The sequence below is a fragment of the Python bivittatus genome, unplaced genomic scaffold (genome assembly GCF_059951505.1).
Source record: "Python bivittatus isolate LINGU-HERP-01145 unplaced genomic scaffold, Pbiv_v1 ctg000160_np1212, whole genome shotgun sequence".
In the NCBI taxonomy this organism is placed as follows: domain Eukaryota; kingdom Metazoa; phylum Chordata; class Lepidosauria; order Squamata; family Pythonidae; genus Python; species Python bivittatus.
Window position 1 is genome coordinate 1,301,815 of NW_028277076.1, and position 214,716 is coordinate 1,516,530.

Sequence of the window (214,716 nt, forward strand, 5' to 3'; positions counted from 1 at the left end):
CCTGTTGCGGCCACTGTAGCCAAAGGCTGCAGGGCAGGAAAATTTAACACAGCGGCTCCAACTTTTCCACTGTGGTTCCTTTTCCTTCTTTTAATGATGCCAGTTAATTAGATTGATAGCTCCGCTGCCATCCCCTGGGATTTCCAACAGCATCTTCAGACCTGAGCTGGGTGGACCGCTGAGGCCAAACTGGGGACCTTCTGTGTGCAAAGCAGGGTGGTGTCTTTGAACTAACGGCGTCTTGAAAGAGAAAAAAAACAAAAAAAACAGGACAGTTTCTGTTGGAAGACAAAATGCTCCCTACTCCGGTGGTGAGATCCTGATTTGTCTTGCCCAATTCCCCTTCAGTGGCTGCATTCACACCTCTGACTCCTCCCTCAGCCCGTTTTCCAGGTTCAGTAAGTGAGATCAGCAACTAAGAGAAACGAACCATGGTTAGCATTGACTGGGTTTAGCATGTTGCAGCCTCTCTCTCTCTCTCTCTCTCTCTCTTCTTCCCACCTTTTCTCTTTTCCTGTCCAATTTCAGCTTTTCTTGATGGGAGCCTTTCTCCAAAGCCAGCCGCCTTCCTACCCTATCGCTCCCCTCCGTGCGCCACTGCATGTCCCCTCTCCATGTTTGATTTCCCCTTCTCGTGGGCAGAAAGCCACCAAGTCTGCAAGCGTTCTGAATTGTCCCCAGCCCCAAGCCACGCACCCGCCCTCTGCCCTTTCGCCTGGCACCCGCGCAACCCTCCAGCTTGTTTTTTCCACCCATCGCTAACAAGCCCCTGGCGTCCATAAGATAATATATTTCCCTTGAAGCATTGTACACCGCGTGACCTTTCCATGCTTCATTCACAAAGGGGTAAGAAATAACCACCCCCTTCCCCCCCCCCCCGCTTCTCAGGCCTATCATTGTCTGGATAGCAATAACTCACCTCCATAAAATCCCCCTTATCCAGGATACAAAGTCAGCCCCCCACCAAAGAAAAGAGCGCTGGATAATTGACCTAAAATGAACCCTCCACTTTACGGCAGAAGGAGATTTAAATACGGGCAAACATACTCAAGAGTTACTGCCTCTCCACAGACCCTTCTGCCTGTCTGCAAAACCTTTATGATTAACAACAGCCCCAGATTTATAAACACAGAGACAGGAACGGCCTTTCCTTAGCCATCATTTCTCAGTGTTTACCAACTTTCCAATTCTTTCTCCCCATCTCATTATATCACAATTTCCTCAAGAATGTTATCCCAGCGTGCAGCTTCTGGATTTGGCTTCCCATAAATCATTGGTGGGTTGAATTTCTCAGCTCGCCACCCGTGATCACGGGGGAGGGCATGTACTAAAATCTCAGGTGTTGGAATGAATACATAAATGAGGCTTATTCTCCCCCCCACCCCTTGCCCAGCCTCCCAAACCTTGTGACAAAATATTATTAAAATTTAAATCACCTCCTCCATCCACGAACTTCAGGTAGCAGAAACAGAATGGCCACTTCGGTGAGGCTAACCCCATTTCTGAAATTTGTCAATAGCTGACGAAGCACACTTCTGAAATGTTAAAATAGTGCTGGAGTTATTCTCTGGTATAACGCACAAGATCCCAATGCATTATCATGGCGCGCGGACACATATATAGAAATATGTGCTCTCGTTGTATGTATCGGAAGCATATTTCATTTAACGCTTTAGTTACGGTCTTAATGTAATCCCAGTTCCTAAAGGAGGTAAAACATTCTTGAAGGTGGAGAAGGAAGAAAAGCAGCCAACTAGGTTGTGTTCAAATGACATGCAGAGCCCCTTTTAAGATGCAATGCATCTTTGGGGTTGAAAGTCTAAATTCTGCATACCAGGGATGGTGGCATTCTGTATGTGCATAATGCATGTCCTCGGGTAACCCTGCATTCCTGGTTAAAAAGTGCCATGTGACAGGGCTGAGATAGGGGGTCGTAAGTGCTTGTTAAAGGTGAATGACCAAACACGAGCTGAGTTTACTGATCCCCCAAGACCAAATGGGGTCTGCTTGTTTATGGTTGAGTGTGTGACCCTGCAGTTTGTAAGTCATGATTCGTGGCAGAGCAGTGTTTTGAGAAAGCAGGGCCTTGCTGAAGCGGGAGTATTCAATGGTCTAGTTAAAAATACATCTTCAGCTAGAAAGCTCAGCCAGAAATCTCAAGGCGCTGCTGCTGAGCGTAGTAAGAGAACAGCCTCAAGTGTGGACATAGAAGTCTGTCTTGTTCCAGTAGGCCTCCTGGATGTAAACCTGGATCAGCTAAACCGACATGCTCAGAATCAGAACTGGGGAGTTACGGGGGTCCACGCTCCAGCTCCACCCAAGTCTTGGAGACCTCAAGAACTTTCTCCTGGTGATCCCTTGGGACCCTTGTGGGAAAGGGCACGGAGCCTTCCACCGTTGGATCTTCTCAGCGTGTTTCCACAGCCTGGTGCCCTCCGTCTTTCCCAAGGAGGCCAGTGTTCAAGAAAGATGGGGGCTGTGCTTCAAAGAATGTGGAAGGACCCCATGGGAGGGCAGCCCTTCTGCAGTTACTACACCTTTGCTTAAAAGCTTCCTGCAGGGCCGGGACAGCCCTGACAGGACCCCCCAGCGCTGCTATTCTATCCATCTCTCTGCTTCCGCCGCCTTCCTCCTGTCCACCTTCGCCTCCTGCCAGGCCCTTCAGTGACCACCCTGGTTCAACGTTCCTCCCCTAATAGGATGCCCCGGAGCCCAGAACGGCAGTTTGCCTTCGGGTGCCAGCATTTCTTCACCAACCGCAGCATGCTGTTGCCTGGCAACCTCACGCTTGCGCCCACTCCCCGAAGCTTCCTCGGCAGCGTGTTTCCTACCAGAGCACAATTAAGCGAGACCTTTTGGGTGGTGACTCTTTGGCACGGCTGGCTTTCCCAACTGGAGGCATTTCCTCATTGGATGTCTTCAGAGCCGAAGCGAGGCTGTTTTCCTCTGCTGGAGGAGATGCGCTCGGCTTTGCTTTTCAGCTGTTTGTCCCTCCCCGTCAGATTATAGTGCTGGGCGGAAACGGCTGCCTCTCCTCCATCTGGACAGAATCTCCCCCCTTCCTTGCAAGGAGGGGTCTGTTTTAGTGTTTGGTTTGGAAATCCTCCTCCTCCTCCTCCTCCTCCTCCTCCTCCAGCAAGTCCTGTCCCGGGTTGGAATCCTGCAGGCAACACGCCCGGGTTGCAGCGTCCGCCCCACTTTTCTGGTGGGGAGAATGTTCGGGGAGGCAGTGTTTGTCTTCCCGTCAAAGGATGCTGCAGTGTTTTGATGGCGCCTGTGGTCATTATTCAGAAATATCCTAGTTCAGCGAAGTTGCAAGAACAGAGTTAAATGCTCCAAGAGGTCCCCCCCGCAAAAACGTGTGGTTCCCACATCTGATTTTGAATAGAGCAAGAAGCTGAAGATCTTCCGGTAAACGTCTCAGCTCTTTTAACTTCTTTCAGTAGGATAGCCATTCACGGCAACATTTTAATAGAAGAACCTCCAGTTTCAGAGGCTGTCTACCTCCAGGTTATACTGGCCAGGGGAGGGAGCCAACAGCAGGGAAGGCCAACACGTTGGTGCCTGCTGGTGGGGATAGGAGGAGCTACCGAGCTTGATTAGCAGCAGAACCAGTGGTAAGAACCTTTAGCTTGCCAGACTTGCTAAACTACCACTCCCAGCATCCCTCACTGCCCAGGCTAAGAATTCTGGGAGTTGAAGTCCCACATGCCTGGAGGGTACCCAGGTGGGGGAGGCTGAAGGACTAAGTAACTGATCAGCCTTTGCTGGACCGCATGAGAGATGGAGCCAATGTCTAACCTTGGGGGGAAATGCTGTGCTGAGTTTTTCTCTGCCAATTAGAAGCAAATTATTTATTTTCTGTGGCTGCCAGATGAGGAAGGATGGGGCTGCAGGTGAAAAAAAACCAGGGCTTTCCTCCGACTAGACTGGAGACAGAATTTCTTTGGCTCTGCCCTGTCCCTAAGCTACAAGAGAAGGAAATTGATCCATCCACCACCGCCACTTCCTTGCAATACTGCAAAAGCCATGCCAGACCCTTTCAGGACAGCATCTGGTGAAATGCAGAGGGAAGCCCCCTCTAACGGGGAGAAGAGAGGCAGAGGGGTTTCAGTGGGTGGCATCTCCAGGAAGAAAGAGGAGGGATGAAGACATGGGAAAACCCTTGAGATGTTGGTCAGAGGGACAACATTGCTGGAGAAGTTAGGGCAGTGTTTCGCAGCCTTGGGAACTTTAAGATGAGTGGACTTCAGCTCCCAGAATTCATGCTGGCTGGGGAATTCTGGGAGTTGAAGTCCACATGTCTTAAAGTTGCCATGGCTGAGAAACACTGGGCTAAGGGAATGAAAATCATCACGGAGGCTATCCCGGTCAAACAGATGACACCTGCTTGGCTGAGAGCTGGAGGTCAAATGTGGCCACCTTGCTTTAGAAAGGTAACCTCATAAAACTGGCCACAACTATCTCAGAAGTGCATTTAGTTTCCTCCCCGAGTCTGTCTCCTGCCCGCTCTTCTGCAGTGCACAGCCACCGTTCATCCATCAGACGGAGTGGATTCTGGATCCACGGCCCCTCTACCGCCAGTGACGTTCTCACTTCCACGGAGCTCTGGGCCCCCATCTGGGCTGGGGGATCCTCTTCTCCCTTTCCAAGACAGGCTCAGGCACTGCCAGGCCAGTGCTGCAGAAAGCTTTGCTGGGTTTCTAGACACCTTCTCCAAATCGCCCCGGGCTGAACCATGTGGGCATTTTTGGGGTGAGAAAAGGCTCCCTCGGAGGGCAGGCTGGCGTAGGCAGCCTCAGGGACTCCGGCTGAATGTGCCTTTATTTAATGAATGCAGTTTTGCTGACAGATTCATTATTCGTGTTTGGTTGCTTCAAGTCAAAACTGATTAGTTACACTTACGGCTGCAAAGATGTAATGATTTTATTGTTTATCTTCAATTTATTTTGATTAACATCTTAGTTTGTTTCATTGCCAGCACAATTAGGTGTAGTGTAACAGTGATGACTTTAATTTTGTTGAAATTAAGATGAATAAGTGATGGAGTATGGCACTTTGTTTAACAAATAAATCACAGTTAAGAGGATTGTATTAGTAATAAATGAAAGAGCGAGAGAGGGAGGGAGGGAGCGTGTCTAATTTAAGTGCCTGGATCTGTTCACTTGAAGCATGCCAAAAAGCATGGGAGGGAGTGGGGGGCGGGCTGTAATTTTTAAAAGGAACACCATTTGAGGGCTGCATTTTTGGCCAGAAGGTTAAAAGGGGGAGGGGCTTTTTAAAAAATAAGGGTGCAGTCCACAATTGATAAAGAAACTGAAATAGAAGGGAAGGACAGGTTGAACTTAATCATAAGATGGGACTGTATTTGTCAGATGAAGCAGCAGGAAAAGAGGGGTGGGGGGAAGGGGTCCAGGTGAGAAAGCAAATGCAATGAGGAAGGAAGGGAGGGAGGGAGGATTCAATGTCTGCATCTTCTCTTAATTCTCAAGTATTTACACAGATCCCCCAAATCATTTGATTTCACTGTTTTGATCCAGAAAACACTTTTCAGATTTGAGGAGGCTGTCCCTGCCCTTGTTCTCCCCAAACCCTAGAAGATACATAGATTGGAAGAGTTCCGGGTGAAGGTAGTGAGGAAAAGCTACCACACCTAAGATGATAACTTTGGCTTCCAAGTCAAATGGGAAGGGATATCTCCTGGTGAGTCAGGGGAGACGAATCTTCCATCTCCTCAAAGAATTCTACAAAACTGTACAATTTGGGGGTGTCCTTCAAATCAATCCAGAGTTCCTAACAGGGCCAAACAAGTCTCTGTTTTATGCTGGCTTAGAAATTGGACATAGAAGATGTGTTCAGAAATATTTGCCCTGGAAATGTGTATAGACTGGATGGAGTTTGGTGAACTGCAGTCCCATCGTATCTTCAGGCCTCCAAGTTCCTTCATTTTGGGACTCCTTAAACTCAGTGCGACAGAGTTGTTGGGACATGAATGTGTGTGGGGGTCCTTCATTTTATGCCTGCCTCACCCACCAGGCAAGGGTTGGCCCCAAAATGAGCAAATAAAGTGGAGCAGCCCCAGTCCTCCTTCAGCAACCTACTTTCTCCGGAGAACAAGCTCCAGTGGGCAGCTGTTCCCTTGCTCTGTCCCTAGATTCCGATGATGAGATAGACTGCCTCTAATTACGGAGGCTCATTAGCTGATAATGTGTGACCTCCATGAACTGAAACGATGATGATGATGATGATGTAAGCCCTTAAGCCCACCCTAATTAAGCCCACTATTTTGGGGGAAGAAAAAGCTTTGCACGTTGAAATCCGCCTGCCTGCCTGCCTGCCTGCCTGCCTGCCTGCCTGCCTGCCTGCCTGGAAGGAAGGAAGGAAGGAAGGAAGGAAGGAAGGAAGGAAGGAAGGAAGGAAGGAAGGAAGGAAGGAAGGAAGGAAGGAAGGAAGGATTCCCCTCTCTTCCCTGTTCCCCCACCTCGCCTGCTGTTCGGGGGCCGAGATGGACACTTGGAAGCCGGCCGAGAGGCTCAGCTTCCCGAGGGGGCTTCTCTACTGCCCCGGCCCGGCCCGGCTCAGCCGGCCACCCGGCGCAACTTCCACGGCGCGTCTCCAGAGGCGCCGGCGGGGGGCAGGCTTGCGCGCCTCCGTCCGGAGCCTCCGCGCGTCCCCTCGCCAGCGCGCCGTGCCCGGGCGCAGGGGCGCCGCTCCTCCTTGGTCGAGCTGGGTGGCTCCGCGGAGCGGGAGGCAGGTAAGGGGGGGGCGGGGGCGGCCAGGTGCGCGCTGGCTTCGGATGCGGGCGAAGGGGCGGGGAAGTGGGGCGGGGGCGCCTCGGCCGCCGCCCCAACGGCTTCTCCGCGCAGGGAGCCCGACCGAGGCGACGAGCGGCGGAACTCCGCGCCTCCTCCCGGGTAGGTCTCGGCGCGGGGTCTGGCTTCGCTCGCTCTCTGGCTCGCTCGCCCGCTCGGCCTCCGACTCCCTCCTCCGCTTCCTCTTCTCTCCTCCTGGCGGCGGGGGCGGCGGGGGGGGGCTCCGCTTTGGCGAGATTGGTCGTGGATTCTTCGTTCCTATTGTCATTATTCGCGGGGCGCCTCTCTTTGAACATCAGCGCCGGTTACGGGATCCGGGATGTTATCGGCGGGGCAGATTTCGGTTATTCGGAGTTTCGGTGTGGTTAGGAGCTCGACCGAGAACCGTCAAATTCTCTAGAGAGCATTCTGGCTCCGCTTCTTTCGTGGCTGCGCGAGAAGGGTTGCGGGAAGCCGACCCCACCTCGCGCCCTCCGATCCTTGCGGAACGGGGCTGGGGGGGGCAGTAAAGGATCGAGATTTCCTCTGCGCCCATTGCGTTCCTGCGTTTGAATCCCTCCTTTTATTTGGAGCTGTATTAAATTCTGGTTCCAGCCGCAAAACCACTTCTCGCTTTTTAAAAAAAACCCTTTCCCTCTCTCTTCTTCGGATTATTTTTCCGGAAGGTCGGGGAGGGGTCCCCTCCTCCAATTTCCCTTCCCTAACATTGTGGGAGGGAGCGTATTTCTGCCCTCAACGAAGACCTAAGTAAATCTCCTTTTTGGCGGCTGGCTTCTCTTCCAACCCTTGCCCGCGAATTCGGATCAATCGCTCCCCTCCCCTGGCCACCCGCTCTTTCTTCAGACCCCCCTCCCATCCATCCACTCCTCGACGTGTTTTTCACCGTTGAAAGGACTGAACTGTAACGAGGCAGCGAGTTCTGCAGGCTTCCGCTTGGTCTCCGCGGGGGCGCAAGATTTGCTTTTGAGGTGCTCAAGCGCTTTGGCTCCCTGGAGGGGCCATGAGAGGGGAACCAGTGATCCGCGAGCTCCCCTTGGGTTTTCCGGAAGAGTTTTGGCCCCTCCCGGTCTTACTGTCTGAATGACGGTTATCCCCCCTTCCCCCCCCCCCCCGCCCCGCTTTGTCCGCGGCTTCGGAGAAAGCCACTTTCCTATTGAGGCATCTCGCCGGAGAAAAGTGGCGTGGCGGGGCGGGGGGGGGGGGCGGCGGCGGGAGACAAAGACGGGGTTCTTCTCAACATCCGAGGAAAAAACAGAGCGGGGACCGGCTTTGGGGGCCCGGACTTTGCCTGGCTGCCCTCTGTTAGAAACAGGAAGCCGGGGTGCTCTGGAATCGCCGCCACCCCTAGCAGGTGGGCTGTCGAGGTGCGCCTTTAGCAGATATCGAGAGGGACGTGGCAGGTTACAGAGCTCCGCCGAGAGGCCCGGGGCGGGGAGAGGGCAAGAAAGCCGGCCTGGAATCTCTGGAACCCGAGGGGTGTGAAAGTCGCGGGGGAAGACCTGCCGGGGAGGCGAAGGGGAGGAATCAGAGAGGAAAAAGGGCCGGCGGGGAGGGGGCAACTTTCTTTCTGTCCTTTCCTCCCTTCCCCACCTGAAACTTGTCAGGCCGAGCCGGGGGTTGCAGCCGAGACCCTCCCCTCGCTTCCTCCAGCCCCCCCCCCCCCATGGAGCACTCGCAGCCGGACCGTTGTGGGTCCAGGCCCGACGCTCCGGAGCGGGAGGTTCTTAGCGCCTTTGCGCGCAGCACTCTCTTTAATTCCGCCGGAGCCGCAATTTCGCTAACACCGGGCAGGGTGGGCGGGAGGCAGGGGCTGCGGTTCCTCCGGCTCCCGAGCGGCACTGCGGGGTGGGGGTCTGATTCAGGGCGAAAGAGAAAGCGCTTCCCCCTCCATTCCGGCCCGACGTCCGCTTTGGGGAGCGCAAACACTGGTTTGGGGCATGAAAAAAGCAGGGGAGGGGTTGATCCTAAGCCCCCTCTCCTTGTAAGTCGCAAAGCCCTGGCGTGGGGCTTTGTTTTATTTTTTCCCCGCGGCTGCCGTTTTGGGGCGCAGAAATACCCACGGGCGCCCCGGGATCAGAGACAGAAAACCCCCAATCCGATTGGCGGCGTCGTGCTTGCACTTGCAGGCTCGGGGAGCAGGGAAAGAACAGGCCGCTCGCCTTCTCGCGAGGAAGTGTAGCAAACGCTGCCCGGCCCGGATCCCCGGAAGTTGGGCGTCTCTCCTCCGTGTTCCCGGTGGGTATTCCGTCGGGGGAGAGAAAGAGCTGCATCTCTCTGCGCTCGGGGTCTTTTCCCCCTGCAAGGACCCGCCTGACCGCCAGAAGCCCCTCGTCCGGACGCCCGCCAGCCTGCGCCCCCCAGGCGGGTTGCAAAGGCCCCGTTTCTCCCCAGCCGCGCGGAAAGGCCCGGGGGTGGGGGCCCCGCCGGTTCTTTTAGCCAGTGGCCTTTGTCCTCCCTGCTCTGGCTTCTTCTGTCGCGCCGCAAAAGTTGTCTCGGCTCCTGCTTCCTCGCTTCCTTTCCCCGGTTCGGCCTTTGGCCTCCTTCCGTGGACAAAGGACGCAGGACCCTGAATCGCCACTTTCTAATTGCTGCTCGTCTCAGCCGAGTGCGCGGTGGGCCCCGCGGGGGGGGGGGGGACGGGCGGCGGTCGCGGGAAAGAAACTCCTGGAGCAATCCCATCCTCTCTGTGTGAGTGTGTGTGTGAGTGTGTGTGTGTGTGTGTGTGAGAGAGAGAGGTAGGTTTTGGAGAGGTGGAAAAACCGTATCTAATGCCCAACTCCTTTGATGATAACCGGGCGATCCACTGGTCACACTTGTCCCAGAGCAGCGACTCTCTCCCCCCCCACTTCTGGGACTTTCAGGAAAGGGGTTAAGCTTTTGAGTCCTCCAACCGGGGGAGATGGAAGTGAATATGGATGGGGAGTTGAGGGGGGGCGGAGACAGGAAATCCAATCCAGAGTCCTTGGAAAAATAAAGCAAGAATAATAGGCTAATACTAATAATCTGGTGCGACGCACAAGGGAAAAATCTCTTTCTAAAAAGCGTGAGAAAAGAAAAGGTGGGGGAGGAGGGACTATGATGCGCTCTTTTGGGGGGAGGGGGCCCACGGGCAAGGCAGCTCCCGGCCTTTCCTCCTTGCCCCACCCCCACCCCCCGGGCGAAAGTCTGCCTTGAGCCAAGAGCTCCGGAGAAGTCCTTCCATGGGGAAAAATAATCACAGTATCACCCCAGCCTTCCTCTAAGTTGAGGCGGGACTACAATTCCCAGCATCCCCTGGAAGGCTGGGAGTTGTCCCACCCCATCTGGAGGAAGGCAGAGCAGCCGGCTCGGCGCCCTCACCCTCTCCACGGTCGGAGTGCACAGCGGGGGAAGGGTCTTGTCCATCTTCCCGGATGCCCCATTTTCCTAGCACCCCCGAGATTTATCCAGCCTCCCCCACCCATCCCCAAAACCTGGCTCCTGTCTGGGGTTACCAAACTGCTCCTTCGGGCTATCCGGAAGGGGAGAACGAGGGAGGGGGCGCCTCTTTTTTGCTTCCCTGCACTGGTGCTTGCGCGGGATCCTAAGCTCTGAAACCCCAGAAGACCACCCCACCCCCGCCGCCGAAACGGGATCCGGCTAGTGGACTAACGGGGCAGTTTACTTGCTTTACCAACCGCCACCACCCCTGGCACAGAACAAAAGAAAGAACCGGACCATTCCCCCCCCCCCCGCTTTCATTAAGACTGGGGGTGGGGGTTGGAACCCAGCCTGGAGCAGAAGAGGCCTAGTCACCCCCCCTTTCTCCTGACCCGCTGGCCCGCTCTTCCAGTGGCATTTAATCCTGGGTGAAAATAGCTTTTCCAGACAAAAGCAATTCGGTTTCAGGCATTTGGTCCTGCTTAAAAGGAGGGCTTTTCACAGGGCTCGGGGGGGGGGGGGCGTGGGGGGAGGAATTGTCTGTTAGCCCAAATACTCTGGAACCCTTTGAGAGAAACAGCACCTCCCCTGGAAAACCCCTTCTTTGCCCAACGCGCCCAGCTCTCCTACCCATTATCTAATTTGCTCTCTCTGCCGCCCCTTGGTCAAAGGCCTATTCCCCCCCCCACCATTTGGGGGCCCTGTCCTTAAGCCAAAGGCTTCTAGGGCATCCTCAAGCAGCTAGAAATCCCCTTCCCCTTTTCAAACCGTCTAAAAACCAAGGGAGGGGAGATTGCCCTCACATCCAGTGGCAGGGAGTTCTGCAGCTGCGCTCTGCCCTACAGCCCCTCCCTTCGGCTTCCACCCAGGTCATTCAGGCCTGAGTCTGGGCCCCCAGCCTCTAATGCTTCCTGCACACCTGGGGAAGGGGGCTGGCCAAGAAAGAAATCCAGGGGAGAGGGGACCGGGAAAGGTTTATGATTTAGTACTTTTTCTGTAACGGGTGGACTAATTAAAAGGATGATTTTAAATGATTCCGACGTCTTCGCGTTCTCCAGCCGTGCAGAGTTAGTCAAGAGGTGATCCGAAGGTAGCTTTAGCTACTGATTTACAAGTAAAACACAAATAAATGGAAAGCAGGAAAAAAAGGGGGGGTGGGGGGGAGAAGCCACCAATTCTTAGCTCATCTCCCATTCCTGAGAGTGAATGAATAGACAGGGGAAGGGGGAAAAACCTTCATCCCCCTCCCTTACCAAATGAGCTCTTTTCAGTGAGGAGGGGGCGAGAGGAGGTGAAATGAATGACCCCTCCCTACACGGAGCCTCTTTCCAAAAAGGCTTCCCTCAAGGGTGTCCGTTGATCTATGGCGATATTGTTGTTGTGTCTGATTGGGGAGCACAACAGTTCTGGTCCTGGGCAGGAACTGGGGCCAGCCCCTTCCCATCCCTGCTCCTCCCATCCCCCAGCTTCCATCCTGGGGCTGGGGGTGCAAAGATGTCCGCCCGAAGCCCGACCTTCGAGGGTGGGGGTGGGGGATCCTTCTCCGGGACAGACTCACGGGAGACAAAGGGGCTGGGGCGCCGGAGAGTGGAGGTCCCTTCCAGCGGGGGACCCCTGGAGCGTCCCTGGCCCCTCTGCCTCAGCCTCGAAGCTCCTGCCCGGCCGGGCGGGGAGCGGCCCTCGCCCTCCACTCGCCCTGGGCGGCGGGTTTCTCCTGTCGGCCCAGAGCGGCAGACAGACGGAGGGGCATCTGAAACCTCGCAATTAGCCGGCCCGCTGCCTCCCTCGCGAGCGCTCCTTTTGTCTGGCTTGGCTCGGAGGAGAGCGGCTCCCGGATTGTGGGCCGCCGGGCGGCAGATGGTCGTGGCCCGACCGGCAGACGCTCACCTGTCGCCTCCCAGAGGGGCAGGTGGGTGGGAGGGGGCACTTCCTTCTGGGAAGGGGGAGCCCTCCCTCCCTGGAAGGAAGACCCCAGAAGAGGCGGTTGGTGGAAGAATTTGCCGTTGCTGAGGCCCAGGTGGGTATGGTGACTTTGGGTCTTGCTTCCAGCGCTCTGCTCCTTCTTTCCTCCCCAGCTCGCCGGACGAGGCCAGGGGGCCTTGCCCCGGGGGCAGGGGGGGCCGCAGCGCTTCTCTTGTTCCGGAGGGGGGCTGGCCTGGCGAGGGGAACCGGAGTGGCCGGCCTTCGCCTCCTGCCTCGGATAAATTATAGCCCTGACGCGGCTGTTGCCAGCCGTTAAATCAATCTAATTAGCGACCACAGAGACTCCAGGCCGGGCGAGATCATTAGCCCAGCCGAAACCCGGGACGGGGCCAAGCGGAGGAGCGGCTTCGTCGGGCGTCCCAGAGCGCCTGACCCGTCGGGGCCACCACCGCGGATTACGCACAGCCCTGGCACGTGCTGTAGGAAGCCCTGGGGGAGTCCGAGTGAAGGGGGGTCGGGAGGACACTGTACACGAGCCCCCCCCCTCCAGGCAGCTCCGGCCTTGCCCTGCCCTGCTTGCCCCCACTCTTCCTCAGCTGTCTGGTGCCCCGGAGCAAGAGAACAGCTCTCCGGCCCGAGGGGGGCACTTCCCCACGGGAGGTGGGTCACTACGCTCGCCTGCCAACCCCCGGATCCGCGGCGATTCAATGGAGGTGCAAAGGCTTCCGGGAGGCAAAATCCCCCAGATTTGACGGCAGCCTCTCGGGGGCACTCAGAAAGCCGCCGGTGGCGCTGGGAGAAAGCTCCGGTGCCCAGTGCAGCGACGATCTTTACAAGGAGCGCGGAGTGGGGGCGAGGGAGAAGGAGCTGATCAGAGATCCTGGCTAGGAGGCTCCGGGTCGCCCCTTCCCCGCCGATGGGCTCTCCTAGGGAAGCTCCGATGACCCTCCCTGGAATGACAGCAAGGCAACCCCAGGAAGGTCCCTCAACGCTCAGAGTTCTGCTTCCTTCCTTCCCGCTCTCTCTCCGCCCAGTGCGAAGGGAGGGAGGGGCTTCCCTCAACGGGCTGGGGGTCATCACTCTTCAGAGGAAGCAGTCGCTGGGTCTCCCTGGATTCGAACGGGACTTGCGCGGTCCGCTTGCCTCCCTCCTGCCCTGTCGCCAGCACCGGGGGTGGGGGGATCTGGGGTGCCGGTCTCGCGGTGAATGTGTGCACCTGGGGGGGAAGGGGGCACTGGCCCATTCCCTAAGGGTACAGAAGGTGGGAAAGAAGGAAAGGAAGAAGCCCTGACATTTGCAAAAGGGGCTTTAGAAGGCAAAAAGAGAAACGAACCAGCCGATCCTGCCTCCCCCTGAATCGGGCTTCAAATAAGCGCCCTTGTGAGAAATCGGGAGGGGGGGGGGAATCTCTTTGCTTCCTGCTCAGGGTACTCTCAAACAGTTCAGCCTGGTCCCTGAATGAACCCTGGGGGGGGGGGTTCCCAGGCAGGTCCACGCCCTCTTCTCGGTAGCCTTTTGGAACTGGCTTGCCACCCATAAGAGCTGGCCCAAAGTCCCCATCTGGCCTTCTCGCCTAAGGAAGGACTGGAACTCGGGCCTCCCCCCTCCCCCCCAGCCTGTGCTCGGTCCTAACCATTAGGCCAAAAGCAGACTGTAGATCTAAGGCCCGGTTCCCCAAAGCTGCGCCAGTGCACGGCCAGATTTCTGAGGAACGGGCTTAGGTGAGCGCAGCCCCTGAGGATGGGAGGGAACAGGAGCTGTCCCCGCGCCAAAGGCTGAGTCGCAGCCTCCAGAAAGGTAGAACGAGGTCCCATGCTCAGCTCTTCTGACGGCCACGCCCCCTTCACTTCGGGGGCTTTGGCCCGCCTTCCTTCCTTCCTTCCTTCCTTCCTTCCTTCCTTCCTTCCTTCCTTCCTTCCTTCCTTCCTTCCGTATTTTCGAGGATCCACTTGTCCCCCCCCCCCCCCCAGCACACTCTTCTGCCCTGACTTAATCTCCAAAGGAGGGGAGAAGGCGCCTTTCCCACGCGACGCGGACGGGGCCTGGCTCGTTCCTTTGCGGGGCAGAAAGGAGGCACAGGCGCTCACCTCCCGGGAAGCAAAAGCGGGGTGGGGGTCGGGCAGGGGCCAAGGAACCCCCCGGGCACTTTGGGGGAGGTCGGGGGAGGACTCTGAGGGCACGGCGTCCCTACCCGGCCCTTTCCTGGCTGCCGATGCCCAGCTGGTGGAGGAGCCAGCGGCGGTGGTAGCAAAGCCGCTGCCTGGACGGCGCGGCCAGGCCGGTGAGGGCGAGGGCGAGGGCGAGGGCGCTTTCCGGGCGGGCCGCGGGCCTTCGCCCTTCCCGGGCCGCGCCGGCCGCCGGCGAGCACATGGTGGACGGACCCGGGCGGGCGGGGAGCAGCCAATGGGCGCCGCGCCCGACGTGATGTCAGAGCGGCGCTAGAAAAGGCGCGGAGCCTTGCGCGGGCTGGGACTGCGGCGGCTCCTGCCCGGAACGCGGCTCCTCCTCCCGGTCCTCCCCCTCCTCCAGCCTCGCGTTCCCGCCCCCCGTGCCTCGGTCCCCGAAGCGGCAGCCCGGCTCAGCAGCCGCCGTCGCCGCCACAGCCGCCGCCACAGCCGCGCCTGCCCGCCCGCCCGCCTGCCGGAGAAGGCGCAGAGGCCGGCCCTGCTCCGCGCCTGCCTCCCTTCTTGCGCGGATCCGGCCCTCTCGGCCGCGCCCTCCGCTCGCCCGCCGCAGCGCCTAGGCCTCTTCCAGCGCCGGAGCCGTCCCAAGCGCCACCGGGGGAAGCAGAAGCAGCCGGCCAGCGCTGCCGCGCCCGCCGTCCGTGCGCCCCGGTCCGGCGGCCGGGCCTGGAGGCCCGCGATGCTTTGAGACCGCCCAGCCGGAGCTCCGCCCGTCCCACCCCTCGTTTCTCCGCCGGCCTGGCCGGGGCGGCCTCCCGCGGCGGGTGGACTGAAGGCAGCCCGGGAGGAAGAGGAGGCGAGACGGGGCGGCCGGCCGGGCCGGGGCATGGCGCCGCCTCGCCGCGCATAACCGGAGCGCCCAGAGCCAAAAGCGGCGGTCGCGAGGAGAAGCGGAGAGGCGCGGGGCCTCCGGCGCGGCCATGCTCTTCCACAGCCTGGCCGGCTCCGAGATGCACGGCGTCATCGACGAGATGGACCGGCGAACCAAGGGAGAGGCGCCCGCCATCACTTCGGCCATCGACCGCGGCGAGACCGAAACGGTAGGGCCCGCGGCGGCGGCGGCGGCGGCAGGCCCGGCGCTCCTGTTTAGGGAGGGAAGGATTCGGGGCGAGGCCGGCGCGGGGGGCTGAGCCCAAGCGCCTCGGTTTCTCAGCGCCCGGTTGCGCTCCAGTCTCCCGAAAGGCCCCGCCGCGGAAAAGCCCCGGAACGAAGGGCGGAGGTAGAGTGAAGCGTTGCGGAACTTGGTTCGGCGGGGAAAGGGGTCGCGGGGCCGCGGAACCGGGAGAGGCTTAATCGCTAGAAACGGGGGCAGGAAAGTGCCGGCTAAAGCGAAGCCGTAGTTCTGCACCGACTTTAAGCAGAGGAAGAGGGGTTTGTAATCAAAAATCACTTTCTTTTTGTAAACAAGTACATCTGTCTGTTCCTCACTCTAGTATCTCCCCTCCTTAAATAAATAAAAATAAATAAAATCAGTTTTAACAATAGATATTAAAAGCAAGGTTAGCCCACCTTCTTAAATCAACACAGAAAAGTGACTTTGGGGGGCTTTATTTTAATTATGATGGTTTAGACTTTTCATTTACAATTCCCCCCTCCCCAAATCTAACTCTCTTGCCTATCTATTGCCTTACCCCCCCCCCCCTTTCCTTTTAATGTGTTTGCTTAACCAAGTGGCCTCGGTCGGCAACATTTTAATCGGGGATTAGCATTTATGGTTTTTGCATTCGTTCGTTTTTCTTTCTCGCAACCGTTTGCTTTCATCGGCCAACTAGAAAATAAACATTTCCCGTAGCTCCTTCTAGTAATAACAGAAATAACAATAGTATTAATAATAATCTGTTTATAAATTGACTGTGCAAAATGCTATTTATTCGGGAATATTTTAAATTTAAACGAAACTGCCCTTTCAAAATATTTTTCATCCGTGTTGTCCTATTTTTTTGTGAAATTTCCTGGTCCTTTGGAGTCGGGGAACAGAAGAGAAACTTCTATAATTATTTTTTTCCTCCCCCACCCCTTTTTTTCTTGTTTACTATTATTATTATTATTATTATTATTATTATCATTATCATTATCATTATTCATTTATTTCTATGATGAGCCTGCTTTTTTTCTACTTAGAATTATTTTCTGCAGAGGCACTTTGAAGAGAGAATTCAAGAAATGAATTAACTTATTTTACAGAGTTTCAGGTTTGGGCTTCTAACAATTCTGGGAGGAATTAAATAATAGAATGGAATCATTTCCTTGCTCCCAAATATTAAACGGATTTTTCAAAGGTTCCAGGCAATTTCTCTGCCTTCTCATTCCCACGGCGCAATTAGGGGAACAAATTCTTAACCAAGAGAAAGAAAATTAATCTGATTTCAACATGCATGTGCATATCTATAAAAGAATGTCCGCTTCCTCCATTTCTAATTAAGATAATTATTTGTCCCGTTTAAAAAGAAAGAGGCGCGAGAAGAAGGGAATTTTCGTCTCCAAATGCCAGCGGAAAGGAGGTTGAATAAATATTTTACATTTTAAAACGTACTGAGGAGGAGGAAGGAGGAAAGAAATGGGACCCGATGACCAGCGTGGTTATTTAGGCAGGAGGGGAAAAAAACGGCTTGGTTAAGTCTGGGCTCGTCGTCCGCGGAGGCGGCCCAAACCTCGCCTGAGCTCCGCTGCGCTCGCTTGGGGCAAGTTTCCGCGTGAAACCCGTTAGGATCTCAGGGTTGGCCGCGTTCAGACGCCTTTCGCTTACTCCGAGGTGGCTGCCCTGGACCGACCCTGCCCGGTCCCCGTGACCGGCTTTCTTGGCAACGCGAAAGAGCTCGGGTTTGCCCTGGACGCACCGCCCTCCTCTTCTCTTCTCCCCACCTCGCTTCCATTTCCCTCATTTCTTCTTCTTTTAAAACGGAAGGATCTCGGAGGAGCCACGGTAGCGGCTGTTAGGTTGTCAGCAGGAGAATACGGGTTGGACTCGTGTTGTTATTGTTGGAGGCACAGCCGGTTGTTTAGACTGGATTTGGCATTTTTATCCACCTATCGAGTCCTTCCAAGGACCCGGGATAGGCAGATGTTGTTAGATGGTGGTAAAGGTATATTATTATTATTATTATTATTATTATTATTATTATTACTATTATTATTTATTTTGCAACGCGCAAGGAGTTGAGAAGGTCGCTGAGCTCCTGCACTCCGCGGTGGGACTAAACATTTGTTTCTTTAGGGCTTCCACCCGTGTTTATTTTACTGTATTCCCCCCCTCCCCCGCACAGGCCTCCGCTTTGCTATTCCCATCCCTCCCCTTTTCCGGTGGCACAGTCCATACTGAGGGGCAGAGAGCGCGGGAGGCTGGGGGCGTTCGGACCGCACGGCTCCCTCGAGCCCTGAATTAACCCCCGCTTGGGGCTCGCACAAGACCGGGAGGGAGGCGCGGAGCCGAGGGCTGGATTCGCCCGAGCGTGAGCGGGGAATCGCGCTCACCGGGGTTAACCCTGGCAAAACGTGGCCTGTCACGCCTGCCCTGGTGTCGCGGGGAGGCAGCCAGGCAGGTGGAGGAAGCGCTGCGGGGCTCGGCCGCGGGTCCCCTCTCCCGCCTGCGCTCGCGGGTGCGGGGCGGCGCTTCGATTCCGCTGCGGAGGCGGGCCGGGCCGGGCCGGGCCGGGCCTCCGTTCCCTGCCCGCCCGCGTCTTCCTGGCTGGCTTTAAGCGGGGGCCGGCCGGGCGGGCGGGGGCCGGCGGGTCTCCCGGTAAGCGCCGCTCTGCTCCCGCAGCACGCCATGCCGTCGGTCAGCAGCGAGCGGGCCGCCCTGTGCGCCGGCTGCGGGGGGAAGATCTCGGACCGCTACTACCTCCTGGCGGTGGACAAGCAGTGGCACATGCGCTGCCTGAAGTGCTGCGAGTGTAAGCTCATCCTGGAGTCGGAGCTCACCTGCTTCAGCAAGGACGGCAGCATCTACTGCAAGGAGGACTATTACAGGTACGGAGCGCGGGCGAGGTGGGGGGCAGGTCAGGCCGGTGGCCCGCGGGGGCTGAAAGCTCCCCGCCCGGCCCTCCGGGTTCCCTCGCCGCGGCAGCCGTCCGGCCCGGGCGCGCCGTTCCTTCCCCTCCCAAACGCCCAGGAGAGAGAGGGCGGGTCCTTCCCCTGCCCCGCGGGGATCCGTGGTCGAGGGCGCTTGCTTTTCCTCCGCCCGCCCGCCATCACGGAGCAAGAGGGACAGCGAAGAAGGGGGTGAAGGAGTCCAGAGGGTGCGCCGTGGAGGAGCTCTGCACCTGCTCACGGGAAGACGCGGCCTCAAAGATCTCCCTTTTCCCTTCTCTCCCCCCCCGCCCCCGCCCCCGCCCCCGCCCCCGCAGGAGATTCTCGGTCCAGCGCTGCGCCCGCTGCCACCTGGGTATCTCGGCCTCGGAGATGGTGATGCGCGCCCGGGACTCGGTTTACCACCTGAACTGCTTCACCTGCTCCACCTGCGCCAAGATGCTGACCACCGGCGACCACTTCGGGATGAAGGACGGCCTGGTGTACTGCCGACTGCACTTCGAGGCGCTGCTCCGGGACGAGTACCAGCTGCACTTCAACCACGCCGAGGGGGTAGCCGGCAAGGGCCCCGCGCTGGGCGCCGCGGCCCCGCTGGGCCTGCCCTACTACAACGGCGTGGGCACCGTCCAGAAGGGGCGACCCAGGAAGCGGAAGAGCCCGGGCCCCGGTGCTGAGCTGGCCGCCTACAACGCAGGTAAAGGCCGAGCGAGGCCGCGAAAGGAGTGCGCGGGGCGCCGTCCCGGTTTTGCAAAGGGACCTGCTGCGTGGGACCCGCGCCTCGGGTGCGCGGCGCTCGGCTCGGCTGCTCTCCTCTCCTCTCCAGAGCTCCGTCTCGGGCTGCGTTTGGGGCCCCTCTCCTGGCGGGTCCCTTGGCTTCTGCCCTGTCTTGGTGGCACCCTCGTTTGTGGACTTGGCGGAGGGGACGCGACGCTTTCGGGAAACGGGCTTGCTTGGGGTTTGCGCGCGCGGCGGTTTCTTGGGAACCCGCGCACCTCCTCGTCCCCAGCGCCGGGTGCCTTTGCTCACCCTGAGGCTGGGGCTTGGAAAACCGCGCCGGGCCATCCCACCGCTAGGAATAGCGGTTCGCCGCTGCCAGGCAGGGGAAGCGAGGGACCCTTGCGGGCGGATTTTCTTAGCCTCGGCGCTGGAGCCAGGAAGCTGCGGGGTTTTCGCCTCCGGGGGCCTAAGAGGCTGGCTCGGCCGGCGGGTCCCGGGCTCCAGCGAGCGTGGGGGCCGCGTTTCCTGCGGGCCAGGATCGGGTTGAAGTTGGCCGCCCAGCGTCGCGTGTTGCTGCCTGTTTCCCGGGGAGGCTCGCCGGAAAAGGGGTCTTTGAGCGACTGGGGCCAAGAGGCGCGCTTTCCCCGCGCTGAACTGGGCCGGCCGTGGAGAGGCGCGGAAAACCGGGGGAAAGGTGTGTGTGTGTGTGTGGGGGGGAATAGTCCTGCAAGGCGGGGGCGTTATTCCGGGTTAGCTGACAGGGCGCTAAGAAAGGAACGATGTTTGCTCTCTCTCTCTCTCCCGGGCCTGGGACGGTTTAGCTCTGCGTCGGGACCTCGGCCAGACACTCGTGACCTCTGGCGGAGCGAATGTACGGGGTGCGACGGGGGGGGAAGCCCCCGCAAGAAGGCGCCAGGCAGCATCACGGGGAGGGAGAAGGAAAGACTCGCCCTCCCACCGCCGCGCCGCTTCCTTCCTTCCTTCCCTCGGAATCGCTCGTTTTCCAAGCACCTCGACCGGCCCTGGGAAACTTTTATTTTTCAGCAACCGGGCGCCCCGCAATAACGTAGCTGCTGTAAGGTCGGGAGGGAAGTGAGGAGCAGAGAGCTGCTTGCTGATTAGCCGAAAGCCCCCATTGCAAGCGGGAAACATACCCGGGACCGGGGGGGGGGGGACCTTTCCTTCGTTGCGCCCGAATCCAAACGCGATTCGCATCTTGGTTCGCGTTCCATTTCCCCGTAAATGTTGGGCCCCGGAAGGGGGGGGGGAGGGCGGCAGGAGGAGGAGGAGGAAGAAGAGGAAGAAGAAGAAAGAGAGGAGAGGAAAGATTGACCCGAAGGCGGCGCCGCCGCCGCCGCCGCCGCATCTTGGCGGAACGACGGGAGACAAGCCGGGCGGCCCGGCCGTTTTACTCGCGAGATGGGACGCGCGCGGGAGCCGCTTGCCTGGAGACGGATGGAGTCGGACAAGCGGAAAACGGCTTCGGTGGGGGTCGGGATTTCAAAGAGATCCCCCCCCCGCCCGAAACGATTTGCGCGGGTGCTCCCTCTCCCCCTTCCCCCAACTGTTAATCTTTCTTTCTTTCTTTCTTTCTTTCTTTCTTTCTTTCTTTCTTTCTTTCTTTCTTTCTTTCTTTCTTTCTTTCTTTCTTTCTTTCTTTCTCGGGGGAGATCGCAGAGCTCTGAGGGTGCCGCATAAAACCAAACTCAAAGCCATCTCTTCTCTTCTCCCCTCTTTAAAATAAAAAAAAATCCTCAGAATTCCCTCTCTCAGATCTGCAAGAAACTCCCCTGGCAGCATGGGGGAAGAATGAGGACAGAAATTGGGACTATTGTTCAGCCCCCTCCCCTATTTCCTTATCCAATGGAAAGTGGTCTTCCTTGCCCCCCCCCCCCACTTTTCATTGCACACCTTTCAGGGCAGGGGAATTTCCCCCCTCCTGGGCTTCTTTGGGGGAGACAGAAGAGTCTTGCCTGCTTATTGAGAAGCAGCCCCCTCCCCTTTATTCAGGAAGGAAAAGGAGGAGAAAAGCTGCCCCCCCATCCATGATTTCACTTTGAGTTCATTCTCTCCTTGTTATTTCTCATTTGGTTTGTGCCCACCCCCTCAGCAAACTTGGCAGGGGGAATATTCAAGCCGGGTGAAGGAACTCCGGGCTAAGGGAAGAGTAGGGAAGGCTGACCATTCCCTCAAAAATGCTCTTTCTCACTCCTCTCTGGTGCATTGTTGCACGGGCGGTTCCAGCCCGCTCCTCTGCAGAGATTCTGGGGGCCACAAAGGAGTCATGGCAGGCCACGTAAGGCCCAGGTGGGCGTCACGTTTTGCACCCCCAGAGTAAAGATTCTGAGCAAGAAATCCCTTTATTGGGTTGGCTCAGACTTGGGCAAGCTTTAGCCCCAGGGAGGCATTCTCTGGCTGGAGGGGAAGAAAGAGGCCACCATGGTGTTTCCATGGCTGGTGGATCCTTGGGAGGGACTCTTTCCAGAGCTGGGGAGGGGGGCAGGCTTGCTGAGTGCCTCAGGTCACTTTTCCCCAATAGTTCCAGATGCTGCCACAATAGATTGAGCGGGGAAGAGTTGGGGGTGTTTCTTGGCCCCCATTAAGGCTCATGTGATTGAAAGTTACATCTAGATCGTTCAGTGCTTGAGGGCAAATCCCTGTTCCACATGCGCTTCTGGCCCTGAGAGTAGAAGAACCCCCTAGAAGACTCTGATCCACACATCACAGGCAAGTTGGTCAGGATAAATCTAAAGCCAGGCTAGGAATGTCCAGATGGGGTGGGGTGCTGGTTGCATAAAAAGAGTAGCGCCATTTGCAGAGAAGGGGGGCTTTTCCACACTGACTGGTTGACTGTGGGTCTGACCTTCATGGTCAAAGAGAACCCTGGCTGGTGGGAGAGACTATCTGGGAACCTTGTGCCCAAGCACTCTGCAAACATCTGGGCCAGGCTGCAGTACTGAATGGATTGTGCAATTGTTAACATGCGTGTGGCATTCTGAATATTTTCCCCCCTTTTATGGCCTCTGCTCTCCCCCACATGCAACATGCAAGTGGCCATTCTTCTTCTGGCCGTCTTCTTCAACCCAATCTTTCTGGGACTGTCCAAGGAGGCTCTCCCATTTTCCTTGGTGGGGCAACCCTCCACCGAACAGGCACACACAGCCCCTCTTGGTGGTTTTAGCCCATTCACTTGGCACGTGGTTCCTTTGGGTTCAGGAAGGAGACGCATTTGTGGGGATATGTTGGCAAATGCTTAGGAGTAACCACGTAGGGTACCTTGGCTTTTGTCCATGGGGGGGGAGAGGAAGGACAGTGTCGATGGGTGTGAGATGGGTGTGCGCGCCAAGCGATGTTGCTGATTCCACGTCTATTATGGCATCTGCTTTCTTAAGAATTGAACACCGAATGCAGGACGTTGATTTGGTGAAGATGTGACTTCAGGGTTTATTGTTGCCGCTGAGTTTGGGGGAAAAGATTCTGATCGAAGAGATCTTCTCTCCTGCAAGGGTTGATGCCAACAGAAGAAGGCAAAATTGCCCTTCTTCTGCCCACCCCACCCCTCAGTTTTAGTGGAATGCTTCTATTTCGACTGCTAGGCCATTGCTTTTGTTTCATTGATCTTGACTCACAGGGTCTTGGCCAGGCAATGCCAGGAGCCCCTCCCCCTTAAGTCCTGCATGAGTTTTTCCTCCTTCCCTCCACCCCCCACCCCAAGAAAATCCACTGCTCCTCTCTAGTGCAACCGTCCCCAGGGAGTATTTATGAACATTCTGTGACACCGCGTCAGCTGCACCCACGGGCCAGAGAGGAGGGTGGATTTCAGCAGCGGATGAAGATCATCTTGGCGAATTCAGCTCAAAATCCGTGGGCATGTAGTCGCTGTCCTCGGGGTGGGCTGCCTTGTTCCTTCTAGCTCGTGCCTTCTGCCCAGCCAAACACGTTCCTTCATCTCAGCTACAAGCAGGGTGCCCAGTGGAGAGTTTCTTGGGCTGGCTGAAAAAAAGGAGTTGTACTCTATCATGGATAACCATCTTCTCGCTTGAATTTTGTTAATGGCAAGCCGGTACTCCGAGAAAAGAAAGCGAAAGAAATACGAACTTCCATTTGGTCCGCTCTTTAATAAAGAGAGCTGCCCTTGTGAACAGAGTCCTGCGAATTTATTCAAAGTTGTGGGATGCTAAGGGCCGTACAGAACATGCAAACAATTTGCAAAGGACTTCTGGTCGTTTATGGGGGGGCAGGTTGGCTTAAGAGAGGCCACTTCCCCACCACGGCTGCAAGGCAGGATCGCCCCGTTCTTTTAATATCGCTGCTCCTGATATTTGCAAACTCTTTCCCCCAGGGAGTTCTGGAACCTTGCAAGAAATCTGGGGTTCGCCTCTTGTATTAGCCGTGATTTCCTTCCTCACCCTCTCTGTGGTGGCCCGAATATAGGTCCTGCTTCATCCCTCTCTCTTTTTTGTTGTTAAGCCAGCTTTTGAGCTACGTCGAGCCACTTCCAGCAAAAATTTGAGCACATGAAAAAGTGGTAGGCTGTCAGCTACCAGCTACTCTTGGCAAGCTGATAGAGATGGCTGTTTTGATTTCTGCCCATTTTGGGGACACCCCTGTATTTTTGTAGTGCTTGGGCAACTGAGGGGCAACTGAGATGGATTAGCTAATTCTGACGTGTGAATCTGGGACCCGGATTTAATTCAGAATTTCCAAAAAGGCTTTTGAATCTGCACCTGACTTAACTGTATCCCCCCCCCACCCCCGCTTTTCAGGTCCCTGTCAGAAGCTGATTGGATAATCCGATGAAGGACAATTTTAAAAGCCTGTGCAGATATGTTGAGACAGCTGGATCAATAATTCACACATTAGCACTCCCACGAGAGATATTTATCTCTCTCTCTTTTTTTTTCCTTCGGTTTTAGTCATTTTGGTAGAATGAGTAAATAATTATCAAGGGAGAGAATCAAATGAAGCTTTGCGTGGAGGTTTTCCCACATAGTGGCTTCAAAATTTGGAAAACGGAGAGGAAGTTGTAGAAATTTCCTCCCCGTGTTTGCTCTCTGAATGGAGACCGTGTGTGCGCCGTCCTTAAAAGCTGTACGGTATATCCTTTTTAAAATGAATCGCTATATATTCATTTAAACTTGATTAATTATTGCAGACTGAAGTGGTTTTAGTGAATGATTGACACTGTCCTTTAATTCTTTCCAAGGGTTTCGCTTGTTTGTGGGGGTGGGTGGGTTTTAAATTGTCTTTAGTTAGTGGGGGGGTGTGAAGAGAGAAAGTAATTTCGAACTCAGATTTTTCTTTATGGGGCTTGGATTTTGAATGGTCTACAAAAACAGAGTTACTTTTAAGCTTCTGTTTGGGCCTCTGATGCAGCTCAAACATCCTGGTCTATTCTTCCATCAAATTATAAGTCAGATTTTCAGTCAGGGGGGAACATCCTCCCCCCCCCGGCCCCCTCCCTCCCTCCCTCCCTTCCTTTAAGCAGTCTTTTAGTTAATGGCCTCCTTTTTCATTCTGCGAGTAATGCTGGATGGGAAGAACTCGGAGGTTTTGAATGAGATTTTCCTATTGAGGCTGGAGTGGACCTGGGGGTTTGCAGCTGCGCGATGCCGCCGAGCAATCTGAAGTGCGTTAAAACATTTTGCAAAGCGATTCCTTTCTTCTCCTGTCTGGAAAGGGAGTGCCAAGTGGAAGATTGGCATGGGTGTGTGTGTGTGTGTGGGGAACAGAAGATGCAAATGCATAAAACAGTGGCAGAAAGCAAGAGGCCTCCCCCTGCCCTCCCCCCCTGCCCCAGCTCGTTTTGTAAAGGCAGTGAAAGGGAAGATGGGGCTTCTTGCAAACTGATCCTGTGCAGGACTGGTTAGATAAGGTTAGAACCTGGATTTAAACGCTGCTGCGTGATGCGACGGAGTGCGGTGGGGAGGGGAAAGGCGGCTTTGGAGAAGGCATGTTATTATTTCACTGACTTTGAAATGCACCAGATCCACCATGCTGCTAAATCCGTCCTGCGCTGTGTTCTGGGTAGCTGAGCCCAAATCTTTCCTTGATGCCACCTTGGTTGGCACGGGGGAGAAAACCTCAGGCTGGAGCCGAAGTGCCCAGCCAGACCCCCTTCCCCGGCCGGTGCTGACCGTCTCATCTCCTGCTTTGTGCCCGTAGCGCTGAGCTGCAATGAGAACGACGGGAGCCCCCTGGACCGAGACCAGCATTACCCCAGCAATCAGAAGACCAAGCGCATGAGGACGTCCTTCAAGCACCACCAGTTGCGGACAATGAAATCCTATTTTGCTATTAATCACAACCCAGATGCCAAGGACTTGAAACAGCTCGCGCAAAAAACGGGTTTAACCAAAAGGGTGCTCCAGGTAAGCCAAGCTGAGGCTCAAACGGAGCAGCGGTTGCAGGGGGATGGCCGTTGGGTCCCCTGTGTCCAGGGGTTATCCACAGCAAGGTGCAGAGACTGTCCAAGGTGCGCCTTGTCCTGTTCTTTTGGTGAGCAGGGCTGCTGTGGGCCAAAGGCAGAAGGGTTCGGAAGAGGGTTGCAGCCTGGCCAGCATTTTGAGCCTGATCCATGTGTCCAGCCATTTTAATCTCACAGGCCACCACATCCACAGTCCCCGTGAACGCAGTCCCTAGGGGACTGCACCTTTTCTTGAATTGCACCACCGCATCCAGGCCCTGTCCCAGGCAAAGGAAGAAAGCGTTCCCAGGGAGCAACTGGGGCCGTTGACAATGATGGGGGAAATTCACAACCTGTTTCTGCCTGTGGTGGAGTGACAGCTCCAAAGGGGTGGGTCCCAGGAACGTGATTTCCAGGTGTGTGTGTGTGTGAAATAACAAACTGAGGTTGGCTTCTGCTCTGAGACAGGGATGATGGTTCAGAGCAGCAAGGGTCTTTCATGAGGGCCCAATGAGGATATGATGGAAATCCCACTGTTGCCTTCTTTCTGGTTGCATCATCTGGTTTCCAATTCTCTCCCCCACCCTGACCTCCCCACCCCAGTGACCAGAGCAGGCCCTACCATTAGGCAGAGGGAAGCTGCTGTCTCAGCTGTCAAATGTTGGAGGGGGCAGAACTGCCACTGTCCTCATGGATGGAGCACCTGGTATTATGAGTAAGAGGTTGTCCTGCCTGTGGACTTTAGGTCTCCTCTGCTGTGGTCTTGGATGCTGTGCTGGGCATGGCAAAATAGTTTTGCTTTTGGGGGGCAACTTTTGCCAAGCTAGGACTTCCCTAATGCAACATTGACCCACTTTGGCATTAGCTTCACATTGGACTCTGTTGGAAAGCATCATCTTAAGAACTTCTTCTGATGCACACCAATAGATTTGGCCTTCTAGAAACATGCGTGGTGTGTGTGTGTGTGTGCATGTGTATGTGTATGTGCACACATCTGTTTTACATAGATTTCTCAGAACCAAACTCAAACTGGCTACATCTGCCCATTGCACTGAGCTCTGGTTCATTTAATTGTGATTTGCTGAATGCCCTTTCATGACTGGATCCACATGGTTGATGACTCAAGCATGGTTTATAACTTAGATTGTGGTTTGTCTGGTATGGGCTTAGCAGATTCTTTGAACCTAGCCCTGGTGGATTATAAATCAGAATTTTGTGTTATGTGAACTCAGGCAGTTGTGGCTTGTTTGACCAACTGTGGTTAAACTGACCTCAGCTTAATGTGAACCTAGTCACTACATGATCAGCTGACCCTTGTTGCTGCTCTTAAAACAATGAAAGAGACTCACCGATTTGTAAAATTGTTCTGAGTTGTTCCAGATAACAGGACACGGAACAATGGATTTAACGACAAGAAAGTCAATTTTGTTGGGCATCAGGAAGAACTTCCTAATGGTAAAAAGTTGTTCAGCAATGAAATGAACTACCTGGAAAAGGAATGGATTCTACTTTGCTGGAGACGTTGAAGCAGAAGCTGTGAGGTCCTGTGACTGGTTTTGTCTAGCTTTTATTTTTGGGGGGGTGGGGTGGGGAGGTCCTCAACATATTATCAAAAGCCAAGTGTGGCTGTTGGCTCAAGAAACATTTTCTGCATCTTTGGCTAGCAGCTATGTTGATGGACGTGATGAAGTCATTCGGGAACAAGGGACCACTGGAGTAGAAACTGCAGGATGGACTTGCCAGAGTAGATACAGCCTGTTGAATTCTGAGCCTGAAAGGTTTTGATGATCATCTGGCCAATGAAGATGAGTCCTGAAAAGCTGAGATCCTCAAAATGTTAACAGAAAGCTGGTGGTGGAGAAATGGGGACTTTGGCCCGTGCCTTCTGCAAGTGATAATTTTGGAGAAAGTTCTACAAATATTGACACCTTGACCAACAGGAGCCATTGTCTGTTCATTGGTAAAGATGTGAGCAGAATTCACAGGACTCTTGCCTTGCACTTCTTTGCTTCTCAAGAGTAAAGGTTGACTTTGAGAAGGACACTTTTTAAATACATGATAGGGCAACTTTTCCCAGTTGGAAGCTAATAGCTCCCACGATGGCCCAGGCAGGGTGCCCGGTGCCCGTGCTGGTTAGTGATAGAGCTATACTCAAGCAATCCAGAATATTTGGAGGCCTCACATTGGGGAAAGTTGACATAAGCTGCCCCTTTAACAACCTATTAACTCTGGCTCTTATTTATTTTGCATTCACTGCCTTTTGACTTGACGCTTGAAAAATGATTTGCACCGTGTAGAGGAACTCTCAAGCACTCACAATTGCCGGATGTAATGCCTCTGCATTCGCTCAGATGCTCTGTGGCCTCTTCTTCTTCCAAATGCTCCTGGGTGTAGAAAAGGGCTTATTCTGGGGCAGAGCCCCAGGGATTTCATGGCCCAAAAAGTAAACTTTGGAACATATCCTGTCCTGAGTTTTGACTGCCAGGCAATTCTACCTCCCTCACCTATTCTGCATGTATTTTATATGATTGACAGAGAATTTTGCTGTTGGTGGTGATGGTGATGGAGAAAAAAGGTCGCTGGGTTTATTTGCAAAGTCCACGACAGTCAGATTAGGAAACAGCAGCTGGAGAAAGAGGTCTTTTGGATATCTCTGGATTTCAGCTCCCATCGGCCCCTGCCCACAAGGACAGCGGTCAAGTGTGCAGAGACTTAATGTCCTACCACTTCTTGGGGAGCCTCCAGCTTTCTACCCTCAATGTTCAAGAAAGGAGGAATTCCACAGGAGTGCAGAAAGGAGGACCTGTGTCAATCTAATTTTCTCCAAATCCGAATCAATTTTTTAAAGCATTTTCTAACCCTTATGCAGCCACGGAAACACGGCCAAAAGTTATTTATGCAGAACAGATTATGCCCATACTTTGGTATCTTTTTAGCTGCAGACTTTGGGAAATCTTTCTGGGGTTATACCAGCCAAATTTCTTCACAGCTGCAAAAGGGACCGGCAGCAAAACCCTGCACCGTGAAGGTCATCTGTCCAGACTTTTTTTTTCTTTTGCAGGGTTCTTTTAAATATACATTTTGGGGTATTTTTGGAAATGTCCAGGCTCCGTGAAACCTGCTGTGACTTCTCTCCTATGCGGAGAGAGCGATTTAGAGCAAGGAACCGTAAAGAGGACACACAGTGAAGGAACCCCGTACCTATCTGAGCTTAGTTCCTCAATGATAAAGACTTCCAAATCCATTCTGACTTCAACTACATAAGGAAGGAACTACACATGGTTAAAGAAATATTACCACAATTTGGATTTTTAAAAAATAATTTCCTTTCTGCATTGTACAAATGAAGCTGTTTAATCTGAGTCTGCCTGTTAATCTGCCTAAGTTAATCTACTTGCAAACTAGCCGTAAACTTCAAGAGTTTTTGGTAGAGAAACCCACTTGAGATCCTTTTCCATAGGAAGCACATCCATACCTTGCGCTTAGCTAGAGTTTTGCTTAATCATGTTTCCGGACTAATCTGTTACCGTTGGCTGGGTTCCCATACTACGTGGACCAGACAAAGTTGGGGGCTTAGAACTTCATTCATGGGTGGCAGCAGCAGGGACCTTCGGCAGGCAAAGCACGCGGGCCCCTCTTTTGTAATGCCAGAATTTGGGATCTTCCAAGAAAGCTGGATCGTGGGAGATCTGGGATTTCTCTGTAAGGTGCACCATTGATCTGGAGGGTTTAGAAGACAATAGACAATAGCAAGAAGAGGATGGGTATCATGGCTACCGACCTCCTCCAGAATTGGAGGCAGTGTGTGTGCTGCTGAGCAAAATGGCAAGAAGAAAAAGGTTTGTTGATGGTTCATCATCCTAGGCCATTGGCCCTGATGGTTTGAAGCTGATGGAAGTTGGAGTTCTACCAACTGAAGAGTTAAGGTAGATCCCCTACATCTGCTTTTCTGCTGTGTATACTAGAATTTTCTTTTGCAGAAAGGCAGGGGGGAAAAAGGGTTCAGTGAGTTCCTAGCAGTGAAATAATGTTCACTGGGCAACATGAAAGAAACCTTCTGGATCTCCTCCAGCCATGGCTGTATTTACACTCTTCTGCCAGGACAATGTGTGAGCATTTGAGGAAGCAGACCCAAATCCTTCAAAGCTACGCTCCCATTAATTTGTTAGTCTTCAAGGTGCCACAAATTGTGTTGCAACTGACTCTGTGGAGCAACCATGGAATCTGGAACCATCTGCTCATAGCTGGGTCACCAGGAAGAGACTGAGGATTATAAATCGCCAGAGTGATGGAAGACCCTTTTGGAATATCATAAATAAAATTTTATGGAAGATTTTTAGCAGTCAGCTAGAATTTGGAAAAAGAACAAAGTGGGGAATTGGGGGAGAGAGAGAAATGCTGAATTGATTTACACATCATGCTAAAATAGAAGTGTCTTCTTTTGGCACAGGCTACTGTGTCAACTCAATCTCCGAGGCTTATTATCTTAGCTTGATGTGCAAATCTAACCAACTGGGGTTGACTCAATAAAGGAGGGTTACACAAACTCTGGTTTAGGGTGGTGAGTGAACCCAGTCACAGTGTCTGTACTCTTGGATTGGTGAACTTTCTGGATCAATTGGCACCATCTGCAGAACTAGAACGTTTGGGTTCCGACCAGGAAGGTGGATCAGAGGATTAGCAATTGAAAGCTCAGAAAATATAACCAAACTGGCTGGCTTTAATATTTTTTCCATTAAGCTGGGGGGGGGAAAAGCCACTTCCGAGGGAGTCTGATCCAGCAGTCTCCATCGAGGCCTGGTAGACGCCATTGTGTAAACCATGCAAAGTTGCATCGTTTTTTTCTGTGATGACATCATGGTAGGCGTGATGGGGTCACCCTTGCCCCTGCTAAATGCTCATGCCAGACCCCATATTTCTATTTAAGGTGCCTATTTATTGTTCAGGAGATGCCGTTGTGGGTTGTCATCATGATCCTACTCTTCTGCTTCTAATTTCTCAGGTCTCCGATAAACATCCAGTTATCAGGCAAGCGTACCCATGGTGGGAAGAACTCCAATTGCTAAATACTTGTCTGTCATGCTGAGGTTGAATGCAGAGGAGCAGAGCTGGGGGGGGGGGGAGTTGGTAACCCTGAAATATTACGTTTAGGAGATTATTCTTTCAATGCTGAAATATTTTTAAGGACTTCTGTTGCTGCGGTTCGGGGAGGCGAATAGCATCTTGCTGATCTATCCGAAGGTCCAGCTGCTTATAATTTGGTGCAAGCCCTTTCAGGCGTGTGTCCTGTAGGGAATGTTTGCGTGCCACAGTGGGCATATGAGGACAAGGTTCGCGTGTGTCCGGTTGCATCCTATGGTTTCCTAATTTTTTGGATCGTTCCAGATCAGGCAGTTAATTTTGTGCAGAGGCCTGTGGCAAAATGTGATCCGATTGTGCAAAGCCTGTTTGGAAATACAAACTCCCTCCCATTACCTTTTTTCCCCCTTTTGTTTCCCTGCCTCAGTTTCTCCCTGAGGAAAACGGCATGAGATAATAATAACCTCTCTGGCTTTTTTTTCTCGTTACAACGGAAAGCCTTTGGGTGTGAGACGGATCTTTACGCTGGCTAGGTTAACCTGCTGCCTCCCACCCGTTCTCTCTTGCCGCTGTGTGCCCATGTTCCACAGCTGCCGAGCATTATGAGAATCAAAGCCCAGCTCATCTAGAAGGTGCCTTCTGGAGGAAACCCTCCCAAAACATTGTTAGAAAAGAGAAACGTTGACTGCTTGGGGTTCAGTCTGCATTCCTGTTTTGAAGAGCTCTGAGGACTTTGGAAGTTTGTACACTATGTGGTGACTTGGAGTTGGCTTAAAAACAAAAGTTATTGCTATTACGTGTACCTTTTGGCTTGACGTTCTCCAGCCACCAAAAGGTCTCCGGGCTGGTAATCTCGACATTGGGCTGGTTGGGTTCCCAGTTCAAGAGCTGTGCTTTATCATCCATGCTCCTGCTTTTAAAGCACCCCACATCAGTGGAATTCCACAGATCCAGGGTGAGGATTGCAGAGCGCACCAACTTTGCAACTCATCCGAGAGACCCGCAAACATGTATTTGTGCTTAAGCTCGCTCAAAACTCTGCAGCCTGCCCAAACATCTTTTCAGTAACTGCCAGGCGTGACTCCTTTCTCCTTTTGAACTTGGATAGTGTTTTCTCTGTGTCTTCCCGTGGCATCAGTGGTCTCAACATTGGCATTATCTTGAACCTTAAGGCAGGTTCCCTCTTGCAAAGAGAGACAGAGAGAGGGTTCTTGTTTCTTTAGAAACGGATACTCTATTATGCTTTTTCCCAAACGTGAAAAGTTTGCATTGCACTCATTACTGGAAAAGTATGCAATTTGTACAACTCCCTCTCTCCCCAGCTCCCTGTAATTATTCTGCAGGAGAACTTCTGCATTCCCTTTTCTGCTGGAGAAAAATCAGGAAGAGTCTGGCAGCACCTTTTCCGACTAAAAAAAAGTATGAAATGCATAAACTTTGGTTCTGATTTTCTGCTGCCCTGGTCTTAACACGGCTCTCCTCCTACAGTGTCTTCCTGCTGCAAAAAGTGGGACTTTCTGAACTCAAGAATTAATTCATCCCCTGAGATTGTTTTATTCCACCCTGGCAGGTGGATTGGAAAACAGAAAACCTGTTGTAATCTCCCTGCACACATCGCAAGTCAAAGTAGGGTCCCCCCCCATTTCGTTCCTTCCTGCCTGAGTCATGTATTTATTTTAAAATCCTTATCCTGGAGCAAGTCAATGCCCTCACAGAGACACAGTGAGTCTTTGCTCAACAGGATGCAACTTGGAGGACTTCTATTATTAATAATAACATATAATTAGATCCCTATCATACCATTCCTCTGAGCTGTTCAAGATGTTAAAAATGACTCTTTTCCCCCATGTTGTTATTTTAGAATTATTAATAATTTATCTTTGCATGTAATGCTGGCAGAACTTTTAAAATGATCTGGTGCCTGATCTAAATGCCATCATAAAAATAAATATTAATATTTAAATATAGACTAACAACACAACAAGGAGGGAAAACATTTTGCCTGAATGACATCCTGTTGGTATTACTGTTGTATCTCCCCCCCCACCGCCCCCCAAAAATGACTTCACACCATTTGGTTAGTTTACAAGGTCATAGGGTCACTTGCATAATATTTGATGGGAGACTGCCAGCAGTCCCAGAGCTCTGGGCCAAACTGGGAAATAAGGAAGAAAATTCCTGAACAAAGGCAGTGAAAAACCACGTCTGTATCATTGCCAAAAAAAAATTCATGAACATGTCTTTGCAGTCACTAAGAGCTCACCTTGAGAAAGACTCTACCTTTAAGGGAGTCCAAAAGATTCAATGAGGTTCTCCAGAGATCCAGAAAATTCCACCATGTTAACTTGCTCGCTCATTGGGGTGACCTCCAGGTGTTGGGGTGACATCTCCCAGAGTTCCCAATCAAGGTGGCCCCGGAGACATTGAGAAGTAGTTGCCCCGTCCTGTGTGGAGGTCCACCAGGTTGGAGAAGGCTTTTTTAAGGGTACTGATGAGACCATAATCGCTCAGGGCACTTGAGGGGTCGGTGCTATGAGGTTTTTCAAGAAGCGAAGACCTGAAAGTAATACATAAGTAAGTAACCTTGCACGTTGACAACTTAACTTGGCATTAACAAATCTGTATTTTGGTTTTAACCATGCTCCCATCTCGGTGCTCAAGACAACTCCAAGGCCGATCAATCAGTGATTGGAAAGGGGCGTGCTTCAGGCTGTGCTTGAAAGAGTGCACCCTCCCACGTTGTGTTCATTCTCTGTTTCCTTCCCTCCCTTACCTGGAACGGTTTCAGGTCTGGTTTCAGAACGCGCGAGCCAAGTTCCGACGGAACCTCTTACGCCAGGAGACCACGGGGGTGGACAAGGCCTCCGACTCGGCCCTCCAGGCAGGCCCCCCGTCAGGACCAGCTTCGGAGATCTCCAACACCTCCATGAGCCCATCCAGGACCCCCACCACCCTAACAGACTTGACGAACCCTAGCATGCCCTCGGTGACCTCTGTCTTGAGCTCGGTGTCCGGCGGCTTGGACGTCCACGAATCCCGCAGCCCTTCACAGACAACGCTGACCAACCTTTTCTGATGACTCGATTCCGTGGGTCGTCTTCTTTTTAAGGAAAGAAATTATTCTTAGTCAAATTCCAAATGTATTTTTTAACTTGGGAGGTTCTCACAGCTGGGCTGCAGCGTTACCGTCCGTCGCGTCGAGTCCGGCCCCGTCTGAAAGCCACCGCGGATTTGAGGAGTGACTTGGAATCACAACTTGCCACACAACATTTGTGTCAATGTACAGTTTTATGGACTGGGCCAGGGAAATGGCAATTAATTTAAGTTGGCTAAAGCTTGTGTAATTTTCAAAGACTGCCACGTGCCTTATTTACTGTTCATTCCCTTTCTCTACCCCGGCCTTTTTCTCTCTGTATATTTATGACCACGGCAAAAAGCAAGCAAACTACAAAATGGGGTGGGGGGGGTGGGGGGGGGAAGAGAAATGAAAATGTTAATACGAGTTTTGCTACTTTGAATTAAGTCCTAAGCCCTTCACTGGTCGTTCTGATGTCTTAGAATTTAAAAAAAGAGAAAAGTGACACGTCTGTTCAGCTATCAAAATTTGTAAAAATCTAACCAGTAATAAAGCCACTTACGGAAACTACCTCCACGTGAATTGCCCTTGCAGTGAAAGATGGGAGAATCCTGATTTGGGGAAGGGGGCTGAGGAGGAGGAGAAAAAGATGGAGAAACAATCTAGAAGCTTTTTGTACCTCTCTCCGTCATAAGACAGTGAGATGAGAAGAGATCAGCGCCTTCCTCCTCTCTCAGTTCCCAAAGAAAGAGACCATAATGCTGATGAGAGGGTAACCCTTTTCCAACAACCTGATGCCCTTCAGATCACTGGACTACAACTCCCATCATGCTAGCCAGCCAGAACTGTTTTAACACCCAAAGCCACCTGTAAAAACAACACGGCCCTCCCCAATCCTTTAACACTTCTTCTAATAACAGAATTAAAAGATTAACAGCATTGAAAGAGATCAGGTTGATCTGCCAATGGAAGATATGCAGACCATGCCTGGACTACCTGCCATGTTAAACTCTGGTTGGCTTATCTATGGCTTGTTGAACAAATTGTAGTAGACCGACTCTGAACACCAAGCCATAAGGCATGGTCTGCAATCAGGATGGCCAATCTCTCTGGGCTCCTGCATCGCTGGATGAAGGTCTAAAGTTTAATTGTCAGGTTGTCCAAGTGGCGCTAGGGGAGCACCCAAAAATGTCTGCCGGTGCCATAGACCAACGGTCTGTCTCACTATGTCCTTCTCTTCCTGCTGCCTGGTAAGCAGACCTCGCATTATGGTCAAGGTCAGGAATAGAGAGGTCTGTGGTTCCTTTAAACTTGAAGCTGCAGGAAAACAGCCTCAGGAAACTTTACAGAAGTCATTTGTCTTTGTTTGGAGGTCTGGAAAAGAGACTATAGAACAAAATGTTGATGAGTTAGAAATCAAACAAATGCCTCAAGGCATTTAAAACCTATAAAGGCTGAAATTCCAGTGTTGAGAAGGACTCAACTGATGGTTCCTTCAGATGATCTCTGACACACCTTGAAAGCCTTGTTGTGGACTAGGGTTGATTTACCTTGACTTAGTCATGGGCCAACTTGTGTCTGCTGGCCTCCAAAGATGAAGCAGTGTAGAAAGCCTTTGCTGAGACACCAGCCTACTCCTTTGGAGAAATCAGGTAACTCCAGCCAAACAAATTACTGCTGCTTCCTGCTATAAAATCCTCAGATTGGTTGATTTTCCCCTCCTTCCCCCAGTTCGAACAACTTTGTGAGAAGACCTCAGTTCTCTTTAGTCTCTATTATTGGAAGCTTGGAGCCTCCATGTTGGCCAATCTCTGGATGCAGATGACCCTTCTATGCTCTTATTGTGACTCCATGGTGATGCTGAAGATGAGAAGGTATGTGTCTTGTCCGTGACGTCCTCGGAAGGGAACTGGGGTCCTTCTATTTCTCTGCTGGTGGGAAAAGGGGCTAGGAAGAAATCTAGTTTCCCAAAGGTATTCCTCAAGGTTTTTCTCCTACCTAGTTCATCCTTTTCTTGGCAACTATGATACTTTCAGCTTCTTTTCATCTGCTCTGGCCCAGAATCTCTATTATGGTGAGTGGCTTGAGTTGCAACATTAGTACAAGGGTACGCTTTGGCATGGCCTTGAAAATGCATCCTTGATCAACATCTGAGGAAGTTCTTCCTCAAGGGAAGTTGCGGTGAATGTTGAAAAAGTTGCCCCAAAGCTGGAGTTTGGCCAAAGTTGCTGATCATGTTCTGAAGTGCCACAGCTACTTTAAGTGTGAGAAATCTATCTCAGGGTCTGTAACCCTTTGCTGTGCGAATTACAGTGGGGTGGAAGAGTGTAGGAGAGCTTTCTCCACAAGCTGTAGCTCTTTGGGGCCTGGGCAAAGTGGCACCAGAAAGCGAGACTGGCTGAGATTCTGGCTGGTGAAATCGTAGGCAGGGCTGACTCTAGCTTGCTTCGCTTCTGGCCCTCGCGGGGTTGCATCCGCTAATAATCCCTTGCCTCATTTTTAAATGCCACCTGCTTTCCCTTCTGACGTGGTCTGTTTCCTTATTCTCACTGTCTCGTTTCTCTCCCCGGGGGCCAGGAGCTGCAGGAATATAATGCCGCCACCTCCCCGCCCAGAGCCCCGAAGGCTTTTCTAGTCAACCGACTGTTGAAATAACAGCTTTTGGTTGCATCAGTGAACACCCCCCTCCCCACACCATGCAACTCTTAAAACGAGCCAAAGGGGGGAGAGAGAAGCCCCCTCCCCAGGTTGGAGGTGAACTTCTCCAACTTGGTTCCTTCCAGATGCAGGGATACCCTCCCAACCAGTCCATTGTTCGAACAACCAGCAAGCAACCGGTTTAGGGGAATTTGGTTGGGAGGCGAGGACAGCCTTTTCCCCTGACTCTTCACTAGAAACAGATCTGGCCCGGCACGGTTTTTTTAATGGCAGCCGTTCCCAGAATTCTCTGCCGTGGCTGTGCCGGCTGGGGAATTCTGGGTGTTGGAGTCCACACATCTGGAAGCAACCAAGCCTAGGAAATGTGGCTGTGGGATTTCCAGAAGGATGCTCCAGTAAGTAACACGCGTAGGCCTGACAAAGGGAGCGCTGCGTTTCTTGAATTTCCTGCAGGAACAGAATTGCGGCTGCAGGGTCCCGCGGAGGCGAATTCCGCAAGTTTGGGCTTTGAGCAAATACGGGAGAGGGAAGCTGAGCCCAGAAGGCTGACGGGTGGGGGGCTCCGTTGGTAAACAGCAATGGGGGAGGGGGAAATGCACGTTTTGTGCCTGCTTTCCTGAATTCCTATACAGGAAGGGGCTGTCAAATGTCTGGGGAGCCTTTTTTGAAGTTCCTTCTTGCTTCCCGTAAATATTGTATTTGCCCCCCAGGAGGAGGTCTGATGTATCTTAGAGATTTATTTTATCTATCTATCTATGGATCATCTATCTATATCTATTATCTATCATTATATCTATATCTATTTATTATCTATAGATATGATAGATAAGATAATAAATAGATATAGATAATAGATGATCTATTATCTATCAATCTATATATCTATCTATCACTTATCTATCTATATGAGTGAATGAATGAAGGAACATGCAGGATTTAAAATAGAAATTCGGAGTGCCTAACCCAGTGTTTCTCAACCTTGGCCATTTTAAGCTGTGTGGACTTCGATTCCCAGACTCCCCCAACCCTCCTGGGCTAAGAAGCTGTGCCTCTTGGCACAAAATGTGGGCGCCCGCTGCTGCTGGGCTGAGCCCTGCTCTGAGAAAAACAGTCCGTTTCACATGTATCCGGGCATCCCAGGGAGACGGGGTCCTGCAGGAGTCGGCGAAGCTCTTGGCGCAGATGCTGGAAGCTGGAGTCGAAGCGGTCCCTTTGAAAGGTGCCATGCCGAGAAGGCTGGCACGCGCGCTCCTTCTCTGCTTCAGTGCCCTTGCCCCTGAAGGTTTGTGTGGAGGCGGGAAGGGTTATGAAGTTTGGGGAATCTGCTGAAGGCATGTCTGTCGGGAAGGAGTGCGAAGCAATTAGTGGAAGGGCCCTGATGGAGTGTGAACGCCGCTGCTGCGAGGCCAACTCTCCTGAGCAGCAACTAGGGGCCCTTGGGCCAGATCCGGCCTGCTGGATTTATCGTAGCATTTCAAAGTGCTTGATTGCAGGTGAAAAGGAAAAAGAGGGAAAGGAAGTCGTCAATGTACCTTCTTACACAGTGGTATTATAAACATTAAAATCCTTTTACAAATAAGGGAGAGAGGGAAACGAGGCATGTAAACTAGTAGATCCAGCATTTCTGAGCAGTTCCCTTTATTGAGTACTCTGATTATACAGCTGGCTACCAAAATTTCTGCATGTTACTTTCCATCTCTGTAGTTTCGCTGCTAGAAGCATCAGGGGAACTGGGCAAGGGGGCAAGAGAAGATGCATTTTCATGTTTTAGATTTTTTTATCCCACCATTATTATTTTTATAAACAACTCAAGGCGGAAAACATACCCAATACTCCTTCCTCCTCCTGTTTCCCCCACAACCACAGCCCTGTATTTTTTTTAACTCACCCCATGTGCTAATCCATGGTTCGTTGCACACAAACCATGATTTACAAATGAGAACGTCTAGACACTATTATGGTTAGGGTCAAGAATGGCATTCAGCCAAGGTTTTTGGAAGGAAGCTGGAGCAAGTCAAGTTTTATCCCCTTTATTTATTTTTGGCCGACCGCTTTGGACACACCAGCCCAGTTCAGAAAAGGCCCGCACAATTGCAAACCAGGCCAAGCCAAGGGGCTGGTTCGGATGTCCTCTTTTATGTCTTCCTATTTTTAGGGCAGCGGCCTTGAAGAACAAGGTTGCTTTGCGTGCCATGGCGGTGCCCGACCTGCCAGATGGCCAGGGCAGCGCCCTCGGAAGCTGGCAGAAGAAGTTCCTGGCTGCAGCTGAGTTCCCGTGAGCCTCACCCCAGCACAGCATCCTTTAAATAGCATCTCACGGCCCCCCAGTCCCCCTTCCTCTCCTCTCCTAGCGAGGCTGCACCACAAAGCCGCTCCAATGGCAGCTGTCACTGGGAAGGTGGCATTTTTCTCGAGCTGTGCTGACAGCCGCTGTCCAAAGGAGGATGAATGGAACGAGAGTGACATCATGTTTATTCAGAAAAGACAGTCCCGGCTACGGATCAGTGTCAGCAATATTGTTGATACGTTGCAGAAGGGAGAGATACTCCCCTGGTTTATGCCTTCGGTAGCGTGCCACACACCCGACGCGTGTTTAATTGAAGCCACGTGGGGCGGAAGAGCTGGCTTGTGGCTGGAAGACGCGGGGGCCGAATCCTGCTCTTCCCTCAGCGGTTGCTGAGCAGGGAGCTCGCTGAAGCACACCAATGTCCTCATCCATCCTGGCCTTGCAGGTGGGCACCAACCTGCTCCAGAGCTAGATGATTGCCCAGCATGGAGGCTACGTTTAGCTAGCCGCCCTGGGTGGAAGAAAAGCCCTGGCTGGATTGGGCCAAAGATGCTCCTGGTTCAGATTCCCCATTGAGGAAGCCTCTACGTGAAGTAGAAAAGCGAAGCCTCTCTCCTGTGGTCGCCTTGCCACCAGTTGGTGGAGGTAGGCTGCCTTTAATGCAGGAGGCTCCATTTAACCCAACAGCCTCATAAAAAAGTCCTTTCCCCAACCTGATTTTGCCCCCCCCCCACACTTTTTTAAATGTCATTCAAGCCCTAGGCATCATCACACCTCTGGATAGATAATTATTGCCTAAAAGAACAATGCATTGTGGAAAAGAAAGCATGGCTTTGTTTGAAATCTGCTGTGAGTGTGTGTGTGTGTGTGTGTGTGTGTGTGTGTGTGTGTGTGATAGCCTGTGTAGCTTTACTCTGAGATCTGGTTGCACACACATAGATCCCAAGAGAATTGCTCACTGAAGGTGCACCAAGTTGGAAAATCAAACCTTTTGTGTGTAAACCTGGCCAAACGTTACCTCCCCATCCCTCCCCCTCTGACGGGCTTCTATCACAGTCTTAGGTTACAAAAGGTCCCAAGGAAGTCTCAAGTGCCACCAAAGGGCTTATTTAAGTATAACACCAGGAACTCCTGACCCCACAGTTCAAACTGTGTGTGTGTGTGAAAGTGCCAAGAGGGCAGGTGAAGGTTGACGTTGGCCAAGAACTTCATCCCTCCAATCCTTTGCCCACTTGGCCAGTTTTGGATGGATGGACGGACGGACGGACGGACGGACAGATGATAGATAGATAGATAGATAGATAGATAGATAGATAGATAGATAGATAGATAGATAGATAGATATAGTTGGAGCTCAGATTAAGACTGAGCTGTAGAACCTTGTTCACAGTAAGGCAAAAACTTAATCTGCATTTATTGACGCACTAGATTTATCTAGGAGTAGTAGGAGTAGTAGTAGTAGATCTACTATCTAGTAGAGTAGAGTAGTAGATCTAGTAGTATCTAGGAGTAATAGAGGGAACATAGTATGAATGTTCCCTCAGACAATTTGCATTTGCCCAACATGCTTAACTTGGTTAATTCCTGAGCTTAACCTGTGTTCTACTGACCAACCTGTGTTCTATTGACTGTTGACTCACCTGCAAGGATTTGGGTTTACATGACCCGTCAAGCCACAGAACCTGTTTTATGAGCCATAACGGTTGTGCTTACATTGTAAACTCAACCCATGGCTTAGCACATTGTACAGTTTTGTTTGAATCTGGCTTGCTGCGTGGTGCAGACAGAATGAATTGCAAGCCCTGAGTTCCGCTTAGTGGGTTGTGCGGAGCCAGCCAATTACGGCTTGTTCAAAAAACTATGGTTAAGCCAGGGCTTACATCATGGGCTGTGTGAATCCAGTTGATGGCACTGGAGGACATCAATCTGCCTCTCTCTCCCCCTTCCAGAAATTCTCTATTCATCACACAGTTGGTCCAAAGAGGCAGCTTTACGTCTCTGATTATTATTTTTTTCTGCTAGAAGTTTTGACATGCCATTTCACAACTGAGGATGCCAACATCTGTCACCATCAGAGTAAAGCAGAATTAACTTTTGACACTTCCAATATTTTCAGCACTGGGTGTCGGGTGGGAAGTTCCTCCCTTTTTGGGGGAATCCTGTGTAAATAAACATATATTTTCAGAAGAGAGTCTGCATGAGCCCTCTGCCCCCTTGTCTGGGCCACTGGCACCCAACTGCCCGGATGCTTCACAGGACACTGAACAAGATTGCAATTATCCTATGTGGATCCTTCCTCTTCAGAAAACCTGCTGGTTTCCCCGCTGACAAGGTGCCACAACAGGGTGTGAAAAGACCAAAGGGTGCCACCACCGTTTTCTGGAGAGATCTGTTGTGGTGCATAAGCAGGGATGTGTTTTGGGCAGGTGGGACTCTGTTCTCAGCCCTCTCCAAACACCAGAAGTTGAATGGCCCAAAGGGTGGGATGCAAGTGGCATCACACATAGCATATGTCATGGCACAAATGACATGAGTGACAGAAGTGGTGTCATTTGTACTATTAAGTCATGACTCCTGTGACGTCAGGTGGCTTCCAATGGAAGTTTATGGGGACAAGGCTTTTGGTTAGCAAAAGCCAAAGGATGCAGGATGCTGGACACAGTCCAAGCACCCAGTGTGAGTCTCCCACTCCTTTTACTGGTCTCAAATGAGAAAAGCTTTCTTGAGAGAAAACCCTGATCAGTTGAAGTCATTGTTTGTTGAATCAAGTCTTTGTCAGTTCTGCAGTGGGTTCTTATATGCTTGACAGATCTGACTGAGCCCAGATGCATGAAGAACAGGGTCCTCTTACTCAAAGAGCAATCCTAACCTGGATTCTGCCCACAGAGAAAACCCTTTTTTTCCCTTCTCATCCTACTTAAGAGCAGTTCAGACCCACTGTGGACAAGCTAAATAGCCCTTATCCCTAGAAGGCCCTTAGTTTCTTCCAGCTGTCGGTTTATTGGCCTCTGTTTTGTAGTTTTGGGTCCATCCTTACCAAAAATATCTCCTCTTCCTTCCCTGTTCCTTCCCCCACCCTGAAAATATTTCTTAAAACCAAACAAAATTTGACTTCACAGCTCGGCAGTAAACATTTTATAAGTTTCAACTGCAAGTCACCCTCACGTGCTCCTGTCCCCACAGCTCTCCACGATCTGCGAAGCTCCACAGATCGTGTTTATAACACGTTTGTCTAAAATTATCTCAAGGCGCATGGCAGGCGCCTATAAAACAGATGCTCTATAACCCCCAGTTCTGTTTTGATCTCAAATCGGCGTGTTTAAGCTGCTTGTGTGAACTATAAATTGAAACGAAGCGGAGGGAAGGAAAATGTTGTGATATTCGCCACGGCTTTATATTCGGAGGCTGGGGGGGAATCTGGCAGAGGCTGACTTTATCGCCTGGGAGAAGAAGCATCTGTTTGTGTTGGTGAAAGATCTTGGGGGAGTCGGAGGGGGGGAATCCCTCCCGAGAAGTCATCATTTTCCTTAGCACTGCTAGTGGGGGATCTATCAAAAAAACCCTAGAAGCAGTTTGGGTCACCTTCTCTGCCACCCTGCCCCAATATCCCCAGTTCCAAGATTCGCAGATTCGGTTTTGTCACCTCCTTTGCCGCACCTCCGTCCACCCTCAATGAATTCCTGTCTCTTTTGGGCAGAAAAAAAAGTTGCCCGGGAAGGCAGGTCTTAGGATGGGACAGATCCTAAGAGAAGCCCAAGTCTTGAAGAGAAGAATGTCCAACATGTAGGGGATGAGACAGTCGCAAAGTCATTGACAGCCGGGAAGCATACAAGTTTCATAAATTATTATTATTATGGTTAGGAACAAGGCTTGGCCACCAGGAGAAGAAGGAAGGAAGATCAGATCCATCTCCAAAATGGGAGCAACGGTTGTTTTCGTGGTGTTGGGTGACAGCTGCAACAGCTTAGCTTCTTTCTCTCTCACACATGCACACACAACCCCTTTTTGTCATCCTGCACATGCAAAACCTATGCACTGTGTGTGTATATGTGTGTCCTTGGAAGGAAAGGACAGAGATGGTCCTTCTCTCTCAAAGGAGTGTCTTCCTGATGTTTCCCTTTTGTAGAAGACTTGACTTGCTTTCTTCTCCTCCGGCATACAAATTCACAAGTTACTTTTTCTTCTCCCCTCTCCTTGTCCAGGTGGGCGTCTGAGCCCTTGGAAGGGTGCGCTTGGAAGCAGCAAAGGACGAAGATTAAGTGGAGCCAGACCTGGGACAGCAAACCCTCATACATCATGTGCCCCTACAGTCAGGTGGGAGCCAGCCACAATGGCAAAAGCTTCGCCAATTGTGCAATGTGTGAAAAAAGCTGGCTTGGAAGCCACGCTCTTATCCACTTGAACAGAAAGCTTTTAAAATCTGGGCAGTGTTTTTCACGCTGAGTTTAAATTATGCAGTGGTTGCAGTTGACACATGAAAATATGCAGATTCTCCCCCCCCCCGCCCCCACCTCTTTTATCTTGCAGTTCCGGTGCTGTCTAAAAACAGATTGTAGAAGTCATCTTTGTTTGGAGGAATAAAAACAAACCAGCTTCCTTCCCACCAAAATAACTAAATAATATCAAAGAGCTAAACCGCCTGAACTGGGCTGTTTCCATTCTCTTGTGCCCAAGAATGGACCTTGTTGCAGTTCATCTTGGTCAGCTGGAGATGTCAGGCTTGGGACTGGTACAAAAATGATAAACCCAGGGAAGATGCACACGGCAAATCTTTCCACAAAACAACGCACAGCCAGCCCCCTCTTTTACAGTGAACACAATCCAATTTTTATTTTGGCCATGCACCAAGGCAAGAGAACATCAGCAGAAGGCCTTCTACTCTACCAGCTTTTGATATCACACCTTAAAGCACCTTCTCCATATGGTGCCTTCCAGATGTGTGGAACTTCAATTCCCAGCTTTTAATTGAGCTAGATGGGAATTTGGGGAGTTTAGCATCTCTGGAGGGCAAGCAGAGCTTGTCGGGTAGAAAACCCAGCACTTCCAGAAGCTGCGTGTTCCACCACTGAGTAACTTCCCACCTGAAATCTCCTTTTCTCTTGTTTATGGAACCCATTGACTCAGGTGAATAATGTTTTCTGCATTATCCATGCAGCGGCTGATTAAAATATTTGAAGCGGCAGCTGGATCACGAAAGAAGGTATGGGACAACATGGAACAAGAGAGGTGATCTAACCAAAGATTGGCTGAATGGTCAAGACATCTCCTTTGTTTTCCATTTTCTTTGCCCACCATGTGTTATTTCCTGATGGTGAAGCTCCTTTAACATAGAGGAAACCTCTCCAGCATCTGAGGCCAACGTCAGCTGAGATGGTGGATAAGAAACTCAGGACCTCCTGAATTAAAGCAGGAACATGACTACCAAACCATAGACCAGCCCTGGAGCTGTCAAGAAGCCCTAGCCATTGAGTTTTCCTTCTCTCCAGTCCTTCTCTTTTTCTCCCTATACTTTGAAGCACCTATTAGATTGGGAAGGTCTGGCCTCTAATTTGGGTGTAGAAAATCTCATTATGGCTGAGAGTCTGACCTCTGGTGGTGGCTGGGATTTTTGTTTTTATAGTTTTGGATTGTCTTCTCCATCACAACCTTCTCCTCTAGATCGGTGTTTCTCAACCTTGGTCACTTGATGATGGCTGGACTTCAATTCCCAGAATTTCCCAGCCAGCCAGGGCAAATGCTTGCCCCAATCACCGTACATTAAAACAGAGAATGATGACCGCCCGTCCCTTCTCCCCAAGAATGGATGAGTTTCATGTATAGGGTGGTCTAGACACATTTTTCTCCTTGGCGATTCAGAAAAGGGTAGCTGTGTCATATTTTTGTTCTCTTGTTCCTTGAGGATGCTGAAGGATGCTGTAGAGCTGGGTGACTTTCCCTGCCAACCACTTCTCTTGAGTTCAGTTTTTCTGCCCCTGCAGCTGCTTTTAGGGCTGGCATCTGAAGCTGGGGAAGAGCTGCATTTCTCAACCAGAATCTCTCTCTGTCTTAGAAAGCACCTGTCGTTGCCTTGTCCTAGTTCAGATTATCTGTCTGTGGACCCTAGCATTCCTCCAGCTTTCCAGAATCTGGGGTAGACTTCTTAAAATCAAACCAGAGACCTTCATCAGACCTAACCGGTCATCTGCTCCCATCTAGGGATCTCTCTGCACATTTTTTTCAGTCTGCAACTGGAGTTCAGCCGACCACCAGATCTGAGTCAAGGTCCATCTTTGGGACTCCCTCTTTTCCTCCCCCGAAGACGGGCGTGATGCGGCTCAGAGCTCAGCTCGTGTCCGCCCGCGGTCGCTGCGGCCACCTCCCCTTTCAAAGGCCTTTGATTCTTGCAGCTGCCTGGCCCTCGGCCTCCCTCTCCCGCTGCAGAATGAGTGAACCTGGGTCACAGGCGACAAGAGGCTGTTGCAGATTTTCTCAACATCTCTTGCTAACTTTCTTCCCCCCCTTTTGGCCTTCATTCACTCTGTCTGTCCTGGTCTGCAAAGTATGGAGTGTGGGTGTGTGTCAGGGAGGTGGGGGGGAGGAAGAGGAGGGGGGATTTCTTCCCTGGTTGAACAATGGCAAGACCTCCCAGGTCCTGCAGCTGCGTTGGGGCTCCCAGTGCAACTGGGGATGGGGGGGGGGCGGACGGCTGCTGTTGGAAAAATTGAGGCCGAGGAGAGCTGGTCCTTGGGAAACAGTGTTGTAATTCAGCTGTCACTCCGCGTTGGCCAAAGGGAGTTTTGAAAAGGCTGCTGCCAGACCAGCAAGCGACTCCTACCCCCTCCCCTCTGCTGGTGAATGTACCCCCCACCTTATTGTTCATCCTGTCCTGTCTATGGTCCTTTGGCAAGGGAACAATGAGCCGGTCAAAAGCTCCATGTTGAACAGGACTTGACTGGTGAGAAAATGCGCGCATGGCCTCTCCAGCAGCGAGGCAATCTTCCTTTGCTGGCGCCACTTCCTCTCTCTGGCCCCCAGTGTTCCCCTCGGGGTTGCCCCCTCTCCCCTTTCCCTTGGCCTCCCTGCCTGTCTTTTGTGCCTGGAATCACAGATGGCAAGTGCCCACCTCTCGGAAGGGAAGAGGGCTTGGGCAGGTCGTGCCTGCCCTGGCACAGTGAGGAGACCTTGGGGGCAGCTCTGCTGACGGGGACGTGGTTGAGCTGGCAGGAGCGCTCAGCTCACGTGCCCAGGATGACTCTGCCAGATGCAAGACCCTCTTGAGTTGGGGCAGGCTCAGGAATAAGATCCTTCTGTGGCTCGGGAGGCCAGATTTTGGTGCGTCTGACCAGGCCCCTGTTTCCACATTTACATGCCTGCTAAAGTTTGGCCAACTTTGTTAACTGAGCAATAACCGTCTGGGTTTGTAGTACGCGGGAAGCTGAACCACACAAACCACAGCATTGCATTGCATGAACCTGGTCTATGCGCTTGATCCCTGGAGTTAGTTCCCATCATCCAGGTACAATAAGTCAATCCTCCTGTCCGCCTGCACTCAACGAAGCCAATTTCTTTCTTTGCAGGTATTTGCACTTTGGGGGGATGTTTAGGCTGCCTCAGACATTTTTAAAGAAGAGGTTTTGCAAGGGATTTCCAATCACCACCTTGAAAAAGATTCAGACATTTCAAGCGTCTCTCAGATCTGTGTCTGACAAGTACTGCTTCGTGAAGCTGCTCTCATCTTCATTTCCTCTGCTTTCAACATCTGTCTCAGCAGCAAAGACGGCGGCTGTCTGCAAGCAACACCCTGAACCCCAAACTAGCCTGCTAGATTTTACCCTAACATAGGGTACAAACCAGGTCTCTAGAGCTAGCTTGCACTTCAGGACCCAGAAAACCGGACAGAGCGAACCAATTGAAGCGATGACGGCTAAATCTGTTCACCGATATTGCTTTGAGTAATGAGTCTTGCTCTATTGCTGTTGGCTCAGTTTACACACTGGGTTAAGTGTTGTGTGGGCTCATCCTTTGTGGTTTGAAAATGATGGTTTGTTTATTCTGTAAACACAGCTAATTGCAATGCGTTCAGCAAAACATGAATTAAAAAAAAAAGCTGTCTTATTGTCTTTCCTCTTTAAGTAGGAACATTACGGGAACCAAAATAGCTCGCATTTGAGGTTTTGGCCAATTGTTTTGATGTGTTTTCTCTCTCCTCCCTTGTCCCCTGTCTTTTGCGTGCCAAACCAATCAAGCAAGCAGGTTTGTGCTATTCTTACTCATCACAGCAAACTTTTGCCTTTCTCCGTCCATACCACTACATCTGAATTTGCTGGGCCTGTAGGATGACCCAATTTGTACCCGGTTGGCAACTGCTCGTGGCATCCATCAAGATTGCTGGGAAATTGAATTAAAGCTGTTGTTTGCTCTTCCCCCCCCCCTTTTTTTTTCTTTCTTTTCCTGCAGGTCCAAAGAGATCCAGCTTTCTGTTCCTGAAGGAAATTGCTTTGGAAGTTTCTGCCCTGCAATTCTCCACTTATTGAAACTAAATTTCAGGAAGCTAATCGGGCAGAGAATGCAAAAGACAAGAACATTAGAGATCAAATTAATGCCACCGAATCCCTGTTTCCTCCTGACCTAGAAGGCCATTAGGGTGCTCAGAATTAATTAGTTCTCCGTTAGGCCAGCCCTCCAGAGGGGGCAGGTGATCTGGGCCAGGGGAGTCGTGAACGGAGAATGCGATGTGACTCCCTGGAAATGTGTCATGAAAAGGCACAATTCCTGGATGAATCTCAGACTAAAGGCATTTCTGAATGCTCCTGACCAAAGAGGCCAGTCAAGGTTTTCCAGGGTTAATCTTCTGCCGCCTTGCTACCCAGAACAGATTCTTTCTCAGTTCCCAGAAGCATGGCAGGCTTTGGCTTCTCTTACAGCCTTGCCCCATCAGCTGGCGTGAGAGGTACCCACCCACCAGCCCAAGTGCATGGCGGTTCTGAACTTTGCACTGGACATTCGGAGAAGGGAGGACCAGGGCTGGCCGGTTCCTCTCGGGGATCTATATTTGCTCTGTTGCTGATATGGTGGGAGGAATATATATATGTATGTATGTATGTATGTATGTACATACATATGTACATATGTATGTATATGTCTTACATCTTACTGATCATCAACATCTTGGAAGATATTATTTGCATATTGTTTGATTTTATTCTATTTTTATGGTATTTTACATTTTTATTGTATTTTAATTAAGATTTATTGCTGTTTTATTGTGAACCTTTGTGCCCAGAGTCACTTTTTTGTGAGACAGGCGGTATCTAAATTTGAAATACATGCACACACACACACATATATATTCTTGTTCTTTTACAATGATCCTTGTGTTTAATGATGTTGAAGGGTTTTTCCACGGAGGTTGCACCGAGAAGACCACACCACCAAAGGAAAAATTATTTCCTGGGCTCCCGCTGGGAACAGGCAGGGTGGTAGCTGGGGCCCACGTGGCACCCCCTTTCCACGCACCCTCCCCAACTCGTGCGGCACAGGCAGCGTTTCTCAAGGGGCTGGCCTGAAATGAACCCGAGGCTGCCGGCTGCTGGCCCGGGCTCTAGGAAGACCTTGTTTTCAGCAGCTCTTTCCACATTTCAAGCTTTGTTCCTGAAATCTCCTTTCTGCGGGGAAGTGAATCTTTTCTAGCTGAGCAAAGGCCCTTCCTCTTTTTTCCTTTTTTTTCTTCATTCAGACACAAGAATAAGCCCTGCTGGGTTCGAGGGAGGCTTGCCAATGAAACAGCGACAAACGGCTTGATTTTATTTCCTTTGTGTTGGTGTCCTTTCCTCCAGTATCCTTGATTTTCAGATTATTTTTGTGTGGGTGTGTGCACGTTTACCCTCAAGGGCTGCTTATTCTGAATTCCTTTCATGTACACGTTTGCAAGCCTTTGGGGTTCTTCTAAGCCTCTTCCTCTCCCTCCTGGGAGTCTTCATGTGCTAGTTTGGAGACCGTCCACCGTTAGCATCGGGAGAGATTTTCATTTCTTGAATTGACCGAGAATTCCTTCAGGGAGACCCTGGCTTGGCCCGCCGCTTGCCGGGGCCCGACTGATCCTGAGCGACTGCCCCCTTGAAGTGGCCATGCCTTGGTTTTAGGCATTTCCAGAGATGAGTTGGAAGTCACGTCAATGTAAAACGTTGCTTTTATCAGCAGGCAAACGCAGAGAAGCCCTTTTCAATGATCAGCCCAACTCCCAGCATTTTAATCTTCTTACTATCATGGGATCTAAGAAAGGTATTTTAGACGGAGTAGTAACGGGGGGTCTCCGTGGGGCTCCCCCTCCCCTTTTGCTTCCTTTTAAAATAATGCCTAGGAATTGGGTTCATTTTATAACCGATGCGCTGATGCCTCAGTTGGCACACAGCTCTGCAAAGGTCACTATTGATATTTCCTGCAGCTGGATACGTGTCGTTGTTTTTTTTAATTAGTTGGGCCCCTCTCCCTGATCCTTTGCTAAAGGCTAAATGAGCACTGTTAAAATTTTCCTAATTGCCCATGTGCTTTATTGAGTGCATTAAATGGAATTGGAAGCCTCACTCCTTTTGCCAAGGAAGAAAGCACTGGAGGAGTTTAATTTTAGGGACCGGGCAATGCTTGGTCACTAATTACACCTGGGGGAACCCTGTTAGGTGTTCCTTTGCTTCCTGGAGTTTAAAACCAAGTTAGAAGGAGGCTTCCGTTGTTATTAACAATGGAACAATCCTGGTTTGTCCACTTGAGTTTTGGAAAAGCCAGGGAGCGCCATAATTTGGAATCAGGAGACTGGCCACACTGAGTGTTTCTCTGAGACTCTTCGAAGGATTTCGCGCTACTAACCCCCCACCCCATTTAACTCTGGATTCTGAGATTTAGGGCTGGGAACTGTAACTCCAGCCTGCGTGGAGGCCATGGGGTTGCCAAAGGATGGCTTATGTTTCTCCTAAGGCCCCATCCATTATGGATGGAGAAATGGATGTTTTGGGTATTACCCTATTTCAACAGGGGGGAGCACTTTGTGTTCATCATCATCATCATCATCATCATCATCATCATCATCATCATCATCTCTTTGAGCCAGCCTGGTTTAACAGGCATATCAACCTGGCCTGTTAAGATCTAAAAAAGGAAGCGTTGAGAACTCTTAGTGCACAAGGTGCGGCTCCCCCTTTCCTTCTCGGCTGCTAATTTCTGTCTCGCAAAACAAGGGTCCTCCCAGCCATCCGAAAGCTCCTGTTTGCAGAAATGCCCATGACAAGATCAGAGGTCTGCTTTCTCCCAAGTTCCTGAATCCCGCCCCCCCTTTCTCTCTGATGCAGGCTTGGGGCCCTGGCTTCTTTTGAAATCCCCCCCCCCTCACCTGACTGCAGAGCTGGCTTCCCGCTGCTATAAAAATAACAAGGTCCCAGCAGACTCTTTTAGAAAGAACAATTTAGACCCGGGAATAAGTGTTGGGGGACTGAGATGAAAATAGAAAGCAAGAGTGCTAGTGTGATATACAAGTGTGATTCGGGGATTTTATCAATGCAGGAGGGCTGCAAGCCCAGGATGACCAGCCTCTCTGCTTGGAGACAGATGGAATTGGTGATGGTGGCTTTCAAAGCCCAGCCTTGATAATGGGGCAGTGGAGGGCAGCCAGGGAAATGTGATAGGTCAGCTGGGCTCCCTCCTTGGTGATGGCAGGCATGGACTAACCCCTAAAGCGGTCCCTGGCAGGCCATGCTTGATGGACTTTGAGCCACGGCCATCTGCTAGCTGAGGAGCTTCAGAGCCTTCTCCTTGACCTCTGAATGGCGAGGCTCACACGTTGCCTTCCGTTGTATGGGTTGCTTTGATGAGCCCATCGTATGCTTCCAACCACTGTGGTTTGCCAACCATGGTTTAGGGCTTGACATATTTTGCAAAGCCAGCCAACTGTGGTTGAGTCAGCCAACCATGGTGGTTGCAACTGATGGCTTAGCACCATGTGGGAACCCAAGGTTCGGAGAGCGAAGCTTGCCAAGGAGATGGCCTCACTTTCCTGCCACTCTAATGGCCTGAAGCAAGGCTCTAACTTCACTGCCCTTTTTGCCCAGGAGGGTTCAGTGGGTTTTCATTACTCGTAGTGGCACTGCAGCTTTGTCAAAGATCAGAAGACTGCCCTGGCATCGTTTTCCCACAAAAAGCAGTGGGTGCCCATTGCAATGACTTATGGCTACTTGGGTTGGGGGTGGGGAGGGGAGAAGGGAGGAATACAGCTGTTGGCGATCCTTTTATGAAAACAAACAACACCCACGTTTTGGTTAGAAAGGGCTCCAAACTGACCGGAAGGCTAGATGTTTGGTTTTCTATTTATTTATACACCAGCCAAGCAAAAGCTTGAACTAAAAAGCCCTTGCATGATAGAATTTCTAGACTAACGTACCAGATCTTTTGCCTGTCCGATTTTCTTCCTGTCTGGATTGTTTGCTGGGTTCTGGAGGAAATGTCCAGTTAAAAAACGGAGCAGGAGAGAAAGGTCATGGCATATGGTGCCAGGTTCAAGAAAGGATCGGGGATGTTTCATAGGCAGGGAGCACTGTCATAGTCCCTTAGAAGCGCTGATGGATAAAATGTCCATCTGTCTTTGTGGCCTTGGTGTTTTCCAAATTCAGCTTTCTTAGAGATTGGCCGAGAGGCCAACCACGCCAAGCATAAGTCAAATCTCTAGGTTCCCCCACTGCAGAAGAAATGGGAGGGTTGCCAACACAGTGTGTCAAGGGATGACCCATCCTCTCTGAGGAGAAGGACTACAGATTCCATGTCTAAAATTACCTCCCCGCCTCTTGGATTGGGTTGTGCTGCAAAAGGATCGGGGTGGTCCTCTTCATGGAACGCCCAACGATCTCACCTCCTTCCATTCCTCCTTGGACCTCCATTGCAGAGAGTCAGGGGATGAAGCGCCAGAGTCTGCAGCCCAAAGCTTAGCGGACAATCCAAGCTTTCAGTTGGGGCTGGTTTCTTCAGGGTGCTCTATGCGCACATTAGTTTACAGTGGAGCCCCATGGCGCTATTTTCTGCCCTCCCCCCCAGCTCTTGCTAGCCAGGACTGCAAGAAGGAAGAAGCCTCCTCCCTCTGAAATCCTCTTCTAAATGCTTCTTCATCAAACTGTGACCGCTCATGGCAACCGCCGATTAGCAGCCAGTGTTTGCCATCTCGTCCCCATCCTGAGATTGCCGATGTGTTCATGACTGCACTGCACAGCCTCCAAGAATCTGGACAGGAATCCAGATAGGTGCATTAACGTCTTTGCTCCTGCCACCAGCATTCAGGCCATCGCGTGCTTCCGCCAGGCCAGCTAGCAGCCGGAGAAGTCCTGCTTGAAGAAGTCAGATAGTTTCCAACTGTCTGTGCCCAAGATGATGCCCCCGTGCAAGATGCCAGTCAAAGCCACAGGACAAAGGTCACTCGGCTATTCCTTTTAGGCTCCAGCCTGGCCTCGCCCCCCAGGAACAGCCTATGCATTGCTGTTCAGTACGGTTTTTGAACCGCCCAACAGGTGAAGCTCTCTGGGCAACGGGAACAAATTACAACGAAAAGGTACAATGGGAACAGAAACGTATCCAGTGAAATCAAACAAACTGGAGGACCACACAGACTCGGCCGCGGCCAGGCGGCCATTCAAAATCTAGAACTGTAGAAATTATAATTTTAGAAAGCAATTCACTAGCCCAGGAAAAGGTCTTTGCTAGGGGCTGAAATGTGGGTGCATTGGGCCTCTCTGAGGAGGGAGTTCCATAATTGTGGCCACCACAGAAAAAGCTCTTTCCCTTTTGGAGACCCACCTCAACTCTTTAATGGGAGGAGAACCTGGAGGAGGACATGGTTCTCCAACACCCGGCCTGGCCTGTGTCTTTGATCTAGGCGGTATTCTAGTCCACATGGTGTCTCGCTGCCCCAGTCATCTCAGGGAATATTAGCCACGATTTGTCTTGCTTTGTCAAAGCAACATTACTGCTTGGTGACCTTGCAGGTGACTGTCAAAAGCGGAACGTTGGAGGAGGAATGGAGTTGCAGTGACCCTCTAATTGCTCTGGTGGCTTTAATTATCCCATTTTGGCCGCTAAAGAACAGCAGAGGGCGATGTTCAAAAGGATGTTGGAGTAGGTTCTCCTGCTCCAGGCATTTCTCCAGAAATTAGGTAAAGTTTTTGCAGCAAAATTATGAGGATAGGTGACGTTCGACCCAACAGGAGAAATCTGGAATCAAAGAGGGGCCTGCTTCCTGCTTGGCCCTAGAAGAGTTGTTCTGCCTTGAATAAGCAATGTTTTCAATTTATTTCTGTTCTTCTGGTTTCCTTACATCAGATTTCTGCTTGTAAAGGACCCTCTCTGTCTTTTTTTTTTAAGCAAGATGATTAGCAGAAATATACGTGCTTTGCCCTCTTTCCAACTTGGTGACTTCTTATTGCCACGAACAGAATTTTAGGCCACGAACGCCCTCTTTGAGAAAGCTTTCAGGGCAACCTAACAAGCAGAACTATTTCTTCAGGGTGGCACAGACTGCAACCGGGGCCAGGAAAACTCTACAGCCTGCAAAACTGGGGTCTACCTTCCCCATTGTAGAAATTATCCTGTATCCCACCCCTCCATCTTTCCCCTTCCCTGACCAATGGCTGATGCAGGGAAAGGTCAGAGGCCTGCATGTAAAATAGCAATTTTTGCCTGGCTACTGGGCAGTGTCAGAGTTTAGGGTCCTAGCCGAAAGATGTGTTAGGACTCAGCTAGTCCACTCGGTATGATTTGGCGTTGTGCAGGAGTTCTGGCAAGCCATCCCTGGCATCAAACTTCCTAAAAAATGGATCTGCCACCTTTGATCTCACCTGCCTCGAGGGAGAGGCAAAAGTTACCCACCTAATGCTCGGGTCTCCAGGGTTTTGTTTGAGCCAAGAGGTGCCCAGTTCTGGGGATCGCACGGTCCTATCACTCTCCCTTCGCAGCGTTATCAGGCTCAGTTGTTTCTCCCTGCCATTGTTCCCTTCCCAGCTGCATATGGGGCATCTCTTGGCGCCTGATTCCAACTTTCCACGCCGCGCTCAGAATGCATAAATGCAGGGCGCAGGACGAGGCTCCTCACAGAATTGTAATCGAGCTCAACAGCTCCCCGGTAATTAAGGACCTCGAAAGACGGGCATTTCTCTCCCTTGCTCACCGGCCCTGAGTCTCCAGGGGCTGGCGGTTTGCCGCCACGATTTGCTGTCTCTGCTTTTGGACATCACGCCGTTTATTACAGTAATTTATCACCCCATAAAGATGACTCTCTTGTAGGACCGGATAATTCAGAAAGAAATGTGTTTTAAAAATTAAGAATGCAGCCGGTGTGTGCAGTGTCAGGTCTGCGGGGATGCGTTTTCACAACAACTGTAACAGCCTGGGTACTTTTTAATACCTCCTGCCTTCAATTATTCAAAATACGGTGGGTTTTTTGTGGTGGCAGTTCATACTCTTTTGGGGGCTCTGACAGTTAGAAATGAAACATTAATGCTGAATTGTGTAGAGTCCCAGAGCAAACCCTCCATTGCGGGGACTTAAAGGACCTGGAAAAAAGAGAGAAGGTGAGAACATCTCAGTTACACTGAACTCCTTCAACTTTCCTTTGGTGAGATATTATGTTTCTTTTCTCGGTTCTCTTTTCTTCCCAACTTCAAATCTCTCAATGGCAGAGATGGCCTTTTCTTTCTGTCCTTGCAGAGCCCATTCCATGTTCCATTGCAACTAGGTCATCTGCTCCTCTTGAGGATCTAAACTGGCATGAGTTTTCATTCATTCATTCATTCATTCATTCATTCATTCATTCATTCATTCATTCATTCATTCATTCTGGATGCAAAACCATCAAGACCCAACAGATAGGCTTTGGGGCACGTGCTGCATCCCAGCTACAATATTCCTGAAGAAAAACCTGGGATTGTAGGAGTTCCTGGGAAGTCTGCTTAAAATTCCTAACCTCTGTGCTGAAGCAGGAACAATTCTGAACTGGCATCCTGTAACTGACCTTGGATGGTTTCAGAAGTTCAGCAGAGTTGGAGTATTCTAGGGAACTCTAAGGCTGTTGGCTAATGGGGAAGTCAAAACAACCACCATTTCAGTAGCGTGCCACTCGAGGCCATCGTTCCTTTTCGTTTATTAGGCTCGGCTGGAAGTAGATCCATTAGGAACGTGGCATCAACCTTGCACAGAACCAGTCCCTCTGCTTCATACGGTTGACCCTGAATGGCCATGGTTCCCTGGAAACTGAACTTGGAAACATGTCTGGATTCAAGGTCAGGAGGGTCTCTCTTATTTCAGCAAAGAAAGGGGGTGCCAGGAAACTACCAATTAAATCACTCAGGTAAGACTACATCTTACACCTTCCTGTCCCAGTTCTTCAATCCCAGAAGAGCGTTTTCAGGCCAAGTCTGGCATTTTACAGACATTGTTACAGGGGGCAACAGAAGTTGTGGGGGTGGGAGTTGTCTTATTTCAGAGGACAGTTCTTTGCTCAAAGGCACTTTTCGTTTTTGAAATAATTTTTACTAAAAGAAGATTTTACACAGATTTAAAAAACTACAGAAACATAAAAGATAAAGTAGGAAAAGAAGGAAAATATAAAAGGGTGAAAGAAAAAGGGAAAGATAATAGAAAGGGGAAAAAAGATATCTAAAGAAGTGACTTCTGGTCCTCTTTGCAGCAGTTACAAACATCACAGTTACCATCTCCACCCTCCCAAACTACATAACATGGTTCCTTCTTCCCACAGACAAACCTTTTTAATCAATAAACCTTGAAATCACCAGTTCATTTTTGTCCATTTCCAGCAAAAAGTCCATAAAGGCTTTCCGGTCTTTTATAAAAGTAATTGTAGTTCCCTCCTTAATCAGGCAAGTCAATTTGGCCATTTCTGCAAACTCCGCCATCTTTCACAATCCATTCCTCCATTATGGGCATTTCTGTGTCCTTCCATCTGTGTGCATATAATAACCTCGCTGCAGTTACCGTATATAAAACCCGTCATCCATAAGCCTTTTCTAGCTGACTGTCCATATGCACTTAAAGGCGCTTTGGATTTGAAGCTTTATCTAAGTCTAACTTAAAGTTCAAGAACCATGAAAAAGAGGGAATGAAGGCCTCGAAGAGGCCCATCAAGGACCCATAGCAGGACAAACAGCTAACCAAACACAGTCTTACCTATTCAGGGGAGACAGGCCCTCTTTCTCGCCGTGTGTTGTGTTTTAAGCATAATAATTTTGTGTCAGGTTTTACAAATGGGTATAGGCGAGTCTCTGACATTTCCTTTCTTTTGAATCCCATTTGGGATAATGCACTTCCTGTTTGCTTTGCTATTTTTAATGTTTTCATGCCGGTTTTTCTATATAAGGACAGGGGCTCATCGAACGACTGGATAATCTGCCCCAGCAAGAGGCGATCTGGGCTGAGGGGGGAGTCTGTGAGCCAGCTCGCCCCCCAGAAATGTCTCCTTTCCAGCACGTTGCTCCGGCCTGTGCCTGAAATGAAGGATTCGTTGCATGAGCGAGAAGTAGCGATGCCAGTCTGGGCTCTCCAGATACAGAGGAGATGCAATTCCAGGGATCTTCAGCCAAGGTGGCAAGGGAAGGTGGCGATGCTAGAGTGTTAAAAACATCCCTGGGATTCATGCTGGCAGTTTGGGGCTCCCTCCCAGCCGGAGGAAGTGAGAGGGAGAGAAATAAGTCTGTGGCCGAGCAAATTTTTGCACGGAGAGAATCCCAGGGGCAAAAGAACAGGCTGGGTTGCATGTAAGGGGAAACGCGTTTGCTTGAAATGGATCAGTTTGCCAGAATAAATACCGCGCGGGGGTTGGACAGTCTTGGGCACCTTGAAGCAAGTCCTCGCTTCGCTTCATTCTGGCTGCTGCCTCGTTTGCATTCAGCCAGGCCTCTTGCACGGGTGTAGGGGAGACCAAAGGCCGTTGCCTTCTCCTTGTCGCTGCCCCAGGTTGGCTTTTGTGCTTTGATTTCTCTGTTTTCTCCTTTAAAGTTGTCCATCAGTGGGGGCGGAGGCAGCTGGAAAGCTGTAAATTGCTTTCAGAAAAAGAGAAGGGAAAGAAAATGTGAAATGAGCTGAAATGAAGTGAGGGCCTCTTCTCAAAGTCCAAGAAATGGATGGGGTAAGGAGCGTCTCGCACACCTGCAGCCCCCGATCGTCTTCTTTTTCCAAGAATTCTTGCGGGATGAAAGAAAGTGTCAGTCACATATTCAGGGCTGGTGGGTGCAGAAGCCCCAAAGGAGATTTCCAACCACCTCCTTGACATGGCAGCTGGCCACGTGGCTAAACTATTCAGTCTGCTGGCAGAAGGAAGAAAATGCAGGAGAAAGGCAAGTCTGTGATGACAAGGGGTCTACATGGAGTAGACGTCACTGCCATTCACACAGCCCGTTGGAAACCAGCTCTGTGGCCAGAATGGAGTTTGTATGCAGGAAATTCCATCTGACTTGGGTTGGGGTAAACATCTGTTGGAGAATGAGGGATGAGTCAGTATGTATCATGGCTTCCCATGTTTCTAGGCCCTGAAGTTGATGGGTTTCAGAAGCATTCTGGCCATAGGGAAAATCCCCACATCCACAGGGGGGCAACAGACCCATGTGTGTTCCCAAGCTGGCAGTTGAACAATTCCAGGGAAGGACATCTGGGACAGATGTCCACAAATCTTCTGTACTCTGGAAGAAGGCAGAGTTTTTCAAATACGTTTTATTTTCATTTGATAAAAAACAAAACAAAACCCTTCCAGCCCTCTTCATACATAAGTTTGTTCAAAAACAGATAGTCTAAAGTTAAATGTCTATTTAAAGGAGAGAACAACATAAGACAACAGAACCTTCTATTAACCTGCTTGGAGTAGTTAGCCACCAAAAATGTCCTTGTTTTTGTTGTATTTTTCCAGGAAATAAGACGTTCTGTGCATGGGACGTCCATTCAAGTTTGGCTCCCTTTGTAATGCTTGTCGTATGTGCAATATCTGGGTGTAAGCCTGGGGCACAACATCAAAATATCCCGACAGACAGCCAAAGCTCACACCGGATCTCCTAAGAGCTGCACAGAACTCCATTCCCTTCCCTTTTGTGGGTTGCTTTTGGAACGAATGTCCGAACTGCCATCTTTTGCTTCCTCCACGAAAACTGAGATGACATCAGCCTTAGTTGGAGTACAGAAGGGGTGAGAAAAAAAGAAAACGTGCTCTCTGGAGTTTAAGGAAGAGGTGCCCCAATGCCCTTGCGATTATTCCAGACTTATTCTTCTGTCCCAACTCTAACCCGTGTCACAGCTTCCCATTTTTGATGTATTTCTACCCGTGGCTTCCCTTCTAGATCCAAAGTTCCTATCCTTTGCACAAACTTTGGGCTTAGCAAGGACTTTGGATGGAAGGGAACCACGCAGGTCGTGATCCTGGAAGATCTTCAGGCTATTATAACTGGTAAAGGGCAGAGCTCTGGAGGGTGGGTGCTGGTTGACCTGTTTAAGGCATGGGCTTTTGAAAAGCTCTGCAGGCTTTTCTGTCACTCCAGACAAGTTGTCCTGACATCTGTTCTTTTTTTATAAGTCAGAAGCAAAATGAACAAATCTGCCATCGACCGTCCCTCCCGGGCTTCATCGATGCAATTGCAGGTAGAAAGGAGAGGTAGGATAACTGGAGGGAATCGGTGCCAGACGACTCCTGGGAACTCTGCATTATGTCCTCTAGGGCTGGCAAAATAAAGAGGTTTTCTTCCCACATTTAGAAAATCAACATGACAACTTCATATACAATTGGAAATAATTAGGCGAGTCCCCTTTGCTCTGCGCACCGTACCTTACGCCTTAAGGGATGGGCAGGGAGAGAAACAGAAATAATTAAAATGGCAGTGGGGAGGAGATGGGATAGCGATGCGCCACAGAAGCTTCCAGCTGTGGTGCTCCAGAGGCTGGCCAGCAAGGCCAGGGCCCATCAGCTAGCTCAGTGTGGGGAGGAGGCAACCCAGGGCGAAAAGAGGGAGACAAGGCGGGTTTCTGGAGTCTGGGGAAGGTGAAGCACAAAATGGAGTAGGGGAGAAAGAAGGCGGAATAATGAGATAGGAAGTTGTGAGAAGCAACCAAACTTCTCCTCCTGGAGTTGGAAGGGTTCTGTTGCACGATCTAAAATAGCCTGCTTCAAAAACGTCCCTCAACACTGACGAAGCTGAGGGGCCAGATTTCAGAATTGGAGTCGTATGGCTGCCAAGGCAAGGACTTGTGGGTGGAGGTCACCCACCCACCCCCTGTGAAATGATCAGCAGGTCCCTCAGTGTTGACATTCCCCATTTCAACGTGGAGGAACTTACAAAGGCCAAGACTCTGAAGTTCAGAATCTCAAAGTATCTAAGCCCTGAATAAGAATGGGTGCTAAACTGAGGCGAACAACCTCAGAATAATCTGAATTAGCAGAAGGGGAGGTACCTTGGGTGACAATTTATGCAAGGAGAGTTCTGACGTGCCTCCTTTGCTATTCCAAATAATTGGGTCTGGTGAGAGTTCCTGGATGAAATTATTTTGATCTGTCTCTTTGGAAAAAGGACCTTGGCTCTTTCCAGCTTGGATGGGTTGAGGTCTTTGGCGGTCCCAGCAATCAATGTTGATTTTTCCATCCCCTTCAGTGTGGACCACGCTTTGGATATCAGATTGGCAGCAGAGGGAAAGGAAGGCATGGTGGGGTCACCAGCATTTATTCCTTCAGGGAAAGGTTGCAATTGAATCACTATTATTAATATGGCGATTTGAAGGATATCTCGACCCCAACGGGACTCTGCTGTCCTGTGGCTTCAGCATCCCTTTGCTTTCATTGCCTTGAGTGATTCTCCAACCCTGCCTATCAAACGTATGTGTGAAAGGATTTCCTGTTGACCTTTTAGCAACGTTAGATCATGCCATTGCAGAAAAGCTGGCTTCTCTGGTCTGTGGGGGCGGGGGGACAAAGGGGGTGGACGGAGCTCTCCTCCTCAGCTCTCGGGCCAGAGAGACCAATTTCCTTCTTCCTGATGTCCGTTCCTGCTAACCTGCAGCCCTGGCACGGCCGCTGCTGTTTTGTCAGAATTAGAGACCCACATGGCGGAGTGTAATTATCTATTTATTCTAGTGCTGATTCCGCGAAGGCGACATCTCTGAGAGGACATCCAGAGCTTTGCTTGTACGTGCAGGCCGTTGTTTGGAGTTCATGCAAAAATGAATGCAATTGGGGGACGGGGGGCAGGGTTGGGAAGAGAGGGGAGCTGGGTGCTAGGAGCAGATGGAAGGAGAATTCATCTTCCTTTGGGATTGCCATGGGATAGAGAAAGAAATGGCCTGGGGAAGGGGGGTTGAAAGGCGAGAACAGGCAGGCAGAGCAAGAGCCGAGATGGCTTGAGAAGAGACCAAGCGAGGGTGACTTTAGAAGCATCGTAGCCCACCGGGAAGCCTAGCGATAGGAAAGCAGAGGCCGGAAGAGCTTTTATGCGCCTCCATCTTCTTGGACGGGACTGGGTAGCCGCTAAACAAATCTTTGGATTTTATTTTATTTTTTCAAACAGCAGAGGCGACGTTTCTGCTGAAATGCAGCACCAAACCAGACTGTTCTGGTACCCGATGGCCATTATCCTTCTCAGCTTTAGCACAATTTCCTCCTTAATGCTCACCCTCTTCCGCTGGACTTCTGCTTTATTTCTGACAGCTCCTGCCTGGGTTTGATTGTCCTTCCTTCCTTCCTTCCTGTTGCGCCTCCTCGTACCCACCTCATGGGTTTCTTCTTCTTTTAATCAACCCACGAGTAATTTCTGGATGGCTGGGGGTTGTTTATCACCAAGAAAATCAGACCGTTCTGGGGAAAGGAAAAAAAAAAAATATGGAGATCACGAAGAGGTTGCCGTCTTCAGCATCTGGAGTTTCTCAATTAAATTAACTAAATTAATTAGAGAGCCAGTTCGGCGCTGTGGTGAACGTGCTGGGCTAGAAACCAGGAGACGATGAGGTGACTTTGGGCATTAGGCGGGGGGGGTGACTTTGGGCCAGTCCCTCTCTCTCAGCCCAGCCCACCTCACAGGGTTGTTGTTGTGGGGGAAATAGGAGGTGGGAGGATTAGGTGTGTTCACCACCTTGAGATAGATAGATAGATAGAATTTAAAAAGTGGGGTAAAAATGTAATAAAAATAAGCTGCACACAAAAGCCCCGTTCTTGTTTCAGAATGCTAAACCCAGATTTCAGCACTGTGGTTTCAAGTTCCTAGCCCCTAAGGTGCAAAAGACAGGGCGGTGCCCTTTCAAAACATTCTAGCCCGATGATACAGTGTAGGGGCAAAGATGACATTCCTGTTTTTCTTCCCCCCACCCTCAGAGCCTGGGTCTGATGGGAGCCTTGGCAGGACAATTTTATAGCGTGCCTTTTGCAAGCTTGCAAACTCGGCCTGCCTTCGGCAGGGCAGGAACAATTGCTGCCCGGAGTGATCCCTGCCCAGGCTGTGACGAGCACTCAGCAGGGAACTTTACGAGCAGGCGGACCTCCAGGTGACTCAGGCCAGTGAGTCAAGATCCACATTGCAGCAAGGAAAACTTAGTCACCGAGCGAAAACTTCTGGATATTACATATCGCAGTTAGCCAACCCGCAGCCAGCAGCCCAGTCCTGTCGGCTCTGTGATTGCAACCTGCCAGCCCGTGGGCGCAGAGAATTCCTGTCCGAAAACAGGCAGAGGGGCACCTGGTTGGGGAAGGGGCAGCCGCTATTCAAAAATGATCGGACCCAGCACTGCTGCCCGTCCCCAAGGCCCTTCCAACCAGGATTCATGCAGAGGGGTTGCGGGTGTAATTCCACTCGCCCTGAACTAAGCCGATCCCAGGGAAAGGTAATTTGTTGCTCAAGAAATGCCTGAGCGCTGCTCTGGGTTAAACCTGGTCCCCTATGCTTGATGAGGGGGGAAAGACCCTTGCAGGTTGCTGGGGGGCTCCTCCAGAGAGCAAGGGACAACCCTGGCGCACTTGCTCTCCAAGCGGGTCCCCGTGTGCCTTGGATTTCGGTTGCTGGCTCCCTGCATGGAGCCACATGCCAAGGAACGCCTGGCATCTTTGCCTGCCCTTTCAAAGCCCCCCTGAACACCAGAAGCATGAAGGCTGCTCAAGGGAAGCCCCCTGTCGCATGCTTTCCCGAAAGATCATGAGTCTGTCTTGGTGCTGGTGGCAGAAATGGGCTGCCCGCTCCAGCAATATTGTAGAGGGATTGAGGGCGGGCGTGCACGTTCGTGGGTGTGGGCCCCTACCCTCTGAGGTCCTTCAATGACAACTGTTCTCCTGCCCCACAGCAGCAGCTGAATATCTGGCACCGGAGGCCGTGTGGCTGAAGTGCCACAGCAGGACGCTGGGCTGTTGACACCCAGCCGACCGGGATCACAGCATCCCTTTGGAATCCGGCCCTGCCAGGACTTGCCTCGCACCAGCTCCCCAGTGAGAACGGTGCACAAGCGTGCCCGCATGCGCATGCACACCACACGCCACGGATGGATTCAATTCGCTTTCTCTCAGAGCAAAGCTCTGCCCCGCCCAGTTCTGGATATTGACGATCAACACCCGAAGGGAGCCCCGTGCCAGTGCTGGGGAGTGGTGGAGAACTTGTGCGGACATGGCCTCGGTGCTCGGATGGAAGTGCTGCGGCTTGCTTCTGGCTCCCCCCAGGCCCCCTTCTCTCCTTCAGCCCCTTTGATCCAGTCTTCCAGGCTCCACGTAATCAGCTGCCTTTTTCTGAATGTTATGCAACCGGGTGCAAGCCTGGGGTGGCCTTTCGGGGTGCCCCATCCCTTTTCTGCCTCTTCTGCTGCTAATGAAGCAGTGCTCCCTGGTTTCACCACCCCCGCCCTGCCAGCTGCCAGTAAAATCAAGAGAGAGGCCTTAATGATGCGCCTGGCATCCAGCCCCACAAGAAACGCCGCCAGTGACAGGCTCAAGGGGTCTTTGGCACGCCTGTATTTCCCACTCAGCTTTTCTTCCATCTTGGAGGGGCTAAGGGCCCCCCTCACTTACGACAAACCGAGTTGATGATATAGCTCCGCTGCCAACGTTGTGTGGCGTGAGCAAGGTTTTTCCTGGGCGTGACAGGACATCACGCTCTCCCGATGCCCACCGATCATGCTCACTGCCGGGGTCCAGAATATTGTCCATTGGCACGTGGTTCTGGGTCCCTGGGAAATCCAGATGTGTAGCTGGGAGGCATTTAGATTATTAGGAGCAAAATAATCTTGGTCTTCTTGCTACTGATGTGTTCCTTGAGGTGGGGGAAAGCATTGCTTAGTTTACTACTATTAAGTTGCAGAGAAGAGCTGCGTTGATCTATGGCAGTGTTCCTCAACCTTGGGCACTTGAAGATGTGTGCACTTTCAACTCCCAGAATTCCCCAGCCAGGAATTCTGGGAGTTGAAAGTCCACACATCTTCAAGTGGCCAAGGCTAAGAAACACTGGTCTATGGCATCCAAAAACCAGAATGGTGGCACCTTTTCAGACCAACAATATACAATATATTGGTCTGAACAGGAATCGGAAAGTGCTGAAAATATTAAACTTTTCAGGGGCCACACGCTTGGGCTTCTCTTCTGCAGAATCTTCGTGGAGGTTATCATCATCTTTGCTAGAGCTGCAGAAAAGCTACGCCTTTTGTTCTCTTTTGCTCTGTTTGGTTTTTTTTTTAAAAAAAACACACACCCACAACCCTGGCCAATAAAGCTCACTTCTGAATTCCATAGCTGAGGTTGCAATCCTGCAAAATGTTGGGCTTGGAATGAGAAGAGGGGCCCGCTGTAGCTGCTGGATGGGGAACATCTGGCTGTGAAGAAGGGAAGCCGGGCCAATTTGCTCCAAACGATAGCCGCTACGGATACGGGAACTGCAGCCAACTGGAGCATTCCAGAAAAATTAGCTTGGAAAAAAAACAACAACTTGGCTCTGTGTGTGTGTGTGTGTGTGTGTGTGTGTAAGAGAGAGAGAGGAAGAAATAAAGGGAGGGAGGGCTGTGTTGTTAGTCGCAACTGGTGAATTTGGCTTCAGTTTCAGGAGGAGGGAGAAAAGGAAAAATAAAACAAAAGGCAGTTCAGCTGCCAAGCCCCTGGCCTGTCTTGCATTCCCCCCTCCCCAAAAAGTTACAGTGAAGAATTCCACATTTTACAATGAGTGGAAGTGTGACGCTTCGAGCAGCTGAAACAAAGGGGAAGGTGGGATAAAATTGGAAGGAAGGAAGGAAGGAAGGAAGGAAGGAAGGAAGGAAGGAAGGAAGGAAGGAAGGAAGGAAGGAAGGAAGGAAGGAAGGAAGGAAGGAAGGAAGGAAGGTCTGAGAAGCAGATCCAGAAAGTCTGGAATGACTGAAAGTTAGAAGTGGTTATGCTAGTCTATGACCATAATAAAGATTTGATTTGGTTTAGAAGTGGTAAGATTTGGGATCTCTTCATACACACACCTCCGTTCAGGTTAAAGAGCTACAGTCAATAACATTAGATTATAGAACTTAATTATTCCATTGTTGAGGTTCCTTTCTTTATCCGAATAGTAGAATTGAAAATGAAGGTGGCCTAGGACTTTTTCCCCAGCCCCCCTCCACGGCACAACCTTCCTCCTCTTCCAAGCCCCCCACACCTTTCCTGTATCTCATTCCCAACCCCCAAGTGAGATTGTTGCAAAGTTATTTTTTTATTATTATTATATTATTATTATTATTATTATTATTATTATTATCTTCTATTAGAATTGCAATCTGAATTTCCCTGCATGCCGTGGAGATGTTGTCTGTACAATAATGACCCCAGGATTCCCCCCCCCCAAAAATCCCCCAAAGCCATTTATTAATAAAACCCACTGGACAAACCCCAGACAGTAACATTTGGGCTGGAGAGAAGAGAAACAAGAGCGGCGTTAACTGAGAATTGAGCATCAAAGACGGGCTTTCTCAACCTAATGCTTCTCCAGATGTTCTGGGACTCCAATTCCCAAATTTTTGCAGCCAGCCATATTAAAGGGGAGTATACTTCATGGAGGGTAAGGAAGTTTTCCTGGAGCCACGGAATGCCCGTTTCAGAATCAGAAAGTGGGGCCCTGGCCGATTCTCCTCTCCTTTTTCCTGCTGCACACCCATTTCCCAGTTTCAGATCACATAATGCTGAGACTGTTGTATTTCCCCCCCCCCCTTCTTTGAAATTGGCATCGGTTACACATTTCCTGACCAGATGGTCAGCCAGCCATAGACCCAGATGACTCCGCTAGATCCTGTGATCTGTTTAGGCTGCTGATCTCGCTACAGGCCTGAAGCTTCTCCCTCCCTCTTTAGATTCAGATCCCCAAACCTTAAAGCGAGAGGGGGCTTCCTGCCATGGCTCTGAGCGCTCGAGTTTTCCTTCCACCACTTCCTTTCCGAGAAGTCACATGCTGGCATGCATTCCTGCACATTAATGCTTCCTTTGGGACTCAGACATTATGGAAATTTGAGAACGGAGCTCACATGGAGGGGAGCTTCTGAGAAAGCCAGCTGTGTATTTGCTCCATGTCCGTGGAAAGGCCCTGCAGAAAAGCAAAGTCTTTTTTTTTCCCCCAGAAGATCCAGCTGACCCACAGAGTCTTGGAGGCTGGTTTTACACGTTACTTTCAAGAAAGTGAGGTTTTGCTCCTTGGAGAGTCTGAGAGACAAACAAGACCAGCACTTTTGATTTGCTAAGGAAGAAAATCCAGGCTTAAAAATGGTGGCTCTGAAGGCGGCGGTTTACGCCATTAGAAACGGTCATGTGAAAAGCACGTGAACTTCATTGGTTTTACCAAGAAGAACAGACAGATGGTAAAGTCTCTTTGAAGAATTCCTGGTGACTTTTTGGCCACGTGCCTGTGTTCTCTTTAAAACAGTACGAACATGCTTTGCCACCCTATTGGGAGATTTTTCAACTTCTCAATCTAGCTCGTAGAGTTCCGGGTGGTCTCCCATCCAATCACTAATCCAGCCCTAGGCTGCTTAGTTTTTCAAAATCAACCAGGACCAGTGGATTTCCCTCATGTGGAGCTGGGGGGGGGAGGAAACTGGTTAATGGTGATTCAGGACTTCAGCTGACCAGTTCAAACCATTTTTTTTTCTTCTACACCCCAGAAAGTTACAGAGATGTTCAAAACTTGGCTCATGCTGGCATTTATTTTCTAGATCGTTCAAAATGTTCTGGCTTAAAATGGAATATTTTGCTTCCAGGGATGGTGCTGAGTTTTCAGTGAACTCACCCTCACTCATCTCTGGGAGTTTTTCCTCCCTCGGACGCACACAGTCCTTTCTTAGCAATCGGATTCCTCTTATGAAGGAGACATGAATTTCAAAACGACATTATCTACCTCATCGCTAGCTTTCGTGATTACTGAAAAGGCTGTTGGAAATGTATTAGCACCCAACTTTCTGCTAATTCTGAAAGGAGCAACCACAGAAACGCCTCCGTGATACAACTGTGGCGTGTTCCTTTTTTCAAAATCCTGTGATTTTCAGCCTGGTGTAACTCTGACATTTCACCATGCCAGCATTTCCTCAGCCTTATTTAATAAAGTTGCATTCACCATCTGTCAGCATCAGTTTTAATGCGATCCTCTGCTCTGCTTTACCACGATACTTAAACCGGGGCCTGCTTAGCCAGGGTTAATGGCAGAACTACCATTAGCAAGGAGGGCACAGCGTAATCAGCCATAAACCGGGGCTTACAAAACCTCAGCGGCTGTTCGCAGAGCCAAACCCAAACAAAGGATATTATGACTTAGCATGAATACTTAATGCAGTAATTGCAGGAGAATTAATTTGTGTGCATTTCCCAGCTCAGCCACTGTACAATTAGCAAGAGATCAACTGGAATGCAAAAATTATAGGCCTCTCCTCTGATGAATGCTGATTCAAAGACCGTGGTTGCCTGAGCTAAGCGTCAGTACGGCAACTTCCCATTTTCCTATGGCAGGATGTGCGCTGAAGCCAAACAGGATTAATTTTGCATTGTTAGGGCTCCACCCGAATCTGCCTTCCCCCAGATCCTGTATAGCTGCAGAAATCCCGGGTGGTCGCCTTGTTCAAGGTGGAGGAAGGTGGAAGGGGGGTTTACAACCCCATGCAATAATAAAATAAAGCAAAATTTCCACCAAGACATACAGTGAACCTGGAGGGAATAGCAGTGTTTGAGTAGCTGTCGGCCCGGCCTGCCAAAGCAGGATTGGAAGGCAAATAATGGGAAGAATAATAATAACCGGAATGGTTGGCTTTGAGCAAGGGGCGCCCGACCCTCCCGGGGCGCATTTCTGAGCGCCAGCGCGGAAGAGACGCGAGGAATGTCCGCAGCGGTGCGCCAGCAAGCGCTGAGCCTCGAGCGGAAAACCTTCCGGAAGCCCAGAAGGCTACAGTTGTTGCGGCCAAAGTAACAAGAGCCTCGTCGGAAGTCCCGGGAACACTCTGTTGCTCTCCGCGGAAACTTTCGCCCGAGCGGAGCGCGCCCTTTCGCTCCGCGTCTCCCGCGATCGGCGCCCCGGGCACCGGCGCGGCGCCAGAAGCGGGCTCGCTCGGCCGCCCGGCTCCCGGAGCCAGCGCCGCCCGCCCACTCGCGGGGCCCTCGGCGGCTGCCCGGCCAGAAGGGCGGCCCCCGCGCCCGCAGCCGCGGGGAGCGTGCCGGGCCGCGCCGCGCCGCGCCGCGCCGCCGGGCGGGCGCGCAGGCGAGCCCCGCGTCAACCGCCGCGGCCGGCGGGCGGGAGCGCGCGCGCACGGCTCCCCCGCGGCCCGCCCCGCGGCCCGCCCCCTCGGGTCCTCCCCCCCGGATCCTGGCGCGTGCGCGCTCGTTCCCGAGGAGAGCGGCGGCGGCGGCGGCCTGCGTGGCAGCTGGGGGCCGGAGAGCCGTCGGGGGCGCGCGCGGCGCGGCGCGGCGTGGCGTGGCGTGCGAGCCGGAGGCGCCCGGCCCCTCCGTCGTGCGGGGGCGGGAGCGCGCGGCCGGCGGGACGGACGGAGGAGCCAGCCAGCGCGGGGGCGCGCGCGGGAGTGGGGCGAACTTGCGTCCGGCAGCCGCTGGCCCGCCTGCTGGAGCGACCCGGCCGGAGCCGCCGTCGCAGCCGCAGCCGCCGCAGAGGCGCGGGGCAAGCGGGCAGCGCCGTCGCCGGAGGGGCCCGGAGGGCGCCCGGCTGGCAGGTAAGCGCGGGCGGGGGGCGCGAGGCCCGGGGGGCCCGCGGCGGCGGGCGGGGTCTGGCCACGCCCCCTCCCCGGCATCCCGGGGGGGCCGCCCCGCCCTCCCCGGGCCCCGCTCGCCGTCCCGGGCGCGGCGAAGTTCCTCGAGTGAACGTTACTCCTCCCCGGGGCTTCGCGCGGCCATTGGCGTCGGTGGCCGCGGGACCAGGAGCCGGACCCCGCTCGTCCCCGCCGGGCTCCCCCCGGGAGTCACAGCGCCGCCGGGGCTCGGGGGTCAGCGCCGCGCTCCCCCAGGAGGCGCTCCTCCGCGGGACTTTCCCTCTTCGTCTGTCAGTCATGCCTCTGCCGCCGCTTCTTCCCCCGTCCCCGAAATGCCTTTTCCTTCTCCAGCCCATTGTTTTCAAGGACTTGCCGCGCTGATCTGATTTAAGGTGGGTTGTCTTATTGCCCCCCGCATCGCTTTGCGGTCCTGGGGAGGGCAGGCCGGCTGGCTTGGCATCGCCCCGATATCTTTCGTTGGGGTAACCGGGGGGGGCGGTTGGGGGGGTTGACAAGGCTGCGGTTTAGCCTCCTTTAACTGCTTCGTGCCCACTTTTCTCAGCCGGCCCTGCCGAGGAAAGGACCCCCGAATCAAAAGATCCCACCAGTTTGCATCTTGGGTGGAATAATCGGGTAGGAAATCGGCGTGGCAGGGAGAGTGGCTGGGCTGGTGGCCGTGGTCCAGCCCGGCCGATGCAGCACAGATGGGACCTCTTGGTGTTGCGGGGGTGTTTGTGTGATCATGACCCCATCTCCTCCCTGGGGAGGATCCGCTTCCTCTGCAGCAGCCCTCTGGCCCTGCGGCCCCACCTTCTGCCAGCCGGTCACCCACGGATCAGCAGGCAGTAAGGAGAGATCGGCTGAGTAGGGGGTTTTGTCCAAAGCAGGTCACCTCGTGGCAGTAAAGCTGAGCCTACAGCGAGTTTCCGCTGGGAGATGTGGCCCTGTTGCATTTGGTCCAGAAGTTTCCAAGGTTAATTCCATGTGGCTGGCGTGTCGCTGGAGGCCTCTGGCCTCACCTGTACGTTGTTTGGGACAGGTTTCTCTTCATTCCTGTCACCCGAGGTTGGGGTGGGATTCCTTTCCTATGGCTTGATTTATGTATATATGACACGGCAGAGAGATCTGTTTACACACCTGTTTTTTTCTGGAGGAGGCTAGTACAGGAAGAAACTCTCTGGTTAAATTGCTGTAAACATCTCTCCCTCTCTCTCTATCCATCTATCATGTCCTCTCTATCCACTGGCTGTCCACACAGGCCTCTGCTGACTAACAGGATTTCTCCAGCACCATCCCATAGTGAAACCCCGTACTTCTAAGCCAATAAACCTCAGCTTAATATGAGGTTTAGGAATGTGGTTACTCACAATAATCTTTCCAGAACTTTTATGCCAACCAGTTTCAAATGGATCTTGCCAGTAGGATGATCATTTAAAACCAGAAATGACAGAGGGAAGAAAGGGAATCGGTCTCCGAAGATGTGTGGGCAATTAACTCTAGAGTTTAAATAAAATAATTAAAATAAAATAACTGACGACACCACCTCTTTGTCCCAGCTGTTCTTCCCCATTGAGGGAGGTTAGATAGATTTGCATGGACCCATCTTCATAATGATGATTCTCAGTTTGGATAGCAGCGGGGCTAATGGGTGTTTTCTCTTTGCATACATTCTTGAAATAGATAAATATGTTTGTCCAGTACGTGTATCTGTATGGTTTTTCTCCAGATGGTATAAACCTTATCCACAGGGGTTCTTCTTAATCCTGGGCTAAAATGTGAACGAGGCATTATCATTTAGGGGATAATTCTGGACCTCTGAAGATAGTTGGCTGTGCTGTGGGCCCGTGTGAGTAATGCCTTGCTGTCCCCAGCAAGTTTCTAGGAGTTAAGGGCGATAGAATCAGATACGGGAGTTTTGCCTTCTAAAACTCATTTTTGGAAGGGCACCGAAGCCTCTTAAGTGATTTTGCCCTGTCCCAGGTGGGCCCCGTTCCCGGGGTTGTTCTGTGAAGATAGAAAAAAGTCTAAGAGTTGAGAAGGAGATTGATCTATGCTGTAAAGAGCAGTGGTATCAAATGGGGGCTTTCTAATAAACAGGTTCATTATTAGACTTTCAGAAAGATTAGCTGGGAACAGAAATGATCCAGCAGAAAGAACAGCTTAGCTCAGACATGACGTTTGCCAGACCTGCTTAAAAAAAACCTAACCATTCTTTCAAAACTGAGTCAGATCCAGCAGAAGGATTCTGGGGTCCTGGAGCTGAACACGACCCCCGATGAATCCCAGGATACAGAAGTGGGAAACCTACCTTTGAATGAGGTTTGAAGAGCTGAATGGTGAGGGTTGGAAAAGGAAACCTTGGGGTTGTTCTTGCCCCCTGAACTGGGAATTGGGAACTTTGGTTTTGTGGTGGCTAATCATTTATTCCTCTACTAGTAGGTTTCAAGCTACCTTATAGCTTAGATCAGAGCAGGCCAGTCTGGACTGAGGATGCGTCTCTGAGACCACGTCAATATCTCCTTATCCTCTAATGCTCTTGGAAAGGGCGCCACATGAGCGATGAATCTCATTGTCTCCTGTTCTTTGATTAACGGGGGAATAACTAGAGGAAGAAGATTGCTATAAACTGTGAGACAATCTTCTCTTTGTACCCCTCTGCCGTTGCTGGCCAACCCTCGCTCGTGGCAGTCCATATGAGTTATTTCAGGACCAGTGCGCGCTTGAAATTTTGCTAACGTTTGGGTAATTCGTGTGGTTTGGTATTAGCATTTTCTTGTTTTAAGTTGGAACTGGTGCCTCTGCCTCCACTTCCGAAAGACCTTAGAATAGAAGATGGCTCTAAGAGAAAAGCAAAGCCTTTAGATCCTCCTGCAGGTTTTTTTATCTGTCTATCTCACTTTCCGGCTAACGGGACTCTACAGACCCTGGGGAAGATGGCACAGTTTTGCGCATGGGTGTGCTGTGTTTGCTTGTGGTTGCTTGGGGCTGCCCCCGTTTCTCTCCCTAGCTGAGCCACAGATAAGTAGATGGGGGGACCTGTGTGCTGGTGCAAGCAGAATAGAAAGTCATCCTGGATCTGATTGTTCTCTCCCTGGGATCGCGCTTCTCTGTAGGACCCTTATCTTCATCTCCAAGGCCTGGACTGTTTGTTAGTCGTCCTGTTCTTATTTTAGAAAGGGCCCAGAAAGCCCGTCCATGTTAATTAAACCTGCCTTGAAACATCTGTTCCGCCCGGGTGTTTTAGTTTCTCCTTGCACTAGCGTTGCCCTTAAAAAGAAAAAGGCTGACTCTTGTGAATCCATGCAAGGAATTATCTGGCCTTCTACACCGAGGACAAATCCAGTCTTCCACCACCTGCTTGCATTGGCCCCGCCTCTGAATATATGTCGCCCCGATCAAAATCTAGATTGAAGGCATTGCAGGCCGGGCAGGAAAGTAAGCCAGCCCTGAGGGGATCCCCTGGAAATCAGCTGACTGGGTCACACCTTCAAGGAATGGCTTGGTCAGTTTGAATCGCCCTTCCTGGATTTCTCGCGGAAGTCTCTCTTGGTTGTCAGGCCGTTGGAGAAAAGGCCACGGTTGTGCCATGAAGGTCTTTGGAGAAGCTGAGCTGGTGAAGTTTTAGCTTCATCACTTTAAGTTCCTGTAGTGGCTATGGCTACATTTCATTTCATTTTAAAAAGCACCTGACCCTCTTCTGCTTCCTCCCTGTTTCTTTGTTTAACAAATGCGCTCAGTTGGAAATGCGAGTTGATTTACGCTGTTTTTATAGCTGGAGGGTGATTTCATCCATATGTTCGACTGCAAGGTACATGGGGTACGCTGCTAAAGGAAATTAAACCCACGAACGCAGTAGCAATTCCTCGACTTCTGAAATAGACAACGGAAGGGATCTGACAGATCTTTCCCAGTTTGGGAAGCAGATTTCCTTTTGGCAGGATGAATGACACCCTTTGTTGTTCTTCTACAGAATGACTTTCTCATGTAGTTCCTCAACCCAAAGTCACAGATGTTATGCTAATTCGTTTTAGGATTAAGAGGGCTGTGGATTCTATTTCTGGTTATTTGAAATTAAAGCTGGTGTTTTGCCGTAATCTGCAGGGTTTCATGCAGAGCATAAGGGGGTGGAGGGGAGCAGGGGTGGGAAGGGAAATGGAAAAGAAACAATTAGGGGGAAATGAGATTTTTAACTAAGTGAAGATGACCTTCATGTGATTGCTAATTGCCCAAATCGGAACAGTAACAATGACTCCCATTCCTACCTGGGCAATTACAGTAAGTCCCAGCAATTTATCTCCCCCCTAAATAATGTTTTTATGCACATTTGAGGAAGAAGCTTTCCTTAGCCCCATGATATGTGTAAAGTAGAAAGGAAATGGTATCGCTCTTTCCGTATTCAGAATAAAGTAACTGAAAGGTGCAATGACAATAGGATTGATTTTCATGCTTTTTAAAAAATGTTAATCGTCACCGTACTGACAGTTTGAAGGCTCTGATATGCCAGTGAAAGCCAATATTTTTAGGGAAACAATGCTTGAAACTGCTAATGAAAAGGATACTGTTTTTTCCTGGCACGTGTGTTGGGTCAGAATCACTAGCAAAGTTATTGCATGCTCCAGCATGTTAGATTCTCCAAGTTTACTTATTTGGTCAGTACACTCAGGGAAGGTGCTCCGAAATTTTACTTGGTTGCTAATGAGGCCACGTGTAGGATAATGATAAATGAAATTGATCACTAAGGTTTCTCTTATAGTTGTGTCCGTCCAGTTTGAAATAACGCAAGTAAGGCTGTAGCGTCGTACAATATGTCATCTTCTGAAACAGGATTTGTCAGATTTGGAAATTCACGTAGACCTTGGAATGATGCTTAGTGAAAGGCAGAATATGTCAATAATCCCATGTCAGATTTATATGGATTACCCTTACAAGTCTGTTGATAGAACAGATTATTTTGCGTGCCCAGTAAAACAATATCACTTTTTAAACCGTGGTTACATCTCTTTCACGTATGCATTGTCGAGAGAGGCGTTGAAGATTCGTATAAAGTGCGCAGCATCTCAGTTTAAAATACACACCAAACCACGTGCATCAAGAGTTTTCAAGGGCTCAGATCAACTGGAAACTTCTGCTGAGAAGTGATTCTTTAAAAATTGCCGCTTTGTGGATCTTCCTGATCTTCATGCTTGGTCCTCTTAAAACTGGCCCACGTTCAGATTAACTTCTGTTTACAGAGTTTGTGCGATGCAGCTGTTATTTCGTGCATCCTCCAAGGTGAGAAGCTATCCACGCATCCGTGTCCCTCTTAATGGAGAGAAGGAATCTGACAGGCCGCCGTTATTCTAAACACAAGGGCTCAAAAAATGAAGGCACTGGATGTCTTTTAGTTTTCAGTCTTCCCATCCGCTTGAAGAGTTTTCTCTCCTGGGTTTTGTTGGGGAGCCGAGGGGTGAGCACCGGTACGTGTGTAATTGCTTGTTGTGAAAAGAATCTCTGGAGGTAACAGATCGTTCTATATTTACTTCTCAGCCTTCCCAACAGCAGTAGAGAGGTGAAGCGTGTGTTAAATTTTGCACGTTCTTGCAGAGCACAGACGTGAACAAGAAAGGTTTCCAACGTTATGTGTGCTAAGCCATCTGATCATGGAGATTCCTGCCAGTGAAAGTATGCGTCTTGCAGAGGGGGGTCAGGAGAATTTTTTTTCTCTGTTGGATAGCACAGAGGGAAGTATTATTTTTGCAAGAACAAAAACCCTTGCAAAATGGAAGAATTTTTCCCCCCTTTGTGCCGAAGAGTGGCTCTGATTTTGACCATTCGAAGCACGCCATCAGAGGCTATCTGCAACCGGTTCGTTTCTGCAATATATTTCTCCAATTCTCAAGGTCTGGCTTTGTCCAGTTGGAGACCACCCTTTGCAGCCTTCTAAACATTGCAGCTAAACCTTAAAGGTGTGTGACACAATGCAAGACACACATAACTATTTTTGAGTCAAGAGGCTGACCACACAATTTATAGCTCCTTTTTTAAAGCGTGGATTTATAAGTGCAGATCGCTTTGCTAAATGTGGATTTTGCAGGTAACATACCACACCTTGTTAAAAATTCCTCTTGCTTAGATTTTTAAAAACCATTTCATCTAAATAAGCCTGTTCACTTTCTGTTCATGCTTGTACTGAACAAAAACGGTACAGAACTTTTAAAGAAGCTTAAATAATAGCCAGCCTCTTTCCTTGTCTTGTAATTACTTGTCTTGTAAACATTCGAAAGGAGCAAATCTAACATCCGTTTTATCGAAGGGGAGACTTCTGCACAGGCCAGCGTGTTGACACCATACGAAGTCCCAGTTAGCAAAGTTCTTGTTGTTTCAGTAGCAAAATCACAGAGAGTTAATGGTACTATGAACTTCAAGGGGCCCTCTTACCTGGACAGTGAAAGGGAAGAAATAGCTCCTTTTGGTTATAAGTAGTCCCCGGGTTAAGAACGCCCAGTTTACGGACGACCCATCATTAAGAATGGAGCCAGTTGTAGCAAAATTCGAGTTAAATCCACAATGGTTCAAGTTCGTTGCACAATACTACTTATACAGTATCTTCCAATAATCCTGTTCCGGCTTACACACAAATTCGACTTATGGACAGACCTTGGGAATGGAACTCAGTCTTAAATTGGGAACTCCCTGTATGTAAAAGCAGGGGCAGGCAGAGGAAGGTGCACCTCTTTGCCTGCCCACAAAATGATATGTTTGGGTGGCTTTGTATGGCAGAGGTAAAGGACCTCTTAGCCCAGCCCAGGGTGCGTTTGAGCAGGTAGAAGCCTCCCGCCCACCCCGAGGGCTGCGGGCGTTCCCTTTTCCAGAGGGCTGTGCTGTGTGCCATCCTCTAATTATTTTTGTTTCCGCCTCTTGGTTTATTTGGTGAGAAACGGCCATCAGCTTTTGGAGCAGCCAGCCTCTGTAAATTTCCAAGAGGGAAGGGTGTTTGGAAGAGCTTGGGTTGCTCCAGCAGATGCCATCGTGCAGCCGCAGATCTTTCACGAGACACGCCGGAGATGGGAACTGAGGTTCTGCTTGTCGGTGCGTGTCTGTGAGTCAGCCGCCTTCCTCTGGCCCAGGTGGCGGAGGATTGCTCAAGTTCCAAATTCCCCTTCCCACCGCTGCTCGGATTCGTACCGAAGAGTGACTCTGAGCGTGCCCTGAGTATCTGCGTGCCAAGGGGAAGGAATATTTAAAGAGGAAGGAAGGCTTTACAGGGGGGAAAAAATGAAAACATGGGGCTTGTGGCAAGACCTTGCAAATGACTATGTCTAGGTACTTTGGGGCGGGAGGGGGGCTGGAAAACCTGACAGCAACATGCCAGTTTGCAGAGGTAGGAAGACAAAAGGGGACTTGCTTATGGGGCTGAAAAACACGGCCTTTGCTTTTAGGGTGGGTCTTTGCTTGATCAGAAGTCATCAGTGTTGACGAGGCTCAGACCTCCTTGAGGAGAAGGAGGCACTTCAAGCGAGAGTCTGTAAACTGGTCGCATGACCCAGGAGGAGGGACAGGAGGGCGGCATTTTAAAACGTTTCCCCAGAGTGCCCAGGGCAGTCTTCTGATGAATGAGGCCCCAAAAGTGGGGCAGGGTGGATTTGTAAAACACCTCAGACTCTTGAGTTCCCTTCGAAGAGTGTTGTCGGGGCCCCCCTCCCCAAATCCAGGGAAAATATGTTTCTTCTTCAGCGGTCTGCAGACAGTTGGAATGACGCCAGAGACCTGGATCTCAAAGAAGGGTGATCTCGTCCTGCTTTTCGTCCACAGGGACCAGCCAGATGTTTCCAGCCCAGCGCAACGATGGGAGAGTAGTCGAGTAATCCTTGAATAACACCCCTAAATTTGTAGCTTCTTATTTATTTGGACACGTTCTTTGCTCAAAGAGAGTGGTTTGCCCAACGTTCTCGTCAGTGCGGGGGCCGCTCACATCTTAAGGCACAGGCTTCGCGTTGCCTCCAATCTTCATCCACCATGCAGATTAATTCAAGATTCAGTTTCTCAGAAAAAAACCCCTCTTCCTTCTGCTCATTGCGGTCTGCCAGGTCCCTGACCAGCTTCCTGCTTCTGCTGGTTTTCTCGGTGTCCTTATTTTTAATCGCATTTATTTATTTATTTATTTATTTATTTATTTATTTATTTTTCAGATTTGCATATGCTGCCCATCTCACCATGCAAGTGATTCTAGGCATGTTCCTAAGAAGTCTTTTTTTAAAAAAACAAACAAACCTGGTTGCCTTCTGGTCAACTTACCTTTATTTATAGATCACATCAGCCCATCCCATTTTGCCAGGGTTGGTAGTTTTAAGTCCAGAAAACCCGGGGGCCCGGGGAGGGGGATCTCTTTGCTGTTCAACCGTGCATGCTTTGAGATCAGTTGCAAGAAAATAAGAGATGGAGGTGGAACGTCCTTCTGGTCCTCCCATCGGGAGCAGCCAGATGTTCAGGACTTCTTTTCCTCGAAGGGTGCCTTCTTGGCTTCCATGGTTCCTCTCCTTTCTTCTTCTTCTCTGCCACTTGGCATCTGCAGCTGGCATGAGCCATGGCAGCCAGGCTGCTGGTGAGACCACTGTAGAATGACACCGGTGTTAAGCTTGCTGCCCCAATGGCCAGTTTCCTTCTGGGTGCAAGCTGGTCAAGAGCTATTAAGCTGTATGTGGCGTAGCATCTTGGTACATTATACACCATCTTGCTCTTGACCACCATCTTGCTACACTTGGATCTGCCTGAACTTCTAGAAAGGGTCTGCTGGGAGTCCCCACGCATCAAGAGGTACATGGGATGTGAGCTAGGCAGCCCCATGCTTAGAAACAGATACTCCTGGTCCCATCACTCCTTGGACTTCATTAAACCTACTGTCCCCACGTGCCTTTGGTCCTAGCTGATGGTGGGTGCCATCATTGTCTTTCTGTTACATTAAGTTGGGCGGTTGCTTCATGATTGTGGCTGTTTTGCTCTGTGTTGTTCCCAGCCTGGAGTCTTAATTGATTGGGATGAGTTAAGAAGATTGTAATCTTCTCTGCATACTTGCAAGTTCATATCCTGTTCACTTCTTATTTTTGCTGGAGGCATCTTCTCTTCCTTTCCCTTCTGGCTGATCACAACGTGTGAACATGGCCATTCTTTAGCTCTTGAGGCATCTCTAGGAGAAGTGATCTCATGGCGGAAGCTGGAGAACCCAGTCGTAAAACCCAGAGGTTGCTTTTCACAATGTCTTGTCTTGGGCTCATTCAAATCGAGCAACCAGCCCAGAAAATCCATCAAGAACTCCCTCCACCACCCCAATTTGGCAATCCGTGTTTCAAAGTCCTGCAAGAAAAGAAGGATCTGTTAGCATAAGATGTGGAAATGGGTTAAGGGGGATCTTTCAAAACCTCATTTGGCTAGAAAGTGAAGGCAGAAAAATACAGCCCAAAGAGTGAGAGATGCCTTCTCCCCATCCCTCACAGACTGTATTTAATCAGTCTGGAAAATCTTAGTGATGATTTTCAGCTTTTTGGAGGATTAAGAATGATAATGCTGTCAGCACAAGCTGTATATGCTAACGGCATTCCTACCCAGTAAATATTCTGTGCTGCCACCACAATCATTCTCCTAGCGAAAGAGCTTCTTGGGTGGATAGTAAAGATCTCTTAATCTTTATGATATTTATAGAATAATGTTTTAACTGATTTACGCTTCTAACTGTTTTTAGGGGTCAGTTACTCCAATTAATAACATCTTGTCAGCTGTAGGGTTATTAGAACCATCTAATAATCACAATGTGGAGATTTTTATTTTTTTAAAAAAAACCAGATTTGATTCTTTGGGTTTGCTTCTTTGTCAACAAAAATGTATATATGCTTATTAGCTGATGCCCTCAAACAGGGCATAAACTGATAGGGGGGTTTGCCATCGCCTGGTTATTTTTGGAATATCGGTAACTTTTTTCCAGGGTTGTCAGGTATCTTGAGCAGAATTTGCCTTCAGTTTTGTTCTTGGGGACTTTTAGGATTCTTTAAATTATTATTTTGCTGTAACTGGTGTGAATATCACTGTGGAAATTTATTTCGGCCCCTACCGTTTAGCATTTCTCACCCAACTATGGATCTATTCTTCACTGAAGATAAATCCTTCATGCAACTGATGAAGAGGTCTACAAAAGTTGGTGGTAGGGTATTGTTGTTGGGTTTTTTTGATGCAATGCAACAAGATTGTTGATTGTTTTAGAGCAATGGCCGGTCTCTTCCAAGGGTTCAGGTGGAAGCATCATGAGCACGAACGTTGCTCAGTCCCACCCCACCACAAGTGTGTAGCCAAGGGAAGCCCAGCAGCAGAAGTCATCCATCAATCTACAAACTCAGATGTAGGGCTTGAAGGTCCATCTGAAGGTCCCGACCAGGTATGGATCGTTCAACACATCCACAAGGATCATGGCGGTGGTGCCGATATGATTCAGAATGCTATTTCCTCGGTGCAGGCTTGAGAAAAGGAAAAATCAAGAAACTTTTCTATTAAGTAGCCACGGTGAAGGGGGAAAAAAGTGAAATTGTGTATGAATGCACTCTTGTCTCACAGAATGCTGTGGCTGCAGTAATCTTTCCCTCCTCTGTTCCCGAGTAAAAGTTTATTATGTGGGAGTGTGGGAATCTGGGAGACTAGCAGGAATTTCACTGTCCTGCCCTGGAGAATGTTGTATAACTTTTCTGCCTGCATCCTGTTTGGACAACAATCGTTTTCAAAACTCAGCAGAAGGTCTTTTGCAGTTTGGAATCTCTCCCCTTGTGGTGAAATTTTATTTTAAGAAAAGACAGCTATGGTGGAAGAACACCTCCTCTTCTCCTCCTTTGGAAGCACTTTGCTTCCTTTGTAGGATCTCAGTTGTAAGCTCAGAGGAAGGGAAACCCAAAGCTTGATTCAGCGTGCTGACCGTGAACGTCAGGATAGAACCACATGCAAAGGGGAATTATGCCATTCATCCTGTATGGCGGTAGCAAGTTTTAAGAAAAAGTCTAATGCAGCAAAATTATGAGCAGGCTAAGTATTCGCTACTAAGATGCATTTCTTCAATTATCTGAGAACGTTGAAGTCTAATCTTCGGGGTCTTCCTCTCTCCTGGCAGTACTTTGTATCCATGTAAGATGAATCTTCTGCTGGCAAAAGCAGGTTTCAGGCATCACCGTGGCTCTTCAAGGATCTAATAAGTTCCCCCAGGATTTGCTGCTCTAGTTCCTTTCTTTTCCATGGAAAACAGATTCTTTCTCATGGAGCAACTTCTGTAACGTTCTTAGAGACTGTTGTGTTGGTTGACAGAACAGCATTTATAACTCAAAGGCATCCTTGTTCCTTCAGCATCAAGGGTGGTGTAAGCACGTTCTCATGAAGGAGAGGCCTTGTGTTTGTCTTCCCACAAATCTTTTTTGTCTTTCCTTTCCCTTTCCTTCCTGATCTTCAGATAGACAGGAGTAACCAGGTGCAATATTTTTCACTTTCGTACTGTCAACAGCCAGTAAAGAATGGGAGACTTCTCTTCTGGGTTGGGGTGTCCTTCTACCCTATATAAACTTGAAGGTGATGGGGTTGGCCAGTGTTTCTGGGCTTGTAGTTCTGAAATATAGAATATAGATTCTTTGGTTTCTGCTATAGCAGTTGAAGCTTCATTGTTTGCATTTCCGTGCAAAAATGCACCCAACCTGCTCCATAAAACATTATTGCAAAATCACTTTTAAGACCTTTCAAGACTGAGGATGGTGGAATCCAACCTTTAGCCCATCACAAACAAAGACTTAAAGCTGAATGTGTAGAGATAACCTCCTGGTTCCACCATTTCCTTGAACTAATAAAGGGTTAAAAATGCGCTGAAGTCTCTTTGATGCTTAATCTGGGTTTCCTTTATGGGAGAAAGGATTTTCAAAAGTCCGAGATGTGATTTGGCACACACCAAATGAGATTAGGGAATGCTTTTGGTTCTAGAAAAGGAGCATATCCCACCTTTATTTCAAAGAAATGAGACATTGCATGCAGGATCTATATCTGATTGGAATCTCAGATGCATTATTTTTCTGTTTCGGGACCATGCAAATGCTGAAATGTGAACTAAAATACATTTTTAAGGGTTCCTGCCAACCTCATTCTTCTAGAGGAATTTGTGGAGAATGATTGGGGCTGTCTCATGGACATAGTCAAGAGTTATATTAATAGATTTACTGAATCATAAATGGTGTAACATGTAAGGTGAGATGTAGTGGTAATGACATAAAGTCTGCATTTTTACATACCTTTTGTTTGAAGGTAGAGTTATGGTTGCTTTTCATAAATTATTGCGGAGGAGTTGAATTGCGTAAACATTTAGTCTATCAAGGAAGACAACTGAGCATTACAACAGCAGTTCCCAAGTTCCTGTTCAGATCTTGGGGCTCCCTTTGAAATGTGATGTTATCCCACGTTGGTTCATTTATTTCTAGTACTGTGGTAAGAGGTTCTCCAAGGTATCAGAGGAAAGTTTTCCCAGACTTTCCCCTTAGCAGCTGGGGTCTGCACTGGGATACTCTCACAGACAAGGTGGTTATTGAAAGAATAGAAACTGCCATTCATAGGGTCTGATGCCAGACAATAATTTGTGCAACTACTCAATTAAGCAGCCCCACCAGATGAATTTTTGGTCTGATATCGAGGCCAAAGTGCACAGCAGCCTTCCTTAATGGGAAAAGGTGTGGCACGTGAAAAGCATTGCTCCTTTTTACAATGGTAATTTGATGGATACAAATTAGCAAGCACCTAGTTAAATTATAACTTGCATTCCAATTGGACTTGCATTGGGAAGTTTAGAAGCCAATAAGGAATCCATCCAAACTGATTAACAAACAGTGAAACCATGACTAATACTAGAACAACAGTAACAAGCGAAAACCCCAGCAGATCCCACAGATAACCACATTTAGAAACACAGTGGACGCCATAAACATTTGCTCATTAGATCCTTGTAGACTTCCTTGTTAACAGAGAAGAAAGTGGGATTCCTGAGGGGGAGGGCAGCAGATTTCAGGAGCAGGCATTAGAAGAAAGGGCACATAAAAACCCTTGGATCCAGATCCCATCCATGTCCACAGACAATCCTTGGAGCGTATTCCAGCAAAACTGATTTTTCTGGACTAGGTGACCCTCTGGAAGGCCTTGCGAATGGTTGTGCCGTTGGATCTGGATCTTGGTCAGTGAGTTAATCAGCCTCCTCTCCTCCCCTCCCCCCAAAATGCTGATTTAAGACCTCTCCTTGATTTAGGCTCCCCAAATATGTATGGATGGCATGTCTTGGCAGCTTGAAGTTATGCTAGGGAGATTTACAGCACACCCACCAGGTCACTGTCTGAAAAGAAGTGGAATTCGCTGGAGCTTTTTTTTGTTGTTTTGTGAATGAACACAGTGTGGAAACATCTTACTGTATTTCTGTTGAAAGATTAATCTTGCTGACTAAAGGCAGGAACGTAAACATGAGCTGAGTGGGGAATTTATTTCAAACAGAATGGGAAGCTTGGCACGAATACTTAAATATAGGCTGGTTGTTTTATTGACAGCTGCGAGCTAGTTATGAGCCACATTACATTGGTTGGTCCATTGTGGTAGCTTCCAGGTATGGAGCAGAGAATTCAAACCACCTTGGATCAACCTCAGTTGCGGTTATGAGCCATGAGGAAGTAAGCGGGGGCGTTGAGGCCATCTCTGCTGCATCATTCTGAGTAGAATTCGGAGTTGAATAAAAAGGTTTAATTCTTTGTCATGGTTTCGCTCCCCATTATCTAACTGCGATCAAGCTTGCCTATGCAAACACTGAGGCAAGGGCTTGTATATAAGCAGAGTGAAGGTGCAAAGCGTTAGGTGCCTGTTAAGGTTTGTCTGAGTCGAGAAGACAAACAGGTCCTTAGACTCTGCAACCTCACTCTGGATCCTGGAAAGGCTTCCACGTTCAACAGTTCTGCACGCTGCAGCACTGAAAAATGTTACCGCAAGTCGGGAAAGATGCAGACTTTTCATCGTGTTTTTTGTTCAGCTTTGAATCTGGATTTGGTGCCCGTTACCCGCTCCGGAGATTTTAGACGGTTAATGAGCCTCTTGTAACTATGGGGTTAAGCTTTCAGGATGAATAATGTTTGCCATCTTGCCCACGTCTTAGCATTTTGCTTTGGAGAGATAAGGCTCCACAGAATGCCCCAGATAACTGTCTTTCCTGTTAAAAGAACAGAGGCACTATTCTTGATTTTTGGCCAGCCATTTCCCACTTCTAAACAGTTAAGAAGATTTTAGAACGTAGGGTCTATCGTTGTTTCTAAGGCGTCCGATACTTCCTTAAAATGGGGCTCATTCAAGGAGATTCAAGCTTGTCTCTGTTCAAGAAGTTTGCACTTCTTGAAGCCCAGCTGGATAATTAGGGAGAAGGAGGAGGGAGGATGTGAACAAGACTTTGAATATTTCTGAACTTCTACATCTCAAGTCCCAAAACTCTCTCTCTCTACCACAGTACGGACAGACAGTCAAAGCAAAATTAGTTGAAGGCCGTTCTCTGGTCTGGACGAGTCTTGTCCAACTTTTCAAGACTGAATAATACCTTACACTTCTCCCCGACGTGCAAGATACCCGGAGTCTCTATTGCTTTTCTCTGGAAAGTGCTTCATTTCTTAAAGGGATGTGCGATTGCCTTCCTTTTGCACATTCTTCCTGTTAAACTGCTTTGTTTGCAGCAGTTTTGAGTCATCTTGTGTTGACTTCCGAGAAAGGCACGCAGAAGACTTCAGACTTGTCAGGCGTTTACAGTAAATACTCTCTGCTTTTGAAAGGGCTGTCAGGGGCTTAATTGTTCGGTTCAGGCATATTTGCCAAGTGCTGGACAGTGTCTGTCTGCTTCCAGTGACCAGGTTAGGTAGACGTGAGAGTCTAAAGGCTGGTTCTGTCTTGACTGTTTGCTTGTGTTACAAGGGGAAGGGAGAAAGGCAGGGTTGTCTAACGTAGCTGGTAATTAGGTTCTACGGAGGAAGCGTATATTAGAATTGCTTTCATTGTCAGAGTTCTTTAGTGTGATAGATGGGATTTAAAGGTTGAGCCAACTAAATTGCAGTGAGAATGCTAACGACAAAGCTTTTGGGGCGGGTGAAATATTCCTACAAGATCTCATGGCATAAATGCGATAAGATGACAGGCCGTAAAAGTCGCTCAGAAATAAGTTGCCCAGGGTAGGGTGGGTGCCTTATGATCCTCATCCACAGCCCAGAGATGATGCGGAGTCAAGTTGGGGCCATGATTTAAAAATATTGGAGAATTTGCATAGCATCTCGACAGATGATGGTTTACGAGCAGATGAGAAAACGTTATTGGGTCGCAATGGGAAGAGAAAAGGCTTGTTGTTTTGAGGCTCCTGGTTTCAAAATACTTTGAATCTTTTTCTTGGAGCCCTCAGTAAATGGGGATTAGGCTATTTTGCCCTAATCCTGAACAAGTTTTTTTTTAATAAAAAAGTGTGGGGGGGTAGAATTAAGGCATGGTCTTTAGCAGGGGTTTAGAAGGTGCGGATCACTGATCATCATCACAGTAAAGTGGTGAGTCTTAGGTTCTTGGGGCAAATGAGAGGAGGTCAGGGTCAATCCTGCCAAACTGCAAGAGAAATGTTTTCATTCTCATGAGCTGTTCTTTCTTTCTGGTTGACCCCATCCAGTAATGACCCCACATACACATTAGTAATGTTCCCATACATGTTCTGTTGATGCTAGGCTTCCCTGTCACCCCAGGAATGGGGGGGCAATTTGTTTACAGGACTGACTGAAGCTGTTCTTATGAACTGGACTGCAGCGGGCCCTAGTTCACCACCCTGGCACCAAACTCAACTTCCTTTAGAGTTCGAGGGAGACGTCAGGAAAACCATTGAAGGAGCCATGTTGAATGCATCTGACTTCTCTGCAGTTCCACGTATCTCCTCAGAGACATGTTCTTCTACCCTCTTAATATGGAGCCCTTAGCGCTCTCTGAGCTGGGTGGTTTGCTTGCAGACGTTTCAGTACCCAGCATCATCGGGCAAACCGCCTGGTTCAGAGAGCGCCAAGGACTCCACCGTTCAACCCTGAGCTACAGAGGTTCTCTTCTGTTGGAACCGTCTGAATGGATTCCCTTTTGTAGAGGTGGGTTGGGGGCCCAGAGAGTGTGCATTTAGTGGGGTGGTGACTAACTGGATTCTTTCCCCACCCTGCATCAAGGTTAAGGAGATGTGGAGTGCAGCTCGGTTTGGCATTCGCCCACACGTTCTGGGGAATATCTGTGATCCTTGACTCTTGAGGTTGTTTGCACTGTCCCTAATCCCACTTTTGCTCCAGATTATATTCCTGCCCCCTCGTCCTGCCCTTTGCTTGTGTGGGACATGCGGATGTTTTTTTAATGAGCTTGCGAAGCTGCATTTTTTCTAACATGATGCGCAACAGGCAGAGTCCAGCGATCTGGCCTTAGATAAAGATATCTAAAAGACTTGTTAATGAGCCGCCCCCGCACAAAGGATCCCATTTTTCTTGCTCCACCTCCGGTGCAAAAAGCAGATAGTGGGGGAATGTGAGTGGGCGGGGGGGTGTGCGTGTCTCTGGATCATACCTTTCCCCTCCCAGATTCTCCTGTTTGAATGTCCCACGGATGAACCTTCTGCTGGGGCTCCGTTGCACAACATTTTCCTGAAATGTTCTGAAACTCGGCTTTTTTTTTTTGGCCTGCGTTGCATAATAGCTTCGAGTTGCCCTCATTTTTGGACTCAGATTATGGTGTGGCTAGACCAGCTGCCTGCCAGGTGTGCTGCGCGGTTCATGCCTTGAACCCTGGCATGGCTGGGGCACCTCAGATTCTCAGATCCAGATTTCAGGGTCGATAGTGCCCACGCGGGCCCTCCGTCCCCGGCTCTCTTGCTGTGTTGGTTGAGCTTTTCCCCAGCATCGCAGAAGCTAAAGAAGGAATGGTGGAGGATAGCGTTATTGAGCGTGGAGTCCTTGGTGCTCTCTCAGCTGGGCTGTTGGCCTGCAGACATTTCATTACCCAACTAGGCAACTTCATCAGTGCGAACAGCCCAACTCAGAGAGCGCCGAGGACTTCGCAGTCCATTCAGCCCCGAGCTACAGATACTCTCTTCTGTTGGAGCATTATGGAGATCCATTGCGACTTTTGTGTCCCCAGCCCTCAGAGGGCTTAAAACGAAGGCTGTGCACGAAGGACTACGAAAAGGCCATCCCCATTAAACAGCCGATTAATTAAAGAAAAGGAGCATTTTCAGTGCGCGCTGATTCTCGATGGCCCAAATGCTTGTTCGATCGGCTTTCCTCTTGTTCAGTTGCGTGGCCGGCCCCGGAGAGCCGAGTGCCAGCCATATGGAAAACAGGTGGGTGTATGTAGCAAAAAGGTAGGCGTGTTGGCAGAGGGAAGCAAGGCACGTGGGCACCGAGCGCACTGCTGTGTTTTCTGCTTGGAAGGTATTTCTCGCTGTCTGATCATCAGGGAGAATAATTTGGCCTGTGGATTTGATCTGAGCACCCAAAGGTAGATGTTTATATCCGATTAAGCTGATCCCAGCTGTTACCGAGCATGATTTGGGAAGAAAATGCAGCGTGGGCATTCATCACGATGCGTCAGATACAAATGGAAGCTGCTTCCTTTGATGGGTATCTGTAACGGATGATCCCGGGCTTGGCTTCCAACCGCCTTGGGCCTTTCTAATTTCCATAGCGCACCTGTCAGGCTCCTGCAGGGGGTGGCAAAAGATTTACTTGGCCTTGTTCCCTGCAATATTTACTTTGAAGGAAAATTGGTGTGTCTGCGTCAGTCAGACGGTAGACGTTCCAAAAACCCTACTAGCACGAGTATTGTGAAAGGGAGCAACGTCCAGATTCAGCGAAGCAAATGGGCGGATCGGTTTTAAAAGAACAAACTGCTCTGTTTGAAAGATCAGCCTTCTTTCTGTTGCAGGTAAACGCCAGAGCAGACCCCTTACCTGCAACTCCTTAGGGAAGAAATAGTTCTCTAAAAGATGACGTGTTCAGTCCAGTTTCCTTTTTGCAAAAGGCTCGGTTGCGAGAAAATGCCACCGTTAAAAATAAAGAGTTGGCTGCTTACGTAGACTGATTGCACTCAACCCTGTAAAGAAATGCCTGACCCCTGATTAGGGGAGTTACGACCAAATTGTAAACCCCCCCCCCCAGTTTGTTGAAGTTTAAACTAGGTTAATAAAATATAATGATTTTTTTTTCAGGTGGTAGTAAACAATCATACTTTTTGTCAGGCTAGATGTTTTTGCTATTTATTTCTGTCCTGAACTTTGGGGACAGAAATAAGTCGCTGAAACATCAGGTTTGGCAAAGGCCTGATTGTTTACTAACCTCTGGAAAATGAAAATATAAATTACTGAGTGCCGATCCAGTTTAACTGAGGTCAGGAACACATTCAGCTTTTCTGGGTTTGCACAAATATATACAAGTCACTTTAAGACATAGTCCGACTTCCACGTGCCATGATGGCAGATGGCTTAACACTAAGTTAGCACAATATATACAGAGTTTTCTTGGGTATCAAAGGACCTGGCACTTGCTAAGCACCTACCTAGAGCAGGTTTGCCCACAACATCCCAGAATAGCTGCCAGGTTTGAACTGGACCGTGTGTCAGTGAGGACCAGCGCCAGGACTGTGCCACGAAGGTGCCAGAGGCACCTTAGCAAAGGAGTTTCCGAACCCAACCTCGCCAAAGCAGAATGTTTCTGGAGCTTTTCTGACATGGGTACTTTTTTTTGCAAACTTGGGGGCTTTCCCAGGCAGAAGAATTAAGTCTCCCCAAATCTGGGGCAAAGCAATGGCGCGGATGGCGAAACCTTGGCCACTCCAGGGGAAATGACGAAGTAGGAATTGTGGTTTCGTTTCTGAGTTTCTTTAAATCCAGTTGGTTCTCTCATCTTTGCCCTTCACGATAGACTTTGGGGGCATTGGAGCACTTCTGAAATAGGAGTCGATTTAGTGGCGTTGTTGACTCAAGAGGTTGGTATGTGCCATCGATCTAATCTGGTTTATAAAACTGGTTGGTATTTGGACTTTAGGGAGATTTTATGCTGTAACCGTGACATCATTTCCTGTAGTGAGTAAGCCAAGGAGTGTATTTATTTGTTCAGTTCAATAACGTGCAGTTTGCTTGCTTCGGAGGCTGTATTTTTTGGCCAACCCGTTGTGTTCCCCACGCTTTCCCTTTTTCACAGAAAGTTTAATGTCGGACTATGTATCTCCATGCTTCCCAGCCAAACATTCTGACCAGTGTCCAGCATTCAACCACCCAGATGTGGGCCCTGGGCCACTTCTGGCGGTTCCATGTCCACGTGGTTTTTTTTTTAACGATGAAGACAACTTCCCCTCGCTAAGCAGCTTCAGACCGTTCTCCGGATCGTGCCTGGGAGATGCGTGTGAAAGTGGAAAGGCCTCATATGTGCACAGATGAATAATTGTGTCATCACAAAATATTTTGACTTCAGGAAAGTTGGAGAGATTTCCTGCCAGTGGCATATACTTGTCAGAAAAGCCAGAGACATGGACCAAGAGCAGCCAAATGCATTTAGTTTGTGTTGCGGGCTCCATTTCTCTTTCCAAAGCATTCAGATTTATTGTTTTGGTTCGTGGACATGGTTGGGGTAATAGCTGTAATGCTGTGCTTCATGTTGAAAGTTACTTTGCCGATCTGCTTGGGGAAATGCTTTCTTCCTTGGCTAGCTGTCATCCTGTAAGTGAGAAATTATGTATTTCTGTGTTGCTACTCGCGCGATTCTCCACCATCTTGCTCCATCCCACCCACCCTCGACTTAAGCTCTGTGAGGTTCTTAATGGGTGGTTGTTATTAACCACCAGCAAATTACAAGGGAACAGCACTAGGAGAAGAAGGGACCAGGGTTCCTATTACTGCATTTTAGGAAGTTGAGTTTATGTGCTCATCAGAGCTTCCAGCGGTAGAAAAGAGACGGTTTTCAAAGGTTGAACTGTTGGGTTCTTGGTGTTCTCCAAGCTTGGTTGTTTTCCTGCTGGCATTTCCTGTTCTCCCGCAGACATTTCTTTGGTGGTTTTTTCAGATGGTTTCCGGCAGATGTTTCTTTACCAGCTAGGTAACATCATCACTGCATAGATGATGTTCCCGAGGCTGGCAAGGAACCATCTGCAGGAAAGCAACCAAGCTCTGAGAACACCAAGAACTCAACCTCCGAGCTTCGCCTGTGGAGGAGGAAGGGAAGGACTTCTGCTTCCAGTCCTTGAAGGAAGTGACAGCTTTGACGCTTCCCTCCAGTCCACTTGTATGCAGCCTTGTGAGTCTCCTTCCTTTGACATCATGATGTTCTTGTTTCAGTGCAGCTTAAAGACACAGCTTGGCATGTTACAATGGAAGGACAACACAACCATCCACACCATCTGGGGGACCAGAACCTGCTCTGCAAAGTGACAAGCCAAGAATATCAGCATGACACGCAAGTAAGTGCCCGCTCTGAACGCTCTTTCAGGCTGATGAGTTTGGAGGCTAAAGCAAAAAGATCCCCAGAATTAGGCTCGAAGTGCCTACATCTTTTTCCCTCCCTCCCCCCAAATTTAGGGAAGGATGGCCAATTTCCCAAATTGTACTTGAAGCAAGAATTCCTACATCATACATCCCATTGACTCTATCTTAGCACCTTAGGTGGCTAAGCTCCAACCCCATTGTTCATGGAAACGGCGACGTGTTCCCAGAAGGAATTCAGCTCATCTTTTCTGACTTCCTTTCCTCCTCGTTCTTGGCCAAGCTCATTGAGTTGAAAACATGGAGTTGCCACCATGTTTTCGTCATGGCTCTGAGTTCAGTTCTTCTCCTCTGTACTTCATTTGCAGCTCTTTGGACGCCGGTGGTCATAACATGTGTCATTACTTCTTTCTGGGCTGAAAAGCCCCCCCCCCGTTCTTTGTCTATTGATTGATTGATTATGGCCCATCAAATTGTTGTGTAGTAAGAGAATTATTCACTCGCGCCCAAGAAGCAGCGCTGGTTTCCTTTCAGAGCTGAGCTGGCAGCCTGTCAGTGCCGAGGAGTGGTGGGAGAGCGACGACGTACCCACCGAGAGAGTTTGGTGCCGAGCGACTTCATTAAGACGGCAAAACCCAAGCGCGGCTGTGGAATTTGCACAAACAGTTGCCTGTAAAGGCGGGTGCTCAGTGCACGGCCCCTTCTCTAATGCAGCAATTTGTCTTATTAAGTCATTTAATAGTAATTGATCTCCTTGAATTAGCCAAGTTACGTTTTGAGCAATTAGGGTTAATTACAGTCTCATTTGGCAGAATGGAGCCCATGTAATTATTCCATGAACAAGATCAGGATGTGTTCTTACACAGCATACACACACATGGTATTGTAGAGGGCATGCTGTTAATTGTAATAACATGGTTAAGGGTAATTATTGGTTGATAATTCTGGGTTCTCGTTGGCTTGACCCTAGGATATCTCATTGTCAGACGTGGCTATTTGTGAATGAAATTTTGGCTGCTCTCCTTCCGCATTTAAATCTGTAACTCTTGGATTTGTGAAGGGAAGGCAGCAAAAATAATTAAAACATTGGAAGGTGTTTCTTTAAGGAACAGTGTGTGAGCTGTTATTAAGGAGAAAAAAGAGAAAAAGAGGAAAAAAATGAGGACAGAAGACAATGGATTTGAGAGTAGATTTAGACCGGATGCTAAGAACATCCTTTACAGCAACAAAAATTGGTCCCAGCATGGACTGAGAAATTCACTGGGGGCCATCGGGTTCGTTTTATTTATTTAGTCAAGTCGCATAGTTTGCGGACAACATGCCCCAAGACTTGAAAAGGGAATTAAGACCTCCTCCTTCCTCCTCTCCTGTTTATATGTAATGTTTTAGTCAGTCAATTATTTGTGACAACAGAACTTTCTAATTAGAGAAAATGAGGACATAACTATGTAAGGATCTGCATGCAATCTCTGCCAATGCTCTGTCAGACCAGCACTGCTTTGGTTTAAGAAGACAGATATTTTACTGGTTGTCAGTAACTCAGATGAGAAACGTTATTTAATCTGCATTTTATTATTTTTGCTGCAAAAGGATTTAGGTTTGTTTCTTTTAACCTATCGGGCTTTTTTTTTTTTTAAGTGCTTGCAGTTAATCGACCAAATTGATTTTGGTTCATGTTGACTTGAGTTAGATTTATAGTAGTAAAGCAATAAAACAGCCAAGGCCTGTTCAAATAATCGTGGTTAAACAGACCTGGATTAGTGTGGGGTCTGAACCCATCTGATGTGTGCTGGTCTATACTTGCTGTTCTTCATTGGGGAGTATTTGGCCGAAGAAGGTTTAAAGAACATCGTTTTTGTTCTTGGTCTGTTCAGCTGAGAATTAAACGCAGGTTCAATTTTGTGCCTTGATACTAAATTAAAACTGAATCCCAAAACCACCATCATATGGTGTATAAAATCCTTGTCAAAGGCACTGCTTCTCTTGCCCAGGAACTGGACTTTTTCATTCATGCGTTTCTGCCCATGTTGTTCTTCTACAAGCCATGTTTGCATCATGGCTTTGAGGGTTCTCACGTGCTTAAAGCCACGGGAGAGTGTGGAAAGGCTTTTGGTGGGAGCTGTCCCGTGGCATGGGCTATGTATTAAAATGCTTTAAATGATATTAACAAATACAGTGGTACCTCGGGATACAAACGCCTCTACTAACGAACATTTCGGGTTACGACCAGCTTCGGCAGGAAAAATCTACCTCGGGATATGAACGCCTCTACTAACGAACCGGATCCGCGGCCATTTTCCCTGCTGCCACGCGGTCGCGGCTTCCTGTGGGCAAGGTCGCGGTAGCAAGGAGACGTTCGGTGAGGCTTGTGGTGTGTTTTGCGGTGTTTTGCGAAGGTTTTTGGTGTGCATGTTAGCATGCCTCCAAAGAAAATGCAGAGCAGGAGTAAGGCTCTGAAGAGGAAATGGCCTCGGGTTACGACCAAATTCGGGTGGAGGGCGGAACGGATTAACCGGATTTACATTGAACCCTATGGGGAAATTCGCCTCGGGTTGCGACCAAATTCGGAGGGCGGAACGGATTAACCGGATTTACATTGAACCCTATGGGAAACTTTACCTCGACTTGAGACCAACTCGAGTTGCAACCAGAGTCACGGAACGGATTAAGTTCGTATCCCGAGGTACCACTGTAGATCAGCCGTTATGCTGGGGCACCCATCTCGTGCTGCGATTTTGAAAACAGGCTGCCCGTACAGTAAACAGATTTCATGGAGTGTCTCACGTGTAGTTGCATATCTCAAAATCAACCCCAAAAGGAAAAATAAGTCAACCTCTTTTTCTCCGCTCTGCTTTACCCATGCACCTAGACAGGCAGCTGATCCAATCACAAAGCGGGTTAGGCTGTCATGAATTCATCCTCTGCAAGAGCGTGCGTGTTAAAACTTCCCAAAATACTCTTGAACTCTGTAAATGCCATACAGATAACATCTGGTCTTTAAGAGCATAGAAGCCGTTGCCTAAAAACGAATGTCACATTCTGGAGGAGCAAGGTTGGGAAGCGAACCTTGCGCGCGACGAAAACAACGAATATTCAGGTCGAGTTGAGGTAGCTTTGTTTGTTCAGAAACATACAACTGGATTTAAAAATATGAGCGGAACAAAGGGCTCTTTGCTGCTGTTTAAGAACCCCATGCATGTCTACAGGAAATGGATTCACGTTGCTAGCCAAAAACATTATGGTTAAATTTGTTATGTGGTTGACTAATGAGCCGTCATTTGTTTTGAATGATGACCTGGATGTTCTGTGGCTGAAGGAATCATCACTTCTTGGGGGTGAACAAAAGAGCAGATGGGTACTTGGTCACCTTAGTTGGCCTTGAAGGTACCGTGTGAACGTAAAATGTGGTTTCCCACCTCCTCTTTACCTTCACTTATTCCAGAGAAGGGACGGTAGAGCTCGGTTTGCCTTGAGCCTGCCAAGGTATGCTTATCCAAGGCAAGTCATGGCCTATACACAAACCCCACCATCACCATTTCTACTCAGGCACGTGCCTACACCCTGTTCTCAGCTCCCAGTAGTATCTTCTAGCAATAGAAGGCTGTGGAGAAGTAGTTTCGGCTGCAGAAAGTACATTGATGGCCCAGCACTTTTTAATGTTCTTCCTCCCCCTCTTGAGACATTCGCTATATAAACCCATGTTAACAGTATGTATCTAAAAGCAGCCAGAACATGGATTATCCTAATCCCCACGGACGTTTTTGCATGTTTTGGCCTGACCCTGATTTGTTCCTTTGTTCGGGCTGTAGCACAAGTTCCTCTCTGTGGCTGCATGGGTTTAATTAAGGCTTTGTCAGCCAGAGCGCTCAGTCATCACCCGATATGAATGGGGCGAGACAAGCCAACTTCTTTTGTTGAGCCATATTTCAAGGAATCAGAACCACCGTGCAGGAAATACAATTCTGCCATTGTGATTTATTTTTCAGACAGAGAAGTTGTTCAGAGAGCACGTTGTTCGTTTAGAAGCTTGACTTGCATCAGAATGTTGGCATTAGGCGGGATGTCCTGTACTCCAGACGATTTATGCTCCATCATCCACCTACCGCTATATTAGATGGCCGGGGGGGGGGTTGATGGCTGCGTGATAGACCACCGTGCATTTTGTTTTAAGAAGCCACTGGAACCCAGGAAACACGACCCAGAACTGCTTTGTTTCCCTGGACTTTTCCATAGTAGCTTCACAGTTTTCTGGTCGTGGTGATGGGACTTCAGGTGTCCTTCTCAACGCCTATCAACCAGTTGAGGAGAGGGCCTTCTGTGGAAGACTGCTTCCATAAATTCGCCCCCCCCTCAAAAAAACCCACAATTTGAGATACAGAAAATGCACCCAAGAATATTTCCTTCTATATTACAGAAACAGGACCCCGCATCAGAGAAATGTTCCTTTCTTTCTCGCCACACTAACGAACGGTACAAAAAATGAGCCGTGAACAGTTAACCTTTGTGGCTGTTTTAAGACTTCACCCTGAATTAATTTGGAGACTGGAATGAGGAAAGCTTTGTGTCTTTGCAGACTGAGGAATAATATTTTTCACGGGGTTGTTGGAAAAAGAAAAACCAGAACGCAGACGACAGCGTAAGGTTGATCTGGCATAATGCCTTCTCCTTGACATGTCCCGTATCAAATATGTGAGGATTTAATCCGGTTGCTTGCTCATTTTCCTCTCTCAAGCAGAGACACCTGTATCGCTGCACTTTAGCAGATTTTCAGATCGAGAAGAAAATTGGGCGAGGACAATTCAGTGAAGTCTACAGAGCTACGTGTCTTCTGGACAGAAAACCGGTGGCATTAAAAAAAGTACAGGTAATTCGTCCTTGCTAAGCAGGAATTCGTCATGATCCTTGCCATTGGCTGAAATGGGCTGGCCTGTCTCCTTGTTAGTCTGGATTCTTTAAAACCTATTTAGCTGTTTTTCTTACCTCCCCCATGTAGCCTCCAGCCACCACATGGCCCTCAATCTCGTCCCAACCCTCAGCGTGCCTTTTTTCCATCCCCGGCTGCAATTCTGCTGATAGAAGGGTTCAGCTCAAAAGATCATCCCATTTTTTCCCCCAAATCACCTTTAAGCCCAACGATGGAAGCCAGTGGCTATCAAAAGAGCAAAAAGAGCCTGCTTAAGCATTAACATTATTTAGCCCATGTAACATTAGATAAATTATTTTGGTTTCCATTAAAAGCATTCTCACCCTAGCCTATTTGAAAGCCAACCGAAAACTCTCCCTTGCTGGAATTTCCAGCAAATCTCTGAAGTTTTATTTCTGTATTTGGTGGACCATATTGCCTCCGTGATGTAAGTTTTAGATCTACCTGGGTCTGAATCTATTTAGTGTGGTTCCTCTACTTTCATAGGAAATAGTCAACTGAGCTCTCAAAATGGCTTTCGGTGTTAAGAGTCTTTGTTTCCAATTAGGACTTGTTATATGCAGAAGAAGGCAATTTATTTTGTCAATAGAAAAGCATAGTAATGTAAGAAGAAGTGCTAGGTCATTATTTGTAAATGTTTTCCCGGTACTTTTCAGCATGTTCTCAAAATTTGCATTTATTTATGGACTGTAGTTCCTTTGGATTTGCATGTTTTTGTTTTTTGGGTCGAGAAATTAGCGAATTGCATGTTACTCTTCGCACTGTTGCCTATGCCTTGCTTTATTTGCAAATCTTATTTAAACCTGAGGAGTGGGGGGCAGGCAGGTTTTAAAACGAAGGAAGGTTAGAGATCTTCGAGAACGCTGAGACTCTGTTTCGTGTTTGTCCTTAAACTTTGCAACTTTCTTTTTCCTCCCTCTTTCTGAAGATATTTGAGATGATGGATGCAAAGGCCAGACAAGATTGCATCAAAGAAATAGACCTTTTGAAGGTAAGAATCCCTCCAAGCTTTGAGTGCTTATTTTCCACTGTCACCTGAGACAGTGGGGAGGTCTGGTTAGGACTAATTTCTGAATGCATCTTTCACTTCATGCCTGTTCGTGAAGCAGTTGCAAAAATAAAGAGTGGTGATTGATGGCCATTTGTTTGCTCCAGTAGAGTTTGGTCAAAGACCAGTGGATTTTTGCATGATTTGGGAGTTAATTTCAGGATGGTCAAGAGAATCAGACGCCCTGATAAACTTTCTGATCACTTTAGACACCTATCCACTTTCTGTTTTGGGGCAGTCAAGAGGTAAAAGGTGGATTATGCTCCTAACCTATTATTGTAAAAGGGTTAGTTCCTTTATGTGATTGCTCATTGCATAAATCTCTCAGCAAGCAGGAAATGAGGTCCACTGAAGTGTATCTCCAAGACAGCATCCCTCCTTTATTGTTGTTGTTTGGACCAGGGGAACCACAGGTCCTTTTTCTCCACTGGAAGCTGGAACAGACCCATATCTCCAATAGTAGAGAAGAAATACAGCTCATGGTTATGTAGATGGGCTCTTGGTGTTCTCGAAGGTTGATGGTTCTCCTGCAGATGTTTTGTTACCAGGCTGGGCAACCTCGTCAGGGCACTGCAGGAAAACCGCCAAGCTCAGAGAACACCAAGAACCCCACAGACCCATATCTGTTCTGGAAATACCCACCTGAACTGGTGAGTCTGCTGCTTTCCTGCATCTCTTCCCAGATGACCCAGCGCTGCAACCTTCCCTTCGCGCTGGCACACATTTCCCACTGAGGTGGCATCTGAGCTGGTTTCTGAGAGCCACTAAGTAGAGAGTGAGGGGAAAGTGAAGGTTGCCAGATCAAACAAGGGGATGATGGTCTGCAGCGTGATGGTGATAATCCTCTGCAAAATAAAGCTGGAGTGGGGAGGCTTCCCCAGATGGTATGGGATGGAGCCAAGCCAGTATGTCTACCTAAGTTAGAATCAAGGGTGAGTGAAACCAAAGGGCTCAGGGTGACAAAGGGAATCAAGATCTTCCCACCCGTGTAAGACGCCTAAAGGCAGCTACAGATCTTCCCATGTCAACCTCACCAGGAAACCAGATGTTAAGTTGTGAATATTGCATTAGCTGGGCTGTGAAGGGAAAAATGTAAGGAGATGATATGTGGGGATAATTAGCACATTCCTCTCCGATGCCTTGTACAGCTTCTAATGGGATTTTTCTCCATTTTCTGATTTAATTAATTCCTTTGCATATCTCAACATTGACCTTGCTTGGCCAAAGCAAAGACTTGACCTAGATCTCTGTGAACAAAGGGAGAGCTGGGGCAGGCTGAAAATCTTACCAAGGTTTGTCTTGTTGGGTCAAGACAGACTGGGATGAACTGAGAGAAGCAAGAGGTGAATGTTTGTTTGGGAACTAAGTTGCTGGTGGTCCACGGCTTAACCATAGATGTATCCAAGCTTGCAGCCTGTGCGAAAGTTGGCCATGTTAGCTGATGAATGAGAGAGAGGACATTTGGGAAATCTGGGGGGCAGATTAAGATGACGAAAAGGCATGAGGCAGTCAGTCACTTTGGATAAGCATCTTGGGACCTTGTATGGCAGAGACTGGCATTATGGCAGGGGACCAATTAGAAGGTTTGTGTTTCATGTCTGGACATTCGTTGAAATGGCAACTGGGAGAAAACCAGTTTGGCCTAGAGAAGGCAGGCGAGGAACTTGACTAAGCGAATAAGGCACCCATCTGACCTGCTCCAAATGTGAAGATCCCACAAAAGACCTGTGGAGTTGCCTGACAAGATTTTTCCGGGTCGGGCCGCTGGCTCACCCAATTTGTTAGAAAGAATTATAGAGAGTCATCTCTGCCGGTCAAATCCTTGTATAGCTGTTGCTCAACCCACAGCGGGAAGTCATATTGTGTTACAAATGTTCCCGGGATCTATTAGTAAATTCTGCCCATTGGGCATTTCTTTCAAATTCATCCAAGTTTCTGAATGAAAGGCCCAATCAGAGATGACAGATTTTGCCCAAGATGCATGTAATTCCTCTTCCAAGGGCCAAGCACATCAGAGCAAAGATCTTAATGTCAAGTTGGGAAACCATTTTTAATGATGTGTTGCAGGTCAGCATTTTCTAATAATTTGATGCAGGTGCCAGAGTTTTCCCATAGGGCCTAAGAGGGCAAGGCTATTCAAGGTTTTACTTAGAGGCAAGGGAGGTTTTTAAGTGGATGGCTTGGTCTGTCTGCATCAGCAACTGACCTGCGCTCTCCGCAGTCCTGCAAAGCTAATAGCTTGTCAAATCAATATCTGCAACTCATCTCTCGCTAATTGAAGGCCCCTTGGCAAAAGCTCTTACGCCTATATGCAGATTTGCAGGTATAAATAGACCTCTCGCTATCCTGTTCTGAAGCAGAGATGAAGGACAGACATCCTTAACTTCCACCAAAGCTTCAGGCGCATTCTGTGTATTCAAGACGGACGAGTTACTATGATGTTCTGAGGCCTTCTGGAATTAGAGTGGAAACGTGACCAGAGAAGAAGTAAAGTTCAGAACCTCAATTCCCAGCCCAGCTGTTGCTCCTCAGTGCACCACCCTCATCTGTGGACATCTGCAACTGCTTCTTAGCATTAATCCAGTGGACAAATCATGAATAGTGCTTTTCTGCTATCAGCGTCATTCTCAGTATTTGGTCCACAGGCCCAAAGCCACCCCATCTTGGGTGGACTCAGTCCAAGCCTGTTCCTGATGGCTTCCAGGCCCTTCCACCACCTTGCCTGCTGAGATGTCTAGCTGGGGTGTCATCAACCCATGGTTGACACCAGATGCCACGCTCTCCCAGCAGGGAAGTGGAGGTGGCACCAGGTCCATTATTCTAAGCACAACACAGTCCACTTGGGTGGAGTTGGTTCCAATACGTTTTTTTTCCCCCCTCTCTCAAATCCTGTTTTGTAACATGCCATTTCTAATTTTAGGAAGGGGGGAAACGAAATTGCATCAGAACATTATGTCTCTCGTGTGCCAAAGACCTTCCTTGAGCGGATGTCTCATTTGGAGAGTAGCTGAAGCTCCCGAGAATGTGGAAAGTGGCGCTTTCTGAACCCAAGGGAAAGGGGAAGCTGTAACAGGGCTGTAATCAACAGCCTGCCTATAAGCATCGGGGCTTTCATTTAGTGACTGCCGGCTTTTTGCATGCTTCACCGCGGGCACATTCCTTGCATACAAATCAGGCATTCCTGTCCATCAGATTTTCAGATGGCATTAAAAAGAAGAAGGCGGTTGGTCATCTAAGCCTGTGTGTGTGCGTGCATGTATGGTGGGTTTATCTTCATTTAAGATGGAGCCGATGCAAAGGTCGCACCGAGCTTCCTTCCGTGCAAAGGCAACTGCCCGTGTAGGAAGGGGCACAGACTGGGTCTGCCATTACTTTCCCTGGAGGTGTTGTAGAACAGGTGAAGGGCAGCCGAGAGAAGGGCTTTTTGGCTGGGCTGGTGGCATTTAGGACAGCAGTGCAAACGTGGAGACGCGGCTCGGCTTGTTCTTGAAGTAGAACCACCGATTAATTTCCACGGGCTTTCAGTCCCCAAGGTGCTCCGAGGCAGAACGCAAAAGAGCATAAAACAGCGGCCGTCCGTTCATTATTAAATCATTGGCCAACCCCTCGGAAGGCCTGGCGGACGAGGATGGTTTTGATCCATAAATGCAATTGTTAAAGGAAAGCAGTACGGAAAATTTGTTACTGGGGAGGTGAAAGCACACGGATGTGCCCTGTGTAGTTGGCCCTTCGATACCTTGGCTAGGATTTGGGGCATTCTCACCCAGTTGCTGGAGCCCTCCAGACTGCAGGCCCCAGAGTCCCCCCTTGCCCCCCAGCAGGACCGAAGGACGTCTGTTGCTCCCCCTTGATCCTCGTTAGCAAGAATTCTTCATTCTCCGAGTCTGTATCTCGCCATGAGTGACTCAACCGGTGGGTCATGAGGATGATGATGTCAGCTCAGTTAACCTGGGAAAGAGGCACGTGGAAGAAGCTGTGGCTGAGGGCAAGAGCAAAGTCGGTTTATTTCTGGCGTCGCTCTTCCCAGATCTGTTTTGGTTGGGTTTTAAGCAGAAAAGAGAAGGGAAGCTGAGAAGAGAGGCTGCTTTTTGCTCCAAAATGAAACACAGCAATTGTACCAGCAATGCAATCACATAAATGCATTTTATTTTATGTGCTTTTCTCAGTAGGGTTGCCTGAGAGCAAGATTAGCGCATTTTGAAAGTGAGGCACGTCTCTTATTTTGCATATTGCGAGAGAGAGAGATTTTTACTCAGGAGTAACATTTCTCAGGGGACGTGAGATTGTCAGTTGTGGTTTCCAATGCCTCTCATTCTGTCTTGGGAATAATGGCAAAATCCCAAAAGTTAAGGAGAAAAGAAATCATTGCAAACGATAAGTCTCCTTTTTCTTGGGAAAACAAAGATTTGCAGAGAAATCTCCTTTCCTTGCTTGCATTTTACACCTAGAAGTGTATATTGGGGTCGGTGGCAGATCTGATTTTCCAGATCATCTTGAAAAAAGTCTTTCCCTCGGTTGAGGTAATTGGTGACAACTGTGTCCTTGGGATATGGGTTTTTTCTTACCTTTGATGGTTACTGAGAAATGGTTTGAGAACAGCAGCGAAATTTAACGGAGACAAATGCTAAGTTGCACACTTAGAGAACAGCAGCTGAATAGAGGAATACGTGTCTTGGCAGTGGCACTTGTGAAAAAAAAAAGTCTTAGAATAGTAGGAGATGACAAATGAGTCAGCAGCATGGCACGATTACCAAAACAGAAATGCAAATTTAAGCTGCATCAACCAGGGTGCTGTTTTTGCATTACAGGAAGCCACCATTCTGCTTTATTCTGCTTTGACCAAACCCCTCCTCCAGGCCTGGCATCTACTCTTTGAGAGATGCCAACCGGAGCAGGTTTCTAGACTGGCAACCAGGTGCTAGACGTGAAGCCCTATCAAGAGAGGTGGAAGGCCCTGGGCATGGTTTGCTTCCTCAGGAGAAGGCTGGTAGGGGTGACAGCAGTCTTCAGATCCTAGAAAGATGTCACCCTGGACGTTAGGAAAGGCTTCCTAAGAGTTAGAGCAGCTGGACAGCGGAATCAGTGACCCAGAGAGGTGGTGAGGTCCCTTCACTGGGTTGGTGGGAGGAGAGGCTGGACAACCTTCTGTCAAGGATGCCTAATTTGGGACCCCATCGCCTGAACCGTCTCTTCCACCTGAAGGACTCTCCTTACGTTATGTCTTATATTCTTGAGTTCTTCGGTGCATCTTGGGCTCCTTTCATTCAGGCAATGATTGCTTCTTCCTTGTGCTTTTGACAGCAATTGAACCACCCCAACATAATCAAGTATTTGGATTCATTTATCGAAGACAATGAACTGAACATTGTACTGGAGCTCGCAGATGCTGGCGACCTTTCTCAGATGATTAAGGTGAGATCACTTTGAAGGTTTCGGATCCCTCCCTCCCTCCATCCCTTCCTTCCTTCAAGTAGACTAAGCATCAAGTTTGGGTGCAGAACAAAATATGCTTGTGCAGCACTTTCTGGGATGAAGCTAAAAGATCGAAACGAGAACCAAGGCGATGGGAGGAAATGGAAAATCACACCACAAAGGCAGTGGCTTATTATACAGACTGTAGGGTAGGGTGTCCCGGGGGGAGGGTGCTCAAAAAAGTCAAGAGGATGGCCATAATTGTGCAATCATCATCTTGACTTTTTTGAGTGCCCCCCTCCCAGATATCCCTGCTGTTGGAAAGGCTGCCCTGCAACGCTTTATGAAAAGAACAGAATGAGATCATTCATGGGGACACACTAAACGTGTCTGCTTTTAACTTGAGGATTTGTTAGCAGTACAGCTTCACATTTTGGGGTGGAATTAGAGTGAACTGGGTGGTTTTAACAGGGGCTTAGGCCGTTAGTCTGCTTCAGCATGGCTGCTTTTGAAGTGTTGTGAACAACTCACCAGATGCTGGTATGAGTAGAAGGAAGTTAATATAGAAACGAAAGGAGAACCAATCTAGAAGAGGAGGAGGAGGATCCTCATGATGATCAATTGATCCTGATGCCTCTCTAAGGTGTGATTTTCAGCTTTACACGACAGTTGGGAAGTGCCACCAGTTTCCCATGCTTTTTGTATGTTCTTGGATAGGCGGCAAGCAAAAATGTTCAGAAGATGTTGAGAGCAGCTGAAAAACACATCCACATAGTCTCAAAACCCAGGCCCTGTTTGGCTGTGGCCCTGTCGTCCTTATTTATGAGCATTATAAAGCTGATGTAACTGGGAGTTGCTAACTATACTACCCACTGGAGAACGTTGGCTTACTGTTAAATGTCAAGAAAATCTTTTTGGACATGACATTTAAGAAGATTGCTAATTGTGGTCTAGCGTCTTCTTCTCCAGATACTTCAGCAAGAGCAAGCCCATGATTTTTAGTCAATAATGAGTAGCCCGTCTGCTCGTCCAACAGGATCACGGACTGGGTTGGCAACGTCTGCGAGGTCTTGCACCGCCTACCCTCTGCTGATGACCCTCTGCTGGAAACCTCAGGCATAGTTTGGGCTCTTCGTTGGAGAGCTCCTAAAAAAATAAATCCATACACCTCCCTCTGAGCTGGCTCTCCTCAGAGACATGAATAAAACCAGCAGAGAATTGTGTTGTGGCTTAACATTAAAATAGATACGAACTGGAGATGGCTTTTTGGTTTGGCCCCGAGTCTCTGACCATAAAAGAAGGAGGCTATTTTGAAAACATCTTAAAATAAATGCTAGGTGAATGAGCACCGTTGGCAGGATTCCTGTATATAATAGGGAACGCTTGCTCTTGTATTAAGAAATACAAAGACTAAATGAACGTGCCCAAGGAGCAGGCCGTTTCAATGATCTTGGGTCCTCTAAATGCTAGACCCATGAACCTTCTGACGCTTCAGCTTTCCATCCCATTGCTTTAGGACTTCTGCTTCTCCTCTGCGCTCCCTGTTGATCTGATAAAACCTTTGTTCGGCCTGGAGTTTCTTTTTTTGGAAGTCCTCCCTGCCACCCAGCTCAATTTTGTTTCTTCAAAAGCTGCTCAGGGAAGAGAGAAGATGGGCTGCACGATTAGGGCCCCGCCAGCTCCTTCCGTTGTCGATAAATTGGACTGAGCTGATTCAACAAGAAAGAGAAGGGTCCTTCTGCTACGGATCCGTCTGCAAAATTGCATATCGCCGGGTATAACCAACACCTTTGACTGGCACGGCCAAGGGGGCTTTGAGCTCCGTGGCCACTGAAGCTTCCTTCCGCTCATTCATCGCCTGTTAGGCAGGCGTGCAATTCCTTCCAACGTCCCTTATCCTGCACCAAATAACAAGGCAGTCGTGCATTTATTTGGTTTTGGAGAACGCTTCCAAACAGATTGTGAGGATTGGCGGCTCACCCCAGAAATCTTCTGTTGTAGAAGTGCAGCAAATTCCATAGTGTAAAACATTCTGGCTGGGGAATTCTGGGAGCTGAAGGCCACTCACCTTACAGATGCCAAGGTTGAGAAACAAGCTTCACGCTCCGTTTTCAACCCAGTTTGTGCGGCACCACGGTTGGAAAAATATCTGGAAAATAGCAGGGGGCGGGGTTGGAGTTCAGCCAGTCAGTCTGTGCCCCCCCTAAGCTCCATTGTCAGTGCTGCAGAAATATCTATGTAGCTTGGACGCACGTCGATGGCTACATGAATCTGTGCATTTTAAAGAGCAGAATTCTGGTTTTTTTGGGAAGTTGGTTTGGGCTTAAGGTCAGCGGCAGACAGACAGGCTGAGATTCGGTTAATGCAGTGCGATAGTCAAGCTCCCTTGCAGCCTGCGGTCCCCGGGATCTTGCGCCCTGTGTGCACACGCAGTCCAAGGGCCTTCCCGAATGCGAGGGGAAGGGATCTTAACTCGAACAACCTGGTTGCTTGCAAACAGACGAGGTTCTTGGGGACGCCGATAACCATGGTGGAGATCTCAGAGACGGTTTTCCTCCCCGCGCACAGGCACACACTCCCATCCTTTGTTCCTTCAGGCACAGCTCTACAGACGTTTGTTGTTTTCAGGCATTAAATATGTTCTGCAAGGTAATTAACAAGATGAATGTTAATTATAATTAGTGTCCATTCAAAAATGTCAAACCTATTGAAGCCTATTTTTCATAATGCTCTTAATGAGCAAATTGCACTTGAGGTATAGAAACACGCAAGGGGTTAAATCTGAAACGGACGGAAATCTCTCTCTCTCACGGATTCGAGCGCCGTCTCTTTCATCTGCTGTTTGTTTTCCCTCCTTTCCCCAGTATTTTAAAAAGCAGAAACGGCTAATCCCAGAACGAACAGTTTGGAAATACTTCGTGCAGTTGTGCAGCGCGGTTGAACACATGCATTCCCGCAGGGTGATGCACAGAGGTAACATTAATTCAGTTGCTTTTCGTTGAATAATAGTATAATGTTCCAATTAGTAAGCGTCTACATTCAGAAACAATTATCCTGATGTTCATTCAGTGGAGGCTTTCGGGGCGGTGGCGCTGATGAAATGCATCTTCCCTTGTGCCCGAGTGCAAAGCATCCAGTCTGAGCAGGCCACGAGGAGGAGGAAGAGGAACTTCCTCCAGCTGTCGGTCCGACGATTCAGGGAAGCCCCACTGCGCCCATTGGCGTGGAGTTGGGGGTCTTGCGTTGAGGACGCCGGGGAGCCTTTCCCCACGGATGGGTCTTCGAGGCTTTGGACAAAAGAGGTTGGAAAAGAGGTATTTGGGGAAGGCACCAGTGTGCCAGGGTGCAAGAAAACCCTGCCCCGTTGTTCTCCATCGTCCTTCCGGCATTGCAGATAAAGCAGGAGGTTTAATATCCTCCAACGTCCAAAGAGTTAAGAGGCTGGGGGAGATGAAACCGGTTGTCAGAACATTCTTGGTGGCCTTGCAGTATTTTAAGCCAAGCTTTAAATCGTTGAGGTCTTCATCGCCCTTCTCCCCAACCTTTCCACCCACCGGGGCGTGGAAAACAGGCTAAGAACGGCCCATTTTAAATCGGCAGGAGCACCCCGTCTGGCGTGTTTCCGTTGAGATCAAAGCATGCTCCCTGCACAGAGGATAGGTTGATCCCCGAAGAATAAGCTGAAGGCTGTTGGATCCAGAAATCCCTTTTTTGGCATTGACTTTTTCTCTCTCCTTCTCTCCTCTTCCAGACATCAAGCCAGCCAATGTGTTTATAACAGCTACTGGAGTTGTGAAGTTAGGCGATCTCGGACTGGGGCGTTTCTTCAGCTCTAAAACGACCGCTGCACATTCCTTAGGTAACCCAGGTCTCTTGTCATGTAGGGAAGGTGGGACTCCTTAGCACTTGATTTTGCCTGCATTAGCATGTTCCCAAGCTCTAACTCTGCTGGGAAAGATTGAGGGCAAAAGGAGAAGAGGACGGCAGAGGATGAGATGGTTGGAGAGCATCACTGAAGCAATGAGCATGAAACTGAGCAAACTCAGGGAGGCAGTGAAGGACAGGAAGGCCTGGCGCGATGTGGTTCATGGGGTCACGAAGAGTCAGACACGACTTAATGACTGAACAACAACAAAGCTCTAACTCAATTCCACGAGAACATGTTCTCTGCCAGGCCGATGTCTTTCCTTTCCTTTCCTTTCCTTTCCTTTCCTTTCCTTTCCTTTCCTTTCCTTTCCTTTCCTTTCCTTTCCTTTCCTTTCCTTTCCTTTCCTTTCCTTTCCTTTCCTTTCCTTCCCTTCCCTTCCCTTCCCTTCCCTTCCCTTCCCTTCCCTTCCCTTCCCTTCCCTTCCCTTCCCTTCCCTTCCCTTCCCTTCCCTTCCCTCCCCTCCCCTCCCCTCCCCTCCCCTCCCCTCCCTCCCCTCCCCTTCCCTTTCTCCTTCCTTCCTTCCTTCCTTCCTTCCTTCCTTCCTTCCTTCCTTCCTTCCTTCCTTCCTTCCTTCCTTCCTTCCTTCCTTCCTTCCTTCCCCTCTCTCTCTCTCTCTCTCTCTCTCTCTCTCTCTTTCTTTCTTTCTTTCTTTCTTTCTTTCTTTCTTTCTTTCTTTCTTTCTTTCACAATCCCAGCAGGATTTCACCTTGCTGTGTCAAGTTGTCCTCCGGGAGATGAGCTCTTCCCCCAGCGACCTGCTGTTGCAACATTGCCAAACAGGAGGGAAGGCGCAGGGGGGTGGTTTGGTAAAAATCAGCTTGGAACATTCTTGAAAATTCTGCCCTAAATGACCCCCCTTTTTCATTCCAGCGTGAGCAGGTGGAGGTCAAGTTGAGTTGCCAAGAGTCCCCCACCTTGATTGCGGTGGGGTACAAATGTAATCAGTGATAGCGACCAAGGAAGTAAAAAGTGGGCGACAGCGCCTGGCTGATTTTTCTGAGCTTGGAAGCTAAGCAGGGCCCGGCTACTTGGGTAGGTAGCTGATACTCGGAAAGAAGGACCGTGAAACTCACGCTCTGGACGCCAGAGGAAGCCAGTGACAAGCCCACCTCTGCACTGCTGCTAAACGGCCCCGTGTTTCTGGGGAGTCGCCTGCAGCCGCGCCGGAAGGTTCCGTACCGCGATGGGCAAAAAGCGGGCCGCGTGCAGGGCTTTGATTTCCTTTCCTTTCTTGGCTGCCCTTACAAAGCAGCCTAAAACTTAGCTTTCGGGAGCTGGCGGTGAAGCGGAAGGCCAGCGATCAGTGCAAGCAGAGATCAATCGATGCGCGAGGGCTTCTGAGGACAAACCTGCCGGAACCGCCCCCTCCTGGTGCTTGAGGAAGCATCGCCAGCCAGCCAAAGCAAGGGGCGGCCGAGGTGCCCGCGCTGGCCCTCGCCACAACAGGCACGTGGGCGGCTTTCCCTCAGAAAGAGCCCTCGTTGTTCCCGAAGCCAAACGGCTTCAGCACCCTGCCTGTTTTAAGCCGTTTTGCTCGCTTCCTGGCGGTGCAACCTTGCAGGATTACTTTAATCTGGGAATTTTACAGGTTGATAACCGGCAACAGGAAATGCATGCGTGCCACGCTTTTGCGTGTGATACCGGTTCCTTTCTATTTCACGGTTGCCTTGGCAACCACCCTGAACTCTCATACCGAAGGCTGGTGACCCACGAACCGAGCAGGGAGCTTATGCAAATAGATGCACCTATTTCGCCCCCCGCCCCTTATTTGCTAACATCAGACCGGCATAAAAGGGCATTAGGCAACACCGCCACTTGTCTGACAGGTGTAGTCTCAGCTCCGGCAGGGCAGACGCCTCCGTGTCAGAAACAGAAGCCATAATTAGAGCGAGAAACAGAACGAACGTCAAACGCATTACCTGGCGGCGGATCACGTTTGTCAGGAGGGATTGCATACATAAAAATTAAGTGACAGTACATGCCGGGGTAATGAAAGAAAAAGGGAAGATTTGCCCGTGCGCTCTTCGCCGGAGACGGGGGGGGGGACGTCTCCGCTCTGCACGGCAAATTACGCGGACGGGCTGGGAGGGTCCCGCGCCACCCGTTCGTCTTCGTAAGGCAAGTCAGGGCGAGGCCCGCTTAAGCTGGCAGCCAGCAGAAGAAACTTGGGGGCGCATCCTTAAAACCCTTGTCAACTCCGAGGCTTATTCAGAGGCGGAAGGGCAGAGCCCGAGGGGCAAAGGGGTCTGCAAGATTGTCTTTTTTGCAGGTGATCAAGACCCTCTAACAGCCTCTCTCATCCTGCTCCCCTTCCGCCCACCTGTCCGTTGCTGGAGAAGATGCCGTCCCCGGTTGGCTCAGGTTGGGGCCAAATGGGCTGGGGGGGAGCAGAAGACCTCCAGCTTAGGGCCCTTCAGCCGTCCTCAGCGGGAACTGACTTGCGTGTTCTCTGCAAGGGGGGGGATCCTTTCGCCACCCAACCTTTCCAAACAAAAGATCTCATGCCCTTCAGTATTTCCTCTCTTCACAGCCCGCGTTGAGTCATTGACCCAAGTTTTACGCAAGGAGCGTTGAATTAACAAAAGGAAGGCGATTGCGTCAGCATGTCTGGATTTGCTCAAGTCGAGCGGCTTTTCAAGAACCACTTTGGGGATTTGTCCGCTGCTGAAATGTATAAAAAGTCGTCGCTTACGTGAAGTGACCAACTCAGGCTGTAGCAGCTGTAGTTTTTTGTTGGTGGGGGGAAAATCCTCCTGCTTTGCTCGGAGGAAACTCTTATTCCCAGTTGCAAAAACTGGGATTTTGCAGGATGCTGAATATAAATTTGGGGCCTGGTATTTGCCCAGGGGCTGGTGCTTATCCAGCCAGGCCCTGGTTCAGACTCCAGGTTGACTTGGCTCAGAATTCAGCATTTGGACCATCTGGGTTCAGAGCGTTCTGCAAGGAGTTACAATAAGGAACGATTTTTGCAGCTGGAGAGTTTTAGCAGGAGGAACTGGGGGGAGACCCGCCCCAGGCATCTCATTCCAAGCAAATGCAATCTTGGGAGGAGAAAACCCCAGGGTTGCTGACTCCAAAGCCTCTTTTTGGAAGAAAGCTTAAAGGGAAGGGTCTTTTTTAAAAGGCGAGGTTCAGTCCTATTTGCTTTTAGCGTCTCTCCATCCTGCCTTGAGTCACTCCGTACAGTTCATTGCACAAAACGCTGGTTCATGCACCTCCTCCCACACCGTCTTCTGCACTACGCAGCCAGGGCAGGCTGGGGTCAAAGGCTGTGTTGCAACAGATCTTGGCTGGGTGTTTTATCTTGCTGGGAATAATGGGCAGGTTTTCGTTCTCCTAAGGAGAAAACTCCCTCCGTTGGCACAATTTGGCACCAGAAGCGGCGCCAACCTGGCTTGGCAGCAGATGCCCATTGAGAGCTGGGACATGGATGATGGGCGCTCGGCTGCTGCCAGAAGCAAATTCCAGGGAACAGAGGAATAGCAGAGCTGTAGGAAATCCTTGTCCTCACGACCAGGCTGTGCTTGTCCATCCCAGCTTTCGAAAGCTCAGCTTGGCTACTTGGCGTATTCTTTCTCTGTGCCCCCCTATCACGCTCAGGGTTGTGAATCTCACGTTCGTCCTCCAAATCCATCCACGACGTTTCCTCCCATGTTACTAGGAGGTTTGCTGCGCAGGATCTCCAACCTCTCCCAGAAGTTCACAAGGTCTTCTGCTTAGTATCGGAAAGGCTTCGTAAGATCTACTCTTCAGTCCTGCTCCCTTCTCTGCCCGTCCTTTGCCACATCTACTCTTTGTGAGATTGGTGTTGGCTGGGCCAAGAACAAGCTGGGCCTCATCTGGCATTTTTCTGCTCACCAAATGCACCTCTTTGGGGGATTGGATGAGTGCTGGAGAAGAGATGTCGGTGGCTTGCACTCTGCTGCCATAGAGCTCTGGTAGAAGGGGACAATCAATTTTAAGATGTCTTAATGCACCCAAGTAGAAAGTCATTCTTGATCATGAGATACATTTTTTAAATTTATTTTTTTTTAAATGGTGCTTTTGTATTCGGGCCTCCGGGCTCTGTTTCCTGACCTTTGGTTTCTGAGCATCGTGCCGAGGAACGATGCATTGTATACCCTTCCTCACTCTTCTCTGCAGATCATTCCAGCGAATTATCCCATTGTGGGGACAGGCTAATCTAATCTCCTTGTCTCGGCTTCTCTCTTACAGTGGGAACACCGTATTATATGTCCCCAGAAAGAATACACGAAAACGGCTATAATTTTAAATCTGATATCTGGTCTTTGGGCTGTTTACTGTATGAGGTAAGCATCTGTTCTGCTTTTGTCTAATATGGAACCACAGACATGAAGGGCAAGTAAATTGGTTCAGAAAAAAGCCGGACCGCTTTGCTCTGGGTTCGTAAGTTCGTCTCTAGGGACCAACTGGGGCAAAATGTCCATCCGCTACTTAGCCCTGGTTGATCTTGTCAAAAAAAGGCAAGGTTGAAGCCGAACGATGCTCTCTGCTGCTTAAATCCAGAATTGTATGATCCTCAGTATTGATTCGGGGATCCTATCCAGTTTTTAGAATCTTTAACGTCCAGAGCTGGGCATTTTCACAGCTTGACTTATTTGGGTCCTTAGCAGGTAACAAAGCAGTAATATCCTGCCCACACCCTTGAGTTATCACTGGATTGTTTCTAAATTTGGCATGAGATCCACGCCGCTGGAACATAATCCATTTTTTTTTTTAAAGGAAGGGCTTGGCGGTAGATACACCCCACGTTGCAAGGGTGGAATTTAAGCCACGTTATGGTTTAATCAAAAGATTGCAACACTGTGGGGCTGTTCTGTTCCTGAGCAGAGGTGTCTGTAAGCAAAGGTACACAAACACACAGGGAATGTCGGTTCCTGGTTGCTCTTCAGCAGCTGTTTGTGATGGATCTTGATTTTGGAGAGATGTTGCCTCTCTCTTGAGAGCCTTTTGTTCCAGCCTTGGCCCAAATGGCTGAGACTATGTTTGCCTTTTTCTACTGGCGCATGGAATGAGGACGAAGGGCAGACGTGTAAGAACAACAGATCTGCCCAGAAAAAACCGGCCTTTCCATGCTGGGTTTTGAGAAGGGCAGTCTCGCAGATGTTCCCAGGAGGATGCTCCTTGATGCAGAAAGAAGTCCCAGGTGTAACAGATGCTTGTTTAACAAGGCAGTATGCTGCCGTTGCGAGTTTCAGACCCAAATCATCCAGCAGTTCAATAGGTGCTGATTAATTTGTTGGCAGTACACCAAAGCCTCGTGCACGTTTCAGTGAGAAGGAGAGGAGTATTGGAGCAGAGAAGTCAATACACCAAATCAATGAGACAAGGCTGTAGGGATTAAGGGAGAGTAGCACAGCGCGACACTAATAGTCCTCTGCTCGTCTGGTGAGAGGTCCAGTATGGTGACTTCCTTTTCCAAAAAGATGCAACCAAAGCCAGCTATAGGTTTCTCCTAACATGGCCAGCGCCATCGCTCAGTCAGATGTGCCCTTGAAGAATGGGCCCCAGGAAGGACGTCATATGTCTCATGGAACCTCTCTCTGCTGCACTTGGGCTTCGCATTGCCCAATGTTGGCTCGGGGATCACGTAGAATTTGGAGCAATTCCTTGGCTGGTGCTCCAGCCTCAACATAGTCCAGGAAAAGAATTGATCCTGTTGTTGATCAAGGAAGGGCCTTGTTGCTGCCAACTCCGCCTAGTTGGAGAGCATCAGTTCTCAACCCCAACTAGAGCTGAAGCCCTGATCTACGAGTTCCACTTAATGGGGAAATCTTCATGACCTTGCTTCCGCAAGAAAGGCTTTTGCAATGACGTCGTCAGCTGTATTTAAAAGAGTTTATTTTTTCACAACGTTTTTACTATTCTAGAATATGTCACAAGCTATGTTGGCTGGTTGTGAAACAGAAAAGTATCTCATAATTTTTCAACCTGAAGTTGCCATGCCCCAAAACCCATAGGATTCTCATGTAAAGAAAACAGTGTCATCCTGTCCAGAACCTTTAGGATGGAGAAAAATGAGCGTGTTTTGATTTCCCATGTAAGATGCAAAGTGCCACCACAGCTCTTAGCCAGAGATGTAGCACAACAGCTGTTCAGAAGTGTGTTTCCTTGTTCAACATATTTTCTGTATGAAGAACAGCACAGCTGGATGCTAATTTACTGCTCATCTTCAGTGCCATTGTCCAAAGGATCCTACCCCCACCTGTAGTAAATTTTTGCCACTCCAGCCATGTTGGCTGGAATTCCCAGTTCCCTGGTCTTAGAAAAAATATAACTAAGATGGTTGTTTTTCCACAAACGCCAGGCAATGTATGGAATTATTCCGAGTGTGCCTGAGAGGTTCTTTCAAAACTACCTTAGACCCCCTAAAACACGGCTAGTTCTCCCTCCCCCATTATCCCTTGGCACGAAGGGTGGCTGTTTGCCCACAAGTAGGCACACGCAGTCATCTGGTAAGGTTATCCCTTATTTTTATGTCTTTATCCTGCTTTTCCCTTGCCTTGCAGCCAAGGTACGATGAGCCGTAGCCTCCCATTCTGCTACCTCTGGTTTCAGCTTGGTAGAAATGCGTTCCCAATTTGGGGCCTGCTCCAGAATTTGCCCTGTCCTCCCTGGCTGCTCTCTTGACTTTCCAATGATGATGGGGGTAGTTCACATCTTGCTAATGAACCTCCAGTCCTACCCGCCCCCAAAAAGGGGTCAGCGCCAGTGCCCCCTTCTCGTTCTGCATTCTGGCTTTGTTAAGAATGAGAAAAACCATTATTGGGTAGTTGAAAGTTGCTTTTCCTGTTCTGCCTTCTCTGCTCTCCCCCCATCCCCATATGAAACCGATAAACTGGAGAGATCTTTGTCTGCAGATCGCTTGGAGGCAGGCTTGCCAGTCAGAATTCCCTTTCCTATTATTTCACACTGGAGGGTGCGTATGCACGGTTTCAAATGATGCCACCTTAACTTGACATTTACGATCCCGCGTTGATGTACGACGCATCTGATCAAAATAGGGGAAGCTTTCCCCCTCTCTCGGAGATGTGTCATCCCGATAACTTGCAGGAGATCAAAGTTAGTTCTCTCACTTCTCAAAAAAATAGCTGGGAGCGTCAGCAGCTTTAGCCAGTCTAACAAGATAATCCGTTTCCGCAGAGAGCCCGCTTGGGTGCTTGTAGGCCACCCTGGTGGTTGGTTCGAAAGGGAGATCTGGCAACTCTTCTCCGATTGTTCTAAGATCGCACCTATGAACGTTTTTGGGGGTCTCCACCCTGATCCCGCACAGTAGCCTCCTGACAGTGCTTGAGGGGTCTACCTCGAAGGCAAGATCAGGACAGCGATGCCAAAGGTTCAGCCCATGTTTAGAAGGCAGCTGGCTGGGGCCGGTTTGTTTTGGAGGGTGGGGTCCACATTTGGAGGGCCTTGACTAAAACAGCGGCATCCTTGAGTCAACGAGTTTGCCTTGAGAGCTTCTCTCTAAATCTTAGGCAAGGAAAATTGGCCGCTTGTCCCTTGAGAAGTTGGAGAACCAGCATAGACCAACGGTGACCCGTCTGCTAAGCCTCCATGGGTTCCTCCCCATCCCCACCTTTTCCTGGACACGGAACCACGCCTGAAGCAAATATCAGCAAAGGCTTTGCAGGGCTGAAAATGGGCCCCGTTTTCTCCCAAATATTACCCTTTCGGTGGCGAGGACCATTTCTAGGTTCCCAGAGGTCGTGATCGTTTCCTCTGCCCGTGAGAATGTCTTCCTTAAGCTCTGAGATGGGCAACAGGAGTGAATCTTTCTCTCTGCTTTTCTTAAAGTGGAAAACAAGGGCGCTTGCTGATCGAAGAGAGAGCTTTCCCTGTGCATGATAATGAGCCAATGACTTAACCATGATCAAACTCCTTGTTAAAGCGGGGAGGGCGCTTCAAAAGGGGTTGAAAAAGATGATCTGGCCAGAGTGGATAATACCCACAATTATCCAATAGGGCTTCATTAGAAGGAGGTGCCTTTCATTGTTGGGGGGGGCTGGGGGGCAGCCTGGGACAGCAAGAGTGACAGGAAGCCCTTGAATAGCATTATGGATTAATAAGCAGCTGAGCCTCCGTGCGGGCTGCGCGCCGAGGGGTCCGGGGGCGGGGGAGGCCCCCTTGCCCACCGAGCTCGGTGTGGCTCGCTCGCAGCATTCCCTTTGAACACAGACCTAACTCAGGCTGGGGCAGGGGAGACACTGGCCCCCTTGCTGGGGTGGTGGTGAAGAGGGGCTGCTTTTAATCCAGATTAAGGCAGCTTTGGGTTGGAATCTGAGCCCCCAAGACTGGAGAGGGGCCCGGGGGCTTCGCTGGCTTCTGTTTGCCCATGTTGGCTTTCTTCAAAGTTTGGGCATGGCCAAGCAGAGTCCTCCACTTCTGGAGTCAATATTATGGCCCCCGGGAGGGTTATCTCCAATCAAGGGGAGTTTTGCACCCCTTTCTTGTTCTGTTCACCTTCTTTGATTCTTCTGGATGGGCTTGGGTTGGGTAGCCAGGCGCATGGCTTCTATTTTGCGAAACGGGGTGAAAGGAAAAAGCCAAAGTTCTTGAAAGCCCCCAGAGCTAGCTGTCCACAGCCAGACCCGATATCCAGCTCGGTTGTCCTGTACGCCACCCCGGATGTCACGGCCCTGGGCGGTGATCTTCCTCTTGGTCGTAGAGATGCTGGCGATGGTTAGGTGGTGTTTCTGAGAAGCCAGCATGAGACAATTCATGGAAACAAAGCAGAGTGTTTCTCCTGCAACTGGAAAATATCTGCAAAGGGGCCACAACTCTATGTTAAGTATCTTCCTGGAGGATAAAATGCACAGACATCTAAAAGCTGAGGTCAGAGCGCAGCAGAAGGGGCTCCCGTGGTAGGAGAAGTCTAGTCATTCTTCTCCCAGACCAAAACCACGGCGCAGGGATGTCTACGAAAGCCAGTCTGCCTCTGTGGCCTTTTGAAAGAAAGTTAAGAGAGCGGTAGAAAAGTGTCCTGGTGGGAATCTGATAGCTGGAGTAAGAGTTACCTCCTGGCCTCACCACCGCGCTTTCTGAGACGGTGATGGTTTTCTCGGCCAAAGCAGCTATAAATTATGCTCTTTGAAGAGAGAATTCCTGCAATATCTTTCACCAAATCACAGCTAGTTTATGTTTTCCTGCTTCAGTCTGTTTATTGGGCGCTGAAGGGGCAGCAGCAGTGTGGGGTGGGTTAAAGGGGGGCTGTTCCTAGTGCAGATGCCAGCAGGGGGTCCCCTCCAGAAAGTCTTTGAAACTTAGAAGCAAACGTCCAGTCCCAACCGTCCCTAGATATGGGCACAATTTGATGCCTCCTCCCGAGACCTCTTCTGCATTCTTCCCTCTTCAACTCTTTTTTTTCCAGATGGCAGCTCTCCAGAGTCCCTTCTACGGCGATAAAATGAACCTTTTTTCCCTCTGCCAAAAGATAGAGCAGTGTGATTACCCACCTCTCCCAGCTGAGCATTACTCCGAAAAGGTAAGCGGCTTGCAGAGGCGCAGATCGCGCTCTGGTCTGTGGCGCAGAAGCCTTTATGGGAGAGACGCTTACAAGTCGTGCAGGGAAAAAAGCTTTTCCCGTTAAGTACGTCAAGCTGGATGCCCACCGGGGCCTGGTGGGCATCCAGCTTGACATATGTCTGTTTTCTGTTTGAAAACAGAAGGGGATTGAAGATGGCAGGGAGAGATGCTGTCGGGGGCTTCCAGACGTCATCCCTTTCCCAGTCCAGATGTGCCACGTACTGTGGCTGGACCCAGCCATGGTACGGGGTCTTTTGATACCTGATTAAGTTTTGGGCCACTTAAAGCCAAGAACGGCTTTTAGGGAAGTACGGAGAATACGCTTTGCTTGATTCTGATCCCTTGTGAAATGGACCGGGTTAAAAATGAATGTGAGGGCATGCTTGGAAAGTGGCCTTCTGCATCCTCCCCCCACCCCCAACAAATATAGAACGGTTTAGAAATGGCAAGCCAGTAATGAAATCCAAGCAGCTGAAATATCAGCTTCTTCAAAGTCCACCACTGCCCTCCATGAATGCAAGTGTGTTCTGGAGGCTTTTCACGACCCTATTCCCACCGTTCCTCTTAGCCTGTTCGGAAAACCCCGAGCTGCAAGCACAGCTTGGGCAGAATCTCCACAAGTTGGCTTGCTCACCCCTGGCCAAGAAGTGCAAGCATCTTTACTGTAAAGCACGCTCAGCTTTATGTGCAAGTTCACTGATTTTTTTCAGATGGAAGATTTGCATTTTTGCTGACTGAATAAGAAGTTAGTGTTACTAAATAGCGCAGGTCACGTCCGTAACTTCCCTTCTGCTTGGAATGCCCAAAGCGTTTGATTGCTGATGGGCAAAGTGCAGGTGGCCCGTGGACCTGAGTGTGGGTCCCCTCTTGCAGGCCACTCCCGTGGCAACGAATGCCGTGCCCTGTCTTTGCCCACGCGATTATTCCAGCTCTTTGGAACCTGCCTTGTGGCGGGAGGAATTAGTTCAGGTTGACAGATGTGACTTCCTGCTTCTCCAATTACTATCACTTTGCTTCCCTCTGGCACTGCTAAACACGAAGGCACATGGCGATCTAACGATCCGACCCAGGGTGAGAAGAATGGTTGGAAGCCCCAAGTAGCAGGTCTCTGAATTCGGTTCCAGATGGGACTTTAGCGAGAGGCTGCAGGGAGCAGCTCGCTCGAGCGTTGCTACTCTTGAGCGGCTGTGCTCCAAGGCCGACGTGCTGAAGAACGTCCACATGTGTCCGAGGTGGCTTCCGTCAGTAGAACAATTCCCTGCAATTTGGCCGTAGAAGCAGAACAAGCCACCGGGCTGTACCTCTTCCCACCTCAAGCCCCCATCCAGATTGGCCTGGATCAAGCCCCCCTGCCCCCCGCCACTCCAGCTCTCCCATGCCATTGACCCTCTGCCTGGAGAGCATTGCCGATCCACAGGACCTGGATGTGGGACAGTCGTCCCCTTAATTACTGTTAAAATAATTACCCCCGGGGCTGCTGAGAGGGTGGGAGAAGATCAAGCAGCCCACGGCTGTCTCTCTCGGTACCACAGGGTATATACGCTGCTTCCCGGGCCTGCGTAATTAAAAGCTCCCAGCCTTTCAAGTGCAAAATGAAAAGAGCCAAGGGGTGGGCGTCTGGGCTGTTCGCCTCCGCTGATTACGCAAGCGGGAGCAAGTGGGTCACGGCCAGGGCAGGTTGTCCATCTCAAGTACCTTCGCAGGCCAAAAGCAGGCTCATTGCAGGATGGAGCTGCTGGAGAAGGACTCCTTCTCTGGGCGTCACCTCTTCGGCCCCACTTCTCTCTTCCTCCGGCGATCCAACCGCACAGCTCCAGCGCCGTTATGTCGGCGGTCCCTTTCAAACCCCAGCGTCCCTTAGGCTGAACCGCCAAACGCACTAGGCTCGCTTCTGGAACTCCCAGGTGTTGGGGGCCCCACATCTGGACGTCCCGGCGGGCGAGCGAGCTCTGCTCACCACCCTCTTTTCTTCCTCGCAGTTGCGGGAGCTGGTGAGCACGTGCATCTACCCGGATCCCGACCAGAGGCCCGACATCGGCTACGTGCACCAGCTAGCGAAACAGATGCACGTGTGGACGTCCAGCACTTGAAGAGCCGGCTCGCGCGCCGCACGGAAGAACCGTCTCAGCTTAGTCTTACTTGAACCTTCTGTCTCAGACGAAACCAAGAGGTGCCTCGCCAGCCTCAACAGCAGGAGTTGAGCCTTCCTCGGAAGACCCTTCACGATTTCTGTACAGGTGCCCACCGGGTGGATCTGCTCTAAGCGAAGGCCTCTTCAAAAGCCGATTAACATGTTACAGATGTAGATCTCTTAAAAGATCCTTTCTTCAAACTGTTGTGTGTAATCTAGGTTAGTCTCTATAGGAAGGGTTTCTCATTGGTGTATTGGACACACCCCTTGTATCTTAACTAATGTGAAATATTGAAAAAAATAATTCCTTTGGTGAAATCACTTTATCCTAATGTAAGAATTACCGTAGATTTTTTTTTTTTTTTGGTGTAATTTGTATAACTGCTACTTTGCTTCTCCTAGCAGTGGTTAATAGCACGTTCAGTTTCTAGTACATGTATTTTTTAAAAGAAGACAAGCATCCAACCTGCATTTTTATTTTTTTGGTATTTCCCTCCCTTGCGAGAAGAAGGTATGGAGGCGGCTGAAATTTTCTTTTGTAAGCAAACCGTAGAATGACTTTTTTGCAGTGCAAGTTGTCACCCTGGCCGCTGAGGCCAGCGTGGGCTCCAAACCAGAGGAGTGTTGTGTTTCCTGGTCCAAGACTGGCACAGACGCCGCGAGGCTCGGGAGCCATTCTTACACGCCAGCGTTCCTACAGGCGCTCTGAGCAGACACGGCCCCTTCCTGCAAAGCCCACCTCTAGCCATCTCAGAGCAAGGGTTGAATCCCTAAAGTCAAGCCATGAAACAAAGTCAGTCCAAAGAAAATGACTTTTTTTTTTTAAAAACTCCAACACGATCACCTGCTTATTTACTGTGAAGACTCGTTTACGAATGTGAATATTTTAAGCAAGCTGATCTGAAGGAAATGTTAAGACTTAAGCTTTCCCTTACGTGGGTGTAAGGCTCAAGTTTTCATTTGACGTAGCCGTGGCTCGAGTCCGCCACTTTGGTTCCTTAAGGGGGGGGTGTCCGTTTCCACAGAAGGCCGTCCCTTTGCAAGCAGGGGGGAACCAAACAGGATTTTCGGCATCTGCCCCCAGGAGAGGAGCAGTAGCCGTCAGCTTCTTTCCGTAGGGCACTTTTTAGAGGGGGGAATAGCGAGATTCGGGCTTTTAGAGCAAAGTTACTTTTTTCCTGGAAGTAAAGATTAAAGATACCTCCTATCCGCAAGGTTCTGCATCTCACTGCCTTTGAAAAACGGTGCTACTCGGTAATCAGTTTTGAACAAAGGTTTTAAGATCCCTCCTTAATGGCTGCCCAAGAGAATGGCAGGGAGGTGGGATGGAAGACGGCGCCCTGCTCCAGCTCTGGAGGTTTCCACGGCTCTGCAGGCGTTTTTTTTGGGGGGGGGGGACGCAACCTGGTCTTGGGGTACAACTTTGAGAAAGTTTTGGGCTGTTTGGGGAATTTCAAACGACAGATGGGCCTGCTCCACCTGATCGCTCTCTCGCACGTGCCGTAAGGCCTCTTAGTGCTTAAGTCAATGTACTTTCAAAGAAGAATATGGCAACGGTGCGTTTTTAGGTAAGATTTAAATGATTTACAAAATAAAGTTTCCTTTGTAAAAAGAAAAGGGTCCTTAGCATCGTGTACTGTCGGCGGAACGCTGAGCTGGCGAGGAGCGGCCGTGAAGATGTCAGTGGGGTTCTTATGCTAGCAGGCCATCTGAATCCCGCTTCCTAGGGCCGCAGGGTTAAATATTTAAACCTGTCAAGGTCCCTTACCTCGCAGCAGGTAGAGCACAATGGGTCCTACTTGGCAGAAAGGGGACCTGGCGACACTTCCCTGCCCTCCGGAGTCACGAAATGAGCAACCTGGCCGTTCCCATTATTGGTTTATTAATTTGGTTCACTGCAACATTCCAAAAGCATTTCAACTTAAAAGGAATACTCTCGGTCCCCAATCCGTGCCCTGGCATCTCCGCCGGAAATCAGGACGTATCCATGGTCTGCACCGCCTCCTCTGCCACTTCGAGCTCCAGGCGTGTCACCTTTTCAGACAGGATGCCCGTGGTTCCCTTCTCACACCGGTATTTTCCTTGCCTGTGGGGAAAGAGAGGCCGTCACCTCCCCAAGTCCTGCTGTCTGAGTCACTCGGCCACGCCGGAGCCCCACGTCCCACACAAGCTAGACCGAGCGTCTTTTCCCAGAGATTTGGGGATTGCAACCTAAAGATTGGAAAGAGACACACACACGCACAGACACACACACACCCCTCCTTTGGAAGCCTCCATTTTGAGCCTGAGCAAGTTGGAGCCCACCTCTCATCCAAACACTTCTGGCTGTTCATGATCATTTCTGCAAAAAGCCTACCCCAGCCTGAATTATCCATCAGCGCCGTGGGAGGAAAGGTTAACCCCCTGCAGGAAGACGGTGGCCCCAAAGCCTTTGTAAGACTGGTCAGGAAGAGGGCAGGTTTTTTGAAACGCCACTGTTTTCAGCCTGTGCCCTGGACTGAAGCTGAAAACTTGACCCGGTCAGCGCAGCCTTGCGTCCCCCAGCTAGAATTCCCTTGCAGTGGCCTTGATCATTTAAGACAACACCGTGGTTAATTACCTACAGGCTATCCTATAGCTACGACCTCACACAGGTTTTTCCCCATCTCAAAGGCTTCCGAGCCGCTCTCCCCAAGCTGGCATCTGCCAGATGCGTGGCAATCTCAATGCCTCTCCTAGGAAAACCGGCTGGTTCGCACATGCTCACCTTTCCCCCTTCTTGTTGGGCGTGTTGTATGGACGGAGGAAGTCCAGCTTGCTCTTGCTGATGACGCAGAGATCAATATTACTGCCGGAGCCCAGGTCGTTAAATATGCCAGCTGCAATGGCATCTCTCACAAGCTGTTTGGCTTCCTCTTCCTGGGGGGGGGGAGAAGGAGGGAGGGAAAAATCCAAGCAAAAATGTAAGAAATCCAGCGTCCCTCGTCTTTTAAAGCCGACGTAGGGAGAGTTAGCCCTTGAACCCAGATCATCTCTAAAGAAGAGAAAACAAGACAAAGATATGTGGGTTGGGGGGGGATTACTATAGAGGTAAGTAGATTCTTTTGCAGCCACACATAGCTGGAAATCATGCTGTGACTCTTCCAGTGGGTTGGGGGGGACCCTGTTACAATCCACCTAAAAAAGGAAATAATTTGTATGCGTTTAAATAACTACAAAGTTCAAATGGAGGAGGAGGAGCTCTTTTCTGTGGTGAAGAAAACAATAATTAGCAAATCTGGTATCGCTCACCCGTGTAATTATTTTTTTCACGTGTGCAGAAAAACACCATCACCCGTCCTCACACTGCTCTTCCATTGACAGACAGATCATAATAAGGCGGTACAAAAATTACAGGAGAAAAAAAACCCCAAAATCAGCACTTGACTTGATATTTTTCCAGGAGAGAACGGACGCTTTGGGCCGCTAAATGCCTGGAACGGACTGTAATAACAGAATATAAAAAGCAATTCCCATTACATCAGCACCCTCTACAGGGCCACCAGAGAAAGGGGCACAGTATTTCCAAGGCTGTTCTGGACAATCCTCTCTGGAGTAAAAAAAAAAAAAAAAAAAGGGCAGGTATTGACAAATAGGTTAACATTTTGAGGCCCTGTCCACAAACCAAATCATCGCCCAGATGATCAAGCCTTCCTTTTCCAGGATAACAGACAACAGGAAGGCGTGGAGTGGTGGGATTCCCAAGTGGACTTCCAAGGTTGGCTTCTTCTTGGGGGCAGGAGAAGGCCTCAACTGCTGTAGATACTCAACTGGGGTTAGCATCAGGGTTTCTTCTTCAACTACAGCTAGGAGGCCACTTCCAACGGGCAAACGAAGTCTCCATTTGGACAGAGAGGGGGGACTGCGCACGCATGTAAATCTGTGTCAGACGTGAGGTGGAAGATCAAAACCCAACGCCAAGGACCAGCATCTGGAAGAGCTGTGTAATTTCTGTATCTTTTGCAAGCTTCCCCCCCCGCAAATCTGCCTCTCTTCCTGCACAGGCCCCACCCAGACTGCTCAACCCACACCAAGGCCCCTCACAATACAAGGCTGAGCTAACTGCCCAAGGGCAAACGCCAACCCCACATCCTCAGGGGCGAAGATTCAAGCCCTCACACGGGAAGGGGGGAAAGATGCAGGCCGTGTGGCCCTCCTTAACCCAAAAGGGCCCTCTGTTCCTCCAGCAGCAGCTGCCACGCGTATCGCTGAAGAGGACCCCAAGGGGCAACGGCACCTGTTCCCAGCACACGTTCAGGGCTCTCCAGAGACCCTCCGCATGAGAGGTGCCCCCTACGCAGGCCCAGATTCACAGCTCAATTATTCTGGCTCCGAATCTCCTCCACACAAAGGGTGGGTGCCTGCCTGCTTCCATGTTGTTCCCTTGCAAGGGTCTTATCACGGCAAAGCGTTCAGTGGAGCGCCTCGGGGTCACAACATTGCTCTCCGCGCTGGCCCATTTCAACACTCCCTGGCTGGCTCTCAGTGGCGGTTCATGGCTTGGTTTGTCAGATTGACAAACCAAACCTGATTGTGCTAAGCCAGTGTCTTCCAACCTTGGCAGCTTGTGGACTTCCACTCCCAGAATTCCCCAGCCAGCATGCTGGCTGGGGAATTCTGGGAGTGGAAGTCCACACATCTTAAAGGGGCCAAGTTTGAAAAACATGGTGCTAAGCCAAGTCCTAATGGGATCCAGACAGCCCCCAAACGCCAGCTACCCACCATAGGCCCGTGCAGCATTTCAACCATCTGCTTTCTTAAATCCTTCCTGCAGATTCATACAGCAGCTGCCTGGGACAGGAACGTCCCCTAAATCTGGAATGACTCAGATGTTCCTCCCAACCCTGTGGAGGAAAAATAGGTCCGGTGGATAAGCCTTCGAGGCCACCAACCAAGGGCCTTAAGTTCGGCAAGAAGCGGATTCATCAGGAAAATGCTGACAGCCTGTCTATAAAACTTAAAAATACACATTTAACGATGGGGCTGCCAGGGAGGCAGCCTATAATCATTAATTGGAAAAAGTCCCCTAAAAGTTTGGGGTATATAAAAGGAGCAGGTCCTCCTTTATGGCTGGAGGGTCGACGCTAACTGGGAATATTCTCCCCAGCCCAGAGCTGCACCGTAAATGAGATTACAGTAAGAGTGAAGTACCGGACCGCAAGTCAGCTGCGACAAGCATCTCTTTCTGGGGCACGCGGCTCGCGCTCCGCAGCTCCATCGCGTAATGTGTCCCAGGGCTCCGATGTGCTCCTCCATTTACCACCGCAAGACAAATGGGCAGCACTTGTAAAAGGCGCAAAGAGGTCCGGGCCAGCCGCGTAATGGTCACCACAGCTGTGCCAAACTGCTGGAGGAGGCCGCGGCAGACCCCCAAGTTCATTAAACTGACCAGTAATGGATCTCTCAAAACGCGTCGGAGGAATTGAACAGTAAAGGCTAAAATAAATAACTCAGCATGGAGAGCTCATCCGAAATGGTGTTTGATAAATTATTTATCACGGAGGAGATCGCCTGCATTTAATTTTGGAGCTACTGCTAGCATCTTTAAAAGATGATTTATGTGTTGTAATGCCATTAAACTCTATATTGGCCCTCTGCTGGCTATAAAGTCTGCTGAGATTTAAAGAACGAGTTTTAAACTGTCACTGCAACATCATAGTAGAGAGACTGTATTAAATCTTGACTTTAAACCTGTTATCTGGGGAGTTGCATTCTGTACACGCTCCAAAACTGATATATTACCTCCTTCCAACTGTAATGACAAGAGGCCCAAACAGTTGGAGCCTCTTTCCTTCCCTCTCCCCAGCCAACACTTCAGCCTTCGTCTCGCAAACGTTGGGTCAACTTTGCGAGGAAGGAGGACAGAAGTACGGCCAACTCAACCTGGGCTCGGAAAAAAATCTGCAAGGGAAAAGCTAGGCCGAGCTGGTAACAAACCTGACCCCCAGCTCATTGAAAGGCCACAGCGCCTTCAAATCGAGGTCAAGTCTTGCTAACTCTGGGTCCAACGTCCACATGGTTTCCCTGGACACAATGCAGAAGTGGCTGGCCACCAACTTCTTCCAGATGTTTTTCCAACCGACCAGTTGGGCCAACAAACCTGGAATTTTCTGGCAGTCTCCCATCCAAGTGCTAACCAGATCTGGCCCAGCTTTACTTCTAAGCTGACCAGATCAAGTCAGGAACTGTCCTCTACCTATTTCATTACCCCAACACTTTAAAACCAGAATCTCTTGGCTTCTACTTCTACGTAGCCTTTTCCTTAGGTGAAATCCTTTGCATCTCTTTGAGAATACATTCTATTTTTCTTTTTTTTAATGCAGAGGCTTTGCAAACTTATTGGAAACCGGTGCAGGCAATTCTGGCTTCTGAAAGGGGGCCTATAAATTCACCGGCTGTGATATGGACTGTATCTACATCTTGAAAAAAATATCCTATTTATGACACTTTCCAAGCAGATCAGTTCCACTGGGTAAGAATGGAATATCTTCCAAGTTCTTACAAAACCAGAAAAGGGAAAAAGAAAAAAGAAAAAAAGGTAAAAGGACAGATAAAAAGACAAATTACTTTAAGCAAGAATCTGAAAGAAATAACTGGGCTGGGGAAAGGGCAGTGTTAGGGAGGTCAGACCAGCCGTAAAATCTATATAGAAGTGTTGGGGATTTGGGACTAGGGAAATGATCGTTCTTGAAGGAAACCTAAACCCAGGGCAGCATAATTAAAGCATGGAAGAATAATGCGGATACACCCGTCTTCTGGGAGAAATTGTGCGGAGATCAATATGTAACTGAGAGCAGTGCTAAATGTGCTGAGAAGTTCAAAGAGAACTGACCCAACGCAGACACTAAAAATCAAAACAGTTTCACTTCTTTCTCCTGCTTTCCCTTTTTGCCAAAAAAAAAAAAAGGATAAAATGGGCCAGAAAGAGGAACGCAGGAAGTTAACCCCTTTGCCTGCCCAAATGCTCTTTCTACCTTTCTGAGGAAGGTAGAATCAAAGAAAGTTACCCGAAGGTTACCCTAAGAGCCAAGTTTCTTTCTGCTAAACTGAACGAGAGGCCCACCAAGAGGCACTCTGAAGTCTACACGGGCTATGCTTTTCTTTTTGAGCTAACCAAGACCCTTCTGGAGACCCTTGGTAGCCCAGAAGACTCACAGGGTCCATCTGAAGAAGACTTTACCTTCTCAAGTCCCACTCTCCTATCTGGACTGCACCGAGAAGGCATTTCCGAGATCATCATCTGCTAACTTCAAAAGGGGGGAGTCCTGCCCTCTCATATCCATTTAGTAAACATTTTTATTACGTTGGGTGGGTTCCAGACAAACAAGAACGTTGGGCAAAGCAACTGTTTTGTGACCCAAGGCATCCGAGGAGTCATATCAACACATGTTGACCTCTCCCTTGAGAAGATGAAATGCCTATTGTTCTACATCCACGGACTAGATTTAATTTTGCCCTGGCCTTCGCACTTTGGGGGCTTTGCCTGCTGATACCATGGGTCGTCTACTGCTATGGCGGCCTCCTCTCCCTCCACACTGGGCTGATGTGTCTCCTACTAGAGCAGTCCTTCAGACAGGCCTGTTAACTGCGGTCTCCCTAGAAATCTATGGGCTGCTAACAGCTCATGTCAGCCTGAGACAACTGTGGTCTTCCTAGAAATCTATGGGATGCTCTACAGCTCACGTCAGCCTGAGACACCACCTTACTGGCCAACTTGAACCGAGAAAACGCCTTCCCTAATTCTTCCCAGTGCTTCTCATTCAAGGCCAAAACTAACATTTCACCCCACGTGCAAAACAATCCGAGATTCTAGGCCCGGCATCCTTTCCTTCAAGCACTGTGGAAGAATGAACTTCCACGTGTTTCATCTTAAAACCTCTAAGGGAAAGGAAAGAGGGAAGTGCTCCTGGCATTCTCCCTCAAATACCCATCTTCTAAAGCCCTCGCTCACCGTTGGCGGAAACTCTGCCATTTTCAAAAGATGTAAATGCGAGCAACCTCAGCCTCTCCTTTCTCGTATTCTCCAATACTAGTATAATAAACCATGTTAATATTTCATACCGGTGTAAAATATGCTGGAGTATCAATTCAACATCTGCTGTCTTTAGGGTTCTGGAGCCCCGCAGTGGGTCTTTCAATTTGTAATTGAGTTCTATACTGAATTAATCAGCAGTTTATCTTTTTTGGGGGGGAGGGGTGGAAAAGAAAAAAAAATCCTCTGTACTAACCTGAATTTACATTAACAATTTATAGCAAATTACCTGCCAAGGCAGGAACATATGATTCTGGAATTCCTGTTCAGTCCTGCTAGCTCCTTTGATTACATCTCCCACACTCTTTTGGGCAAAACTCTTCCAGGGAGCTGTGTTTTCAGTGGGGTGGGCAAAGGCACTCCCTATCTTTCAGTCCCTACATGAGACCGATGTACATTTCATTTGTTCCTTGTTATTTTCTGAAAACGCTCAGACTTTCCCAGGGCAGACGGTCACAGAAACGACCAAGGCTGAGCTGGAAGTGCAATTCCAATAATGCAAATATCAGAAGCGAGTGGGGGGAACACACTTCCTTCATCTCCTTAGCCTGTTATCTCCCAGCTAAGAGCGATCTCAGGGTCCGCGTGAAAAGAACAAGGGTGTGAGTCAAGAGCAGGGGTCAACGTGCAGAAGTGAGAGGAGAAACAGCATCTAGAAGATGACAGGTCTATTGAGCATGAAGGTGAATTTGCTTTTGTTTTACTGTCAACGGGGGGGGGGGGAATCTGGGGACAAACAGACCAGAATCCAAAGACCCCCTCATTAAAGGATTCTGGAAAACCATTCTCCAATGTTCTCACCAATATTTTCCATTCTCTCCAGAACTTTTTCTAGAAAGATACAGATTTTTCGGTTCCTTGGGGATAAAATGAATTTGGCTTGCCACCAGGATCTGCGTAATGCAAAATACATCGAAGTCCAACCTTCAGCAGCCCCCTTCTATGTTCTCCAGTCACAGGAAGGGAGAATGTGGGCTTGAACATCGGTTCCTAAGAAATACACTAAAACCATATAACCAGGCCTGCCTGCCTGTCTCTCAATTACGCGAATGTGAGTAAACCTCAAAGGATATACAGTGAAATGGAATTAACTTATGCCTTTCAAGTTTGGGTGAAGAGGTCCCTTTCAGCCACGCAATGGAGGGACTAAACCCAGCCAGGGTACTTCAGCAGATCATCCATTTTCAGATTATGCAGGATGACAAAGCAGCTAGGGAGGGGCTGTCCTTGCAGAGCTCAAATAAGTCACCTTCCATCAACTTTTACAATTTCCTTGCGGGGAGAACAAAGATGAAAGCGACTGAACCCAGCCAACATGGGGGGGGGGGGGGGGCTTTTTTTTTTTTTTTAAAAGAGCAACCTAACTTACTCCTTCTTTCCTCAGCGCCCTAGTGTGGCGTTTGGACTTCATGACAAAGTGTCCGTGGGGAGAGAAAGAAAAAAAAAATTCTGCTAAGGAGAAATGGGGGCAGGCCGGGCTGCTCCCACGCTTGGAAAATTGGAGAGCAACCTGCCCCAGAAAAGCTAGGAAAAGCAGGCCAGAGGAAGAGTCGATGCAGAGGCGCGAAAAACCCCGGGCGCGTCTTTGGACAAAGGGGCCTTGCAGTGTGTCCCCCGCCCCCTGCCTGCCCCCCACCGCCCCACAGCATTTGCTTAAGCTCCGCACGCTGCCAACGGCGGCGGCAAGTTACCGAGCCAGCTCCCCAGCTTAAGGCGGGCCGTCTCCCTTGATCTAGGTTGTTGCTGGCAGGCTTCCCAGCAAGTCGCCACCTTCCCGCGGAGTCATTAAAACGCGAGTGTCAGCTGCAGAGATTAGGCCGAGGACAGTCACACCTGCGCCCGGTGGCAGGGACCGGGGCATTTTGATCAGCCCCGCTAATGAAGGCAGGATCCATACGCAGCTCATCACCGCTCCCGAATGTCACTTGGCAGCCCGGACGGCCTAAATGAGACTGATGAACTGACAGGCCTCGATCGGGACTGAAGCCGCGGCGGTTCTCAAAAGACAAGCCGGCCTTCCAAAAACCGTTTTTTTTTTTTTTTGGTTAAAAAAGATGGCTGCCACACCCCAGCTTTCCTTTCCAGCAGCTTGAGCTGGCATGGGCTTCGGGGCGGCCAGGGGAAGCGGTTCCCCGTCTCCTCTGAGCTGAGGGCTGCCAGGGGAGCCCCCGAAGCCGAGTCTAACCGAACAAGCCTCAAAGGCTTAGAGGCTGGCCTAGCGCAGGGGTGGGGGGAAAAGAACTGATATTTGGGGCCAGGGTTTCTCCCGCCAGCAGCACATCCGGCAGGACGCAAGGAGAAGCAAAACACCCCTTTTCCTCCAAAAGCTGAAGCTGAGATCTCTTGCCGCCGCGATTCTGGAGAAATTTTTGTCTCTCGTAGGCAGCGCTTTCTGCCTGAGAGCAACCAGGTGCTCAGCCTCCTGTCGGAAGCCTCGCAGAGCTTTGGGGAGAAAGCCGTTGCCATTTTTGGCAACACGTAACCGTCCTGCTGGAGATGCACGCTTCTCCGTTGTCTTAGGAAGAAAGCTGCTGGAAAGAGATGGTTTCTCTGCCACCTCGTAGCCTGAGGAAGTGTGGCTGTCATGCCTGGCACCAGCAAAGTCACTTGCTACTAAAACTCCAGGCTTGGTGGGAGGAGGCGGGGGGAGAACAGGCCCTGCTGGCGTGAGGTTGCCCAAGGCAGAAGCAGAAACTCCAACAACTTCTCTTCCAACGGCAGAGAGCCAAGGCCGGAGAAACCGGCAAGAATTGGCTAAGCCCACAGCCCTGCGTGTCTTGAAGTCGAGCGTCTTCAAAGTCTGCTCTTCCCACTGCAGGCCACAACAGCTGCCAGGCCAGGTTTGATCCTCTCAGCTCTTGGCAGCCCTCAACTTGAAATTCCAGCAAAAGAAATTTTTCAAGTTGCTATTATTGCCTGTCACAGATTTATAAATATTGTGCACTCTGTACCGTGGCGCAGCTCCCTGGGGACGCCAGCACATGCCAAAAGCGAAGCAAAGCGGGGGGGGGAACAGTTCCTCGCCTTCAAATAAATGCTAATTTCTTTAACAGCGCTCACACAAGCCTTTTGGTGAGCAGCTTCAGTAGTACGGAATATATAGGGGGGGGGGGGGATGGCTGATTGTCTTTTCCAGCAATATTCAGCTGCTGCTTTCATTAAGTTTTTTTAATTAGATTCCAGATGCTAATTTGCAAGTGGAAACCAGAGGGTGCAGGACAGTGTGCCTTTGAATTGCTTCCCTGTGATGTGATGTGACTTTAGAAGAAACCGCTGCCCTTTCTGAGCGCCATCAAAATCGCCTGACAATTAGCACGGAAAGGCCCGTCTTCATCTTGACCGAATTTATGGAGGTGGCTTTGCATCTATTTTAATGGAGGCAGGACTCAATTTCTCCCCTGGTGACGAATTTCACACTGCGCGCTGGGGGGGTGGCAAGGGGGGGGGGCGATCAAGATCTGCCCAGGTTGCTCAGCCCTTTCAACCCAAGGGGTTCTGCAGGAACAGATAAGGATTGCGGCAAAGAACGGACGGGAGGAAAGGGCCAGGCGCTGTTCAGAAACATGCCCGTGGCTCAGAAGATGCTCCCTCCAATATTTTAACCAACACTGGGAAATTCTCCCTCTCCTATTACTGCAAACTGGCCATAAACCATCATGAAGGACCAAAGAGCTGCTCCAGTTACGCAACAAAATGTTTGGGGTGTGGGAGGGGTGAGAGTTACCTCCATGTCAGGTTTGAACTTGTCCTCGAAGACGGCCATGGCTGCCAGCGCTCCAGAACCTGAAATCCACCAAGAGAAGAGGAGAGCTGTGAGTCTGGAGAGGTTTTTCCCCCACTTACTCTCCTATATATATATTTATATTTAAAAGAAGAAATGATGGCAACACAGAACCACACAACACAGATTTTCAAAGGAGAATCCTACTGCTTATTTAAAGGCAGGACCAAGGTGTTTCAACTGGAGAGGGCGAATAACACACAGCCTTACTCTGGAGCGGTGCTTGGCCAACATCGGCAGGCCCAAAACGAACAGACTCCCAAATCCCAACTGAGGTACACTGGGGGTCCTCCAAAGGAAGGAAGTCAAAATCCCATCGGGAGCAGCCGAGCCCTCCAGCACATCTACGGCAGACCTTTAAATCCTGCGTTAGGCTCTTAGTGGGTCAGGATTTGTGGTTTGACAGTGTTAAGGCAGCCATTGCTAGTGGCTTTTGAGGGAAGGCAAGTGAGAGCTTTAAACCCATTTAAGCCAGCAGAAGAAACACGCAGTTTGTTTATTAAATTTATATGCCATCCATCTCCCCCAGAGGGTGACTTCTGGGCAGCTCACAATTAAAATCAAGCCTCAAAAACGGTTAAAAATATAAATATCCACAATAATTTAGCTAAATTAATGTCCAGTTTAAAGATAAATTTAGTTAAATCAAAGTTTATGAGGGATCCCAGTGGAGATGGCTTCGCCTTTTGCCTTCTGAGCAACAAAGCCGGAAAGGCCCAAAGGGTGAGGGTGGGCTACACGGGAGGCTCTCCCCATCGTGTCTCTGTCTGCTTCAAGGAACGTTCCAAAATGGTGCCAACAGAGGCCTCCCCTCTCCCAAAGTCACCCTGAGGTGCACATGTTCACGCACACCGTCAGCAAGCAGACATTTTAAAAAATCGGTAAAGAATCGTTCAGCCACCTTAATCCTGCTTCATTCAAAAAAAAGAAAAAGACCTAATCTGCCTTGCATGCAGGCCGCCCCCCCCCCCGCCATATTTCATCCCACTCTGTTTTTGGAGGTAAAACAAAGTTGCCCACAATTTTTTATACCAATTAGGAGATTTTTTTGGCATTTATTACTTTTTAACTTGTTTTGCATACCACTATCTATTTAACTGGGTCACCTAGCAAGCGTCTTTTCCATTTAAAATGATTTGTGTACATCGCTTGACCACCTCAATGGTTTAGTAAAAGAAAAAGACGGCGATTAAACCGTTTCAAATGAGGTGTCCTGCTGATTTTATCAAGTCTGCTGAATGTATAATGAAAAGGGAGACGTTGACAGTGACACTGCTGAGAAAATGCAGACTATCTTATCTGAACCATTTAAGGGGGCCCAATTATAGATCAAGTTTAAAAGGGTAGAGGCAGCAGATTTACAGACACAAATCGATGAACATGGTAATCCCAGGAAATGTGACAGATACTCCTATTATAGAACGCTGCTGTGGTTGAGGATCATTACCTTTACAGTACCAAATACTCCACATTTATAAGCAGAGGGCACTCAAAGCATCTTCTTACCCTCTTGGCACTGACTGTTCAGTTCAGCCACACACGGATTCGTGGAAAAGGAAAAGGTTAAATAATAAGAAGGCATTCTTTTTGGCCCAAGAAAAGAGACAGCAAAATCCCGCTAGCAGGAATAAAAAAACATAAACAAAAAAAATGGGGGGGGCAGAAATGGCAAAATGTGCTAGAGTTTTAGCTAATGAGAGAGGCAACATTATTGGGGCAGAAGTCAAACTTCACGTCCATTGCTTTTCCATTCACATACGAGCAACATTTCTACCGTTATTTGTGTTGGGAACAATACAAGAGGTCACTGGGCAGATAGAAAACTGTAACTCGACCCAGCTACCCTGGACCCTGTATTTATGAGTGCTCTTGTCTTCTATAGGACAAGAGAGGGGAGGTGGCCTAGGGGGTCCCACCCATTAATGCCCAAAACATTAATGGCCGGAGATGGCCTAGGGTGTCCAACCTCTTAATGCCCTTAAAATGCTGCACTGGAGACGGGACCATGTGGAGCTCTGACCTGGTCAAGTGCAGATGAGATCTGAAGCCACTGATCACAGGACCCTCCGCCCATGTCCGAAAGTCGCAGGAACTACTCACAAGGTCATCAGATAAGGCAACCAAGTTTGAAAGGGCCATCCTTGTGGCTAACAGTCTAGAACCAACGGCACATGGAACCCAAAAACTGTCTCGGATCCAGGAGCAGAGAAAGGAAGGATCAAGTCAAGGTATCTACATTCCAGAGACACGGTATGCCTTTCTATAACCCTAAGGCCCAAGAAGGTTTCTTTGATCCTTCTGCTGCAATACCTTAAACCAATCCTGAAATCTTCACCGCTCCTAGCAAAATCATACTTTGAGGGAGAACCACTTAGAGAAGTGGGCTTCCTTGTCCCCCCAACAGATGCCCCTGCCCTGAGCTCCCAAGAACCTGTTTGCGGCAGCGTCCACTCGCTGAGCACTGGGATCGCAGCCGTGTGGAAAGAGTAACACTCAGATTCGTCTAATCCATCAGTGTCAGCAGCACCTGACAAGGCACTTCTTCACCAATCCTCATTGTTATTCAATTTTCTGCTCTTCCTCGATACAAATCCAGTGCTCTCTGCAGACCCATTGATCGGCATCATTTTTCACTCGGGTTGCTGGATGAGAGGCCCGGTCTCCTGGTGGCACCGCCTGCGCTGCAGACAGCCATTGCCAATGGAGGAAGAGGAGATTTATGAATATGAAACAACACGAGTGCCCAGAGACCAGGCTGAGCCACCAGAGAGCATCTCGCTGCTTCCCAGGGCCTGAACTCCAGACTTCAAGCGCTGTAATTTTATGCATGCATTTCATTATATAGCCACGGCCAGAAGCTTTTCTAGACAACCCGCAATCAGACAATCTTGCCTTGTTTGCGGAAATCCACATTTATCCTTTGTCAGCATAAACCCTTTAATTTGATGTTTTCGCTCCTGAGTAAGCACTGAGTAGGTTTTCAACTCCTTCTGAGAATGGACACGGCACAGAATTTGGACTCCCATCTGCCCTGCCTAGTGTGAGGGGTGAAATACAGGCCTTCCTGCTGGATGCCGGACGATTTGCAACAACGCAGGGCAGGGACAGTTAGCATCCTGCTTCTAAGGCGCTGGAAAATCATTAGCAGCTCCAGTAGCAGAGATCTGTACATGTTGCATTTAGCATCTCATCTGATATAGCGCACTTATCAATGCTGTAACATTTAAGCTTTCCAGGTTTATGCAGAAGCACCCCCTTTGAGCCATCAATGGTGACCGTTGCTGCTTCTGTGTCAACAGAAGATGGGAGTCTTCCATGCAGCTTGCTAAGGATTTCACAAAATGTTGGTTGTGTGTTTTGGCACACAAGAGATCTGTCAGCACCCAGGCCCAACAGCTGACAACAACAGTATTAAGGAAATGAAATCAGCCTCCTTCTCTTGCGGACTTGACACTTTTCCCCACAGTTCTGGAATCCCACAAATTCTAGGGAGGTGCCACTGCCTTTTTAAGGACAAAAAAACTGACCTGGCACATTTTCTACCAAGATCCCTGTTCCTCCCACTTTGCCATCCTCTGAAGGAGCTAAAGAAACTGACACCAACACTGGGGGTAGAAGGATTCTCCTGGGACAGACTCAAAAACTCTGCCCATGTTGAGATTACAAGTCTTTCAATTTCACTGCAAGATTGCTCTCCGTGGTACTGAATTTTCTGCAAATACTGGAAATAAATAGCCAGATTTCTGTGTGTGCAAGCCTTTGTTTCTCTCGTCTCTTTCATGTTGCCTCCTTGTATGGGAAACCCCGTGGGTCATACCAAGGCCAGTCTTCCAGAAACTCTAAAGCTCAAGACTATTTTCGACACTCCAGCATATCAATTTAAAACGGACTGCGATGAGCTTCAGTGAATCATTTAAAACATCATGTTTAAAGTAACGTTCCACCTATCCTCATCGGCGTTCGAGTCAACTTTCCGTAAAACAAAACCACTAGAAACTTAAACTAAGGATACACAGTGCAAATCAGATCAAATTAGTTATACTCAAAGACCAGCATAAACAACACTGAGTTTCAATCTCAACTCTTAACAAAGTACACTTTAGAACAGAACAATACCAGTGCAACACAGTGCAAATGCTTGGGAGCATTTTAAAAACTCAGAAACAAGTTTAAAAAATCAAGTGAGACTTGAATACTACGTGTTTTTGCTTAGAAAAAGGAACATTCTTCATCATCTTCCAGAAGGTCAGCAATGAGAAAGTGAAAAGGGATCCCAGAATGTAGGTTCAGATAAGAATCTATAATTCCCAACCTGTAATCCTTCAGGAATTCTGCACCAATTTCGAGAATCCCCTAGCTCGGTTGGATTACAACAAGCTAAACCCACCACTGGGGTTGTCGGAGGACACAAAAGAGTTTTCCTGGTTGATCTCAACCTCTTTTGCATGTGCTGAGATTAAACTGTTTCAGGCTTTAAAGATACCAGTCCTGAAACAGTTTAAACACCCTAGCATGGCAAACATTTCCTGTTCACTTGTACACAATTCCTCCGCTCAGGCTGCTAGATCCTGGTCTTATCAAAGTTTCCAAATAGTGTCAAAGGCATCAGAGAGAGAACGCACGCACTAATAAGGGAACTGTTAGCAAACCATTTTCAGCTGGTGGAGATCTCCAGAGTTTTGCACAAATCTGAGTTTTGCACAAGGCGATCCATGGAGATTTAACAAACTGATCCTGAACATATTTACCCAAAAGTCAGAAGGAATTCAGAGCCCTCACTTGTTTTCTTTAAAAAAAAAAAAAAAGATTCACACAGCTGGATAAAAAGAGGCACATTAACACAACTGGAATTCTTAGGAGAAGATGCTCAGAATAGTTTGTTTTCTCTCACTACGTTCAGCGAAGAGTATTCATAAGATAGCCACGCTTCTGAGCAAACAAGAGCAATTCAAGTGACATCAAGTGCAAAGTGGAGAAGAACTTTGCTGTTTTGGTTCATTGATCACTTACTAGGTACACTCCCCCCCCCCCACACACACAGCAAGGTAATTTATGGTTCAGCGGTTTAATAATTTATATGTTTCGGGGCACATTTATAAATATTAATCCAATTTCATCTTTTATGCTAATTCATATAAGAGCCTGAATAGAATATTACATCATAAATCCTATAATAGCATTCTTTCAAAAACAGGAACAACAAAAAAAAGATTTTATGCACAGAATAAATAATGCAATAGTTTGTAGGGTGCCATGGCACCATCTATTGGCCTGAAAAGGGTCTCGCTCGATTAAACCTCAACACATTTGTTCAGATCTGGCGATGCCCGCCGTTCCTACGGATCCCAGCGCTTGTATGAAAGATCGCACACAAAAAGATAGCCTACCCGGGTAGTCATCACCCAATTATCATTTCTATTTATAACAGGGGCATTATTCTGATCATACGATGTGTGTTTTTTTTTTTTTGGCAACTTGGAGAATGCATTTTAAAGAACTTAAGGATGATTACTCAGCCCTGCCAAGGATAGAGGGAGTTGAATTCAGGGGACCGAGCTCGCAGAAACACAATCGTCAGTAAATGACTACATTATCATTCATCCAGCCATCTCCTGCGTCAATTCAATTCAGTGCAAAAAAAAGTCATTAAAGCAAAGCTTCTCCAGCTCGGAAGTCTACTAAGGGGCCTACTCAGGAAACTGAAATGCTCTTTCAGTATTCTTTCTCTTTCTCTCTTCAGAACATTTTAGAACATTCACAACTCTAGGATGCGTGGGTCCTTTCTCAGAGAATCCCTCTTTCATCCAATTCTTTTTAAGAGTCCTGAGAGATGATCCCAGCACCATTAAAGCAGGCAGGAATTTCGCTTTCTTTTTCTGCCCGATTAGCCGCATTATCGGAACAACACAGGATGAAAAATTCAATGCTCTGGGTCCCCACTAGCGGGCAGTGCAGACACCTCGCTCGGCTATTCGAAGGGCCGCGACTCACCCATCGTGACGTAAGGCAGCTTGTCAGTCGATCCGTGGGGGTAAATGCTGTAGAGGTGAGGCCCAGTCACGTCAACCCCACCGAGAACCAAGGCTGCCCCAATGTATCCCTGGTACCTGGAACACAGCAGCATGGATTGTCGCAAGAGGGACAAAACAGGAGGGATGAGCAAGTCTTTCATTTTTGCATTTCCTTTCTCCAACCGCCTGCGAACGCCTCGCTTTAAAGACAAGGAAAGCTGTCTTGGTTTTCCACAGGGAGCTCTGAGGAGCACGAACCCTCTGTTTTTGTAGGCAAACCTTACCTACCCTTCTGGTGCATAAAAAGAGCCATGCATTCTTGCGAATGGTTTTAAAGACCCCCACAAATTCCACATCTTGACCCACTTTGGACGTCTATTACTGGCAAGTCAGAATCATTCCGTCTACCAGAGATTTGCAGCGTGCAGGTTTGGCTCCCCCATTCCAAACAGAAAACCTCATTTTTAAAAACTTCCCCGCATCTCGCGCAATCCCGTAGGGTGGTTCAGCGTGTATTTGTTTTTGAACACCCAGCTCAACTGCCTTCTGATCAAGATGGGGGCCATGACCACGCAACTGAAACCCTGCCTCTATTTTATATGTGTGAATCGGGGCCACAGCTGCCGTCTTGACGTTTGGACTCCTACTCGTGGAGGCCTCTGATAGGGGGGCACGGAAGACTTCTCTCCCCATAACAATCCAGCCCAGCCCAAGATTTCTTACCTGAAAAGCATCTGCTTCAGCATCCGATTGGCTGTCACAACTCTCGGCAGCCGCCCGGTTGAAAGGGAATGAAGCTCCATGTTGGAAGAAATCATCTGCGTCGTCATTTCGGTGTCCGCGGCTGTTCCTGCCCCACAGCAGCTGCAAAGAAGCAGGCACCGCCGAGGTTATGCCTCTCCAAGCCCCGCTGAATCGAATCAGCCTCTTCCACCCCAGGAAACGCACAGGAGGGCGGCGAGGGGAGCAGGGGCTTGGCTCAGGGGATCGCCCGCGATCCACGCGCGTCCCCCCTTCGGAAGGGGGGCTCGCCAAGCGACAGCCCCTTCCCGCCCTGCCCCAGCGCCACACGCACTTACTAGATGTTGGGCGCGATGAAGTGGATCTTGGAGCAGTTCTTGTCGGCGACCACCATCCCCTCGGTGGCCCGGGTGTCTGCCCCGAGCACGATCCCCTCCTGGGGAAAGGAAAGAGCGCGCATTTGACGGGGCTCCGCAGGGGGGGCTTCGGCGCGCCTGCGAGGGGGCCGAGGGCGCGTCTCCCGGGTGCGGCGGCCTTACCTTGTACACGACCCCCGCTATGGTGGTGCCCGTCTTGCGAGGCGTGGGCAGCCGCAGGCCTCCCTGGGCGCCCTCGGCTTCCAGCTGGGCGTTCCTGCAGCGGGAGAGGCGGCCGGTGAGTCCGGGCGGCGCCGAGGCACCCTCGCCCCCCGGGGCGGGATCCAGGGCCGCGAGGGCGGGCGCAGTCAGGGATCAGCTCCAAGGGCCCTGGCTGGTTAGGGGAGGGGTCCTTGCATCCCCCACCAGGCCCTGCCCCCAGCCCGGCCCTGCCCCGCCAGCTGCACGGAGGCGCCCCTTCCCTTCCCTTCCCCTCCCCTCCCCGCAGGCCCGCCGGGCTTCCCGGGGCGCCGGACTCCAACTCCCAGCATGCCTCAGCGTGGCCCCGGCGGCCGGGGCCTCTGGGAAGAGTAGTTCCGGGCGGCCTGGGACAAGTGCCGGCCGGCCCGCCGCCGCGACCCGGCACGGCCCGCCGCGGGGAGGTTTCCCGGGAGGGCAGGAAGCAGCTCCCCGCCGCCCGCCCCGCTGCGCGTCGGCCTCGCCGGGGAAGGCCGCGGAGGGCCCGGCTCCTGAGTCACGCCCGGCCGGCCGCGCTCCCCGCCGCGGCCCGCGGGGCCCCGCCGCCGCCCGGCCCCGCCGCCGCCGCCCTCGGCCCGCCCGCCGCCATCCGCGCCGCCCCCGGGCCCCACCGGGCGCAGTTGTGGAAGGAGAAGCCGCCGATCGCCGGCGCCGCGGCCTGCTGCAGCGAGAGCGTCGCCATCTTGCCCGACTGAGGCGGAGGCGGGGCGAGCGTGGGCACGCCCCGCGCCGGCCACGCCCCCGCCGCGCACGTGGCCCGGTCGGAGCGGGTTCGTCCGCGGGCGCCTCCCGCGCCGCTGGGTCACAGCTCCCATCCTCCCCGGCCGGCGCGGAGGCAGCTGAGCAGTCCCACCACCCCGTCAAGGGGAAGGGGCCCATCATCCCCAGCTGCTGGGCGCTCCAGAGCTTGAGACCTTGCTGCCCCAGGATGCCAGCGGGGGAGAGGGAGATCGGGGCCCCCATCATCCCCATCCACAACAGAGGGGGTTGTGCGGTCGGGTGGCTCCATGGTGCTCTTGTATCCGGCTCCCATCCTCCCCAGCCACAGCGGAGGGAGCTGTGCTCGCACGCAACCCCAAGGTGCCAATGGAGGGGAAGGGCCTAGGGTCCCATCATCCCCAGCCCCAAGAGAGGGAGACTGTGGCGGATTGCGGAAAGTCCTGGCAGAGCTTGGTAGGGATTGTAGTCCTGCCCAGAGACAGGAGCTCCCCTAAGCTCCTACCCAAATACGCCCTGCCTGTGTTGGCTGGGGAGGGGGGACCTTGTAGTCCCACCCTAAGGGAAGGCAGCAGGTTGGGAGGAGGAGTTAAACCACGATGCCCATCCTGGCTGAGGAGCCCCACTTCTGAAGAAGGCCAGGCTGGGAGAAGGGATGAGAGCATAGCTCCCATCATCCCCAGCCACAAGCCCACTTTCCTATTCCTGGGAGAAGCTGCATCGGTTGGAATTCTCACCTTCTGGGCCGTGTCCTGTGGATAATAAAGTGGGGGAGAAACAGCATCATGCTGGTGTGAAAATGAAGTGCAAATTACAGAGACTCTTGGACCAAAGACGAGGTCGGGGGAAAAGAACTCACTTGGGCTGCAGAACCCCTTCGGAGCTAACTTTGCAAGCAATTTCGCACTCCCAAAGCCGAGATCTGTGGGTGTTTATTTCTGGACACCCTCCTCCTCCTCCTCCCGGGAGCCTTGTTGGCTGGGGAAATTATCCAGTGAGCATTTAATTCGAGCAAACAACTCAGCTGGCAGCGGGAGTTTCAGCCTGACGGGGACATTTAGTTCCAAGACAGGAGCTTGCAAACATGTTCCACTTGGACTCCTCTTGCCTGGAAATTTGCAATACCCGCCTGAAACCGAAAGCTGCTGATCTCGTTTGCTGCAACCAAGGCCTGGCGGATGCAAGTTCTGGTATCGTGGTGACGAAAGCTCGGTGCTGAGAACTGTCTTGCTGCAAAAGTGGTGCTTTTGGATCCCCCCTTCCATACTGCATTAAAAACTGGGTGGGCAATGGATTTTTTATTTATTTTGGATTGGGTTGGCCACCTTGTCTGATGAAAAGATTCCGAAAACAGTGAACGTTTCTTTCAGCTATGGTCTTTACGATCCCACCATCGTTCGCTGTGGATTAAATGTCTTCCCTTGAGGGTTTCTTCCTGCCCTCCTAATTTGAGTGTTTTTACGAGGTCCGAATATTGCAAAAGTTCCGATCCAAAGAAGCGAGGCCTTGCGTGGGGCAACCTGGCCCCGCCGTCTTCTCACTTTGGATGACCCCGAGATTGTCCGACGTGGAAGCTGACACCTGGCTAGGTCTCGTGGAAATCCAGTTGCTTCAGCGTCAGCCGAGGGACCTGGCAGGTTTGCAACCTTAGTGAGATGTCTAAGTTGGCAAAACTACCTTGACTGTTACATCTGATGAAGTTATGCATAATCTTTAATGCTGCGGCGTGAGTGACAGTTGCTTCTTCAGGCGGAAATGGGAGCATAAATCTTGCATGGGGGCCCAGCCTCGTCGCTCAGCCGAACACACTTGAAGTCTTCTTACCTGAGGAATGGCTACGAGCACAAACGGGGAGCCAGCCTCTAATTGGCTGAATTGGACCTCCAGCGAGGGGTGTGCGGTAACCGAGCCTCATCTGGCGTGAACTGGCGCTTTTCCGCACTGACCTCCCCTTCCCGTTGGGATTTGACTCCTTGTGCACGGCAAAAGTTGGGAACAATTGCCAGGCTCCCTGAGAAATCTATTAGAGCAGGGGAAAAAAGGGGATTCGTTCAGGTTTAAGTCCTAAGGGAATGTCCATATCCTCCAGTACGGTCTGGAGCTAACAGTGGGGAAAGTTTCCGTGGCTTTTTTAAAAAAAAAAGATTTGTAGCTGATTTACCCTCTTTTGCCTAAACTCCCACACTAGCACGGGCCGTGTTATTTGCAGGTGGGCCGTTGAACTGGAGACAGATGTTTCCATAAATGGAGTTTATGTTTAAAATAAGAGTTTAAAGCTTCCTCTCCCTCATTCTTTCCACCCAGCAAGGTGTTTTATGGCAATTAAGGCAACATCCTCTCCCTTTTAGATCCACCATCTTGGACTCGTTTTCTCGACAGAAGTACATCTGTTTCACTCTTTTTCATCCCTGAACAACTGAACCTCGAAAACAGTTGTTTGCCCCTTGATGTTGCTCATGTTTTCTGTAGTTCAAAAGTAGAATTTTTAACCCGTTTGCCTCGGTTTAAATGCAATCTTGAACATAAGGTATGCGGTTTTGCTGTCCGCATCAGGGTGGGCCACTCATGGGGTCTCGACAGGCGAGAGTGAAGACAAACACGCAGGTTTTCCTCGAGGTGAGTGAGCCCAGAGCGTGTTCTGAACTACTCTTTTATTGGGTATTACAAGTCAGGAAGCAGGTGGTGGGGGCATATAGCCTTTTATAGTCATGCAACAGCTTTAAGCAACACTATTGGTTTATTCTATGTTTCCTGTATAGCCTGTCATGGTTATACGTTTCCCTACTTGCTTACGTAGCATCAGGTATTTCTCAAGCAGTGATCGCCTTATCGTGCTTTTAGGTGCTTTTATTATCTGGTACCTTCCCTCATCCTAGGTTTCTGGTTCGTGTGTCGGCCACTGGCCTGGCCACACTGCAGAAGCCTGAATCAAGTTTCTGATAAGCAAGCATTTTATTCCAACATCTCCTCCGTTTTGTTTTAAAAGTAGGTGTGCTGTTCTGTGGGTTGTGGTCTACCGACTCCTTCCCTTCCAGGGTGAGCATAGACCTATGTGACTGTATAAAACTGGTGGATTCCAACTCTTCGTCAGAGTCTAATATGCAGAGGGATGCTTTTTCCATATTTTCTCCAGACCGTATTGGTTGGTAATGGTGGCGTTCCAGTACCATATTTTCCAAGGCACCTATTTTAGTTTCCACAAATTTTGTTAGGCGAGATAGAATGCAGGGGCCAAATGTACATGCAAGGAGTAGCAATATCAGTGGTCCTGCTATGGTACCTATCAGGGTGGTCAGCCATCTGTGGGTTGTGGGGGTGGCTCCCTGCGGTTGGCTGGTATTGTCTTGGGGCCCACCGGTACCGGGGGTTCTATGGGGGTTTGTGTTAGGCGTATAGTAAAAATATTCCCCGGCTCCCCGGTTTTATCATGAACCCGGCCTCCCCAAGTGACCCCTGACTGCCACCCCGTGTGTCGTTTTCCCTCAGCGGTGAAAGAGATTTTAACCGGATTACAATTAACATATGTTCCAAATTGGTTTTGCTCACATCGAACGTTCTCACCAGTCCGTCTGAGCGTAATAAGATCACCTCTGAAAGGGGGGTTCCATGTTATTTCTCCCGTGGAGACGCAGCTCCAGTCCGCACAAAAGTAATCGTTTTCCCCACCACACTTCTTCCGGTATGTTGTTGCCCTGACATGGCCGGGGCAGACATAAAGGGGCCATCTCTTGATCCATCTGTGGCTAACCATACCCGGTCTGTTGGGAGAAGTGGTGGTGTCCATCATCACACCAAAGTCAAAGTACAGGTCAGGAAACCAGGACCCCGGCACCGCCATAGATGAAGTGGAGTTCAGGATGTCTGCGTGTGCGTCCAATACCGCCCACGTTAGGTTCTGGGGTTGATGGGGATTGTGCTGCGCATAGTTAGGTGCGCAGAGGGCAACGCTCAGTAGCTGAAGGGCAACCGGGAACCACAGTATTCTTCCCAATTGAGGCAGATGTGACATTTTGACTGAGGCCCTTCCCTTGGTCTACCTTCTGTTGTCCCTGCTGTCCTCTTCCTCGGCCGTACGTTGAGGGTCAGCTTCCGGAGTGACACCAGTAAGGCCTCTTATGTGGGGAGGAGGAGGGGCGTCTTGGGCGTCCGGCGAAAGCGGGAGATGACAAGGACGGACGCAGCGACCAGGGACCCACAGAACCTTATCGGGAAGCTGAATGGCCGCGTAACCTCGACCCCAGGTGATGAGTTGCGCAGGCCCTCTCCAGGCGGGGTCTGGCAGGCAACGATAGTAGACAAGTGGTCGTTGGTGGTCAGCGGCAGGTTGTGAGGCAAAGTGACGACAAGCAGCAGAAGTGGCAGGTAGTCCGGTCAAGCTGAGAAAGTTAAGAGTATAGAGGCAAAGGTTGAGAATGTCTTGCACCGCTGGGAGGCTAGGGGGCCCTTTCCCCTTTGTTTCTATATATCTGTCAAGAGCATGTTTTAAGGTCTGATTTGCTCTTCCAATTATGGCTTGACCTTTGCTGTTGTATGGTATGCCGAATTTGTGTGTGATTCCCCATTTCTGGCAAAAGGCGGCAAAAGCACTGCCTGTATAGCCAGGCCCATTGTCTGTTTTAAGTTCTTTTGGGCGTCCCAGCGTTGCAAAGGTTCGAATACAATGATTAATAATGTGTTTAGAGGCTTCGCCCCTTTGAGGGGTGGCCATGATGAACCCCGAGTAAGTGTCAATGGAAACGTGTAAGTACTTCCATGGGGAAAAGGAAGCATATTGGGTAACATCCATTTGCCAAATTTGGTTGCACTCTGTCCCCCTGGGGTTAACTCCCATGGGCACAGAGTGCGCTTGTTTGCTACAGGTGGGGCATTGCTGTAAAATTGCAGTGGCCTCTGTAGCAGAAATTTTGAACTGCTGAATGAGCGCCTTTTTATTCTGGTGGAAATAGGAATGACTTTCCCACGGAGTGGGAGAGGAAAAGGCAAAAATGAGTGGGGAGGAGGATGCAGCTGCGGCTGCAGCGTCGGCCACGCCATTCCCTTCCTGGAGGATACCAGGGAACGGTTGGTGACTACGAATGTGTGCAACAGGGAAAGAATGAGTCCTTTGAGAAATGAGGTGTTGTAAGGACAGAAACAAAGATAGAAGAGTTGGTTCGATAGAGGGGGATAAGTAGGCTTGATAAATGGAGGAAATAATTTGGGTCCGGCAGGGCGTGACACAGGAAGTGCGTCTTGTGGCGCGAGGGAGGAAGAAGAAGGCGGAAGCAAGGTTGTGGTAATGGCGGAGGCCAGCGCAGCCATTTTGTGGCTGGTGGTTCCGACAATACGACATGCTTGGAGAAAATCAGCCAGGGTGATGCCAGGTTTGTTAGCTATGGGCTGGAGCACCTTTTGACAGTCCGAATTAGCGTTTTCATAAGCCAATTTCATACACAGTTCACCTCTAGCATCTACGTTGTCAATTTGGCGTTCTAATGCAACTTGAAGGCGACTAATAAAGGAAGAATAGTCTTCTGTAGGCGATTGAATTATTTTAGAAAAGGTTTGCAAAGGTTTGCCCTGATTGTCAGCAACCTTTCGTAAGGCCGCTAAGGCACAATTTTTAATAATAGGAAAAGCAGCTCTATCGGAGTTTTGCTGTTGTGCAATAGTGCTGATGGTGCCAGTCCCCAGGACATCGTCAGCAGTAACATTTTGAGGGAGTCCAGCATTTATGGCAACGGCAGCCTGTTTGCCGTACTCCGAATTCCAAATTACATATTGAGCAGGGGTTAAAATCATGCCAAAAAGCGACTGCCAATCTGCAAGCAGCATTTCCACAGCAGCAGTAGAAAGCGAAGTAAGCAAGCCCAGAACATAACGCGACTGCAGGCCATAATCTCTAACAGCACTTTTAATCTCTTTGATTTGTTTGTAATCTATGTGCGTATGCACCGGCTGGCCGGGAGCGCCCGCAGCAGCTCCGGCGGGCACCACCCAGGTCACCGGAAACATTGCACACGCTTCAAGATCCTCAGCAGAGAGTTGACCTGACTGCTGAGCAGTCTGCATAGCTCTGATTATGTGACCCCCCCTTTGAGGTTTTATAGTCAGGGGGGGACTTGGAGCCATGGGAGCCGTGGGACCATTGGCTGGATCAAGGCACCCAGAACCTGCCGACATGGGAAGTAAAGTGGCCGGAGAATTTTTAACAGAATCATACGGGGGTGGTATGGGTTCTGCCGGCATTTGGTTGTCGAATTTATGGTGAATCATTAAGCATTCCATGACCACACGCCATGAGGTCAGAATTTGGACCGGGGCCCTAGGGGCCGCGTGGAAGTATTCCCCCAATTTTGTCCATGTGGATATTTTCAGTGACCCTTTTTCAGGGTATGATGGACATTGTTGCCAAATGTAAGACAAAAGGCCAATTAATTCTTTGTTTTTCAAACGGGGGAGGGTTTTGCCTCCGTTTGAAGAAATTTTAGAGGATGATTCGGTTAATTCCCTCAATTCCTTCAGTTGCGCTGTCTGTTGTTGAGAGAATTTTCCGCCCATACTTACGAATATCCAGCCGTGTTTCAGACGGGACGAGTGCACAGCTCCCCTCGAGCGAATAAGTAAGGACGGTCCGAGACGCACCTCGTGAACTCACGCGATCACGTCGGGGTCACCACAATGCGGTTTTGCTGTCCGCATCAGGGTGGGCCACTCATGGGGTCTCGACAGGCGAGAGTGAAGACAAACACGCAGGTTTTCCTCGAGGTGAGTGAGCCCAGAGCGTGTTCTGAACTACTCTTTTATTGGGTATTACAAATCAGGAAGCAGGTGGGGGGGGCAGGTTGTGGGGGCATATAGCCTTTTATAGTCATGCAACAGCTTTAAGCAACACTATTGGTTTATTCTATGTTTCCTGTATAGCCTGTCATGGTTATACGTTTCCCTACTTGCTTACGTAGCATCAGGTATTTCTCAAGCAGTGATCGCCTTATCGTGCTTTTAGGTGCTTTTATTATCTGGTACCTTCCCTCATCCTAGGTTTCTGGTTCGTGTGTCGGCCACTGGCCTGGCCACACTGCAGAAGCCTGAATCAAGTTTCTGATAAGCAAGCATTTTATTCCAACAAGGTACATGTGAAAATTGGAATGAACAATGCTGAAATGCAAAGATGTGAACGTGGGTTGGGTGACACTCAGAAATTTAGGCGTACAAGGGTTTTTCTCTTGGAACAACTTCCTTGTTTGGGATTTTTGCTCAGCAGCAAGGGAAAAAAAACACTTTAGGATCACCCCAGCAGACATCTTTTTTCCCCCCAGTTACAAGCTTCTGTCCTCACCCCAAAAAAACAAAAGACCACTTAAATATTGAAAGAGAAGTTAACATTATGATCGTTTTCTTGGCTGCTGTACATATTTATTTTTGCATTTTTTAAAATGGTTTTTATTGTTTTAGAATTGTTCGCCAGCCAGAGTCGCTTGGTTGAGACGGGGGGGGGGGGGCTGTAGAAATTAAATAAATAAATCTGTGCGCATCACCCAGGATCACGAGCCCTTGTGTTTTGGCTAAGTCAGATCTCTGCACCTCTGGCTGAGGAATGAAATGCTGCTTTGCCATGGCAAATGAGGAAGCCGATGCTGGCTGAGCCTTAAAGGGGCTGAATTCGATTTTATTCGGATTAAAATTAAAAGGTGTTTGTTGGAAAAGGTGCTCCCAGACTCCTGATTGGGTTCTTCAGGCCTTCTTTGACATCACGGGGAGATAAAGTCTTTTCTGAGTCAGGTTCTGCTCCTGGTAACGTTATAGACACATCCAGAGAAGGGGTTTGCAAGTCCCACTTTCCACAATCCATTTGCTGGCTTTGCAATCCAGGCCCTGGGACGTTCTGGTGATCCAAGCACTGAGCTTGCCCGGCTTAGCTAATTTGGCCACTTTTAAATAAGAGCATTATTTTAGACGTTGCTTTAGACAGGGAAGAGTCTCCCCAGGCTTCGCCCTTTGTGTGTAAGAAGTGCAGGCTTGGGCAGGGGTGCAGCTGGCACACTCTGGCCCGGGCCTTTCCTTTGACAGGTGGGGAAGTGCCACTGAAGCCTCCAAGGTTGAACAAGTGCCTTTCAGCTATTCGCAGGGAAGAGCTGGCGCGGGTGCAAAACCAGCAGGTTCTCCGCTAAATTAGTTGCCCAAGGCTCAGAGCCTTGGAAACCTCCGCTTATTACGGAGCAAAGCCTCCCTTATTCGCTGGAGATGAAGGTCTTCTGGCCACAGGGACCGGAGGCGCTGAATCTTAGCGACGTGCAGCAACTCTGGGGATCTCTGCACCTGGCTAGCTCTCCCGGCACGATGGGATGTCTTTGGGAGAGGCAGCGTTGGAGGAGGGGAGGCCAAACCCTGCTCCAGATCCGCCGGGGCGGCCCCCAACTCAGAATCACAGGAAGCTCTTGGATGGGTATATGGGTAACGCAGCAAGGGGGATCCAGAAGCCCCCACCCGATTCCTTGAGGGCAGGCTGTTAGCAACTCCAGAGTCGCCAAGGGCGCACCCCAGGCCCCCGAAATAGGGGGCCACCAAGGCAGCCCTTAGAAGCTGCAGAAGGTTGAACCCAGGGCCTTCTCGAAGCCAGAACAGGCCACTTCACTTCCTGAAAAGAGGAAGCCAGTCCTGGTGCATTTGCTGCTCTGACTCTCTGCTGGATGGGGCTCTGGGTTTCTGTCCCCCCCCCCGTTCTCCCTTGACAGCCCCACTGATTATGCACTCCCCTCACACTTACCTCCCCCCCCCCAAGTGAAGGTATCTTGGACAGGCTTTGCTTCCTCTGTTCATTTTGGCCCCGACGGTAGACAAGCGGCCGTGCGTCCTGCCACCTTGCTGGCAGACGATCGTGAGCAGCCGAGGATGCAGCTGTCAGACGCTCTCCCGTTCTAACCCGGTTTTATTCTTGTTGCACTGCTGCCTGTGTTCCCCCCCCCCCGCTTTCCCTTTTTCACTTGATGAAGTTAAACTCCCGTCTCCAGGGCGAGCGAGGGGCACCAGAAACGGCTTGGCATTCAAATGGCTGAGCAGTTGGTGGTTGAGAGTCTGGGGAAAACGAAACAGCAGGTTTTAGCTAGAAGGGACAACAGTTTTATTTCCCTCTTGGTCCTTGACAACGAAGCAGATGTCCTCCGATTATTATTTTACCTCCCAATAATGGTGCTGCTTCTCTTCTTATCCTCCCAGGTATGTTGCTTTTCTCCTGCAGATGTGCAGGTAAAGCTGTGGTCCCTGGCTGTGCACGAGCGCCACCTGCTGCCACCGCCCGGGACCAGAGCTCATTCTTGGCGTCCGTGAAATTTGTGAACCAAGAAAGGACCGTTTTCTAGCTCTGCTTTTAGAAGGAAGGCAGAAGCAGGAGCCCTAAACAGGCAGCCTAAACTCTTCGTTCAACAGCTAAGGTGAGCTTGGCGGTTCTGGCTGGCCAAAGCCCAAACCAGCTGTTTAAACAAGAGTGTCGCTACAGCTCATGGAACGCTTGGCTAGTTGACCGTTGCGTTCATTTGGACAACCCTCGGTCATCTCCACAACAGCCGACGAACTCCCTGCCTGATTTTCTTGGTGGGGGTTTTCCTTAGTAGCATCCCAGAGATAAGTCTGATGGTTGCACCGTTTTGAAACAGGTTGAGCTCCACGGCATGCAAAAAGTGTCAGATCTTTTTTCAAAGCGGGGAGGCCAAACTGGGTCAGGAGATGCCGCCAGTGGTAGCTGCACCACAAAAATGAGGCCATGGTCCCCCTGACGTGGTCATGTTTGACCTGTGTAGTCCTACCACAAACTCTCAAAAACACAGTTCCAAGTTGTCTTCGTAGGGGTTGTCTTCATTGCCACCAACCCTAAAATGTTGAGAACCCCAAAAGAAAGGAAAGGGGGGGTTCCTTCCATCTAACCAATAGGAGAGGATGAAGCATTCCTTTTCCCTTCTATGGTTCCTTGCTTGTTTAGATAGATAGATAGATAGATAGATAGATAGATAGATAGATAGATAGATAGATAGATGGATGGATGGATGGATGGATGGATGGATGGATGGATGGATGGATGGATGGATGGATGGATGGATGGATGGATGGATGGATAGATGGATAGATGGATAGATGGATAGATGGATAGATGGATAGATGATGGATAGATGATGGATAGATGGATGATAAACATTTGTCATAGGAAATCTGAGCAACAGATGCTGCCAAGTTTCCTATTCCAAAAGATCCATTCTTAGCCAGCTTTGGCTGATCTCCAAAAACTCAGCAAGATCAGACCTGGTTAATGCTTGGATGGGAAACTACCAGGAGATCCCAAGGTTGTAAGCTGGACCAGGAAGTTCAAAAAACAAAGGAAAAATCTTAGAAGAAGCCAACAGCAAACTACTTCTGGATTGTTGCTAAGAAAACTATATGGATGTCAAGTCACCAACCAAGCCCAGCTTCAGGGAGGCTTGACTTTTACGTTACGGCAAGGATGGTTGGAGGAATGTCCTGCAGTTGGTGGAAAGCCGGGGGGAAGAGAGTGCCTGAAGGCCAGGAGATGGCGGTCTTGCTTTCTTCTGCAGCGGGGGAGAAAAACCAAAAAGTTTTTCCGCAGCTGGGCTACTGGGGGACGCAGTGCAAGAGTTTTGTGTGTGTCCTTCGGAAGCAATCAGAGGGTGCTTTGTATTTTTACAGTGGCCAACGGTGCGCGGGGCACATCTGAGAATATCAAAGGAAGGCTTTCTGCCCCCCAGATTTTACCTTTCCTAATTCCTTGTGGTGAAAGAGAGGAAGGAGCATGCTGGCTGGGGAATTCTGGGAGTTGAATTAATCTAAAGATGCCAAGGTTGAGAAACACTGCAATAAATGATAGATAGATAGATAGATAGATAGATAGATAGATAGATAGATAGATAGATAGATAGATAGATAGATAGACAGACAGACAGACAGACAGACAGACAGACAGACAGACAGATGACCAAAGACAGTGGAAAAGCAAATAAACATTGCTTTTAAAATAGCCAATCTGCAGAATCAGCCAGCTGCTTCCTCCTTTGTGGGCTTCCCACGTTCTTCAGATGAGAAATTATAAATTTGCCAAACGAATGGAATATGCTGTGAACTACGTACAGCCCTTTAATAAGCGCTGGGTTGACATTTTAGCTTCCGGTTTGCTTATCAGTTCTGGCCAGTAGGACCGGCAGCTGATCATTAGAAGGCGCTTAATAATCGAGGCACGGGTTTGTCTGCAGGTGGCTTTTGCAGGCCAGAAAGACACCAAGGGAGCAGGACGGAAAAGATGATTATAATTATATAATGGTGTCCAGACCAAGGAGCAAAGTCACTGAATGCATGCATTCCAATATCACACGCACTTTTTCCTTCCAAACAGGGAGTCTTCTGGAAACCGAGGCATAATTGCCAATGTTAATTTAGGACCTGCACCATGAGGGATTTTCAGGGGTATTTTTGCTCGAACTTTCCCAAGCAAGGCATTTCAAATTGTCATCTTCCTTTGAAAGCCTGATGGGATGATGAAGAATCTCTGCAAAGATCATGTAGATGCATTTATCAGCAGAAGTAATTGAATGGTTTTAATCTGATTTGATTTGATTCAGCACATTTCTGAAAGTGCTGAAAATTGTGACCTGGGCTGCATCTGTCGCTCTGAGCAACCTTCCCGTTTCTTTGAGACAGATTTGTGGGTGTTTAAGAATAACGACACTGTATTTGGCCCTGTTTCTTATTTGCACACCCCTTTTTGTTGACTTAAGGCAGGAAAAGGCAGTTTAGGAGATTGCAAATCAATAAATATCGGTAATTACTTCCCAGAAGCCCACAGCAACAAAAGAGGATTGTATTTACTTTTGGAAAATTCCAGTCTGGAGGGGATTTCGGTAATATTGGTGGTGCCTTAAAGAAACGACAGCTCTCTTGGCTGGGCTAGAGTAGATACCATAGTTAGAAGGAGAGAGTTAGTGTTCCGAATAAGGAGTCCATCCAAATGCTTCAGAATAGTTAATCTTCAGTTGCAGAATTTAAGGATATTCTCCCCTCATCTCCTTTGAGTTCCTCAAGGAATTAAACTTGATGGATTTGCTATCCATCCACGGGTTCTAGAATGCAAAATCTTTTCGAGAATTGGAAACCGGCAAAGGAGCCTTCTCTGAACTCGATGGAAGAGGATCTGGGATTTTCCACTGCTTTTTGAACCCTGCCTTCAAGTTCTTTTCCTCCCCACTGGCCAACGTACAAGTCTCTCTCTTTTTTAGCCCAAGAGCAAGGCAATTGCCCAGGCGAAAGGCACGAATCGCACTTCTTGTGCCTGCCAGTTAGCAACCCAACGTATCAAGAATTTGCCCTCTTTTGAGACGAAGAAAGCGTCTTGCTCTGATGTCAAGATTTATCGCGCGGAGGGGAGCTCCACCTCCCCTGGACTCAGGAAGACATCGTTGTGGATTCAAATCTTCAGTGCCATGTTGGAGGCATCTTTTCTGCCCAACATTCTCTCTCCTCCGAGGAAGGTAGCATTAAAAATGGTCATGGAAACCTTGGCAGCCCTCCACATTCTCCCCTTCTTCCCCAAAAACCCGATCCCTTCCCTGTAGCCTGTCTGTATCTTCAAGAGGCCAGCATCTTCTTTTCATTTCAAAGCCATCAGCCATCAGCAGAAAGAGCACAGATCCTGCCCTGCTCTAAGGTCTTCCAGGGAAGCGATGTTTCCCCCCTTCATGTCCATAACGCATGTCTTTTCTTGCGCCTTCAGCACTGAATGGCAGACCTGTAAAAATCTAGCCAGCCTTTTCTTCCACGATTACTTCGAGTGTACGCACGGCGTGCCAAAAGTAGGACTGGTAAACCTCTCCTGGTCTCTAGCACCAGTTGCTTTAAATATCATAATCATAATTAAAAGAAGACTTGTTGGAGAGGGAAAACAGGCTAATGCTTCTTCCCTTGGGCACCACTGAGTGCCAGGGGAGAATGTGGGCAAGGGAAATCATTTTTCCTAGCCTCTGGAAAAACTCCTAGGTTACTCAGACTTCTTAGGCAAGATGGCACCAAAGAATTCAGCCTTGCCCATTCCTCCTGCTCCTGCTCCCCCCACCCGGCCCCCAAAGACCAAATCAACAGCTGGTGTCCCGCTGCACTGGCCCACAATGGGTCCTCTTCGGGCAGACAATATACTTGTCATGGGAAAACATAAAACCTGCAATTAATGGCGTGGTCTCAGCGCTGCTCTTTTCAGGCTGGACAATGGGAGGCATCTGGAAGAGAAAGATTAAACCCAGCGCTTCCCTGGAAGCTAGTTAAATGGCCCCTGGCGAGGTTTGTTTTTGCAAAAATAAAACTCCCCAACCGAACCTCATCATTCAGAGGGAGAGCGAAGGAGCTGGGTCTTTAGAGGAAGCTGGGCCTTTGGAAGGAGGCACAGATCTGTCCCCAAACCCCCAGGGCTCCCTGCCTCAGCATCGCTGTGTAATAGATCTAAATGGGCCGGATGTGGGGCTTCTTCTTGGCAGTACAATTAAGTCATTTTAGACTTAATTAGGCCAGCCAGGGCTGGCCTTCTCATTCTGCAAAGAGTGACCCTCTTCCCTTTGGGGATCCAAGTTCTGCTTCAGCCCCTTCTCCTGCCAAAGTCCCGGATTGCTTTGTGTGCCCAGGTATATATTTAGCGGCGCTCAGCCATGCTTCTACCCGTTATGGTCAGTGCTGCTTTGCAAAGACAGCCATGCGTCTCCCAGTGCAGCCAAGGGGTCCATGTTCCTGAAGGATGTCAGAACTGGCTACAGCCCTCCTAGCTTGCAAACCAGCTTTGCCCGACGGGGAGCCTGCTTTGCCCAAGTTGGAAATCCTTGGACGTTGGCTGCTGCGATTCCCAGCCCACCAGGGCTTCTGGGGGAGCGAAGAAGGCTTTCTCGGACAGGCTGCCCCACTTAGTCTGTGTCCTTTGGAGGGGCTGTTGCATCACAAACCAGCTCTGATGATTAAGGAGGCACCGCTGCCGGAAAAGCATCGGTTTAGTCTCTCCCTTTGGGGACATTGATGGCAACCGATGGAGATGCTAGATCCCAGTCACCGCCTCCGCCCTGGGACTGGGGTACCGCAGGACACAGCACGAGAATGTTTCCCACGTCAAGGGATCGGCTGTCACAGGGGCTGAGTTAGGCGTCTCTGGAGCCCTTGTCTCCTCAGAGAGCAGGACAACGGGATGTGGCTGGGGGAGGCAACAGGAGTTTAGCACATCCATTCATCTTTATTAGCTGCCTTTGAAATGGCTACTTGCAGGGAGCACCCAACTGAAAGGAAAAGAGGACTGCGACGTGTCGCCTTTCCTGAAAATCAAATTCCCCACTCAGCTCCAAAGCTCTTGAGGGCATCCAGTTTCGCATTATTTTAAATGGAAGAATTTTTCTTTCTTTTAAAGCCTGGCAGTGATTTTTTTTTCTTTTTAACCAAAGGAGCACAAGAAAGCTTGCTGGCCAGTCCAACTTTTTCAGACGTTTCTGCTTCAGTGTATGCGTGTATGTCCATGTGCAGGGGAGGGGGGGGGTATTCCCGCAAAGCCCTCTGTGTATTTGTCATGGGGTGGCTTTATATGGGTACAAAGGGAAGGCTTTGAACTAGAAGGGGATTCCCTCCCCAACTCCACTTCCTGCCTCCTGCAAGTCTTTTGGGAAAGCAAGGGTGCAGCAGAGGTGGGCTGATCGTACAATGGCTTGGTTTCTAGACCACTGTCCTGTTCTGGGTGGGGTTCCTGTGGGAAAGGAAGGGAGGGTCCACTCCCTCTCCCGCCCCCCCCCCACAGGCCGGCCAGCTCTACTTCAAAGGGACGCAGGCGGGTGGAAGAGCCAGCCAGCTCTTGTCTTCCAGAGAGCAAGGAGGGGGTTTGAGTTCAAGGAGTTGCACCAGGCCTCAGCCCACATTTTGGGTTCTGTTACAGCTCTTGGGTGTCCTCCAGCTGCAGGGGGCGTTCACCCGCCAGATCTTCTGACTTTTCGTCTCGAAGAGGCCTGGGAGGCACCACTGCGAAGAAAGCCAGTTATCCTGGGGAGTTGCCAGGTTTCCTGATGGACCCGCCGGGCGGCCGCCCTCCTGGGCTCCTCGGATCTTTTTCAAGGCTGCTGGTTGCGCGGAGGGAGCTGGTCCAAAGATGTGCCCCTGATCTGAAGCCTGGGAACAGGCTGCTTTTTCCCTGCCAGTGAATCATCCGGGGGCGCCCCCCTCGCTTGGGCCCTTGCCCGGGAGGGAGGGGGAGAGCCTTTTGTGCCCTCGCCTCTCCCGGCTCTCGTTGGCCAGGCTGCCGGGAAGAGGGGTGCGGAGGAGGAGGAGGAGGAGGAGGAGGAGGACGGAGAGCAGAGCTGCCCGGCCCTCCCGCGGGCGCGCCCCCGCCGCTTCCTCTTGCCCACCGCTGGTGGGAGACGCTGCCGCCGCCGCGATGCTTGAGCGGAGCCGGCCCGGCCCCGAAGACTTGGGGCGTTGATCGTCCTCCTCCCGGCCTGGAGAACCGACGGCGCGACTCTCCAGCGTGCGCCCTGGGCGCGTCGGTCTCCCTTCTCTCCAGGTCTCCTTCGACGGCCGGGCGCGAGGTTGGAGGGGCTTCTCGGAGCTTCGGCTGCCCCGGAGAGCCAATATCTACTGGGGGAGCCGGAGCCCCATCCGTCACAGCCCGGGGGCGCCGGAAAAGGGTCTGCGCCCTCGGAGAGGTTGCGCGCAGCCTTGCTGGCACCCTGTCGGGCTCGGGGGTCGGCGACGCTGCTCGCCCGTAAGGCGGGAGGGCGCTCCGCGATCGGTCTGGCGGTGGAGGTGGGGGGAGCGGCGGCCCCAGCGGGTGCGGAAGGCTGGAAGAAGCCGGCTCAGGAGCCGGCGGGACTTCTCCAGCGAGCCGAGCCCAGCCGTTCCGACGACGCAAGCGAGAAGTCGGGCTAAGGACGCCGCCGCACCCGGACCGCCTTTCCCGGACTTGGGACTGGCTGAACGCCTCGCTCTTCCCCCACCCCAGGCAACAGCGGCCCCCAGAGCGGGAGGCAGCGCGGCCGGAGCATCCTGCTCGCTTCGGAAGAGGCTGCGCTCCCTGCGGCGGGCCGGAGAATATGGCTCTGGGCCGGCGGCGGCTCTGCCTGGGCTGTGGGCCCGGGATGCTTCTGGGCCTCCTGGTGAGTTTGGCCGCTAGCCAGAGAAGCCACGACCCCCTTGGCTGGGGCTCTTTGCCGTTTCCAGCTGGGGGGTGGGTTCTGGGTGGCCAGGAGTGGCATTGTCCTCCGAAGACCCTCTTCCACCCTCCAGCTCGGTGGCCTCTTGGCATCCGTGGGAGCAGCATTGCTGGAAGGCTGGCCACAGGGCTGGCCACGGCTGGGATGGGCCAGTCTTGAAGGTGCCCCGTGGCTGGTGGTCCGTTTGGGCTGAGAGTGCAGTTAGGGAGGGCAACTAGTGTGTGCATGTGGGTACCTACGTTCCACGTTTCTTGTCGCCCAGAATTTTAATTTTATCCACATCAACCTTCCATGTGACACTGTGGCTTTTCGTAGAGGAAAAGGAGGGTGCCATTGTGAGCAGAGGCCACAGATGCTTAAAACTCTTAAGCAAACGCACCCACCCCAGAGTTGGCAAGGGTTAATTTCAAACAAACATCCTAGCTAACTGCCCAAACACCATCTGAGCTGGCCTCAGGCTTGTCTAGGTTTGCCTAAAGGATGTAGCTGTGATTGCAGACAAAGACCTCAAAGAACTCTTTGCCCATGCTCAGAGGCACTTCCTGTCCAATTTGCTGCACTGGTTGTGGGGCTAATCACCTGCTTGGTTCCTCCATCAATTAGCACCCTGAATAAGATTTTAAAAAACAGCCTGCCTCCTGTTTCATTAAGTGGATGGTTTCAGGTTGGGAAAAATCCAGGATTTGGGGTTTGCGCTTTGCCAGAGGGAGGGGTGATCTCATTTGGGAGAGGGGGTTTCAAAACCAGTTTCTTTTCCAGGTGGTCCTTCCCTGGAGGAAGACGCTGGCCTTCACCATACCTGCTGAACACCACATTACAAAAGGTTTGCGTCCTCTGGTCTCCTCTGACGCATTTCCATAAAGGCCAGTCGTCTCTTGGCTTGCAAACAGTTTAAGCTCCCCCTCCTTGGGGGAAAAAAATACCCCAACAAAACAAATATTTGGTCAGCTCTCCCTTGGGAGCTCTGCCAGGTGTTATTTTTTTTGCTCCAAAGACGGCATAACCTTGATGAAAGAAGTTGGTGGTAAGTTTTAGAAAAGATTTTAGTAATCCTTCTCTTTCCTTCTCTACGGTGGCCGTTTGGATGAAGGACAGCAGAAGGGTTCACTTTTAAAAACACACATACGTTAGGATGGCTCTGGGACATCTTCTTCCATCTGGGTTCCAGGCAGGGGAGAGTTTTTGCAGAGAAAATTGGGAGCCTCTGAGTTGTTCCAACCACGTCACTCTGGGGCTCAACCGCTGTCTAGGTTGAACCAGTTGCCTGAAGCAGGCGTGCCAAATCTTTAACATCTGGGCAGGGGTGGGTCAAGAAGCCCCCTAGGCCACAAGTATGGGGTCAGGCAGAGCAATGGTTCTGGATGGCAGATCCAGATCTTGGTCTGCATCACCTCTGCAACCAGCGTGAGGCTGCCGGACAATTTCCACTTGAAATGTCCCACAGGGCATCATTTCAGGCTATGGGTATTTAAATGTGGGTCTGGCTCCCTGATCAAGTTTTTCAGGGGGGACCCTGCAAGCCACTGAAGGTCAGGGGGGTGATAAAAGTGGTGGTGTTGCCCCAGGCTCAGAGGCGGCTGAGTGAGAAGAGGATCCACTGTGAGCTAGGGAGCAAAGAAGTGGAGACATTTCTGCCTCTCTCAAGAAGCAAGAAGATATCATGTTCCAATCTTCTTCTTCTTCTTCTTCTTCTTCTTCTTCTTCTTCTTCTTCTTCTTCTTCTTCTTCTTCTTCTTCTTCTTCTTCTTCTTCTTCTTCTTCTTCTTCTTCTTCTTCTTCTTCTCCTCCTCCTCCTCCTCCTCCTCCTCCTCCTCCTCCTCCTCCTCCTCCTTTCTCCTCGAATGCCAATTTGCAGCTAGTTATTTGTAGTAACTTCAGAGTTTGGGACATCGCTTGTTGATTTTCTCTCCAGGTTCTGATCCCTTCCCTCTGGTCATTGAGACCCCAACAGAGATCTATGAATATGTGTCTTCTCTGCTGGACTGGTGGCACGCCGACGGGTACTGCCAACAGCGTTTCGCTCAGTTGCCCTCAGAGAGCCGGACGGATGAGCTGGTGTCTCTGGGCCAAAACCTGCTCTCCCATCGGCTCCAAAATACTATCTGGTTAAACAATGAGGAAGTGTTTCAGCGGAAGCCAAAGCAAAGGCGTGAGTAGAGCAGCTCCATCAAAGAGCTGCAACTCTGGGGTGGCCGGTAGTGCCTGAGGGAAGTCCTGAGGTGGTCAGTGTGATCCCTTTGATTTAATTCTCACCATAACCTAGGTGAGGTGGGTGAGGCAGAAGGAGCGAGAGGATTGGAACTTGCAACCAGAGTCTGCAAGAACCACCTGGGAATTCATCTCCTGTCCCATAGTAGTCTCCTGAGTGCGATGCTCTGTTCTGAAGTTTTGCTCAGATGTCCCTTTCAGGGCCATTGTTTAAGCCTAAGGCCTGCTTCCTTGTTGGACTCCAACTCAATCACTTCAAAACCACAACAACCCAATTAACTTACTGTCTAGGGATGGATCTGGCCTTAAATCCATCTTGGAATCAGAGCTAATCGGTTATCAAAACTGGTTCAGAAGACCTTACAGTTCTTGAGCAGCAGCAGCGGCAGCTTCTCCTCCTCCTCCGAATTTTATCCTTCTATGGACCTCTTTCCCTGGAGTTCCTCCTAACCTTAATTTTTGCACTGTGTCTTTGTAGGCATCCACTCAGCCTCAATCCTGATGTTCAGAAACAAAACAGACACCAAGTTTGTGAAGGTCTTGGCTGACTTCCCACCAATGGCAGCTGTGAGTGCTTGTGCCCACGTCCAGTGGGACCCCACGGCCACAGAGATCTCGACGGTCTTCTCCTATGCAGTCCCAGCCTTCATCAACGAATTCCAGCTCCGGGGCTTCGTCGACGAGGACGGCTTCGTCCGATTTGCCATCATCCTCCACGGACATCACTCCCCCTACCTGCCGGTCTTCCGCACTGACGGACGCTGGCACCATTTCTGCGTCACGTGGCAGCAGTCCAACGGCACTTGGGTCCTCTACGCCGACGGGAAGCAGCGGGCCGCAGCAGCTGGGCTTGCACCTTCCCAAGCCATTGATGGCCACGGGACGTTCATCATTGGGCAAGACCAGGACTCCCTGGGCGGTACTTTCAAGGAGAAAGAATCCTTCAGTGGGAATCTCACCGGCCTGGAGGTTTGGAGGAAGGTCCTCAGCCAGGAGCAGGTAGAGAAAGTCCGCTCCTGCGTGTCCATCAAGGAAGGCCTCATCTTTGGCTGGATGAGTGACATCTTAGAAGTGGAGGCGAGTGTTCAACAGGCCACCGTGCACCTCACCTGTCCAGGTGAGTCTCTTGGGTGGTAACGCTGCTAAGTGACCCAGCACTGCCTGTTTTAAACCTATTGAGCGACGGGCTGCTTTTTCCACCCGCGTGGTCTGGATTAGTCCGTGAAGGATAGAGAAGGACAATCCTTGAAGAGGAAAAGCTCTTCAGCTCTTTGAGGATCCAGCTCTCTTTCTATCTCGTGCTCTCACTTCCTGTTCTTGCAAAGAGAGCTCTTTGCACCCGCTTTTCTTCCACACGGGATTACAAACCATGCAGGCCAAACCAGGGTCGTGAGTTTCAGTCGCCTGCAGGCGGAGAAATTGTAGTGCGTGCCAAAAGAGCCACGTCAGAAAACCCGGGCCACAGTTGTCTGAACCTTGCCAGGGTTCATGGAGTTATTAAACGTGTTTGTGTAAGGATGTCCAAAATCCTCTTTCCTGCTCTGTGGCGTTCTCTACTTTCTCCTTTTCTGTTCTGCAACTGAAGCCACGTTTCTCCAGAGTCTAACTTTGCATCTCTTTGCCTCAAGGAGATTTCCTTGGCTCCCACTCCGCTTTCCTGTCTGGGGCCTCCCTGTTTTCCTCAGTAGCGTGCAACATGGGTGAGATCACGCCCGTTGCTTGACAGCAGTCGGATGCAATCGTAGGACGCTCATAAACATTCTGTGACCTCACAGCTGCCCAGCCAGTAGGATGGAGTGGGCGTGGCCCAGAGATAGGAAGTGCCCGATGAGCATTTTAGCCGAGAAGATCAGCAAGTTCATTATTTGTGCTTGGATCGAGATAAAACCCTTGGATGGTTTTTTGGTTCCTCTTATAAGAAGTCTCTTTTGCCTCCACACAGGCCCCGTGGAAGAATGCCGTGTTTTTAAAGTCACCCATGGAAGCCATGCGTACGGTTCCTGCTCACAGCTGTTGCCCTTCGTCTGTCGCTACAGAAAAGGTATGGCCGCTTGGATCCCCTCCTCCTTCACAGGAGCACCATCTTTGGGGTTGGGTTGTTTGATGAAGCTTAAGGAGATCCGGGTTCAAACCCTTATTGAAACATGGGGTGACTTTGGACCAGCCATCACTTCCTAGAAAACATACCACAATGTACATAAAATGGGGGAGTTCAAAGCGAGAAATCAAAGCAAGAATGAAAATAGCTCAGTGCTAAGAAAAGGTCCATGTCTATCTCTGTGGGCTCTTCACCCCCTCCAGATCTTTACTTCCAGCTGAAGAAAACCCAGTCAGAACCTGTCCCGCTGTTTATTGCTCGTGTGAATGCCCAGGCGAACGTGACAGTGGTAAGTCTAAGAGACCAACAGTGGTGCTACCTTTCCTAGATTCCTGGGGATCGATCCCAAGGTCCAGCAGAATCATGGCCTCTCCAGCCAGATGGCCCACTTTCCCAGCCATTCTTCAGTGAAACCAGAAAGCAGCTAGATTCCTTGAGTGAACCTTTCTGTAGGATCTCCAGTTTCCCTGGCAAACAGCCTCCCAATCCATCTTCTATAGTTCCAGGGAAGAAGGTGTAGAGACCACACAGCCAAAAGTCTGGCATCAAGAACATGGCCTAAGCCCAGAGGATGCCTTGCTAAGTCAGAAGAAGAGGGACATTGGCCATAACTCTTGGTGCAACAGAGAGGACACAGTAACATTCCCTTGGAACCCTTGAATGTTCCCCTGTCAGCCCAAAACTAGGTTCAAGAAGACCATTCATTAAGATCCTCACTCAGGCTGATCTCACCCTATATAGCATTCTTTGCCTCACTTGCCCAAGTCCTCCTCTAACTTCAGACTCATTTCTCTCCTGCAGATTCCCGAGAACATCTTCCAGGCAGATGTCCAAGGTGTGAATATTTCAGCAGCGGCTGATTTCCTGGGAGTCGTGGAGAGAGTCCTGTCGGAGGCCGAACCTCCCCCACTGGATGCCTCCTCTCTCCTGGGGGTCTTCCAGCTTTTGAAAGAGGTGTCAGATGTGGAGGTGGAAGAACCAGGACAACTGGCCACACTGGAAGAGCTGGGCCAACACTATGTGGAGATTACAGGGAGAATTCTGGAAGAGAAGAATGCTGAGGACTGGTCTGAGATCAAGCCGGTAAAAATAATAGCATTGGAGGAGAGTCTTTGGGGGGCATCTAGTCTACTCCTACCAAAGAGGAGGTCCATAGCTACACAGACCTGACCTATCTGTCTAACCACTGTTTGGGATCCTTCTCTGCTTGGAGTTTCAATCTGGCAACCAAGATACAAAAGCTCAAGTGGTCGAGTCCCTTCCAACTGTTCCTATCTTCTCCAGATCATCGGGGGACCCATGACAGTGGTGAAAAATGTGGACAAGATGGCTTCCAGCCTCCATCAGCTCCTGAGCCCAGACAGGTGGAAAGTCACCTTCCGCAGTAAGAACATTGGTAAGTGAGACCAAACTCTATGCCATCTTGGTATGGGCCACATACTTGACCCTTGGAAATATTTGGGGGGAAGAGGTTTTGGGGGGGTTATTAGAGGACCTTGGTCCCTCCTGGGGAATTCTGGGCGTTGAAGTCCACATCTGAAAGTGGCTGAGGTCAAGAAACACTGATCTAGATTCTATGTTGGTGGGTGAGTAGAGGTGGCAGAGAAAAGCAATTTAGCTTCCTTAATTAAAAGGAAAATGAAGCCCCACTGCCACCATTAAAATCTAGGGCAGCTTTTCCTAACCTGGGGTATCCTCCATAGTCCCCATCATCTGCAGGGATCATCCCCAACACATCTGGAAGATGCACAGCTGAGAAGTCTGATGGAACATTTGGGGCAGTGGCCACAAGAGGGCACTTCCTGTCAAGCTGCTCAGGAACCCTGCTCCCGTGTTGGTGCAAATGCTAATTTTCAAGGCTGAAAAATCTTGAGTCGGCTCTTTTAAGCATTTAAAGCATTTCAGAATTCATTGAACCTAGACCTGCACCATTTCTCTGAGAGATGCAACGTGCCCCTTAGTTTCCTCAGCACAGAGAGAAACCTTTGCAAGGCAGCTCGAGAAACCCTGGGTGGAAATTCTGGGGGAGTAACTCCTTGCACCCCCAAGCGACGCCTGTCTGGTCTCTCTGCTTCCAGGGATCGAGGTGCGACGCGCAGAGCTGGGCACAGAGAGAGCTGGCAGCGGGGCCTCCCTGGTGCTGAGCCAGCATTGGGACCAGCTGGATGCGATCGAGGTCCCGGCTGAGGAAGTGGAGAGGCTGAGAGTGAGAGGTAGGGAGCAGGGATCATCGCTGGTGGCAGGCTGGTCCTCAGAAGTTCCTTCCTTCTGTTTGGATCTACAAATCCTACAAAGTCTATCTTCCAGAGGTCTAAAGGAAGAGGTTAGAACGGAAGGGCTCCAGAGAAACCAAAATGGAAGAAACAGAAGGAAAGACAGGGTGGTCTTTGACGGAGGCTCATTTGTCTGGGCCCATCTTCTCCGCCTTGAGCTTTTGCACAGCCAGCTGTTAATTCTCCACCTCTGCCCTTCTCCAGGTCTGCATCAGATCATCCTCACAAACACTTGGTACAGCTACGGGGCTCTCCAGCGCCTTCTCGCCAGCAGCAGCGCTGTGTTCAAAGATGCGGCTGTGTCGGACGGAGGCAGGAGGTGGGACCCTCATGGCACGGACTCCTTGACTTGGAAAGGGCCCAAGGGCTGCATTCAGACATTCGTGTTTGGCTTGCTGGCTTGCATACATGCCTTGATACAGCATCCAGCGGCCGGGGGGGGGGGGTTTCCAATCAAAGCATCCCAGTGCTGTACAAGGGAGGTGGGCTGCAACAACGAACGTCTTTCCCCAACTTCCAGCTTCTTGGATTATCCACATGGGGTTGGGTTGTCTCACTAGCCAAATTCCACGCAAGAGGCTATGGTCGGCCTGTCTTTCTTGCTGTTGGTCACAAGGGGGTGCTGTTGCTTTTTTTGAGCCCCCCCCCCACTTCCAAGGCAATTGCTGGGGAAAAAAGGGGGCGGGGGGGGGAGCATCCGTTTGTCCGAATGTGTCCATTTGGAGATCGGATTCAATCGAACTGACCTCACAAATCCGATTTACCCATTTAGTTTGCTTCTCAGCTGGATTTCCCAATCGTCCCCAATTGGGTCTATCTGAAAGATTCACTCTTGGGGTTAAATAGGCTAAAAAAGTAGATAAATTGGAGGACCTGCCTTGAGCGTGCTGCGGGAAAACCGGTTCCTTAGCAAAAAGATCAGCAGAAAGATTCCTTGGTGAATGTACGGCTCCCTCCCTTTTTACTTAAATCTCCTAAATCCACCAACAAATATAAAATAGATCAATGCTTGTTAGCGAAAAGACAAACACAACGATGCACCACAATGTCATGGAATCACAACCACGTCACCGAAATGAGAAATACACGTTTCCTGAGCAGGGAGGGATGAAGCAAGGGCACAAAACAGGGCAGGTGGGCTTCCCCAGAGTTACGTCTCCTGGGTTTAGGGGGTGGAATAGGGTGGTAGGAGTCGTCTGCACATGTAATGGGGTCATCTGGATTTCTGGGGAGCTCTGTGTTGAATCCTGTGGGCCGGGTGGGTTGAGAAACGTTGGGACCCTTCTCCAATTTTTTGTGAATGTTCTTGGCCTTCGACTCTGTTCCTCCACCTCTCCTCTGCGGTGGGGCACAGATGCTGGCTTGGGGCACGCCACCAAGCCTGCCATGCTGGACTCTTCCTCCTTAGGCATCTGAGCACCCAGGTGGGCACTTCCATTATCTCCTCCAGCTTGGTCAGCGACTACGAGGAAGTCAGTACGTCTGTGCAGTACCGCCTCCGGCATCGGGTTCAGGTGAGGCTTCAGAGAGAAAGGAAGGAAGTCGGGGAAGGGAGGAGAATGGAGGGAGGGGACTCCTAAAGGACCTCAGGATGGACCATTTTATTCCATCAAGATCTGTGTTTCCTTGAGGGAAACAGTTGGGGCAAATGTCCTCCAGCAGATCGTCATCTGCTGATCCTCAGACACCCAGTGGGCTCCTCCTCTTCCCCTCTTTTCTTCCTCTCTCACCCCTTTTATTTTTTTTTCTCTATTCATCATTAGATTTACCCCCACCTTTCCTCCAGAAGGTCAAGACAGTTCCCCCCCCCCATGTTTTGCTGCCCCACCTTTCCTCTCAGGACCAAAATGGTTCACCAAAGGTCTGAGATGACCATTTTCAACCTTGAAACCAAAGATTCAAGGCTTTTGGGCTGCGGTTGCCCCATTGGACAGCTGAAGATCAGCACACGCCAGGCCAGGTGCTTGCATTTTTTAAATGAAACATAAAAGGCCTGTTTTGCAGGTCACCCCAACTTCAAGGAAAGGGAGCAACGGGCCTTAGTTTATGGCACGAGGGGATTGGCTACCTTCATAAATTAAACAAGGCCTTTCCTGAGATTTGGGGAAATCTGTTGCTGGTCCAATCCTGTCACGTTATCAATACGAACCCAAGACTTGCAAGAGTTGATAGCTGGAGGAAGCATTTCTGGGCCAGAGAACTTTCCCAGCCAACATCTCCATTATTTTGAGAGCGCGTTCCTTTCAAAAGAGGTACCATCTCTTTATCTCTTTTCTGACCTTCTTTCGCTGTAGGCTCTACCAGACCAACTTGTAGAACCAGTCTGTGCTTTTTGGAACTTCAGCAGGAGGTAGGCAGTTCCGGGCAGCCCCCCCAGTTGCATTTTTGGAAAAGGGCTGGCATGAGAAGAATTCAGTGCCATTGGGTAGAGCTTGTGGGATCCCTGCTGGTTCCAGGGAGGGCTGGAGTACAGTCTCTTGAAAGTGGCAGCTGCGAGGACAGATGGACACTCGATGGACAGATATCTGCCCTAAAGTCCACTGCGGATTCCCACACTGCTTCCTGGCCCATCCAGGGGCAAACCTTCTTCTTCAAGAAGACTAAGCCCAGTGCTCAGCTGTGTCCACACAAGACGCTTCACTTGGGGACCAAATTCACCCCTTTTTGTAGAAGACCTTGCTAACTGGGTGGGCTGAGGTTGCCCAACATGAACCAACAACAGTCACGATCAACCCAGCCACCTCTGAGCATGCTCTGCAAACCACACTGCCCCATAAATGCGTAACGCAACTTAATTTACCAGGCGGTGAACCCAGTGATTGGGTTTTGTCTGAAGTACATGAACCAGAGAAGCCCTCCTTTAGGAAAGGAGACTGAGAGACCTTCATTGCAGAGGGCCAAAGGCCTCTGGAGGTTGGCATCAGCCCCTTCCGATGAGAGGCTTCCCCCATGCGGCCTCCCTGGGGTGGGAGGATCCGGTGTCCCGGACATGAGCATCTGGGCCAGAAGATTTTCCTGCTCTTTAGTCCTGAAGGTGCTGGAGGCTGGTCCACCAAAGGCTGCTCGGTGTCTTCCTCCCAGGAGGAACTAACCACCTGTGCCTGTAACCACACCACCAACTTTGCAGTCCTGCTGCAGGTCTACGAAGTGCAGGTCAGAAATGGGGGCGGGAGGCCTTCGTTCCCTGTGGAGGAAGGCACTTTCTGGGGGGCTTTGCTGGAAGGGTTGCAGCCAGCCACGGGGGGAGGACGTGGAGAGCGGATCAGGCCCTCCCTCCTTATTTGGTTGGTGCAGAATCCTCCTTGCTCTCTTCTCCAGATCCCCCTCTGGCATTTGACCCTTTCCCTTCCCACCCCCACCCAAAACATGGCCAGGAAAGGGGCAGATTGCCTGCGGGCTGAACTGGCCGGTCACAAGGGGGCTTTTGAGCTGGGCCCTCAGGGGCCACCCCGCCCCTTCCTTACCTTCAACAGGTTGTCTCTGTTTCACTCAGAGGAGCCTGCAGGAAGAGTCCACACTGAAAACCCTGACCTTCGTCGGCTGCGGCGTGTCCTTCTGTGCCTTGATAGTCACCTTTGTGCTGTTCTTAGCTGTCGGGTAAGACTGAAGTAACACAAACGCACACGTACACAGCCTGCTTATGGAGTCAGCTCATTTCCTGGGTCCACGCAGCGGCTTGGAACCAACCAACCAAGGGAGCTCAGTTCACACAACCCTCTAAAACGCCTAACCAAGATGAACACAAAGCAAGCTGGACATGCCATGTGAACGCATCCACAAGGCCTCTCCTTGGCCTGGATAAACCAGTTGCACAAACCTAGCTTAGAGTGGGAAGGGATCCCCTCCCCTAACCCTCCCATTTAGGGAACTAGTAGTGGAGGCGTTCTTCTTGGGCCCTGAGCCTTTCCCTTGAACCTTTCTACCTGTGGCTGCAGGAAGATCCTGCTTCTTCAGGAAGACACCTGGAAGCCATAGTAGAGTTTGTTGGTTGTTACTGTACCACTCCCAGGCATAGATCCGCACACAAGCATGGGAAAAAGCTGGTGGCCATTGCCGAGATTTCTGGGAGATGAGGTTCACCCATCTGACGGCTGCTTGGGTTGGGCAAGGGGATCTCTAAGCAAATGCCCGCAAAAACTTCGCTCTTCCTCTCCACAGGGTTCCCAAAAGCGAGCGAACCACAGTGCATAAAAACCTGATCTTTGCCCTGGCTGCTGCAGAGGCCCTGCTGATGTTCAGTGAATTGGCCAAGATCAATCAGGTCAGGAGAAGAGCTGTGAAACAGGAGGGGAATCATCTGGGGCTATCCCATCTGTGCCAGCTGGACATGGACCACAGAGGATCAGCTAAGAACCCCAATTCTTGTCCTTCCCCAAAACAACTAACCACAGGCCCCACCGTTTCTCCCCAGGGCATTTGCTTTGCTGTCACAGCCTTTCTGCACCTCTTCTTCATGGCAGCCTTTGCTTGGATGTTGGTGGAAGGCCTTCTGCTCTGGAGCAAAGTGGTGGCCGTCAACATGAGTGAGGATCGGAGGATGCGTTTCTACTATGTGACTGGCTGGGGTCTGTATCTCAGAGGCTGAGAAGGGGCAATGAGGAGACCAGGCTAGATTTCCACTTCATTTGACCCAGTTGAACCAATCTGTTCAAACCTCAAATTGGAGTAGATCAGAGGTTATGCTAAGAGCTTTACAATGTTCTCTCCACTCATCATGCCAGCAAGGAAGGAAGGAAGTTGATGTCTGGTAGGAAGGACCATGTTGGGGAAAGACCAGTCAAGTCCATTTGGTGGAGATCAGGCACCTGGCCAACTCCTTATGGAGATTGCATGAGACACTGAACCACAAATAAGCCAACGAGCTTGTAGATATCCTTACTGGGCAAACCCAACCTGTTTGATTAGTATATGGTTGAATAAGCTATGCAGATGCATAAAAACGGTTTGAGGAAAACATGATTCATTTAACCACGTAGCTACTACATGTTATTTGAAACTCAGAGAAGTCAAAGTGGGTGGGCTTCATATGATGGGCCAGGAAGGGAGAAGCCTGTGCTTGTTGGACACAGCGAGCCACCAAATGCTCAAGCAGAGGTCAACTTTGGCTCTTCCCCAATGGTCAGGTGGACCTCCAAAGATGGGATAAGGACATTGACCTGCCAATTTCTGCCTTCCTTCTAGGGCTTCCTGTGGTGATTGTTGGTGTAACCTTGGCTACTTCGTTCAACAAATATGTGGCAGATAATCACTGTTGGCTGAATGTGCAGACAGAGGTCATCTGGGCTTTCGTTGGGCCTGTCCTCTTTGTCCTAACAGTAAGAACCAAAGTCTTTGGTTGAACTCCTGGCCTTCCTTATTCAGCCTTTGCGTGGGTTTTGAAGGCACAGAAGTCAGGGCCTTTAATGTCCACCAATAAAGAACTTGTTTGCAACATGGATTGAATTCCCCTCCCCCCTTGCTTTTAATTCCTTTAACCCTGTTGGTTAACTCTATCATTTTTCTGTGTTTTTTCTCCCTCAACAAGCTTGTAAACCTCTCCACACCACCCATCCATTTCTCATTGCAGGTTACCTCTCCTTAACCTCCCCCAGTATCTCCAACATCTAGAGGGGCTTACCATAAATACAGACAAGAATTTTCCCCAGCCCCATCTAACAATATTGAGATTGAACCTGGAACCCTCTGCATGCAAAGCTATTATATTTGCAAACTGCTCCCCCCCCACACCCCAACCCTAAGATTTCAGTCCTCATAAAGGGCTGAAAAGCAGAATCTTAGACAGAAGCTGTGTGCAATGTCAGTACATGAATTGGGAGCAAGTTCACCAAACCTTAAGATAAGACATTCTGGCTCTGCCTGTTGGATCTGAACTGAACTTGTTCTACTCTGAGCTGGAAAATTTCCTTAAAGGTCTGACTTGTCTAGGTGATAGTTCTGCATTCTCTGGAGGGGAAAATTTGGGGACGCGTCTTCACACCCCCTGGAAGCCTTACTGATGCCAATGCCACCTTAGGTGAACACCTTCGTGCTGTTCCGGGTGGTGATGGTGACAGTCTCCAGTGCGCGGCGGCGATCACGGATGCTGACCCCCAACAGCAGCCTAGAGAAGCAGATTGGAGTCCAGATCTGGTGAGTCAGAAGGGGGGGAGTGTTCCTCCTAGTGGGTGCCAAGCTAGACATCTGGGCACCGTTTGCCAGTCCTCCAAATCACGTTGCTGTGGTTCTGTCTCTCAGCGGGATACAGACAGACAGAATTTTCCTCCTTACGGTCCACTGAATTAGGACTGGGGCAGTGCAGTGTTATGATCCGAAGGGCCGATTGATAAGTCAGAGGCAATTTGATCATGTCTCCAAATGCATTCCAAACCCAGTGGCTTCTGCACAGACATATCCCTCAGGTCAAAGTATTCTCAAGTTGGCGCACGGATCTGACTCAGAACAAAGACCAGTCGCGTCTCCCTTGTTAAAATCGTGCCAATTTGGGAAGGCATTTTAGCTTCCGCAAACGATTCAGCACCTGACACATCGAAAGAAGGTCAAAAGGTTGCTTGTCCCCCCGCCCTGCCCTCTCTGCCTTCTCCCATTTACAATTCCTGTCCAATGTTTCTTAACTGCAGAAGGCCAGTGAGGAATCGGACCAGTAGAAAAAAGCATCTTATTTTCCACGTCTCCGGGCAACGCAGCCACACCTCTCCCCAACCTGTCCCTCAAAACCCCCTCTTGATCCCACCATGCTTGCAGCCACCCCACCCACCTTCCTCTCTTTTGCTCATCGCGGTCCCGCTCAGGGTCATAAGATCATCTCCCCGAGCCTCCGATAAGGCCAGCGGACGAGAATCTCTTGTTGCTGTTTCCCTGGCGCCGCTTTGCAGCCACCAGACACACACTGTTCCTGCGGTGCTGTAAATATCCTCAACTCTGTTTGCAGCCCTGAAGGTGGAGGCCGGGGCTGGAGGGCGCGATGACATCTCCGGAGTCGGGGGCTTGGAGGCGTCTTCCCCGGGGGGGGGATGACTTATAAGAGCCATCCCTGACTGAAGCTGGTTTGCGAGCCAAAGTCTGGAGGGGTCCAAGCTGGAATTGTTTATTTCCACAGGAGCCCGGTGCGGCTTGTTGCAAAAACCCTGATTAAGAAGTCATAATAAAAAGCCACTCAAGAAACATGCAGTTCTGTTCGTTGGGCTCCACTTCCTGGGTTGTGGGCTGTCTCCACAGCTCCCTGAAATGGTGATTGGGGAGGCGGGGGTCTCTGTCTTGGGATGGGACAAAAAGGGGGAATGCTTTGTTCAGCTTGTTTGGCGGTAATTTGGAAATACCCACAGGGAAGGACCCATTTCTTCTGGCAGAGCTCTCCGTCTCAGTGCTGAATCTCCCCTCTGTCGCACCCCCTTTCACCTTTCCTTGAAGAGTCATTCCAGGTTTTGCGATTAAAACAACCCAGAGCAGAAAATGAGCATCTTTCCACCAAACATGGAGAATCGATGAGAAGTTGCACCCCATAAATCACCTCTGGCTCACGGAGCCCAGCTCTGGGGCTTGGCTGCGAAGGGCCAACCGTTCTCTCTTCTACTCCCTTCTGCAGGGCCACCACCAAGCCCATCTTAGTGCTGCTACCTGTCCTGGGCCTCACCTGGGTCTGTGGCATCCTCGTCCACCTCAGCATCACCTGGGCTTATATCTTCATCCTGCTGAACTCCCTGCAGGTGAGTTTGTGTGAACCAAAGCATCTCTCTGAACATCAGCAGAAGCTCGTCCAGGCCCATGCAACGTCCCCTGAGCCCCAAGGCGTGGCGAGGAAGCAAAACCTTTGCATCTGAGGGCCACAGGCAAGGACGCCTTGGCGCAACCCCAGAAATTCTTGCTAAAAGGGATGGAGGGAAGAGGTGGGCAGATTGGCGCTTCCTTTGCGCAACACGCAAATCCATAAGGTATTTGGTGGAATTGGGCTCAGCAGGGTGCAAGCCTGGCCTACTGTGGTTTATCCAGTGCAGCTTCTTGTTTAAGCAAACCATAGTTTAGCCAATCCAACTTTTACCTCTTCCCTCTCCTCCTCTGAGGCTAATCCTCAGCATCAAATTCTTTTGCAGCTGGCTAATTAAATATTATACTTGGGAAAGTCTTCCTTCCTCCTCCCCCCAACTAGCTAGTCATCTCTCTCTCATCTCCCCCCCCCCCATGGAAACCCCGTTATCTTCCTGTGATCCAAAGTGAAATGCACAACAACCCATGAATGAGAAACCAGCAAGAACAGTTGAGTGTTTCCTCAACTGCCAGGGAAAGATTGTATGGAACAAAACAGGAGTTAATTGCTGCAACTTTGCACAAGGAGGTAATTGCTCCTGGAAAAGACAGACCAATATTTACAGGCCCTGGATGCCAGCCTGCCTCCCCCTTAAAGACCCCACTGTATAAGACCCAGGTGGATGCAAACAGGCTGAACCAACCAGAGGCAGGAGAGGGGGAGAGAGTGTGAGTGTGTACACACGCATGTGTCCGGTTTCCCCACCCGTGACGCCTCTTTCCATCTGCAGAGAGTGCAACAGGGTGCGCGGCCCCTTCCCCCACCTGCGTGGGAGCCCTGCGGCTTGCAGCGATACCAGCTGCAATTAATGCGTCAGCTGCAAAGTTTTGCGATAGCTGAACGAGGGGGAACTTGGGGAAGCGAAGCCCAATCAGATTAAAAAAAACCCAGAGCCAACTATTGGAGGAAGATGCTCAGAGGGTAAAGCAGGGTTGATTTATAGCTGGGAAATGAAATTCTGAACAAAGAGGGTACAAGGCCCCACCCTGAGCAAGGGCAAAGACTCGAGGGCACGGGGGGGGGGGAGCATGGTGGTAGAGGTCTATCAGCTTCGAAAAGGGAGTCATTTCTCGTTCCAAAAAGCAGAACTCACAGATCTCCAAAGCAATTAAGAGGGATCACCTGGCATGGAGTTTTCAACAAGAACTCATTGCATAAATATATGAAAAACGGGCACATCATTAGGTCTCAAGCTCAGAGGATATAAACTGCCACGACGAGAGTTTTGCAGTCTTCCTAAACTTCTGTCATGGACTTTGTATGTCCTGCTCAGCTTCAGTTCCCTCTCTGGAAAATGGGCAATTTTAAAACAATTCCCTTCCGTTTGAAACAGAAAGATTTCTGTGTGAAGTCCACACCAAGCTAGCACTAAATCTGTGAAGGCTTTCCATGACAGGGACCCTGTTTTCTTGGGGAAAATAAAGGATCAAGCTGAGAAAGGGACAAAGCTGAAAGAATTCACGAGGGGGGAAAAGAAATTGTTTCTGGTTAGAATTTTGCTTTACAAAGGAAAATTCAAGAGCAAAACCAAGAAAGTAATTAAGTAAATCTAAAGGCCCATTTCCTGGAATAAAGGACTGTTGTTTATAATAAAGGAAAATAACCTCTTAGAAGTAAGTCCTCAACAGTTAATAATAAAACACCACAGAATTAATCAACGCTCTTAACTCGAGCCTGCATTTCATGACCGAATGGAAACCAGCAAAATTTCACTTTTCTTCTTCAGAATATAAGACAAACTACTTCTGTCACTGACTTCTTAAATACTTATCTCCTGAGGACCAAGGACAAGCTTTCCAAATTGTATAAAATATTTTTCGGGGAGGGGGGAATAAAAAATTGGTTCTAAGGAAACGTGTTTAGTTTCAGCTGCATTCAAAACGGTTGTACAATTGTCCTCTTTCCTCTGAATGCAGTTTTTGGGTGGAAATAAAAAAAAGAGAAAAGGACGTAGAAAATGCAAGAGAGTTATCTGGACCCCTAGTAAAATTCCAGGAATGAGGCATAGCAATTGCACAATAAAACCCTCATCTACTCTACCCTTGGCCTATAAACTTTGCACAGCTTTTAGCCTCTAGATGGAGACGTTTCTAGCTCCATCAGAGCCGCTTGTCTGAAAACCGTTGCAAGCCCGCTTGGGAAAGTGAAGATTTGGGGTTTGCATTTCTGCCTACAGTTTCTGGCTTCCCCGTCTGAATCCGTGGAGAGCAGTAGATTTCAGCTAGAACCTGCCTTTCCGAGGCGTGAAGCCCCCCTCTACCTGAGTCTCATCCAAAAGCCGAGATCTTTTTTTCTGAAACCGTCCCAAAGGTGTGTGCACAGCAGCTGAAGATGGGCGCTCTGCAAAAAAAAAGAGCAATTGAACCACTCTCTTTTAAAAGATGTATTCCACGTCTCCTCCCGTCCCCCCTGAATATGTCACTTAGGTTGCAAAACGTTATTATTTCGCTTTCAAATGGAGGTTTTCTGTCTTCCAAACGTGACCCGCAAGCACGGGGGTGTCACAAGAAAAGCAGCCCCTGATTCTTCGGTTAATATGATGCCAAGCTGTAATTCTGTCACGCAGACCGAGACCGTTGATCTTTTCATCGTGGGCAGCCGGAATGGGCACCTTTCAAAAGGAAGAAGAGGCAGAAATCGTCAGCTTCTCGGCTGAGTTTTCTGTCATTTTCCAGCTGCAGCCTAATGGAATGGCTGCTGGGGAGAAGAGAAAAAACTCACATCCGGCCTTTATAGCAGCTAAAACAATAACCTTTCCACATCAATACCTCTTTAGCTTGTCTGTGTTTGTTTTTTCTTTTATTTACAGGGCCTCTACATATTCCTGGTCTATGCAATCTATAACAGTGAGGTAAGGCTGGGCTTAGAAACGCAGCATCTTGTTAAAAAAAAATACCTCCTCCCCAAGTTTCTAGTCCTTAAGATTTTAAACAAACTCAGGAAGGCGTGGGCAGCGGCTGGGGAAGCCTGCTCTGAGAGAGGGTGCTGAGGCTTAGCTCACTTTTTCAGCTTTTTGTTTAAATTGTAAAAAAAAAAAAAAAAAAAAGCTGGGTCCCCAAGATTAGGAGAATCTTGCATCACTTATACCATGGTTTAAAGAACTTCTGACTTTCTCTGGAATTAAAACAAGCATGGGAAATTGGGAGGGCACGTGCTAATCCGTATGATTCATTTCACTTTTTTTGCAAGCACAAACTTAAGTAGCAATAATTCAACTGTATTGAATACAGATAGGAATACAAACTCAAGACTAGCATTGATCAATATGAGAATTTTTTTCCTTTCTCCTTATGTGTAAAAGGGAGAAAAACTATGGCCATAAAACCTACAGGATTCCAGATGTTGCTAAAGAGCATCTACCAGCAGCCCCATCCCACGTGGCAGGCAGTGAGGGATGCTGGGTGATGTAGTTTAGCATCACCTAGAGATGTCATTCAAGGATGCCCCCTCCCCCAGTTCTCAAGGAGAAAGTCTTGAGAAGCCTTCCCCAGCTCCCTGCTCTTTCAGTATGGAATGGGGAGATTTCTCCCTCCCTGCACTAGGAAACCTCACAGAACATGAGTCTGATCTGGATTCCACACATGGGGCCCTCCTGTGTCCAGGAGAACATCGGTGTGGATGCTCTGGACCAAGAGGCCAACCTCTGTTTGTGTTCCATATCTAGGTGCGGAATGCCATCCAGAGGATGAGGGAGAAGAAGAAAGCCCTCTCATTCACGGTAGGTCTGAAGAAACCAGAAGACTATCTTTCATCCTTCTCCACCTTCAATTTCATTTTGGCCAATGTATTCCAACTTGGCCTCCTCCGTATGTGCTGGGGCTGTCCTCCCCAGAATTCCACCTGGTGTGGCCAAAGGGAATTATGGGGGTTGGAGTCCCACCACATCTGGGGCACCAAGTTGGAAAAGGTTTTTCTACAGTGGTGGCCCATTTGCCTGTACTCACAGTCTACTCCTTGCCATTTGATTTGTCCTTTTCTGAACTGTCTGGGGCCCCAAGACTTTTCTAGCTGCAGAGACAAGCAGTTGAGGGTTGCGATGACACACTCTCATTCCTTTCAAGGCTCCAAGGACACGCCAGCCAAGGGGCACCATCACCCTTCTTTCCTTTCCGTGCATCAATAAATCACACAGTGCAGAATTCCTAAGCAAAACCATAAGAAGAGTCTCACCTCAGGCCTTTCAGATACCACCTCAATCAAGGCAGAAGTATTGGGTTCCACCTGAGCAAGCTGCACCTGAGGGGGGTAGATTCACAGTGAATTAGTTCGCCCTGTACTACACCCCTCTTGGTTCCTTTTGCAGAAGGAGGCAAAGATGTGCTTCCTCTTGTGTTATTCAAGGGTTAGTGTTCTATCTAGAAAGGCTTGCCCAATAGACCAAAGAAGAAGAGCCAAGAAGAACTCAGGTACCTGGTGAGCAGAGCCTTTTCTGAAGCCAACATCCAGGAGTTAGCTCTGACATGAACCTGGACCAGGAAGTTAGGATCAAAGAGAAATCCGGGAAATAAAAGGGGAACAAAACCACATAATGGCAGAAACATGGGTTAGGGTTAGATACCACCACTGCAGAATCCAGCAAGTCTGAACTGCAAGGTGTTATAACCTAGGCTCTAATTGAAGCCCAGCTGCAGTTGAAGTCCAGCTGCAAGTCAGCCCTCTGCATTCCTGTGAGTTTTACTCACAAGGAGAGTTCTTACTCTGAAGTAGCCCTTTTTACTCCCATGAAGGCCTATCTACTAGGCCAACTGGGCTTTCTGAAAATTCAGGGCTGCCTTGGTTCTCTGTCCATCAGTCTTTATTGCCCACCATTCCAAGAAGGTCTTTCCAGATCCTTCCATCAATGAACTGGAAAAAATGGGTTGGCCAATATGGGGCAGCAACATGCTGGAGCTGTTTGTGTCCCTTGGCTGCCATCTAGTGAACATGTGGGTTTCTGCTGCCCAGATAAGAAAGGCCTCTTCTGAGGCTGGTCCAGTAGAATTTCTCTTTGGGAATCTGCACATTCCCTCTCTAAAGAAAGCTAGCATCTACAGGAGGCATGCCTAGTCTAGCCTTCTCCCAGAGGTACTAACTTCCTGCCTTCAAAGCGGTGGGAGGTTGGATCCAAAGATAGAACAGACCCTTCTCTCCTACCCCTGAAATCAGGTTAGTCAAAACCAACTTCCATCCCATTGCTTTCAATGGGTCAGCTCAGAGGAGGACTGCCTGGATCTGGATCCAGTCCACTGTTTGCACCCTATGGATGCCCACCTGCCTTTTGAGCATCTCAGAAGGCTTTTTCTGCCTCTTCCAGACTTCGGGGAAGGTCCTCTTCCTCCAGATTTTCTGTTCTCCTGTTGTTCCAGAACTGCTCCCACCCGATCAATTATCTTTCAAGCCCCAGGAACACATCCTGGGAAATGGCCAGATTCAACCCAACCACGCCAGAAAACACAACCTGTTCCACCGAGAAGGACACCGCAGCCAAGAGCAAAGGTAGGGAGAGCAGTTTTCCTTCCAGCCAGTGGGAAGAAATGCACTGCACTCGGATGTTTTTCCATTGCATCCAACTGATGTCCCTTTCCCTAATATAGGGAACTTCAGTGCCAAAATCCCACGGAGTGTTTCATCAGTTATGTCACCAGAGAAACCGGTAAGTTTCCCCCCAGAGGATGCCATAAATTATCAAGTTCCCCTTGGTGTCGAGCCATGTTGTCAGTATGGCTTAATGTATTGAGCCAACTCAACTCAACTCTTGTGTAAAACAGGTGTTATAGCTAAGTGTGGGGTGTACAGCCCCTGGTCAGTCAAGCACCCTGTGGTCCGTGTTGGATTGCTCCTTTTTCCTCAGCAGTCTTTGGGCCCCAAACAGCTGCAGGGCACCATCTTGTAGAAGAAAGAGTTAGACTGGCTAAGGGGAACAACTTGTGAGACTAATGTCCCATTGTCTCAGGGCAGGGTGTGTGGCTGGTTGATGGAGGGGTGTCTCTGGTTGAGCATACAGGGGACAATCAGTGATGTCAGCAGCATCTGGGAGGTCCTTCCACATGGAAAGAAGAGATGCTCCTCCCAGGATCTGCCTCTCCTCCTCTTCTCAATGTCCACCTGCAGAAATGAGACAAAACCTGCTCTTTGTCCTACCTAACTCCCATTCCCCCAGTTGCATTACCCCTGAAGAATCTAGGGCTGTAACGAATCCCCCGTAGGACCCACGCTGGAGTTCCTACTGAATCTTCTTGATCTTCCTATACTTCTCCTCCATCTCTCAGGCATGGAAGGACCCCACCTTCATCCTGCAGACTCTCCCTGCCATCTACCTAGGCAGGAAGCCATGTTGTAGGTTAGCTATTAGAGGTGACAACCACCCCATGCCCCCGAGGTCCAGGGAAGAGGCTGGGCCTCTCCATCCTTCCAGGGCACGTCCACCACTCCGTCTCCACGCCTGTGGTTTGTGGAAAGATATCGACCCTTTCTGGAGCTCCATTGGACTCCACCCTAGGAGGACACCCGGGCTCCGTTGTCCCCCCTTGCCCGTCGGTTGGCAGCAGCAACCTCCCGGCCGCACACAGTGTTCTAGAAAGGCAAAGCCAGATTATGTGGGTGTGTGCATACATATATTACATTTCTGCCACGCTATTGAAAAGGATTATGCAGTGTTCTACCACTTGATATCCAAGGGCGCCAAATGCCTCTCCGCCAAATAAACAGCTTTTTTTCCCTTTTCCTTGCCTTCCCTCCCCCCCCTTTTAATCAGCGAAATGTGTGTGCCAAGCGGCGTTCTCTGGCGTCTGGTTTTGAGCCGAGGGGACGGTTGCCATTGGCTTAGCCCTGGGCATAACAAAAGCAACGTGCCGGTCATCTTCCAGGTGTCAGATCAAGGGAGCGATGTCATTGCCAGCCTAATGGGCACCTAGTCTTAAGCACAGGCTAAAGCAATTAAGCCATGCAGGGCGGTCAGTGCTTAAGCACGGCTGATAATTTTTAAATGCCAAGGCCAGCGCTGGCCTTAAGAGGCGAGAGAAAGCGTTGCGTCTGGTTTCCCATCTCCTTCATGAGCTGGAGAGACAAGAACGGGTTGGGAGTGGGCTCTGCGCAGGGCAAAGCTTGTGCCTCTGCAGCGTTTCATCTACTCCTCTCAAGGGGGACGGAAAGACCTGGATTTTGGTTTGTTAGTCTGAAAGCCCACCTTTATTGTGTGCAGTTCAAGACAGGAGGAGAAGCGATCCCACTGACCTCTGGAGGCGGGGAGAATCGCAAAGGTTGGCTCTCCTCCGTTCCAGTTCGACTTCCTGATCATAAGGTCTAGAAACGTGGCTTAAAAAAAAAAGACCTTTTCAGCATGGTGCACAGAGGAGCTCTGTGGGTGCGTGTGTAGATGTATCTTCATGGAGAATATCTGTGCAGTCACTCTGAGTCAACAGTGACTTGACGCATTGTACACACGCACACACACTCTCACACCTACACATCTCACTGGGTTCAAACAGTATTTCGTCCGTGATAAAACTGTAACAGGGTTTCCGCAGGCTGTTGATAAGCGTGAGTTGAACCACAGTTGTTGCACTGGGCTTGGGTGAGAAACGGAAAACAGTAATTCTGAAGTTCAACTCCGGCTCATGTAACACGCTTAGCCCGGTTCCGGGATTAACCCTTTCTTGGATTTGCCTGATCCAGGCAATCCCAAACTCATCGACAAGTTGGTTGATGCAGCATTTTAAGAACCCCCCCCCCGCAACCCCCCCCAAAAAACGGTTAAAATGCTCTCCAAATGCATTGACCATGAACTGACCTGGGTACCTCTGCTGTGTGGACGCAGCCTCTGCACAGGACCAGTTTGATCCGAGATTTATGATTTTAAACGATCTTTAAAAGTCGGGACAGCCGTTTGTCCAGAATAGTATGAAATCCTTGCACTGGGCAGGGGGTAGGACTGGAACACCCCAATGTCCTTCCCCACCCTAGAATTCTATGACAGTGGAGCTGCTCGGTTCCTTCTGGACATACGGACTACAAATCACATCATCCGTTAGGGCTCCAGCTTGAAAGAAGAACCAAGGATGCTGCGCCCCTGGGAGCCAGAACGGACGAGAATAGTTTTTACAACCGGCGGGTTGTAAAGAAACGATACGCCTCTCTTTTTCACAAGGCATCTCCAGTTCTGAACGGAGTGGAGCGTTGCAAAAGCGAGCGGCCCAGAAGGGGACTGGAAAGGAGCTGACCTGGAATTTGATCACGACCTCTTAGGGATGCAGAATAGAAAGGTAGAAGACAGAACCTTGGTTTGGGCCGATAAGCAAATTAAAAAGGCCTTTGGGTCACCTGAGACTGGATTTTCAGCTATTTTATACGATCGAGGTGAAGGTTGCCTGCTCACGCCAACTTTTGCGAACTAGGGGTGTGATGAAAGTTTGGTTAGCGAAGTTTAGTTGGAAACTGTCGTCTTGTAAGATGTTTTGCTAGGAGGCTGAAGACAAATGGTGGTTCCCTGCAGAGGCTTTGGGGGATCAACCTCTCTCTTTCTCTCTATTTTCCCCCCCAGGCTGTACAACTGACTGCATTCAAATCATCAGGTAATGTCTTCCGTCGGTTCTTGTGAGTTGGCCTTGCTGAATTTTCATGCTTCGGGGCCCGAGGAAAACCTCTGTCTTTTTCATTAGAGCCCCGCTGCTTCACATTCCGCTAGCTGTGAGCGTTGTCACGCTCAGAATCCGTGCAAATGAACTAGGACCGGGGGGGGGGGGCGGGTCGTCCACGTGGCTGCTGTTTTTCCCATTTTGTTTTAAGAGGGTCTTCCCAACCTGATTCAGCCCCTGAACGAACGCAGCTCTCCTCCCCCTGTTGCTAAATGTGTCAGTCCTACCTTTGGCTTTAGGGCCACCACCCTGCAAGAACCAGGTTTGTTTAAGTTTGGGCTTGCGTTGATTCCATCCAGTGGCAATGTGAGGAAGAAGGGCTGTGCGTTGCATTCCCACGTGCAATGGTCAAGCCCTTGCAGGATGCTGGAGGGTGGGCTGCTTCGTAAGAGGCATCTCTTTCCCACTTCCTGCCCCTTCTCTCCTATTGGCCCCCTTTGCCATCTTACTTCTAGCCTGGGGGAGAGCGTGGAAGCCTCTGAAATGCTGCATTCTTGTGGGGGCCAGAGATGGGCCTTCTCCCTCCAGCTGAGACCTCCTGGAAAGTGAGGGGGGGGCACCGAATCTCCTTTCTCACTAGATGGGCTCTTTCCAAGGTCGCAGGGCTAGAGACGGAGAAGCCGCACTTAAGTGGCTGAAGCTGGGGGAGCAAGTCCCTGGACAGCCGTTGACAAAGACACATCCCTGCTTGTGGATGTGCTGCTGCTGAAGCCCATTTCCCCCCCTTCTTAACAGTCTGCAACACCCCCCCTTTTTTCCCTCTTCTGGAAGCTGTCTGAATCTGTGGCCCCTTAACAGGGTGGGGGACTCTGCAGTGGCAAGCCCCAGCCCAGGAGACGTGGCCTTTTCAGTTATGGCAGCCCAGTTCCAGGGTGTGCCGTTGCACACCTCCCGTGCAAACCCCCTCTCCGTGCAGAATTGGGTGCAGGAGGGCAGTGAAGGAAGAAATGAAGGCTGGGTGCAGACATGCAGAGGTCTGTTCCCAGCAAAGCTTCTCCCCGCCCCACCTCCCACCCCAAGGTTTTATGCCTGCTAAACAGCGATCCTGTTCTTTCTTAAGTGGTAGGTCTGAATTAATTCTATTTTCTGTTGGGGGGTAGCTGCTCGTGGACCCCCACTTTAGCCTTCTTCCATGCAATGCACAGTTGGTCTACCCAAAGTGTTCTGCCTCTCTCGCCTCTCTCGCCTCTCTTACGCTGCCCACCTTTTGCCAGCTCTACCTACCCCTTCAGCTGAAGATAGTAAAGGGAAGGAAAAACACCATATGCAAATCTGTTCATATTCATATTCCTATTATTATTTAGCTTCATTGGGGACTCCAGTGGAATTGGTTACTAGGCTGTTGTGGGATACCTCCCTGAGATGCAAGGCCACTCAGGGGCCATTCCAGTTTTGCAAACGGGCTTTGCGTTCCTGTTTTACAAGCGGGGTGGCCTCAGGGTGCCGTTGCACCCACAGACCTGGGTGGGGCCACGTTGAGCTTTGGATCGGCTTCCTTCTTGATGTGCAGCCCAGAGGGGCAGCCCAGGACGGACCTGAGCATTCCTTCCAGGCAGAACGATTGCCGAGAAAGTTGCAAAGACGAAAGGATCAGGCAGGCTGCACCGGTGGGAATCGCTAACCGATTTGCGCTCTATTATTTGCAAGCTTATTTTAAGTCATCTTTTCAAACCAGGAGGGAGGGGAACCCAACCGTAATTTGCATTGTATTCCTCAGGTCCTGGGGATATAAAGAGAATTATATTATTAAATAGAGACAGGATGCGAAGCGCTGATGGTAAGGAGAAGGTTGTTCTCTTGCTTCACACACAGCCCCCCCCCCCCCGTTAAAAGCCTCTGGACCATATTCACTTGACAAGAGGCCACATGTTTCTTTCCCCCAAACATAACCCCCCCTAATGAGTTTCTGGCTGGCTTTATAGAGGTATGATCTGGTGATATTCATTTCCCTCCATTATGTGGGGAGGTGAGGGCCCTGGAAAACAGGGCTGGGTTGTGCGGGGCGGGTGGGGGGGGGAGGATATTGTCATATATTTACCCACACAATGAGGCCCATCTTTTGTTCCGTCTTGGCAAAGGAGAGATCGCCTCAGCCTCTGTCTCCTCAAGTGTCACTCCATTGTTTCCCTGCGATAATTTCATTATTGTTTTTGAATACATCTTGCATGTTGCTAAGCCGCGCATAGCAACATGTGCCTCCTTGTCCCTGCAGCTGGGCACCGACAGGATCGGGAGGTGGGCGCCATTCCAGCAAGCGGGAGCTGCTGCAGGCAAGCGAGGATCCCCCGCCCCCAGCCTGTTACGATGCAAGCCAAGCGGCTTGGAAAACGGGGTACTGTTGACCCAAGACTGGGGCTGAGCGTCCGAGGCGTCGGCCCCAACCACGGTGCCCAGTGCCCAAAGCGAAGCGCATTCCTTTGGCCAGGGGGCAGAAAGTGGGTGCCCCCTGCCCTCTGCCGTGAAAACACAAGGGTAACAGTGAGGCCGGGGGCTTGGATCTCACTTGCTGGAGAGCGACCCCTCCAGTGGTGGGAGAAGGCAACGTCTGCGGCTTGGGCCAAGGGCGATGACTTGGCAGCGGGTCCTGTTGACGGTGGGTCCTTAATCTAACGGCCAGCAAACAAATTCCAATTTACTTTTCGTCCCTCTTTGTCTGGCCCCCAGCTACTTTTTAGACTAAAAAAATAGGCAAACGCCAAACGAAGCTAAAACATGATCTCTTGTCCTGCAGGCTTATGAGTGGAGCTGTCCCAGGCGACGTGTCTCCATCCCGTGAATGTTGACGGCTGGAAACCCAGGAGATGGAAGGGCGGAGGGCCTCGCCCGCCCGGTTCTTCTCCAGCCTCTTCCAGATCTGGCCCTGAAGATAGAATTTACTAACCAAGATGCTTTCTCACGACTTCCCACTTCCCACTCTGCCTCTTTCCCCTGCCATGGACTGTGGGTTACTTGGGTCTTTGTGGGGAGGGGGTACTGATTCCTAGAATGGCAAGCTTGGTAGGAGAGCAGCTGTTCCCCCCTTCCTCCCTGTGACTCGCTTGGAGCTTCTGCCTAGAAGCCAAGGAGAACAGACAGAAGACCGGGCTACGCGACAAGCCGCCTTAACTGTGCACCACTACTTTGATCTGTTACGCTGGAATAAATGAAACACAGCCACAATGAATGCTATCCAGTCACCCCAAAGGACAGTGCTGAGTAGAGGACCAGCCTGGTGGGTGACAGCTCTTCATTATAACTTCCTTTCCTCCTCAACTTCTTCTGATGTGGCTGGTCACCAACCTTAGGCAGTCCTTCAGACGAGCCTTCTGCTGTAGCTGCCCCCAGAAGGGAGGTCTGGAAGCCATCTCCTGCCTGCCAAGAAGGCTGATCAGCTTTCTGTCTCCCCATTTTTTCATCACTGCCCCCAAACTGCCACGCCAACGATCTCTGCAATGGCTTTTCCCAACCAGCCGCCCCCCAAGAAGCCTTCAGAGATGCCATCTCCACCCTGTTTTCAGCAGGAAGAAGCGAGGGACGTCAAGCTGGGACAGATGAGGTCAAAGAGGGCTGATGAGAAGGTGCCGATGGGGGCTTCCAATCACACCATCCTCAGCATGAGAAAATGGCCATGGGTGCTAATGGAAGCCTTTTGACTGGCCCGTTTTCAGCATGAAAAAGCTTCCATGGGCACCGATGGAACATTTTCCGTGCACTATTTTTGTTATGATTAGGAAGCTTTTGGGCACCCTTGAGAGTTTTCTCCTCTCCCAGTTTTCAGCAGGACAGTGACTTTGTGGGTGCCAGCTATATTTGGATAGCGCTTGTTGAAAGATTCCTATTTTTCATCCCATCTCATTCTGGATGCAACGCTTGGATGTCTCTATGCGTGTCCTCCCTGCAACGTTTGCTCCAAGTTTTGGAATGGCTGATCTCCTTCGAGTTCAAGACGGTTCGAAAGAATGTTTTGAAGAGGCATAAAGGCAAAGGTACAGACAAGCATTATGGGCATTGTCATCCAGAGATAGCAACATTTGGGGAAAGGTGGCTTGTAACTCTTGGATGTACGTGCACTTCATAGACGTTCATTATTTTAAGAATTCGGTCAACGGGGTTGGGGGGAAAGTGACTGTTTCAATGTTTAAAGTAACTCCTAGAGTTGTTTCTTTTACGAAAACAGGATAACGGGACCTTTGTTGTCGCTGCCGAGTATCAAAATTTGGCTACATATTTTGAAACCCAAGCAGTGAGATAAACCCTGTATCTTTTGAGGGATTCTTCAACCGAAACAAAATAAAACTTGGAACTCATCCTTCCGTCCTGTTTTCTGGCAAACCTTTACATGTGGTCAGACGTATCTGCTGTGATTTTAGAAGAGGGCAGGGGAGGGGGTGAAAAGGTGTGTGAAAAACCTGGGCTCTCCGAAAAATTAAATTATTTTAAGACTCCGCCGCCGAATCGCCGGAGCCATTCGCTTTGCCTCGAGAAGCTGGTGTTGAACCTTCCCTTTCAAATCCTAATTCTCAGGTTGCTCCACACCAGCGGCCTCCAGATACCCTCGGCCATGTGGGCTGAGGATGATGGCCACCCAAGTCCCGCACATCTGGAACAATCACCAGCTTGGGGAAGGCTGCTGCTATCTGATCAGTGAGCCAGAAATCCGAGTGAAAGGTTTAAAAACAAAAGAACCCGAAGGAGAAAAGGAGAGGTGTCCCCTAGCAATGCCAGAACCTCAGACTCTTCAGTGGGGCCTAGAAGTCAGCCTCTGAAAATCGTCCTCCACATCTGCTTTTGGGTCTCTCAGAAAAACCACTTCGCAGGGTAGGACCTTTGCAACTGTGGCTGGTTTGCTTTGACTCTTGGCGTGGTTCCTGGGCTCTGTGCTCCTCCCTCCGTCCTCCTCCAGGCCAACTTCTCAACACAGATTTTTCTCCCAGCCATTTCACAGGAGGAACAGGGCACCCCCTCGGAGCCACCCCCACGCCTCCAGCTGGATTTGGGCCTGGCGTCTTATCACAGCTGGCCAGACTCCAGCCACGCTTGCTCTCCAGGAAGGATTTTCAGAGTAGGGACACCTCAGCCTTGCAGGCAAGGAGGACATCTCCCTTCAATTCCTTTTAGAGCCAAAATGGCCTCACTTTTGCTGGCTGGGGAAAGGGGGCTGAAACAGCTTTCTGTCTAGGGCTCCTTCCCACCCTACCACCCATGGGGTGATGGGGCCAGCTCCTCCATACAAGTCCTCCAGGGTCCCTGCTGCCCCACCCATTTGCTGCATCTCTTGCAGTTCTCGATTGCAAGAAAGAAGGACAAGCGTGGTCATCGAAGGCCAAGAAGTTTTGGAGACAGGCTGTAGAGGAATTGCAAAATTTATTGGAATGTCTGGATTTGGCAAGGTGGACCTCCATAAAGATTTCTGAAGGAGGACAGGAAAAGAGGACAGTAGACACTTAAGAGCACTTTTCATTTTTGGGAAGTGGGGGGAAGACACCCAGCTCCTCTCACAGACCAAGGAAGCAACATCTCTCCCAAACGACATCCTCCACCTCTCTCACACCGCAACACGCACATCCACACGTGCACAGAGACACACAGAGGGTCGTCCCAAAGTCACATCCAAAGCAGAAAGGCATCATCAAAACACAGGAACAAGCCATCACAATACCACTGTTGCAGCGTCCGGGGTGGGGGTGGGGGGCGGCAGAATCGGACCGTTGCGGAGACCTGGGTGGGAAGGCACTCGACAGCCCCAAAGAGGTTTCTTGGGTCAAACTGATTCTGGGGGGTGGAGGAGGACAAGGATGGGAAAACACGCCCGGCGTGGCAGCTCCCCAAGCCGGCTACCAGGGTTTTCGTCGCTGTTCCTCAGGAGAAGGGGGTCACTTAACTAACATGGATTCGGCCACATGGAAGCTTGCTTTAAGAACGGCAAAGGCTGAGCGTTGCCGGGGGGGGGGGATTTGCCTCTTGACCATCCCACTCAAGAGGAAGGTCCCTCGTAGCCCCAAGCTTGCCTGCTAAAGGACCAGCCCCGGAGCTCAGCTGAAATTGCTGTTCTGTAACCCATGCAACCCCGGAGCCAGGTGGCCGGTGCCTCTAAGCCAGTGTTGTCCAAACTTGGCCACTTTAAGATGAGTGGACTTCAACTCCCAGAATTCCACAGCCAGCATGGCTGGCTGGGGAATTCTGGGAGTTGAAGTCCACTCATCTTAAAGTGGCCAAGTTTGGACAACACTGCTCTAAGTGAACATTCCCCAGGAATCTCTCTGCCAGAGCAACATTGCGCTGTGAGTGCGACTCCAACGGGCCTTCCCTGTCTCAGCAGAGTGGGGCGAGCAGCGAGAAAGGGGTCGGGAAGATGTTCAACCTTCGTGGGCAGGGCGGTGGGAGGCCCAACGGGAGTTTGACTCTGAGAAATACTGAAACACACACACACACCCCGTACAAGAACACACCTACAAGCAAGCAAGCAAGTCTTCGTGATTGGCAAATTCTCGCAAGCTGGAGCTAAGGATGGTTTTTAAGGAATGGCTCAAGAGCTGCAGGACACTCCAGAGGGAAGCTCGCTCAGACGTGGGCCCAGACAGATCGTGGCTTGTCACCCAGATCTGGCCTTTCCTGGGCAGGGGCTGCCCAGACGAAAGCCCTTCTCACTAGAAGGGGGGAATACGGGCAGTGATCTATGACTCTGGGAAGTGCCTCCCTCGGAACACGGCAGCGGTTCTCTTCACGTGAGCCAGGCAGTTGGAAACGATCCACTTCTTGCTGGACAGAGCAAAAAAACCAAAATTGCTAGGCAGAAAAAGAAAGAAAGAATAAGGCAACCTTTTAATGGGCTCCAGAGGTCCTGCTCCACAGGCCTCCAGAGGGGAAACTACTGATTTAGGATACAGCCGCCAACTATGAGTCACCGTGCCCCAGCATGGACCGAACACTCACTCGGGGGGGTGGGACGGGATCTAAAAGGAAAATCCAAGTAGCAAGTCTGTTCAACTTCCACCAGGACAAGATATCTTGGCTCCCCACCGCAAGATATGGGAGGGGGGAACGCTCCTGTGCCATTTCCCAAAGTTGCTCAGATCTCTGGACATCCCAAAAGCAAGTTCCCTGCATTTTAGGCACACAGAGCCCAGGCTGTACTCCAAAATGCAACACGCGGGTATCGCAGGGAACCCCCCTCCCCGGTCACTTCCGTCAGCCTTCGAAGGATGCAAAGCGAGGGGATTCTGCCACATTTCTCCTGCAGGCCTTTCGGATCTGCACCGCTCCGGGGCCACGGGGGGAGCTGGACCAAGAGGCCGTGGAAAGGCAGGGCAGCCCCCCTCTCTACCCCCACCCCACCCCCCGTTTGGGATCTCACCCCCCAGAACGCCGCCGCAGATTCAGCCTCCAAGCAGTCTCCGAGAGCTGCCCCGCAGAGTTGAGCGTTGCTCCTTCAGATGTCCAAAACCACACCGCCACCCCCACCTCCCTCTTTTGACGATCGATCGGGACAAAGGAAACACCCGGCGGACGGAGGGCCCCTGGGTGGAATCGGCCGGATTCAAGCACGCCGGGGCGATGGAAGGACGCGGGGGGCACACCGGGCTCCTGCCTGCTTGCCAAACACCCCCCGGCCCGCCTCTCTCCCACCGCCCCAGCCTCCGTCGCGTGCCTTGGAGCACGGGGACCCCTCAAGTCCGCTTAGCATGCAACATTTCAATCAGCAAGTTGTTGCACGGGACCTCCCCGCTCAGGTGCTTGTGGTACAGGTATTCTTCAGCCTGCACGCTGAGGGCCCGGATGTCAGCCAGCTGGATCAGCAGCTGCCGGAATTTGTCCGTGGCCTGCGGGTAATGGCAGACGGTGTACTCGAGCAGGGCGGCGTTGGCTTTCTCCTGGGCGTCCTTCACGAGGCTGGAATTCTCCACGTACTTCACATCTGCAGCAAAAAATGAGGAAGCGGGGAGGGGTCAGCCCAGCCTCCGCCTGGCCAGGACCTCCTTCGGAGCTCTGCCCGCGGCCGCTCTGGCGTGCCCATCGGCGGCGTTCTAGCCAGCAGCAGGGAAAACGCCACAGCCCGTACGTAAATAAGGCACCGGCCCTCAGCCGGACGGCCGCTTGCTCGCTCGCTCGCTCGCCTCCCTGCCAGACAACGGCTAGGCCACCAGATTGTGTCCCTGGGCAGCGGAGAGATTGCCTTAATCTGCTTGGCCTCCAGAAAGCTGCGACGCGGCTCAGCCGACATGGAAACCGTGATCCCCGCTGCCTGGCACAGCTTCTCCCCCATGGGTATATTGTGGGCAAGAGGGCTTTAGGAAGACGAGGCAACGTCTCTCCCTCTGCAGGAAGGCAAGGGAGGTAGCTGGCAGGTGTGAAAGCAAAGTGATGACCAGGTTGTTTGGTTCCCATCCCCGTTAGACCCTGGGGGACACGAGAGACAGAGAAGCCGTGCGTGGCGAGGGTCAGGAAACCACAGCCGAGGGGCAACCACAGAGGGATCATTCGAAGATGCCCAGGACCTTCCTGCTTACTCCTGTCTGGGGCAGGCTCCCTTCCCCACACACAGATGCTCATTCCCTGTGCTTTTCAGAGCTCCTGAACCCCCCCTAGACGGTTCCCAATTTGCAGAGGTGTCTGTGCTGAGGGGGGCTCAGATATCACGCTGAGCAAGGGGCCCCGGCTGTTGGGTGAAAAATAAAGCGCTCTGCTAGGAAACCCTGCCCTTCTCTGCCCAGTCTTCAGCCTCCTCGCCAGGGTGCCACGGAGGAGTCTGGGAAACACATGAAATCTTCCAAGCAGCTCCCGAAGGAGGCGAACGCTTCAGTCAGCTCAACTCTGCTTCCACAGTCCTGAAATTCTTTATGCCCAGGGAAGACAGGAAAAAGCAAATAAGTAAAAACGAGATGCCCAATAAAAAAGAAAGGGGGGGGCTCAAGGAAGGGGGGGTTATGACTGCATCAGCAGGTGGATCGTGGATCAAAGAAAATCAAGATGGCGGGCACATGATTTATGCGCACTGCTCGTGCAGGCACCCCTGGGTGGCGCTTGCCAAATTTCAACAGCAAGTTACAGACCTTCTATGATCAGGAGAAAGAAGAAAAAGTAGGCAAATGAAAACGAACGAATATCTCCCTGGATGGAAGATATTTAAGACTTACAGATGATTTTTTAGACAGAGTTAAACTTCAGGGATATTTTAGCACTGATCTGTTTTCCTTTCTTTTTTTCTTTCAGTGTCAAAAGGGGTGCGGAGCGTGCTGGTTTCCTGTGCAAAGAACTGGAATAGTTTATCGTTCGGAAGAAAAAAAAATGTATCGGGCAAGAGGAACAAACGTATTTCTGCCCTGTTGGCTAAGATGTCAAGGCAGCCACCCAGAGTCACCTGCTGGGGGGAGATGGGCAGCATACAAATTTAATAATAAATAAAAATAATAAATAAATCTCTTGGCTGGTCATTGCTGGAGGCATAATTTGCACTATTTCTTGCATTTAATGGAATGAGCATCAATTAGATTTGGGGGGGGTTGGCTCTACCCACTTTCCAAGGGCCCCCACTGCACGCCCCCAAATTGCACCTCTCTGAGATGCTTTGGAAAGCCAATTTTTTTTATTCTCAGAAGGCACTAGAAAAGTTGCCTCCCCGCATCGTGCAAACCATGGTTTGCATTATGGAGCAAGCCATAAAGGACTGGGCTCAGGTAACGGTGAATCTGGTGCCGTGGTTTAAAAACTAGTGGGCTTGGGCTCACCCCGAAATTTAGCAACGGAAATGGATTCTGCAGCTATTGATTAGATGATGGGCCGTCCCATCGGCGTCGACTCTCGGCCGCTACAAAGATGGATTTTCTCCAGAACAATTACCATGACTGCAATCTTATTAATACTAGGGCAATTATGGTCATGTCTCCAGGAGGCCCACCCCAAACGAGCCCCTGCCCACCTGGCCGGAGATGCCCCCCAAGGAAAAGCAAGCCACGTCCTGCTCGATTCCAGCCCAGCCAGCAGACCCCCTTTGCCTTCTCCTCTGCTGAGCCCGACTGGCTGCGATTTTTGCCCGGGGAAGGGAAAGAACGGGAGGGAGGGAGGGGCGCAAACCGACAGCTTTCCCCCATGCCAGAAATTACGTTGCTAAATGTCAAATCTCTCCGCCCTGCACCGGCGTGACAATAGCAGGTTCATCTTGATGAACTCACCTGGTTTGGAGAAGAAACCCTATTCACAGTTTAATTGAATATTTGAATAATCTTTTCATTCTTGCAAGGCATAAAGAATGTCGTCCCCATCCTTACATCAGCTCCCTCCATTGAGAGGCCCTGCAGCGGCTGCGAAGTCTTCGTCCTGCGACAAAGCCATCCCTTGCGCGGAGGGAGCCGCTGGGGGGGGGGACATTATTTCTATGCCCTCAAGTGTTCTTCCCATTCACGGCTCCTTTTGTTTGCCAGAGGCTTCTGATAAATTGCAATCGCTTATGGGAATGCAGCCGCAATAAAAGCCGTTGTTGCTCCCCTCCCTTGGAGTGGCTGTTTGGAGAATGGAAGTCAGTCTACCGTACGAGATGGAGGGTAGGTCAATCCATTAAGGCTCTATTAAACCCTTCAGGAGAACAAAGCTAACCTGTGCCATCCTCATAAATATTGCTGTTTGGAGAAGCCCTAATTTTAATTAAACCTCCTTAGCTACTCAGGAGAAAAAGAGAGAGAGAGAGAGAGAAAGAGAGAAATCTATTTACAATCCGAAATGGCAGTCCTCTTGTGCACACGTGTGCATGGAGGCACTCGGATTGTGCCACAGCCCGGCTGGGGGGGGGGAGGAAATGTGAAAATTCTCCGGCTGAGTGCAATCACAGCCATCACATAAAAGGGGAGGTTGCTGGGTGCAGCTGAGCCTACGGAAGGCGAAAAAGGCGCCCAGCCGGGAACTGGCACTGCCAAGCCGAAACCCGAACCCAGGGCCGCGGTGAGAGACGGGCACGGGTAACCTTTTGTTTCCAGCTCCGGAAGTTTTAACGCAATGCGGAAAAAAAAGGGGGGTGACCATTCCGTGCTGTGGAAAAGCAGCGCATTGACGCTGCCTCGAGAGGAGGGAAGAATGTCAGAACGGCCTTGAGGCTGGATCGGGCCAAGAGGCTGTCACAAGAGGTCGGCCACGCTGACAGGGGCCCGCCCCCCTCTGGACCCATTCTGGGAAGTCCACAGCGTCTGCTCGCTGCGATCCCAGTGGTGGCCATCAATAAGTCGCCATCAGAACTAGGAGCCGTGGCCGGCTCCTCCCTTTGCAAATTGGCTCCTCTTTTTACGGCCGGCCGTCTAAACTGGCGGACGCCACCCCGATTGGCGACAAGTCCGTACCGCAAGGCAGGAAAGGGAATAAAAGAAGCCAGCCGCGGTTGGCTTAGGTGAGAACAGCCATCTCAAGTTCCGAAGGCTCAGCCCTGCTATGTTTGGAGCAAAGGCAAGTAAGGCTGGATCAGGCCCGAGGCGCTTTTCTTCATCCACAAAGTCCTTCTTCCCAAGCTCACCCTGCCAGTTTTGGGGGTTCCTTGCGCTTCTATTTAAAGAGGAAGATCGGTCCTTCAGAATGATCTTCAGGCGTTCAAAGCCAAATATGCCACTGCTAAGCGAGGCAAGGTCCAGGATGCCCCACCAAAGTTGGAAACTTTTGCAGAATTTCGATCCATCAGAATGCCCGCTGGGGCTTTGCTTGTTTTTAAGGGAAACTCCCAACCCTCCTGATTCAGAAGACCCTTTCTGATACACGGAACAAAAGAGGAACAAGGGCAACGGGCAACATTTTTGCACACCGTTTCCCAAACCCATAAAGAGGTTGCGTGTGGAACGCAAAAGGTGATGGGGCCGCCGCGCTCCCTGCTTGGAAAACAGAATCCGATTCCTATCCCACTTTTCTGTAGAAAATTTCTACACAGGAAGGGGAGCCCGAGAAGACCCCTTCCAAAGGTTGGGCCACCAAATGAGCTGACCTCGCCAAGAGGTCCTACGCAAAGGCTAGCCCAGGCTATCGCTGGTGCAATTTAGAGGCAGGCATGCAGACTCCTTGCACGGCCCAGATGGTCTGACTCAATGGTGATCGCCTTTAAAGGTGCGTCCATCGGAACGATGCTGGGGAGAAGGAACGCTTTAGAGATTGTGTGAATGGGGACAGGACAGCCACAGGTCCAACTTTTCAGCAGGACGTGGGGGTGACAGGAGGGGGCAGTGAACAGCTGGGCAACTCAAGCGAGATCTTCCTCGGTTTCCCCAACCCTTGTATTTATTATGTCTAGGTGAGATGTGAATGCGTGAGCTTCTCCTGCTCCGCACTTTGCTGTAATCTCAGGGAACTACATCTGCTGAACAGCAACCAACCACCCCTGAATTCCTCTGACGCAAATCTCCCCAGATAGTGCCTGAACCAGCCCACAACAAGGCGCTGTCAACAGCCCTGTTTTGCAAAGACCCTATCTAGATGTTTGGGCAAAAATTCTCCCATGTGCAAAACAGAGGATCCAATCCAGGCCCAGCGGCAAGATTCTCCCCCCCCCCCCCGCCCGTAGCGCGGAGTGGCAAGCTGAACTTTCGAAGCGTAAAGGAGGCAGGGCGGAGACCAGAAATAATATCAAGAAAGACGTGATGCTCAAGGAAAGGAAGATGCCTCTTCTCGTCCAGGGAAGAACATCTGGAGCACCAGCAATGCAGGTGGAACCGAGTCCACAAATCTACTGAAAGGTTGACTTTGGCACCAGAGAAGCTGGGCAGGGCAGCTTCTCCCAAAATTTTGGAGGAGCCCGGCCTCTTCCGCAGATATTCCGGCCGAGCGGGGAGGTGGCCGTGTTAAGAGCAGATGTGCAGAGGCCTGGATAGAAATGGGGAGGGGGGCTTTTTCACCAGATCAGCCCATGGATAATGGTGGGGCAGGATGACACGGATCATGCTCACCCCGGTTCCTCCTTGTGCTTCACGAGAATCTGCTCTGCAGAGGTTTCCCACCCTGCTTCCCCATCCCCTTCCTCCTCCTCCCCAACCTGCCACTTACCGAGGCTAAAGAGAATCAGGAATTTCAGGCAGACAAATTCTTGCCTATCCACCTGGAGGGAATGCAGGTTCAGCACCAGCTCCTGGGCTCTCAGCACCAAGTTGTTCAGGATGGATCCCGCCTGGGTGGCAACGGTTGACATGTCCACCTGGAAGGGGGAGATGGGGGTCATTTTCGCCGGCTGCCCCCAGGTACAAAAGGTACGGTCAGTGGGCAGGAGCCTCGGTTTCCCGGTCGTACCTCCTGGCCGGTCACGAGCACCATGCTATGCTCCTTCCCGTACTGGACTTGGCGGAAGATGTGGTCAAACACCAGCAGCTCGCTCCAGCAATTCTGCAGCAGCTTCATCTGATCTCCAACCTGGAAGAGGGAGAAGCAGAACCAGGAGCTGACAGCCCCGCGAGCCCCCTCCCGATCCTTCGAGGCTAAAATGGCTCTGGGTGGCTCTCTGGGGCCTCGTTCGTCCTACGGGACATATACCCCAGCTAAATCCATGGACTGCAACTTCCATCTCCCTTTAGTTCCCCCGCTGATGCAGATCAAGCTGGGCAGTTTTGCCCATCCCGGAGAGGCAGACCAGCGGGCCAGAAGCTGAATGCCACTGAAACCACTGTGTTATCAGGAATCAAATGAAAACAGCCGTACGCTAAATTCGATGTCCTAAATTTGATTTCCTAGTGGTCTCCCATCCAAGAGCATATGACTGGCCGCCTGCTTCTTCCCAATGTCCCAGTCCAGCTAACCCCGCTGGGATTTCCAAATACGAACACCAACAGGGACTGTTGCTTTCCCCACGACATCCCAACCTGATTTTATTCTTATCCCTTATGTCTCTTTCAACCTCCTTCTTCCTCTTTTTTCTTTTAAGTCACCATTTATTCTGTTCCTTTCAACGTTTAAAGAAATAAAATATAACCCCAAGAGAAGGAAACACGGCTCCTCTCACAAGGGTCAAACCAGCTGCGGTTGAGTTTTTGCCCTGCACCTTCATCAGGGGCTGAACCCGTTTCTCCAGCCCCAGGGCAGCTGTACCCCCGGGGCACCAAACTCTTTCTAAACGGCGTGCCCCAAATTGCAAAAGGCACCCCCCAAAAAACACACAAGAGAATTCAGGTCTAATTTTTGCAGAGGGAGGTGGTTTCCTTCCATCACCTCGGAAATGCCCAGAACTCTGGTGGCTTTGGGGAAGCCCAGGGCAGGTCTGGTCCTTGCTCCCTGCCGCCCGATTGGCACGCTGGCCGGAACCAACGTTCCCTGGTGCCGGTATCGGCTCTTAATCGGCTGGCGCTCGGAGGAAAAGGGCACCTTTGCCAAGGGACAATAAAGATCCCAGAATGTTCTGGATAATAAAGATGCCTCCCCTCCACCCTCCACCCCGCTGCCATACCCGGCTTTTATCCTTCTTGCGCAAAGCTCTTCCCACTGAAAGCCAGATGTGGCTACAGCCATACGGGGAAAAGACAGCAATAAAGCAACACTTGGAGAGAAGAAGCAAAGGGGGGGGCTGGGGGGCTGGAAGCACGGTGAGGAGCCAGACAAGTTTGCTGCCTTGGAAATAATTCCGGGTCCATCTCAGGAGAACCTGCTCTTAACAGCGACTTCTGTGCTACGGGAGGTGTTTGCAAATTCTCACTTGCCCAGGGGAGCCATCTGGACAGGGGGAGGGATAACCGCTGTTCCCATTTTACAGGTGAGGCAACTGAGGCCAAGCCAAGACAAGCTGGCCCAGGGCCATGCACCGGAGGCAGGGTTTCCGCTTTGCTGTCCCAGGCCTCGACTCTACATTTGCAATTCCAGATCGACCTATTTTTTTGAAGTCTAGCAACGCATCAGCCTCATTCCAAGGAGCAAAAGCAGGTTCGTGAACTGGGTTATCATTTCCACGCCTGGGGACGGCCCCTTACAATTTGCTGCCAGCGATCTGCTTCACCCCCAGGCTAAGAGAACCCAAACACGCGTCAAGACAGCTGGGAAGATCTCAATCCTCAGATTACGCATCATCGTCCACTGAGGTTTGTTCTCTGAATGCAGGCAATGAACCCTAATCTTGCATTGTTTGCTAAAGGGCTGTGCGAGAAGAAGTGATCTGAACGGAAGCTGGTTTGATCCTGCAACTCCAAGCCAACCCCACCGTTAATCCTGCCGTTAACAAAGGAGAGGGGGTGTCTTTCGCTGCCTGTGCAAAACGCTATTGTTTACTCAAAAGCTTTAGTTTTTGCTTCAACTCTGGTATGTATTTCCTAGAAGACCCCTGTATACATTTGTAGGTAAACAAATAACATCTCTGAGCCCTGGGATCTTGTGACGCTGCAGAAAAGTACCGTGGTTATAGGAAAGGGGCCTTTTTTCTGCATTAAAGCTGAGTTTTACGTTTGCCTGGAAAGGTGAAGGAGACTCACGCTGGGGGTCTCTCCGGCGAGCTTCAGCAGACAAAGACAGCCAGGGCAGAAGCCGTTTCCACCCTTCCTAAGACAGTCGCCAACAGCCCAGAGGGGCTATTTAGAGGTGAAAATTGTTTTCAGGCTGGCTAATAGGGCCATTTCAGTGGAGGGGGGAGGCAGGGGAGGGATTTCCCAGGATTTCTAAGAGAAGAAGGAAGGCCGTAAGTCACAAGAAGAGATCCGGTTTGCCCGAAGGTTGGGGGCGCATCCATTTCACCTCTTAAGCGCTAGGGTTCACTTTGGATTTCCGGTCTTGGATAAAAGGCAGGGTGGCTGAGTTTGGGTGGTGGATTTTTTGTTTTTAAATTGGTGCTGCTTCCTCTGTAGAGGGCCAGAAAGATGGAGCCAGGAGCCTTTGGGGTCCCCCATCTACCCCCCCGCCACCCAGACGTTCCCAAATGCAGAGCCTGGAACGCAGGGCACCCAAATATCCCGGAGGATCCCCGGGGATGAAGGTCGGTGGCAGTTTCCTCCAGAATGCAACGATTGCCGCGCGGGGCTGCAGCGAAAGGGGGAGGTTAGGTGTGCACGCAATTATTTGGTGAAGATTGAAGATGTCACTTGGACAATTGAGAAGGGGGGAAAGAGGCAGACAATCACATTTTTTCACAAGTCGAAGGTGTTAATAACAGGCTAAGGCCCTTCAAATGCCAGGGTGATGGACACCCTCCTCCCCACCCCGCCCCCAAGCCCTGCCTCGCACCGGAAACCTAGCACAAGGGAGCCGGGCGAAGGAGGCGAAGAAGCTTAATTGCCTGCCTGCCTGGCTCATTCAGCACCCAAAGCTGCAACTTTCTAGCTGCATTTAAAGGGGGGGGGCTTCTCCTCCAGAACCAAATTGCTCCCAGCATTCCCTAAGCAGTTAGCACTGGGAGCGGGGTCACCATGACCCAGATCAAACAGGGCAGATGTGTGCCGATGAGGCCAAGAGCAGCGAGGAGGACCCAGATCCCCCAGCCCAAGGCCTGCTGTGCAACATGGGGGGCGGGGCTCTAGCCTCCTAAGCCAGCCTTAAGCAACCCTCTCCCCCAGTCAAATGGGGTCTTGAGTGAGGGGCAGGGCAGCCCAGAAGGGACCCGGATCAATGCTGCAAGGGTTGCAACAGGAACAGAGCAAAAGGGGGCAGGGGGTCTTCTCTGGATGCCCCCCAAGCAGAGGGCTGCAGGCATGACCAGTGTTAAGAGACAGCAGCCAGGTTCCCACAACGCAGGAGGGCGTTGTCTGCGTGGGAGCCCAGCAGGTATGAATGTTAACCGTTGCCTGGTTTATTTGTCCGGGCGCTGCCAGTGAAGTCAACACGCAGCCCTAGTAAACCCCAATTTGGGGTTCAGCGAGTTGTCAGAATGGGGCGCCTGTGTCTCTATTCCATCCTTCCTCCAGCCCAAGGATTGCTTTCCCCCTCCCAGGGAAAAAGTGAAAGAGAGAGAGAAGTAGATGAGAAATAGAAAGCAACAGGGTTAGCCAGGCAGTCGCATGCAGAAAGCCAGACCTGCAGCGTCTCTCCTGACAGACATCAGGGCCAATCGCTCCCAGCCAGCTCGGGCAGAGGGCAAAGAGGGTCTCAGAGTCCGCCAAGGGAGCGCTCGAGGTTACAAGCTGCGGCATTTCCCAGCAATCCCCAGAATGTCTGTATGCAAAGTCGACGGTCTGCCTCTAGTGCCAGCTGCTCTCTCCCCCCCCACGCCCCCCACTGTCATCCCAGAAGTCCTCCAGCCACCCCCCACCCTCCCCAGCAATCTTGGGGCGGGGGAAGGACCCTTGTTCTGAAGGATGCCCTGCAAGGAGGAGAAGCACGTGTCTTGACACAATCTGTGCCCCACGACTCCCACATTCTGGAAAAGCACCCCAGAGGATCAGGGCAGGCCCCTTGCCCCCCATCCCCATTCATATTCCTTCGAGCCACGCTTAGTTCTCTCCCCAGTTGCACAATTTGGGGCTCAGGGGCCACTCGGGAAGACTGGGATTCCTCAGCCAAGACCCCCCTTTCCCCCATTTTCAATAAGGCAAAGGGGGGACCCCGCCGTCCGCCAACGTCCACCCTGGCTTGCCGTTCTGCTGGAGTGACGGATGCATGCTAAGCTCAGCGGCCCTGTATTAAATTACACGTTAAGGGTGGCGGGGAAAGGCCTGTGTTCCAGTACCAGGCCCGTGTTCCCCAGCTTGCCCGCCCAGGCTGCGTCCCCGCAAATCTTCCCCGAGCCTTGACACCTCATCTCAGCTCACTTAGAGCGGGTATTTATGGGCATCGAGTTTGACCTCTCGCCGGCTGCTTCCCCTCCATAAACAAGCATTCCCAAATCCCTCCTCGGCCCGGCGGCGTTATTACTCTGGCCTCCGAAGGCCAGCCGCGCCAGTAACTCTCCGGCGGGTGACACGGCAGGGACGGCGGTGCATCACTCTGGCCGGCAGATTGGCAGGCGGGGGGCTCTCGTTTGTCAACGCCCAGCTGACAGAATTACGGGCCCTTAAATGAAACGATATATCTGGGGGAAGTCAAATCTTTTTCCAGTCCAGAGGCGCTGAGGGAAGGGGCAGAATATTGCCTGTGACCCCGATGTCAAGAGGGTAATTAGACCCACAGCAACGCAATCGTCCCTCGTCCTTCGCTGTAAGGCGCCAACTCTCTCCCCCCCCCCGCCACCCAGGGACCTTGAAGCCATTGTAGGGCGGGGGGGGAAGAGGGTCCTGCCACATCTTCCTGTTCTGTGTTTTTTTTTTTTTAATTTAGCTTGGCAGTCTGCTCCGTTGGGACAGAGACAACGGGTGGCTTTCCAAGAAGGGAACCCCCCCCAGGTAAAGCAAACCATCAAAGGTGGCCATAAGGACTGCAAAACCTGCCCTCTAAGGGCCAAAGGTAGAATCTCTCTGAAAACCAGCCGTTCTGCTCCTGGTTTCAGAGCTTCTGCCCCAAGGGCCTGACCCAGGATAGCTCGGTTTAGCGTCCCTTGTTCCCCTTCCCCATGCTGTTTTCCAAAGGCCAGCACTTTTCCCCTCCCTCTGGCCTGGGGGTGGGCAACCTACAGCCCTCAGCCACTTGCAGCCCTTGGCCCAATATCTGAAGTCCTCTAGGGGAGAGCAGGCCAGGTGTCTGCTAAAGACTCTGTGACCCTATGGCTCTGGGGCTTGAGAGGAGAGGGTAGCCAAAGAAGGACTATGACTGTGACTCCCGGTCCCATAGATAATAATAATAATTAAAAAAATCTCAGACTATCCATTATCCTTCTTGCAGGGTTACTGTTCTCTGCATCTTTTGCCATTCATTCAAGATAATTTCCAAGTTGGTTTTCTGCTTTCTGAAACAGAGGGGCCTTCTCTCCCCGGTTTTGGTGGGCAGAAGATGCTTCAAAGCAGGAGAATAAACTTCATCTCTTCGTAGGGAGAGGAGCAGACAGTCAGCATTGTAAAAGCAGCCGCTATCCATTAACTTAATTATGATGTTGCTATGATTATGAAGATTTCAGTTTGTAGCTCTCACCCACCCACAAGACAATTGGGGAAGCTCACAGAAGCACCACATTAACACAAACACTTGAAAATCAGCAACGGTTAAAATCATAATAAACTTACCCAGGAATATTATACCTCTGCCTAAGCCTTTTTAATCCCGTTTCAAAGTTACAGGGATGAGCACTGGCCTTGAAAACAGGTGTTGGAGCTGAATCCTCCCCTCCCCACAGCTGTTCCGAACTACCCACTTTGTTCACACTACAGAGCAGCATGTATTGTCCAAAAATGCGCCCACTAGGGAGAACTGCTCGCAACATTGCGCGCTTGGAAACAGGATGTGCAGAAAAGCAAGGACAACCTGGAAAACGCAGCTCCAAATCTGTAGGAGTTTTGAGGGAGGAAGAAGACGAGGACGAAACGGAGGGAGTGCAAGCGATCGGCGATTGCAAAACATTTACGCGCATTCTCCAAAGCTAAGCAACTCTGCAGTGACACTACCTGGAGAAGGGTCTTACTAGCCCCTGGCCGTATTCCAGACCAGCCTTCGAGCACTTGGCTCAAATGCCCGGCACAGGGTTTCTATTCCACCAGTGGGTTTAGTACGGTGACGTAAAGCCCACTCTGGTGAAAAGTTTGTTTCAACCTCTTCACGGGGAAAGGGCAGGGGAAGGAAGGAAACAGAGGGAGATTTCAACGGGTGCACAACGCTTGCTAATAGAAATGGTGCACACACCTACTGGCATCTTTCGCAAGAAGGGGCAGGGATGGCAGGCTGGAGGAACGGCCTGCCACGAGATGGGGTGACCAGCATGGTTGGTTGGTTAGCTAAAGGGGAGCGAGGGGGAGGGCTGGATCAGGTGGCCTGTCAGCCAATGAAGCCTCCATGTGCACGCGCAGTCTACCCCCAAATAGGGAAAGGGATGCAGAGGAAAAGGAGGGGAGGGCCACCGGGCTTGTGGCTTTGCCACCGGGTGAGAACAGAATGGAGGCAGGACTTTGGGGTAGATGGGACAGACTCCTCTGGCAGGGGTCTCCCCAGGCCATAAAGTGCAGAATCAGTTAGCTGGTCCAAGGTGCAAAGTCCTGCTTTGCTCTGAGTGACTGTGGGGAGGGGGACAGGCACCCCCTGCCATTTCAGCTAGTCCCAAGCTCAGCCCCATTCAACCAGAGTTGAGAGGCCAGCGATGCCCTCTTCCCGCCTCTTCCGGTGAGACACAGTTTTGCAGGGTCAGTCCTTCCTTGGACCGCAGCCTGTCCTGGAGCTGGACATGCTTGCTGCCAACCCCCCCCCTTTAATTTCCCCTTCCTGTTCTACCAGCAAAGCAGCTACAACCGAGGGCCAACACCAGCCATCTCCAGCTGGAATTCTCCAAGTGTGTGGCAACAGCTGGGTTTCCCTGCACAGCTGTCTGGAAAGACGCCCCAGGGGCGTCTCGGATCCCATCCCTGAATTCTGTTCATGGTGCAAACCTTGCTGCTGCCCTGCGCTCAGCTCCTGGACCCTCGACTGCCGAGCCCAGGCAATGGGCCCCCGCATGGCGGCCCCCAGCTCACGGTTATGCATCTCAGCCTTGGCCGTGCTGACTTCACTGTCTGAGGCACATAAAGTGCAGGGGACCAGCTGGCGCGGAAAGCACACCTGCTAAACGTTCCCATTCACGCAAGTGGGGCAAATAGCAGGCACACCCCACATCAGCAAGGAAAGGGGCACCCTGGTTCCCCAGACGTGTTCTCCTGAGGTTCCCTTAGAAAGAAAAACCGGTTCAGCCAGTGATGGTCCCAGTTCCACCTCCCAGCGTTGGAACCAACCAACGGTCCTCCCAGTGGCACCCCAGGTGCCATCTCCAATGCCAGGGGAAAACTCCCTCCGGACCCCCTTCTCAGACCAGCCCTGCAATAGTGCCTTGGGCAGGAGGGGGGGGGGTCCTCTCCCGCTCGCCCCTGCCCGGGCACTCACCTCCAGCTCCTTGAAGAAGATGCAGCTGCGCGCCCACTCCACGATGGCGAAGAGCGTCTGGTCTGCCATCTTGCACAGGAGGCCGAAGGCGCTCAGCTTCTCGGGGCGGCCTTTGCCCTGCTCCTGCTGCAGGCAGGCCAGGATGCGGCCCTTCAGCTGCGCCTCGTCGGGCTCCAGCTGCAGCAGCTTCAGGATCACCTCGGGCATGTCCAGCGCCGTCACGGGGGACCCGCCGCCGCCACCGCCGCCGCCAGGGTAGGCCTCTGGGAACGGGTACGCTGGGGCGGCCTCGTGCGGATGCGCGGCGTAGGGCTCCGGGAACTCGGACTTGATGGCCCGGCTGGCGAAGGGCGGGTAGTGGTAGCCGGAAAGCGGCCCGGGCCCCGCCGGCCCCGGCCCGGCCAGCGCGGGCGTTCCGTAGGGGCTGCGCTCGTAGTCGACGGGCGTCATAGCGGCGGCGCTGGGCGGCGGAAGCCCCTTGGCCGCGCCGGCGGGGTGCTGGTGGTGGGCCAGGCCGTGCAGGGAGGGCGGCAGGCCGCCGTAGTCCGCCGCCTGCACGGGCGAGACGATGGGAGGCGGCGGAGGCGCCGCCGGGGCCGTCTCCAGCTTGAAGCCGTTGGCGCGGATCAGCGCCTTCTTCTGCTGCTTCAGCGCCCGGTCGCGCTTGTACATCGGGCCGAACTTGTTCCTCCCCCCGCGCATCCGGTCGGCGCGCACGGCTGCAAGGAGCGAGCACCGAGGAGGCGTCAGCGGCGGGGAGGGCGCCAGCGAACCACCCCCCCGGCCGCCACCGGCACACCTTTCGACCCCCCCTGCACGCCCCGTCGGGGGTTGGAGTGGAGAAGGCCCCCCTGCGCGGCTGGTGGCGCCGAAAGGAGAAATGCAGAAATGGGCGGGGGAGTAACGGGCAGCCCCAGAGGGAGAGGTCCCGGGAAAGGGCAGCGTCCCGTTGCGCTCCGCGGGCTTTCCCAGGTGTCGCCCGCGGTAGGTGCCCCTCGGAGGCTCCTCTGCCCCTCCTTCCTGCTTCCCGGCCTCTCCTCCCCCCTCCGCCCCGGTTTGTTCTCAAGGGCGCAGCTGCCTTGCAAAGGGGCCCCAGCAGACGGGCCGCCTCACCCAACAAGGGGATTCTGGAGCGCTTCCGGCTCCCCATCGCCACCAAGATCCATGAAGACAAGAGACACCGGAGGGGCGGGGAGAGAGCCGGGAAGCGATTCCAGCTGGGGGGGGAGCCAGACCGGGCACCGTCTATTTAAAGAGGAGTTTCCTCTCCCGAGTTCCTCCAGTGTAAGGAGGCAGGGAAGGAAGGGGGAAGCGGTGGCGGCCGGACGCAGAGTCTCGGCTAAAGTTTCGCCGCGCGCCCCCCGTCCTCCCCCGCGCAGGTGAAGGGCTCAAGGGACTCTCCCTCCTTCGCCTGGGCGCCCCGATCCAGGCGCTGCCTCCCTCCTCCCTCCCCATCGCTTCTTCTCCCGGGGAGGGGCAGCAGCTGACCACTCCAACCCACTTCCAGACTTCGGTTCACACGAGGCGCTTCCCTGCTCTCCTCCGAAACGTGGTTTTTCCCGGGGGGGCAACGTTCAAGGTCCCCCCGAGCTGGCTTGGCGCCAGGGGCCGCGCTCAAAGGCGCTCAACTACTTTTTGGTCTCGCGGGATGGGACGGGCCACACCTAAAAGGAGCTCATGAATTGTTTTCGGGGCCCAGATAAAGCTGCCCCCCATGTTTTTGTCCTGAAGCCAGAAACGGGGCTGAGTAAACCACGATTCGGTGAGCCGGAGGAAAGCTTGTCCCGCGAGAAGCATCTCGCTGCCCCGACGGGACTTGCCGGGGCAAGTCTCTCGATCCGGCGGGGGGAGAGCCCTTCCTTATTGCCGGCTGCTTTTAAAGAGAGGACGGCAGAGGTCGGGCGTCAATCCCGCGCCTTCCAGGCACGTAGCCCGGGCAAGAGGGAGGGGCCGTTCGTTGGGGGGGCACGCAGGCCAGCGTCTCTCGGGGGCCTCGGGCTCCTTTTGGCAGGAGGGGCGCGCGCTCTGCAACCTGAACCATGGACAGGTCCTGCACATGGGCAGAGCACCTCGCCTCCCTTACTGCGGGCTCGTCCCCAAACACCTCCCGGTCTCTGTGGGCGACTGTTGACGATTCTCTGCCTTTCGTCCCCTAACCCCGTTTTCTTCCGCCCGAGGAAGAGCTTTCGTTTTCTCTCGATCTCAAGGCCGCCCGACCGACCGCTGGCGACCTCGGCTTCTGGCCACCCTTGTCCGCCCGGGCGGAGAGGAGGAACCCCCCCCCCGCCGGCCGAGGCTGCCAGCAGCGGAGGCAAAGCTAGAGGGGCGCGCCCTCCCTCCCCCCCCCACTCCCCCCCCCCCAGCAAAGGCCCTTCCGCCGCGCAAGGAGTCCCAAGCCGGACCCGGAGCGCTCACCTTCCAGCCGCATTCCCACGGCCAGGCACTTCTGAAAGCGACAGTAAGGGCACCGCTTCCGCTGCGTCTTGTCGATCTTGCAGCTCTGGCTCTCGGTACACGTGTAGTGCTTGTTGTTCTGCACCGTCCGCTTGAAGAAGCCCTGGGCGAGGAGAGAGGGGCTGAGAGAGGCGGAAGGAAAGAGAAAAGGAGCGCAGGCTGTGGTGCGCGGAAAACGCGCAGGGACTGCAACTCCCAGAATCCCCCGGCCCGCCCGAGTTGGGGGATTCTGGGAGTTGATTCAACCCACCGGGAGGAGAGGGTCCAGAGAGGGGCTGCATTCCGATGACACGGTTAATCTGTGGATGGAATCCACCCCTGTTCTGGGTTCACACAATACGCAGGCCGGTGAGTCCGGCCCTGGATGCGAGTCGTGATGGCAGAGAACCGCAGCTCACCATATCATCTGTTGTCTTGGTTCACAGAAAATGTCCCGATTTTCTCGGCCTTTCCCTCTCCCCATATTATCCTCACCACAGCCCGGTGAGGTAGGTTAGTCTGGAAACACAGCTAAGGATTAGCCCCGGCCGGAGAGAGGACGCGGGTCGCCCCTCCCTGCCGGAACTCAGCATTTCATCCTGACCCTCCAGCTCTCGGCCTCAACGCCCGTCCGCAAAATGGGGTTAACCCTGACCTAAGTTGAAGGAATGGCTGAACAGGATGCGCATTCCGAATAAGTAGTGGCTGGTTAGTAATTACAATTATTTAAAATCATGTTATCAATATCAATGCGAGGGTTCTTATTGCAATATGACTCGAAGCAAGATTTCACGATAATAATAATAATAATAATAATAATAATAATAATAATAATAATAATAATAATGATGATGTCTTTAACGCTAACATGAGGATTCCTATTTTAATACGACTCCATGCTTCGCAAAAACTCATTCCTTCTCGGGTCCTGCTTTCCCTCGCACACCCTCAAGTCCAGGGAATGGGGCGAGGGTCCGGACTCTCCCGACCCAGGGCCACCCTTTTCACACCCCTCCCAGCTAGAGGATCTATCGGCCCCTCTCCAAAATAACAGAAAAAAAAAATCCAGAGGAAGAAGAATAAGCTTTTTTGAAAAGGCCACACCTTGATTTTAATAAGTCGGAGTTCTGAAGGTCTCATTTGCCCAGAGAACGTGGTTTAAGGGGCACGACAGGAGAGACCCTTTCTCAGAAGCCCGCTCTTAAGGTGACGGCGGGATAGGGGTGGGGGGTCGTTTGGGAGACTGGCTTGATAGAAGGACACAGGAACCAGCCTTGTTCCCCCCCCCCCAAGAAATCAATACAATTATGCACGCGCGCGGTCAGGAATAACCAAGAAAGGGGGAGAAATTCCGGATTCCGCCCCGCCCTCGAAGTCCCTCTCCTCCTTTCCCTGAGGCCGACAGAAGCCAAGTGGGACTCTACCGCGCCCCAGTTTGGCCCTGGGAGCGCCGCCCCACAACTGACCACCGGGCCTGCGACCCTTCCGGGGGAAGAGGGGGCGCGGAAGCCCAGGAAGCCCGCCGAGGCGTCTTCGGGGTGCTTTCGTTTCTAGCCACTGCCGCCATTTCGCTTTTTCGTTTCCGATCTAAAATATTTCTTCCTGTTGAGAATGAAAAAGACACACACACACCCTTCAAGTCCAGCCCGGGTACGAAATCAAACTCGCGGGGTTTAATTCCCCCTGGGGGGGGGGTGAATTGATTGGCCTCATTTCGGTCCGCGTTCCTGGGATGCCGTTTTCCTTCCAGGATGCGGATCCAGAACCGAACGAGTCTGATTCTGACGGTTTCCCGCTCCGGTTTCTTCCCAGGTCCCTACCTCTCTCCTATTCCTTCTATTCTTCTTTCGATTTCTCTTTCGGTATAATCTGACTTTTAATCATTCTCGCTCTCTCGGTCTGCCCAGAAATCTTTCGGAAGAAAACGACTGCATGAGAAAAGAGGGCCGAAGCGACGCCGGATTGAGGTTCCCTACTACTTTTTAACCGACCCGAGCACGACGCCCTAAAAGAGACCGATTTTAACATCTGGATTTCCAAGCAATGGACCGTTTTCCTGCGGGTGTTTGGTCCAACGGACGCCGGGTTAAAAATCAAGCAGAAAACCCGAAATTCGTTTGGCACTAAACCGCCTTCGCCCGATTCATTTCGCTCCGTTCCTAAATTAACCTACTGCTCTGGGTTCGCGCAATACGCTGGACCTTGAAGGATCGCAAAAGGCGCACTTCGCACAACGCGCGGAACCCCGTAGGCGCAGAAATGAAATTAAATGATCTAGGAGATGATGCCAAATAAAATATTTCCGTGCAGGTTCAACCGAGCCGCTGAAGCCTCTGCTAGAAAACCCACCGAGTGTCCGGGGTGTGTGTGTGTGTGTGGGGGCTCTGCTCCAGTCGTGCAACCGTTTTCTCTCCCTCGAAGAACTGGATCAGCAAATGCGATGGAATTGTAGAAGAGGAAGCCTGCCACGAAGCCAAAGGCCGCAGCGAACAGTCGAAATTCGATTATTATTATTATTATTATTAATTGTCATTATCATTATCAATATTCGTTGCCGCCAAGACGGAAAACGTGACCAGATCCGAACCGTAAATGGCTCCGGAGGCTACAGCTTGGCGCTGGGTTTTTTCTTTCTTCGCCAGCCTTTTTTCCCGTCCGGGGGCTGAAAAGCGCCACGGCCCCCAAACCGTCTTCCTCTCCGCCGTCCCGAGCGCAGAAGCCGCCAGAGCCCCGAAGGCGGGTCTGTTCTGGGGCGCGCCGCCGCCGCCGCCACGGCATCTTGCGATCCTCCTCCCCGTTTTCGTTGGCAACATTAATTATGATAATTCCGGCGGCGCCGGCGTTCTGGGGGCTGGCCGTCTCCCCAGGCACCCTAGTCGCCCCGTTTTCGGGGTGCCCTCTCTCCCGCAGGCCCGGGGCTGCGCTGCTGAGCGCCGAGGGCCAGGCCTCTGACGCGCGCCCCCCCCCCGCCGCCCCAGCGAGCGCGGCGCCTACCTTGCAACTTTCGCAGGTCAGAAGCCCGTAGTGGTAGCCCGAGACTTTATCCCCGCAGACGGGACACAGCTCGTCCAGGTCTTCGTCGTAGGAGTAATCCATCACCCTCGCCGGGCCTGCGGGAAGGAGAAGAGCCGGGCAGCGCCTGGGAGCTCCCCCGGGGAGGGGGGAGGGAGGAGGGAGGGAGGGGGCGCGGCGGGCGGGCGGGCGGGCGGTGCGGGAGCCGAGGGCGGCAACAGCCCCGGCGAGTGGCGGGCACGGAAGTTGGGCAACGGGCAGCGGCCGCCTTTATAGCCGCGGGGACGTGTGCGCCGCTGCGCCTCCGCACCGCTCTCTGCGGGCGGGGACGCAAAGGACCCCCCCTCGCCGCCGGGGAAGGAGGGCACTGGAGGGGGCTTCGCTCTCCGCTCTGTCCCCGGGGGGGGGCGGGCTCGGCCAGAGTCCACCCTCCCCCTGCCCGGCGGTGCTCCTCCCGCCCAGCCGCCCAACGGGATTCGCGGCCTCCGCCCTCTTCTTCCTGCCCCCATTTCCAGAGGAGGAAAGGTCCCGTCTGTCTCCCCGAGTCAGAGCCCCGACGGAGCGCACCGGTTGCTCCACGCAGCCGGGAGAGACGACGGATCTGGCTTCGGCAGGAGACTGGAAGGCTGCGGTTTTCCGGCGAGCAAAAAACTTCCCCAAGACGCACACCAGGCCAGCCGCGGCCAAAGAGCCCAGCCGCCCTGCCTCCCCGTCACAGCAAGGCCGCTGCTGGGTGCGCGGCTCTCCCCCTCCCTGGGTTGATGGGACCTGCCTTCCGAGACCCGAGGGCTGTCCATACCACACGGTTTCCGCATCCTTAAGGGACCCTGATTTCTTCCACTGGCCCAGTTTCTGGCTCCACAAGGTGCAATGAGCCTTCAGCCAACCCATAGCTGGACGGGCACAGAAGTCTATTAAAATGCGTCTGGTGCTTTTGTGGCTCGGGGTATGGTCGTGTGAATGAAGTCTTAAATTCTCTCCCTTCTCCTCGCCTCCCTCGGGGATTTCCCCCACCTACGAACTGGACACACACACACACACACACACACACACATCGCCAGTCTCTTTCAGTGGGTAAACTTTCCTGATCACCTGCGTTCCTGGGGTGTTGGGACACAGCTCCCATCCCTCCCTGCCAGCAGCAGGACTCAAGAGGGAAATTGTAGTCCCAGCCCTTGGCTTAGGGAACGCGGCGCAACGCGCAGGAAGAACACGGGCGATTTCTCCCCCGAGCCGCGGCGCGTGAAAGTTGGAGGGCGGTCTGTCCCTTCCCACCATCCCCTTCCCACGGCGCCGGGTTTTCGGAAGCCTTGCTCGCTTCTTCCCGATTGAATACAAGTCCGTCAGACCTGGGGCATCTCGAGGGCGGGGCGGTGGGTGAAGGAAGGAAGGAAGGAAGGAAGGAAGGAAGGAAGGAAGGAAGGAAGGAAGGAAGGAAGGAAGGAAGGAAGGAAGGAAGGAAGGAAGGAAGGAAGGAAGGAAGGAAGGAAGGGCCGACCTATACCCTTCCCCTCCCGTAAAAGAGAGAGAGAGAAAGAAGGGAAGGGGAAAAAAACGCGCGCACCCACACCCTCCCTAAACCGCTTGCTCCCTAACGGCAGCGGCTCTGGCGTTCTGCGTTCATTTTACCACACCTGGCGAGAAATCGCGAACTCCGCGCTGCAGGTCTGAACCGGCGATACAGAGAACAGGGAGGGAGGAGGGCGCTCCCTCTCCCCCCCCCCCCGCGCCACCGACGAGCGGGAGCGGCGGAACTTCCCGGGGGGAAGCGCTCCGAGGCGCAGGACGGCGCGAGCCCCCCTCGGAATCTGGGAAGGGCTGGAGAAAGGGGATTGCCGCGGACTTACGGGGAGGCACGCGGGGGAGGATTCCTTTTTTCTTCACACACACACACACACACACACACCCCGTAAAATGCGCTGCCCACGTCCTTCCCTACTGGCCTAGGGAAACTCCTCGCTTCCCTGACAGTAGCGGGGGTGGGGGGGGGATGAACTTCGGGGACTGCGTCCTCCCCGCCCCTTGAGCTTCTGGAGACCCGCTGGGTGCCCTTGCCTGTCGCCTTCAGCCTTACCTATCCCCGGGCAAAGGGCCCCGACTCTCTCCCATCTCTAACCTCCGGGGCAGAAAGCTTCTACCAGAATCAACGCGCCACAAAACCCTGGGGGGCTCTTGCTGAGATAGAGGGCGATTTTCGAGGGGCTGCAATGTTTTGTCCTTCCTTCCTTGTCTTGCCTGACGCTCCTTTTTAACCTCCCCACCATGGTCGGAAGAGCTGGGGCAGCAACAGACACCCAGCATCGGTCCCAGCCCAGCCCGCAAACGGGAGCCAGCTCGCAAAGCCCTCCAGCCAGAGGAGGAAAAACAAACCCCGAAAGGAACAGTCAAGTGGAACCGAAAGGAAATCCAGAGCGAGCAAGCAGGGCCCGCCACGGCCAGAGAGCCTTGGCACGGGCGCCCCTCTTCTCTCCACCGGCCAGCGGGTTGGGCAGTGCTTGGGAAGAGCCTCCCGCCTGCCCGCCCACGCCTCTGTGGAGGTCAAAAGAGCCAGAACCAGGAGAGCAGCGGCACACTTCGCCCGGCCTTTCCCCCCCACCCACAAGGCAGCCAGCCTGAAGTCTGAGCACCTGGAAATCTAGCCTCTCAAGGAGTAGGCTGGGCCTATGGAGATCTCCCTGCAAGGAGCTGGATTGTACTGCAGGGACGAAGGACCTCTTCCCCCACCCCGTGCAGCAGGAGCACGGCCCCCCCACATTGACACACACACGTCCACACACTTGCACAAATCCATTTTCCTCATTCCACCCCCAATCCAGGCGAAGCTGCCTTTGCCGGTACCTTCCCGTGGGGAGGGGTGGGGGGGCCCTGCCTCATCTCGCTGGGTCTCCCCTCCAGCAGCGTTCCTGGAAGGAAGCATTTCCTGAGTGTAGAGTCAGCCTCGGCTGGATGGGAAATGGCGGCCCAGAGTTGCCTGCGGTAGAGAGTCGGAGGCCTGAAGCTGGCATTCTCTTGCAGAGGAATGCCTGCTAATCAAGGGAACAATATTATCCCAAGAGCCAGAGTGCCCCTAAGATTAGGCAGAGTGTCCCTTCCCTCCAGGCCAGGGCTGAACTGGAAGAGGCAGACATCTTTGGGCTGTTGAGGTTTCAATCTGGGAAAGGCGAGCTTGTCTGTCCAGATGTGCAACTGGTGGGAAGGACGCTAGGGTGGCAACCCAACATCTTGAAGGTCACATGCAGCCACCACCACCACCCAACTTAGTCAAAAGGATGGAGTGGCCATCAACCCAACTTTGCAGCTAACACAGATGCTAATCCCTTTTAAGAGGGGAATAAATTTCAACAGGGCATTAGAAGAATGGGACAAGAAGGTCCAACCTAACCAACGTTGTCCTCTTTATTCCATTTATATCCCTTGTGGCACGGGATTCAATAGAGACACAGGCAAAGTCCCCCATCTTCCTTTTGACAATCCCAAATCAAATGCAAAGACATAGGAAGAGGATGCCAAGCCCTACTGAAACTGACTGGCTGTGTTTAGCTGAAGACAGACACGATTGAGCAGGAGCAGAAGCAGAGAAGGGCCATCTCACAGAAGACTTGTTCTCTGATGCCCACAGGAATATGATTAAACATAATGGGCCTCCTTTGAAGGAGCCTGGATTTCATGGGAACATTTGGAGAACCTGGACAAGTAAACAATAGACCCAGTTTCTGGAAGGTTGGTTGGATTCTCTCTTTCCATGTCTCCAAACATAGTTCACTAAGCATTGGTTGGGAATCCTCTTATGCTGGGGATCCTGGACCAAAGAGCAGGCTAGATGACCTCAAAGCCTCTTCCAGTTCTTCTGTCCCAGAAGACTAAAAGAGCTTCTTCCTTCTTACAAGACCCTTCCTCTGTTTTGGACTCTGGAATGTGTGATGGAATGAAGGAAGCATAACAAAACAACTTTCCCAGCCTCATCCATTTCTAGCAGGCCATCTTGTCCACCCCCCCCACCCGGACCGTTTCTGTTTGCAATCCCTCATGCGCACATTAGGAAGTAGGTAGCACTGATTTGTAAAGGGCATTTACAAATCAAGCCGGATCCCCCTTCCCACCCACTGAGCCCAAAGTCCTGCTTTCTAACTCCAAACCCGAGAGAAGACTTTTTTGCGGACCGAGAATCCGCCATTCAAGTGCGGCATCACGTTTTTTCTTTAGGAGGAAGAGAAGGAAAGGAGGCGCAAACGTCTGAGAAAGGTTCCCGTGCAACCAGCATCATCCCCCAGTTTTACTGGGTGAACTTTTCAGGAACCTTTTCTCCACCCAAAATGGAGGTTTTAAACCATTATTCACTTTCCGTGCTAAGATGTGGCTTGGCTCAGTTTCTATATTTTTGGGGAAAGCGGGTTGGTGTTATCGACTAATGGAGGAAAGGCACCGTGGCCTGCTCATGTGCAAGTTCTCAATCTGGGCCTAGCGTCCTCTCTTCCAAAACAAAACCATCCCCCCCCCCCACCGCCCGTATCAAAGCAGCCTGATTGGTCCCACCATGAAAACTGCCTCAAGTTGTGACCTCCTGGAAGTTCTTCCTGATTTTTTGGGGAAGCAAAGTAGCGCAGCTGGCACAGTGGGGAAGGATAGCCCTATGAGCAACTGGCACATTCACCAGCAGGTCTGGGCAAACAACAAAGGTAAGAAAGGTGCCATCAAAGATTCTACTTCCAGTTCAACATATTCCGGAGCTGAGATCTTGCAGGCCACGCCGGCATAAATGGAGAGATTGGCAGACAATCTCATCCCACCTCATCCCTAGCCAGAGACAAGGAATTATTGCAGAAGTAGATAAAAGTACAATTGTTTAAATGACCTTGGCAGTGGCTGTTAACAGTCACTTACTTGGAAAGTAGCCCTCTGCCTCCTTCTCTGCCCGCGCGACTCCAGAAGTGAAGATGGCAAAGGCCAAACCCTTGGACTCTGGTCTTAATCCGGATGGAACCACATGGAGCCCACTTTGCGACCGTGGGTCCCGCTCCCAGGTGGAACTGTGGGCGCGCTTGTCCTGGGAAGTGCAGCCTTTGCCGGACACTCAGCCAGTCCCCGCCTCCAAATGGTGGCCACGATGGGCTCGAAATGCTTGCCTCATTGGCTTTCTCCACGGCACGTGACAGCGTTAGCGAAAAAAAAAGAAGAAGAAGAAGAAGAAACGAAATTAAGATACAAAACACTGTTCCTAAACCAGCATCAGAATGTGGCAGCTGAGAAGATAAAGGAGGACCTTTGCCATAGATAAAGCAACAGGAGAAGGAAACTTGTTAAAGATGGTTTAGGGAGGGGCCCTGTGTGGACAGAGAACAGGCTCATTAAAAAATATGAGGGAAGGAGGGAGGGGAGCTCCGATGGATTTATTGCTCTGGTCCTGCTGGCCTGAACAATTTTATTTTTCTGTGCTCACCAGTCCACGGTTGGAAGATGAAGGCTGGTGCCGTCCTGGTTCAACCTCAACCGCAGGCCACGGAAAAGCCAGACTTCCATTTGGGCTAGTGTGAGCCGCTTCGGGGGTTGCTTTGTTTTGCTTCAGACCTGCCTCATTTTTAAATTGCGTCAAGCGAAAACCCCTCTGCTTTCATGCGCAAAGGCAGTTTGGATGCCGAGATGGAGGACAAATGCATTCGGACCATATTTGTATACAAATGTTTCCAAGCCGTATCTGCGCTGGAGGGACAGAGGCGCTGGTGTGCCCTGGCTTGGCAAGGCTCGCCCTTTGCAGAACGTCTCAGTGGGGCTTGTGGATTCAAATCATTTTTTTTTTTTAATGTGCAGAGAATGGCTTGCCCACAGCGAACACCCTAGAGAAATCTGCCCCAGATGGAGACGTGGCCAGAATGTCCACCAAAATGCATCCAGATAGGGTGGGGAAATGGCACTTGCGATGGGGAAAATGGGAAACTGAGCAAGGTCAAGGCTTGCAGGCCTTCTCATCCTTCTCCATGGATATGGAGAAGGCTCTACTAGCCTGGGAAGACCAAGTAGAATGGTGGCGATCTTCCAGAAGGTCATGGTGAACCCACCATCCCCACGAGAACATGAGGTGTGACTTCATGATGTCAGAAAACTCAGGGATTTCTGCCTGAGATGAATGTAGGCTAATACAGAGTGAGTTCTGCCTCTTCACAAAACCATCACAATGCTTAGGAGAACCTCAAAGGTCACTCAGTCTAACTTCGACTCTCCAGCCGTTATCCTCTTCTGAGATGGTTTATTTCACCACCACGGTTTTAATAACCAAAAACCTGTTCCGAACATTTCACAGACGTTCTTTTTCCTTTACCTTGAATTGTCTGGTCCCGTTCCTGTTTCCTAAAATGACATTAACCCCCCACCCCAATGTTTCTGTGTGGATGAAAAAGAAAGCAATCTAGTTTGGAATGAAGTCTAGGCACGCCATATTTCTTTTTCAGCTGGTGAAAAGGCTAAACATTCACTTCTTTTCTAGGCTAAACCCTCCCATCACCTCTCATTCTTCCTCACCATCTTCACAAAGACATTTGGCGCATCAATGTCCTTAGACTACGATGCTCAAAAATGGATAGTAGGAAGACAAGAGACTAGTCTTAATTTACTCAGCCGAAAGCATCACTTCAAGGCTGCTTCTTGGAGAAGCATCTTGTGATATGGCTGATGGATTGATTTTTTTTTTTTTTATCAGTTTTGGGGTGGGGAGAGTGTGAGGAGACGACGCAAAAGAATGAAAATGGCAGGAAATCCCACGAGCGCCAAAATATTGTCGTAATGCAGAAAAGCAACTTAAGAATGGTGGTGGGAATTTTTGCAGCTATCCAGCAGCATCAAAACAACACGTGGGGGGCTATTTTGGAAGGGAGCAGGGGGTGGGGGGTGTAATAAGAGGGTGGGTTCCTCGAAGGGAGGCCCTGTGATGACAGGAGGAAAAGATTGGCTTCCCAAAGCGTGATGAAAAATCAGTGGGATCTGCACTGTTGCAATTAGTGCCCCCCCCCCCATTTGTAAAGTGTCCTTCTAAAAACCCACAAGGTGTATTTCTGAGCGGCTTGATCTGCAGATGCTGCTGAGGCAACGATGTCCTATTTCTGTTCAGGAGGAAGAACAAGAAAGGGAGTTAGGACTTCTGAATGTTCTCTCTCTCTCTCTGTTTTTAACTTTTAGGGTTTCTTCTCTCGGAAGTGACGTCTTTTCTGCACCGTCCCCACACTCAAGCTGCCTCGTGTGCTTGTTCTGTGCCGGTCAAGAAGGCGTGATGCTTCCAGATCCCGAATCTTGCAGCCCAGCTACCCCAGCGCGCTCTCTCTCTCTCTCTCTCTCTGATTGGCTGGGCTGCTGAGCAGAATGCCTGCAGCCATCCAATCAGAGAAAGGGAAGTCACAGAACCTCTGCAAAAAAGGGGTGCTTCCCTTTTGGGGGGTGGGCCTGACAATGAAAGCGTTGTGCTCTTTGTACAACGGTACAAGATGGGTAGATTTGTGGGGCTCGAAATGTTGCAAAGGGGACAGGGGGGCGGGTGGAAGAAGACTCCAGGAAGTTTTGCAAACGGAGGGACCCTCTGCTGCAAAAGGAGCCCTCAAAAGCCGAAGGGGCAGAAGAGCAGGCCGCCTGCGCTGGGCTCCAGCTTTCTATCGTGCACAGCCGGTTGGGGAAGGTTGGAAAAGATGGAGATGGGGAAGCAGGGGCTTAAGAGAGGGAGAAGACAGGGGGCCTGGTGAAGAGAAGGAGATGATCTCAAGGAGAGGCAGAGGAAATGCAGGGAAAAGGGTCAGGCAGAGGCTCTCTGGTGGATAGGTTGGAGGTGGTCAGCCAATTGAGCTAATATTTCTCTCCAGGGCTCTAAGCAATGCCAGCTTTGAGACTATGCAGGTGGAGGGGCAGAGGGTTTCCCCATAGATCCCTCCCCATCAGCAAAGGAACCAGGAGCTAGCAAGGAGGTTTGGGTGCCATCTGCACAAAGCGGTTCTCACCGCTCTCCTGCCTCCAGCTGCCCTTGGACCTTCTTTCAGGCCCGTCTTCTCCCATTGTGCATGGGGCCCCGCCTTCACCCCCTCAAAGGATATCGCCAAAATCTGCCGTGGCAGAGTTTTGTTCGGGAACTTCAGACCGGCAAGTGCAGGCGTTGGCCCTCAGTCTGGACCCGGTGGGGTTGGATCTTGTGTCCCCCTGCAGAGGTGGGTCCCACGGGCCCCTGAGGGCCCGCAGAGTGCTGCAGGCCGGCTGCCTGCACCCCAGCCTGGTCTAGCCCCAGCCCCCGGCCCCTCCTAGGCCTCTTCCCTGCGTCCCAGCTGAAAGCAGCAGTGGAGCAAGCGAGAAGAGAGCGGGTTTCCGGCTGCATCAGAGACAATTATCAGCAAAATGCCAGATGTTCCGAGCCGGTGCCAATGTCATGAGAAATAAATCTCAGGAAGGTTCAAGGCCTCGGCTGGGTGGGTAGGGCGGCTGAGCTGCTCGGCCAAGAGCGCAAGAGCAGAAATGGCTCCCGAGTAGAGTGGCGACTTCCTTGGCAGGCCGGGAACGGCTGGCTATTTTGGACAATGGGGGTCTTCGGGTGGGGGGGGAAGCCAGCCACATCCTTGCCAACCTTGGGCTTTCTGCCCTATTCCCAAGTCGTCCTCTGGCCATTCAAATGTCGAAAAAGCCTCTGCTGTCGCAGGGGTTCAAGGTTGGTGGGGGCCTTGCCTGGAAGCCCCCTTTCTTGCCACAGAGGGGGCAAAAGGGTGGCGTGCTGCTTCCGTGTTCAGAGGGATGCTGCTGACAACTAGACCCACGGTTCTTCCGAGGCTGGCTCTTCAGGTTTTGCGGACTAGATCTGCACCTCTTTTGGGGCTCCGCTGCCAGGACCCCCGGGGAGGAGACATCCTTCAGGGGCTTTGATGCCTCCTTCCAGCCCCTGGGCTGGCTAGTTCAGCCTCAACTTGGCTCTGCTTAGGTAGAAGAGGGTAGAAGACCAGCCCCTGCTGTTGGACTGGAGGCTGGGAGAGTTCTGGAAATCCTAGATGGGGCTTTATATTGTTCTTTAGAGGGGAGGGGGACAGCGGAGGGAAGACCCACCGAGTCTACAAATGACTGGGAAGGGTTAGCCAAAATGGCTAAGCCAAGAGTTGCAAGCTGGGTGCCCGGGGCATCAGCTCTGTGGAGCAACTTCAACTCAATACCCAAGCCCGCAAGGCCTTCTTTCTAACGCAGGTGGTGGTCTTACTCTGCAGCACGCAGATCCTTCCTCTGGGCCAGTGCTGTCTTCCCTGAGTGGCACCAGCACCCCTTTTGGGGAGAGGCCTTTCCCAGTCCTCCCTGGAAGACAAGGGATCAGCACTGGGGCCTTCCACGTGCCATGCAGAGACTCTGCGTGCGCCTTTTCCCCCAACTTATCGGTGGGAGGTGGAGGAGGACCCTCTGTGAAGTTCGACAGGCCTTGCAGCAAGCCGTCTGCTGCGGAACTGAAACAGGCAGCCGGGAACAGACATGCGCCTGGCAGGATGTGCTCAGGGCAGCCTTGATATTTCATGGAGACCAAGAGGGAGATAGATAAGACCAGTATCTTCATCCTTTCCTGGTTATCTGCAGCAGGGTTCAGCCTCTTGCCTCTGCCACGTTCCTGGAACGTGCCTGGAACAGGTGTGGCCCGCCCCACAGGATGCAAGAGCCTCCCCTCTCCCCACCGCTTGCCAGGGGCCAAGTCCCTGACTCCGGCGATAACGCCTGGGCTGCGCAAGCACAGGCACACCAGATGCCCCAGCCTTGGGCTTCGCGCATGCTCTGCTGGGCTGCGGTCGGTGGTCTTTGCAAGGGAGCGCAGCCCTGCCAGCAGGCCCGGCCCGGCCCATTGTGGCTCGCTTCCCCTTGGCAACTGCCAGGAGCGCAAAGCCAGCGGGAGGTCAAAGCGACAAGCTTGTGTTGCCAAGGTCTGAGGCGACGGCTTGGACATCTCTCCAACGGGAGTGAACACTAAAGAGGTAGCATGGCCTCCAGCCACAGTCCTACAGCCAGATGTGGCTCCTGGCCAGATCGTAGGTACCCCACTTCAAAGCCTTCTGCAAGAGATAAATTGGGACACCCCCCCCCCCCCGGTGGTGACCCAAGATTATTCCAGCCTGCTCTGCCAAAGGGATGGGGAGGAAAAAAAGGCCGGTCCTACCCATTCATTTTGCCCCCTGCATCGATGGTGTGTGGCCTCCAAGAGATGTTCCAGGGGACCAGTTCCCTCCATTGTTGTGTATTCAACCTCCTAAGTTGCTAGTGAAGTGAGCTGGCCCCCGGTCCCGCTTCTCGCCGGAGGCAGAGGAAGCTCAACTGGGGAATGGATTCAGAAGCAAACCTGGTTAAGCGAGGCTTTGAATCCAGGGTAATCTCCCCTTTTGCGTGCAGGAGTTTGCAACTTGAGTCCTCCACCTCACAGTGAAGGGTTTGGCTTCCAAGAATTTGTTCCTTGACATTGCTGGGGGACCACATCTGCTGAGGGTCCCCAACTGGAGGCTTCTCCCACCCCTACCTGGTTCAACACATCTGGACGACAGGGGGGTAAGCCATAGGCCTATCATTGGGCTTAAAACAAACCTTGCAGGATGGGGAGCCCGGACATAGGGCTTGGCCAAAGAAGGCCCCCCACCAGCTGGTCTGCCTCTCCTGCTCTGAAGGTCGCTAGAAGAACCGGTGACAAGACAGTCTGACAAGCAGAGTCCTTGAGCCCCATAATGGATGTTCCAGGCAATGCTGACATTTGTGATCCACCAAAAGATCAGGTTAATGAGAATGACGCTGGCGACAGCGTGATGTTTGCCCTCCGGCTTGCGATTGCAGGCCAGGTGGCCTTCGGCAGTGACTGATGGTGCCCGTGATTTCCCCAGCGCAAAAACTGCTGCCGCTGCCCAAGAAGATGAGGAAAAGGTCTACCCGGCGGCAGAGGGAAAGATTAGGAGGAGCTGAACACGTGCCCTGTTGCTAGGCCGCCTGGAAAGCAGGAAGACGCTTGGCTTGATTAAAGATCCATCTGCTGGGAATGCTTCGGGACTCGCTTGTTGATCGGTGGACACTTAGGGCATCTTTTTAACCATGGACGTTTCACTGTTTTATTGTTGCGCCCCAGCGAGTCTGTGAAGGTGGTGGAGACCCACCAAGTGAGAAAAGAACTAAATGTTGCATCAGGATGTGTGGCAAACCGGCAGAGAGACAGGTGGGTTGAGTTCATAGGACAGGCTACGTCCACAGGAGTGACTTCAACCTTGCTTTCTTGAAGTCTCCACCCAGGAAAGCAGGACTCCAACCCTAACCCAAGGACCACCTGGATGGCCTTCTTGTCAGCGATATGGAAGGGAGGTGCCACTGCCTTTTTCAGAATGTTTTCTCAACTTTCCTGTCTGGACCAAAAACAGGGATTTCCTAGTCTTAGTGTTTCTATCATCCAAGGTCAACTGGCTGGAGTCACCTGCTGAGACTAAACCTGGACGTAACAAAACCCAACTGCCACTTCCCTGTAACAGGCTCAGTCGAGGTGTGTGCATGTAGTTCAGGAGTTGCCCACTTCATGGCCCAGAAGACACACAACAGATCACCACAAAGGCTGGGTGTAGAAGAGTCTAGGGAGCTGTGAGAACCCAACTGTGGTGGTGGGCTTCCTTCCCACTGTTCCATGGTTTCTCAGAGGGGGAGTCTAACTGAACAGAGGCAGTGAACGATGTCTGTCCAAATGTTGTCAAGCTGCTCAATGCTGACACAAGAGGGTACTTGGTGTTGTAGTTCAGCAACATTGGGAGGGTTATGGCCTTCTGCCCCAGCACTAGTGGGAGGTGACAAAAAGGGATGTGGGAAAAAATTGGAGTTATACTGAAGTTTCATTGGAGTTCAAGCTGGGGACTAAAGGCTTGTTGGAAAAGGAAGAAGGGAATCTGAAGGAGAAGATTTCAAGGTTAAGTGGGAACAAGGGAATATGTAGGAAGGCCTTTTAATGGAGAGCAGTGTACGTCTTTATGTACTGAGCCCCTAGTCAGCCTGGCCAACGGGGAAGGGCACGGGGACGGGCATCAGAAGATGCAATTCTGCCACATCTGCAAAAGGGCAGGAATGGCATCGTGTTTGTCAAGAACATTAGGCAGAAGTGGCTGGATGCAGGCTGCGGAGCAGAGCACGAGAGCTTCCCTCCACCCGCCCCCCAGGCCAACCTCAGAGAATCTGGACTGTCTTTGCTTTTGTTCAGCGTTTCAACACAGCTGACCCAAAGCAACAGGAGCTCTCTACTGGGGCAAGGACGGGCTACATCTCAATGCCCTTTCCTCCTCTCCTGGGTCCAAGGAGGTGGCACTCCATTGGACGGGGAAAGGCACCAGCTTCTTCTCCTTAGGAGAGTGGCCAGCCACTCGCAAGTCACCGGAAGAGAACGAAGAGGAGGAGGAGGACTGGCATCTCCATGGAAATAGCTTGAACAGGGGACTTTGTTGTCAGGGGAACCGACCGTCAGGGGTCTGGTTTTGTGGAATGTCAGCTCTGCAGAGAAGTCAAGAGCCGGTCCCCGCACCAAAGTCACTCTGGATGCGGAAGGCGCATAACATGAGATCTGCTTCCATCCGGGTTCCTTGGCCAGCTGGGCTCGGCTTCTCCTGGAGATCCTAATCCTACTCGGGGGACCCAGCCACGTCCATCCAGCTGCGGTCCTGGTCCTGCAGCTGGACTGGCCCTAGCAAGATGCCAAAACGACTGAGGTCCATCTCCTTTTGGAGAGAGAGGCTCCCTGGCGAGATGCCCTTTGCCTCCTCTGGCCATGCTGGGTGGGGCTTCCCCCCCAGGATAATGGTGGCCCAGAAAGGTTGAGAAGAAGGCACCACGTTAGCAAGAGAAGGCCAGCCTGATTTATGGGACAACAAAATACGGGCTGGGGAGTGGGAAGGACTGATTGGTGCATCACCCGGATTGTCATTGACCGCATTGTAACGTCCCTGCTTCGTGTTTCGAGCCGTTCAGTAGATCTGCCCAGAGAAGTTGGACAGCAGGGGGATCAAAGATGGAATCGCCAGGGCCAAGTTGGGAGAAAGGAACCCAGAAGGGCGTTTGCTGACCACTCAGCCTGTTCCAAAGCGGGTTTGGAGTTTAGGAGAGCAGAGACAGAGGTGGTGGAAGCCACAGAGGGCGGCAAGCGTCTGCTCACTTGGGCGTGGCTGCAGCCATCTCTGCTTGGTGTGCGCACGCCCAGACACACGGGCACTCCTCCTGGGGGCTGCACAGCTCACGCCGGGCAGAGTGGGCTTGCGGGGCGCCTCCGCCGCCTGCCATTCAATCTGACCCGGGGTGGACTTTAATTGATTCGCTGCTTCCCTTCATGGTGCACCAGTCAAGGCTGCCTTTTATCTGAGCTCCCTTGTGTGTGGGGTCTTTTCTTGTTCTTGCTGCGATTGTTCCTCACTGCGCAGCAGCCATTCAGCTGACAGAGACTCATCCTGCAGAGGCTAAAAGAACACCTGATGCCTTCTACCCAACAACACCCAGCCTGAGCCCTCCAGCAGGAAGATGAGGGATCGGGACCCACCCCAGCCTGGGTACCCTTCCTCTCCCTCCCCGCTGATGGATCAGCAGAGTGAAGAGGGGAGGGAGGGGAGAAATCCTAGGCTTTGACCCCCCCCCACCGAGGCTGGACCCCCCCCACCAAATGCTTCATTGCAGTCTGTGCCAACGGTGCCCCGCTGCCCAACCCTCGACCCCTTTCCGAAGTGCAAGGCCAGGTTCATGCAACGCCAAAACCAAGTCCGCCCAGTGAGACAACGCGCCAAGCCACCTTCCAGCAGGAAAATAGGACGGCCGAGAGCCGGGCGGTGCAGAACTGTTCACATTTATTAGTTTCGAATTTCTAACACTCACTAAACATGCGCTTAACACTTATTGGTCACATTTCCAAAGGTAGTCAAGTCAAAGGGGAGCTGGGGAACCAAGCAGCCCCACGCCAGGGCGCCCGGTTCCCACTGGGGAGCCTGGCCACTTCCAGTTGTTCGGGGCACTGCCAGGCTCTGACGGGCAGGGGCACCAACCCTCCTTCGAAGAGCATGCCTGGTGCCCGTTCCTGCCCGGTTGAACT

General features: G+C 50.9%; 5 protein-coding genes across 10 annotated transcripts; 3 read left to right on the forward strand and 2 right to left on the reverse strand.

The window, feature by feature from the left end:
• The first annotated feature begins 15,237 nt into the window (after window positions 1–15,237).
• Window positions 15,238–33,985, forward strand: LHX2 (LIM homeobox 2). Its single transcript, XM_088146739.1, has 5 exons — window positions 15,238–15,357; window positions 18,078–18,283; window positions 18,661–19,037; window positions 25,226–25,431; window positions 33,334–33,985. The coding sequence occupies exons 1-5, from the start codon at window positions 15,238–15,240 to the stop codon at window positions 33,619–33,621; spliced, it is 1,197 nt and encodes a 398-aa protein (XP_088002865.1). The 3' UTR covers window positions 33,622–33,985.
• A 33,400-nt stretch (window positions 33,986–67,385) lies between these two features.
• Window positions 67,386–116,877, forward strand: NEK6 (NIMA related kinase 6). Of its 6 annotated transcripts, none has more exons than XM_088146873.1 (10): window positions 67,386–67,732; window positions 88,149–88,270; window positions 93,025–93,156; window positions 94,145–94,207; window positions 99,566–99,676; window positions 102,541–102,649; window positions 103,428–103,535; window positions 107,820–107,914; window positions 112,993–113,106; window positions 115,127–116,877. In XM_088146873.1, the coding sequence occupies exons 2-10, from the start codon at window positions 88,181–88,183 to the stop codon at window positions 115,235–115,237; spliced, it is 933 nt and encodes a 310-aa protein (XP_088002999.1). In that variant the 5' UTR covers window positions 67,386–67,732; window positions 88,149–88,180; the 3' UTR covers window positions 115,238–116,877. The 6 variants fall into 6 exon arrangements, with proteins under 6 accessions (XP_088002999.1, XP_088003000.1, XP_088003001.1 ...); XM_088146874.1 differs by having other exon boundaries at window positions 93,028–93,156; XM_088146875.1 differs by having other exon boundaries at window positions 88,154–88,270.
• Window positions 116,878–117,143: 266 nt separating this feature from the next.
• Window positions 117,144–135,232, reverse strand: PSMB7 (proteasome 20S subunit beta 7). Its single transcript, XM_088146877.1, has 8 exons — window positions 135,087–135,232; window positions 134,401–134,494; window positions 134,200–134,297; window positions 133,844–133,984; window positions 133,101–133,216; window positions 127,053–127,111; window positions 118,025–118,176; window positions 117,144–117,364 (listed from the first exon to the last, which is right to left on the reverse strand). The coding sequence occupies exons 1-8, from the start codon at window positions 135,155–135,157 to the stop codon at window positions 117,253–117,255; spliced, it is 843 nt and encodes a 280-aa protein (XP_088003003.1). The 5' UTR covers window positions 135,158–135,232; the 3' UTR covers window positions 117,144–117,252.
• A 13,998-nt stretch (window positions 135,233–149,230) lies between these two features.
• ADGRD2 (adhesion G protein-coupled receptor D2) lies at window positions 149,231–178,629 on the forward strand. The gene is made up of 27 exons (XM_088147264.1): window positions 149,231–149,275; window positions 150,475–150,589; window positions 150,740–150,981; window positions 151,178–151,331; window positions 153,301–153,537; window positions 154,075–154,713; window positions 155,539–155,637; window positions 155,898–155,983; window positions 156,496–156,777; window positions 156,979–157,090; window positions 157,773–157,907; window positions 158,172–158,286; window positions 159,376–159,481; window positions 160,262–160,317; window positions 160,994–161,120; window positions 161,461–161,564; window positions 162,126–162,228; window positions 162,379–162,532; window positions 163,149–163,282; window positions 163,981–164,096; window positions 165,550–165,670; window positions 168,578–168,619; window positions 169,433–169,486; window positions 171,114–171,243; window positions 171,342–171,400; window positions 174,287–174,317; window positions 177,112–178,629. The coding sequence occupies exons 1-27, from the start codon at window positions 149,231–149,233 to the stop codon at window positions 177,117–177,119; spliced, it is 3,606 nt and encodes a 1,201-aa protein (XP_088003390.1). The 3' UTR covers window positions 177,120–178,629.
• Window positions 178,630–181,728: 3,099 nt separating this feature from the next.
• NR5A1 (nuclear receptor subfamily 5 group A member 1) lies at window positions 181,729–214,268 on the reverse strand. The gene is made up of 7 exons (XM_088146878.1): window positions 205,536–214,268; window positions 200,637–200,752; window positions 197,625–197,766; window positions 195,210–195,928; window positions 187,605–187,724; window positions 187,365–187,512; window positions 181,729–182,274 (listed from the first exon to the last, which is right to left on the reverse strand). The coding sequence occupies exons 2-7, from the start codon at window positions 200,736–200,738 to the stop codon at window positions 182,027–182,029; spliced, it is 1,479 nt and encodes a 492-aa protein (XP_088003004.1). The 5' UTR covers window positions 200,739–200,752; window positions 205,536–214,268; the 3' UTR covers window positions 181,729–182,026.
• Window positions 214,269–214,716: the final 448 nt, after the last annotated feature.

Bases quoted from the DNA above. Each gene is read 5' to 3' on its own strand.
- NEK6 (XM_088146873.1), top strand. From the start codon at position 88,181: ATGGAAGGACAACACAACCATCCACACCATCTGGGGGACCAGAACCTG. The intron at 94,208-99,565 runs GTAAGAATCCCT...TGCTTTTGACAG, and splicing joins AAGAAATAGACCTTTTGAAG to CAATTGAACCACCCCAACAT. The intron at 99,677-102,540 runs GTGAGATCACTT...TCCTTTCCCCAG, and splicing joins ACCTTTCTCAGATGATTAAG to TATTTTAAAAAGCAGAAACG.
- LHX2 (XM_088146739.1), top strand. From the start codon at position 15,238: ATGCTCTTCCACAGCCTGGCCGGCTCCGAGATGCACGGCGTCATCGAC. The intron at 15,358-18,077 runs GTAGGGCCCGCG...CTGCTCCCGCAG, and splicing joins ACCGCGGCGAGACCGAAACG to CACGCCATGCCGTCGGTCAG. The intron at 19,038-25,225 runs GTAAAGGCCGAG...TTGTGCCCGTAG, and splicing joins GCTGGCCGCCTACAACGCAG to CGCTGAGCTGCAATGAGAAC.
- PSMB7 (XM_088146877.1), bottom strand. From the start codon at position 135,157: ATGGCGACGCTCTCGCTGCAGCAGGCCGCGGCGCCGGCGATCGGCGGC. The intron at 133,985-134,199 runs GTAAGTGCGTGT...GCTTCTTTGCAG, and splicing joins TTCATCGCGCCCAACATCTA to CTGCTGTGGGGCAGGAACAG. The intron at 133,217-133,843 runs GTAAGAAATCTT...GCTGTGTTCCAG, and splicing joins CTGAAGCAGATGCTTTTCAG to GTACCAGGGATACATTGGGG.
- ADGRD2 (XM_088147264.1), top strand. From the start codon at position 149,231: ATGGAGATGCTAGATCCCAGTCACCGCCTCCGCCCTGGGACTGGG. The intron at 151,332-153,300 runs GTGAGTTTGGCC...TTTTCTCTCCAG, and splicing joins GGATGCTTCTGGGCCTCCTG to GTTCTGATCCCTTCCCTCTG. The intron at 171,244-171,341 runs GTAGGGAGAGCA...TCCCTAATATAG, and splicing joins CACCGCAGCCAAGAGCAAAG to GGAACTTCAGTGCCAAAATC.
- NR5A1 (XM_088146878.1), bottom strand. From the start codon at position 200,738: ATGGATTACTCCTACGACGAAGACCTGGACGAGCTGTGTCCCGTCTGC. The intron at 197,767-200,636 runs GTAGGCGCCGCG...CTCCTCGCCCAG, and splicing joins TGACCTGCGAAAGTTGCAAG to GGCTTCTTCAAGCGGACGGT. The intron at 195,929-197,624 runs GTGAGCGCTCCG...CGCTCCTTGCAG, and splicing joins CGTGGGAATGCGGCTGGAAG to CCGTGCGCGCCGACCGGATG.